Source organism: Schistocerca americana, chromosome 8 (assembly GCF_021461395.2).
Source record: "Schistocerca americana isolate TAMUIC-IGC-003095 chromosome 8, iqSchAmer2.1, whole genome shotgun sequence".
NCBI classification, from domain to species: Eukaryota; Metazoa; Arthropoda; class Insecta; order Orthoptera; family Acrididae; genus Schistocerca; species Schistocerca americana.
In genome coordinates this window covers 21,836,700-22,111,818 of record NC_060126.1, presented here as the reverse complement: position 1 = coordinate 22,111,818, position 275,119 = coordinate 21,836,700, and the positions used below count along the sequence as shown (strand labels likewise).

Sequence of the window (275,119 nt, the reverse complement as noted above, 5' to 3'; positions counted from 1 at the left end):
TGGTGAGAAGTCCTTTGTTTGCAATAGAAGACAAGTCATAAATTGTTAGTATGTTTTCTGGATTTGCTTTCAACCAGGCATCAGTTCCCCTGGAGCACATCTTGAAAGGACCATAAAGGGGCTGTAACTTGTGAGATTGGTGGGGTGGAAATGATAGAAACATTATACCACTGTTCTTGGATTTATTAAGGGCTTCTATCCTGAGATGGGATGAAGCAGTAGTAGGACAAGCGCTTCTTTTGTTGGTCTCGTTTGCGTAATACAATGGTCGAGAAATATTCCAAAACGTTGCTCCACCATCCATCCAGAACCTGTGGGCAGTACCCATCCAGAACCTGTGGCAGCACAGATAAAATGACCTTCAAAATTTTTTCTTGGGAAAATAATTGTGGGTGGAATGAATGTCCCTTGGGCACATATACCAGCTGCTGCTGTTACCGATTCTCCCCATTCAGCAGAGCTCACAGTCCCAACTTATTTCACATCTCTGAGTGCAACTATCTCGTTTGGCTTCAGCACTGTAGTTATGCCTGTTTCATCCATGTTCCAAATTCCGAAAGGAGGAAGAGTGTGCTGAGAATAAGCATCTCCTAACTATTGGAAAAACTCCCAAACTTTTTTTATATTAAAAGCTGTCATTCTTCCCGGACTTGTGCTTTCACATTGTGTGATGGAAAGATCATTGTCTCTCTCCAAAAATCCTGAAAGTCAATTGGCCCTAGGTATTTGCTTTTGTGCCCAAGATGATGGTATTTTCAAGTTAAAGTATTTTTCATAAAGATACTCCAGTTTTCATACTTCTTCCTTGGTCAGCCCGAACGTACCTTTGCTGGATCTCACGATATAATCCCTGAGTATTTTTTCCTGATTGTCTGAAAACACTTTCATGTGTTTGATAGAGTACCCACAAGTAATGTTTCCATCTGTTTCCTTTTTCTTTTTGATGAATCGAGAGAGGGTACAGTAGCAAATATTAAATTCCTTTGCAGTTTTTCTTACAGAATAATTGCCCTTTACTCCATTTTCCAGAGCCAAAGTACCGGCTCTCTGCATCACATGTATAGGTGTCAAACCTTTTTCTGTTTTGCGTCCATAACGACACATTTTGCTTACCTGGAAGTAAAAATGTAGACTGAGTAAATGTAAAATAGAAGAACAAGTAAAAGAATAGCATTACATTATCCAAAAAATTCAACATAAGCAAGAACGGGGTAAGTTGCAACACAGCATTGCAACATGCTCTGCTTCGCACTGCCATATAAATCACAAATAAACACCCTGATAATGACTTCAAAGTAAAATCGGTTATTATGTTGTTAAACTACAAAAAGTAACTATTTATCACTTGTGAAATTTGATGTTTGTCACTGAACATGTTGTTATATGTACAGCATTTTTGAAACTATAAGCAGTTACTCACCAATGACCGTTTCGATCAGAGAAAGAGAACACAAAGAAAAACATCTTCATGCACCAACTCTGACCATCACAGTGAGGTTACTACACAGTTGAAAGTGCTTCCTCACAATGGCAGCACCTGATGGGATACTTCAAGAGACTATGCAGATGTTGCAATTTACCCCTATTGCAACATGCCCCTCTTTCCCCTACATGTTACCAGAGAGAGCTTTAAGAGTATTGTGTTTTAGAAACCACAAACATATTGTCACCATTCTTTTCATTTACAGAAATCTTTAGTAAAACATTTGATTGTACTAGAACTCTAAAACAGTTGATTTTACTGTAGATAACATGAACTTTAAAATATGATTATTTGGAAGCATTTTTTATGAGGGAGTATATTAGAAGGAACAGACAAATTTACAGCAGAAAGCTTCAGCTTCAGCTAGGTTACTGATCCACTGACACATATCTCTAAAACTGTTAGTGTTGCCCCTCTAGTATCAGAATCTTCAGCCCCGCAGCACTAAATTTTGCATTTATTCATGGAGTGCACAACAGGCATTCTCTGGTATCACTGTAGGTCACCTGGATGCATGCCAAACTTTGAATTAGCTTCTTCATGTCGAGGGAAGCATCCTTCATTCAACAATATGTGTACTGGTACAAACTCATTTCCCTGTTTTGCCGTATGCAAACCTGTTTCTGGGCTTTGAAATGATGGCTGCCTCGATTATATGTATTAAGATATGGAAAAAAATCTCTTTCTGAGAATAAGGCCCTTTTCTTTCTTGAAATAAACCACAATTTTTGATATGGGGGTTATAAACTATTCTTTGACAGTCTATGGAACGTTCTAAAGTAATTTTGATAAACATAATTCTCACCATAATTTATGTGATTAAGTCATGACGAGACAAGTGTTATTACTTACTGAAACATTCAGTAATAAGGGAGCAAACATTTCACTTAGAATGTAGACTCCAAATTCTTGTATCTTTTACATAATTCATACCTGGTACTTAAAGACAAAGATTTGTGAAAATGGCTTACAAAATTGAATCGTGTTGGTTTTGTAGATGATAATGGGTGGAGCTCAATTGAAAGGTTAACAGTTTTGCCTTTCTGGTGTGCAGTCATTATCCCCCTCCCTCCCTTGCCTCTCACTTCCACCCAAGAGCCTTCCCTCACAATTAAAATGTTATAAAAAAGGGGGGGGGAAGCATAGGATCTGACAAGATTGTAGTTATTTACCCATTCTTCATTGCAGTAGGAAAAATTAATGTGTTCCCAATTTAGTATTTATCAGCTGCAAGATTTTCTGGCTTGTTAGACACAATTGGTCGGTTATGTCTGAAAAGTACCAAACAATGTACAGCACGAGCATATTTTCTTGGCTTATCTTTAGATAGGCTGAGAGCATAGGAAGCAAGTGCCAGTCTGTGGTCAGAGCAGTGGTACAAAGGGAGTAAGCTTTACCTTCCTCACGAAGTGCAGCCACAAGTCAAATTTTGCTTTTTGTTGAGCATTTTTTCCATTCAGGTGTCGTAGGCAGTAACCGAGCTGGACTAGCAATTAGTCTGTCATTCGTACTTGCATAAACAGTTTCAACACAGCACAGTGAAATGAAACTTAGTTTTCACCATTGGTTACAGCTGTCCTAAAATATTATCTGATTACAAAAGTTGGCAGAATCAGAGATAAAATTATACCAACTCAAAATTTTTGATCCCTGCCAATTAAGAACTACAAGGAGAGTGCACAAGAAAAATAGTGTGCATCATTATGTTAGGCTGAACTGAGTGTGATCCTGTATTGTGCATGTATCATGATTGACTGAGATAGAAGTCCATAATAATATGTTCCACTTGAGAAGTAGTGCTAATATTCAAGTTCATTTGAAGCATTATATTCTTTAAAGATTTACATCTTGAGCTGATGGCTAAGATTTCCAGGATTGAGAGAAGCATTAAGTATTTCATTTCCATTTTGTGATGTATATAGTGCATACTTCTTTTAAATGATTTATATGTTTGACTCAGGAATCTCAACAGTGACTCAAATGATAGTATTCATGACGTAAGTTTTTTGCTGTAACTACCCATGTCATGCCTTAAAAATAGAACTAATAATGGCTCTAAACATAGTCAGTTATGAAGCAGTAATATGTAAAATAGTATATTGCTTGTAGGACTGTACAAAATAATGGAAACTATTAAAAGCTCTGAACCAATGAGCGTGTTAAAAAATCATGTATTATGGTGTTAGTGTAAGAATTAGTTTACTATCTTGGCTTTGCTACTAAAGACAGGCTAAACACATATCTGTGGTTAAGATGTTAGCCTTGTATTTAGGATGAGCAGGTCAAATGCTAGTTTCAGATGTATCTTCTAGATGGTTTCCCTCAATTGTTTCAAGGGAATGCTGGATGGTTTCTCTGACAATGTCTGTTGATTCTCTCCCTCATCTCTTTCCATCAGGGCTTACACCTTGATGTCAAGAGAAATTTTCCAAGATGGATAATTGCCAAATATGTGGCTGTTTTAGACACATTAGCTTCAACATTATCACCAACACTTATAAATGTCAAAATGACATTTAGGATTTACCAAGTACTGGTCATATTTTGTAGAAATCTTTTGCCTCAGTGCATCACGAGAAACCATTCAACCAGCCAGTTACAGTTTAGTGTCGTGAGAATTCAGATTTTTCACATTGCATCATTGTCAATCATCAGAAATGTTCCTAAGAGCAAGCAGGTATAAGACCACATGCCTTTGCATTCCTAATCCACTAAGCCACAGTTTTGCCAGATATATTTGCAAAATGTTCAACTATTTGAAAAAATATTTATGTAATGTGTTAAACTAAATAATTTTTAATATTATTTCGTGAAGTTTTTGCTGAAAAATAAGCCAGTTTTCAGCCCTGGCCATCATTTTAAACTTCATGAATCTTTTTCATACTGTACTTATGAAATGACATATGAAAAGCAGTTAGTGCTAATCATGCATATTATAATGTTTTACAATTTGACATGTTCATTGATCCAGAGTGTTTCATATTGCTATGATTACAAAAGCTTTGTAAATAATGTACATACATCTTTTTAAGCACATGGTTTCTTGTGATATTGGTGCTAAAGCATTGTTATTTCCATGGGCACATTTTACATAAAAATGAATTGTCAGTGCCTGTTGAAATTTAACTTTAAAAATTGTGGTTGCCTTTTGAAGTATGTTGGAATATGTTGTCCTGGTAGATTCTAAATAACTGTGTTACATTGTAAAATGATAGTTGTACAGTATTGTTGTCTCTTCATTTGTTACTGGAGCCTAACGTGTTCTCTTTGGCACCTATAAATTGCACAGTAATTTTTATTGGAAGTGTATAATAAAACGTGTTTTTATTTTTTTAACCATTGAATTTTTTGATTTGCTGATGAATGTGTAATAAGACTGTAACTACACTATAACAATCTACTTCATATCTAGCAGATTACATTCATGTTCTTTGAATCTGATATTACAGTTATGGTTGGCAGAGCCAAATGGTTTTCCCATATTGTGTGCCATTATTATTATAAATTATTATTATTATTATTATTATTATTATTTTGCACTGCTGTGAATTTTAAGTCACTTCATCTGGTCACTAGCTGGAGTATCCATTTGGAATGTACTCATAACAGAATACATCTGCGTATTTATCATGTTGTTGTTGTTGTGGTCTTCAGTCCTGAGACTGGTTTGATGCAGCTCTCCATGCTACCCTATCCTGTGCAAGGTTCTTCAGCTCCCAGTACTTACTGCAACCTACATCCTTCTGAATCTGCTTAGTGTATTCATCTCTTGGTCTCCCTCTACGATTTTTACTCTCCACGCTGCCCTCTAATGCTAAATTTGTGATCCCTTGATGCCTCAACACATGCCCTACCAACTGGTCCCTTCTTCTTGTCAAGTTGTGCCACAAACTCCTCTTCTCCCCTATTCTATTCAATACCTCCTCATTAGTTACGTGATCTAACCATCTAATCTTCAGCATTCTTCTGTAGCACCACATTTCAAAAGCCTCTATTCTCTTATTGTCCAAACTATTTATCGTCCATGTTTCACTTCCATACATGGCTACACTCCATACAAATACTTTCAGAAACGACTTCCTGACACTTCAGTCTACACTCGATGTTAACAAATTCCTCTTCTTCAGAAACGCTTTCCTTGCCATTGCCAGTCTACATTTTATATCTTCTCTACTTCGACCATCATCAGTTATTTTGCTCCCCAAATAGCAAAACTCCTTTACTACTTTAAGTGTCTCATTTCCTAATCAAATTCTCTCAGCATCACCCGACTTAATTCGACTACATTCCATGATCCTCGTTTTGCTTTTGTTGATGTTAATCTTATATCCTCCTTTTAAGACACTCCATTCTGTTCAATTGCTCTTCCAAGTCTTTTGCTGTCTCTGACAGAATTACAATGTCTTCGGCAAACCTCACAGTTTTTATTTCTTCTCCATGGACTTTAATACCTATTCCGAATTTTTCTTTTGTTTCCTTTACTGCTTGCTCAATATAGAGATTGAATAGCATCGGGGATAGGCTACAACCCTGTCTCACTCCCTTCCCAACCACTGCTTCCCTTTCATGCCCCTAGACTCTGCCATCTGGTTTCTGTACAAATTGTAAATAGCCTTTCGCTCCCTGTATTTTACCCTCTGCTACCTTCAGAATTTGAAACAGAGTATTCCAGTCAAAATTGTCAAAAGCTTTCTCTAAGTCTACAAATGCTAGAAATGTAGGTTTCCCTTTCCTTAATCTATTTTCTAAGATAAGCCGTAGGGTCAGTATTGCCTCACGTGTTCCAACATTTCTTCAGAGTATTTACCATAATCAATCAAATTAGACCATTGCCTATGCTTATTCTTCATGGTACGTAATTTTAAAGGAGAGATATTTTAATTCCATCAAGTGGAGCACTATAGTCAGCCATGTTTCAGATAACATTTTCATACATTCATGTACCTTCCCCCCCACCCTCCTCCTTCTTCTAAATCAGTATCGAACAATGGAAACTCCAGGTTGGAACATCAACAGTATAAGGAAAATGACGGATTGCTACTCACTGTAAAGATGACACAGAGCTGCAGACACATTCAGTGAAAAGACTGTTACACCTCAGAAAAGAAAAAACAGACACACATTCATTCACACATGCAAGCACACTTAAAGCACATATGACCACCAACCCCAGCAGCATGGACCAGAGTACACATTGTGTGTGTGTGTGTGTGTGTGTGTGTGTGTGTGTGTGTGTGTGTGCATACACACTTTTCTGAAGAAGACTATGGTCGAAAGTTCAATATGTAACAGTCTCTCTCTTTGTTGTGCGTGTCTATAACTCAGAGTTTCATCTTTGCAGTGAGTAGCCTTTTACAGTGGGTAATCGACATTACAGTGAGTAGCACTCTACCCTTTTCCTTATATTGCTTATCAATGTTGGCTCCATAAGGCCTTCTCCATCTCTGGGCTATAACACTTTTTGAAAACCACATAGTGTTGCAAGTGTAGTGGATAACAGTGAAGGAAAAACTATATTCAGCATACTGAAATGCAATATTCAGCCTACAACAATGGAACAGGATAGACTGCTACTCTCTGCATAGAAGAAGCACTAAGTGACAGGCAGGCACATTTAAAGTACACGAGCAACCTGCCCCAGGTAGCACTAAGTATGTATGCCTGGGCAACATGTCCGGTGTGGTGGTAATAAATTATACACCCAAAACTTTCTTGTGATTCAGTCTAACAGTGGAAATCGTATCAAAATCCCTAAAGTAGTTCTCGAGATTAGTCATCACATAAAGATAGAAAAACATACTGCGAACTTCAAATGTGCATAGATTTAAAAATAGTCTTAGTTATCAGATGAAGTCCTTGCTCAGATGTAGAAAAACACACATATATTCATACGTGCAGAACTCGCATACACCGGGCACTCGGGTCATGTTTTTTTACTCTGTCTGAGGGAGGACTTGGCTGATAGCTTAGTCTACTTTTGAATGTGCCTGTCTGCCACTCAACACATTCTTTTTGTGGTGAGTAGCAATATATCCTGTTCCATTGTTGTTACTCCGTCCAAGATTTTACATTTTATATGTAGGCAGAAACGTTATTTAATTTTCTTTTGGTGGTATTTAAACCAGCCTAGGAAACAAGTTGCACCTTAAAAAAAGATTAACAGGGCTAGGATAAGAACAACACAAAACAGATTTTCAAAAACTATACTTAAGTGTGAGTTTGCTCCTTGCTTACCAGGCAAAATGCAGGTTATGTTCAGAATTCTGTGCTAACATCGCTACTGCTCTGCTAAGCTTTCAGCGATAAGCACAGCTGTATTATGCTGATAATTCTTAAGAGCTTCGTAAAGAAGTCCCAACTGCATGATTGATCACTAAGTTACCTGAACATGCTTGTGCCCTTTTTGTACATTTCTTTTGTCAGCCTTCCTTGTTCCATTTCTCATTTGCTAATTTCTTTTGCACTGTGTTTGGTGCTCTTTGTTAAAATACATAATATTTTGTATCTATGTACCCACCCTCTGTCCCTGTTTTTCTATTTTTAGGGTTCATGTACCAATCGGTAAAAACGGAACCCTTATAGGGTCACTTCGTTGTTTATCTGTGCATCCGATTGTTAAGAATCCTTTTTGTCAGGAATGGGTAGAGTTATCAAGTTGAAAGTTATGTTAGGTACTAATGTCTACAATACCTTGGCTATATGATACATGTAAGCTTCTAAGTTGGTGTAGTCAAAATATACAGCTATTTATGTCACATATTTTGAAATTTGTAAGCACACTCATCAAAACCTACAGGGTAATTCCCATTGATATAGAATCATAAGGTTTGACAAGAAGCAAGGGTTCACAGTACAAGAAAAGGAAAAGAGTCTGGAAATGGTTAATTTATAACTGCAGCAAGTTAATTTTTTTTTCATCCATTACTCACACTTGTCTGTTTATTTAATGCCATTCTGCATTTATCTTTGATTTTCATCTTTAACTTATTATTGCTGCTGTGGTTTTGATCCTGTCCGTTCCATTCAGTTTTTACCAACAACTTCACACATAATTTGTCTTCGTGACTGGTGCATCTGAGTAACTTCCCTTCATCCAGTGCTTGAGTAACTTCAGGCCTTTGGCTTCTGTCGAAGAAATGGATTTATCTACCATCTCAATGTTCAACACATTTAGTGTTGTACGTTTATTTCAGTATTGTCCCCAGCAATTAATGGGAAGTTGCTGTCATCCTATCTCATACTGAAAAATCGGAAGGTTAAGACATTCATCAATGTTGAAATTGTAAGTTGGAAGGGACAAGAAATACTTTGAGGCAATCATAATAAAGGAAATATTTTATGTTTCAAATGAAACTGCAGATCACTGTAGAATATCAGGGTGATGATTTTTCAGGAGAGCCTGGAATGCTCAGGGTCTCATATTTTACCTGGAAAAATAAGGTAAGTCTTAAAAAATTTCATAAAATTCCTGGGAATTCCGTGTTTTAACCTAGCTCTTCCATTTAATTTTGTTAAGATTTATAAATCACAGATTTTAAAATAATATTTCAAAATATGATAATTATATGAATTATTGATGTCTAAAAACCAAGGTAAAACTACTACACATTGGCTAGTATGTCTCAGCTGCGAGGAGAAAAAACAGTGGTTATTGTGATGCGAGATTCTCCCTCCCAACCCCCACCTTTTCCACCTCGTCGTGCTTCTGGACTGAATAACTCACTTTCAGCAGCAGATTCCATCAGCCAACCACTTGTATGCGTGAGACAAAGGATCTACCTGTACATTTACTCTTGTCTGTGGTATGCTAAAAGTCCAGATTCTGTAGCATAGCAGGATTGTTTGAGGTGTAACTAGTGTATTGTTAAATAATGCTGTTTTGTAAAGTTAATGTACTCTAGTAATTAAATGTTCTTTTCACATTTGGATTATCATTAGAAGGGTATGTTAAAATATCGTTTATTGCACCATTTACTATGTTTTTACAAGGCATTTTCACAGACAACTTGTGTAAGTACATGTTTTTAACAAGAAATCTGAAGTTAACATGATAATGCATTACTCATCTTGTGTCAACTGAAATTGATGTAGCAGAGTATTGTATACAAACACACCAACAAAGATGATGTAACTTAACAAATGAAAGCATTGGTATGTTGATAGAGACACTAACAAACACACACACAAAATTCAAGCTTTTGCAACCCACAGTTGCTTCACCAGGAAAGAGGGAAGGAGAGGGAAAGAAGAAAGGATGTGGGTTTTATGGGAGAGGGTAAGGAGTCATTCCAATCCCGGGAGCGGAAAGACTTACCTTAGGGGGAAAAAGGGACAGGTATACACTCGCGCACACACACACACGCACACACACACACACACACACACACACACACACACACACACACACATCCATTCCATCCGCACATATACAGACACAAGCAGACATATGTAAAGGCAAAGAGTTTGGGCAGAGATGTCAGTCGAGGCAGAAGTACAGAGGCAAAGATGTTGAATGACAGGTGAGGTATGAGCAGCGGCAACTTGATATTAGCGGAGGTTGAGACCTGGTGGGTCACGGGAAGAGAGGATATATTGAAGGGCAAATTCCCATCTCCGGAGTTCTGATAGGTTGGTATTAGTGGGAAGTATCCAGATAACCCGGACGGTGTAACACTGTGCCAAGATGCGCTGGCTGTGCACCAAGGCATGTTTAGCCACAGGGTGATCCTCATTACCAACAAACACTGTCTGCCTGTGTCCATTCATGCGAATGGACAGTTTGTTGCTGGTCATTCCCACATAGAAAGCTTCACGGCGTAGGCAGGTCAGTTGGTAAATCAGTGGGTGCTTTCACACGTGGCTCTGCCTTTGATCGTGTACACCTTCCGGGTTACAGGACTGGAGTAGGTGGTGGTGGGAGGGTGCATGGGACAGGTTTTACACCGGGGGCCGTTACAAGGGTAGGAGCCAGAGGGTAGGGAAGGTGGTTTGGGGATTTCATAGGGATGAACCAAGAGGTTACGAAGGTTAGGTGGACGACGGAAAGGCACTCTTGGTGAAGTGGGGAGGATTTCATGAAGGATGGATCTCATTTCACCGCAGGATTTGAGGAAGTCGTATCCCTGCTGGAGAGCCACATTCAGTGTCTGATCCAGTCCCGGAAAGTACCCTGTCACAAGTGGGGACTTTTGGGGTTCTTCTGTGGGAGGTTCTGCATTTGAGGGGATGAGGAAGTGGCTCTGGTTATTTGCTTCTGTACCAGGTCGGGAGGGTAGTTGCGGGATGCGAAAGCTGTTTTCAGGTTGTTGATGTAATGGTTCAGGGATTCAGGATTGGAGCAGTTTCATTTGCCACGAAGACCTAGGCTGTAGGGAAGAGACTGTTTGATATGGAATGGGTGACAGCTGTCATAATGGAGGTACTGTTGCTTGTTGGTGGGTTTGATGTGGACGGATGTGTGAAGCTGGCTATTGGACAGATGGAGGTCAATGTCAAGGAAAGTAGCATGGCATTTGGAGTAGGACCAGGTGAATCTGATGGAACCAAAGGAGTTGAGGTTGGAGAGGAAATTCTGGAGTTCTTCTTCACTGTGAGTCCAGATCATGAAGATGTCATCAATAGGTTGGCGTACGAGGGGGCCATCCTGATACCCATGGCTGTTCCCTTTAATTATTGGTATGTCTGGCCTTCGAAAGTGAAGACGTTATGAGTCAGGATGAAGCTGGCTAAGGTAATGAGGAAAGAGGTTTTAGGTAGGGTGGCAGGTGATCGGCGTGAAAGGAAGTGCTCCATGGCAGTGAGGCCCTGGACGTGCGGAATATTTGTGTATAAGGAAGTGGCATCAATAGTTACAAGGATGATTTCCGGGGCTAACAAATTGGGTAAGGATTCCAGGCGTTCGAGAAAGTGGTTGGTGTCTTTGATGAAGGATGGGAGAGTGCATGTAATGGGTTGAAGGTGTTGATATACGTAGGCAGAGATACGTTCTGTGGGGGCTTGGTAACCAGCTACAATGGGGCGGCCGCGATGATTGGGTTTGTGAATTTTAGGAAGTAGGTAGAAGGTAGGGGTGCAGAGTGTCAGTGGGGTCAGGAGGTTGATGGAATAAGGTGAAAGGTTTTTGTAGGGGGCTTTAGGTTCTGAGGATTCCTTGAAGCTCTGCCTAGACATCAGGAATGGGATTACCTTGGCAAACTTTGTATGTAGTGTTGTCTGAAAGCTGACGCAGTCCCTCAGCACATACTGCCGACGATCAAGTACCACGGTCGTGGAACCCTTGTCCACCGGAAGAATGACAATGGATCGATCAGCCTTCAGATCACGGATAGCCTGGGCTTCAGCTGTGGTGATGTTGGGAGTAAACAGTACCTCCATTATGACAGCTGCCACCCATTCCATACATACAAGAGAGATGATCTTGAAGGCAGTATTATAGAAAGGGAAGTGGATGTAGATGAAGATGAGATGGGAGATATGATACTATGAGAAGAATTAGACAGAGCTCTGAAAGTTCAAGTCGAAACAAGGCTCAGGCAATAGACGGTATACTGTCAGAATTACTGAGAGCCTTGGGAGAGCCAGCCGTCCATCTGGTATGCAAGTTGTATGTGACAGGCAAAATACCCTCAGATTTCATGATGAATGTAATAATTCCAATTACAAAGAAAGTAGTTGCTGACAGGTGTGTAAATTAACCTACTATCAGCTTAATAGCTCATGGTTACAAAATACAGTAAAACTTCATGTATACATTTTCCACTTATTCGTTTTTCTCACTTATACTTTTCTTTCCATGTCCCAGCGAAATATCCACAGTGTGCACAAGTTATGATGCAGTGTTTCAGAGTGGGTTGCCGGGAAGTGGATTGGTAAGGCCAATATTAGACTATGATGCAGCATTAGAGTGTTATACTGGTACTGTAAACTAGAGGAGCTAGAAATCGCATTATTACGGTAAGTCTGTCTTTTACGGTTGTAGCATTTCTGAGGAGAGTGTAATAAGGAACTTTGTCAAAGTTAGGTATTGGTCAAATTTTCTTTAATCAAATCTACCGCTCCACCTTAGATTTGATCAAAGAAAGTGTTTGTCTTATGTTTCCTGCATGGAGAAATCAACTGCTTGGAGCACTAGCATCGCTGCAGCTGTCTGACACACAATGTTTATCAATATGACTCCCAAATTTACATGGTGCGTCGCATGTATAATGAAATTGATAGAAATATTTGAGGAAGATGAAGCACTGTGTAGCTTACGACATCTCGAATGCAAAAACAGAATATAAAGTGAGAGCTATAAAAAAATTTCGGATGCTATTAGCTGTGAAGTACGGCCAGAATATACCCCAAAGAATGTTGTTGTTGTTGTGGTCTTCAGTCCAGAGACTGGTTTGATGCAGCTCTCCATGCTACTCTATCCTGTGGAAGCTTCTTCATCTCCCAGTACCTACTGCAACCTACATCCTTCTGAATCTGATTTAGTGTATTCATCTCTTGGTCTCCCTCTGCGATTTTTACCCTCCACGCTGCCCTCCAATACTAAATTGGTGATCCCTTGATGCCTCAGAATATGCCCTACCAACCGATCCCTTCTTCTAGTCAAGTTGTGCCACAAATTTCTCTTCTCCCCAATTCTATTCAATACCACCTCATTAGTTATGTGATCTACCCATCTAATTTTCAGCATTCTTCTGTAGCACCATATTTCGAAAGCTTCTATTCTCTTCTTGTCTAAACTATTTATCATCCTTGTTTCAATTCCATACATGGCTACACTCCATACCAATACTTTCAGAAACGACTTCCTGACACTTAAATCTATACTTGATGTTAACAAATTTTTCTTCAGAAACGCTTTCCTTGCCATTGCCAGTCTACATTTTATATCCTCTCTACTTCAACCATCATCAGTTTTTTTTCTCCCCAAATAGCAATACTCATTCACTACTTTAAGCATCTCATTTTCTAACCTAATTTCCGCAGCATCACTTGATTTAATTCGACTACATTCCATTATTCTCGTTTTGCTTTTGTTGATGTTCATCTTATATCCTCCTTTCAAGACCATGTCCATTCCGTTCAGCTGCTCTTCCAGGTCCTTTGCTGTCTATGACAGAATTACAATGTCATCGGCGAACCTCAAAGTTTTTATTTCTTCTCCATGGATTTTAATTCCAACTCCGAATTTTTCTTTTGTTTCCTTTACTGCTTGCTCAATATACAGATTGAATGACATTGGGGTAGGCTACAACCCTGTCTCACTCCCTTTTCAACCACTGCTTCTCTTTCATGCCCCTCGACTCTTATAACTGCCATCTGGTTTCTGTACAAATTGTAAATACCCTTTCGCTCCCTGTATTTTACCCCTGCCACCTTCAGAATTTGACAGGGAGTATTCCAGTCAACATTGTCAAAAGCTTTCTTTAAGTCTACAAATGCTAGAAATGTTGGCAATGATCATTCATTGCTGGGAATTCATTACACCATGAAGTAAATAACTAAATCTGTTCTTGCTCTATGGTTGACAGATTCTTGTATATACCCTTGTCTGCCCAGTAAATTAGTTATACTCATCAAATGAACATTATATAACAAAACATTTGCATTATATGAAGATGGTGTTGCCAACATCAGCACACTACACCACCGATGCTGTAAGTAAAACTGAACTGCAGAGAATAGTATTAACTCATCGCCGGCCATTATGAAGGAACTTCGACGAAATATTTGATGAAAGTGTAATACCCCCTTGTGCGTCACATCAAAGATCATTGTCAAAGAAGATCTGATAATATAATACTGGCCTAAGCCCCATCTATTAACACGGCACCGCGGTTGCCAACTAGAAAGTCACTTTGTTGTGAGCATCTGAATCCAACTAACATTTAATTTTTAATGTGACAGACTTGAGATTGTTTCATCGATTGACAGGTACACAACAACAGTATAAACTGCAATAATAGAGTCATCACAAAAACCAGATGTTATACAGAGACTGTACAGTATTGGAAAGTACAGCATAACATATGAAGCTTACTATTACGGCAGTGGTGTTTTCCCGAAATTACATGACTTCTGCGAACTAGGGCACAACTGGACAAGAATTGTTGCATGTCACTCAGGAGTCCTGAAACACATCACAACTTATACTGTATAGGCTACAGTACCATATTACTGTACTTCCAATTATTCTGAGAACTGATTACATGAGTGGAAGAAAAAAGAAAAGCATTACTATTGCTGAAAGCTATGAATTTTGAGAGTTGTGAAGAAAAACAGTAGTCGAAAGCAAGCGGATATTGCCAAGGGATTAGGAATTTCTGCATCTACTTTAAATTCTATAGTAGCAAAGGCAAAGGAAATTGATGATAGTGCATGTGTGTTCATAATTTCTACTAATAAGCAGACATGCATTCAGCCGGGAAATATGAATACGTGGAAGATTGATTGTTGTAGTAGTTCAGGCAACATAGAGCAGAAGGCGTTCCTATTGGTGGCCCAATGCTTTGTGAAAAAGCAAACGAATTTCAGAGCTTCATCAGGTTGGCTGCACAAATTGAAGGTAAGACATGGCATCAGCTGTCAGAATGTATGTGGCGAAAGCAAAAGTATTGATCCTGAGACAGTGCAAGATTGGCAGGAGACCCGTTGAAAAAACTGACATCCCAATATGCTCCTAAAAACATTTTCAATGCAAATGAGACAGGCTTGTGTAACAATGTAATGCATGACTGCACAGTGGCATTCAAAGGCGAGAACTGCCACAGAGGAAAACAAAATAAACAACGTGCAACAGTGCTGTTATGTCCTAACACTGATGGGAGTGGGAAGCTCCCCCAACTTATGATCGGGAAATTTGCCAAGCCTCGTTGTTTTAAGAACACTGTCATGTTTCCCATAAAATACACTAGTAACGAGAAATTGTGGATTATGACAAAAGTTTTCGAAAGCTGGCTTCGAAGTGTCAATGCAAAAATAGGTGCAGCAGGCCATAAGATTTTATTGTTCATAGATAAGTGTACAGTACATCCTCCCCTTACTTCCTATTTGAGAAATGTGACCATGGAATTCTTTTCGGCGAATTGCACAAGTGACCTCCAGCCACTTGACCTTGGATTGATTCATAGTTTCAAGTTGCATTATCACAAAATGCTCGTGCAGTATGCCATCAGGTGTGGGGAAAAAAAAAAAAAAAAAAGAAAAGAAAAAAAAAAGTGAAAATAAACATTTTATAGGCAAGATTTTTTTACTTGCCATTTATTTAATGTTGTGCTACCAGAGCATAATAACACGTCAAGAAATTACTAATGAATTTGTTTCTTCTGATAGGCAATGCACTACATTGCAGCTACATGCCACAGAGTTTTAGACGATACCATTCAGAACAGTTTCTGAAAAGCCAGATTTGGAAATGAAGTCCATGATCATGGTGGAAATGATCATACTGATGATATTTCACCTAATGACGAAGAATGGAATTTACTTGAAGAGCGGGCATCATTTGAGGATTACGTGAACGTTGATGAAAACCTCATCACTACAGAACCCATGCCTATCGCTGAGATAGTCCAATGTGCATAGCGGGACCTGGACGAGGAAGAAACTGATGATGAGGATGATACAGAAGAGCCTAAGTATTCCTCTGTGATATTTACAGATGCAGTAAATGTGTTAGAAATAATCAAACAATTTGTGATGCGCCTCAATGTTTCTGATGAAATACTGACAGAGTTATCCCGTTTTGAGGATATAGTGTACACTATTGGTACATCAAAGAAAACACATGCAAAAATTACAGACTTTCTTACAAAACATTTTCTTCTGTGTAGAGGTTTACATTTTTCTTCATATCTTTCATAAAGTATGGTACCTAGTAAGCCTATATACACTTTGTAGAATGTAACTTTTTATTTACTGGATTTTTCATTTGTGTTGTTCAATTAATTTGGTAGTATGGTGCCATATTTCATATATACATTGTTCATACTTATACTTTTTTTTCTGTACTCCGTTGAAAAACATATAAATGAAGTTTCACTGTACTAACATGAATTTTTCACAGAAGACTGAATAAACTGGTGGAAACCAATCTTAGTGAAGATCAGTTTGGATTTTGGAGGAATTTAAGATCATGGGAGGCCTACTGACCCTATGGGTTACCTTAGAAGGTGGACTGAAGAAAGACAAACATAGCTTCATAGAATTCGTAGACATAGAAAAAGCTTTTGACAATGTTGACTGGAATGATCTCTTTGAAATTCCGAAGGCAGCAGGGGCAAAATACAGGGAGTGTATTGAAACCAGATAGCAGCTTTATGAGTCGAGGGGCATGGAAGAGAAGCAGTGGTTGAGAAGGGAATGAGACAGGGTTGTAGCCTATCCCCCATGTTCAATATGTACATTGCATAAGCAGTAATGGAAACAAAATACAGATTAGACTTCAAGCAAGAGAAATAACAATTTTTAGATTTGCCAATGACATTGTAATTCCGTTAGAGACAGCAAAGGAGTTGGAAGAGCAGTTGAACAGATTGGATAATATCTTGAAAGGAGGATATAAGATGAACATCTACAAAAGGAAAACAAAAATAATGGAAGTAGTAGAATTAAATCACGTGATGTTGGGGGAATTAGGTTAGGAAATGAGACACTTAAAGTAGTAGATGAGCTTTGCTTTTTGGCCAGCAAAATAACTGATAATAGCCAAAGTAAAAGGAATATAAAATGTAGAGTGATGATGGCAAAAAACATTTCTGAATAAGAGAAGTGCATTAACATCGAATATAGATTTAAGTGTTCAGAAGCCTCTTCTGAAAGTATCTGTCTGGATTGTAGCCATGCACGGAAGCGACATAGACAATAAACAGTTTAGACAAGAAGAGAATAGAAGCTTTTGAAATTTATTGCTACCAAAGAATGTTGAAGATTATGTGGGTATATCACAGCTGCATCAAACCAGTCTCAGGACTGAAGACCACAACAACAACAACATCACCTAAATGATGAGGCGGTACTGAAAGAATTGGGGAGACAAGAAATTTGTGATACAACTTAACCAAAAGAAAGGATCGGTTAATAGGATACATTCTGAGACATCAAGGGTTCACGGGTTCACCAACTTAGTGTTGGGAGGAAGTGTGGACAATAAAAATAGTAGAGGGGGACCAAGAGATGAATACAGTAAGCAGATTCAGAAGAGTGTAGGTTGCAGTAATTATTCGGAGATGAAGAGGCTTGCACAGGATAGAGTAGCACAGAGAGCTGCATCAAACCAGTCTTCGGACTGAAGACCACAACGACAAAAGAATTATAAATGTAAACACATCGTCACTACATTGACTCTGCTAGTGTACAGGTAAGAAGGTTCCATGTTCTTGCTATGCTGTGGCAAAACGAATCCCAGTCTCTAAAAGTCAGCATTATTAACACCACTAATACTATCACTCCCCATATATCGCAGGAGCACTGTATGGTCGCAGGCACTACCTATACAGGTTAAGTGTTCCTATCTTGCCAGCCGAAGTGGCCGAGCGGTTCTAGTCGCTTCAGTCTGGAACCGCGCTACCGCTATGGTCGCAGGTTCGAATCCTGCCTCGGGCATGGATGGGTGTGATGTTCTTAGGTTAGTTAGGTTTAAGTAGTTCTAAGTTCTAGGGGACTGATGACCTCAGAAGTTAAGTCCCATAGTGCTCAGAGCCTTTTTTTTTCCTCCCCTCCAAGAGTACAAAGAGGATGGAAATATCATACATAAGACAGTTGCCTTTGGTAGTAGGGTTTTAATGAAGTGTGGAAAGGACTATTCAGTCATGGAAATGGAGGCTCTGTCTGGGGTTTCAGTAGTTTAGATTTTTTTGTTTGGTTGAGACACTAGGATTTTTACAGACCATAAAGTACATCTACATCTACATGGTTACTCTGCAATTCACACTTAAGTGCCTGACAGAGGGTTCATTGAACCATTTTCATACTACTTCTCTACCATTCCACTCTTGAATGGCGCATGGGAAAAAGGAACACTTAAATCTTTCCGTTTGAGCTCTGATTTCTCTTATTTTATTGTGATGATCATTTCTCCCTATGTAGGTGGGTGTTAACAAAATATTTTCACATTCAGAAGAGAAAGTTGGTGACTGAAATTTCGTAAATAGATCTCGCCGCAAAGAAAACCGCCTTTGTTTCAGAGACTGCCACCCCAACTCGTGTATCATGTCAGTGATACTCTCACCCCTATTGCGCGATAACAAGAAACAAGCTGCCCTTCTTTGCACCTTTTCGATGTGCTCCATCAATCCTACCTGGTAAGGATACCACACCGTGCAACAATATTACAGCAGAAGATGGACAAGTGTAATGTAGGCTGTCTCCTTAGTGGGTTTGTCGCATCTTCTAAGTGTTCTGCCAACAAAGTGCAGTCTTTGTTTCGCCTTCCCCACAATATTATCTATGTGGTCTTTCCAATTTACGTTGCTCGTAATTGTAATTCCTAGGTATTTAGTCAAATTGGCAGCCCTTAGATTTGTGAGATTTATCATATACCCAAAATTTATCGGATTTCTTTCAGTGCCCATGTGGATGACCTCGCACTTTTCTTTCTTTAGTGCCAATTGCCACTTTCTGTACCATTCAGAAATTCTCTGTACATCATTTTGTAATTGGAATTGATCATCTGACGATTTTACTAGACGGTAAATTACAGTGACATCTGTTCAAACATCAGTGACATCTGCAAACAATCTAAGGGGTCTGCTCAGACTACTAGAATTCCTATTAACAGCAAAACTGGTGCACAAGAGATTAGCAAGATGGATACTTTATCTCAAAGAATTTGACTTTATTGTTACGTATGTAGCAGATTCGTTGTCATGCTCACCTATGGGAGTGGTAGAAAATACAAATGAGGAATTGGAGGAAAATCATTTCAACCTGTTCTACATCTGTGAAGTCACATTTGAAAATTATGTGACCAGCAGTGTGAGGGCATTGAGAGAGACAGGACAGGGATACTTCATTCTTAGCACTAAAGCAAAAGTGGAAGGACCAAAGTCAAGCAACCATTAGGCAGTTTTACTTTTTGTGCAAAAGAATTTTATTTGTCCACAGTAATGGGGGAGATTCATTACAGCACCTGTGATACCAAAAGATGTGATTAACAAAGTCCTTAATGGAGCCTCTTCCGTGCACACACAGAGGATTCTGCTACATAATGGTGGTAGTGGAGCTCACATCCAAATTTGTGTCACTGTAGAAAGCAACACTTTTGACTGTGTCATGGGCTGTGTGCAGTGATTTCTTGCCACAGGTAGGATGCATGGATAAAATGATTTCAAACAAGGATCCTCAGTTTCGATCGGCACGATGGAATGACACATTGAAACCCTATATGACACAATCTATTTACACCTCACCGCACCATCCCGATTCGTGTGAGCCAGAATGGGTAATAAAGCAACTACGCAATTTATTTAGAATACAGGGTGAAAAGTAGCATACAATGTGGGATATTTTCTGGAGAGATTTTCAGGACGTAATGAATGAGGTGTCCCATGATGTCTCAATGCTGGCTCCAGTTACAATATTACAGAATTGACAGCCAAGATATCTCATAAGAGTAGTTGCCAGCTTCCTACTAAGGACAGGAGAGCAAAATAAAAATATACTGAACTGAGCCTTCTATAAGATCCAGGTGGTGGCCAGGGAATGGAAGAAACTGTCAGGCAATAAGTTTCATGTTGGTCAGAAAGTTCTAATAAAGTCCTTTCCACTCTCAAATAAGCAAAAGCAACTGTGACACAATTTTTTTTTAATTTTTTTTTTTATTTTGTTTTATTTACAATGGACCCATGCATAAACAGAGGATCGCACACCAAAATGCACTGGAACTGGAATTAATCAAAACCAAGAAATTGATTGGCATACATGACATATGCCACATTAAACCGTAAGTCAACAAAGGTGCTGATGCAGGCTCAGTCAGGCAAGAGATATGTGATTACCATCTATTAATAGTGAGCACCATCGAAAGACACTGGTATTAATTTGCGAGAACTGTACCGTAATGTGCAATGTCCACATTTGCCCATTTACGGTATTACATTTATAAAGGGAAGTAATAAATGACTGCAGACTCATTGGAATTATATTGGAAACAATATAACTGTGAAATGATCACATAGGGCCATGTCCCCTGTTTCTTTCTACCGGGTTGAATGTTATATGGGAGAAGTTGGCTGGCTACTCCAGATTGCGGCCTTACAGTTTGTTTATCGTCCTGAGGCTCAGTCATTTTTGCACTTGTTGGTGGCGTTTTGGTGTCTCACTCTGCTGTTGTGATCGGCTACACCTTAGAGCTACACTTCAGGTGTTGCTTTCTCGAGCAAGTTTGGGCTGCGTCCACACCACAGATGTGTGTCTGACATGTGAACTTAGGTTTGTGCTAGGGTAGTGATCAGGCCATATTTGTGGATGTTGAGAGATACTAGCCAGAACCCCATGCCCCAGAGTGTGGGGTGGTAGTTGGCATCATTTTCTCTCACAGAGGTTTGCAACATGTTGCACGGACAGTATGAGGCATTGTGAGTAGCAAGTCTACATGTTGTGTCACAGGAAATGTAGTGCTGAGTGTAGGAACTATGTAGACCACACCCAATGGACAATAATTATCTTGCTGATTCACAAACAGTCAGAACTGATATAAGCATGCTCTGTCTAATTTTGGTCATTGGTAATTTGTGCAATATAACTGACACACACACACACAAGTTGCAGGTATCGGAGGATCTGAAGAGGAAGTAAGTACAGAACATAAGTCCATTCCCTGTGTTGCCTCAATGTTATGCCAGCAAATATTACAATTGCACCTGGTGTTAGGAGGTTAAAAGAAACCAGGTGATTCATTATAACAAAAGGCATCACACAATTCTGCTCATCCGATAGGAGCTCACATAACTTTACTGGACTGTTCTTTACCATCCACCTAACAGGCCAGGTCTTACACCTTCATGGATAATGGGCAGGTTATTGGTAGTTGTGAATATACATCACCACCAAAAGAACATAGCTTTTGAACCCCTATCTGTTGCTATGGCTCCTGCAATGTTGGAACATATGGATTCTGTCATTCAGGTGATTCATTATAACTAAAGGCATCACACAATTCTGCTCATCCGATAGGAGCTCACATAACTTTACTGGACTGTTCTTTACCATCCACCTTACAGGCCAGGTCTTACACCTTCATGGATAATGGGCAGGTTATTGGTGCAGAAAGACATTGGATCCGATGTTGGACAGTAGAGTGGTACCATGCAGGCACACAAGCTGTCCCAGTAAGGTCGTCACATTGAAGAGATTATGTTGAAAAATGGATTTTGTACGGAAAAGAATAGGGAATAATATGGAATATTACAATCCTGAACAAAACTAATGAGCTTTCAGAAAAAAATGTGTTGAACACTTATTGAACACCCATTGTATATTTAGCTGATCTAGAGGATAAAACTGGAATCTGTTCGAGTCTGTTCACAGATGAGGCTTTTTTCTATAGAAACATTACAGAATGTTGAAATGCAGGAAATCCTGGAGTAGTCAGTGTGGGTGCTTGCACTGGAACCTGTATGCAAATAATTGTGACATCCTTATGTGAAAATGTGTAGAATTTCAGTATTACATTATTGGTGAGAAATCATTAGAGACAGTAACTATGGAAATATAATGCATCCAGAGTGGCTAACAAAACACTTGTTCAACCAATTCTTGAGTTTTGCTTATCAATTTGGGGCCCTTAATGGATTGGATTAATGAAATATACGTAGAATACCAGTATGCAATACAGAACTGTGCTTTTTGTCACAGGATCATTGTAATTCAAGAATTTTATTAAATGTATTAACCTGTTGATTGTTCTCCTGCTATTAATTGATTTGATGAACATATGAGAGGCATTCAGTAAATAAAGTAACAAATTATTTTCTGAAAGCAGGTCTTGCTGCATCTACGTACTGCTTCCTGCAGAGTGCACCTTTATTTAGGCCAATCAGATTGAAGTCAGAAGTTGCGAGATCCAGGCTGCAGAGTAGACGTGTAAGAACAGTCCAATCAAGTTTTGTGAGCTCCTCTCAGGTGTGCAGACTTGTGATATGGCTTGTATTGTCACGGAGATGTTTGTTTTACATTTTTGTAGTGACAGACATGCTAAAATCATTTCTTCGGTTTCCTGAGGGAGGCACAATACACTTCAGAGTTGATCATTGCACTTTGAGGGAGGACATCAAACAGAATAACCCCTTCAGAGCCCCAGAAGACTGTCATCACGACTTTACCAGCTGAAGGTGCAGCTTTGAACATTTGCTATGGAGGAGAGGTGATGTGGCACCAGTCTCCACAGGCTGCTGTTTTGTTTCTGGTTCAAAGTGATGAACCCAGGTTTCATCACTCGTGAAGATGTTTGACAAAATATCATCGCGATCAGCTTTATAATACGAAAGCAGTTCTGCACAGATGAGCGAGTGGTCCTCCATTGCCATTTCTGGGCTTCTGACAGTTGACGAGGAAACCACCGGGTACACACCTCCGGTTACCCCGAGTGACGGACGAGTGTTTCGGCACCACCGACAGAGGCGTCCAGTTGTCCAGCGAAGTGTTCGATTGTGATCCACTCGAATGAGAGTGTCTATGTTTTCCAAATTTGCAGAAGTTTCTGCCACGTGTGGCTGGCCGGTACGTGGGAGATCGGACAGGTTTGCACAAACCTATTGCGACGACGACAGACGTCTCGCCCAACAACTCATTGCCGGGTCTCCGTAAACATTCTGCGAGCACCTATGAATATCTCCAATACTCTGGTTTTCCGACAAAAGAAACTCAGTGACGGTTCCCTGCCCAGAGCACACCTCCATTACAAACACCATTTGGAGTCTGTGTCTAGCACCAGCATGTATTGGAACTTTTTGAAACTGTAGGAGCTGAAGTGGGAATATTCCAGAATGTCCCGCAGCAAGTTCCACATTTTATCAGCCAAAACTGGCCGAGAAAAAAATGTGTTGCATTACTTACTGAACACCCCTCGGTACGTTAAATGAAGTACATCGAGCTGCTGCATTTGATTTTCATACTCTTCATATTTGTTTACACACAATGTTTCCTTTCTGCAGATCATCTTTGTAACAAAAGGGGGACATGGTTTTTAATAGGATATGCGATACGATGGATGGCAGCGAATGCTCTGTAATGTGCACCCGTGCTGGCCTCGAGGTTGGTAAGTTGTCCCTGTGGTAGGGTATCGCACTCCTGCAGCAGCGCAGTCAGCAACATCTGGGTGGTAGTCGGTGCATGTAGAGGTGCTACAATATGTGACCCCAGTGCTCACTTGGATTGAAATTGGGGCTGATCTGTTGTTGAATACACCCCTAAAGAGATGAACACGGGGGAGGAATAAAATGTCACAATGACATTGGTGGGCAAGTGTACTGTGTTCAAAGATTTGGATGTCAGTATGCCCGTGCAACATCGCGCCTCCACACACCTTCATATGGAGAGGTGTGGGAACACGTAATGCACCGCAGAACACTGTCAAATGTGATCATTTTGGTGATCCTGGTGTTATGTGGTGGGGAGGCAAACGTGCACGGTTGTAATGACCTCCAAATCTTTGACCACAATACACTCATCAGTCTACATTATTGTGACTCTATACTTCTTCCACTCGTGCATCTTTTCGTGAGTGCATTCGACTCTGTCATCCACAAAAATGAAGTCAGACCAACTGCCGCGAGTCTGGAGAAAATAATTTGGAAATTCGAAAAGACAGGCTCTTTTCGTGTGCAACCTGTAGAGGGAGGAACCGAATTGATTCGACATCAGTGGAAGCAGTGGCCACAGCAATGCAGGAGGAGACGAAAGGCGGTGTGCAAACGTGTAGTGCGTGGAGAATTGCCGAAACATTGGATGTACCTGTGAGCACGGTGTGTAAAATCCTACAAAACATACTTCTTTGCTATCCATTCAGAATTACCCGTGTGCAAGAGTTGCTTCCTGTCGATCTGCCAGGAAGAGAGACCTTTGGATTTCTTGCTCACAATGATTGCCTGTGGAATATTTTGGGGACAGATGAAGCCCACTTCCATCTGACAGGATATAGCAATACACAGAACTGACAAATATGGGCAATGGAAAATTTGCACGCAAATCGACAAGTACTTCATTCTGAAAAGGTCACTGTGTGGTGCAGATTTATAGCATCATTTATCATAGGGCCATATTTTTTCGAAGAGAGAATTGCCTTCGGGCCTGTTAGCTGTACCGTCACTGGTAAGCGTTACGAGTACGTTTGGACGAGCGTGTCATTCCAGCTTAGCGTGGATGTGTCGATGGGATTATTTTTATGCAAGAAGGTGCACCTCTGCACATTCCAAATCCAGTTAAGCAGCTGCTGAAGTGCCATTTAAGAAATGCTAGAATTATCAGCCACCATTCCCCTACAGCCAGGCCATCCCGATCACCTGATCTTAATCCGTGTGATGCCTGATCATGGTGCTGTCTGAAAGATGTTTTGTTCAGTGTTCTGACTGCAAACTTAGCCCCATTGAAGGCACACATTCCACAACACATTATGAACGTGACCCCAGAAACATTTCGATCAGTTGTAGAATGTGCTGTTTCTCAGTTTCAACTTGTTGCAGAAAACAGTGGATAGCATATTGAACATGTTTTGCACCAGTCACTTGCAAATTAATAATCCGATTTCACTGATGCCTTTTATGCGGTTTTTGACCTCAGGGAAATTAAAAACTGATGTGATTGATGCTTTTTATGGAGTTTTTGGCCTCAGTGAAACACCTGGTTAAATCTGCAGGACAGAACAGGTAGTTGGAATTGTTGAAAGGGGCCAAAAATGAGCAGCTGTCATTTCCACTGAAACACATATAACTTTATTTAGTTGGCCAAACATTACAGTGCAAATTTCCGAGCTTAACTATCAATTGAATATGTCACACAATGTTATGGCTTAAGGGTACAACCTCTTTAATTTTTAAAACAGCTAAAGGCCCATGATTTAAAACCACAACTAAAATAAATTTTCAAAGGCAGAAGGCCCAAAGCTTTATCTTTAAATAATTTTAAAGAGGAGGCTGAAGCTCCAAACAAGCTAAGACTTAACAATAAGGAATTTTACTTTTAAAACGGCTGAAGGCCCATGATTCAAAACAAAACCACAATAAATTTTTATAGTTAGAAGGTCAGGCTTTTTTTTTTTTTTTTTAAATGAGGCTGAAGTCCTAAACAGTTTAAGATTTAACAAGTAAAGAATTTAAATTTTAAAGCGGCTGAAGGCCAATGATTGTAAAACACAACTACAATGAATTTTCAAAAGGCAGAAGGCCCAAAGCTTTATCCAAAAGTATTTAAAATGAGGCTGAAGGCCCAAATAATGCAAGACTTGACAAGTAAGGAACTTTCAGTTTTAAATTGCTTGAAGGCCTATTATTTAAAAACCAACTAAAAGCATACAAATTCAAACCATCAGCTACAAGCCATTATAATACACAATCAAACACCCATAAGAAAAGGCATTACAGCCAGCAGCGTTCAGAAGTTTCCATGGGTTGGTCTGCACTTGAAATATTAATGTTCACTTAGGGGAGACAGGTAGTCGGTTCAACTACGTCCAATCCGCCGGCAACCCAACCAAGAGACAGTCAACTGAGGAACTCCAAAGCCAAAACATAAAATGCGTAGCCACCCAGAACCAAATATGCATAAGCTATCAAAACTACACACATGTGTTGGACAGCAACAACACGGTGAGGAAAGGACACTGCCTGAATTTTACGTTAGTGGCAGGGCAGGTAACCGGAATGCTAACAGCCACAAGGTAGAAAATTCCGCTGGTGCACTTGGACTTCAAATAACCAAAATACAGTTAAACTCCATCGGATGGTTGCAAAACTTTCACCAACTTGAACACTCGCTGTTGCTCACAGGAATACCCCCAACAGCTAACCATGAAAACCAATGGCACAATCTGAACAGACTGGCTTCGCTAATTAAATCACCACTCTACTGTGATGTCCTGGGTCGGTGAGCCATGAACCTCATAGCAATCAGAACAGCTCTCACACACTCTGACCCTGCGTAGAGACGGCCAGTGGGGCCGAACCCACTGCTCCGCACAGAGATTTTCTAGCTGATCCACACCAACCGACCGACTGCTGCACATCGGCTAGCCGGAAACTATAACACCAGACCAAAGATAGTACAAGGTGTGAATATTAATACACACCACTGCTGCCACACATAGAAAGAGGAAGAACCATGGGATAACCGCAATAACCACGGGAAATGAAACGCAGAGTAACAGTCAAGGTTTAAGCCAACGCATAAGCCGGGGCCACTCAGGATGATTAAAAACCAGTGTGATTGATGCTTTTTATGCAGATTTTTGTCTCAGGACAATTAAAAACCGATTTTTCCCTTCCGATCTGATATGACCTTGCCATGGTGGACGGGCTTACGTAACTTGTCATTCTGACCAGTGGTGTTATTTCTGCAGCAATTTGAAAATTTAAGTTTAATTATAATCATCCTGTGCATTGTAGAGCATTCGTTGCTGTCCGTGGTGAAAACACGCCCTATTAAGATTAATACCTTTTGTATTGTAATGTCCAGAGGACTACCATAAAATGCAGTGACTTCAGTGTAATTATTGTTTTTGAACAGAAGTGTCAATTCAGTTCATCTCGTTGCTTTTTTTTTCAGTTACCTTCTTTGCTATACTGCAGCAGTTCTTTCTATGCCTGGTTCAAATTTCAGCAATCTATGTTACTTGGCAGTGATGCATCATGTGGAAGTTACAACTGTTCTTAAGTTTTACACACCAGTGTACTATTATATTATATAATCAGGAGCTTTAAAATTACCCTGTAAATAGCAAAATTTGAATGAAATACACTTTGAATAAGAAGTTAGCTATTTCATGTGTCTATGCTGAAGATTAGATTGGTAGATCACATAACTAATGAGGAAGTATTGAATAGAATTGGGGAGAAGAGATGTTTGTGGCACAACTTGACTAGAAGAAGGGATCGGTTGGTAGGACATGTTCTGAGGAATCAAGGGATCACCAATTTAGTATTGGAGGACGGCGTGGAGGGTAAAAATCGTAGAGGGAGACCAAGAGATGAATACACTAAGCAGATTCAGAAGGATGTAGGTTGCGGTAGGTACTGGGAGATGAAGAAGCTTGCACGGGATAGAGTAGCATGGAGAGCTGCATCAAACCAGTCTCAGGACTGAAGACCACAACAACAACAATTGTAGATTTACTACTAATGAAAATATATTGGAAAAGATAAAAATATATTGACATTGGGAGTGGTATAAGAACAAGTGGAGTAGTCCCACTTTTCTCTGTGGCAGACATTACAAGGGAAGGTATGTGCATCATGGAAAGCTTAGCCTGCTATTGAAATTCCAAGCTTGTACATTCCAGGAAGGGCCAGGCAACATATTAATTGCTGCTACATATGTCTCCTGAAATTACTGTGAGAAGTTAGAGTTCATACAGACATTTACTGACAACTGATCTTCCCATTCACCATTTGTGAATGGAACAGGGAAGGGAGGAGCAAGATGATGATATCAGTTCAATTTCAATTCAACCTATTGCCATGAATTGTAGTCATGTTATCTAGAAAGTCTAAACAGGTCATACATATAGGTACATCATTTTATATTATATATAAAGCTACAACTATGTAAAACCCTTATCAAAACCAAAATACACTAATATAGGACTTCCTCAGGGTAGTATCAGTCCTAAAATGCTACCCTCAGGAACTTGTATATTAATTATATTTTATCTCTAGTAAGTGTTTACTAAAAGCTTAGACTTATTTGGGTATATGTTCAGTAGATGAGATATACTTCACATAAGCAAAAATGAACACGTGCTCACAGCTTGTAAAATGTGCATTTTAGAGCCCACGTTTACAGGATTTTTCTTTTCCTTCGGAAAGCTTGTTGTTGGAGTTCTGGTTTATTCTATTTGTGATCTTGTGATCTGTTGATGTTATTTTGGTATTCAGCACATCCACTCAATCTTATAAACTAAAAGTTGAGCAGCTGTCTTCTAAGTGTTTGATTTGCAATCACATTAAGTAATTCATAAGTTTCAGTAACTTAGAATTATTTGCAGATCACATTCTAATTGTTTGCAGTTTCCTGGAAATGAGGGCAACTGAAAATGACACGATCAGCAGAACCTTTCTCTCTACGTGCACAAACTGGTGTGTTACTACATCCTGCTCGATGCAGATTTTTGGGATACGGACCACGACCTGTTAACAGGTGCACCGTACCTCGGAAGCTGTTCATAATGCGTGGGTATATGCTGTAAACCCACCTCACAGTTCTTCTAGTGTCCAAGTCAGACTGCCATTCATCTAACTCCCAAGCTTGTAAGAGTCTTATCAGTAACATGAGCTCCTTTGAGCTCAGACACACGATCACATATTTCGAGCCCGAACCAATACAAAGCTGCCTGTAATATAGTAAGATATTCATCAGACTTATCCCAAGACCACCAGTAAATCCTTGACAGATGTTGCTAATATAACCATGAAAACAATCAATTATTGATAAAATTATTTACTTGGATAGATAAGAAATCTACTCACCCAGCAGTGGCAAAACGCACACATAAAAGACTGTTGTGACTGGCAAACTCTTAGAACAAGTGGCTTCTTCCTTAGGCAGAAGGGTTGAAGAGGAAGGAAGAAGAGTGTAGGAAAAGGGGTAGTTTTGGGAAAGTTGCTGAGAACTGTCGGTCAGAGGAGACTTACCACACAGAATTAGAAGGAGCCACTGGTCTTTTATTTGTGTGTTCTGCCGCTACATGGTGAATAGAATTTTTATCCATCCACTTGACAGATTTTGTCACCAGAAGTATTCTCCATCACAAACCATAAAATGGCTTGTAGAGTGAAAGAGGATTTGATATGAAATTTGAAAGATTAAAACATTCACCCTAAAACACAGACATATCACCAACAGATTTCCAGTTGTTTGCTTCTTTTAGATGTTGATGAGGTCTTTAAGGCAATGTTAAGATGGTTACACAATACACATTTGTCTGAGAACCAGATTTTTTGCTAATCACTGTGACTAATGAAAAAGATAAGGCGATAACAGTTCCTATTACATATGCCTATACACCATTTATTTATTCATTTATTCATCCGTAAACAAATTTATTTGTATGGATGTCGTCATTATACATACATATGTACATTATTCTGTCACATAAGATAATGAAATACAAGCTATATATAATAAATTCATAATAAATATATGTATATTACACACACAATTTATCATTGAATTACATATTGCAGAAGAACCTGCTTCAATTAAAAGAAATAGATCACAAGACTCCTCCAGCACCTGTATGGGTACATTACAATCTAGAATGTCCACTTTATAATTGATTAACCTGATTATTTATTTATGCCAATTTTATGCTGCATGAATTCTCTAATTGAGTAAAAACTATTTTTTAATAAATATTCTTTAAGGAATGCTTTAAATTTACAGCGTTCCTTTATGTTTTCGATTTCTTTTGGCAATTTATTGTATATCTTGACACCTTGGTAGAACATAGTGGTTTGGGTTTTAATTCATTCTGACTAGATACAAGCAATTACTGTTTCTGGTTTGGTGATCATGTATGCAAGTGTTTGCTAAATATTGCTCAATATTTTTGTGAATAAAAGCTGTAGCTTGCAAGATATATTCACTTGGGATTGTCAGAATACCCCATTTTTTAAATAGCTCACTGCAGTGTGCTCTTTTGTGATTCTTGCTCATTAATCTGATAGCTCGTTTTTGCAATCTGAACACATATTTCACATTTTGGGCATTTGCACCTCAGAATGTTATGCCATAACTTATTATATAATGTATGTGTACAAAATACGTCATTCTATGGCATGAACCATTGCACACAGTGACTAATATTCGTAAGGCATAGCATGCTGCGCTAATTTTTTCCCAAGCATCCTAATATGTTCATCCCTTTTTAATTGTTGATCAACATACATACCCAAAAATGTTGTGCTGGCTACACACACTATGGTTTCATTTTGAACTTTAAGTTTTGTCATATTCGGTTTTTTTCTTTATATAGAAGTTTATGTTATTATACTTTTTCACATTAAGGGTTACTTTGTTGTTATTTGACCAGTTGTGAACTGCCATAAGTGCCTTTTCAGCTTTTACATTGAACATTTCTGGTGTCCTGTCTGTAATTATTATGTTGCTGTCATCAGCAAATAACTCTGTTTCACCTTGTATTACCCACTGTGGGAAGTCATTAATATAAATAAGAAATAGTACTGGGCCTAACACACCCCCTTGAGGTACTCCAATGTTCAAATATTCTTCATCTGAAAGATGTTTCAGTAAATAATTTGAGCTACTTGAAATTTGAGATATCTCCACCCTCTGCACCCCGTCCGCAAGGTAAGATCTAAACCATTTATTTACAACCCCCCTGATTCCTAGTGCTTCAAGTTTACCTAGTGGTATTTCATGTTCAACTGTATCAAATGCTTTACTGAGATCTTGGAAAATGCCTGTTACTTGTTCTCCTTTATGTAGGGCTTCTAGAACTACTCTTGTAAATTTTTCTATAGTTGCTCCTGTTCCCTTTCCTGATTCCTAGTGCTTCAAGTTTACCTAGTAGTATTTCATGTTCAACTGTATCAAATGCTTTACTGAGATCTTGGAAAATGCCTGTTACTTGTTCTCCTTTATGTAGGGCTTCTAGAACTACTCTTGTAAATTTTTCTATAGTTGCTCCTGTTCCCTTTCCAGTCCTGAAACCAAACTGTTCTTTGCATAGGAGTTGGTATTTGTTTAAGTAGTCCATAAGTCTGTTTTTCATAATAGTTTCCATTATTTTTGAAAAAGAAGAAACTGGTCTGTAATTCTTTGTATTTTCTGTATCACCTTTTTGTGTATGGGAAGAATTTTTGCGTGCTTTAGATAATTAGGGAAGCAACCTGATGAGAACGACTCATTTATAATGTCTGCTAAGGGTTCTTTTATGCTGCTAATGCAGTCTTTTAGTATACACATTGGAACTTCATCTAAACCTGTGGGTGATTTACTCTTGAATTATGTACAATGCTACTGATTTCCTCTCTATTGGTGGGTAGCAGTAGCATTGTGTGGGATACTTAGTTCTTTGACATTGTGTATTGTGTTTTAGGAAGCTTTTCTTGCAGTTTTGTTGCTATATTACTAAAGTAGTTGTTTATAAAGTTTGCCAGGCCCTTAGGATTATCTATTAAACTACCTTTATTTCTAATTTTTATGCTCATCTGCTTTGATTTTGAGTTACGAGCTTCTTGTTTTACTATATTCCAAACGGCTCTGCTTTTATTGTTCGAGTTCTGTATGGTCATTTCATTTTGGATTATCTTTGCTTCCTGCAACAGTTTTCTGTATGTCCTCTCGTACCTGAGAAAAACTGTAAGAAGCCTGGGTCACTCTTATCATTTTTGATACATCTCAGATATTTGAGTGTTTCAGAGGAATTTTCTGATACGTTTTGTTACCCAAGTCTTCCTACTCGATCCCCCATCAGAATGTACTACTTTAGGAAATGTTTCCTCAAATTTTAACTTGAATATAGTCATGAATTTGTTGAATTTTTCCATTTACATGTGTTCCTGAATATACTTCTGACCAGTCATCTGTGTTGTAAATTCACACCTTTTTGATTTAGAAAAAAACCCTTCTGTAGCTAAGCACTTTTGCTTGTAACTTTGTAGATATTTTAAGTTTTGCACTTTGACCAAAGTGGTCTGATATCCCAAGGTTTTTAACAGTTACTTCACAGAATTTATGGTTAATATCTGTTAGAATATGGTCTATTATTGAAGATGAGTGTTTGGTTACTCTTGTGGCATTTGTTACCCATTGTGAGATACAATAACTGTACAAGATATTCAAGAACCTGGTGCTGACTTCACCCATTTTCAGCATTCATTTGCAGGATGGTGGGTGCTTCTTCTCAGATGTTGTTTGCTGGTAATTAATTTGGTGGAGAATATTGTGAAATAATGTATGAAAATAAATATGCATCTTACCCAGTGGCCTGTCAAAATGAGTACTCCCATCATGTTGAGTACATTAGCCTATGGCACTGTGTAGGCCTACCCAACTTGGTGTAAATCTACATAACTCTCCCACTCTTCTAAGTATTTCAAAATGGGCACATTTTTGATCTGTTATAATTGGCATCATTTACATACTGACTCTTAGTGTGGAAAATGCTTCAGCCATTTGATATCCATCTCCTCCTACATTTCTCTATGCATTACAGTCTTCAGGTGTACACACCGAGATGAAACTTGCTTCTTAGGAGAACTGGACAATAAAATACCTGATAACAGAAGTAGGTGATACACTTTGGAAGTGTATTATATGATCATATGTTTAGCTGTATATTTGATTCATAGTATTTTTATTACATTGACTTTCATCTGTTGCACATATTAATCACTGTTTTCTATCATTTCAAGTAATTTAATTAACAGCAGATGACAGTGTTCATCTTCCCATTTCGAACACTAAATTATGAAATCATTCAGATCAAAACTTCATTTATATGCATTTCAGTCAGCCGGTTTTGTAGTTTCAAGTGTACAAAGACAGAAAAATGTTACAAAATTTTACAATCTTTAGCATGATTTTAAAGACATCTTTGTGGATAAATTAGTAATACTTCAGAATTTGAACATTTGTAAAGGGAGGCAACTGAAATGCTTAAATATTTTAGTTACAATTCACATATGTTAAAGGCAATTGTTTAAACACAAAATGTCGCAAATTTTTGTATAGGACATATTAATACTCAACAAAAAAAATTTCAGATATATTCTTTGTTTATATGGAAATTGTTGACACAATTCTTCATTATAATTCTCTCAATGTGAGAGGTGTACAGAGGTGTGAAAATTATTAGACTCAAAATGAAAATATTGATATTTCCTAGTTCCTCTCACTCTAGAATTATTCAGCCATGTGATATTGGCATTTTCGCTCACTTCCATCGGTGTTCTAACATTTACATTTGATATTGGCAGTACTCTGCTATTAACAATGTTGGCAGCACTCCCTAAGCAGTCAAGTGTTATAGTTGAGGCAAAGATTGCATGGTTGCAGCTGTTTTGGAGACAGTTCAATTCAGCTGGCACATTCTTAAGGTTGGTTTTATGTATAATGTATCCTTAAACAATAACTAATGCATATTTCTACTTGCATTTTAGCCATAAAATATAAATATTTTTATTGTTATGGATAATTCTTTTGTTTGTCAGGTATTTGTTGGTTATAGATCAAAAAAGTGATATTTCACCATGAAAAGTTGCGACAATAAATCTGTTACTCAAAGAAAAACAGTATTTACAGTGAGAAATAGCAAACAGATTACAGATTTCACCAAAATCTGTAAGCTGCATTAGCCAGGCAGAGAAAGATGGCGTAATTTCAGACCAGCATGTTGAGGAAAGTGTGGATTCAAGTGCAAACTTTCCCCTAGAGCTCAACACAAACTTGTCCAGAAGGTGAACGACAGCAGAAGCACTAACAGTCAAGATTTAAAGAAGGCTTTGGAGAACTATAGAGTCGATGTTTGTACTTCCACATTCTGCAGAAAGCTTATTAGTCCAGGGCTTCCAGCTCATTGTCCACGAAAAAAAGCAAAACTTACTCCTGCAATGGGTGAAAAGAGGCTTAAATGGGCTCATGAAGTTAGAAATAAGTTTGGGGAGGACTGGAGCAAGGTAAATAAACTTTATTTAAAGCAGTTGAGAATATGTATGAGAAAATTTCTTTTGGAAAATGAATAAATGTTTTCAAGAAAATATTCCACAAAGACGTGGAGAAATTTTCTTATGTACAGTATAGTTCATATGAGCACGTAACATCTGAAATTATAGACTTTTTATGATTAAAATGCTTTATTCCTTTCAGGTCTGCTTTTCTGAAGAGTCAATATTCTCCATATGTGAAGAAATTAGACAGTATGTCCGAAGAACGGTTGACGAAGAGTTTTCTGAGCTTTGTATAGTGCAAACTGTAAAACATCCCACGTCTGTTATGGTGTGGACTGCCATATCAACAAAGGGTACTGGCTGACTTTACATTGTGTAAGGCACTATGAATCAGGAAAGTTTTGGGAAAGAGGCTTTTCCCTCAGGTGAAGGAATGGTTTCCTGATGGTGACATCGTGTTCACGCACGATGGTGCACCGTGTCATAGAGCTAAATCAGTTACACAGTTCTTAGCTGAAAATAATGTAGAAATGTTGCCATGGCCTTGAAATAGTCCAGATATGGTCCCTTTAGAGAATCTGTGGGCAATTGTTAAGAAGAAGTTGAGGAAGATGAACATTACAACGAAGTTGCAACTCATGGAGAAACTCTGACAAATATGAAACCAAGATGATGTCAAAAATTCATGCTCAAGACTCAGAGAAACAAGACTTTTTTTTTTAATTTGATCCCTTTTAAATGGTTCTGAAAGCCTGTGACTGTGAAAACAATAGGTTTGTTTATAAATAACTCATCTGCTACCAGTCACAATTTTCTTTTTCGCACGACGCGTTTTGGGAAATGATTCCCATTATCAAGTGTGTTTTTTGTGTTTGTTATGTCATTCCTATGTGATGTTGTTGATGTGTGAGATTCTGTTTCATTTTGTCTACTGCAATATATAAGAAAACATGTGATTTTTAGTTGGTTGTTTTTTTTTTTTTTTTTTTTTTTTTTTTTTTTTTTTTTTTTTTTTTTTTTTTTTTTTTTTTTTTGTGAAGTTAGTTGCAAAATTTAGAAGAATTTGTACTTACAGTTTCCTTACGGTCCATTTGTGCAGAGTCTTACACACACTAAACATCACATGCAACTTGTTGTACACTTTTAAACATCGAAAACATTTTACATAAAAAAAAAACGTTACACAGGTACTCCTACAGTTCTAAATTACTTCAATAATCTACATGAGAAAATAAAATTTACAGTGGAACATGAGCAAAATAAAACCATCAACTTTCTGGACCTAAATCTTACAAGAGACAACAACACAGGCACATTAAAAATTCATAGGAAGAACACAATGACTGACACCACAATCCCTGCAACCTCATGTCACCCGAATACCCGTAAACAGGCAGCTTACAGGTCAGTGCTACATAGGGCAACTAAAATACCATTGAACCAAGAAAACGTGCAACAAGAAATAAACACAGTGAAAAAGATTGCAGATGCCAATGGGTACAATGCTTCCATGGTTTGACACAATCCTAGACAAAGTGAAAAAGCACCAGGTACAAACTGCACCACAGAAGAAAAAGAGAAAACCAAATGTTTATCTAGTATCCCATACATTGGCAATGTATCACAGAAGATTGCAAATATTTTCAAAAATCACAAAGTAAAAATTGGGTTTTCTACATCTAATACATTACAACATACACTAATTCACAATATAAAGTGTAAGCATGATCCATACTCAGACTCTGGAATATACAAGGTCACATGCCAGGAATGCGCCATGTTCTACCCAGGACAAACAGGCTGACATTTCAACACCAGGTACACAGAGCACATAAAAGACAACAGACACACTACATCAGCCATAGCAACACATGTACACAATACAGGAGATCCATTTGGAAAAATAGAGCAAAATGTTGAAGTACTCCACCGACTAAATAAAGGACATAAAATGGATTTGCTAGAAGAACTGGAGATATATTCACATTACAGAAAATATGAAGATAAAATACTGAATGAAAAACTTGAAAGTGAATCAGTGAATTTCTTCAGATGTTTCGATAGTATACTTAAATAAAAATAGTAACACATAGAAATAAGCACAATTGTAAAATAGACGTAAGTAAATTATGAACCAAATTGTTAAGGTAAATAACCTCTGTACAAAAGCATATCACACTCTATGGAAGACCTATAGTGTCATCTCTGCTGAGGAGCATCTGAGTAACTGTTTTTTTTTATGTAAAATGTTTTCAATGTTTAAAAGTGCACAAAGTTGTGTGTGATGTTTAGCGTGTGTGAGACTCTGCACAAATGAACCATAAGGAAACTGTAAGCACAAATTCTTCTAAATTTCACAAATAACTTCAACAACCAACTAAAAATCACATGTTTCTTATATATTGCAGTGAAGTCAACGAAATGAAGCAGAATCTCACACATCAACAACATCACATACGAATGACATAACAAACACAAAAAACACACTCAATAATGGGAATCATTTCCCGAAACGCGTTGTGAGAAAAATAAAATAAAGAAAATCATGACTGGTAGCAGATGAGTTATTTATAAACAAACCTAATGCCAAGACGTGTTGAACCGCTCATTAAGAACAAAGGCATGCACACAAAGTACTAATGTATTTTAATTTGGCAAATAAATGCTTCTAAACTGTAAAATGTATTAATTTTAAGAAAAAATAACCTTGAGTCTAATAATTTTCACACCTCTGTAGTAATGTGTGTACTTGTTTTTGATACAGTTGTGTTCCAGTCTGAGGCAGTTAACACCAATTTTTGTTGCATTTTGAAACCTTTGTCTCCAATGTTTTTGACAAAAATAAATGCGCCAATATAATTTTTTTTTACAATTAATAGCACTGCTGTAGCCAATGTATGTTCGAACATTCATGGTACTCCTGCCCACATCATCTATTCACACATGACGAGATCATTATCTCCAGTCTTTCCATATCACTTGGAATCCAGCGAAGAACTTCCTTGGTCCTTCTAGGATCCAGTCTTCTTACTACATATTCTGCCCAACTCCATTTCATTTTCATATTACATAGTGATGGAACCAGTTTGGGAAAGCCGATATCAACACCAGAGTTGTGTTGTGCTAACCCCCTCTGTGCTGACTTTCAATGGTTACATAAACAGCAGATACACACCAGCTAAAAGGTATCGCATTTTTCTCTGGGTCACATCACAGAGCTTATAAATGGTACGACTAAGGAGAGAAATTTTTTTTTCTTGTTGAATTATTCTTTTTTATAATGGGGAGGACAGCTAATTATAATTTTTATTTCACAAAGTACATTTTCTGTATTTTGTTGATTACTCATTGTTTTGGCAATATTGTGTATGCAAGCATTAAAACTTGCTTAAAAAATATTTCAGATGTGAGCTACCAACACAATCAATGCCTTTATACTGACATGTGGCTAAAAATATTCAAAATTTCAAGAACAAGTAACTGACATTTCATGATAAATATCCCACACTCACTTATCCTGCATGTGAGTTTTGCACTAACCTGAAAAGCTGCCAGATATCATTCTGCCTGAGACACTGAAAGAGTTAGAGGCCACAGTACCCATGTGGTGTATTCTGGTCACAGTGTAGTGAAGCAAGCGAAGGCAGTGGCAGAATGCCACATTTCGTAGACAGCTGCCACAGCAAACTCAGAAGAAGCCGACCGCTACCATGAGGACCATTTCTGCAAGGCAGCATCTATGTCTGGGTCTGGGACACTGATATCTCCTTAAGTCAGCTAGTCATCAAACAGCTGGGCTAGGTTTGCTTATTTGGTATCACATTAATGAATTATTAAAATTTATAGAAGGGCTAGATACCCTAAACACAGATTGAGGAGATTATACACAAAGAAATATTCACATATTATCACTAGAAAAATTTTCCCCTCTCTCTCAAAACTAGGGCAGATCCTCAACACTTGTAAGGTTGGACCAAATTTTGGCATATTTTCATATATTCAGAATTCCAGTGACTTCTTTTTCAGAAATTGAGTCTGTAGGAAAAATGTCTCAAGGGTGGCATGCTCTCCATGTTCACCCATAGACAATTGCGTAGAATTTTCACGTCATCTTGACAGCTATCTGAAAGTCTTGTATAGTCAAATTCTCATTGTAGTGCACCAGACACAGTACCTCAGCTGCAATGCAACAAAAAGACAATGGGCAAAGAGTTTACAGTGCTTTCAAGCTTCAACAAGATACTAGTCTCACAGTGCACCCACTTTTAGCATCTTGTAAATATACACTAAAGCACCAAAGAAACTAGTATAAGCATATTCAAATATAGAGAGATGTGAACAGGTAGAATATAGTGCTGCAGTCGGCAACACCTATATACAAGTGTTTGACGCAGTTGTTAGATCAGTTACTGCTGCTGCAATGACAAGTTCTCAAGATTTAAGTGAGTTTGAACGTGGTGTTACAGTCGGCACAGCAACGATGGGACACAGCATTTCCTAGGTAGCAATGAAGCGAGGATTTTCCCGTAAGAGCATTTTATGAGTGTACCATGACATCAGAAATCCAGTAAAACATCAAATCTCCAACACAGCTGTGGCAGGAAAAAGATCCTGCACGAATGGGACCAAAGACGACTAAAGAGAATCATTCACCATGACAGAAGTGCCTCTTCTGCAAATTGCTGTGGGTTTCAATGCTGGGCTATCAACAAATGTCAGTGTGCAAACCATTCAACAAATCATCATCAATATGGCCTTTTGGAGTCTAACGCCCACTCATGTACCCTTGATGACTGTATGACACAAAGCTTTACGCCTTCACCAGGGCCTGTCAACACCAACATTCGACTGTTCATGACTGGAAACATGTCGCCTGGTCGGACGAGTTTCAAATTTTATCGAGCGGATGGACATGTGTGGGTATAGAGACAACCTCATGCATCCACGGACCCTTAAAGTCAGCAGGGTACTGTTCAAGCTGGTGGAGGCTCCGTAATGGTGTGGGGCCTGTGCGGTTGGAATGATATGGGACGCCTGATGCTTCTAGATACGGCTATGACAGGTGACACGTACATAAGCATTCACCTGCATCCAGTCATGCCCATTGTGCATTCTAACGGTCTTGGGAAATTCCAGCAGGATAATTTGACACCCCTCAGGTCCAGAATTGCCAGAGTGTGGCTCTACAATCTCTTTTCTGAGTTTAAAAACGTTCACTGGCCACCAAACTCCTCAGACATGAAGATTATTGAACATATTTGGGATGCCTTAGAACATGCTTTTTGGAAGAGATCTCCACCCTCTTGTACTCTTATTGATTTATGGACCGCATTGCAGTATTCATTGTGTCAGTTTCCTCCAGCACTACTTCAGACATTAGTCGAGTCCATGCCACGTCATGTTGTGGCACTTCTGTGTGCTCATAGAGGCCCTACACTATACTATGCAGATGTATCAGTTTCTTTGGCTCTTCAGTGTATTTTAGTTTTGGAACTACCCACTTCACTGAGATTTTGTAGTACTAGTAGGGTTCAAATGGCTCTGAGCACTATGGGACTTAACATCTGAGGTCATCAGTCCCCTAGAACTGAGAACTACTTAAACCTGGCTAACCTAACAACATCACACACATCCATGCCCGAGGCAGGATTCAAACCTGTGACCGTAGCGGTCGCACAGTTTCAGACTGAAGGGCCTAGAACCGCTCGGCCACAGCAGCCAGCCTACTGGTAGGGCAAGACATTAATTTTGGAGATGAAAATGAAAAGTAGTTTACTTACTCTTCCTATTTTCATTCACATGTCTTATGGCATCATATTCTGACATAACTCATCATTGAGGAAAAAGTAAAGTCTTGTTGTACAGCATCATATAATAACGATAATGTGCGATATTTTTAAGCAATTGAGCATACTGATAGCAGCATCACACTATACTTTCTATGTTATGAAGTATGCTGGCAACAATCACAGTTTGAAAACAACAGTAACATTAATAAATGTAATCACAACATTAGTAAATATAATAACAGAAGAAGAAATGATTTACAATGTCTATTGTACAGCTTTAGTGTGGTACAGCAAGAAGTCAGGTATTCAGTCTTAAAAATCTTTGACCACCATCCAAGTGAAATAAAGAATTTAATGGACAGTAGAATTAACTTCAAACAAATTGAAACCTTATATGTGTGGGAACTATAAACTGAACTATTCCAAATCATAGTGAGAGGTCGCAATTACGAACCGCTGAATATGAAAAAAAAAAAGAGAGAGCAAGGAATGAAGAAGTGCCACCTGCAGTCTCAAATATTAATGACAAATCCACAGATGTGGCCACCTACCAACCAAGGTAGATGCAGGAATATCTCATTTTTGGTGTGTTGGGGACTTTTTGTAAATCTGAGGCATGCTGACTATATTTGATCATTTAAGGAGTGCATCTTGTGAACACTACAGGCAAATTCTCTACCTGTGTCGCTGCTGGAGAGCACACATATTGCAATATCCTAAGCCAACATACGTAATTGTAATTGCTACATAATTCAGGAAGAAATTTAATAAAGAAAAATCTCTTTCACAGTTGGTACAAATCAATATATTTACAAATATTCATACACGCTAAGTGACAGTGCAGTTCAGTAATACAATGTAAAGCTCAGTCTGTACATACACACCACTGTGGAGAATGCTGTTATTTTTGAAATATCTCATCACAAAATAAGTTAAATGCTACAATATTTAAAAAGAGGCAACACCAGCATAACATCTTTACGATTATTTCTAATGAATAAACTTTGCATGCAAGTTGCAGATTTACATGCTTTTGTTTCTTTATGAGTAACAAAATGTGAAGTTCCAAGGCAGTCATGACATTTTAAGAATTCCACACGCACAACTGTTGCTCCTGGAATGTAGAAGTATTCAGTAACACCGTACAAGCATCGATGAACTACTTTAAGAGTCCACAAGAAATTGTTTGAAGATATGGTTTTTCCATTTGACACAATAGTAGGTACTTTCATGAAAAATATGCAGAAAGAAAACTTATTTCACTGTAATATATTATTTTTCAGCTGCTATATGGAAATTTATAGAAACAGCTGCAAAAAGTAAGCAGAAGTCCATATTGGGAAGCTAAACATTACAAAAAAATATAGGTCAGTATTGATGAGTTGTTTGGAAGTTACCTGACAGCTTAATGAGAACCAGAAGTATCTGTGACAACAGAACTAAATAAAGCAGCATTAATAAAAAAAATACATGCTGCACAACATGTTTTACTACATATTTACAACATACTGACATATTATCAAGAATGTATATGCACATTATAAAAGTAAGTAAATGTACCCTTTAAGTCATGAATAGTGTGTAACAGGAATACGTGTGCCTGGCAATGCCTCCTCTAAGAACAACTGTGCAACTACTGTCAACTGAACAATGTTCCATATTGACATCCTCCCTTTCTCCCCCTACTGGTGACTCACAGCATGAGAGAAAAATCAATAATAAAAAAAGTAGATTCAAATGTCTTACATTACTGGAGACAAATTGCAGGTACCTTATTATATATTCTAACCCTATTCAGTCAAATGAGTAAAGTAAATCTTTTTTAGGTTTAAGATTCAATTACAAATAAATTACTATTTTACTTATCTGACGGCATACTGATTAGAACTGTTGCATTGACCATACAAAATAAAATATTGGTTCGCAATATTTTGCTCAAGTAAAGCACCTATACATTAAGCAGCAGTTCTGGTTCAAAGGTAAAATTTCATTTAGCTTGTTTAAAGTTGTGTCAAAAACCAGACTCAATTAAACAGCAATGTAATATAAGCTCTAAAACAATAATCTATTAAAAGGTGAATACTGCAAACCAAATGACAATAACAACCATGATTTTGTCACACACAGGCCACAGATGTTTCAGTATAAATTCGCATGTGAGTACAACCATTCTGATTAATTAGCAATGACAACAGGTATAACCTACACATCCTTTCCTATTGTTACCATTAATAATAATCGAGATTGCTCCACAGTGGATCCCAAATGATCACGTGGAAGGTGGAGTCATATAAAGCCAGATACAAGGGTATTACATAGATGAAAAGTACAAAGTTTTGCATCCTTACATTTTGGGTGGCTATTTACTCCTTTAATTTGTAATAACAGTGAACCAAAAAATACAGTTATCCCGCTTCACCACATCGGCATAAATTCTGGAGTCCATTCTCGTCCGAGAAGCTGAGACACAACTTCACAGGTACGCGCTAAATCGAAGTCTGCATCTTCAACTAAACACTCCTCCGTGACATATAGTTCACGCAGGCGTGGTCCACAGACACGAACAAACTCCACAAAAGCACGGCAAGAAACTTCACATTCGGCCAGTCCTAACGAAACGAGCCTGGGGCAGCCAGCTGCCAGCCGCGGCAGCTCGCATTCTGTCAGAGGCTCACCCCCTCCGACAACGAGCTCACGGAGGCGGGGGCAGTGACCCGCAACTGCAGCGAGAGCTTGGCGAGGTACACCGTCTCCAAAGTACAGATTTGTCGCAGGTACGTACGATGCAAATAATGCCTCCAAGCAGCCGGCCGGAACACGGAAAAAATACATCACGAGGTTCACTGCTGGTGAGTGACGAACCTGAAAAACATAAATGAATTACAAACTTGAAATGCAAAATTTGCGAGGTACTGTTAACCTAAAAATCAGACATGGGAAATAAAAAAAGTAGAAAACTCAGATAATTGGCTGCTAAAAAAGTCACTCACTATCATATTTGAGTGAATTCTCAGTGTCACATAAAGTACAAGAAATTAGTGTGTTCAAGGAAGTAACTGAGATAAAAAAAAAATTAATTTGCAATAAATGAGTTGTTTATGACATGATGTACACAAGAAAATAAGTAATTCTCCCCTCCTATTCAGTCTGCACGCCGAAGAAGCAATGATTGACATACTGGTATTAAATTTGGGTTGCTAGTACACTTCAGGGTGGAAAGATGTCAGTGGCAACACTTCTGCCATCACCAAAACAAAGAAAAAAGTCAGAGGATCTGTTGAATTGAATTAATAGTCCAATGGTCACAGAATTTGGCTTAAGAGTCAAACAAAGAAAGATGAAAGTGCTGCGTCCCTCACAAAAATAAGTCTCCTGGAATCAAAAACAGGCCTTAATTTGAGCAAGAAATTTCTGAAAATGTACATAAGAAGTACAGCATTGCATGGAAGTGAATTGCAGAGTCTAAAACAAATTGGAAAAGAAGATAACTGAAACACCCAAGCTATGGTGTTACTAAGGCTGTTTAAACTGAAGTGGACTGATAAGATGAGAAATTAGAAGGTTTTTCCACAAAATGAATTGAGGAAAGATATATGAGAAAAATGATGCCTAGGAAAAGGAACTGGGTGACAGGACATGTATTAAGGCATCAGGGCGTAACATCAAAAAGTACTACAGGAGCTGGAAATTGCAAAACTACAGGGGAAGACAGAGATTTAGTTATATGCAACAAATAATTGAGGATATGAATATAATAGAGGGAAACATTCCACGTGGGAAAAATATATCTAAAAACACAGATGATGTGACTTACCGAACGAAAGTGCTGGCAGGTCGATAGACACACAAACAAACATAAACATACACATGAAATTCAAGCTTTCGCAACAAACTGTTGCCTCATCAGGAAAGAGGGAAGGAGAGGGAAAGACGAAAGGATGTGGGTTTTAAGGGAGAGGGTAAGGAGTCATTCCAATCCCGGGAGCGGAAAGACTCACCTTAGGGGGAAAAAAGGACAGGTATACACTCGCGCACACACACACATATCCATCCGCACATACACAGACACAAGCAGACATTTGTAAAGGCAAAGAGTTTGGGCAGAGATCTCTGCCCAAACTCTTTGCCTTTACAAATGTCTGCTTGTGTCTGTGTATGTGCGGATGGATATGCGTGTGTGTGTGTGCGCGAGAGATCTCTGCCCAAGCTCTTTGCCTTTACAAATGTCTGCTTGTGTCTGTGTATGTGCGGATGGATATGTGTGTGTGTGTGTGTGTGTGTGTGTGTGTGTGTGTGTGTGTGTGTGTGTGTGTGTGTGTGTGCGCGCGAGTGTATACCCCTTTGTTCCCCCTAAGGTAAGTCTTTGTGCTCCCGGGATTGGAATGACTCCTTACCCTCTCCCTTAAAACCCACATCCTTTCGTCTTTCCCTCTCCTTCCCTCTTTCCTGATGAGGCAACAGTTTGTTGCGAAAGCTTGAATTTCATGTGTATGTTTATGTTTGTTTGTGTGTCTATCGACCTGCCAGCACTTTCGTTCGGTAAGTCACATCATCTGTGTTTTTAGATATATAAATAATTGAGGATGTTAGATGTAAGAGCTACTCTGAGATGGCAAGGTTGGCACAAGAGAGGAAGTTGTAGTAGAATGCCTCAAAGCAGAAAGAACATTGATGAAAGGAAAAAAAAGTGAGATTGTGTGCCCAGTACTGGACACTAGTATAAATCCAGAAGAGAAGCAGAAGCACAGGTGAGTAGGAGGCAGATAACCAGAATCCCATTTGAGGGTTCAACTGGTTTTATTGTAAAAGGGCTTCTCAATCATGGGAAGAGCTAACTGTGTGGCAAAATTATAGCACCTGATATTTACATGACAGCGTGAGATTTGAAGGGTCTGTACATACATTGAGGAGACATTGGTCATAGCAGAGAGGTAATTTAGTGGCCACTGAGTGGAGTGGTGCAACAGCTGCACAAAATATTCTGGTCCACATCATTCTGGAGGAAGCTAATATTACTCTTTCATAGTGTAGCTGCACAGACATATCACACAGATGAAGACTGGAGGGACAGTACTCTACAGAGAGTATTAACAACACCATTTGGTGAGGCCTCAATATTAAGCTAGTGTAGAATACTGAAACAAGTAAAAAGAACATAAACTGTAAAAAATATAGTAAAGAAACACTCTCTGCAGAAACAATAGAAGAAGAATGTTGATTTGAAAGAAACAGGGATTTGGTATTAGAGCCATAGCTTTAAAAATCTTGTGAATATGTGTGATGAAACAAGACATAAGACATTGATAAAATTTGTAAATTAATTCAGATTTTTTTATCAAATGGGCGAATTGAAATGAAATGATTATTCAGGTTAGTGTGTAGAATCTACGAGACTTGAGATATCCAGAAATATATCATCTGACTTTCCAAAGAATGTTTGTCCACACAATCCTGGAGGTACCATGGCATAGATAAATGTGAAAGTTATTACATAATTAGCATAACAGCTCATGCCTCCAACTCACTGACTTGCTTAATCTACAGATGACTAGAAAAGAAAATTGATGATTTGTTAGATGAACATTTGTATGGCTTTAGGAGTGGTAAAGACTCAAGAGAAGCAGTTCTGATGCTGCACTTGGGGAAAATAAAACCCTCAGTTTCACACAGTTTGTCAGTGTAAATAGTGTTTGATAATGCTGAATGGACCAAATGTTTGAAAGTCTCAGAAAAACTGGTAAAAAATAAGAGTCTAAGAGCAAAGAAGTGCTTGGATTAAAAAGGGGCTAAGGTAAGGTTGCAGTCTTCTCCCCTATTGTTTAACCAGTGCACCGAAAACAATAATGAAAGAGTGGTTTGGAATCGGTGTTAAACTTTATGGTGAAATCATGTAACTGATAAGATTCAATGGCATCATTGCTATCCCAAGTGAAAGCAACCTGTTGAATGGAAAAACAGTCTAATGGGTACAAATATGAACTAAGGCTCAACCAAAGAAAGATGAAAGTAATGACGAGTAGCAGAAATGAGATTAGCCAATAAATGTGGCATCAAAATTATAGTACACGAAGTAAAGGAATCTGCTATCTCGGAAACAAAGTACCGCACGACAGACAAAGCAGGGAGGACATTGATAACAGCAAACTAACACAGATAAAGAGGGGATTCCTGTCCAAAAAAACAAGTGAAGTCTACTACTATGAAACATAGGCCTTAATCTCAGGAAGAAACACCCGAGAATGTGTGTCTGGAGCAAAGCATTGTACGGAAGTGAGCTACAGGCTGTGAGATACCAGAAAAGAAGAGAATTGAAGCAAAGTAATATACCACATTACACTCACACTCAGTTATCACGTTATTACTGCTTGCATACATCTGCCTTATCGTGTTGCATTCAGTGTACGTTATGGTGATTGGTGTGCAGACCACAGTCTTATAAATTTGTACTAACATTCTTGGTTAGGTTGTGTGCCCAAGGTAAACAGAAGAATTTGAGATAAGGTATTACAGAATGCTGAAAATTAAGTGGGCCAATAAGACAAAGAAATGAAGTTTTGCACAAAATTGGCAAGGAAAGGAATGTCTGGAAAACACTGATGAGAAGAAGGGACAGGCTGTAGGACACTTGTTAAAGATATGAAGGAATAACATCCATAGTACTTGGCAGAAACTGCAGGGAATGGCAGGGGCTGAAATACAGTCAATAATTAATGTTGGTTGTAACTGCAACTCTGAGATGAAGTGTTTCCATGGCCTTCACATACCAGTGCTTGCCAACAATGTGGGGAAATGCGTCGTGGCGGCTGTCCCTCGCTGTCCCCATCTCCATTCGCATAGACATCAACGTGCAGGTACTCCAAGCTCACGTGCTTCTCGGACGAGAGTGCCAGCAGCAGTTCGTCGCTCAGTAACGAGTAACTGAGCGAGAGTTCCCGCAGGCAGTGGCAGTGGTCCGCTAGCGCGAGAACACCTGCGACAGACGTATGTGGAAATATCTGCTTAAAATTACTGTTACAAATAGGTTGAGGTGTAGTGAGGTGGAACAGCCCCCACTTGGTACACTGTACTCTTTAAATAAATAATTCTTTTTTTTTCAGTTTTTTTATTATACACGTAAGGCAAATACCATGATTACACAAAATTGCTAAATTCTCATTAATGCCCTATTTCACTAAATTTTATTATTCACAGTATAGTTTTCAGACTGCTGATATTTCAGATTATATGGAAATGCTCTGTGTAAGGAAATATCTACAATTTTACTGGAGGCAGTGACACTAACTGCTAGACTGCATGCTGTGGAATAATATGTTACTTCATTATGGTTTGGAAGTGGGTTACGTATTATTGAGCATATATAGGCAGCATAAAATTGTATGGTAGATTACGGTAAAAAGGAGAAGGTGAATACAAAGTGAAACTACTTGCAAAAACAAAAAGAGAAAATAAGATGACAGAAAAGATTTCAAAATGCAACAGTGACAATAACAAACGTAATTGTTGGGTTCAAATTAATGATACGAATATAATAGAGGGAAACATTCCACGTGGGAAAAATATATCTAAAAACAAAGATGATGTGACTTACCAAACGAAAGCGCTGGCAGGTTGATAGATACACAAACAAACACAAACATACGCACAAAATTCAGCTTTCACAACCAACGGTTGCTTCATCAGGAAAGAGGGAAGGAGAGGGAAAGACAAAAGGATGTTGGTTTTAAGGGAGAGGGTAAGGAGTCACTCCAATCCCGGTAGTGGAAAGACTCACCTTAGGGGGGAAAAAAGGACAGGTATACACTCGCACACACACACATATCCATCCGCACATACATAGTCACAAGCAGACATTTGGGTAAGTCACATCATCTTTGTTTTTAGATATATTTTTCCCACGTGGAATGTTTCCCTCTACTATATTCGTATCATTAATTTGAATCCAACAATTACGTTTGTTATTGTCACTGTTGCATTTCGAAATCTTTTCTGTCATCTTATTTTCTCTTTTTGTTTTTGCAAGTAGTTTCACTTTGTATTCACCTTCTCCTTTTTACCGTAATCTACCATACAATTTTATGCCACCTATGTTACTTCATTAATTACACAAAGTATAAAATTACACTTAAAAAAAGAAAAAAAATTCTTGGCAGGCTTTTGTAGATCCATGTACATGCCAAAGCTTATGCCACATAAATTATACTAGTTTGTGGATATCCGTACCCTTGTTAATTTAAACTATTTTCTGTCTAATATATTTTAGTACCTTTTCCCTTTTCTGTCTTTTCTGTTAATACAGAAACCATAATGTATTTTAATATTTGTAATCTTTTGTCCTATGTGCATCTTTATATAGGCTTTCCACACAAAGCAGCAGCCAGATGGTAACTGGTCATCAGTGAGTGTACACTTTATGTTCAGTGTTATATTATAAGTCATTGTGATGATACAGCAGTGGCTATGTTGTTAAGAAGAGCAATTCAATGTTCCTCCGGACACGCGCACTTAACGAAGGCACTGCAATATCATATTTTTCTGCTGATACTAGCCAGTAACTTTCAATTACAAATTTCCTTCCTGTACAGGAATTACACGATGTGTGTACGAGAACACGTTGCGACGTTGAGTGGCGACATACAAAAGTTTGGGTTTAGCTACGTGTTGTAAACAGATATCCAAAGCGGTTAAGGTGGCCACTCACACAAAGCAGGAAATCCAGGTTCAAGTCCCAATCCGGCACAGATTTTCATTGTTGTCATTCCCTTATATAGCTAATTGTTGTTCATATTCACAATTGCAAATCCATTTCACATATATCAGTCAGTGTTTGGATTTTGTTATGCGATTTTCAGTTGGTCATTGCCCATCACTCAACACAAACACCTACATTGGTCAGGCTTTTGCCACTTGTGAAATTTATGAGATCATTCATAGATTATATAGCTTACTGACTTGTGTTGTAAAATTTGTAATGACACATTATGAGCAGGCTGATAATTATAAGTTTAGTATCAGTAAATATGAATGAACTGAGAAGTAAAATCAAGTGTGTTTTTGTGCACCATTATTAAAAATCTGAATCACCTAATAATCATAAGAAGAAGAAGATTGGGATGATAAAATTTCTTCAGACTTAAGCAGCACAAAAACTAGGTCAGTAACATTTCAAGGTTTGTTAACGATTGTTTCATAGCTTCTGTTACTGCTAATAACTAGACACCAGTGCCGAGCTTTAATTTGTATACTAAAACACTGAAGATGATCATTATGTGGTCAAAAAGTGATTTTGCTGTTAATAAACCATCAAAATTACGGCCAACGCTGTCCTTTCTTCTAATTTTACTTATTATATGGTCGTTGTGCACACAGCACTCTATGGAGTCATCAATCAACATATCAAAATACCACATCCCCAATAAGTGAAGCCTACATGCTTTAGAATAAAACAATACACGTATATCTGGTGCTAAAGTAATTCAGAGAATTGGACACTTCAAATTTTTCCCACAGAGGCGGTTACCTTTCAGTAACTCCTGTGTCTCCCAAATTCCTTGCATAAGACTATGAATGAGATTCTGCCTGCACTGGGACATAACTGCTAACATTTATCTTAGTCTGAAAATTCTACTAGACACTGGACAAACTGAATTGGCACAGGTCTTCATAGAAAGTAACAGATGGCTTCTCCTCTTTAACTTATCTGCCAGATTTTTCAGTATTTGAGGGCACCAACCTCCACAGAGTGAAATTGCTGTGCACAGCAATGTACACTGTACTGTACAAAACATTCAGTATCACAGCATAAATTCACAAATGAACCTTTGAAGTTGTCAATTTCTGAATGCCTATGACAGTTTGTGTTGTTGTTGCACTTAATGGTTACCTCATCAACAAGTCTGACAAAGCTCTTAGCAGACAATGTGCACCATCTGTGGATGTTTTTTGGGCCATGTGGAGTTCCCTATACCCCCTCAGCTCCACTTTCTCAGCTCTTCTGTCGTCCAAATTCAAGCTACAGTTTGTTACGGTTTATGCAGGGATGACCACATCACTTGCAGCATCTCTCCTCGCTGCTTCACACTTGTGCCTCCAGGCCAAGTACTATTCTACCAAACGAACATCTAGTGCACAATACTGGAGGTATTTGTCTTCTATCTCTCAGATTCCTAAACACACTGACAAAGTGGGTAAAAAATGTTGCATATTACATTTTGACCTTCCCTTGTATAAACAGGTAGTCAATCATGTGGTGGTCCAGTTTTTCAAGTATATCATCCTAATCTGCGCATGTGATGGCAGTGCAAGAGTATGGCTTGTCAACACAGGCGTGCATACACACACACACACACACACACACACACACACACACACATATGACTGCAGTCTCAGGCAATTGTAGCCTCTCTGTGAGCAGCAGCACCAGCATATGATGGGAGTGGCGACTGGATGGGAGTAAGGATGATGCTGAGGTGGGGTGGAGGTGGGGAGCGGGAGGGATAGTAGTAGGGTAGGGTAAGAGTGGTGAACAGTGATGTGCTGTTGGGGAGCGTACCTGTGTGCAGCCGGGAGGTTAGGCGGAGGGCAGGGAAGCGGTGTGGAAGGGGGCGACAGAGGGAAAGGAGAGAAGTAAAAAGACTGAATGCAATGGAGGAATGGGGGCTGTGTAGTGCTGAAATGAGAACACAGAAGGGGCTGGATGGGAGAGGACAATGACTAACGAAGGTTGAGGCCAGGAGGGCTATGGGAATATAGGATATAGGATATATAGCAGGAAAAGTTCCCACCTGTGCAATCCAGAAAAGTTGGTGTTGGTGGGAAGGATCCAAATGGCACAGCACTCAGTATCTCTGCTATATGGGGAGTGGCAACTTTCCTTTTCATAATATTGTTGAAAATGACGTGATGTTTTACGGTGAGATGATTATATTGGCTACGATCACTTCATAGCTTCTGTTACTGCTAATAACTAGACACCAGAGCCTACGAGCTTTAATTTGTAATACTGAAAATAATCATTATGTAATCAAAAATCGATTTTGATGTTAATAAATCATCAAAATTATGGCCAAAGCTCACCTTCCTTCTAATTTTGATATGTGTTTGCGGGTATAATTAACATTTTTGAATTCTGTTAAGAGTTTTTTGCCTTGCTTATAAACTGCTGATCGTATTTACAAAAGTGAATAATGTCAGATAAAAATGTCAGTATGGAATAATTCACTGTTTATATACTATAAATTCAAATTTTGTATAATGTTTGGCTTCTACAGAAATAGAAGATGCAATACAGCAACTGACTTACCACCTGGAGAAACACGAGGACAGCTCTTCATCCTCAGTAGCTGCAGTGTACGTGAACTGCTGGAAGCGAGCGCCTTCAAGGACGGATCATCGACGGGTGTGTTATCTATAGCTAATGACCGAAGGGAATGAGACCGATCAAATACCACAGTCAGTGCAGAGACAAATGATTCTTGGTCCATATCCAAAAAAACAGGCCGTGCACTGCTAATCAATGCTAGTGTCTTCAAAGAACAGTTTACCAGCTAAAAACAGAAACAGAAGAACCATACATAACTCATCCATCACCTTAACCAAATGATGCATATATTGTAGTAAAATAATGATGTGTGTGACAAATCCTAAATTTAGCTTAAGTGCAAAGGATAGAATTCAGGTCAGTTCTTCCTTAACCATTGATCAATTACAGTAAATGGGTTTAGGCTCTGAATACACAATTAAAAGTTTTCACACAAATTCTTTTGGTTCAATTCCACTATTTTAAGAAATACTTTTAAAAACTAATGCTGATAATTTTTACTTCAAATTGTTCTGCTGTTTTGTAAAATTTGTGTTTCAGTAACTAGTCACAAACCTTAACTTTGAAAATATGAGGTTCAGTCAAATGAAAACCGGATACCTGCACAATGGGACCATGGAATGGTTCCATTCAAAAGTAATCACCACATGCATTAACACATTTATCCCATTAGGAGACGAGACAATCAATTGCTGTTTCACAGAATGCTATCTGCCACTGACAGATCGTGACCACACCCACTCTCGCACTTCCTCATCCGACTGAAACAGATGTCGATACGTGTGTTTCTTCAGGTCACCAAAGATGTGAATATCTCACAGTGAAAGATCCAGGCTGTATGGGAGATGCTGTTGTGTTTCCCAACAAAATCATGGTAAGGCCATGATCTTCTCCAACTGGAGGGGGCCTCTACTTGTCGAGTTCCTAGAGTGTGTAGCCACAATCAATGTGTAGCCCTATGAAGACACATTGGAGAAACACCCACGAATTCTGTTGGCTGGAATCATCCTTATGCATGATAATGGCTAAGTTTCAGCAATGTGGTTGGGAAACACTGCAACATCTTCCTTACTGCCCAAGTCTTCCACCGTGTGATTTTGTACATCCTTGGTGACCTGAAGGAAGACTTGCATGGACGTTAGTTTCAGTCAGACAAGGAAGCACAAGAGTGGATGCAGTCATGCACCTGCAGGTGGAAAATCACATTCTACGTGACCGTAATTGGTTGTCTCATCTTCCAGTGAGATAAATGTCTTAATATGTGTGGTGTTCACTTTTGTATGGAACCATTCCGTGGTCCCCTATGGTGTTCGCTTTTGTATGGAACCATTCTGTGGTCCCATTGTGGAGGCTGTTCAGTTTTCATTTGATTACCCCCCCCCCCCCATATTTATGTACAGACTGAAAGAACCATACAAAATCAGTAGGAATAAATCCTAAAAAAAAAATCCAATTCTAAATGGAGAAGTATTCAGCTGTTTCAACACTTGGTAAGTAAATGCTATCTTTTGTCTAAAATAGCATTAGGACATAAAAATTGTGACTAAAATATGCAAGTATGAGTAGGACTCGCAAACATAAAATGTAAGTTGTAGTCATGTTTTACATTATGCAAGCAGCAATGTTCGTTTATTATGCTTTTTGACAGGTGATGAATGCACTGAATATTCAAATGGAAATAGATATTTTGTATGTGATGTAATTATAATTTAACAATTGCCAGATTTTTATGGGCAATTGTTAAATTATAATTACATCACATACAAAATATCTATTTCCATTTGAATATTCAGTGCATTCATCACCTGTCAAAAATAATAAGGTGACAAAGATGTATAGGGTAAAAATAAAATTGTTGGTAAGTAAACAGGAGTGGTTACAGATAAGCTTTCCAGAAAATACTAAAATGAACTGTGGATTAAGACCAATCAGTGAAGATTCCTCCTTTTTATTACTTTTAGATTGCAAAATGAAGTAACTGATATTTAGACATCAAGTGGTGCATTTTTAGGGTTGTGTGTTTCAGTCTGTAAAAACAGAGCCCTTATAAGATCACTTTGTTGTGCGTCTGGTTGTTAAGAATCTTTCTCAGAAATGGGCAGACATATCACATTCAAATTTATGCCACATATTAAGGTCTATAGTTCCTTGGAGGTATAGAAATTTTAAGCTTCTGAATCATTTCAGTCAAAAGATATGGCCACTTATGTGACATATTCTGATACTCGAAAACTCACTCGTCAGAACCCATAGGATACCTGCCGTTGATCTACAATCGTAAAATTTGGCAAGGAGCAAGGTCTTACATTACAAGTAGAAGAAAAAATCTGAAGTGGTTAACTTATAACTGAATCACATCAAAAAATACTTTTTGTCATTTTTTATCAATCTGTCTGGCTGACCATCGTTTAAGAACCCTTTTTTTTCTTAAACAGTTTGGCAAATCAAGTTCACATTTATGTCACATACAAAAGTCTACAGTCCAGTCCAATGTAAAAAGTAAGTCAATGCAGTCAAAAGAATTGGTAATCAATGTCACATTCTTTCATACTCATAAATTTATAGAATACTTTCTGTTGAATTAGAATCATAAAATTCAGTAAAAACTAAGGTTACACACTACAAATAAAGTAAAAATCTGAATCATTTTGTGGTGTTGCAGTTCTTCTTGTTATGTCCATGCTTGCAATGAAATGGGAAGAGGAATTCCACCTTATGCAAGACACCTTTTTTCTGTGTCTTGCATAAGGCGGAATTCCTCTTCCCATAAAAATCTGGGAATTGTTAAATTATAATTACATCACATACAAAATATCTATTTCCATTTGAATTCAGTGCATTCAACACCTGTCAAAAAGCATAATAAACGAACATGACTACAACTTACAGTTTATGTTTGCGAGTCCTACTCATACTTGGCTATTTATTAACACACTAAATCTACAATGCGGAGATGTTGCTGCATCAACACTTATGATCAGTTGAAACTACAGAAGTTTGTTCTGTTCTTTTCTGAAGTACAATGTGATCATAAACCTGTATTCAGAACTGTATCATCTGATATAGTCTCTTAATTGTTCAGCATGTGAGAAACTCTATACACAAAATGGGAAGTGAGTGGAGAAATCATTCAAAATACATGCCAGCATTTTCAAATTACAGAAAATGGTAAAAGAAAAAAAGTACAGAAAGACTGTAGCAATGAGAAAAAACTTTGTTTTTTTGCTGTCAGGAAGAGAATAATTTGCAGACACAGGTTGCCAAAGTGGTTTGCTTCTGTGTGTAGTCAAATTATTCCTCTAAATATTAATTCAGACATTGCTCACCCTAGATAAAATCTGGCATGCCATTTCAGCAGATTCTACTGAACTATCAGTCTTAAAAACAGCAAATTTGAGATGTTGAGCATGCCTCCTCAGAATGTACTCGATTAACTTAGGTGACGTGGGTTGCAGGTGTGACCTGAAAAAGGATTATTATCTATTAGTAAGCAGCCACAACTCACAGTAACTTACAACAATGAAATCTGATATCAAACAGTAAAGTAGATAGTGATAGAGATTAATATGGCTCTTGATTGGCAACCGTGTGGTTTGTAGTACCCACACATGGGCTACACTGTGTACTCATCTGCTTCTGTCACCTAGGCTTTTAATGAACTGAAATACCCTCATTAATGTACTTACAGAGAACAGTCAACATCTATAGACGTAAAAAATATTTTCTTTGAACAATGTTGTTATAGTCAAGTCAACTTCAAGCTACTAATAGCAGATAAACAGTGGCAATATAGTAAAACTGAGGAGGCACCAGCTTTTTCCTAATTAAGTGCTTCCTTACTAAAGTACTCAAATGTAGATGGCATAAATGTGAATAGCATTAAGCAAGGTAATGGTACTTTATCGTTAATACCATCGCTTAAGGTAACTTGCCAGTGAATGGCTGGAAAAACAGTAAGAATTTTCATGAAGTTAATGATGGTCTAACTACATAATGTGAACTCTGAATACAAAGAAATTTTAGGGCAATGAAAGTGTTTTAAGGATGAATATTTTGGTATAAGAATAATCAGAATAGATGATGAGACTTACCAAACAAAAGCGCTGGCAGGTCGATAGACACACAAACAAACACAAACATGCACACAAAATTCAAGTTTTCGCAACAACCGTTTGTTGCGAAAACTTGAATTTTGTGTGTATGTTTGTGTTTGTTTGTGTGTCTATCGACCTGCCAGCGCTTTTGTTTGGTAAGTCTCATCATCTTTGCTTTTAGATATATTTTTCCCACATGGAATGTTCCCCTCTATTATATTAATAATCAGAACAGCTTTGATATACACTTTATTATATAAACATTTATGTCGGTTAGTAATTTAAAATTTTTCCTGCCAGTCTATGTTTGCAGTCTTATTAACTACTTTTTTTAGATGCTTAAAACTTTGTGCACACATTTCTGACACTTACCTAAAAAGTAGACTAAAATTGAATGATTTCAATCAATTGTTTTTATACTATAAATAGATAAATTAGACAATCAAAATTAATGTAAATTTTTATAATTAATAAGGGTATATTTCTCCTCTTGGTGATAGTAAGCTGGTGTCTGTAGTCTACTTTATTCCAAATGGTAGCCTGAAATATCACGAAAATTTCAGACCTCTAGCTCAAATAGTTTTTTTCTTCTTTGAATAGAATTAACATGTCAGAAAATTTGATTCTTGGGAAATTCAGTTTAAAGGTACATTTCATCTGTTATTCACCTCCGTTGTTCTTAATACCCTCCAGTTGCATAATATTCTTGGTCTGTGTGTTCTTCATCTTCTCTCTTCCTTTTCTTGGTCCTCTTTGCTATTCTGACCTCTTTAGTTGCCTCAAGAACCCATTTTTGGCCACTCTCAAGGAATCAATTTCCATCAGTGCTTGTCTCATATTGAAACCATCATTAAAGCAAATAACTGCATCTAATAACCCTAATCTCATGGTATTGAAACCAACAAACACAGGTTTAGGCAGGCATTCCCATATCACATTGTTGAAACATTCATTAACATTTTGTGTCTTTCCATGTAAGCACTGTGACAATAGTTTAGTGACACATAGGGCCCTGTATGTGGGCTTAACTGCTTCCAATACCTCAAATGGCAGAGAATGATGGTGTGCACAAGTCTCACCATTTGCTATTGCTTTTTTGTACCCACACCATGTGTCTACACCACTGTCGCAGAGACCATGCTGTGGATGGTCATCCATAGAAGCTTTATGGAAAAAGGTAGCCCATATTGCTTTCTTCATGGCCTCAATACTGTCTCAATTCCTTCTTATGGCTAAACCATAACAGAGCTGCAGTTTGTCCACCTCTTCCTTAGAGAGACGATCCCAACCACCAATTGGTTTGCCATCACTGAGCTTTTCCCCCTTCATATCTTTTATTAGCTTACATAAACATGTGACCATCCTCTTTTGGACATGACCAACACACTCTAACTCTTCTATTTTGACAGTTCTTCCATAAGACATATTTTCCATCACATTTGAAAACCCTTTGGAGTTTCCCTCTCCAAGTTATTTCACACACCATACACCATAGTTCTCTTCTGATCTTTGAAATATTCTGAGAGCTCTCTCTGATTCCATTCCACCACTGTACCCAGAAAAATTCTGAACACAAACATGATCCTGGTTATTTCCTTTGCAACCACACAGTCTATGCCAGTCACCATTCCATTTTATAGGGATGTTGTGGTGACAACACCATTCAATGATAGCTGACCACGCTTCTGCTATGTCCCATCAAAGGCTGCAGCTATATCAGTGTCATCTTCATTGCATTACACAGTTTCTTCTACTGCTTTATTCACTGAAACAGCACTCACTTGACCAAGACTTTCAAGAAGTAACTGTATGAACTTCTCAAATCTTGTAGGCGGGGGCAAACTCAAGAAAGCACAAAATGTTTGAGCTGCCTTTCTACCCTTCCCAATACACCTCATTCCATATGAAAGTTTGATATTTGAGTTATAAACTCTTGCTTTGCACAATCCAGAAGAATACCTAGTTTTAGTTACCCCCACAGAAATCACTAAACACTTGTAACTTACTAGCCATACCTTTCCTTCCTTCAAAATCTTCGACAATTTTAATACCACCTTTTCCACAAAGTGCACACACAGCAGCATTCTTTAGAAGCGAACATAAAGCACTCAATTCAGTAATTATGGAAACATTCTGTTACAGTATTTTGATCGTATTTTATAGAAACGACACTTCGGGTACTCAAATATTGGCAATTTCCAAGAATGATTGCCTATCAAAGTTGCTGGGTCTAAATGATACATATTGAACGTGCAATCGTAAATCGATCATGCAACTCCGGTGGCAGGTGTTGTGTTCAGTTACTTGTGATCATCATTTTTTTATCTGTTTTCTGTCATTCCCTTACTTGCTCTAAATTACATACCCCCGCGAATTATTTGTGAGTTGCTAGGGAAACCCAGACAATTTATGTCATTAGTGACTGGGATCTCTGATGTTCCTGACATTTCTTCAGTGGATTCTCTCACATGGAAGAATCTAATTCAATGTTTATCCAGTGTAGGAAATTGTTCGACTTTTTATCGCAAATATGGTTGAGCCGTGCGTGACTTGTGTTCCCGCCATCATGTATTTTACACCCTGTTTTTAACGTACTTCCACCTCACTACATTAATTTAAATTACTGCTGTCACTGAGTTGCTACTTTGCCTGACCGTGAGTGGTGTTAGCAGCACGTATCGATACCCCTCTCGTAGTATCTTTACTCGACTGCTATTACTTCCCTGTCGTCGTCCGTCATAAAGTAGTTCATCACGAGTTCGGGTAGCGAGTTCAGGTCTGCCGGTCGTTTGGAATACGTCTGCAGTGCGGTCCAGACCTGCCAGTCGTGGAGTGGCAATGCGGCACTAGTGCAGTCGGGTTGGAGCAGCAGTGAGGTCTGCATCAACATGGCTCGCCCGACCACTGCCGCCACGCATCACATGAGCCGGACCACGGTCTTGGTGGATTGTCGGTCAGTCATCCTGTAGGATGATGCATTTGGCTCACCAATCGTTCGTGAGTCAGCTGTATATGTGTGCATCGACTCCCAATTTGTCTTCATGCATGTTTAGCTACTGTTGTGTATTGTTCAGGTCGTCGTACAAGTCTTTGTCAGGTTGTGAGTGTAGTTGGCGTGTTTTCTTTTGACATTTTAAATGTTGTCGGCATACTGGCTTTGAGAGGTCGCTCGTCTCATCGGGCGATGTGTAACTGGTTCTCTGAGTGCTTCTGGCTGCCTTCAATTATTATTTTGTATAACTTGGATAGGTCCTTTCCTGGTGCAGGGATGTCATTTAGCCAGTGGGCGTGTTTCCTCTGCATGGTTGGGTCCAAGGCAGTATTTCCACCATCGTGTGTCTGGAAGTTAGTGGGAGATGCACCAGCAGTGCAGTCACGACGGAGCAGCTGTCGGGGATGGACTAGCATGCAGTCAGTCGGTTGCTGTGGACCAGGGAAGAAGTCTCTGCATGGTGCTGTCACTGGGTCTGTTGCCACACCCTGCACATCTCTGAGCGTTTGTGGAGCTGTCTGATCGCTACGAGCTTGGTGGTTCACTGACCCAGGAGATCAAAGTTGAGTAGTAGTTTCAACTACCCAAGCCACATCCATTTGTGTTGTGTGCTTCCAAACTCTCGTGTGTTTGAGTTCTCACGAGATTGGTGGCAAGAAAGTCGGCGTGTCGGTCGATCCATGGCTGTCCCGTCGTTGGGTTCCGACGGATCAAGTATAAAACTTCCTGGCAGATTAAAACTGTTTGCCCGACCGAGACTCGAACTCGGGACCTTTGCCTTTCGCGGGCAAGTGCTCTACCATCTGAGCTACCGAAGCACGACTCACGCCCGGTACTCACAGCTTTACTTCTGCACTTGCCCGCGAAAGGTAAAGGTCCCGAGTTCGAGTCTCAGTTGGGCACACAGTTTTAATCTGCCAGGAAGTTTCATATCAGCGCACACTCCACTGCAGAGTGAAAATCTCATTCTGGAAAAAGGATAGTTGGGCTCACTACCGGTGTTTAATTATCTGTTATCAGCTACTTTAACTTTTAGGCTTATGGTTATTTGTTTTGTTTTCTTAAAATTATGCAAAATTAATTTTTCAAAATTATTGTTCAAGCTTTAACATTGCGGCCTTCTGCCATTAAAAGATTATGATTATATTTTAAATTTTGAAGTTTAATTGTGGCCTTCAGCCATTGGTATTTCACTTCGCATATGTTGCTTTTTTAAAAATTATTTTATTGCTGTTTTAATTGCAGTAGGTACTGGGAGATGAAGAAGCTAGCACAGGATACAGTAGCATGGGCAGCTGCATCAAACCAGTCTCTGGACTGAAGACCACACACACACAGACACACACACACACACACACACACACACACACACACACACACACACACATGCATCTTAACACGCATCTTAATTGGATTTTTGTCATGTTGATTTTTAAGATTTCTTGTTGTTAAACATGCTGGCCTTCTGCCTTTAAAGGTCTACGATAATATATTCTAAAGTTTTGAAATTTAATTGTGGCCCTCAGCCATTTGTGTTGCACCTTGCGTATGTTGCTTTTTTGGGTTTTTAAATTATTTTATTGCTATCTTAACTGGATTTTTATCTTTCTGATTTGTTAAGATTTCTTGTTAGAGGCCTTCAGCCACGAAAGAGTTGCATTTGGTAAAGGTCCGGCTATGTGCCGCTTTGGTTGTAAAGGTTATTAAATTACAAAAATGACAATTAGAAGGAGAAACTGACCTCAACCTTTGGCTCTTTCCACAACCCTATTACCTGTTCTGCCCAACAGGTTTAGCGGGCATATCAGGTGTACTACTGGATGAGGAAAGAAGGGACTGTGTAGATTGTGGTGGTGCAAAGTGTGTAAAACTTCGTAAGAACAGTTTCTATGCTGAAATACCATTACAATTTCATTGCGGACAGTGCGGAACGAATGAGTATCAAGAAGAATACATTGTTTGACTCTTCCAAATTATCCATCCAGACCACCATAATGGACTTTCACATGATGACAACACCGATGACGGGTAAGGTAGGTCATCTCCTTTGCAATTAAAAGTATTTTTGTAACGCTTTTGATTTGTCGTTGCTGTAGTGACCAATGTAAACATACTCATAACGCCCGCCACCAGAGTCGCATGATCAATTTACGATCGCACGTTTGATATGTATCGTTTGGACCCAGCGACTTCGATAGGCAATCATTCTTGGAAACTACCCAAATATTTTAGCTTTGTCTTGAGGCACTTGGTGAAGTCAACATAACATCCAATTGGTTTGTGGATGTAATTACAGTCTCTACTTTCCAACGAAGTAAACCGATTACCATAAAACTTAAGTTTTCCCATTCCAGAACACTTTTTTGGAGGCATAACTACTTCCGAGAATGACACAGCACCAACAAGTCAACAACATACAGAAATTTGAACACAAACAACTCTCAAAACCATAGATATACAAAGGAAAACACTGGAGCATCAGAAAGCGTGTGTGCTAACACGGCTGCCAACTCAAAAAATGATTACGCAGTGTATCTTTTCAAAGTGGCAAAATAATAATGACGCCATTTGACATCCGACAGTAGCAGAAACATGGTTGTTGCCGCATACTGACATATATTTAAATTTGTTTTTTAAGATGTTCCTGATGTCCGAATCGATTCATTTAACTACCATTTTGTTCACAAAACTTTAAATATTGATTTAAGACAGAAAAAATTCGAATTTTTGAAGCAGATTCAGTAGCAAGTGACTTTTAAGTTGGAATACAATATTTAGGGGATGTCATCTCTAACACAGATGGTTCCAGAAAGCACAATATTCAGGAACGTCTGCTTTAGACTCTTGCTTTGTTCATTCTGTTTCAGCTGGTAATCTCCTTCCTATCTGCAGTCATGATTTCACATAAGGCTCAGTATTAAATTTACTCAGAGATGGGCTCATGCAGCTTAGAAATAGAAGAATACTAGCTGATTCGCTAAGCAAGGAATTTCTTCTGTTGACCACTGTGCTAGAAGGTTTTTCACATTCAGAAGCTGAAACGGGTATAGACTCAACAGCTTGAAGAAGCAGATTTACCTCTCTGGGTAGTTTGCATGTGTCACAACTGCCCCCACTGAGAGAATTTCTGCTCTCATAAACCAACACCTTCATCCTATTATGTGGAACCCACCATCATATATAAAAGATTCCAACCATTTCCTCCACAGGTCCTTTTCCATACAGTGCCCTGCTCGTCACTATTGGTGCCCATCCATTTACACTAACTTCCTAATGTCCATGGTCTTACCGCTATTGAACATTACCTTTCCCAATGCCCGATGGGTTCCAGACTGACAAACTCCTTCCTAATCACCATGACCAATTATATCCTCACCCACAATTACTTCTCCTCTGAAGCCATTATGTACAAACAGATCTGAGGTATGGCTATTGGGACCCGCATGGTACCATCCTATGCCAACCTATTTATGGGCCATCTACAGGAATCCTTTCTAAACACCCAGAATCTTAACACCCCCCCCCCCCCCCTACCTTGTTCAGATTCACTGATGACATCTTTGCAATTTGGATCACCCTATCCACATTCCTCCAGAACCTCGACAACTTCTCCCCCATTTGCTTCACCTTGTCCTACTAGACCCAACAAACCACCTTCCTAGATGTTGACTTCCACCTCAAAGATGGCTACATCAGTACCATATCAAACTCATTAACCACCAGCAATACCTCCACTTTGACAGCTGCTACCTGTTCCATACCAAGAAGTTCCTTCCATTGAGCCTAGCCACCCATGGTCATTGCATCTGCAGTGATGAACAGTCCCTCTCAAAATATACATAGGGTCTCACTGAAGCCTTCACAAACCATAATTATCCTCCCAATCTCATACAAGAACAAATCTCCCATGCCTTATCTTTCCAGTCTCCCACAACCTCACGAAGTCCCACCGTCTGGCCACAGAGGAGCATTCCCCTAGTAACTCAGTGCCACCCAGGACTGGAGCAACTGAATTACATTCTCCGCCATGGTTTCGACTACCTCTCATTGTGCCCTGAAATGAGAAATGTCCTGCCCACTATCCTTCCCACCCTTCCCACAGTGGTATTCTGCCATCCACCGAACCTACACAATATACTCATTTGTCCCTATACAACCCCTGCTCCCAACCTCTTACTTCATGTCTCATACCCCTACATGCAAGACCTGTCCCATACCTCCTACCACCACCACCACCACCACCACCACCACCACCACCACGTACTCCAGACCAGTCACAAACATCACCTATCTGATCTGAGGCAGGGCTAAATGTGAATCCGGTCATGTGATCTACAAGCTAAGCTGCAACTACAGCGCTGCACTCTATGAGAGCATGACAACCAACAAGCTGTCTGTCCACATGAGTGGCAACTGACAAACTGTGGTCAAGAAACAAGTGGACCACCCTGTTGCTGAGCATGCTGACAAACGTGACATCCTTGATTTCAATGACTGCTTCACAGCCTCTGCCATACGGATCCTTCCCACCACCACCACCACCACCACCTTTCCTGAATTGCGCAGGTGGGAACTTTCCCTGCAATATATACGAACTTCCTGTAACCCTCCTGGCATCAATGTTCACTAGTCATTGCCCTCTCCCATCCAGCCCTTCTCTGTTCCCATTCCCGCAATACACAGGCCTCATTCCTCCACTGCACCCAGTCTTTTTACTTCTCTCCTTTTCCGCTATCCCCCCTCTCCCCTGCCCTCCGACTAACCTCTTGACTGCACATAGCTGCCCTACCTTCTTTCCACCTCACCTCTGTGTGCTCCCCAACAGCACATCGCTGTCTGCCACCCCCACCCTACTATCCCTCCCCTCCCTCTACCCGTCCCAGCCTCCTCAGCAGCAACCAGTCGCCACTACCATATGCACCGGTGCCACTGCTCGCAGTGTTGCCTCAGTTGCTTGAGACTGGCCACGTGTGTGCGAGTTGCGTGTAAGTATTTCTGTGTTTGTCATCTAATTTTGACAAAGGTGTGGCTGAAAGCTATATTTGCGACAGTGTTTTTATTGTGCCTATCTGCAACTCAGCATCTCCACTATATGGTGAGTAGCAACATTCCTTTTCACAATATGGTTACACTCCATCCTGGATTTTCCATTGTTTGATTCTCTTTAACTCATTCCACATCTGAATGTTTCATATCCATGAAAAAATGAATGGAATAGGTATATAAATGAAGTCAACCATTAGTCAGTAACTGTCAGAATGTACCACAAGAGCCGCCTACAACCTACAGAAAAGCTAATTTACTCATTTGTTCCATTATCTCTATTCATAATTACAGTAGGGGATTTTAGAACAGAAGATTGTCACATAAATGAACAGATGGTTTTTCCAGATTTTTCAGTGTATAGGCTTCCTATAGCTTTTCATTTTCTGTAAATGTGAGTGATACATATGGAACAAGAAATAATTGTGCATTAAAAGGATATTTTTTTTTAAATTTCATACATTCACTTTTTTGTGATTTTCAGATGTTAATAATAAACATATTACTTACAGTGATAATGCCATATTGGTCAGATCAAGTAATACCAAATCGAAGTCTAAATCTGATATACAGTCTTCATTGATCACATATGTTGATCATTTCATAATATTGTATCTTTATCACAGACACATTTGCTTACAATTATGGAACATATGTTGTTCTTGGAGGATGAAACAACTTTTCTATAAGAATCAATGTGTACTCCACAAACATCAGCTGTGTGATACCCATTTAACTGATTTGCAAGATTTGGAAGGTGTAAATAGTACAGCCCAGAAAGATTTCTTGTTTCTTGATAACACAGATATATTTATCATTGTTCTTTACTGCCATGCTGTAAACAAACTACAAATGATTGGAGTGAAGACATGTGCTTGCTAAGTTGTATACAAGAAGGCTGCATCTTTAAATCTTTAATGGGAAATCTAGGGCAAAAGCTGCCAGCTGAATGAAAACAAGCAAAACCTGTTATAACCCTGTACGTAATACCTGAACATGTACCACAGCATCAGCTCGCTTGGCGTGCTTCACCTTTAATATTCTGCCAACAGCATCCAAGTGGGCCAGACACCAGACGCCACCTGCGGCAGGCCGTGTGGCCTGTACACCTGGAATGGCATCTGCCGCCCCATCTACCGGCGCCCTCCTCTTTATAAGTGCAGTGCAGCAGACACTCGCCCTCATATTGTGTTCATAATTAGTGTCAGCAACTGCTTATATCATACCTGGATTGTTTCTATGTTTGTGTCTCTGTTCTCAACTGTTGTTTGCTTGTGGAAGAAGAATAAATTTTGGTTCATTGTGGCTGTGCTGTTGTTTGTGTTGTACAATATGATACAAAAACAACGTAATGTGAGCAAACAATCAAAAACACCCAAAGATGTGAGTACACCATCGCCAACCAATCTATGGAATCGGTTACAACTGTCCAATATCTAGGACAGTTTATTTTTTGGGGGATGGGAAGCAGTGATTGTGGGGGAGGGTGGATGAGGGCGCTTTACTTAGAAGAAGAGTAAGACAGGTGCAAACCTGAAATTTATTCAATAAATCCTAAAGTAATACAATTAACCACTGAAGGCAGGTGCTTATGATATTTTCTTTTTAGCAAGTTTCAGGTGTTGTATATCAATCTGGAGTCCTCTCTATTTTCTGTTGGCACAAGAAATTCAGATGGGTCATCACAAAACTGACAAATAAATGCTCAAGAAAGTGTATTGCGAGTTATAAGACTTTCCTAGGTGAGTTGAGAAATACACACCTTATTTCATGAACTTTGTCGTAATATAATAATAATGCAGTTTATAAAGAGGCAAATTGACAGTCATGCTTCTTATGCATCCATTAGTCATGTAAGAGGAAATAAGGGAGGAGATGGTGAAATGTATTCGACAAACACTATGCCACACATTGTATGGTGGCCTGCAGAGTACTGGTGTAGCAGTAAATGTTTACTTATATCAAACGCAAAAAACTGTTTACTTACCGTGATGGATTGCTGAGAACAAACTCAATGCTCTGCCACAGCTCTGGACACTGTGCCACTCTGTACCAGTGTGAACATACTGCCGCCACATGGCCAAGATCTTGGACTGGTAGCAGCCGAAACACCTGGAGGAGTATATCGCAGGGGGCATTTTCCCACGATCTTTGTGCAACCTGTGATACAAAGCTCATCACTAAATTTCAACAGATTGATGAGAAATCCTTTATTATTAAATCCTTTTTTTTAAGTTATCATGATATCTAGGATCTGGTCAGATTCAATGCATTTTCACTTGGAATGTCACGGCTTAAATAATGCACATAGGTACTGTTCTGTACCTCCCTTGATTTTCATTTCTCATACCAAGGTCTTTTTTGTCACACCAAGGTCTTTTTTGTAACAAAGAATAATAAAATGATTTTATATTATTAGAGCTACCTCCCATATATAAGATGTGTCTGCTTGTGTCTGTATATGTGCAGATGGATACGTGTGTGTGTGTGCGCGCGAGTGTATACCTGACCCTTTTTCCCCTTAAGGTAAGTCTTTCCGCTGCTGGGATTGGAATGAATCCTTAATCTCTCCCTTGAAACCCACGTCCTTTTGTCTTTCCCTCACCTTCCCTCTTTCCTGATGAAGCAACCGTGGGTTGAGAAAGCTTGAAATCTGTGCGTGTGTTTGTGTGTTTTTTATTGTGTCTGTCTACCAGCGCTTTATCGTTTGGTGTATATGTGTGTGTGTGTGTGTGTGTGTGTGTGTGTGTGTGTGTCTGTCTCTATAGCAATGAAAAATTTTAAAACATAATTGATCCAGGCTTTTCAGCCTAAGTGAGGACAGAAGTTTAAAGCTGTTCACATTTACAGTTTTCTTTTCTTTTTTGTTTCTTTTTTTTTTATTTTTTGTAAGTGTCATGCATGCACATGAACTAAAATATAAAGTATCGTGGTCGCTGTAACAATTCTACACTCTTATTTTAATTAGAAGTACTGCTGAAAGCACATATCTTACAATTTTGAAATATAGTCAGTTCCTAATACATTAGTTTATTATAAGCAGCACTCATTATAGTCCATACTGCTAGGATAGAAATAAAATAACATCTATCAGATACTGAAGTGTCAGTTTACCTCCTTTAATTGCGTAATATGTTTCAGTCTACAATGTGAGAGAGTTTTAGTCTTCTTTTGTGGTTCGCTTCCAGTCGTATCAGCATTGGCAGATGACTCAGTCTTACATCGTTTTGGTTTGCTACACAATGAGGATGAATCTGGAATAAAGGAAGATCACATATAACAAACACATTCATTATGAATATTAAGAATGATTGATTCAAACACTTTGCACCTCAGAGGGCACTGGTAGGAGAAGAAAGACAAAGAGAAAGAGAGAGAGAGAACTCTTGTGTGAGAAAGCATATATTCATCCACACGTGCATGTGAATCCTACAATCTTATACAAAACATGTCATTATAGTGTTGGAGTGTTTTTAAAATGAAGCGTAATTATGCTGTTACATCAGTAACAGTCTTCTTTTGGCAATTTATAAGGTCTGCTGAGGAATTTCTAGTTGTTGTTGTTGTTGTTGTTGTTGTCATCTCCATTCTGAAGACTGATTTGATACAGCTTTCAAATCCATGTTATCTATCTTGTGTGAGACTCTTCATCCCCGAATAACTACAGCAACCTACATCTTTCTGAATATGCCAACGTACTCATCTCTTGGTCTTCCCCCATGATTCTTATCACCTACAGTTCCCTACAATACGAAACTTGTGATCCCTTGACATCTAAGAATGTGTCCTATCAACTGATCCCTTGTTTTGGAATCTGTTGACCTTTTGGTCAAGTTGTGCCAAAAATTCCATCACCCCAATTCTAATTCAGTACTTCCTCATTAGTTATGTGATCAACCTATGTAATCTTCAGCATTCTTCTTTAGTACCACATTTCAAGAGCTTCTAATGCCCTTTTATCTAAACTGTTTAGCATCCATGTTTCATTTCCATACATGGCTACACCCCAGACAAACATCTTCATAAAAGACTTCCTAGTACTTAAATCTATATTCAATGTTAACAAATTTTTCTTCTTCAGAATCTTGAAATTGTTAGTCCACATTTTATATCCTCTCTACTTTGGCCATCAGTTATTTTGCTGCCCAAATAGCCAAACTCATCTACTTCTTCAATTGTCTTGTTTCCTAATGTAATTCCCTTAGTATCACAGGATTTAATTCAACTATATTCCGTTACCCTTGTTCTGGTTTTATTGATGTTCATCTTATATCCTTCTTTCAAGACTGTCCATTCTGTTCAGCTCCTCTTCCAAGTCCTCTGCTATCTCTGCCAGAATTACAATGTCATTGGCAGACCTCAAAGTTGTTATTTCTTTTCCCTGGACTTTAATTCTCACTCCAAACTTTTCTTTGGTTTCCATAACTGCTTGTTCAACATACATATTGAATAACATAGGGGATAGGCTACAACTCTGTCTCACTCCATTGTCAGTTACTGCTTCCCTTTCATGCCAATCAACTCTTATAACTGTCATCTGGTTTCTGTACCAGTTGTAAATACATTGATTGATTGATTGATTGATTGAGAGAGTATGGGACCAAATGGTGAGGTCATCAGTCCTGCAATTCCAAAGGGGTTACATAAGAAAGAGAGTCTGCTAAAATGAATGGATTCAGTCAGAGGAGTCAAATTATAAAAGAATGAACATTAAACACACACAGTATAAACATAAAAGGTGAGACCAAATCTAAAAACTGGAAAAAGGGGGGGGGGGGGGCAGGGGGGGCGGTCATGGGGTCACATACTGTGAAGACTGCAAAAGGAGTCCCAATCACAACCAACCTGCCCCAGCTCTAAGACTAAAGGAGAACCATTTTCACATAGGAAACTGAGGACCAGGTCAACCATCTGTGGATCATGCGCTAATGTTAAATTTAGGAAGCAGGAAGACTATACTTAACACGAAGGGTCGAAAGAAGGGGACATGCCACCAATATGTGAGATATCATCAGTGGTCCCATAACCACATTGTGGAGGCAGGTCGTTATGTAGTAGTAAACAATGGGTGAGCTGGGTATGGCCAATGTGTAAACGACATAAAACAGTGGACACCTTCTGAGAGGGATGGAAAGAAGTGCCCCAAACTGCAGTAGACTCCTTAATTGGGTGGAGATTATTACTATGAGTGGTAGTGCTCCAGATAGCATTGCACTGTTGGTCAAAGAGAGATTTGACATAGATCCGCATATCCGCAGCTGGAATCATGAAAGGAAAATGGGGTTAAGTATCTGCTTCTCTAGCCAAATTGTCAGCCAATTCATTCCCTGGGATTCCCACATAACTTGGGACCCAGAGAAAGATGACTGAACAGGCGGCACGCTCAAGGGCCGAGAGAAGGTCATGGATGGCAGAGACCGGGGATGATGAGAGTAGCATCGATTGATAGCCTGAAGGCTGCTCATGGAGTCGGAACAAATGGACATATGTCCCCAGAGAGGAAACACAGCACTCCCAGCATTCCTTTTTATTCTGCTTAATAACGTAACGAGCCTTAGCACAAAGACACTTAAAAGTGAGGAGATTGGTCTGGGAGGGGTGTCGCTTAAATCACTGCAGTGCCCGTCGGCGGTCCTCAACAGCAACTGCGACGTCCTCGGTCCACCACGGTACCGGCCAATGAAGAGCGGGCCCAGTGGATAGGGGGACAGCAGTGAAAGCAGCATGAAGAAGAGCAGCAGAGATGCCTTGCACGACTACATCAATGGAATTAGAGAGGGAGGTGTCAAAGCGGACAGCAGACATGTATAAAGGCCAATATGGGGGCCTGTCTGACTGCTAGGAGCAGGGGAACGATAGTGTCACTGGGAAGTTGTCACTGTCACAAAAGTCATCATGGGATGACCAATGTAGGGAAGCCATGAGGGCAGGGGAAGAGATCATGAGATCGATAGCAGAGAAGGTGCCATGAGCGGCACTGAAGTGGGTAGGGGAACCATAATTGAGGAGACACAAATTGAAGTCCATGATAAGTTGGTCGATTAGGATACCCCGACCTGTTGATGTGACACTCGCCCACAGTGAATGGTGGGCACTGAAATCCCCAAGGAGGAGAAACGGGGGTGGGAGTTGTTCAATTAAGGTAGATAGTGCAACATAAGCAAGTGGCCTACCTGGAGGGAGGTAGACACTGCAAATGTTTATTGCCAGAGTCGTTTGCACTCTAACTGCTATCACTTCCCAGGTGGTAGATAGGGGGGGGGGTCAACTCACCAAGAACATCGGAGTGAACCAAAACGCAGACCCCACCAGATGCTACCCCCGGGCCAGCACAGTTCCGACAGAATGCCCAATAACCACGTAAAGTGGGAGAGTGGCCATTATGGAAATGCGTTTCTTGGAGAACAAGACAGAACGCAGAATTTGAGGAGACAAGACGTTGCATTTCCAGTAGGTGACGATAGTAGCCATTGCAGTTCCACTGGATGATCATGTGGCACGAGTCCAAGGTAGGTATGAAGGAGCCGAGGAGGATGTCAGGTCACTTTGTCAGTAGTTGTCACTGACAAGGACAGGGTGACATTCATAAATAAAATGTCAGATTCAGGTTGCGAGAGGGGAGTTGGCACCTCCGGGGGCACCAGGCCACCTTGTCTTGGGATTTATGTTTCTTCTTCTTCTCTTTCTGAGGTGGAGGATGACAGGACACAGGGGGAGTAGAGGCATCTGCAAGATAGGGAACCAAAAGAGAGTGGGCGATCTTGGGGCCCACAGATGGTGCGCCTCGTGGCTTAGTGGTGGTAACAGTCTTCTGGCCTGAGAGACGCGGGGGAGAGGGTTCCTGGGAGGGAGCCCGATCACCGGCAGATGCCAAAGACAGGGGGCACTTCTTCAGCCGGGATGGGGGAGGAAGGGGGGGCGACTCCCTGATGGGAGGTTGTGGGAACGGCATGGGAGGAGGAGGGGAGAGTGGGGCTGAGCTGGGGTAAGGATGAGGGGGGGGGGGGGGGAGGAGGAGGAGGAGGAAGTAACAGAGGCAACAGTTGAAGGTAGTGACACCAGATGGAGTATCTCATACTTTTAGCGAGCTTCAGTGTAAGACAGGCGATCCAGGGACTTATATTCTTTAATCTTCTTTTCCCCTTTGTAAACCGGGCAATCCAGTGAGTGAGGAGAGTGGCAGTCAGCACAATTAACACACACACGCGGCGGGACACAAGGGCTTCCCTCATGGACGGGGTGGCCACAGTCACCACACAATGGGATCGCCGTACAGCGGGAAGACATATGCCCGCACCGAAAGTACCGCATAGATGGAGGGATTTACGGCTTCACGTCACATCTGTTGCACATAACCTTGACCTTCTCTGGGAGGGTATCCCCCTCAAAAACCAGGATGAAGGTGCCAGTATCAGTGTGGTTGTCTTTGCGACTCTTCTGCACACATCGGACCAAATGAACGCCACGCCGCTCCAGATTAGCCCAGAGTTACTCATCAGTAGGGCGAGGTCCCCATGAAAAATAACTCCCTGGATCATATTCAGAGAATGGTGAGGAGTGATAGACACTGGGACATTACCAAGACAATCACAGGCATGAAGAGCTGCGGATTGGGTGGCAGAAGAAGCTTTGATCAACTGGGAGCCTGACCGCATCTTACTAATAGACTCCACTTCACCAAACCTGTCTTCGATATTTTCCACGAAAAACCATGGCTTTTTGGTGGTGATTGTGTCCCCATATGTCCTAGTACAGACGAGGTAACAGGGAAAAGGTGTCAGCCCAAGATGGCGATCCTGGCCCTCCTCCCATGGTGTAGACAGAGAGAGGAAGGCTGCCGGGTCATACAAGACAGCATTTAAGGATTCTTCACCATTCGAAGGGACGGCCATGTGAGATTTTTGCAGCTTGATACGCTTCATGTGCCAAGCATCTGCCTTGATACCACCCACTCTGAACAGAGCTCTCCCCATGGGCACCACCCAGTCACAGCGAGAGCCGTCTGGCACGGCAGCCGTTACCGGGAGTTCTGATGCTCCAAGAAGACAAGCAACCACTCCTTGGCATACACAGTGAGAGAACAGCTCAGGTATCAGTAGTGTGATCCCTGTGTTGTCAGGGGGCTCAGCCATACGGGTACATAACAGTCCCACCACACGGACTGGCTACACGTACTGGTGACCTACCAGGTTGGAAGGGAGAGGGGAGAGGAATCCACACCGTAGATGCTAGGGAGGGAGTTCTTCCCCATATGGCTCACACTAAAAACAGGAAATTTTGAAGTGGAGGTCAAACCTCAAGTGGGGAACGAAACACCAAAAGGGTGAAAGAACAGAGAAAAGGAACAAAATTGCAACCAATACAGGAAACCAGGGGAATAGCCACGTCGACATAAAGCAGAACACAGAGAGGGAAAGCAGGTGGCAACGGGGAAGGAGCATGGACAGGGAGGGAGGGTGGAGGGAAAAGGAAAAGCATTTAGTGAATGAAAAATGAGCTGCAATAGCTCGGGGCCCCACATGCGCCTCGCACGAACTCACAGAAGAACCGTCAGCCGCCTGGGGGGAAGTTGTAAATAGCATTTCATTCCCAATATGTTATACCTGCTACCTTCAGAATTTCAAAGAGAATATACCAATCAACATTGTCAAAAGCTTTCTCCAAGTCCACAAATGCTATAAATGTATGTTTGCCTTTCCTTAAACTATCTTCTAAGGTAAGTTGTAGGCTCAGTATTGCCTTGTGTGTTCCTTCATTTCTCCAGATTCCAAACTGATCTTCCCAGAAGTCTGCTTCTAACAGTTTTTCCATTCTTCTGGAATTTGTTACAGTACTGGAACATAACTAATTGGTTTTTAGGAGATTTAGCTGTATTCTCAATGTTTGAAGCCAGGGTTCTTGTTTTCCTATAAACAGGTAATTCAGCTTGTCAGTGGCTCGGGTGAAGCACTGCCCAGCTTCATCGCCAACATATGCTGCCAACCTCTGATTTCTTATAATGCAACCCTCATCACAATTCACAGTGTGAGGAATATCTAACAAGTACAGGAGTGTTGATATGAAGGAGTCACACAGTTTATAACTTCAGTGGCATTACCAGCCGAGTATTTCCCTACAATTTGAGATATCTAATTCAGAATTTTTTATTCTTATTTTCTGTGCATATGAAAATACATTTCCATCATCAAGTGAAAAAACTGTGTGAAAATATAGCTCTTTTGTACAGATTATGTGTGAGTTGGAAACACTGCTTAGTGATTATGATGTCAAAAGAAGGGGGGAAGGTTAAACTTGGTACCAGCACGTAATAATCTTCTCGAGTAACACCAAAGAACACTCTCGAGCTTAGTAAACCAATGTGAAGTGCGTGGCAGAGGGTACATTGCATTGTATCATTTATTAGGGTTTCTTCCCATTCCATTCAAATACAGAGTGCAGGAAGAAATAATTGTTCGAATGCCTCTGTGCATGCAGCAATTATTCTAATCTTATCTTCACAATCCCTTTGTGTGTGATATGTAGGGGATCATAGTATATTCCTGGAGTCATCTTTTATAGCTGGCTCTTGAAAAGTTATTTACAGACGTTCTTCAGAGAGTTTATATCTATCTTCAGAAGTCTGCCAGTCCAGATCCTTCAGCATCTCTGTGACAGTCTCCCACAGATCACACAAACCTGTGACCATTCATGCAGTCCTTCTCTGTAAATGTTCAAAATCCCTTGTTAGTCTTATTTGGTATGGGTCCCACACACTTGAGCAATATTCTATAACCAGTCACGTGAGTGATTTATAAGCAATCTTCTTTGTAGACTGATTGCACTTCCCCAGGATTCTACCAATAAATCAAAGTCTACCATCTGGTTTACACCAACTTAACTTAGTGTCACCAATAGTCTCACATTCTCAACCCGTGTGACCAGGGCCGGTTTAAGGCCCCTGCAACACAAGTGACCGCTCAGGGTGCTTTGCTGAGAGCGGCATCAGAGGTGCCACAGTGTATATAATTCGTATGCAGGGTGAGAAATTATTAGTAGCTACAACTGAAACAGGTGAAAGTATACGATAATACTCGTAGAAGCAAAAGTGTTCCAGTGGATGCGGAGAAGCCAATGATCCATCTGTGAGATAATTGAGAATGTGTGATTAATTGCTGCTACAGTCTTCTGTAATTAAATATGGCCCTAGTTAGTGCAAAGGTATTTGAAATGCAAAGCTTTCAATGTCTTCATCTAACTGGACTGAAATTTCACCCTAGGTCGACCTCGAGAATACTGCTTCGGGAAATTACAGGTAACAAATTACTACACATTTGTACCTGTTACAGGAAGTGCTCCACGTGTCTTCATCACATTTGGAGGCAAAACTGCAATCATCTATGTAGTGAGTTTCCCCCACATCATCTCACAAATCTCGACAAGACTGTACAATTTGGTGTTCCAGTTCCTCTATCATGTCAGTGGAAGCTCAGTACACTTCACTTTCGAGACAACCACAGACAGAAAAATCCAAAGGATTGAGGTTAGCTCATCTTGGAGGCCAAGATACAGTACGTGCTCACATCCATTTCACGTCCATCATATCAGATGCCCTGTTATATCCCATACTGTATGTATCACATTCACCAACATTAAGTAAGTTAAGGTCGGTTACAGTTGAAATTTGAGCCCAATTATGTGGGGACTTGACTGAAAATTTTCATTTCAAATACATGTGCACTAAGTACAACTATGTTTCATACATAAGTCAGTGGCAGTATGTAACTCCACATTCCCAGCTATCTTGTAGATGGCTCTTTGGACCCATGTTTACTGGAACATTCTTCCTTCTATCCATGAATATGTTCACAGTGTCAATGTTTGCTATGAAATGTATTCCACACTATATATAATAACAATTTTTTTCGCTAGAAGCTTTTAAAGATCTCGGGAATTATTTTAAAAGGAAAAAAATGGTTTCTTCTTTTATTGTTTAGCACTGGAAAAAGATTATTTCTGTTGCAGAGAAATGTCTGAGTAATTATTTTCAAAGCACAACAACCCACTTCCACAAGCACTAAATTCGAATTAATTTTTAAGGATCTTATCAAGAGCACAATGAAAGGAAACTTATGTCTGAGGGAAAGTACCAAATGACAAGTTTCTCATGGTGAAGAACATTCTCAACCTGGCCCTGTATCTGACACCATATATATGTTTGGGATATAGTCCACAGCACTTGCACACAATTTGGTAATCACCACTCCTCCCCTACTGATTAAGAATTCTTGCAATGGTAGGATTTGAACAAACCATTTTCAGATTGAATGAAAAAACCACAGCTAGGCATCCAATTACACAACAGCAGAAAAAGCTGCTAGGTTTCTTTGTTTTAAGTTCTTCATTTTCATCCATACCATGAATTTGTCACATTTACTTCTAATTTCTTAATATTTTAATGAGTGCTATGCCCACTCTCCGAGACAAACCTCGTCACGTGGGCAATTGGGAGTAGCTGAACTGACAGAAACTGAATGACACTGACTGGAGCTGACTGTTTTCTGATGACTGCAAACTGCAGCTAGCAAACTACAAAGGGTTTACTATCTCTACATCTATGAAAGCACAACTGATTATGGGGATTAACAACAGTATAAATAATATATGTGATAGTTTTTTAAATAATCTCATTTACCAATATGTTACACACATTAATAAACACAGTCAGCAGTAATTAGAACAAAATGAGTAGAATCAATGTTAATTTGATTTCGATAGACTCAATTGCTTTCTTCAGCCACCCTCTTGAGAGTCTAAGAAACATGAACAGTATGATGATAATTATCGAAGAAAGAATTATAGACTACATGTTGCAACAATGAAACCAACTATTTACCCATTTGGTAATTTATCGAAAAGTTTGTCACAGTGTGACACTACAGACTAAGCAAGAGAGAAAGATCCTTTGTATACATACCTCTCATGTTTGCTTCCTACTACTTGTAGTAATCACTTTATCTGTTTACAACAATAAATGAGACTCCTGAGTATTGAAGAAGACCCATAATTCTAAAATGCTGGTTCCAGCAGCTGCAAGATGCCAGTGCGAGCTTCAGCACTTAGTGTATGTTGAAGCAGCACATTTCCTACAACAATACCACAGTACTAGAAGCAAAAATAATTGCGAATTGACTACACATTCATATCTAAGGTCTAGATGGAGATTTATATTCCAGTGTATAAGTCTATAGTAGGTTGCATGTAGACATCAGGTAGGAAACTGATATCCTGATATTCTAAGTCAAAGTGAAACTGTGTTATTAGAAAGTCCTTCTATAATTTATGAGAATATTGGGGGTCAGGTACATGAATTTCACATCATGCTGATTTGCATTAAATAGGCTTTGAATCTGCCAGTGCATATATAGCTGACAGTGTCTGTATACAGCTACATAATTGCTTTGCTTTAAATATTAGATAAAACCAACACCCGACACCCGAGTAGGGTAATAGGATGAGTAGCATTTTTTCCTCCATTTTTTCACACACACACACACACACACACACACACACAGTAATCTACAATTAACTATGTCTGCCAGTTCAGTTAGCTCTGTCGGTATATAAGGAAATTTTTTCTGCATGGGCTTTGATTATTTAAAAAGTAGCCAACACTGCTGTGAGCCTTAATGATCAAAATTATAACCAGATAGAAGTAAAGAATATAAGCTGAATTTAGCTGTTGGGGATGAACCCATACAACTGGAAAATAACATCAATTACTGGTAAAAGAATGGGTTCACAGAATTACACACGGATACTTCTCATGTCTAGTTATTACAGGATCCTAAAGAAAATTTTGAGCTCGAAAAATAATTATTATTTTTCTTGTGAAAAACAGATCTGTCTCAAAACTAGTGAGTTTCACATGATATCTTAAAAACAGTAGATCCAGATAAAGATGTAGATTGCATACTCCTAGATCTCAAACTTTGACACAACCACATTTTTTACTGGAAACCAAGATATGATCTTACAGTGCACATTGTCACTTAATGACAAGGTTTGCCTGCACAAGATGTGACCTGGAGATCTGGCATACACCATGACATCATTTGGACATTCGACCACTGGTGTGTGTAACACAGGACACTGAATGTCTACTTCATTGTGGTCGGCCGTGGTCAACTAGAGCAGTTGATGATTGCTGCTTACTAATTACTATGGCTCATAAGTATCCCAAGACCCCAAGGAGAATGCAACACAACTGCACATTGCCTTTTCATTTATAGTGTACATTTCTTATTGTGCCAACGTCAATATCATCAGAACAATATTTTGAAAAATTACAAAGTATAATAATAGTTGGTGTCTTCATATCCTTACTTAATCAATAACTTACAAATTATAGAATTTTAAGTTAAACCAGTCACTTGTTGGGAACAGTAAACAATTGGCTAAGAAAGTGAACTTGGTTGTTGCTTCTCAGGTTTCAATTTTGACACACATTTTCCTGTACAACCTGAAATCTCCAATACGCTTTGCCAAGGACAGGGGCATCGACTTACAGACAGCACGCTGCCTTCTCAGCTGTGCCTAAGTGATCAGCGTCATGCTCGTTGAAACTTGGTACAATAGTATGCTGTTGTTCTTTTAGCTTAGAAGACAGTGTCAGAAAGAAAGTTTCCATCCTTGTTGGACTTTGATATTCCATTACTGTTGGCTCTCAGTACTTCTTCAGCGAAGTACAGCGTAAGAATTGTTAGCTGCTTATTCCTTTTGTCTGAAGCTTGGTTTTCGATATTGGTTGTAAACCTGAAGTGAGAAACGCGTTCCGTTTTAACCTAAAGTTGTCAGATCTTCGAGTCTCCGTGGCTACAGAAACTTAATTCACCGTTTTCAACGTATAGCTCTTCAGACTTTAAGACTGTGTTCACTGAAACGTACCTTGCGATTCTGTAAGTCTAAATGGCTCCGTTATTTATGAACCACCATTTATTTTGTTATTGAAGAACCATCCTTTCCTTTGCTTCGTTGTGTAGAAGAATTCCATGGAAATTATTGATATAGTCTTGTTTGTTCCCTATACCTGGGTTGTTTAACATGTGCCTGCCAGCAGCAGACACTTCACGTTTTGTACATTAACCATACTGTACTAGACTAGTTATGCACCGAAAATCAGAACGGTACAGTTTTCTGACGATATAACAGTGTGTGTCGAAAGTGAAAACTTATTATGTCGAGTGCTTAATGAAATGGACACACATGCTAACTGATCACTGTAACACACTGAGGGGACAGACGTCACGGGGCACCTCTTAATATCGTGTCGAACCACCTCCTGCCCGGCCGAGAGCAGCAGCTCGACGTGGCGTGGCGTGCGCTGGAAGTCCCCTGCAGATATATCAAGCCACGCTGCCTCAGTAGCCGTCCGTAATTGCGAAAAAGTTCCCGGTGCAGGATTTTGCTGCCGAACTGACCTCTCGATTATGTCCCATACATGTTGGATGGGATTCATGTCGGGAGATCTAGCTGGCCGAATCATTTGTTCGAAATCTTCAGAATGTTCTTGAAATCAGTAGTTGCCCAGTGGCATAACTTCGTTGTTTGGGAACGTGAAGTCTATGAATGGGTGCAAAATGGTCCCCGAGTATCGGAACATTATCACTGCCAGTGAACGGTCGGTTCAGTTGGTCCAGAGGACCCGGTTCATCCCAGGCACACGCAGACTACACCACTATGGAGCCACCACCAGCTCGCACAGTGCCTTGTTGACAGCTTGGTGCTGTGGCTTCTTGGGATCTGCGCCACACTCGAAACCCACCAACAACTCTTACCACTGAAGTTGGGACTCATCCGACCAGACTACGGTTTTCCAGTCGTCTAGGGCCCAACGGATCTGGTCGCGAGCCCAGGAGAGGCGTTCCACCCGATGTCGTGCTGTTAGCAAAAACACTCGGGTCCGTCGTCCGCTGTCATAGCCCTTTAACGCCAAATTTCGACGCTCCGTCCTAACGGATAGGTTCGTCGTACGTCCCACATTGAGTTCTGCTGTTATTTCACGCAGTTCTGCTTGTCTGTTAGCACTGACGACTCTATGAAAACGCTGCTGCTTTCGGTCGTTAAGTGAAGGCCGTCGTATTCCCGGCACACTCCTGACACTGTGGATATCGGAATACTGAATTCCGTAACGATTTCCGAAATGGAATGTCCCATGCATCCAGCGGCAGCGTTCATAGCGTGTTAATGCCCGTGGTACGGCCATTATCACGTTGGAAGCCTCACCACACGAATCATCTGGGCACAAGGGACAGTTCCGCCAATACATTGCCCTTATACTTTGTGTTGGCGATACTACCGCCATCTGTATGAGCGTTTATCGCTATTTCATGACTTTTGTCGCCTCAGTGTATGCACATGAACAACAAGAAAACTAACGTAAAGGAATGCGCAGTAGGTGGAAATGAAGCACAGCTATACGTTTGGACAATAGACTCTCGAAAAGGTGAACGAATTCTCCCATCTTGGAAGTACATCAGGCAAAGAAAGAATAGCATAGTAATATAAAAGACAATGTTAGTTCCTACCTCAGTTAGTTCGAATATAACGCAATTATGTATGAGCAAGTGTCACCCACACCAGTTGTTGTTGTTGTTGTTGTTGTTGTTGTCTTCACTTTGCAGAGTGGTTTGATACAGCTCTGTGCGTTACTCTGTCCTGCGCAAGCCTCTTCATCTCCGAGAAACTACTGCAAGTTACATCCGTCTGAATCTACTAACTGTTTTCATCTGTTTGCCTCCATCTACATTTTCTATCCCTCACACTTTCTTCTATTGCCAAACTCATCATTCGCCGATGCCTCGGAATACGTCCAATCGATGAATCCATTCTTCTAATCAGGTTATGCTATAAATACCTTTTTTTTAAATTCTACTCAGTACCTCCTCGTTACTTATTCGATCTATTCTTCAAATCTTCAGCATTCGTCTGTAGAACCATATTTCAGAAGCATCTCTTCTCTTTCTGAAGTGCCGATCGACCACGGTTCACTTCCATACAAGACTACACCCCAGACAATTACTTTCAGAAAAGACTACCAAAACTTACATTTGTATATGATAATGACAAATTTATCTTTTTCGGAAATTCTTTTCTTCTTATTGCTGATGTACATTTTATATCCTGTCTACATCGGTTATCTTCAGTCACTTTGCTCCTCAAATGACAAAACTCTTCAACTACTTTAAATTCATTGCCTAACCTAACTCCCTCGGCATCGCCTGATTTAGCTTCATTTCAGTCCCTTACCTTTCTTTTGTTATTCTTAATGTTCATTTTATAATCTGTTTTAAAGACCCGATGCATTCCCTTCAACTGATCTTCCAAGTCACTAACAGAGTCTGACATAATTACAGTACCTTGACAAACCACAAAGTTTTTCTTTTTTCCTCCTGGACTCTGATCTCCTTTCCAATTTTCCGAATTGTTACCGACCAGTAGGAATATTCACGCAGCTCTCGATAAGATATCTGTACGATGCAACTGCTGACAACTAACACTTTATGCAGAGGAATGTAACTGCGCATTTCAAAAAATACGCTCTGGCCGAGTCCACAGTTCGAATCAGTGATACGAAAAGAACCGTGTAAATAAGAACGTGTGGCCATATGAAACAGTGCAATTGGTTAAGAGAAACGTTGAATTGCATTGAACCAAAGGAACAAGTTGGAATTAGCAGTGGAAACAGTAACAACGGACCATTCGGAAAAAGGAAGGAAGATTGGGTTTAACGTGCCGTGGACATCGAGGTGATTAGAGACTGACCACAAGCTCAACGATGAGGGAGGAAGCCTCCCGTGCCCTTTCACAGGAACCATCCCGGCATTTGCCTGGAGCTATTTAGGGAAATCACAGAAATCTTTAAATCTGGATGGCCAGATGTGGGTTTGAACCGTTGTCCTCCCTAATACGAGTCCAGTGTGCTAACCACTGCGCCACCTCGTTCGGTGCAGCATGCGGAAGCTGTTAATGAAAATATGCAAAGGAACAGGGAGAATCAGTTAGACTCTAGTCTCGGATTTCTCGTGCCTGACAGTATAGCGTACGGCAGCTTGCGAGACAGGGCCGTGCACCACAGCCGCATCGAAAATCCCCCCTCCCTGCGACGGATTAACGACCGAGGCTGGTGCACTGGCCACACAGAATGTGGGTTTTAGGTGGTTCCTCAGGCTCGTTAACTCAAATGCTGGTCTGGTCCCCAATTTCCGCTTCAGAGGATACAATACACAAACAGTTGAAGTACAACACTCAGAACTAAGTTTACACGATTCAAAGACAGATGGCGCGCACAACTTCCCTTACGCCTGTGGCATCAGGAAAGGCATCCGCCCAGAAAAATACACTGACTGTAATAAAGAGAGTTGCACGCAGAATGACAAGAAAGATTGTTATCATTACATAAGAAATGATTACACTTCCCACTTTGAAAGACCAAGGTTTATGTTGCTATGCGGCCGCAAAACGTACGCGTTAGTACCGCGTCGGGCCGTCACGGCTGCGTGCAGGTCCCGTGATGCTCTGTGCCGTGCGACCATCATGATGCTGTAAACAGAACTTAGATTCATCCGAAAAAAATGACGTTTTGCCATTCGTGCACCCAGGTTCACCATCGCAGGCGACCCTGTCTGTGATGCAGCGTCAAGGGTAACCGCAGCCACGGTCTCCGAGCTGATAGTCGGTGCTGCTGCAAACGTCGTCGAACTGTTCGTGCAGATGGTTGTTGTCTTGCAAACGTCCGCATCTGTTGACTCAGGGATCGAGACGTGACTGCACGATCCGTTTGCAGCCATGCGGATAGGATGCCTGTCATCTCGACTGCTAGTGATACGAGGCCGTTGGAATCCAACCCGGCGTTCGGTATTACCCTCCTGAACCCACCGATTCCATATTCTGCTAACAGTCATTTGATCTGGACCAACGCAAGCAGCAATGTAGCGATACGATAAAGCGCAATCGCGATGGGCTACAATCCGACCTTTTTGAAAGTCGGAAACGTGATGGTAAGCATTTCTCCTCCTTACACGAGGCATCACAACAACGTTTCACCAGGCAACGCCGGTCAACTGCTGTTTGTGTATGAGAAATCGGTTGGAAACTTTCCTCATGTCAGCACGTTGTAGGTGTCGCCACCGGCGCCAACCACCTGTGAATGCTCTGAAAAGCAAATCATTTGCGTATCACAGCATCTTCTTCCTTTCGGTAAAATTTCGCGTCTGTAGCACGTCATCTTCCTGGTGTAGCAATTTTAATGGCCAGTAGTGTATTTTCGTCCATACATCGATACTTTCTTCGATATACCTTTTTTCAGTACCGGTTATCGGATTCCAGATATTTTCAGAAATATCGAGAGCCATACTCGAGACGGACGCGGTGGCCCAGCTGCCGTGGCCGGCGCTGGCGCTGGCGACCCCCGGAGGGTGAGGCGCGGTGCCGCGGCGACCCCGCCAACGGTGCTACCAGCACTTACAGGGAGGGGCTGACAGGCCGCTGAACGGCCCCTGCCGCTGCCACTGTGCGCGGAGGACGATCCGTAGGTCCTCCCTCTTTGCGGACGTACGAGCTCTGCACGTCGTGCGTGGCTGCCTTCCTGTACCCATTTTCGCCGACAGCAGTGGTGGTGTCCGTACGAGTGGTCGGCACGACCAGCCGGGCTGCCGAGGCCGCTCCACCTCCCCCAGCCGCCAGTCTGCCTGGGAGTGGTGCGCGTCGACGTGTCGCTCTAGCGTCCTACTCCGCCGTCGTGCTTGCCGGCACGGCTGTCGGGGCTCTCTCGTGCGGACCGATGCGCACGACGCGACGCCCCCTTCACAGAAGGCAAGGTCTAGACTGGAGTCATCGACATACCACCTGGACGCTCGAACAGTGGCTCAATCTTGTTTTCAAAGATAAGTCTCCTGTTAGTCTTGAGAACGATTCTCGATGGATTTGCGTCTTTCGGGAACGTGGAACACGATTTCGGTACCAAAACATTATGGAAAGACACCGAGATCGCCGGCCGGTGTGACCGAGCGGTTCTAGGCGCTTCAGCCTGGAACCGCGCGACCGCTACGGTCGCAGGCTCGAATCCTCGCTTGAGCATCGATGTGTGTGATGTCCTTAGGTCAGTTAGGTTTAAGTAGTTCTAAGTTCTAGGGGACTGATGACCGCAGATGTTAAGTCCCATAGTGCTCAGAGCCATTTGAACCATTTGACACCGAGATCGAGGAGGGTCACTAATGGTGCGGGCAGGGATTATGTTTACCACACCTTACATTCTCGAAAAGGTGCGGGTGAAGCGGCAGGTTGAACTGCTGTCAGGTATCGTGACGAGATCTTGGGACCTCGTTTGCGATTGTTGCGGGATGCTGTGCGCTCAGACGTCGTCGTGGCGGACGATAATGCCCCCCCCCCCCCCTCACGAAGCACGGATGTTCATGTTTTCTTGGAAACGGAAGATATTTCATACGTGGCCTGGGCTGCTCGCTCTGCCGATCTGAATTGCAAAGAGCATGTCTGGGGAGACAGGTGGCATCCACCAACCACTCTCCGAGATTTGTCAGCTGCTCTGCAGGAACAAGGGGCGTCGTTGCCTCAGCGTGAGCCTAGTAACATCAGTCACAGCATAACCCGTCGTTCTCAGGCCTGTGTGGTTGCCAGAGGTGGTCACACCTCATACTGAGCACATTAACCAATTGTCAGAATGTGTGTGAAAATCCACTAAGTTGGAAAAAAACGAAGAACATTTGTGTCTACCGTTAAGCACGTTGCAGTTGATTACGTTCTGTATTCTTTACATTGTTTCTACTTTACTATCACCCTTTTATACTGTTTTCTGGCAAAATAAACGCAACTTTCCAAAATTTCCGCTTGTTGCTTTAATTTTGGTCACCAGTGTAGAGAGAAATCATGATCACAGACGATGTTCAAATAAAAATCCCGGTTCATTTTCACAGAGACATAAATCAAAGACACAAACGAGTGGGTCAAAAGTTATAGTACGAAAAACAACCCCCCAAAAACACAACAGAATACTTTCTGGCCCGACCGTTGGCCGCCATGCACAGTCGGTTGAACGACCTAGTTTCTTGTTAAGACTTCTGTCCGTGAAGATTCACTTCTTCGAAATAGAACGGTTCCTGTTGCGAACGTTTCCACTGCAAATTCGTTTGCGTTTCCGTGCACAACATACCGCTGCACCATACCTTGGAGGCTCCTGTGTAAGAAGCAATGATCCACCTTCTACAAGCGTATACGAACTGAAGCGCTCAACTGCTCACGAAACGCACATTTTGCACAATACAGTTCCGACACTAATCTTCAGCACTGGTCCCTTACTTAGCTCGCATTTATCGCCAATCTCTCGCCCATCGCAGTCTCAAACGACTGAAAATAAAGTGCATGTGACTCCTTAAGAGACCGGACCCGAGACCAATATCCTAAACATAGGTTTGCTGCAGAATTATTGAGTATATTCTTTGTTCGAATATAATAAATTTCCTTGAGACAGAGAAGCACCTGTCAACAAATCCGCCCGGACCTAGAAAGTATCACTCGTGTGAAACTCAGGTTGCCCTTCTCCCACTACATATGCAGCGAACCATGGATGAAGGGCGACATGCATATTCTACACTCAAGAGCCAAAGAAACTGGTACACCTGCCTAATATCATGTAGGGCCTCCGCGACCACCCAGAAGTGATGCAACACGGTGTGGCATGGACTCGACTAATGTCTGAAGTAGTGTTGGAGGGATCTGCACCATGAATCTTGCAGGGCTGTCCATACACCCGTAAGAGTACGAGGGGGTGGACAGCCCAGAGATGATCAAGAATGTTCATGTCTGGGGAGTTTCGTAGGCATCGGAAGCGTTTAAACTCAGAAGAGTGTTCCTGGACCCACTCTGTATCAATTCTGGACGTGTGGGGTGCCGCATTGTCCTACCAGAATTGCCCAAGTCCGTCGGAATGCACAGTGGACATGAATGGATTGCAGGTGATCAGACAGGATGCTTACGTACGTGTCACCTGTCAGAATCATATCTAGACGTGTCAGGGATCTCATATCACTCCAACGGCACAGGACCCACACTATTACAGAGCCTTCATCAGCTTTAACAGTCACCCACTGACATGCACGGTCCATGGATTCATGAAATTGTCTCTATATCCGTTCACGTCCATCCTCTTGACACAATTTCAAACGAGACTCATGTTTCCAGTCATCAACACTCCAATGTCAGTGTCGACGGGTCCAGGCGAGGCGTAAAGCTTTGTGACGTGCAGTCGTCAAGGGTACACAAGTGGGTCTTCGGCTCCAGAAATCCGTGTCGAAATGCTTCGTTGAATGGTTCGCGTGCTGACATACGCTGATGAGCCAGCATTAAAATCTGCAGCAGTTTGCGGAAGGGTTGCACTTCTGTCGCGTTGAATGATTCTCTTCAGTAGTCCCGTTCTTGCGCGATTTGTTTCTGGCTGCAGCGCTGTCGGAGATTTGATGTTTTACCGGATTCCTGATATTCTCGGTACACTCGTGAACTACCTCTGAGATGCTGTGACCCATCGCTTGTGCGCCGACTACAACACCACGTGCAAACTCGCTTAAATCTTGATAATCTGCCACTGTAGCAGCAGTAACCGATTTAACAACTGCACCAGATACTTGCTGTCTTATATAGGCGTTGCCGACTACATCACCGTATTCTGCCTGTTTACGTATCTCTGTGTATATGCATGCCCTATCCCAGTTTCTTTGGCGTGTAAATGTGTATTACTAGACTTTCGAATAGCATTTCACACAGTGACCCCCTGTAGACTGCTAAGGAAGGTCTGAGCATTGGGAATAGGGTGCACACAGAGTGTTACAGTGCTACCCACCCAGTACGAAATGAGAAAGACTAACAGTTAATGCTCAACTCCGCATCCGTTACACCTAAAGTTCCACAGTTTTAGAAACGACTGGAGGAACAGGGCAATGCGTTTGCCTCCGCCCGCATCCGGAAGGTCTGCATTTCCAGTCACGCTACCCATCAGCGCTGGTAGGAGCATTGTTGGCGAGCATGGCTTTGGTGTGGGAGGAATTCCGCCGTCACAAACCTTGGACAACTCCAGAGGCCTCAAAATAGAATGAATGGTTCGAATGGCTCTGAGCACTATGGGACTTAACTTCTAAGGTCATCAGTCCCTTACAACTTAGAACTACCTAAACCTAACTAACCTAAGGACATCACACACATCCATGCCCGAGGCAGGATTCGATACTGCGACCGTAGCGGTCGCGCGGTTCCAGACTGTAGCACCTAGAACAGCTCGGGCACCCCGGCCGGCCTCAAAATAAAGCCCTGAAACTTGGCTTGCGCCTTCTAAAGGGCTGCCCTACAGGACACGCCCACGAGGTCACCAGTCTGCTGCTACAGACCCTTCCGCCAGTCTGCGCGCCCCTTCCGTTCCAAAGCACAGCAGTCGGCAAACCGGCTCATCCAGCACCTGGGCCGGCAGCTGCCTCTGAGGCCAGACCTGCTGAGGGAGTAACTTGCCTCTGTGGCAACCAGAGGACGACAACGAGTTTCTCACCACCCTGGGGACGCTCCATCAAGTCAGGACCAAATTTACCTACCCCCAAACGACTTTTAGAAACAGCACGAGTTCGCCCATCCAACTGCATCACGAGCCGAGGTGGGCCGTGCTAGCTCAGATGCTGAGTGATCGCTGTGAGGGCCACGCAGATGCTGCGTACTCGAGTGAGAATTATGGACACCTGACAGTTTGAAAGGACCCTTGGCGTGGGTCTTCACTTGGCCCACTGGTCAAAAAGTGCAATAACCAGATTTTTCGGACCACTCGGATATGACAGTGGCTCGATGTCGGACTGCGTGGGAATGTGAGGGCAGGCAGACTCGTCGTCAAGTCGCAGCGGGCCACGACAGGCCACCGCGAGGGAAGATTGCCGTATCGCGCACTCGGCACGTCGTAACCCCTTCACATCTGCGCCTGTCATCGGAGGAGGAGTAAAGGACTCCCTGCGACGTTCCATGTCATCCCAAACCGTTGCTCGAAGACTAGCAGCAGCTGGGAAAGAGAACTACCGTCCAATGCGTAGGCTGACTTCAACACCGCAGCGCAGACAATTGCACTCAGGGTAGTGCCGTGACTGGCGAGCAAGGACTGCTGACAGATGGCGTCGCATTGTTTTCCGCGTCGAACTGCGGCTCTGCACTACCACAGACAGTCGTCGTCGGCGAGTACAGCGGCGACCTGGAGAAAGTTTTTCAATGTTTTGGAGAGCAGTAGCGGTGTTTCCCGTGGCGTCATGCTAAGGGCAGCCTTTTGGAACGATTTCGTGTCACTGCTGGTACTGATTGACGGGGAACTCTCACGGCACAATAGTACTTCAAGAAAATCTTGCATTCCCATGTGGCACTTCCGCGGTGCCATTTTTTAACACGAGAATGCTCTCCACCTACGGTGCGTCGCTACGAACTGTCTGCGTGATGCTGAGCTACTCCTGTTGCCGGTGGAATCCCCAGATCTGTCCTCGATAGAACGTGTGGGACCAGCTCGGGCGTCAGTTCCATCCCAACACCTGTTAACAGTTGTGGGCCAGCTTGCCTCAGGAAAGAATAAAATAACGATACAACACAATTCCCAGCTAAATCAGTGCATTAGTAAAGGGCAGAGAGGGTGTAACGTTATCTGATAAGTGGTATCATGCTGCCAATACTGGTAAATGGGATTATACTGCTGGGAAGTTCAACGCAAACTTGACTATCACTGAAATGACATCGCATACCCTCTGAACCTCATTACGGTTCCACCTCCCCTTCTGGATGCCACCCTTTTTTGTCAGGCGGAGCCTCGTGGCCCTTTGTTCGAGGTCTCTGAGACATTATCTTCCAACTCGATAACACAAGACCTTATTCTGCCCGCAGAGTCTCGACCGACATCGATACACATGATGTTGGAATGTTGCCCTGACTAACACGTGCTACAGAGCAGAGGCAGAGTACTAGCAGAGTATATTATTAAATATGTAGGTGCTTTTGAGGTATACAGGATGTGGAATTTAGTCTCAGAGGCGCCTTTCCTGCCGGCAACAGTGTTTCCAGATACCTGCTTCATTTCATGCAGCTCCAAAATTATGAAAGAGTTCACAAACTGTAGGGACTGACGAGTGGTGCCAAAGCCACACGTCTTCTGTTTGAGAGCTCTGTACCACGTCTTAGTCAGGGCAACATTCCATCATCACCTGTACCGATGTCGGTCGAGACACTGCGGGCAGAATACGGTCTTGTGTTATCGAGTTGGAAGATAATACCTCAGTGACCTCGAACAAAGCGCAGAGCCACGAGGCTTAAGGAATCGGAAATGTAGCGACTGATGTCCAAATCATCAGGTATGCGAACCGGAGGTGACACTGTTACGTACTTAGTAGTGGCACCCCAAGCCATCGTGTCACAAGCTGGGCCCGTACAATGCCCCCCCCCCCCCCCCCCCCCCCCAGTGGTGTGACAAAATTCCTTCTCATCGGAGTCTCAGCACACGAATGTACTGTACCCATCCTGATGCTGTAAGCAGAACGTGGACTCGTCTAAAAATAAAACGTAACACCAGTTATGTCCAGTGTCGCCGTTGGCAGCTGCAATGTCGGTGCCTCTCTCCGTGCTGCTCAAGGTGATTCGCAACAACGGTCGCCGTTCTGACAGCCCGTGGTGCTCGAGACTTCGTCCCACTGTCTTGCTACACACAAATGTATTTCCTGACTCGAGGTAACTATCGTGGCTGAGGAAGATGTGTGTGTTCTCTCAGGCATTATTCGTGTAGGTTGACTGAGCTCCTGCTCCACGTCGAATATGGCCCTCCTGACTCGGCATTTGTACAGCAATAGTCGGATCTCAGACCAAAACAATGCAGCGATAAACCGGTGTCCCATCAGCCTACGATCCTGCCGCTATCGAATCCTGCGACGCATGCTGGAAAACCTTCCTCCTTCTTCGACAGAATGACACAAAAAATGGGAACTTTCGAAACACCTAAAAAAACAGAACAAGTCCAATAAAAATGTTTACTAGCAGGAACTGAACCATTACAGCTCGCGTTTTATGTTTGAAATTTACGTCCTGGGGGTGGCATCGTTCTGTATATATACATTCTTCCAACCTGCTTTCGAGGTTCCGCATTTAGTACTGCAAAATTTCCGCTGTGACATTACGAATTTGGTCTTGAATTATTTGTTTCAGCTGGTCCAGGGTTCTCGGTTGAGTCGTGTAGACCCGACACACAAGGTAGCTCCCAGAGGGAAAAAAAAAAACAAAAAATCACAAACGGACAAACGCGATGATTGTGGCGGGCACGGAATGTCGTCAACGAGATGATACGGTTAACAGACGCGTCTTGCACAGTTACCACTGACTGCCTTGCAGTGTGCGATGGCGCACCATCCTGCCGAAACGTGGTTTCGTGAAGTTGTCCAATATTATTCGTTCAAAGTCTAACAAAAGATTGCAACATCTCAGCATACTGATATGAAGTTACGAGCATTACGATCCGCTCTTCACTCACGGAAAAGTAAGTAAGATCTGCTGCCCCCTTGTGACCAAACTGCACACCCTAATGTCACCTGGCCGGCGTGTAGAGGGCGTTCATGAACTTCATTACGGTTGCTGACTTACGCTTATTCACGTAACCCGTGATGAATGAAAATTGACCTGATATGCTTTCTACAGCTTGTCCAGAAAACCACTGTCCTCGCTTGAGTTTTGTCGTAATCTGCTGACAGGATTCTAATCGCTACTGGTATAATCTTTCTCGTTCAATTGTTGCACGATCTGCAGCTTGCCCGGATGAAACGTCAAATCAGAACGGAGAATCCGGCGAGCACACTCTCGTGACACACTGGCCGCAGTTGCTTCTTTACAAACTGAACGCTGTGGGCTCCGCAAGACTGAAACGCGCACAGCTTTGATATTCTGTGGGCCACGGGCACTTCTCGGTCATCCCGTCGGTTTCTTTTTAGAGCGGATCCAGTCTGTACAAACTTTTTAGTCGAAGTCATTACCGCGCGTTTCGAGGGAACTTTAATATTATACCCCACTTTGAAAGAACGTAGAAACTTCCTCTTTCCATTTTCCAAACTGTCGTTACTGTAAAACATTTATACTGCAAAAGCACGGTGTTGTGATTACTACGTGAAAGCTGACGATCGCTTGGCAACAAACCGGGGAGCAGAATGCGGTTGACGTACGGCTGTGCTGGAAGGTACCGCAGACGACAACCGGACAAGTCCTGCGGTGGAATGAAATGGCACCCCACACTACGAGTTCTGGTTGTCGGTCCGTGCTCGGGTTGGCATCCACCGGCGCCCGGATTCTCGTTGACCGGAGTGCGGTTGCCTCGAGTTGTGGGTCCTGCTTCGAACTGAGCCCCTGTTACGCGTGTGGAGGCGCCCCAGACAGCAGTGCGGTCGACACACAGCACGACCAGCGCCTTGCTCACTTTCTCAATTTCTGTAGGTCTTTCTCTCGAATAAATTACCCCGTTTTTTTCTGAAATTCTGATCTACATCTACATCCATACTCCGCAAGCCACCTGACGGTGTGTGGCGGAGGGTACCCTGAGTGCCTCTATCGGCTCTCCCTCCTATTCCAGTCTCGTATTGTTCGTGGAAAGAAGGATTGTCGGTATGCCTCTGTGTGGGCTCTAATCTATCTGATTTTATCCTCATGGTCTCTTCGCGAGATATACGTAGGAGGGAGCAATATACTGCTTGACTCCTCGGTGAAGGTATGTTCTCGAAACTTCACGAAAAGCCTGTACCGAGCTACTGAGCGGCTCTCCTGCAGAGTCTACCAACTGGAGTTTATCAATCATCTCCGTAACGCTTTCGCGATTACTAAATGATCCTGTAACGAAGCGCGCTGCTCTCCATTGGATGTTCTCTTTTATCAACCCTATCTGGTACGGATCCCACACTGCTGAGCAGTATTCAAGCAGTGGGCGAACAAGCGTACTGTAACCTACTTCCTTCGTTTTCGGATTGCATTTCCTTAGGTTTCTTCCAATGAATCTCAGTCTGGCGTCTGCTTTACCGACGATCAACTTTATATGATCATTCCATTTTAAATCGCTCCTAATGCGTACTCCCAAATAATTTATGGAATTAACTGCTTCCAGTTGCTGACCTGCTATACTGTAGCTAAATGATAAACGATCTTTCTTTCTATGTATTCGCAGCACATTACACATGTCTACATTGAGATTCAATTGCCATTCCCTGCACCATGCCTCAATTCGCTGCAGATCCTCCTGCATTTCAGTACAATTTTCCATTGTTACAACCTCTCGATATACCACAGCATGATCCGCAAAAAGCCTCAGTGAACTTCCGATGTCATCCACAAGGTCATTTATGTATAATGTGAATAGCAACGGTCCTAGGACACTCCCCTGCGGCACACCTGAAATCACTCTTACTTCGGAAGACTTCTCTCCATTGAGAATGACATGGTGTGTTCTGTTATCTAGGAACTCTTCAATGCAATCACACAATTGGTCTGATAGTCCATGTGCTCTTACATTGTTCATTAAACGACTGTGGGGAACTGTATCGAACGCCTTGCGGAAGTCAGAAACACGGCATATACCTGGGAACCCGTGTCTACGGCCCTCAGAGTCTCGTGGACGAATAGCGCGAGCTTGTTTTCACACGATCGTCTTTTTCGAAACCCATGCTGATTCCTACAGGGTAGATTTCTAGTCTCCAGAAAAGTCATTATACTCGAACACAATACGTGCTCCAAAATTCTACAACTGATCGACGTTAGAGATATAGGTCTATAGTTCTGCACATCTGTTCGACGTCCCTTCTTGAAGACGGGAATGACCTGTGCCCTTTTCCAATCCTTTGGAACGCTACGCTCTTCTAGAGACCTACGGTACACCGCTGCAAGAAAGGGGGCAAGTTCCTTCGCCTACTCTGTGTAAAACCGAACTGGTATCCCATCTGGTCCAGCGGCCTTTCCTCTTTTGAGCGAGTTTAATTGTTTCTCTATCCCTCTGTCGTCTATTTCGATATCTACCATTTTGTCATCTGTGCGACAATCAAGAGAAGGCTACAGCACAGTGGAATTGCAGGGAGATTATTCTGGAAGGGGTCCGTCTGTTTAGGCGTGCGGTATGTCCGACTTCCTGGCTATGGACAACAATGCCTGCCCACACAGGACCGCTCAGATGTCGGACGCGCTCGGAAGTGTAGATACTGAACGTACGGAATGGCGTGCGTACACCCCGGCCCTAAGCCCTACAGAGCAGTTGTGATCAACCTCGTCCCTGCCATCCACTAGAGAGCACTCAAGCTTTCGCTATAGGCGGTGGGGATTTTAAAATGATTTTCAGTAGGAAAATCGTAACACGGTCCCTGACTTCAGCCGTCGCACGGACGCCAAAATGGAAAATATTGAAATAAACGATATCGGAATTGAAAAACAACTGCTATCACTTAGTAGCGGAAAAGCATCCGGACCAGACGAGATACCCTTAAGATTCTACAGTGATTATGCTAAAGAACTTGCCCCCTTTCTATCAGCAATTTATCGTAGATCGCTGGAAGAACGTAAAGTACCTAGCGACTGGAAGAAAGCGCAGGTCGTTCCCATTTTCAAGAAGGGTCATAAATCAGATGCGAATAATTATAGGCCTATTTCGCTTACGTCAATCTGTTGTAGAATAATGGAACATGTTTTGTGTTCTCGTATTATGACGTTCTTAGATAATACAAATCTCCTTCATCATAACCAACATGGATTCCGCAAACAGAGATCATGTGAAACTCAGCTCGCCCTATTTGCCCAAGAAATTCACAGTGCCGTAGACACTGGCGAGCAGATTGATGCCGTATTCCTGGACTTCAGGAAGGCATTTGATACGGTTCCGCACTTACGTTTAGTGAAAAAAATACGAGCTTACGGAATATCGGACCAGGTTTGTGATTGGATTCAGGATTTCCTAGAAGAAAGAACACAACATGTCATTCTTAACGGTTCAAAATCTGCAGATGTAGAGGTAATTTCGGGAGTACCGCAGGGAAGCGTGATAGGACCTTTATTGTTTACAATATACATAAATGACTTAGTTGACAACATCGGTAGCTCCGTGAGGCTATTTGCAGATGACACGGTTGTCTACAAGAAAGTAGCAACATCAGAAGACTCGTACGTACTCCAGGAGGACCTGCAGAGGATTAATGCATGGTGCGACAGCTGGCAGCTTTCCCTAAACGTAGATAAATGTAATATAATGCGCATACATAGGGGCAGAAATCCATTCCAGTACGATTATGCCATAGGTGGTAAATCATTGGAAGCGGTAACGACCGTAAAATACTTAGGAGTTACTATCCGGAGCGATCTGAAGTGGAATGATCACATAAAACAAATAGTGAGAAAAGCAGGCGCCAGGTTGAGATTCATAGGAAGAATTCTAAGAAAATGTGACTCATCGACGAAAGAAGTAGCTTACAAAACGCTTGTTCGTCCGATTCTTGAGTATTGCTCATCAGTATGGGACCCTTACCAGGTTGGATTAATAGAAGAGATAGACATGATCCAGCGAAAAGCAGCGCGATTCGTCATGGGGACATTTAGTCAGCGCGAGAGCGTTACGGAGATGCTGAACAAGCTCCAGTGGCGGACACTTCAAGAAAGGCGTTACGCAATACGGAGAGGTTTATTATCGAAATTACGAGAGAGCACATTCCGGGAAGAGATGGGCAACATATTACTACCGCCCACATATATCTCGCGTAATGATCACAACGAAAAGATCCGAGAAATTAGAGCAAATACGGAGACTTACAAGCAGTCGTTCTTCCCACGCACAATTCGTGAATGGAACAGGGAAGGGGGGATCAGATAGTGGTACAATAAGTACCCTCCGCCACACACCGTAAGGTGGCTCGCGGAGTATAGATGTAGATGTAGATGTAGGAATTCATAAACTTTTGACATTAACTATTTGCTATGTAATTATTATTAAGCTTTAATTTACTGTAACTCTGCTTTATAAATTTTATAAAGTAAAATTACTTCCCTACTACATAAATCACTAATAGTGTGGAACCAGTGGGCGGTTAGAAAATTTTACTACTAATAGAGGTACGGAAGTGGGCGGTATGTAAGGAAGTTTGACTACTTCTTGCTATAGAGCATGCCTGTGGTGCTCTTGACAGGTGTGTTTCTCAACAAACACCACTTCCACGAACCGTACAAGAACTGGAAACTGCCTCGAGATAGGACTGGGACAATATCTCGAAGAATTTGTCAACAATTTGGTAGCCAGTATGAATAACAGATGCAAAATGTGCATTCCTTACTGAGGGCGCTGTATCGACCTTTATGTTGGGACTCTGACCTGTGTCAAACGTGAACGTTATTTATGTCTGTTATTCCGCTTTCCCACGTGGTGAAATCTGTAGCATTTCGTTGTAAACATACCACTCAACCTCTGTTAACTGTGTGCTTCGTTTCATGTCGTCCATCATTGCCTGCGTGTCCAACAATGTCTCTCTTCCGCAGCAATTGCCAAACAGTGTACAACACGGCCGGACTAACAATAAATTTTCTCCAAAACAAAATATGTCTATAGAAACTAAACATGATATCACAGATGAAAAAGCTATAGCGATGTGTCAAAAGTATATGTATATGCTCAAATCAGGGTGCAGTAAACAAGTAATAAGACAGAGCACAACACATGCTAAACAAGGAATCACTGAACTGATTTCCATTCCTTGATCGGATAAAATTAAGTAAAAACAAAAAAGGTCATATGACTCAATAATACAAGGCATTTGTTGATTTGAAGTAGAATCCTGAGAAATTACAAAGCAACACAATAGATCTGAAGCCGTGCAAATGGGTGTTTTGGGGAGAAGATATCGAATTTCAAGGCTCGAGAAGACATAACTCCCACCTACAGCGTTTACAATGGTATCTTACGGGATTCAGGGATGAATGATCGACAAAAAAGTCATTATCTTGGCTACTTCCATATAAGAGAAAATAAAGACCGTGAACAGAATGGAAAAATCAGGTGGAGGAGGATATGCAACAAAGGAATTTATACAACGATCGGGAATCCTGCATACGACGTTGCGAGAAACAGTGCGAAGAGCTGTAAGCAACCCGCGAAATAACACAGGCGCACAGACAACTATTTTTCTCTCGTTCAGTTTATTAACGGAACAAGGCAGAAAATCGCTGATGCCCGAATGAAGCGCCTGCCCCCGACCACCGTACGGAGACTTGCGCAGTACACTGGGTGAACCCCAGTTCCAACGACAACATTTACGTGGTTATTCTGCGATGTGTTCCGAGTACTTGTGTACATGGGACCCATGGTTTCCGATGGGTCGCTGAAGAGCAACAATGTAATTATTCTTTTTTCTGTAAAAATACCTTTACAGCGGTGAATGCCTTAATACGCAACCGCCTAAGCGTACAACAGGAAACACAGGGCAAAGCAACAACCAGAGACACTGATGTGGTCGTCGCCGTTGCGGGAATAGCTCGCCATACCATTCAGTGAACCCGTACAAGAGGTGGCCACCCGTACGTACTGCTGTGTAGCTGTTGTAACGTACAACGGACAGTGTCGGGAAAAAAGGCTGAGGCGGAACCGACCACTACTGGATGCAAGCCAGAGGGCGTGGGTCTGCCGTCTACAGCAAGGGTCGTGAGTGGGCGTAGCCAGTTTGTTTCCAGACGAGACGGTCAACGCAAAAGATACAGCGGTAAACAGGGTAAAGAAATTAAACGACATGCAACTACTGTATGATCAAACGCCTTATACCGCGCCTCTTTCACTCAAATACTCCGAAAATATCTCTGACAACTCCAAAACTTTGTCGACGCAATTCGGGTCCGTCCCGAAGTTGAAGATCTTAATACAATTATTCGTGTGGCGACAGACCTGATTGTAGCTTAACAGGTTATGTTACAAACCGAACTGTTGAAAGCTTTTCGTGTAATATCGTATTATTCTATGTCTACATCTATACTACACAAGTATCTTCCAGTGTGTGGCGGAGGGAACTTTGTGTATCACTTTCACTTCTCAACCCCCACCCCCACCCCCTACCCCCACTTTCCTGTTCCGACTAGTCTGCGGGAGAAACGGTTTCTAGTAACCTTTGGCGTGAGTTTGAATTTCTCTAATTTTACGTTCGTGGTCTTCTCGTGAAATGTAGAAAGCAAGAAGCAATACGTTGATCGTCCCTTCCAGGAACATACGCTCTCGGAATGCAGAAGTTTCTCTTGTAGCCTCTTCGACTGGTGTTGGCTGTCTCCGTGACTCTTTCGCACTTACCAAACGAACCTATAACGAAACGCACTACTCTTCTTTCGGTTTTCTCCATTTTTGCAGTCAGTCCTATAAGGTATGGATCCCAGATTGACGAGAAAAACACTGACGGAAAAAATATTCGAATACCGGAAAATAATTAATGTACTGTAATGAAGTTTCGAGCTACATTTTTCTGCCAAACATACACTATGTGATCAAAAGTATCCGGACACTTGGCTGAAATTGACTTACAACTTCGTGGCGCACTCCATCGGTAATGCTGAAATTCAGTATATGATGTTGGCCCACCCTTAGCTTCCACTCTCGCAGGCATACGTTCAATAAGGTGCTGGACCGTTTCTTTGGCAGTCCATTCTTCACGGAGTGCTGCACTGAGGGGAGGTATCGATATCGGTCGGTGAGGCCTGGCACGAAGTCGTCGTTCCAAAAAATCCCAAAGGTGCTCTGCAGGATTCAGGTCAGGACTCTGTGCAGGCCAGTCCATTACAGTGACGTTATTGTCGTGTAACCACTCTGCCAGGCCGTGCGTTATGACCAGATCCTCGATCGTGTTGAAAGATGCAATCGCCATCCCCGAATTGCTCTTCAACAGTGGGAGGCAAGAAGGTGCTTAAAATATCAGTTTAGGCCTGTGCTGTGATAGTGCCACGAAAACAAACAGGAGTGCAAGCCCCCTCCATGAAAAGCACGACAACACCGTAACACCACCGCCTCCGAATTTTACTGTTGGCACTACAGACCCTGGCAGATGACGTTCACCGGGCATTTGCCATACCCACACCCTGCCATCGGATCGCCACATTGTGTACCGTGATTCGTCACTGCACACAACGTTTTTCCACTGTTCAATCGTCCAATGTTTCCGCTCCTTATGCCAAGTAAGGCGTCGTTTGGCATTTACCGGCTTGATGTGTGACTTATGAGCAGCAGCTCGACCATGAAATCCAAGTTTTCTCACCCCCCGGCTAACTCTCAGAGTACTTCGAGTGGATCCTGATGCAGTTTGTAACTCCTGTGTGATGGTCTGGATAGATGTCCGCCTATTACACATTACGACCCTCTTCAACTGTCTGCGGTCTCTGTCAGTCAACAGACGAGGTCGGCCTGTACGCTTTTAAGCTGTGTGTGTCCCTTCAGTACCACATCGGAAACAGTGTACCCAGCGATATTTAGGAGTGTGGAAATCTTGCATACAGACGTATGGCACAAGTGACACCCAATCACCTGACCGCGTTCAAAGTCCGTGCGTTCCGCGGAGCGCCCCATTTCTCACGATGTCTAATGCCTACTGAGGTCGCTGATATGGAGTACCTGACAGCAGGTAGCAGGACAATCCACTTAATATGAAAAACGTACGTTTTTGGAGGTATCTGGATACTTTTGATCACATAGTGTATTTAAGTGATTAATATTGCAAGATTAGAGGTTAATGTAGGCGCAAGATAAGTCATTGGAAATGTGAAAAGGTGGTACATTAATCGATAAAGTGTATCCACCAGAGTTTTGAATGCATGCATGCAAACGTGCGTGCATTGTATTCTACACGTCAGTTTATGGGATGGAGTCCCGTGCCTGTTGCACTCGGTCGTTCAATACAGGGACGGTTGATGCTCGTCGTGGACCACGCTGGAGCCGCCGTCCGGTGACGTCCCATACGTGCTCGTCTGGAGGCAGATCTGGTGATCCAGCAGGCCGAGGCAAGATGCCGTCACTCTGTAGAGCACGATGGGTACGTGGGCGTGCGTTAGCCTGTTGGCAAACACCCACTGGAACGCTGTCCACGAGTGGCAGCACATCCGACTCAAGTACAGATTCGCCGCCAGAGTGCGTGGGATAAGCAGCAGTGTCCGTCGCTGTCATGTGAAATCGCACTCCAAACCATCACTCCAGGTGTAGGTCCAGTGTATCGAGCACGCTGCCAGGTTGGCTGCAACACACGGCCATCACTGCACCCAGGCAGAACCAGCTTCCATCGGAAAACGCAATAGACCTCCACCTCGCCCTCCAATGAGCTCTCGCTTGGCATCACTGAAGTCACAAATGGAGGTGGTTCGGGATCAGTGGAATGCAGCCTACCTGCCGTCTGGATCGGAACTGTCCAGGAAGTAACCGACGCCTAGCAGCCCGTTGTGTCGCTGTGGTGCTGACTGCTGCTCAGACTGCTGCTGCAGACGCGGTGCGATGCGTGACGCTCCCCCCTCACGGTAGTGCCACGCGGCCGTCAGAAGCCCGGCCTTGCTGCGAGTTTACAGTCACGTGACCGTCACTACCCGAAATGCTACACAGTGGCTACATTCTTGCCAAGTCTTTCTGCAGTATCGCGGGACGAACATCCAGCTTCTCCTGTCCTTATTACACGACCTAGTTCACACTCAATGAGGTGCGATAGCGGCGTCTTTGTCGCCTTAAAGGCATCCTCGAATAACATCAGCTCACTATGTCAAGTCTCAAAGGTAGGTAACGCTCGCGACCGTTATAGCGTTTATTTATACCGAACCTGATTTCCTTCCTCATAGTGGCGCTACTAGCGCTAAATTTTAATACAGACCATCTTTCACATGTAGAAATACGCCTACCGACGCTTCTTTTTGTCGCACAATTCCTTCTTGGTGTCGCGATTCTTTTGTCCGTCAGCATTCGAGTACTGATTGGACGACGGTTTCGTAAGCTGCCTCCTTTGTGTGCGGATTACGCTTCCCGAATATTCGAGCCAATATTGGTACAGAAATAATAACGTTAAGTGAAAAAGCACCCAGAAACTAAGAAACGTTTCTAGACACGTGCTTGCGCACCGCTCGGTGGAGACGTAGCGATTTCCACCATTTTGCAAAGTGTTGTGTTACGTATGTGTATGTCCTCACAAATGAACCGAAGCACAGGCGTCAATGATAATGCAGGCGCCCCGATGCAGAAAAATAAGCAATTCTGATGGTAAGCGGCAGCCACCGGCAATCCGCACAGGTTATGTAAAAGAAAAGGGTTCCTAAATATGCACGAAACTTGCCGATTTCATCTGCGCCTATGGGCAGTACGTGGAAGGAGCTGCAAGTCAAATGTGCCCCTTGCGGACGTACGCAAACTAGCGACAAGGTGCGAGCAACGAACTGTCAAAGTCATCTCCAGCGATCGCCCCGGCTGTCCCTGGGAGCAGCAGGGGCAGGATGGCCGCGGGCGTCGCCCTCTGGCGGAGGGGGACCCGCCGGGAGAGCGCAGGCTACAGGCTGGCCCAAACACGTGCAACCACAAGCACAGCAATAAACAGTCGACTAGTATGAGGTGGGAGAGGGGAACACCTATGAACCTGTTACCAACGCACCATCCTGAATGTAACTCGTAATCGTAGACGAAGACATGCTGCCCTTGATGAAGACGCGACATTTGCAACTTTCTTTCAGCACTATGGTCCTCCGCATTATCACAGGTAGCTGACAGGGCATACCTAGATATCCTTTATCCATCGAGATAGCTATCCCGATAGAGTGGACCTCGTTTCTCGGACTTAAGTCTATTACATTATGTGTGTGCATAATTTCGTAGCGTTTTTGTTTTGCATGTTGCTATTCCGTTTCCTATCTCTTTATTTATCGATTGTCATTTTCTATTTGTAGTTCACTGTAGTCACTTTGCCATTTGGAGATACTGAGTGCAGCTGTTGACCCTAGGAAATGGAGCCCCATGTGGAGAAATCAGACATTTCCGACATACTCTTGTGTTTGAGTTCACCAGAGGGCTGAGACGGCATCGCAGGCAGCCAGAAACATTTGCGCCTTATGCGGGGATAATGCCACTGGACAGAGCACGGCAAGAAAACGGTTTCCTAGTTTTAAGGTTTTGACAATAGCAACTCTCCCCGTGCAGGAAGACCTTAACTGTTTGATGAAGATCATTTAAACGCATTAATCCACAATGATCCACTTTAGTGTACTCGAGAACAAACAGATACCACGAATTGTGATCATCTTGCGACATTTGGATGCAATGGGGAAGGTTCAAAACCCGGTGTATGGGCAGCGCATGCCCTAAGCCAAACTCACAAAGACCAGTGTGTGGCAATATGTGCATCTTTGCTGGTTCGTCGCCGATTGGCTCGTGAACAACGCCGACCATTCCTATCTTGTATCGTTACAGGTGACGAGAAATGGTGTCTTTATGTCAACATACGGGAAAGAAAGGATTGGTTGAGGTCGAACGAAGCAGCAACTCTCTGTACAAACACAGCATCGGCGGTATTGCTTCACCGACATGTAACTGTCAATATCTTATGAGAACCAAATTTTTTCATCATATACCTTATAGGTAAAAACATTGTTAGTAACTTACTCAGGGTACTCCTAAGTTTGTCTTTGCTACAGTCGTCCGGCTTTTGAATGAGATCGACCCTTTCCAACTCTCCCATCTACACTCGTCTAGCGTGCTTCTTTCGTCTATCTGCTTTCACTCATCCTCTACCGTTGTTCAACCCACCTCAACGTATCTTTTTCAATGTTCAATAATACGCCCTAAAATTAACTTAACGCTCTTTAAGTAACTTTTTAAGTCTTACCATATATGTACGTTAAGGGATACATGATACTATACTTAATAACGATAGTATATTATAGATCAGTTTCAGATTGTACGATATCCATAAAATTAAATATGACACTTACTGACAAACACTAATGTGAACAATGGTCTTGCGTCTCAAAGTTTGGGTAAGTCAAGTTTGTATGCTGTTTTTAATTTTACGCACGATTACAAGTTCTCACTAATAACACCACTTCTAAATTTACTCTTAGTGTTCATGCCTGAAAATAATTGTTCGCGAATAATTGTTCGCATGAATATTTAGATCCGAATAAGGAAAGAAACGCTGGTTTTTTCAGCTGATTATACGACTCAGGAATACAAGGTGTCCCACTCAAACCTCCCTGATTTTAAGGACACAGGAGAGAAACCACAGTAGATACGACAACGAAAAATGCACCACAGTGTAGAGTATCTCAAAAAATTTATAATCCCGCGCCAGAAGTGCCAAGTATCGTCGCCAGAGTATGATCGCATGAAGTGAAAATGGCGACTCCACAGCAGCGCGCACATGCAGTAGTGTGGTTTGCAGAAACAAAATCGCCGATTACTGTGCAAAGAAATTATCCTCGTGTGTATGAATGTGATCCACCTGATGTCAAAACAAATAAGGAATGGTATAGGAAGTTTCTGGCAACAGGAAGTGTTCCGAAACTTTCTGGCGGTGCGGCGTACAGAGTTTCAGAAGAAACAGTGGAGGACATCAGACAAACGTTTCTCAGAAGGTCACTTAAGTCAATTCGTCAAGCATCTAGGCAACCTGATGTACGTCGATCAACATTGCATCGTGTAATTCATCAGCGTATTCGTATGTGTGCTTACAAAGTGCAAATACTGCAACATCTGACGCCAAATGACAAACCAAGCCGACAACAATTCGCTGCAGATATGCTGCAGCCTATTGATATGCATGCCAACTTCCTACAAAAATGTTTATTCTCAGATGAGGCAACCTTTCATCTATCAGGAACGTTCGGATCTGGGGTTCCAAAAATCCGCACGTTGTCATTGAACATGTTCGTGATAACCCTAAACTAAAGGTCTGGTGCGGGCTAATGCACGAAAGAATTGTTGGACCGTTCTTCTTTGCAGCACAAACAGTACATGGGTCAGTGTATCTGGACATGTTGGAGCAGTTTGTGTACCCTCAGATACAAGACTTACAACCCAGCATCATTTTTCAACAAGATGGAGCTGCGCCGGCTGTTCAAGTTCCCAGTCGTTGGATCGGACACGGAGGACCCATTGCCTGGCCACCACGTTGACCCAACATTATGCCGCTTGATTTCTTCATGTCGAGATTCGCGAAATGGCTCTGAGCACTATGGGACTTAACATCTATGGTCATCAGTCACCTAGAACTTAGAACTACTTAAACCGAACTAACCTAAGGACAGCACACAACACCCAGTCATCACGAGGCAGAGAAAATCCCTGACCCCGCCGGGAACTGAACCCGGGAACCCGGGCGTGGGAAGCGAGAACGCTACCGCACGACCACGAGCTGCGGACAGATTCGCGAAGGACCGCCTGTATGCGACCAAAGTGGACGATATTCCTACGTTGTGACATCGTAACACTAATGCGATTGCAACAATAACAGAGGAAATGTTACAAAGAACTTGGCAAGAAATTGAATATAAACTCGATATTCTTCGAGCTACAAATGGTTCACATGTAGAGGTGTATTGATGATAAATAAATTCTTTGAGATGCTCTACAATATGTTGCATTTTTCATTATCGTATCTACTGTGGTTTTTTTTTCTGGATCTTAGAAATCATGGAGGTTTGAGTGGGACACTTTGTAACCTTCAAGATGTTAAAAAATCAATAGATTTCCTTCTCGAGGTGTTTCAAAGCAGACTACTTGAGTTGTGAGCAAAGTTCACATGTGTGTTTCTCAAATTTCCCTAAATCAGTACAAAGACATTCAAATTTCGAGTTTGTTTTTTAAATCATCCAGGAAATGAATTTCAAATTTGCCAACAACATAAAGGAAGAAAAATTTAATTCTGTTACAGTAACAATAAGTGGTTTCTTTTAGCAATACCTAACCTCGCTTTGCTGTTGCTGAATTTCTGAAAACTGTTGAAAAAAAAAATTTCTCTCATATTTAAAAGCGTTGTTTTGAAAAAGCAGATATCAGTACCACAATTATTTCTTGGCGATGCTCCAACAGGCTTGCAAAAGAAGATGGCGTAATGGTTAGCACTCTGGACACGCATTCCGGAGGACACGGTTGCAATCCGCCTCCGGCCATCCAGATTCAAGTTTTCCGTGACTTCCTTAAATCACTCCAGGAAAATGTGGCATCGTTCCGTTGGAAGGCCGCGGTCGACTTCCTGCATTATCTTTCCGTAATCCGAACTTGTACTCTGTCTCTAATGACCGCGACTCCAATCTTCCTCCCTTCGTGGCAAAATTTGTTTCAAAATCTTGACCAAGAGGAGATAATTAATTTTTGAGTAAAGTAACTTGAACGATGGGGTCACTGAGGGGGAGCAGTGCGTTGGCGACGGCGCGCTGAACCCGGCAGCTCGGGAGTGCCCTTGGCCAAGTGGCGAGGCCGGTGGGCGAGCTGCGTTCTTTGCCCCCCCCCCCCCCCCCCCCCATGCTGGAGGAGCCGTCCGGGGCAAGAGACGGGCTCCCAGCTTTTTCACTCGTCTACAATTGTGGCTGAACAACTGAACAACAGGGGAGTGACTCGAGTGTGTTATCGAGGTGTTCGACGCTTACTGTTCCCACCCCAGAAGAGGGCCTGGGACAGAACGTAGAAAATGTTACAGATTGGCACACTAAAATCAACCAGTTACTGGATTCTAGTGTTAGGAATGGCAAGGTAAGTAACATAGCAATCCTATCAATCTAAAAAGAACTCGCCGGGAAGCTCGAGGGGCGTTTAGAGGAATTACAAAAGGCAAATGAGCGACTCCGAAAACAGCCAACCAAAACATGGGCTGGTGTGGTCGCGCAAGCACCCACCAAAACACAAACGACTGGGGAAAGAATCGCTAGAGTGTCTAAAAGACCGGACACGGCGGCCTCCTTGAGACCCCTACCCGGTTAAGACATCGAAAAAGTGCAGGAAATCGTTACAACAACCGTGAACCCCGCAAAGGACAAAATTAAAATAAATAAGGTTGAGGGGACAAAAAATGTAGTTATAGTGGATGTTGCCACGGAGGAGGACCGCAAAAAAATTCTTAATCATACAAAATTAAATAAAGTAATAAAATGTGAACCACCCGAGAAGGAAAAACCACTTGTAATCCCGTATGAGGTACCTGTTGCATTAAATGAAAATGATATATATATAAGACAATCAACCGACAAAAGAGGATATGAATTTAGAAACCTTTAAAAATGAGTTTAAACTGCGTTTCAAAACTGCACCTCGGGATCGGGACGTCGTGCACCACGGGCATTATGTGGTGCAGGCTCACCACTATGGCAGAATATACGTGGGATTCCATGCAGTTAACGTGAGGGACTATTTAGTAGTTCCCCAGTGCCACAATTGTGGCGACTTTGACCATGTACACAAACATTGTGAACAGAAGCCAGCTTGCTCCAGGTGCAGAGCCGAAGACCATACAAGGAAAACCTGCGGCAAAGCGGGGATATGTATCCCATGCACGCAGAGAGGTAAGAAAATCTGCAACACCACAGGAGTAAACTGCCATATCTACAGGGGAAGCTAGAACAAAGGCTCATTGCAAGAACTGACTATGGCTGAGGCCGTACCTGTACACAGGAAGCCTAAGAGAAAGTCCCCGAGCAAAAGGTTGAGGGATGCACTGAGGGCCAGTAGATTCGGGGAATTAATACAAAATTTCACCAAAATGCAAACCGAAAAAGTGGAAATGAAACACGCATGTATACAAACGGACCCTTGTGGTCAGACAGATGCTCCCTCTCCTTCAAGCCAGGGACTAAGGTCGCCTGAAGACCAACAACGACCAAAAGGGCATCCTGTGGTAGGTAGTATTCCGATAACCAAACACAATGATACGGTCACTGAAGAGAGAGTACAAGTTAACATTGTAAGCAGTACGAGTTCGCCTACAGATCCATCCTTCCCAAAAGGTTTGGGGGTAGACCCCATTAGGGTATACACAAACCTAGAACACGCAATGCAATTAGTGCGCCTGGGAGAGCCGGCTGTCCTCACTACAGCTCTGATGAGACACGTGGCGCGTGTCGGTCATGAGTAGGAAGCTATGGACAGGATGCAGCTCAAAACGATGAATCTCCCCACTGACTTCGGAGCCCAGTGAGACTTAGAAAAGTTTTCAAAAGACAGAATGAAAAATTGGATTTAGACGAGCTGTATCATCAATCTATCATCACAAATGGGAGACTAGCGCATGACTGGAGCAAGAAGTGGCCAGAATCCCACATCAGAATTATTTTCCACGTGAACCTTTTTAACGTAGTACAGATCAATGCACATAATAGTAAACTAGTATAAGAGTGGTGGAGGAGAGGAGACTGAACGTGCAGGAGCCATACTCCCAAGCTGGGCGAATCCCCTTCACAGCAGCCAACTGGCAGGTAATCCACAGTGGAGTGGAACCAAGAGCTGCAGTTATGATCACCAACAGGGTGCTGAGATCTACGGTTCTCGCACAGTTCTCTGATGACCACTGCAACGTCGTGGAAATACAATCACCTGTTGGAGTGTTGTGCATTATCAACATGTACTTCCAGTACGGTAGAGGAAACGATGATTTCCTGGAAAAATTAATTCAAGTGGCCACGGCGTTGCGGGGGTGCAGACTTGTCGTCACAGGAGATATGAATGCCAAGTCCCCCCCGTAGTTCAGTGGCACCTGAGACAACCGAGGACAAAAAGCCGAAGAGACCATCATGGCATTGCAACTAATGGTCGCCGATAAGCAAGGGCACGCCCCCACCTACATAGGTGGTGGGGGAGAAGGCACAAATATTGATGTTACCTTGGAGGTGCCTAACCTCGTAACCAAGGTAACAGTTTGGATGGTATGGGATCAGATCACGACCAGCGACCATAACCTAATTACATTCTCACTGGGAGACAGAGAGTGCCGCTGGGACATGGTGTGGGAAATACAGTTCAACTATAACAAGACTGATTGAGATCGCTTGGCGAGGGAGCATGACATACCGACGTTGCCAGAAGGTGACAAAAATGTGGAGGAATACGCCGAGGAGCTGGTGAAAGAAATCATCAGGGCGCTGAAAGCCGCTGTGCCAACCAGGAGGAAAGCCGTTGCGGCTTCCCTGTTTTTTTTTTTTTTTTTTTTTTTTTGTGGTTTTCGGGCGCACAACTTCAGTGGTCATTAGCGCCCTGACTACTCTAAGAATGCACCGCGAGGCACAAGTTGACAACAACAACTAAAAGGGAAAACACAATAAAAGACAGACTGACAGGCATAGGACTAAAAAACATCATCAAATGTCCTTAGCGAGGTTTGTCAAATTGATAAAACAAAGAACACGAGCAGCTGCTCGTGGGTCATCCGCTAAAATGGCATCTAAAGTATTAGGCAGGTTAAGATCGAGGCGCAGTGTGTTAAGATCTGGACAGGACATTAAAATGTGTCTAACCGTCAGCAAGTGCCCACATGGGCAGAACGGCGCCGGCGCAGCCGTCAGCAGATGGCGATGGCTGAACCGGCAGTGTCCAATTCGTAACCTTGCTAAAACGACCTCCTCCCGCCGAGAAGGGCGTGAGGAGGACGTCCAAGCCACGGGAAGAGGTTTTAAGGCCCGAAGCTTGTTGTCGGTAAGTGCAGCCCAATCGGCATGCCACAGCGACACAACGCGCCGACAAATGACCCTGTTAAAATCGGACGAAGGGACACAACAAGAAGCTGTCCGAGGCTGGAGGACCGCAGCCTTGGCCGCGGCATCTGCAGCTTCGTTCCCAGGGATACCGACATGGCCAGGAACCCACATAAAGCTAACCGGCGTACCGACGTCCACCAGCTGCTGAAGAGAGCGTTGGATCCGGTGTACGAAAGGGTGAACCGGGTACGGATCTCTGAGGCTCTGGATGGCGCTCAGGGAATCTGAGCAGATGACATAAGCAGAATGTCGGTGGCGGCAGATGTAAAGAACAGCCTGGTAGAGGGCAAAGAGCTCAGCTGTGAAGACCGAACAACAGCCATGGAGCCGGTATTGGAAACTTTGTGCCCCAACAATAAAGGAACACCCGACCCCGTCATTGGTCTTACAGCCATCTGTATAAATTAAAGTCATGTCGATGAACTTCGAACGAAGTTCCAAAAAACGGGAGTGGTAGACCGAACCGGGGGTGACCTCTTTTGGGAGCGAGCTGAGGTCGAGGTGAACGCGGACCTGAGCCTGGAGCCAAGGTGGCGTGCGGCTCTCGCCCACTCGAAAGGTTGCAGGGAGTGAAAAATGAAGGTGTTGAAGGAGGCGACGAAAGCGAACTCCAGGGGGTAGCAAGGCAGAGACATACAACCCGTATTGAAGGTCAAGAGAGTCGTCAAAAAAGGAACGATAAGACGGATGGTCGGGCATTGACAGTAGCCGACAGGCATACCGACAAAGCAGTATATCGCGCCGGTAGGTGAGTGGCAATTCGCCAGCGTCAGCATGAAGACTCTCTACGGGACTGGTATAAAATGCTCCGATCGCAAGTCGTAAACCCCGATGTTGTATGGAGTTGAGGCGGCGTAAGATGGATGGCCGTGCAGAGGAGTATACGAAGCTCCCATAATCCAGCTTGGAGCGGACGATCGACCGATATAGACGAAGTAGGACGGTTCGATCCGCTCCCCACGACAGACCACTGAGAACACGGAGGACATTTAAAGAACGGGTACAACGGGCGGCCAAATATGACACATGTGGAGACCAGCTAAGTTTCCTGTCAAATGTAAGGCCTAAAAATTTGGTTGTCTCCACGATTGGGAGAGCAACGGGACCGAGTCTTAAGGACGGTGGGAGAAACTCTTTGTATCGCCAGAAGTTAATACAGACCGTCTTCTCGGCAGAAAAACGGAAGCCATTGGCGACACTCCAGGAGTAAAGACGGTCAAGAGAACGCTGAAGACAGCGCTCCAGGACACGTGTACACTGCGCACTGCAATAGATGGTAAAATCGTCCACGAAAAGGGAGCCTGATACATCAGCTGGGAGGCAATCCATTATTGGATTGATCGCGATGGCGAAGAGAGCGACGCTCAAAACTGAGCCCTGTGGCACCCCATTCTCCTGGCGAAAGGTGTCGGACAGGACAGAACCCACACGTACCCTGAACTGTCGATCCATTAAAAAGGAACGAATAAAAAGAGGGAGGCGACCGCGAAGGCCCCATGTATGCATGGTGCGGAGGATGCCCGCCTTCCAACAGGTGTCGTAAGCCTTCTCCAAATCAAAGAACACAGCCGCGGTCGGGCGCTTCCGCAAGAAGTTATTCATAATGAAGGTCGACAAGGTAACCAGATGGTCAACAGCAGAGCGGCGCCTACGAAATCCACATTGTACATTGGTAAGTAGGCGTCGAGACTCGAGCAGCCAAACCAATCGAGAGTTAACCATTCGCTCCATCACTTTACAGACACAGCTGGTAAGCGAGATAGGTCGATAACTGGAAGGCAAGTGCTTGTCCTTCCCCGGCTTAGGAATCGGGACAACAATAGACTCGCGCCAGCATGCGGGAACATGTCCCTCAATCCAGATGCGATTGTATGTACGAAGAAGAAAACCTTTACCCGCAGGAGAAAGGTTCTTCAGCATCTGAATATGAATAGAATCTGGCCCTGGAGCAGAGGACCGTGATCGGCCAAGTGCGTTTTCGAGTTCCCGCATGGTGAATGGGGCATTATAACTTTCACAATTCGAGGAGCGGAAGTTAAGTGGCCTAGCCTCCTCTGCCTGTTTGCGGGGGAGGAAGGCAGGGTGGTAATGAGCGGAGCTCGAAACCTCTGCGAAAAAGCGGCCGAAGGCATTGGAGACAGCCTCAGGGGCCACAAGGACGTCATTCGCGACCTTCAAGACAGGAACTGGTGAGTGGACCTTAGTGCCAGATAGCCGGCGCAGGCTACCCCAGACAACAGAAGAAGGAGTAAAACTGTTGAAGGTGCTTGTGAAAGCAGCCCAGCTGGCTTTCTTGCTTTCTTTGATAATACGACGACACTGAGCACGTAATCGTTTATAATTGATACAATTCGCCACTGTAGGGTGGCGTTTAAAAGTGCGTAAAGCACGTCTACGAGCACGTAAAGCGTCTCTACATGCTGCGGTCCACCAGGGGACCGGTACGCGACGTGGAGAAGAAGGAGGGTGAGGGATGGAATATTCAGCAGCAGCGAGAATGACTTCCGTGAGGTGTGCGACCTGACGATCGCAGCTTGTAAAGGTTTGATCCTGAAAGGTCGCCCTGGAAGAGAAGAGCCCCCAGTCTGCCTTGGAGATGGTCCAATTAGAGAAGCACGGAGAGGGGGTATGCTGCAGGAGATGGATAACACACGGGAAGTGGTCGCTCGAATATGTATCAGAAAGTGCATACCACTCAAACCGGCGTGCAAGTTGGGGAGTACATATAGAGAGGTCTAAATGGGAATAGGTGTGAGATGTGTCCGAAAGAAAAGTAGGGGCGCCAGTATTGAGGCAGACAAGATCGAGCTGGTTGAAAAGGTCTGCTAACAAGGAGCCCCTCGGGCAGGATGCTGGAGAGCCCCAAAGGGGATGGTGGGCATTGAAGTCTCCAGTTAACAAAAATGGTGCAGGTAGCTGAGCAATAAGTTGCATCACGTCTGCCCTGGCAACGGCAGATGACGATGGAGTGTAAACGGTACAAAAGGAAAACGTAAAAGTGGGGAGAGTAATGCGGATGGCAACTGCCTGCAGGCCGGTGTGCAACGTGATGGGATCGTAGTAAATATCATCCCGGACCAGCAACATAACCCCTCCATGAGCTGGGATACCTACCACAGGGGGTAGGTCAAAACGCACAGAGGTGTAGTGTGCCAAGGCAATTTGATCGCATGGGCGTAGCTTCGTTTCCTGGAGGGCTACGACAAGCGGACGGTGCAAGCGGAGAAGCAACTTCAAGTCCTCTCGGTTGGAGCGAATGCTGCGAATATTCCAGTGAATAAGTGCCATCGTAAGAAAAGAAAGATGAGAGAAGTGGTCACCTCGAAGGCCGCTTAGGGCCTGGCTTCGAGCGAGCACTGCCGCCGCTATCAGTAGGCGGACAGTCATCGTCCATTGGGTCTATAGGGTCATCGGCCATCTCGGGAGGATGGCCGGGAGGGGGAGCTTCCTCCGCCAGTGAACGGCCAGATGTACGGCGACCAGCGGTGCGGCCAGGCGAAACGGATGACGGCCTGGGGCGGCAGCCGCTGGGTGGCGCAAGAGAAGAATTGCGCCGTGGCGGGGAAGGAGAACTGTGCTTCCTATGCGCCTTTTTGGAAGGACGTGTATTGGAAGTACCGGTCGAAGGCTGTGAGGTCGAGGTACGGAGGAAGTCTGCACGGGATGGTTCCTTCTTGAAGGCCCGTGCATCTGACTTCGGTGTCTTCGTCTTAGCAGAAGCTGAAGAAGGTGCTCGTGTCTGTGGGGTGATGGGAGGAAGAGGAGACGTCGACCGCGCGATCTTAGCACTGGCCGAACGGACGACCGTGGTGCTGAAGGTCAGATCGCATGTCTGGGTTGCTACCTCCCGGGTAGTCCGAGGAGAGGCGAGGACAGTACTGTATTTCCCCGCTGGGAGCAGCGTGGGCTTCCTACTAGCCAATAGCTTGCGAGCAGCCGAGGTGGACACTTTCTCTTTGACCCGAATTTCCTGGATACAGCGTTCTTCCTTATAGACAGGACAGTCGCGGGAGGATGCTGCATGGTCACCCTGACAGTTCACACAACGAGGAGACGGAGATGGACAGTCACCCTCATGGGCATCCCTGCCACAGGTGACACATTTAGCCGCATTGGAACAAGACTGTCGAGTGTGATTGAAACGCTGACACTGGTAGCAGCGCGTAGGTGTCGGGATATAGGGGCGAACAGAAATAACCTCGTAGCCCGCCTTGATGCGCGATGGCAGCTTAACACTATCGAAGGTCAAGAAAATTGTCCGGGTCGGTACAAGGTCATTGTTGACCTTTTTCATGACCCTATGGACAGCCGTCACGCCCTGCTCAGCGAGGAATGATTGAAGCTCCTCGTCAGTCAATCCGTCGAGGGAGCCAGTATAGACCACACCACGAGACGAATTCAAAGTTCGGTGGGCCTCCACCCGGACAGGGAACGTGTACAGGAGGGTGGCCCGAAGCAGTTTTTGTGCCTGAAAGGCATTCTCAGTTTCTAGTAATAAGGTGCCGTTACGCAACCTGGTGCAGGATTTGACAGATCCGGCTATGGCATCTACGCCCTTCTGAATAACGAAAGGGTTGACAGAGGAAAAATCCTTTCCGTCCTCAGTTCGAGAAACTACGAGGAACTGTGGGGCAGGCGGTAGTACTTTTGTCACTGTTGGCTGGTCACGTTTCCGTTTTTGGGTCGAAGTCGAAAGAGATGGAGTAGAATCCATTGCGGAGGAATCCCCCATGATTGCCAGCGTCTCCGATGGCGCGCTCCTTCCTTGTGGGGACCCTCTCAGAGGGCACTCCCGCCTTAGGTGAATGTTTACACCTCAGGTCACACCTCCCGAGAAACAGACGGAGGGACCAATCGGCATGGTCAGAAGGTATCAGCTCAGGCAATCACCCCTCCCCGGGCCTGGCCTTTACCAGGGGGTACGCGCGTGCCTTACATGTCTACCCAGGGCGGGGACTTACGCATTACCCCGTCACCGGCTACGCGTGCGAACGCGTGGGTCGGCCTTCAGGCACGCACAGGGAGGAAGGAAGAAGAGGAAAAAGAAGAGAGAGAGGGAGAAAGAGGACAGACTGTCTCAAACGCCGAGGCGGAGACCAGAGAAGGCAAGGAGAAGAAGGCAATGAGAAAGCAAGGGGAAGAAGGCAATAAGAAGGCAAGGAGAAGAAGGCAATGAGAAGGCAAGGAGAAAAAGGCAATGAGAAGGCAAGGAGAAAAAGGCAGTGAAAAGGCAAGGAGAAAAAGGCAAGGAGAAGGCAAGGGAAAGAGTAAGGAAGACAGTGAGGTGGAGAAGAGCAAAGAAAGGAACCAACAAAAGGAAGGAAGAAACGAGAAGTGAAAAAACCAAAAGGACCACGATGATAGGTCGTGGAACCGTCCGTCTCCGGACGCAGGCGCGAACTACCCCCGTGAGGGGGATGGACTGCTTTTAGTCGCCTCTTACGACAGGCAGGAATACCGCGGGCCTATTCTAATCCCCGGACCCGCAGGGGGGACGGCTTCCCTGTCACCATGTACAGCCGAACTGGGACAGATGCGCCAGTCTGTAAGGAGGGCAAGGAAGTATTACCAGCAAAGTGTCATCAGGGAAGAAAAGCGACGATGGCTGCAAATATACAGGGAGGCAAAAGAACAATTTCAACAGGAGCTAAGGGCAGTCAGGCTGGGAAGCTGGGAAAAATATGTGCAAAGCCAATTGGCTACGGACGCATGGGGCATCCCGTACAAGTTAGTGCGTGAAAAGATAAGATCACCCATGAAGGACGGGGGCGGATGACGGAAACTTGGCAGGAGACTGCCGAGGTCCTCCTACGGTTGATGATTTGGAAGTACAACAACGAATTAGAAGAGAAGACCAACAGGACTACGAAAACAACAGTATGGTTTATCCCTTCTCTGAAGAGGAGGTGGGTGCCCAGATGAAGGCCCTGAAGAAGGGCAAAGCTCCTGGTCCAAACGGCATTACAGTGGAAGTGGTGCAATTCCTGGCCCCCAGCTGGTGGCACCTCTCACTAAGTAACACAATGGGTGCCTACGGCTTAGAAAATTCCAAAATTGAAATGTAGTAATAACCAAGAAAGGTCCAGATAAAGACCCAAAGGATGCCAAATCGTACAGGCCTATCTGTTTGCTGGACCTGCTGGGGAAACTTTTTGAGAGGTTGCTAGCAGACGGACTAGCAGCACACCATGTACTGTGTGGGATGAGTGACAGGCAGTTCGATATTCTGCCGGGGAGATCGGCGTCTGACGCTTTCGACCTGACTGCAGAGGCCTGTGACTCAGCCCCGCACAAATACATTTTTGGCACCATGGTGAATAAGTGGCACATTTGTCAACCTGTGGTGGCCTTCGATGATGGTCGAAGTAGAGAGGATATAAAATGTAGACTGGCAATGGCAAGGAAAGCGTTTCTCAAGAAGAGAAATTTGTTAACATCGAATATAGATTTAAGTGTCAGGAAGTCGTTTCTGAAAGTATTTGTATGGAGTGTAGCCATGTATGGAAGTGAAACATGGACGATAACTAGTTTGGACAAGAAGAGAATAGAAGCTTCCGAAATGTGGCGCTACAGAAGAATGCTGAAGATTAGGTGGGTAGATCACGTAACTAATGAGGAGGTATTGAATAGGATTGGGGAGAAGAGAAGTTTGTGGCACAACTTGACTAGAAGAAGGGATCGGTTGGTAGGACATGTTTTGAGGCATCAAGGGATCACAAATTTAGCATTGGAGGGCAGCGTGGAGGGTAAAAATCGTAGAGGGAGACCAAGAGATGAATACACTAAGCAGATTCAGAAGGATGTAGGTTGCAGTAGGTACTGGGAGATGAAGAAGCTTGCACAGGATAGAGTAGCATGGAGAGCTGCATCAAACCAGTCTCAGGACTGAAGACCACAACAACAACAACAACAACAACAACGGCGGCCTTCGTTCTCCCGCTTGCGGAAGGAGGATTCTCCACGGCCGCTATATGGCTGTCTTAGATGCTATTGTGAGGAAAGGGAGGTCTGGCTATAGTCCCCTAGCGGGAGAATCAGTAAAAAGATTACAAAAGGATGTCCACAGGGCTCTGTCCTGGGGCCACTCTTTTGGGACATTAATATGGAACCCCTCTTGGATAACTTGCAGAACGCGACGGTGCCAGAGGGCATAGCCTATGCAGACGACCTCCTCCTGCTCGTTGGCAGTCGTAGCCGCTAAAAATCGAAAGGGCCATATCCATCCTAACAACATGGTACCATACCTACCAAAACGACAATCTCACCTAGCAAGTCCACATACCTACTACTTAAAGGGCAACTCGAAGGAATCCTACAGTGCAAATAGATGGCTCACCAGTTCTTGGTGCCGTGGGGCCCTATATCTAGGTGTAGTCTTCGACGAGAAGTGGAATTATGCATCACATATTGACACCGTGACGCAAAGATCCCTAGAAACACTTAATAACCTGATTGTTATCGGACATAAACGTTTCCACCTGCCATCAGATTTAATAAAACCTTACCATAATAGTATTCTGACATCAATTGTAAGATATGGTTCAGGAGTCTGGGCTCACAGGTTCACGAGGGTCATGCCCGCCATGGCCGTAAGAAGAGTGCAGCGAAATATGCTCTTGCAATCTGTAGGGACATATGGGACAACTCCGGGGGGAGCATTATTAGTACTAACGTAACTGTGTCCTCTTGATGTAACAATCAGAGGCGGCGTGGTACTGGGTAAAAAAGGAGAAGAGGGATAAAATAGTTGAACTAATGGGGATTCACGTAGGGAATAAATCTGAAATTAAACGTAGGGGGGGGGGGGAGGGGGGAGATAACTTTGGCAGGAACAGTGGGATAACGACGAGACGGGTCGTAGAACGCGCCAACTGCTGCCCAGTATCGTGGAGCGATTACAGCTCAAATACTTGAGGCCATCAAGAGGACTGCTGCACTCCATTACCGGACATGGGCCCTACCCGGCCTACCTATGCCGGTTTGGAAAGCGGCCTACACCAACGTGTGACTGTGGGGCCGTACAGGGCACGCCAGACCATGTGGTGTACCAGTGCCACTTCTTCGACGATGTAGCGGCACAAGTAAGATAAAAACTACCCAATCGTGACACGTACCACCTGCTCAGGCAAGAGGACCATTTTCAAACCCTAAACAAACTTGCCAATCAAATACCGAGCAAAGTTTTAAAAGAATTTTTAAGGAACAATCAATAATATACTAAACTTGATTTAGACTCCGTACACCTGTTCTATTCCGCCGCGGTGCGGACTTGGCCAGCCGTTTCTCGGCTCGGATCCGCCACGTCTCCGACTACGGGGGGGGGGGGGGGGGGGGGGGCACATTTAAACTGATCAAGACACTCACCGGACATGACAGTAGGAACTAGTATTAGGTTAGACATAGCATAAGATAGAATAACCACATTAGCATAGAACAGCAGCGATTCAAACATGCTGGACCAGCCCAGTGCCAGGGGCATGTTAGGTTTTAACATGCTCGCACACCTGTAACGCTGCACGCAGAGTAGAGTAGTTACCCAAGTAGTAGATACAGAATAATATCAACTCCAACAACGTAGCAATAAAAGAAATACGTAGAACAAGATACCAGTAGAACCAGAAATGCCCATAGCGAAAATAGAAATAACAAAATTTCCTAGGAACTAATCAAGATGAGTTGCAGTATTATATATATATATATACATGTATATATATATATATATATATATATACTAGGACCCACTAATGTATTAGGTGGTGGGTCAACATGTATCGTGTAGTTTGAAGAATAAAGCTTTTTTTAAAAAATTAACTTCTCATATCGAAAAGATTGTTTCCTTATATAGTTTACGATTAAGCTGATTTAGTTGAGACATAACGTCTACTATTTTTGGATCCACTGATCGTTCGTTAGCTCTGGACAGTGGATAGCCTTCTCAAGGAAACATGTATACTGTCTTAATAAGGAAGCCAAACATTTCAAGACGTTTCTGTTGATGAAATGAAATGTCGTGTGGCGAGGGCCTCCCGTCGGGTAGACCTGATGGCCTGGTGCAAGTCTTTTGAGGTTACGCCACTTCGGCGACTTGCGCGTCGATGGGGATGAAATGATGATGATGATGAAGACGACACAAAAGCCCAGTCCTTGAGCGGAGAAAATCGCCAACCCAGCCAGGAATCGAACCCAGGCACCTTCATGACAAGACGGTGCGCTATCCACTCAGCTACGGTGGTGGACTTTTCTGTTGTTATGCTGCCGAAGATCTTCCTGCTGATTTTAACTACAGTTCTGATCTTTCATGGACTGGCCACGAAATTTCAGTCGCATGTGGCTCTCGAGCCGCGGTGTGCCTTACACTGTGTTGGGTTAGGATGTCATTCCGCATCCCCCTTGTCCACCTGATCCTGCACCATCCTATTTTCACTTTTAGCGCTCGCTATTTAACAATTTTTAAGGAACTTCCTTTCCGGATGAAAATGCGCTCCAACATGGCTCGAAGTGTTCTTAGCTTCAAAACCACGTGATTTTTACTGTCGCAGAATGGGAGAGTTACCCCAGTGGCAAACTGTTGTAAACAGAGAAGGAGAATACATTACTGATGAGTGAAGTCTATGCATTTGTTGTGTTCATTCTGCTTACGGAAAAAGGCCATGAACTTATGCACCAATCCAATACAGGGTGTATCAAAAAGAATCATCCGATTTCAAAAGATCATAACTATTGTGTTATTGTACTTTAAACATAGCTGCGCTACAGCAATGGTTCCACGTGAATCAGACTAAGAACAGCCGACCAGTTGCAAAGGATAAAGTAATCTTTACCTAGGTTTCAATAGATATAAATCTATCTTCTTCAGAAGACGCCTGGGGACAATGAACATCGTAATATATATTAAGGTATGAAACATGAGTCAAGAATAAAGTTTAACATATATTAGGAAAATATTGTATTACAAGATGTGAGAAAGATTCTTGGTACTTACAGTATTATAACAACATGAAGTGATATGTCCTTATCGTTTAGGCAAACATCTGCATAGTTACATTAATCATATAAAATATAGCCCTGACAACAGGGTTTGTCAAACAAATAAAATAGGTACATAGAAGTTGCAGAGCGCCTAAGCGACTGAGTAAAATCGGCCAGCGTAGTAGCACAGCGGCCAGGGCAGGTGGCGCTCATGTCGCGAACTATGTGCCGATAGGCGTACTGAAGTAACATTTGAAACATCAATTTTAAATGCGTTCTTAAATAGAGTGATAATAAATAAATTGGCAAGCATTTGACACTCCCGTTATGACATTGTGGGAGGTATAGGAACAATAACGTAGATACATACATCAAAAAGACAGGTGGCGCTTCCGCCTTGAGTTACATGCAGTGGTCTATATAGCCAAAATATAAAGTTATATTACCATATTAGTGAAGCCCATAGAACGTATATAAGTCAAACCATCAAGAACAATCAGTAATGGCTTTTAAGAAAATTACGAGACCTGGTCCACAATCCAGTTACTACGTAATATAGAATAAGAGAAAATTACATGAGGGCCGCTGTAGTGGCAGCCATATATCGTGAAAAGAACACATTATATAAACGATAGTAAACTGGAGGATTTGAAAGTGCATTATAGCTTCCTGAGGAAATAGACTACTGAGGTTACTAACATTAATGTTATATATTACACAGTACGGGTTTAAAGCCTTCGAAAAATTGTTTACAGGCAAGGTTCAACTGATCATTCAGAATATTGCCGTCTTTGAGCTCTAGATGTTTATTTGAGATAAATGCGTAAACAACGTACTATTGGAAAGAGCAAACTCTCGAATGTTACATGTTTCCCGATAGGTAACAGCAGTGGCCCACTTCAGTTCTAACAAAAATGTTGTCAGTATAACAGAAAGCGTTTTGGTTCTACGTTTTGTGCATTGCGGGTCCGTAATAACTGATCAGCATGACTTTCGTACTAGGTATGGCGTGGATCCTCCTACAGCACAGAGCGTTAGACGATGGCATAAACTATTCCTAGAAACAGGTTGGTTGTGTAAAGGCAAATCGCCGGACCGTCTCCGAGAGTTTGATACACATCTCGAACTCCTCCGCCATAGTTTCACGCAGAGTCCGCAGAAATCCGTTCGTCGTGCACCTCGACAGCTCAACATGCCCTCGATGTCCGTCTGGCGTGTGTTGGGTCGACATTTAAACGTGAAACCACACGAAATTCAGCTACTGCAACCTCTTCGTGAAGGTGACAAACAACAACGTGGAGTTCTGCAATTTAGTTCTTGGCAAGATGGAGGATGACAATTTTTTTCACATTTAGTGTTTATTGATGAAGCAACATTGAGTTTAAATGGAAAGGTGAACCGCCATAATGTGAGAATATGGGGTACGGAACAACCACATGAAGTTTTACAACATGAGAGAGAGGCTCCAAAATTTAATGTGTTTTGTGCAGTTTCACAAAAAGGTGTATGCCCCATTTTTATTTGCCGACAGCAGTGTTAGAGGAAGAGCGTACCTCGATATGCTTGAGAACTTTCTTCTCCCACAGTTTGAGACTGATTCGAACGACTTCATTTAGCAACAACGTGGGGCACCACCATACTGGCATCTGGAAGTCGGTGATTTTTAAACACAATGCATCGGTTGCACTGGACCAAATGATTCAGCCTCACATTACTGGCCTCCAAGGTTACCGGAGCTGACTTATATGATCATTTCTTGTGGGGCTTTATACGCTGAAGAGCCAACAAAATTGTACACCGGCCTAATATCGTGTAGGTCCCAGCGAGCATGCAGAAGTGGCATAGACTCGACTAATGTCTGAAGTAGTGCTGGAGGGAACTGACACCATGAATCCTGCAGGGCTGTCCAGAAACCCGTAAGAGTGCGAGGGCATGCAGATATCTTCTGAACAGCATGTTCCAAGGCACCATAGATATTCTCAATAATGTTCATGTCTGGGGAGTCTGGTGGCCAGTGGAAGTGTTTTAACTCACAAGAATGTTCCTGGAGCCAATCTGTGGCAATTTTGGACGTGTGAGTTGTCGCACTGTGCTGCTGGAATTTCTCAAGACCGTCGGAATTCAAAATGGACATCAAACCTTGCAGGTAACCAGACAGGATGCTTATGTACGTGTCACCCAAAAGAGTCGTATCTAGACGTATCAGGGGTCCCATATTACTCCAACTGCACAGGTTCCACAACATTACAGAGCCTCCACTAGCTTAGCAGTACGCTTCTTGCATGCAGGGTCCATGGATTCATGAGGTTCTCTTCATACCCGTACACGTCCTTCCGGTCGACACAATTTGAAACGAGACGCGTCCGACCAGGCAATATTTTTCCAGTTATCAAGAGTCCAGACTTGGAAGAGCAGTTGAACGGAATGGACAGTGTCTTGAAAGGAGGATATAAGATGAACATCAACAAACGTGCTACAGAAGAATGCTGAAGATTAGATGGGTAGATCACATAACTAATGAGGAGGTGTTGAATAGGATTGGGGAGAAGAGAAGTTTGTGGCACGACTAGAAGAAGTGATCGGTTGGTAGGGCATGTTCTGAGGCATCAAGAGATCACCAATTTAGTATTGGAGGGCAGTGTGGAGGGTAAAAATTGTAGAGGGAGACCAAGAGATAAATACACCAAACAGATTCAGAAGGATGTAGGTTGCAGTAGGTACTGGGAGATGAAGCTTGCACAGGATAGAGTAGCATGGAGATCTGCATGAAACCAGTCTCAGGACTGAAAACAACAACAACAGTCCAATCTCGGTGTTGACGCGTCCAGGCGAGGCGTAAAGCTGTGTGTGGTGCATTCTGGAAGAGTACACGAGTGGGCCTTCGGCTCCAAAAGCCAACTTGTTGATGGCCCAGCATTGAAATCTGCAGCAATTTGCGGAAGGGTTGCACTTCTGTCGCGTTGAACGATTCTCTTCAGTTATCGTTGGTTCCGTTCTTGCAGCATCTTTTTCCGGCCGCAGCGATGTCGAAGATTTGAGGTTTAACTGTATTCCTGATATTCACAGTACACTCGTGAAGTGATTGTACGGGAAAATCCTCACTTTTTCGCTACCTCAGAGATGTTGTGCCTCATCGCTCGTGCATCGCGTTCAAAATCACTTGATAACCTGCCATTATAACAGCAGTCTTGGTCAATTAACCAAGATGGCCGCCGAGTGAGATCACAGGTATTTTCTCCGTCCGCTAAAAGAACTTATTTAAGAGGAAATAGTGTCAAATTTAAATTTTCTTTGTTTTTTATATTTGCTGTAGTGTCCGTTCTTGTCACACAACTGAATATTAGCGTCCCAGCAGCGCTTCTTCTTGAAAAAACTTGTTCTTTAGCTGAAGTCCCAATAATCGCAACGTAGCCCGAAATTTTGCGTTACATAAACACAAAATTTCTATTCAAGTTATCTTGATAGTCCAAAATTCTTTTAAAAAAGACTGCTACTAGTTTCATCAGTGTCTATTGTCGCAATAAAAGTGTAATTAAACGTTTCTAAATCGTATTTAACTAACACGTTTCGTATTGTTTACTAGTTAGGTAGACGCGATCTAGGCCTAAATTTTCCGAGTTATAAACGTTAAAAACCTGACCAAACATGCCTGATAACGTAAACTCTCTAAAAGGAAATTAATTACAAATTCATTCTTCTGTCATTGTATCTCTAAGTCAATACAAAAAAACAACCACCGCACATAAGACTTTTGTGTCGTTTTTTTGTTTACACACAGCCAATCTCGCGTCCTTGACAAATTTAAGACATTCTTTAAACTTAATTATTCTTTCGAAGCTGACCATGAGTGAGAAATGTGGGAGCTGTTATAGGGTAGTGAGTAGAGGGATTTGTTGCCAATCTTGTAGGAAATATTTTCACTGGGGGGGGGGGGGGGGAGGGGAGGATGCAGTGGGGAGAATGTTGGGAGAACAGAAGAGGCTCTCTCCTGGAACTGCAGAGTATGCAGTTGGAACATTTTGATTGGGGAACAGGAAAAGAAAATCTGTGCCCTTCAGGCACAGTTGGAGGAAGCAAGGAAGGAACTCTTACGGATCAAGGGAGGTAGGGGGGAGGAGGGTGGTTGGGAGATGGCAGCTGGTAGGAGGATAGTAAGAAAGAGACCGCGATATGACAGTTTTATCATAAACACAAAAAAACAGGTATCTACCACTACCAGAGTTAGGTGGAGAAGAGCCTCAGGTAATGTGCAGCACACTTCAACCGAGGCCGAGAAGCCTAGGAATGTACAGAGTCTTAGTGGAAGAAGTGCTGCAGCTAGGTAGTAGCCATGGGCGAGGTGTAGACCCTCAGTTACAGGAGAGTTTAGGGGCAGCGTACCAGGCCAGCAGTATCTTCAAGCCAAATGCAGGGCTAAGTCATGTGATAGATGACCTAGGGTCTTTATGTAAAGACTTTACAAAAGAGGACCATATAGTGATAGTGGGTGGTGCGGGAAACAGTTTCGACAGGGATGGGGCGTATGACATAGCTGGTGACCTGGACAAGATAGCTTCCCTGACTCATGGCACCAACATACACTTTGTTGAGCTGCTCCAATGTCATGATCGACCACACCTTGATGGAGCTGTGAGGCGAATCAATGTGGGGTTAGGAATGGCTCTGAGTACAGGTAACTTTGCTCATGTTTCTCTGGTGCCCATCAGGACTATCAACAGATGGAGTTTCACTAGGCATGGCCTACACCTACACACAGGCTGGGAAGGGAAGATAGGTAAAGCTGATTCATGAAAGTATAGGGGGTCCATTTTGGGCCACACATGATCAAATACCTGTTGTCATAGGTTGGAAAAGTAGGTATTTTTTAGGATAAATCCAGACAACAGGTTCCCCTGCCTAAAGACTATTTCCAGTACTTTTTAAAAATACTGAAACACCTCAAATATGACATATACCAGATGTCACAAAGAAAAACAAACCATTGGAAAGGGTAACATGGTGCATTTGACAGACCTAACAATCATCAACCAAATAATAAATCAATAAAAAATAAATTACAACTATTAGAAGTAGGGCTCCAATCTTTGAACTGCACAGTAATTTGTATCACTGAGCAGTGGTGTAGAAACACAGCAATCCAACACGTAGTATTATCACTGTATGAAAAGGCAAACTCTTACTGCAGAACTACTTCAAGGGGTGGAGGATCATGCAATTATATCAGAAAAGGAACACAGTTCAAATCAAGACATGACCTCAGTACCGTAAGTGAAGACAAACACTTTGAAATATCAGCTATTGAATTAACAGGGCTTGATATCACCAAGAAGTTAATCATTTTGTGTGTGTATGGATCTCCCAGTGGTAGTGTGGACACTTTTTTCAAGAAGTTAACAGAAGTTGTAGATAAAGTCTCAAGTACAAAGGTCAACATAATTCTGTATGGGGACATTAACATCAACACTAACATCATAAATGAATCAAGCAGCACCTTTATAAACATCCTTAAAAGTTTTGGCATGTCCCTGTGGGTCAATTCTCGGACTATCAGACGATCTGTGTCACATAACATCAGTAAAGTCAGGCATTGAATCATTCCCTAAACTAAAAGCCTACAAACGACATTTATCAGAAATCAAAATAAATGATTTTTCAAAAGAACTAGAAAAATATAGCTGGGATGAAGTGTATAAAGAAACCAATGGGAATATGAAATTCTCAAACTTCTTCACATTGTTTAAATTGAACTTTGAAGAGGCATTTCCGAAAGTATACATGTCTGTATCAACATCTCATAAAATGACATGGATAACAGCAGGTATTAAGAAGTCCTCCCTCACACTTAAACACCTCAGTTCCATGAAAAAAATTCTCAATGATCCAGAATTCTTAAATTTCTATAAGATACAAAAAGATCTATAGTAAGGTGCTAACTGCTGCAAAAAAGTCATCTAATGACAAAATAATACATAATCCAGAGAATAAAAGCAAAGCAATCTGGGATGTTATAAAAAAGGAAACAGGGAGAGGCAGACAAACGCAGAATAACATACAGCTAAGGGAGGGGGGATAAAGTAATAAAAGATCCACAGCTCTTAGCAAACTACATAAATGAGCATTATTTCAAATATTGCAGAGAATTTACAGCAAAAATTCCCCCAAACAAATATAACACCTGTAAGTAAATACACTAAATACAATGATGTTACTTCTAACAACAGAGAATGAAGTCAGTAAAACAATTCAAAAACTAAAAAATAAGAAATCAGTAGGCTCTGGTGAAGTACCAATGTGTGTACTGAAATAATGCATAGGGATTATACAAGGCCCCTTAACAAATATAATAAATGAATCCTTCACATCAGGAAGTTAAAACAGCAGTTAAAACAGACAAGAGTTGTGCCTTTGCTTAAGAAAGGTAATGCAGAAGACATAGAAAATTACCAGCCCATTTCCATGCTGTCAGCATTCTCAAAAATAATAGAAGCAATTATGAAAGACAGATTAATGAATTACCTGAATAAATACAATCTGTTAAGCGAATCACAGTTTGATTTCCGAATTGGCAAAAATACGGAGCCAACCATAGTAGAATTCACAGAAGTTGTAATTGATGCTCTTGATAAAGATGAGTGTGTCACAGGTATATTTTTGGATCTTTCTAATGCGTTTGACACAGAGGACTGCAAGATACTATTAAATAAATTAGAAGCATTAGGAATAAGAGGTGTAGCTACTTAACAGATAGGGTAAAGAATAGAGATGACACATACTTCAAAGAGATCTAAAGATTTAGTAAAACACTTATGAGAACCAACATACATTAATATAGAGGTTCTGCAAGGTAGCATATTAGGACCAATACTGTTCCTGATATACACCAATAACTTTCCCAGTAAATCAGAGATTTACTTTGTACACCTTTAGTAGGTCATTAAAACAAGATGTCGTGAAAGCAGTAAGGTGTACTACTCTAGCAATTCCGAGAAAGTTGCAACTCATGGTGAAAAAATCCTCTTCGCTGATGACCACAATACTGTAGTCACTGAGAAAACAAGAGAACTCTTCACCGAGAAGGCAAATCAAACTCTCAAGGAAGTTTACGATTGGTCAATAAGTAATAAAGTGACATTGAACATAAAAAAAACTAATGCCATGAATTTCAGTTTGAAGAGGAAAAATGAACATTGATTCTCAGTTGAAGTGGTGTGAACACACAAAGGTACTTGCAAACAGAATGTCATCAGCATGTTATGCCATTAGAATTCTATCATCAGTGTGTAACATACAGTGTCCTCTAGTTACATATTAGTCATATTATTCATATGTACACTCAGTTCTTAGCTATGGCACTCTTTTTGGGGAACAAATGCACAAAATTTGAACACAATTTCCAAACTCCAGAAAAGAGCCATAACAATAATAACTAAAAATACTAGTCGAGCTCATTGTAAAGATCTGTCCAGGACAGTGGGAATTTTAACTGTTCCATGTGAATACATTTACCAGTCAGTTGTACACATCAAAAATAACATTGGTAATTACAACACAGACAGCTCTGTCCATGACCATGCAACAAATAAAACTCAAAACAGCATTTTCTACCAAGGAATAAAACTGTACAATAAATTACCAAAAGAGATTAAAGAAATTTCAAAAATACACTTATTTAAAAAGGCAGCTAAAAACTACCTGTTATGCTATACATTTTATACATTGAAGGATTACTTAGCTAAAACAGAGTAGGGGTTTGATAAAAAAATGTTATAGAAATAAATAATAATAATAATAATAATAATAATAATGATAACGATTACAAAATATCCAACATTCCACATAACACCTTCATTTTGTTTTTTTTTTCCTTTTTTCTTTTCTAGAAATACTTACCCACAAGCTATGCATGGCACAATACTAACACCTCTTCCTCTTTCTGAGCTGAACACATCACTCATTATGGAGGGATGCTGACTCAGTTTTTCAGGATAGCAAGTGGGAAGTTGCTGTGCAGAAAATGGCCCAGAGATCACCAGTGTGTGTGCGTGTGCGTGTGTGTAGTGAGTGAAAAGTTATGAAACAATGTGTGTATAGTGTGTGCAGTGACTGATAGTGAGATATGAGTGAACAATGTGGCATTACATTATTAAATAAGTTATTTGCAAAAAAAAATTATTGTATGCCAGGAGTAAATCTAATGATTGTCTCTAACCAGAAGCCTGTAAATATATGTGTATACGAATTACCTTATTTTAAATTGATCTATATTTTTAAATACGAGGGTAATCCCAAAAGTAAGGTCTATTATTTTTTTTATAAGTACCTAGACATGTTTATTTCTACAATGGTTTAATCAGTTTACAGCTTGAACATTGAGCTATTTTTCGACATAATCACCATTTCTGTAAAGTTTAACTTGTTGTTTCAGAAACTTTGCACTTTTGTTTTTGTTTACACACAGTTGCGTATAGGCCAAATTTGTGTAACCATATTTTCGTGTTTATCTGTAATTTAACTGACTTATTCTTAATAAATTATTACGTTTATCATGAGTGAAAAGTGCTTGACTTGCCGTAGAATTGTTAGGTCGGGGCTTTGGTGTGATGGGTGCTGTAGTTTTTTCCATGTGGGTGACTGTAGTGGCGTGGGAATAGGGGAAGTAAATGAGACTCATCAGTGGTTTTGTAGGATTTGTAGTAGAGATAGGAAGATACTGGAACAGGAGGGGAAAATTGCTGCCCTTCAGGCTGAGTTAGACAAGGCCAGGGGAGATCTTGACAGGTTAAGGAGGGAGAAGGGTAAAGAGAGGTGGGAAGTGGCAACAGGCAACAGGAGGAACAGGCCTAGAACTTTGTCTGACAGCTTTATGGTGAATGTGGAAAATAGATTTGACCTGTTGCTTCAGTTAGAAGCTGGTGAGCCTCAAGCAGTTACAGGTGTAGACAGGGCACAACAAACTTTCAGCAGCAAATTGAAAAGTAAGAATGTAGGGAAATCAGTAAAGAGAAAGAAAGTGTTGTTGTTAGTAGTTCCCATGGAAGAGGTGTTGGCCAACTCTTGCAGGATGAACTAGGATCAGAATACCAGGTCACCAATTTTTTTAAACCTAGTGCTGGTCTGGAGCAGGTGACAGAGGATTTAGGATCACTTTGCAAAGATTTCACTAAGGAAGACACCGTGGTTATAGTGGGTGGGGCAGGTAACAGTATTGACAGAGATCCTGTGTACAGCATAGAGTGTGACCTGGTGAAGATTGCATCAGCATCGAGGCATACCAGTGTTGAGTTTGTATCTGTTCTTGGGCGCCATGACCGACCTCATTTGAACTCTTCTGTCAAGAGAGTTAATTTGGAGCTGGAACGGCTGCTCATGTCGGGTGCGGGGTCACACATTGGTGTGGTTCATGTTGATTCTGTCAGTATGTGGGATTATACTAGGCATGGCCTTCACCTCAACAGGAAGGGGAAGGGTAAATTGGCTGGGGAAATAGCAGGAAAGTTAAAGGGGGGAGGCACTGTCATGAGTGGTAAAATACCAGTGGTTATAGGATTCAGAAAAGACCCTTTTTTAGGGTAGGGAGGACAGAAAGAAAACAAATTTTAAGAGAGGTTAGAACTGAGACAAACCTTCAGTTTGAGAAAGAAATCAAAAAACATAATTCCAGCTTATTACATCAACATAAACAGCCATTGGTTAAGAATTTTCAACTGTCAGCAGATATTTTAACTCCATCCAATTTTAAGTCAGTCAATGTGAAATGTCAGCTATCTTTATTGCATCAAAATATTCGAGGACTGAGAAATAAAATTAATGAATTAACTATCTGCATAGATGAATTAGAGTCTTCAAACCCAGCTGACATAATCTGCCTCTCTGAACATCATGTGACCACTGGTATAGAACTTTTAAGTGTTACAGGGTTTAGGTTAGCATCTCACTATTGTAGATCAGAAATGGAGAAAGGAGGAGTTGCCACATTCATCAGGAACTGTCATAAATTTAAGAACATAGACATTCATAAATTTTGCCTAGAACAGCATATGAAAGCATGTGCAACAGAATTAGAATTTCACAAAAAATCTTTCATAATATTAAGTGTACATCGAGCACCTGCAGGTAACTTTAATCTGTTTGTAAACCACCTTGAAGCTGTACTGGCCCATTTAACAACCAAAAACAAAGAAATAGTGGTTGCTGGTGATTTCAATGTAGATTTCCTTAAAGACTCTCCCAATAAGAACCTATTTGAGTTAGTAACACTATCATTCAACTTAATTCCCACAGTAAAGTTCCCCACTAGGATAACCACTTGCTCACAAACAGCCATTGATAATATCTTTATAGAAAAGTCAAATGAACAAAATTATATTACAAAACCAATAGTCAATGGCCTCTCAGACCATGACATGCAGTTCCTTCTGTTAAATGTTAATACTGAACAAGATATAAAATCTGTTAAATCTGAGCTCAAGAGGGTAATCAGTAAGCCAAAAATTGATTATTTTAGGACACTCCTCAGAGACATTCACTGGACTGATGTTTACAGTGCTCATGGCATGAATGAAAAATATAACATTTTTGCTAATAAAGTGCTTACCTTATTTGAACACTGCTTTCCCCCAAAACTTACCAAGGTTAGAGCAAAGTCTACAAAGAAGCCATGGATTACTCGAGGAATAGGGGTATCTTGTAAAACAAAAAGAAAACTGTATCTGTCAATCCGAAACATTTCCAATGTTGATGCTATAGCACATTATAAGAAATACTGCAAAATATTAAAGACTGTAATACGGATGTCAAAGCAAATATATTACAAGGAAAAGATAGTCATATCAGATAACAAAATAAAGACAATATGGAATATAGTGAAGGAGGAGACCGGTAGAACCAGACATGAAGAGGAACAAATAGCATTAAGAGTAAATGATGCATTGGTGACAGATGTGTATAGTGTTGCAGAACTTTTTAACAAACATTTTATAACTGTTACTGAAAAGATGGGGTTGTCAGGTTCGGTAGATGCTGCTATGGATTACCTTAGACCAGACATTTCAAGTAACTTCCATAATATGAATTTGACCCTCACTACCCCAACAGAAATAACGTCCATCATAAAATCTTTAAAATCAAAAACATCTAGTGGGTATGATGAAATATCAACAAAGTTAATTAAAGAATGTGATTCTGAGCTAAGTAACATATTAAGCTATCTGTGTAACCAGTCGTTTATCAGTGGAATATTTCCCGAATGGCTGAAATATGCTGAAGTTAAGCCACTGTTTAAGAAGGGAGATAAAGAAATAGCATCAAATTTCCGTCCAATTTCACTGTTGCCAGCATACTCAAAAATTTTCGAAAAAGTAATGTACAGTCGTCTTTATAACCATCTTATCTCAAATAACATACTGTCAAAGTCACAGTTTGGATTTCTAAAAGGTTCTGATATTGAGAAGGCTATCTACACTTACAGTGAAAATGTACTTAATTCATTAGACAAAAAATTGCAGGCAACTGGTATATTTTGTGATCTGTCAAAGGCATTTGACTGTGTAAATCACAATATCCTTTTAAGTAAACTAGAATATTATAGTGTAACAGGAAATGCTGCAAAATGGTTCAAATCTTATATCTCTGGCAGGAAACAAAGGGTGTTATTAGGAAAGAGACATGTATCAAGCTATCAGGCATCATCCAACTGGGAACTAATTACATGTGGGGTCCCACAAGGCTCCATTTTGGGGCCCTTACTTTTTCTTGTGTATATCAATGACCTTTCATCAGTAACATTACCAGATGCCAAGTTTGTTTTGTTTGCTGATGATACAAACATTGCAATAAATAGCAAATCAAGTGTAGTCTTAGAAAGATCAGCCAATAAAATATTTGTAGACATTAATCACTGGTTCCTAGCCAATTCTTTGTCACTAAACTTTGAAAAAACACACTACATGCAGTTCAGAACTTGTAAGGGGTGTCCCAAGAGTATATGTCTAACATATGATGACAAGAAGATAGAAGAAGTGGACGGTGTTAAATTCTTGGGATTACAGCTTGATAATAAATTCAACTGGGAGGAGCACACCACAGAACTGCTGAAGCGTCTTAACAAATCTCTGTTTGCAATGCGAATTTTGTCAGACATAGGGGATATAAAAATGAAAAAGCTGGCATACTATGCTTACTTTCATTCCATAATGTCATATGGGATTATTTTCTGGGGTAATTCATCAAGCCAAGCTAAAGTTTTCCGAGCACAAAAACGTGCAGTAAGAATTATATGTGGTGTGAACTCAAGAACATCCTGCAGAAGCCTGTTTAGGGAACTAGGGATACTAACTACTGCTTCCCAATATATTTATTCCTTAATGAAATTTGTCATTAAAAATATATCACTTTTTCAAACCAATAGCTCAATTCATGGAATCAATACTAGAAATAAGAATAATCTTCACAAGGATTTAAAGTCACTTAGTCTTGTACAAAAAGGTGTGCATTATTCAGGAACACACATTTTCAATAACTTGCCAGCAGCCATAAAAAGCTTAACAACCAATGAAATTCAGTTTAAGAGAAGCCTAAAGGATTTATTGGTGGCCAACTCCTTCTACTCCATTGATGAATTTCAGAGGAAAACCAACTGATTTGTATATAAGTACAACATATCTTCTGCACAATTTCAGTGCAGTAATGTGTTCACTGAAAATTTGTGTGTGTGTGTGTGTGTGTGTGTGTGTGTGTGTGTGTGTAAGTATAATCTAACTTCTGCACCATTTCAGTGCAGTAATGTGTTCATTGTAAATAAGTATTACAGTAGTTGTATTACATGTTTCTTACCTTATAAATAAATAAAAAACTTTTTTATTTTAAATTCAGTGCAATAGTATTTGTAAAATGACTCTTAGTGTTCATTAAAAAATGACGATCATTCCACTTGGGACCTGTGGAATGGTACATTAGCTTATTTGTTTTAGTTTAAATATTTGTCATGTATTGTTGTTTTTCTGACATGTTCCACATCCTGGAGGACCTCCTCACTACGGATCAATTGGAATGAAAGTAAATCTAATCTAATCTAATCTGTCGATGTATTTTTTGTAAACGCTGTGGCAGTTTTTGTATGCCCATGTCATACCAGCTCGCCGACATGCCGTTCAGAAAGTTCACCTCGTCGTCGGAACTGAATCGCTTTCCGGCCAAATGTTCTTTTAACCTAGGGAACAGGTGATAGTCACTGGGCGCCAAGTCAGGACTATAGGGTGGGTGGGTGATTATGTTCCACTGAAACTGTTGCTGGAGAGCAACGGTTTGCCGAGAGATGTGTGGGCGAGTGTTGTCATGGAGAATGTGTACGCCCTTGCTCAACATTCCCCTTCTCCAGTTCTGAATTCCCCGTTTGAGTTTTTTCAGAGTCTCACAGTACCTGTCAGCGTTAATTGTGGTCCCAGCGATTCAGCTCCGACGACGAGGTGAAAGAAGAGGTTCATAACTTTCTGAACAGCATGGCGGCCAGCTGGTATGACATACAAAAACTGCCACAGCGTCTACAAAAATGCTTCGACAGAATTGGCGATTATGTCAAAAAATAGCTAAATGTTCAAGCTGTAAACTGATGTAAACTATTGTAGAAATAAACATGTCTATGTACTTATAAAAAAATAGGAGACCTTACTTTTGGGATTACCCTCGTACTTTAACATGTCCTACATCCTTGTAAAAAGAGATCTACGGATGAATAAAGCTACTACTACTACTACTACTACTACTACTAAACCGACCTTATAACGACGCCAGACTCTTGCTGTCTTATATATGCATTACCGTATTCTGCTTGTTAACATATCTCTGGATTTGAATACACATGCCTACACAAGTTTCTTTGGCGCTTCAGTGTCAAATACTCTGTTTATGTGCCTCCGTTACCAACAACACTGAATGAACCGAGACAGCATAACATTAGCTGTGGAATCTGTAACTCAAGACATTCTTGCTACAGAGAGGGAACAATCTGAATACTACATTGACATATGACGTCCATCTCAAGGGACCATATCGAACGCCTAAGAAAAGGTATGAATAAGAAAAAACTTTTTGAGTTTCGCGTTCGTCAAAAAATAAGATTCATTGTATATGTTTAATAGTTTCAGAAATATAGACGTGCCGAATTGGATTATTCTTTTTGATACACCCTGTATCTCTCAGGGAGCGGATTGCTACGCATGTGCTCGCTTTCCAGTGCATGTTTACCGCCTATGAGGATTGGGTAGAGCCGGTAACAACAACCGCACGACGTGCTGAACAACAGCTAGAGCACAGCTTGTAACCTTTACGTGTTATCTCCAGCATTTGCCTCGTTCTGTACAAAATGCGACGTAGGTCGAAAATGAATAGAGCTATGCTCAAACAAAAGACACCGTTGTTTCATCATCTAGTTCTCTATCTGTTTTTTATGTCACTCGATCCCTTTTCCATCTGAAAATTAGTGTAGCGTCCAGTATGGCGGCTTCGATATGTTGTTAACGTGAAAATCCGGTATTTCACAAACCGGTTATTTTGAGCGGTTTTAAGACTCGGTGTCAGAAAAAACTCACATAACCGAAAACCGGTAGCGGGGGAACACGAAGCCCCACCTGCCACCCACATACAGCCTGCGCTCGTGCTCCGTGCTTCTGGCCACAGGAATCGCAGGACCCCTCTGGTGTTGTGAGGGTCGTATTCGAACCCCGTCATGGGTCAGAATCAACAACGAGCAACGCACAAAACACAGCGGAGTGGAATATACAAAACATTCGGTAACGGCTACAGCCCAGTTGGTGAGAAGGCGCAAGTTCAGGCCCGACTTCTACCGGTATCTTAAGCGACCATAGAGCAATGTGAAGTGAGGGAACAGCCAGTACCGTGCGTCTGTTTTACGAAAATGAAATCTAATCTCCGTCTTCCCCACCTGATGCTATAATAATTTTGTTTCCTTGCATATTATAAACACTGTTTTGGAACATTACTGCACTTCTCACAAGAGGAGGCCACGATGCTGGCTGGGATCAGAGATTTACTTTGTACACCTTTAGCAGGTCATTAAAACAACATGTCATGAAAGCAGTAAGGTGTACTACTCTCGCAATTCCGAGAAAGTTGCAACAGAAGTTTTAGGCGTCTATTATTAACTGGGGTATCTGTGCGTAGGTATCGGACGTTAAGTTTTTGGTGGTCACGTGGTTAGTCTGCGAGCTTCGTAAGACTAAAGTGTGTGAAGCTATCGTTCGACTCCCGTTCAAACTTAATTTTTAATCCTTTTTCATCACTGGCCATATTATTTAATTCATGACATTTGAGAAATAACGTAATTTAAAAAAAAAAAACACGTATATTTGCATGAAGTTTTAGCGAATTTCATGTTATTTGACTACTTACTATGTATAATTAAATTTAATTACTAGAACAAATATATTTATAACCATCGACAAGAAAATGAAAAATGCATAGAGCTCTCCTGAAAATGTATGCGTGCCTTGATTTCGCAAATCCCTTATACATGCTATCTGGTGAGGTACTCAGAACTACTTTGCACCTCGAGGCTTCCAGCTGCAGACACAGAGGCAGCCTTTGGCAGCTAACCTGCGTAGTGGTGAGACGTTGCTAATGTAGGAAGAACGAATAGTGTAGGTGCAAGTTTATTTTATATCACAGAATTTACGCTGGTACTACAAAAATGAAGGTTTGAGCGGGAGTCGAACTGTCACCTGATACACGTTCGTCTTACGAGGCTCGAACGCTAACCACTTGACCCCCCATGAACGCTAACGTCCGCCACCTACAGACTGATACACCAATTACATAATACACATGTGAAACTTGTCTTGCGATTTTCTTGGAATTGCCAGAGTTATGCATCGAACTACTTGCACACTATATCGATTTAATGACCTACTAAAGCTGTACAAAGTTTGAAGCAAATCAGTTATCTCAACGCGTTGGCCTCCTCTTGTCAGTAAATCTGCTGGTTATTGCAGCATTTGTAATTAGTGGGGCGTAAATGTCACAGCGCACGACACAGGACGTAAAAAACGTCGGTACCTAATACGTCAAGTGGCTGTGGCGGTCGTCAAACTGTGGGCCGCACCTCGCGTCACGTATGTACCGAACTTATTTTTAATTGATAACCCACAGAAGCTAAGACCAGCTACAGTAAGGGCTCAATAAGTTGGCCTCGGGCCCCCAGAAGTCGGCATCATTCAGAACACTTCGTGTCGACTGTATTGTTTCATACTGGTGCCACCCTCGGCAACCCCAAAGCTGTCGCTGTATTGCCTAATGGAGTGCTGTTGTGTCGACTGTGTGAGCGAATGAGCAATTCGTTAACAGCAGTAACAGCGAAACTTCCTGAGAGATTAAAATCGTGTGCCGCACTGGGACTGGAATTCGGGACCTTTGTCTTTCACGGGCAGGCGCTCCACCAACTGAGCTTCCCGCGCACGACTCACGACCCATCCTCACAGCTTTAATTCCGCCATTACGTCATCTCCATCCTCCTAAACTTGACAGAACTTGTCCTGCGTAAACTAGCACTTCTGGAAGAAAGCACATTGTGGAGACCTGGCTTACTCAGTGCCTGCGGGTCGTGAGTTGTGCGCAGGCAGCTCTGTTGGCAATGCACTTGCCCACCAAAGACAAAGGTCCTACCAGTCTGCTACGGAGTTTTAATATGCCAGGAAGATTCACATCAGGGCAGACTCCGCTGCAGTGTGGGGGCAGTCCTCTCACACTTAGTGGACGGCACGGAACGACCGATTGCTTTTGTTTCGACGAGCTCGAATGCTGCACAGTGCAATTACAGTCAAATCGAGCAGGCTTTAGCGATTATCTTTGGAGTTAATGCGTTTCATTACTACAAACACGGTCAAAAGTTAACCGTCCTCACTGACCATAGGCCAACGATCCCACTGTTTCGGTCCACCGCCCCAATCCCCACCGAGACAGCTCGACACCTACAATGCTGGACCCTTTTCCTACGGGTGAGCTAAACATGTAAGATCCTGTTCCGCTCCACAGCACACCACACTGATGCAGACTTACTTTGCCTACTGAACAAGATCCAAACTTGGACTCGGTTCCGGACGTGTGTTTCCTCACAAACGCAGCAGCAGCGGAGGCTGGATGAACGGCTTATCAGCCACCACACAGCCAGCGATCGTGTTCTCCACTACGACCGCCAGGGATGGCCTTCCTACCGTAAGACGCTGCCAAATCCCGCCTTCCAGACACTCTGGCGGTGCCGACAGGGCTGCAATGCAAGGTTTCAGCGTCACCGAGAGCGGCAAGGGCCAGACACGCACGCTCGCTCTGCTCTGCTGCGTCCTCGACACTCTCCAGCAGGGCCACTGGGGGGTGGTCCTCGCCGAGAGGCAGGCAGAGGAACGTAGCAAGTGGAGGGGCGTGGGTGTGGGCGCTGCCACGACTTACACGGCCGCCGCCTGCTCCACGTGCCAGAGCACGCGACCTGCCCGACGGTACTTCCTGTGCCCCACTACGACAGCACCCTGGTCCCACATCCGTCTCGATTTTGCGGGACCCTCCCTCGGTGCGTCCTGGCTCATCGTCCCTGATACCGGCACGGAGTTTCCCTCTGTAATCTACTTCAGCTACGCAAACGATCAAAGTCCTCACACACATTTTTGTTTTAGAAGGTCTCCTCGAAACCACCGTCACAGACAACGGACCTCAGTTCACCTCCGCCCAATTCTATTCCTTTTGTGCCACGAATGGCTTCTCTCTCATTCGTACGACTCCATTCCATCCAGCATCCGATGGCATCACTGAGTGGTTTGTCAGCACGTTTAATACCCGAGAGGCAAAACTGTGTCGTCATCACTCCTCGGATGACGCACCCATTCGTTTTTTTGGCATCATACAGAACCACTCCGCAGGAGGTCAGACCGCAGCACAGCTCTCTTCCACTGCCTGAAACTTTATCTCAATGTTCTGTTCCAGACGCCCAACACGACGACGGGCTCTCTGTACATGGCGACCTCGACACTTCTCGTCGAAGGGTCAGGAGGCATCCAGTGTTGCAGCCCAGTACCCCAACGGAAGTCGATCCTACAACTCCTTCACGTCCCGACTGAGCCAGGTGGGCGCCAGTGATCTGGTCGAGGACTGCGACGCCTGCCTCGGCCTCGCCTCTGTCCCTCTGGCAGGGGGAACGGGAATGGCGTGTCGCAAAAGCCCCCCATCGCCGACGCCACATCCTAACACACCGCTGTCGGGTCGCTAACCAGCTCAGCCCCTGCGACTACACGACGTTCCGACACCGTCACTTGCAGCGCCACCTGCACAAGTCCTTCGCATACACCAGACCACAATACGGAGGGCATGTGAGTCAGCAACAGAGGTCCCTCCTACCGCGAACCTTTAGCTGCATCCTTCAGTAAGAAGACCGCACGCCGCCGCCGCCAAGGAACCTCGGAACCAACTCGCGGGCCGGTTTGTCTTCTGTCAGACTCATTGACAAGACTGTAGAGAGTGTGAACTCCAACAGACTGTAATTCAAGTGTTTATCTGTTACAATGTGCTCCGCTTAAGGAGAGCGAGGACAAGCCTTTCTATTGTTGTTCGAAATACTTGCGCTTTCTTATGAAGCTACTTTCTTGTAAGGAAACAGTTACAAAGTTGGTTACCTGTTTCTTTTGATGGTCAACGAAGACCATTTGTGTTGAATTTATTGTGTTCTTAAATACAGAGAATGAACTACATGCGATGTACAGGACCCATCAATCTCCTTGGCTACCTTCTTAGAGTGAGCCGCTGTCTAGGCTTCACGAGAAGAGCTGGTCGAAATAGCGCTCAAGTCGATGCTCGAGAATGCGGATCTGCACGGATCCGACGAAGAGAGCCCGAAACCCTTGCCGGGAGACTGAATATTGGCTTCGATTGCTATTGCCAAAGCCTACGCTCAGCTCAGCCCGAAGTTACCCCGTTCTTCCGGATCCACGCCTACGTTAAAAACTCTGTCCTAAAAAAAAAAAAAAAAAAAAAAAAAAGCCTAGTAAAGCTGGGCAAACGGCCTCCGAAGCCCTATTTATATTTATGCGGTGTATCGTAGACGCCCGTTCTCGAGCAAGTGGCACGTGCGTTTTCCAAGTCAAAAAGTACGGCGGCTACACTCTGGCAGTTCTCCACGATATCGGTCGACAGGGCGACGAGATGGTCGACTGCACAGCGATGTCTACGAAAGCCTCATTGGACGTCTGTTACTAGCTTCTGTGGCTCAATCCACCATACCAACTGCCCACTGACAATACCGGCCATCACCTTGCAGACACTACTGGTCACCTGAATGGGCTTGTTGGTGCAAGAATGGTGTCGCTTCAATCACTGATTAAAACAAAAATTAGATAGTTCAATGTTTTTGAAATTCCTGTTTGAAGAAATAAGGTGTGAGAAGGGCAGTTGTTTAAAAAATTTATATTGTACGTACGTTACAAGTATCGCTGAGATGCACTGTCAGTTGAAGAAACAGCTAGATTAATTTTACGATGAAATGCTGTACATCTGTCAAAAGTAAAATAAACTTTCTTCCGGAAGATATTGAATCAGAATGAAGAAAATAGGGCAGAGATTTACACTATCCGATCAAAAGTACCTGGACACTCCTATTCAGTGCCGGCCGGAGTGGCCGAGAAGTTCTAGGCGCTACAGTCTGGAACCGCGCGACCGCTACGGTCGCAGGTTCGAATCCTGCCTCGGGCATGTTTGTGTGTGATGCCCTTAGGTTAGTTAGATTTAAGTAGCTCTAAGTTCTAGGGGACTGATGACCTCAGAAGTTAAGTCCCATAGAGCTCAGAGCCATTTTTGAACTGCTATTCAGTAAGGAATTGTCCACTAGGTACGACGAGAATTCAGTGACGTGGACGTGGCCTAGTCACTGGATGTCACCTCAGCGGCAGTTCCATCACAGGCATCTCAGTCCTCCTAAAGCTCACAAAGTCGAGTCTTGGTGATGTCATTCTGAAGTGGAGACGCAAACGAAAAATCACAGCTAAACCAAGACCACTCCAAAAGGTGGACGTAAAAAAAAAGAGTGCGAAACTTCTAGCAGCGGTCCAGCCATCACAGCGATTGTGCGTTGAGAGTTGGAAGGAATGGGATACAACGGTCCAGCAGCATTTCTACAGCTAGCGGTAAGTGAGGCTGCGTGTGCGCCAACAGCGGCGCCACTGGAGAGTGAACGACGGGAAGCGAGTGATTTGGAGAGACGAATCGCGCTGTACTCCGTGGCAGCGCCGTGGAAGGGTGTGCGAGTTTCTCGTGGTTGCACTGTTCTCCCCTTATTCCGTTCAAAAGTTCTCAGTGTGGAATGTTACTACACATCCTACTGCTCTGTGTAACCCACACAGTAGATGAGCAGTTGGGACACAATGATCATTTGCAACAGCGTCACAATGTATCTTGCGAGACAACATTTGTGAAATAGACTGAACTGCTCACAGCCCCGACCTGAATCCAGTGTAACACGTTTGAGCCAAGTTAGAAAGTCGAGTTCGTTCCAGGCCCCGACGTCCAACATCCGTACGTCGTCTATTTTCGGTTGTCGAAGAATGGGCTGCCACTCCTCCAAAACATTCGGCCACCTCACTGGAAGTCTTCCCAGCACAGCTGGAGCCGCCATAAAAGTGAATTGCGGACACGTCCCATATGTTGTTGTTGTGGGCTTCAATCCTGTGACTGGTTTGATGCAGCCCTCCATGCTACTCTATCCTGTGCAAGCCTCTTCATCTCCCAGTACCTGCTGCAGCCTACATCCTTCTGAAACTGCTTAGTGTATTCATCTCTTGGTCTCCCTCTACGATTTTTACCCTCCGCGCTGCCCTCCAATACTAAATTGGTGATCCCACGATGTCTCAGAACATGTCCTACCAACGGATCCCTTCTTCTAGTCAACTTGCGCCACAAGCTCCTCTTCTCCCCAATTCTGTTCAATACCTCCTCATTAGTTATGTGATCTACCCATCTAATCTTCAGCATTCTTCTGTAGCACCACATTTCGAAAGCTTCTATTCTCTTCCTGTCTAAATTATTTATCGTCCACGTTTCACTTCCATACATGGCTAAACTACATACAAATACTTTCAGAAACGACTTCCTGACACTTAAATCTATATTCGATGTTAACAAATTTCTCTTCTTCAGAAACGCTTTCCTTGCCATTGCCAGTCTACATTTTATATCCTCTCTACTTCGACCATCATCCGTTATTTTGCTCCCCAAATAGCAAAACTTCTTTACTGCTTTAAGTGTCTCATTTCCTAATCTAATTCCCTCAGCATCACCCGATTTAATTCGACTACATTCCATGATGCTCGTTTTGCTTTTGTTGATGTTCATCTTATATCCTCCTTTCAAGACACTGTCCATTCCGTTCAACTGCTCTTCCAAGTCCTTTGCTGTCTCTGACAGAATTACAATGACATCGGCGAACCCTAAAGTTTTTATTTCTTCTCCATGGATTTTAATACCTACTCCGAATTTTTCTTTTGTTTCCTTCATTGCTTGCTCAATATACAGATTGAATAACATCGGGGAGACCACTGCTTCCCTTTCATGTCCATCGGCTCTTATAACTGCCATCTGCTTTCTGTACAAATTGTAAATAGCCTTTCTCTCCCTGTATTTTACCCCTGCCACCTTCAGAATTTGAAAGAGAGTATTCCAATCAACCTTGTCAAAAGCTTGCTACAAGTCTACAAATGCTAGAAACGTAGGTTTGCCTTTCCTTATCTTTCTCCTAAGATACGTCGTAGGGTCCGTACTGCCTCACGTGTTCCAACATTTCTACGGAATCCAAACTGATCTACCCCGAGGTCGGCTTCTATTAGTTTTCCATTCGTCTGCAAAGAATTCGCATTAGTATTATGCAGCTGTGGCTTATTCAACTGACAGTTCGGTAATTTTCACATCTGTCAACACCTGCTTTCTTTGCTATTATTCTTATTGAAGTCTGAGGATATTTCGCCTGTCTCATACATCTTGCTCACCAGATGGTACAGTTTTGTCAGGACTGGCTCTCCCAAGGCTGTCAGTAGTTCTAATGGAATGTAGTCTACTCCCGGGGCTTTGTTTCGACTCAGGTCTTTCAGCGCTCTGTCAAACTCCTCACGCAGTATCGTATCTCCCATTTCATCTTCATCTACATCTTCTTCCATTTCCATAATATTGTCCTCAAGTACGTCGCCCTTGTATACACCGCTCTATATACTCCTTCCACCTTTCTGCTTTACCTTCTTTGCTTAGAACTGGGTTTACAACTGAGCTCTTGATATTCATACAAGTGGTTCTCTTTTCTCCAAAGGTCTCTTTTCCTGTAGGCAGTATCTATCTTACCCCTAGTGAGATAACCCTCTACATCCTTACATTTGTCCTCTAGCCATCCCTGCTTAGCCATTTTGCACTTCCTGTCGATCTCATTTTTGAGACGTTTGTATTCCCTTTTGCCTGCTTCATTTACTGCGTTTTTATATTTTCTCCTTTCATCAATTAAATTCAATATTTCTTCTGTTACCCAAGGGCTTCTACTAGCCCTCGTCTTTTTACCTACTTGATCCTCTGCTGCCTTCACTATTCCATCCCTCAAAGCTACCCATTCTTCTTCTACTGTATTTCTTTCCCCTATTCCTGTCAATTGTTCCCTTACGCTCTCCCTGAAACTCTGTACAACCTCTGCTTCTTTCACTTTATCCAGGTCCCATCTCCTTAAATTCCCACCTTTTTGCAGTTTCTTCAGTTTTAATCTACAGTTCATAACCAATAGATTGTGGTCCGAGTTTACATCTGCCCCTGGAAATGTCTTACAATTTAAAACCTGGTTCCTAAATCTCTGTCTTACCATTATATAATCTACCTGATACCTTTTAGTATCTCCAGGGTTCTTCCATGTATACAACCTTCTTTTATGATTCTTGAACCAAGTGTTAGCTATGATTAAGCTATGCTCTGCGCAAAATTCTACCAGGCGGCTTCCTCTTTCATTTCTTAGCCCCAATCCATATTCGCGTACTATGTTTCCTTTTCTCCCGTTTCCTACTCTCGAATTCCAGTCATCCATGACTATTAAATTTTCGTCTCCCTGCACTACCTGAATAATTTCCTTTATCTCATCATACATTTCATCAATTTCTTCATCTGCAGAGCTAGTTGGCATATAAACTTGTACTACTGTAGTAGACATGGGCTTCGTGTCTGTCTTGGCCACAAGAATGCGTTCACTATGCTGTTTGTAGTAGCTTACCCGCACTCCTATTTTTTTTATTAATTATTAAACCTACTCCTGCATTAACCCTACTTGATTTTGTATTTATAACCCTGTATTCACCTGCCACCGAAGTTCACTAATTTATTCCCACTATATCTAACTTTAACCTATCCATTTCCCTTTTTAAATTTTCTAACCTACCTGCCCGATTAAGGGATCTGACATTCCACGCTCCGATCCGTAGAACGCCAGTTTTCTTTCTCCTTATAACGACATCCTCTTGAGTAGTCCCCGCCCGGAGATCCGGATTGAGGACTATTTTACCTCCGGAATATTTTACCCACGAGGACGCCATCATCATTTAATCATACAGTAAAGCTGCATGCCCTAGGGAAAAATTACGGCTGTAGTTTCCCCCTTGCTTTCAGTCGTTCGCAGTACCAGAACAGCAAGGCCATATAAATGTCCACTAATGGCTGTCCGGACACACAGTGTAGTTCGCGGCTGCCTTGTTCCGGCCACTTCACGGGGCCCCGTTTCACGTTACAGGCTGTCGAAAGCCCGGCCATCTGCCTACCGCGCAAACCGTAGCGTCGGGAACAGGCGCCGAGGCCTCGTATAGCAACTGATGCAGCAGCACGGACAATAGCTGTCGGACTGACAAAAGATCACGTTTTCTGTCGAGTCGCGCTTTACGTCCGAGTAGAATGAGAGCTGCATCGACATTAGGCGTTACTGGAGGGACTTTGGCGCCGGGGCACGCAGGTGCGAGAACTAAAGACACTGTGCGGGCGCCACCGGGTACTGGCACAGGTAGCTCCGTACGACATCGACAAACACGTGACATCTACTTTCCGAAACGTGTTACGCTGTCCACTGACAAAAATCGGATAATCCAGTTTGTCTGCGAGTGGCTCGAGGGCATTCTCAAATTTCTTAGTAAATGCTAACAAGTCATCAAGTACACTCATGTTATATCGAGGGAGTGTTATACGATAAATGAAAAGCGCTAGTGAGTTATACGCCCTCGGCTGTTTTTAAACTACTTTGGAGGCAAAATGAGTAGCTATCTAATGTTATCTGTATATAGTGTTGTCGTTTATCGTCTAGTAAAGTCATCGAAAATTCCAAACAAATTACAAAATGATTTATACAGGACTTGTGCGTGGCACGAAAAGAGCCACTTAACGGTAACCAATAAAAAGTCTCATGTCCTCCACACGAATATTACATAAATTCCATTAAAATTCGGTTACACGATGTCACAAAAATTTAAAGATTGTAGCTCGAACTAAAAACCTACGGATTACAGTTAAGAACAAATTTCTGTTGGAACCGTCACACAGAAGATGATGTGGGGAAGGCAAACCGAAGACTGCATTTTGCTGGCGAAAGACATACAAGACGCGACAAACCTGCTAAGGAGGCGGCCTGCCGCCTGCGCTACAGTCGCCCGTCCTCCTGGAATACTGCCACCCTTACTGTACGGCACTGACCGACGACATCGAAAAAGTTCACAGGGCAGTTCGGTTTGCATTATAACTTAAGAGGGGGCAAAGTGTCACGAATTCGAAAAGTGAGTTGGGGTTGCAATCACTGAAACAAAGGCGTTTTTCACTGCGGCGAAATCTTTTTACCAAATTGCAATACCAACTTTCTCCTCCGAATGTCAAAAGTTTCGGAGGAGAAAGTTGGTATTGTCACCCAAATGGGAGAAACGACCGTCGGCAGAACGTAAGAGAAGTCAGACCTCTAACCAAAAGATTTAACTCCTACTTTGCCTTACATGCTATATGGGAGTGGAACGGTGGAGAAACAGTCTACGAACCCTGTGCTAAGACGAAAATGTGAATTGCAGTGTAATCGTGTAGGGTAGATGCGTTTGAAAAATACGCCAAGCCTATTTACCTTGAGCCGATGCGCCATCTTCTGCAGGATGTTCGTGGTCGTTTTTCTCCATTTCACTATCGATACAACAGGAATAGCAATTTATTACAGTAAATTTTAGTAATTTGATTAGAACCATGTCTCTATTATATGATACGTTTATTGCTTCAAATGTAACATCATTCTTGTGCAACGTAGTTATAATTACATTTTCGCTCCTTCAGAAGGCCCCCACGAAAAAACGAGACATTGTAGGTCAGCGAAACTTAGTGGAAACATCTGTATGAGCACGGAAGAGAAATGACAAATAAACCATCCAAAGAAAGACATTTCAATTTCCACGTGAGAGGGTAAGGGTTGTTAATTGGTACAACCTGCCTGCCTGGAACCGCACCAGGGTCGCCACTCCACAGCACTCTTCCAGCAGAAGGTTCAGCTGTCGTCAGGCGCCTCGTGCACTGCTCCAGGTCGCACGTTCAGCCCAGCATTCTCAACCATCGTAACAGCAACTTCTTCAATAATTTGTGGACCACTGACCGTTGGGCTTTACCACGAGTAATTCCGAAAACGCTAGTTAATTACAACTCCCGAATCGCGTTTTTCCATCCTGGTCCGGAAACAGGACCCCTAAGTATTTTCTTAATGCGTCGACACTCGCAAAGGTTAGAAGCACTACTGCTGTTCTTACGATAAAATAGCTGTGCTAGTGAAGCCCTGCTCACTTTGTCCAGACCCACGTTGACTGACTGCAACTGTAGTGCAGACTGATGATTGTGTTTCAACCCTACGTCGGCGTACCAGTACAGGAGCCTATCTACTTGAAAACTAACTGCACTGCGTTGCTGAACGGTGATTATCGTGAACACAATACAAGAGGAAAAAAACGACTATCATATAGAAATAAGGAGGCTAAAATTAACAAAGAACCTGTAAATACTGGACGCATACTGTACAACAGTTTACCGCAATGTATAAAGTGTACAGAAAGTGTGTCTCCTTATAGTCCGCCGCTCGTGGTCTTGCGGCAGCGTTCGCGCTTCCCGACCACGAGCTCCCGGCTTCGATTCCCGGCGGGGTCACAGATTTTCACCTGCCCCGAGATGACTGGGTGTTGTCGTGTCGTCTTTATCATCATCATCATTCATCCCCTCTACGGTCGGAGGAAGGCAACGGGAAACCGCCTCCATTAAGACCTCGCCTAGTATGGCGGTGCGGTTCTTCCGCATTGTTCCACTACGCTCTGTCAAGTAGCATGGGACTTCATTTCCGCGTCACTTTATAAAAGAAAATTGAAAAGACATCTGATCAATATTGGCATTTGCAGTGTTAAAGAACATCTCGAAATAAAAAATTAGATAATGTGCCGGTATACACTGCAAAGGGAAACTGCAACAAACGTAAATGGTGTATAGAATCACTTCAAGTACATAAGATGTACGAAATAATATTTCGCGCCAAAACACCGATGCTGGTGTCCTCTACTTTTTCTCCGTTTTCCCTGGTGGTGCTGAATGAAGTCCAAGGACTTATAGCAAAAGGAGATGTGTTATCACTGATGCCTTTTATAATGCACTTATGACATTTTTTGTGAAAATTCTGTAAAATACGTGTACACTTACTATCTTTTTGTAGCTAGCAAATATATGTGAGACCATAAATTTATATACATCATTGTATTTTCACTAATTTTTTACTTTATGTAAACATGAAGTGTCCAATATCACTGTAAAAGATGATCCACACACAAATAAAGAATGATTCGTGGCACGTTTACCTGGGTGAGCCGCGCAGATCCGAAGTGTTGTTGGCGTTTATGGTGCGCGCGCGCGTGTGTGTGTGTGTGTGGGGGGGGGGGGGGGGGGGTGTTCAGTGGAGAGGGAGAGGCACGTAGAGAGAATGTCGTGCAGTATGCGGGAGAGGGTAATTTAGTTCTGTGGCTGATTATGTGGAGTTTTAGTGTAGGTGTTATTCATATAGGTCTTCAATTGTGGCAAAGAGGGTTTTATCACAATGTGTTGGGCATTTAGCACTTTCTTCCCTTGAGCTACTGATTTTTGGGTGTGATAGTTTCTTTCTATTGTTAATTTTTGGTAGAGATCGTTACTAGTTTTAAGAATCTTTATGTCAGTTTCAATGATTGTTGGGTTATGATTCTGTGCATCAGGTGATTTGCGAATGCGGAGTGCGAGCTACTGCTTCTGAGTGCTCTGATATGTTCTGTGTACCTGGTTCCGAAATTCCTGCACGTTTGACCCACACGATTGACAACAACTGCAAGTTAGTTACTGTACGTCAGACTGGCTGTATTTGTCAGAGTTGGTGGTATTTCTTCCAGGTCTATTTTGTATTGTTTTGTTGGTTATGTATGCTATATTGAGTCCTTGTTTCTTTAGCATATTGCTCACAGTGTGTGTGACTTTGTTGTTGTAAGGCATTACATGTCGTTTGCTGCTGTCTGCTGATTTGTCTTGTTGTGTTTGTTTGTGTGTATGTTTCATGATTACGTGTCGCCTGTTTCCATTCTCTTGTGCAATTTGCTTTATTGTATTCAGTTCAGTGGAATCATGTTTGTTCATGGATGTTTGTTCAGTCTGTGTAGTACACATCTGAAGCTGCTTTCTTTGTGAGTTATAGCGATTGGTTATGAATAATGGTGATGATGATTGTGGGTTTCCTGTAAATTGTGAACTCATGTCTGTTGTTTCTCTCGTGTATGTGCGATCTAGGAACTTGTTTTTCATCTGTTTGTATTTCAATGGTGAACTGTATTTGTGGATGGATGGTGTTTATGTCCTCACGAAGTTTTTTTAAGTGAGGTTGTGATTGATCCCTTACACAACGTTGTACACTCTGTGCCGGCCGTGCGGTTCTAGGCGCTGCAGTCTGGAGCCGAGCGACCGCTACGGTCGCGGGTTCGAATCCTGCCTCGGGCATGGATGTGTGTGATGTCCTTAGGTTAGTTAGGTTTAAGTAGTTCTAAGTTCTAGGCGACTGATGACCTCAGAAGTTAAGTCGCATAGTGCTCAGAGTCACTTAGTTAACTCTGTGGTTGTTATAGTACAGTATCTGAAGCCGGTTTTCGTTATTGTCCTTGTGCTCAGCAAGTTATTAGCGCAAAAAGTAAGTAAACGGAAATTTATTTACATTCATTGGATCTGCTGTGAAAGTATTATCACCAAGCATGAAAATGCGGATTTACTTCCGGTTACTTTCAATTTCGAGATATACGTGTCATCTAAAATCGTTGTCGGTAACACACAGTCAAATACGTCATCGGTGAAACTGAAGAATTACCAAAGTAGAACATTCTGCCTCAAACCATTACCAGTCGCCGACATTTGCGGAAAGGATTTTTTCTCGTATTTTTTTTACAAATACTTGTACGATCATTAACAGAGACTTATGCGCACTGTATTGGACGTTGAACGTTCGCAATAAACAAGGGTAACAACAGGTGTGTACCAAGAAACCGTAATTATTCGCCAAATAGATGTAAGGAGGCTAGAGCGCTGTGAAAGTATTTCCATTTGGTTTACTGCACGGCATCTGTGGTGTTCGTACTGTAAGACCTTCGGTATACACACCATCAGATTATTTGACTTGTCGCTCTAACGAAGTAGGCGAGTGTCAGCAATATGTCTCGTGGTCTTCTTGTGGCGTGTTTATCTTCTGCCGTTAGGTCAGACGATAGAAATGCCACTTGCACGCTTAGAGTAGCAGATTGACGGTGACCAACTTTAAACAGAACTTGATTAATTTTCACACACATTTATTAAAATAATAACCATCATAAACCTTACGTAACTTGATTCTGGATACTATTTACAGTTGACAATCTGAAGTTCCTTTGGTCTTGGTACGTTAATCTTATTCTCACATATCTCTGATACTTGACTTTGTCTATACATTTATCTTCATGGCTATGTACAGGAATATGGTTATCTTATTAGGTGCAGACTGAAACTTGGCTATATACTGGTACAGACAAATGTAGACTGACTCATCGGAGGTCTGTACACTCGTTATAATACCTCGAGCGTTCAGGTATCACTGCGCGAGTGTGATCCGCGAGGAGAAAAGGTTCTACGTTAGCATCAATCTCATTGGCTGCGTTACATATTAATACGCGGATCGCCGGAAGCAGAATTTGGTCCGTCTCTAAGACAGCGCCATCTCGTAGTGCGGAGACGGACGAGCGCTGCGCCTGCGCTGTTGTGCATAGCGGGGCGCGCCCTATTGGGAAAGTTGTGTACGCGCTGACTACGCGGAACTATGTAAACAACAGCATCACTCCTTAATTGCAGGCAAAAACAAGACAATGGCCACAACGAGAGCAAGAACCATGATACTACGATATTACGGCATTTACGGTACACTCGTCGACTCGCACGTGTAGCAGCGTGCTGGAACGCCGCTTCTGGAATTCGGACAGCCGCGCCTGCCGCCGGATCGGATCCGTCCAGCTGGTTAATGACGAAGGCCGCTGTGCCGGCCAGCACGGGTGTGGTCTTCCGGAGGTTTCTCACATCCGACTTGCTGAGTAACGGGCTGCTACCCACATTACGACAATTCGCAAACATTTAGAAAACGTTCGCACACAATGACCTGGGATAACACTACTCGCAGACAGATCGCGAACACAAATTCCGTCCGGGGGTGAGGGGGTTGGAACGGAAGACGCAGGAACGGCATCGGTCCACACTCCTCTGGTAAATACGAAAATTAAGATACCAACCCTCTGAAGATGCGGGACGTAGGCCACGGTGAAGAAGAGAAAATAAATGCTGTGTGACTAGGGCCTCCCGTCGGGTAGACCGATCGCCGGGTGCAAGTCTTAAGATTTGACGCCACTTCGGCGACTTGCGCGTCGATGGGAATGAAATGATTACGATTAGGACAACACAACACCAAGTCCCTGAGCGGAGAAAATCTCCGACCCAGCCGAGAATCGAACCCGGCCCCCTGGGATTGACATTCTATCGCGTTGACCACTCAGCTACCGGAGGTTGGGGGGGGGGGGGGGGGCGGGGGCAGAGCGGTGAAGAAGATGATGATGATGATGCAGACAGAGTGAAACCAAATGAGCTACTATTGCTGACAAACAAGCACAAACCTGGAAACAAAAAACCTCAACAAAATAAGAAGCCTTCCTTCGTACTTCCGACTAACGCCTATTGGATGATTAGGAGTGACAGTGCGGCCTTTGATGTGCCGAAGCCGCCCTGGTTCCTTAACACGCAGTTTTGATTCACGATGGTATGCATCGACGAGACCAGATAAAGGAACACTGAAATACCTGTTTCGGGTGTTGTGTCGATATCGTTAAGAAGAGTTTTAAACAACTGAAATTTCTTGTGCTATTGACGGTTCCGAGGGCGACATATTGTGTAATAGTGAAAATGTCTGAGCTTGAAAATAGTGACGACAGTGAAGAAAGCGAGGCCACAGAATAGTGAGAGAGAAAAAAAGTAATGAAACAATGCATTGCTGCTCTTTATTGTAGGCATAATGAAACCGTGGTATGAATCCAGTTTTTTCGTGTTAATCGAAAATAAATACCGGTAGGTACCACGTTTTTCACAAATTACCGTAAATATAAGTTTTACCTACTTACTAAATCCTTTCTCTTCTTTCTGAATACCTCGAAGCACCACTCTAGTACTCTCCTAATTCCCTCCCTAGTGTGTTCAAGAAAAGTTTTCGAGAAAAAATGAGGGATATACAATATGGTATGTCGGCTGGAGTGGAAAACGTTAAGTTCGTGGCTTTCCAGAAAATGAAAGCGCAAGCGCATGAACTCTGTCCAGAAGTGCTGCCTGGAAAGTGGTTCAAAGAAAGCATTGCTATAGTAACCAGACCGGTAATATGCGTGGCTACTATAAAAGTTTCATTCATTTTCGAAGATGGCTCTCTGGTCATACAAGTTCAAGCGGTATTCAAGTTCGTTAGGTAGTAACATACTTTCTATGGTCATCACAGCATCACTGATAACTTCCCTTAGCTGTTCTGCCATGGAGGGCACGTAAACACGGTCCTCCCTGTACTCCCAAAGCAAAAAGTCGCAATGGATTAGGTCAGGCTACATTGCGGAGGGGGGGGGGGGGGGGGGGCAAGGGAAGAGAGCTACATCATCCACTACATCCAACCTAGCGATGCGGGAGCTCGTCGAACATCTATGCTCCAATGCTGGGAAGATGAAGTTCTCGGAGTCAGCATTCAGTTGTGGAACCAACCACAACTGCAATGTATCAACGTAACAGGTAACAGGAAGAAAAACGACCAGCACAGTTTCCCCCGTGACAATGCACATAAAATATTAACCTTCGGTGAATTTCGTTCATGTGCCACATTTGCAGTTTGTTTGTTTTGTTTTGTTTTAGGACGCACAAACAACTAAGGTCATACGCGCCCATGTCAGTACCGTAGAAGACGAAGACGAAAAAGGAGTTAAAAGCGATTACACATTAAGCCCAATCGACGGAAGGAAAGACGCTAAAACAGGGACTTTCTCTTTGAGAAACATCCATGAAATACGCCAGAGAGACAACGGAGGGTCCGAACTAAAGGTTAAATGTTGTTCGCCACACTGCTACGACGGATAAAAAGTAAAACGCGATCGACAACCCTGGCGTCGTTCGCTAAAACGGCCGACAACTCAGGCGGCAAACAAAAGTTAGAACGTAGGTGATTAAAACAAGGGCACTGTGTCAGGAAATGGCGGACCGTCAAGGGCTGATGACAACGAGCACAAAGTGGTGGGGGATCACCGCTTAACAAATGGCGACGGCTGAAATAAATGCACGGCTGTTTCGTCGCTGAATATCAGCTTGGAGGTGAAATGTTCATCCTCAAGAGCTTTCCGCGTTGAGATGCAAAACTGAAGGCGCCGGCCGTAATCCTCCGGCACGTGCTGGACACGGTACGATTTGAAATGTAACCGCAGTAGCAAAATGTCCCGCGCGTTTGACTGCGGTATTCTAAGCTCGTGAGTTGCGCGAACCGTCGACTGTTTGGGCTGTGCACGAGATTGCCCCTGATCCTCGCCACGGTTGCATCTGGCACAGTTGGTCGGCCGGTACTTTTCTGTTTACACATTGTCCCTCAATTGTTTATGCCAATGCAAAGTACTCTATTTACGTGATGTTTTTTCTATAATTCCTTCCGAATGCACGCCGCACTGTTGTAACAAATAAACTTTCTCGTATATTCCGAGACACAAATTCTTTCTTGCTCATCTGCTCCAGGCGCAGAATGCCTGTGCGAGGCGCAGAGAAAGCCAGCAGTATGTTTTCGACACTGCATCGGTCAACAGTTTAACATCATCGACAGTGCAGCGCACTTGGAGCCTTTTAGCACACTTTGCAGTCATTTCGCACACCAATTTCACGTGGCTTGAAGCCAGTGCTTCACCAGAACGCAGCGAACAACGTGTTGGACTCCTCCAGAAGCTGCTGACAAGCGCTGGCGCACAATACGGGTACTGCGCTCCGTCTCAAAGCACCGCCCTTTCGTCGCTGTCGGGGCGGCGACGCACTAGGCCGACCGCATTACGTACTACCTGCTCCTAGCAAAACCCGGACTGCCGAGATGCGTTCTGATGTGTGCGCGCTGCACCTATTCTCTGTGCGTCCTCACACGCAAGCAAAGGCATATAGTACGTATAGGTGTATGTATTTTTCTTTACATGCGAGCGTGCGTCATCTGATGCACAGCCAGACAGAGCGACGTGCGCTATTCGTATCAGCATGTCTGCTCTGTCCGCAGCCGGCGGGACCTGAGGAAGTGATTATTACCTCTAGTGTCACACTTGTGCAAACGCAGTGGTCGAGATATACACGGCAAAGCGTACCGTGTGTGAAACTGTAGTGTGATTTCGAAGTAATATTTCGTCCCGTAGGGCTGCTGACAGCGAAAGAAAATATAAAATGCATAGACTCTGCACCAGTGCCGACAGGGTTACACTTAACGCTTCGAATTCTAAGCTGCCGGAGACAATCACGCCAGTTTGATGTTAAGAGTTCAAGGCACGTACTGCATCAAGTTTTAAAAATCATCTCAGGAGTGTTCCAGACCGTGTTGAAAATCCTGGAAAAGTACATTAAGCTAAGTCCGTACCATTTAACCTTTCTTAGAAGGAAGAGGAAGCATTTGCTTGAAGTGACGTGGAATTTCCCGCAGTGTTAGGGGACTCTGTAGAGCAATCGTATGGTTGTGCAGTGGAAGCAGCAATTTTAAATGACATGCACGATTTTGGTGTTGTTCTATTTGCTCCCGTCGATGCAAATTATTTATAAATCGGAGCGGCTAGCTAACGAACCAGGACGGCTTCAGAACATAAACGGCCGTTCAATCACTCCTCTTGTTCGACGTGTATTCGTTGGAAGTACGAACGAAAGCTTTTTGCTTTGTTCCGGTCTTCCTCTGTTATTTCCACGACGTCCTCATTTGTGAGGAACTTCAGAGAGTCATTCGGTTTCGCTCTATACTTCGTGGAATTAACCAGCCACCGAGAAGGAGATGCGCGAGAATAGTCTTCATCTTCCGGGCATTTGTCGTTAAATCACTCGGGGAAAGTGCTAACGCAAATGAAAATTGAATTCGTTACAAAAAGTGAAGTTATTCGCAGTGAGACGTAGCAGAGCAAAGCACCTCACGAAGAGATCGGATGCACGGCTGTTGCACTAGACGCGTGTCTCCCCGTAGGCACAGCACCGAAAGTTAACACATGCAAGTATCACCACAAACGATAATACACACAAGTATCGCCATAAACGATAAAACAATCTGTCAAATTTCCCTACGTCTGCCAAATTTTTTAACTGAATGGTAATGTCGGACATCTTCGTTAAACGCGGAGCAGGTTTGACCGTTTCACAGAAATTCTCATTGACAGGAAATTTGACACGAGGGCGGGCGTTGTTTATGCCTATGTTTAGTGAAAATAGTTTTATTACAATGAATCTCACTGTATCGTGAGTTTCCACAACTATGGAAACTACGATGAATGGTAAAGACAAAATACCACTGGCAGTTACCAAACTGGTAGAGGTGTCACAGCTCCTCCCATGCATCCGAGATGTGGAGGAGGCCTTGGCTGCGGCTATCGACCGCGGGGACTGCAGTCGTCTGCAAGATGTTCTGATTCTGAGGCCTCCATCTCGTGCAGGCGGCTGGCGGAGGTGGTGAAGACCGCTGGGTCCAAGCAGAGCGTACAGTTTATAGCAGTACAAGGTTGACTGGGCTACTTTGGTTTGCAGCCGAGTGGAGCATCTCAACCAAAGGGTTTGTCGACGCTGCCACGGTCTGGCCTACTATAGATTTCTAGATCTGCGTTATTGGTTGGCAATTTTAAGACTCCTCTTGATGTAATACACAAAGGAAACAGCTACTCTGGTAGCAAGTACATGTGGAGTGCACACGAGTGCAGCAATCACAGGTACTCTGATCAACAATCGCCAGATGATTAGCATATAGTGGAAACAAACCGCGTTCAGACGGAAGACAGTTAAACTGTTAAAATTTTATCAGTAAATTCTCGACGTATTCGTAACGAAGTTCAGCAACTTACAGTCCTCCAGGAAATTTCTCGTGCTCAAATTCTTCCCGGGACCGAGAGCTGGCTGAATCCAGAAGTAGAAAACTGTGAGCTGTTTAACGAGTCATGGAACGTACATAGGAAACGCACATTGAAAGGGGAGTGTTCATTTCAACTGGCAAAAATATTGTCTCTGCTGATGTCGAATTTGAGTGTCACTCGATCTACCTCCGAACGGAAGAGGGAAGCGAATTGCTAGTAACGGTACAGGGTACCCTCGTCCACGCACCGTAGAGTGGCTTGCGGAGAATGTATCTAGATGTCGATGGAGTCGTGCACTACGCAGGAAGGTGTTGAGAAGGAAATCAATATTCTACGCACAACGTACAAGCAGGAGTTCAATAAAATTTTCAAAAATCGACTTTATCCGTCTGTATACGTTCCCACGTTTTGGCATTTTAACGAACCGTCAGAGAACCAGGTATAAGAGAATAAACTGTCTTACACCTGTGTCTTCTTTTTCAACGTGCGGGCGAAGTAACTTCAAACAATTTTTTAAAAGTTTCACCGTCCACTCGCAGAAAGTTGGTGTAATTATCAAGTTCCGAGCGTAATATTAACTTTAACAAGTTTTCATGTGTATATTTCCGTCTCATTTTAAATCATTCCCTTGACCAATGTCTTGCCGTCTTCAACTTTATTAAATACAATTCCAGAGTCTATATTGGGAATGATTTACCCGCATTTATAGCCGTTCCCACTAGTATGGGAATACGGCATACACGAACGGTATCTGCTTCGAAACTGAGGGTAAATTGACAATCTCGGTTTTTACGCGTATGGGCTTGTTTGAAAAATCAGTGACTAGGTAACAGCGAATTTGACAAATAAATCTGGTCGTTTACGAGTGCCTTACCGCCAACGCACACAGAAATGTCGTTGCGCGGACGTGGCGCTCTCTCGCGCCACCTCCGTGGTCAACATGTGAATGAAACAAAATGGTTCAAATGGCTCTGAGCACTATGGGACTTAACTTCTGAGGTCATCAGTGCCCTAGAACGTAGAACTACTTAAACCTAACTAACCTAAGGGCATCACACACATCCGTGCCTGCGACCGTAGCAGTCGCGCGGTTCTAGACTGAAGCGCCTAGAACCGCTCGGCCACTCCGGCCGGCAAAGGTGCCGACTTCGAGTCTCGGTCGGGCACACAGTTTTAAGCTGCCAGGAAGTTTCGCCACAAAACGGCTACTTCGAGGACAGCCCCGAGACAGACGCCCTGTAGCGTGCATGCCACTGACCCTAAACCACCGCCATTTGCGGCTTCAATTGTGTGAAGCGAGAGCTCATTGGTAGAGTCGAGGTCTGTTGTGTTTTCTGAAGAAAGTTGGTGGAGACTAGGTGGTAGTAATGGCGTTGGGTTAACTGCCTCGAGTGCGATTTCGTATGGCAGCAAGAGCACTCTCGTAGTTATCTCACGCACCCTGACAGGAAATTAGTAACCACATTCTGCTGTCGTAACCCAACAAGCTGTACAGAGCGTCCACATGTTGCCTCGAGCTGCTCGATCACCAGATCTGTCTCTCCACTCCAGCACTTGCAGGACATCACTGGGCGACAAATCCAGCGTCATCCACAACCAGCATTAACCGTCCCTGTATTGACCGACCGAGTGCAACAGGCGTGGAACTCCATCCCACAAACCGACATCCGACACCTGTACAACACGATGCACGCAACATTCTGGCGGTTACACCGATTATTAATGTACCAGCATTTCAATGTTAACCACGTAAATGTTATCTAGACAAATGTATTCCCGAAATTTTTCTTGGAATTAATTATTCTGTAGTGTTGAGATTTTTCCGTCAGTTTAGAAACAGTTTTTTGGCATCGTGTAAAATACCGGAAACGTTTTGGTTACACGATAAGTTCTTTCATTGTTTCGATGTGGCTAATTTCCTCTCTTTTTTCAACCATAACAGATACATCTACTACTTTCTTCGCTGCTCGAGATATAGGAGGGCACCAGTATCTTCGTCCGATGAAGACGACATATTCTGATCCATTCGTAGCACCTTCGCGCCGCGTGCCTCTGACAGCGCCACTCCAGTGCCCAACTGCTGGCGTCCCTTCCGCGCCACGGCCTCCACTCGCCGCGCCACTGCTGTGCGAACTGGGGAACTGGGCCTCACAAAGGAGCCGAGCAGGGGACTGTCGGACAGCCCGTGACCGAACGCTGGCAAAGGCGCGGCCGAGTCAAGCCAACACCGACTCAAAGGAAGGCCTCGGCGCTTGTTGGTGACGTCACGTCAGGTAGGCACGGCGAACACCAGGTCTGTTGCAGGCAGAAACGCCTGGGCGTGCTTATCACTATACATCTCTTATTTTTGGACAAAATGTTTGGTATTGTTTTGGATTCTGCAGTTTATTTAGATGAAAGATTTTCTTACTATCGTAAGGCTACAAATGAAGATCATAGTTCTGTATTACTGAATCCTGTCGAAACAAACGTAGATCAATATGAGAAGATGCTTTGCCCCATTGCAAGCTTCGGAAATTTTACATTCAAGTAACTATATTTACTTGATCCATTTTGTTATCGAAACTTACCCCAACTCCCTTACAATTGACTCGTTTCTTTTATTTATTTATTTACTTATTTTCGTTTGACATCGTCACTGGAAATGTGAACTAATTTACATGTGTAAATGTCCAACTGTTGCCAGTCATTAGATTACAGTCGTTTTCAACGAAAGGAATTGTAAACAGGAAACAAAATAGCTTCATACATCGAAAATACTGCTGAGCTTAAACTTTTTTAAACATGCACATTAGAAAAGATAAATATTCCCCTCTTGCAACTGAAAGGAGAAACTTTATAAGATAAAAAAATTTTATTTGATAAAACAAGTATCTCTCTTTTGCCTCTTCTTCTGTCCCCCATCCCCTCCCCCAACGTGTACAACCGCAAGACATTTAATTAACATTCAGTGCTCCTCACCCCACAGTCAAATAAGATACCTAAAGAAGAGCACCAATATGTTCACAGTTTCTTGTTAAAAGCAACGCAGTACAAACGTAACTTCCTCAGATTTACAGATAAGGTGAAGAAGCACGAGTCTGTTGCTGCTGGACCATGTAGTCGTTTTTGTATGTCAATCCTTAAAACAGGTGGAAATTTAAGTTCCGGAGGACACTATTTGTTAAGAAGTGTAATGAATTGCACAATTTATTGATAGCCGAAATCTCTCAGAACAATGTGAGTTGGTCAACTACCGCCAGTAGTTTCACATTTTCCTGCGTCAGAGAGGGACACACCACCATTATGAGTATGCCTGCAACAGACCTGGCGTTCGCCGTGCCTAGCTGACGTGAAGTCACGAACAAGCGCCGAGGCCTTCCTTTGAGTCGGTGTTGGTCAAGCTGGGCCGCACGTGAACGGGGCCCACGTTTGAGATAACATCAACCGGCTAACGCGAACAAGGTCACGGTTCTCCGGAGCCGCCGATAACCTCGCCAACGTCACCGAGTACGGGTGTTTCGTCCGCCCATGTAGTCGCTACAGGCACTGCACTCAAGTCTTCTCTTCGGGGAAACATGTATTACGCCAAAAGGCACAAGTGGAGCCAGTTGGTCGTTTCCTCTGTATGGGGGAACAGGAGGTGGTATCTGCCGCTTCGTGCTTGCAGGTTTGGCGCAAAGTAGCGGACGCATGCAGTGCTTGCAAGGAACCGCAGCAGACGTCACTACGCCATTTGACATGTAGCTGTTGAGCTTATGACTTTAGGTCACGAGTAAATTTTATGCGTCTTTGAGTGACGAAGCTGGTTAACAGTACAATTTTCAGCATAGGTTTATAATTTTAAAGATAAGAAGTAATGTTATTACACTAGTAAGTATTCCAACTAGACTTTATTGTAATATGGTCAAATGGCTCTGAGCACTATGGGACTTAACACCTCAGGTCATCAGTCCCCTAGAAATTAGAACTACTTAAACCTAACTAACCTAAGGACATAGCATACATCCATGCTCGAGGCAGGATTCGAACCTGCGACCGTAGCAGTCGCGCGGTTCCAGACTGAAGCGCCTAGAACCGCTCGGCCACCGGCGGCCGGCTTATTGTAATAATGAAATACTGCTCACACAAACCCGTTTCTGTTTCCGCCATATCTTATTGAGTAGTGTCAGTCGGATAGTGTGGGCCACATCACAGGCTGGCGGTATGGACCATATAAGTAACTTCTTTATTCGTTTTCTGGGAGCTGTTTCTAGGTTGAACAAGAATCCTGGGGGTGAGGGTCGAGGGGTATGGTCTGATACTGCAACGAAGCGAGTGGTTTCAACTGCTTTGCAAGGCGAAATGGCCGAATGTGCTGCTGCCGATCGTTTCAATGTTTGTAGACCCACACGGCAAAGAAAATTATCCTGAGGTGACAAAAGTCGTGGGATAACGAGATACATATATACAGATGATGGTAGTATCGCCTACACGAGGTACAAAAGAACTCTCATTTGTACTCAGGTGATTCGTGTGAGAAAGTTTCCGATGTGATTAAGGCCGCAAGACTGGAATTAACAGACTGAACACGGAATGGTAATTGGAGCTAGACGCACGAAACATTCCATTACGGAAATCGTTAGAGAATTCAATATTCCCAGATCCACAGTGGCAAGACTGTGCCGAGAACACCAAATTTAAAGCATTACCTCTCACTACGGACGAGGGCAATGCAGAGGCCGGCGGCCTTTTCTTAACGACCGAGAGCTGCGGCGTTTGTGTTTAGTTGTCAGTGTCAACAGAGAAGCAACACTGCGTGAAATAATCCCAGAAATCAATGTGGCACTTACAACGAATGCATCCGTTAGGACAGTGAGTCGAAATCTGGCGTTAATCGGCTACGGCAGCAGACGACCGACGCGAGTGCCTTTGCTAACAGAACGGCATCGCTGCAGCGCCTGTCCTGGGCTCGTGACCACATCGGTTGGGCCCTAGACGAATGGAAAACCTCGGCCTGGTCAGACGAGTCCCGAATCCAGTTGGTGAGAGCTCATACTAGGGTTCGAGTATGGCGCAGACCCTACGAAACTATGGACCCAAGTTGTCAACAAGGTACTGTGCAAACTGCTGGTGGCTGTAAAATGGTGCGGGCTGTGTTTACATGTAATGGACTGGGTCCGCTGGTCCAACTGAACCGATCATTCACTGGAAATTGTTATGTTCGGGTACTTGCCGACCGTTTACGTTTCAGGTTCCCATACAACGTTGGAATTTTTATAGATTACTATACGCCATGTCACGGGGTCACCATTGTTCGCGATTGGTCTGAAGAACATTCTGGACAGTTTGAACGAATGATGTGGCCACCCACATCGTCCGACACGAATCCCATAGAAGATTTATAGGACGTAATATGCAGGTCAGTTCGTGCACAAAATCCTGCACCGGTAACACTTCCGCAACTACGGACCGCTATAGAAGCAACATAGATCAATATTCTGAAGGGGACTTCCAACGACGTGTTGAGCCCACGCCACGTCGAGTTGCTGAACTGCGCCAGGCAGGAAGAGGCCTGACGCGACACTAGGAGGCACTTCACGACTCACTGCAGGGAATCAGCAGACATCTCTGACACCTCATGTGGGCTTTTCCAAACCAACATTTTAAGGAAACTACGAATAAATATACATTCCAGATTAATGACGCTATTTAGGATTCAGTTTCAACAGTTGGCTTACTATCTGACAGAAAAATTAAAGTTTCCTCACAGATTTAACAGGGAAAAGTAATTGGCAGCTTAAGATTTCTACCAAAACTTTATGAAGAAACACCCAGAACTGTCTAACAGAAAACCACAGCCCACAAGTTTAATGCGATGTGACGATCACAAGTCGGACGGTTTTTTATTCTACTGTATTTTTTTATCATCATGTACTTCTGATATATGAACAGATTAACTTGTTTGTCAATAGAGAAAACACTTTTTATCAAGAAACCTATATTTTGTTGTACTGGCCATACTAATCGACACTATTTTTAATGTGTAAAATTGTAATTCTGAGAAAATATTCCTTGTTGTGTGATGTTTTGGTTAGAAACCTTTTTTTTTACGATTTACACTAAAACACATGTTTCAGTAAAGATATTCAGTTATACCTTATTTCGGAACAACAACAAAAGGTTTATACCAGTTTTGGTTTACATGGCCCATTGTAGCCGCCAGTCCCCTACGAGCAGTTCTTTCATCGCATTCGACAAAAATAAAAATAAACAACCAGCCTCGCCTAGGAAGGGAAGATGACGTAGATGATGATACTGTGAGAAGATTTGTCAGAGAACACACAGACCGAAGTGGGAACGAGGTCCCTGGAGCACCCAACATTTCCTCGGAATTGTGTACATCGCTGAGTGGGCCATTCAAAAAAAAAATGGTTCAAATGGCTCTGAGCACTATGGGACTTAACGTCTGTGGTCATCAGTCCCCTAGAACTTAGAACTACTTAAACCTAACTAACCTAAGGACATCACACACATACATGCCCGAGGCAGGATTCGAACCTGCGACCGTAGCAGTCGCGCGGTTCCGGACTGCGCGCCTAGAACCGCTAGACCACCGCGGCCGGCTGTGGGCCATTCCTTACGAAAGAGTTACACCTGCCGTACAATATATATATGACAGAGACTATTCCATTTCAAAAAAGGCAAATGTGAATATTACGAAGCTATCAGATCAATGAGTAATGGTTACAATATTCTGCCACGAATTATTTACAAAGAAATGAAAAATTGATTGAAAGCGACCTCGGGGAAGATCGGTTTGTGTTCTGGATACATGTGGGAACACGTGGAGCAATACTGACCCTACGACTTGCCTTACAATATTTACTGAAGAAATATAAACCGATGTTTACAACATGTCCAGATTTACAGAAAGCTTTTGACAATGCTGACTGGAATACACTCTTTGAAATTCTGAAGGTAGCAGGTATAAAATACAGGGAACGGAATGTCGTCTACAAGTTGTACATAAAGCAGTCTGCAGTTACAAAAGTACCTGAAAGGGAAGCAATAGCAGAGTAGGGAACGTGGCAGGTTGTAGCCTATCACCAATGTTATTCCATCTGTAGACTGAGCAAGCAGTAAAGGACACGAAGGAGAAATACGGAAAAGGAATTAAAGTTCACGGAGAAGAAATAAAGCCTATGATGTTTGCCGATGACACTGCAACTCTAGCAGAGACAGCACAGGAACTGACAGCATTGTTGAACGGAATGGATCACGTCTACGACAGAGACAAAACAAGAGAAACAGAAGTAAAAAAAGTGTAACTGAATGCAGTCTAACAAAATCGAGCGATTCTGAGGGAAATACATTACGAAATGACACACTACAAGTAGTATATAGCGCAAAATTAAAGCGAGGCTGACCAATGATACCTTCAGCGTAGATACACGTCCGCTCGAACTTGTACGGGAATCAGCGAAACGCCGCGAGTGATGAGATAATGGGCAGGGGCACTACGTCAGTGGACTGGGGACAGGTTGAGAATTTGGGTCTGGAAAGAGCCGCGCAGGCGCGATGACCACTGTGTCCGGATGGCTTTGTGGTCAGAGCACCTGCGTAGTGAGCAGCCGACCCAGGTTCGTATCTCAGTCTGGCACAAATTTTCAACTTGCCGCACTGACGTAAATCAATTCCCAATAGCAACTAAACTTCAGTAATTCCTTTGAGACTTGACTCAAGTGGTGGATAATAGAAGTATAAAGCTGTGTGTGGTGCAATTTTGATATTAAATCGATATGCAAATTAATTGGGTCTGAGCACTATGGGACTTAATATCTGAGGTCATCAGTCCCTTAGAACTTAGAACTACTTAAACCTAACCAACGTAAGGACATCACACACATCCATGCTCGAGGCAGGATTCGAACCTGCGACCGTACGGTGACTCCCGAACGGTACGTGAAGGTTTCGGAAGATGATTTCATACGCATTATCCTGAGTGACCCCGATTTCGACAAGACGTGGTTCATGCAAGACGGAGCTCCACCTCAACGAAGCAGAAGAGTGTTTTATGTCCTGGAGGTGCACTTTGGGGTCCGCATTCTGGTTCTGGGGTATCCAGAGGCCGCTGGCATGGCCTCGATTGGCCATCGCGAATGATGGCAGGCATATAGAACGCTTCATAACATAAATCCGAATATCTGTAGTGATGTTTACATGTTGAATAAAGTGTGTGCACGCCGGAGTTTGTAACTACCTTACGGTTCCTTTTCGCGTAGTTGAATAATTGTCAGTCTGTAGTTACGGAAGCGGACAACGGCAAGAGAAGCGTGACTGAAACAGAGACAATGCTGTCGTCGAATACAGATTTGATTAACTTCTTAATTCTGACGATGCTATGTAGTCTATACATACCGGAGGATTTTGAAGTGGACATATGCCGAAGCAAAACCTTTTGCAGTACTACTCGATAATGTCCCAAAGGACGAAATTACAATATTCAAATAAATAAGTTCTACAGTTAACAGCGAACACGATGTCCTTTAAAAGAATATAGATTTAAATGTAAGGAAGTCTTTTGTCTAAAGTTGCCTTGTACGGCAGCGAAACAAGTGGAGAATAGAACTTTTTAAAGTGTTGTACGGAAATTAAAACACCTACAGCCATCCTTATAATGTCGTTTATTGTGTAGTTACCAGTATCGGCACTTCAACGCACGATTTTCAGGCATTAGTTGATGCCGACGGGGTTATCACGATCCATACATACGATGCATCAGTGGCCAACATAACCGGTTTACGCAGACTATCTGTAACTGTGGTGTCTGTTGTACCATCAACTGTCAGCTCAGTTGACGGTTGGAGAGGCGACGTCACAGTTACAGACGGTCTGCGTAAACCGGTTTTGTTGGCTACTGATGCATCGTATGTACGGATCGTCATAACCCCTTCGGTATCAACCAACGCCTAAAAATCGTGCGTTGAAGCGCCGAAACTGGTAGCTATACAATAAACGACATCATTAGGATGGCTGTAGGTGTTTCATTTTCTTACAATAGTGAACGGCCGTAGTCCTGCAGCCACAAGGGTGGACACACAAAAACCTTTCAAGTGTGGTGCTATAGAAGAATACTGAAGTTTAGATGTGCAGATGTAACAAATTCGCTTTTGAGAGGTGCTTCGTGTGCCAGACGGTTCCCGCGGACTCGCCGAGCCTGCTCCGGACTGAGTTGCCTGCAGTGTCCAGCCGTCCAGGCACCACGTGCGGCTGCTGGAGAGGTCCTGACGCAGGAGCAACGCGAGGCCGGCCTGCGCCGCTCCGCCACCTCTGGCGTGTCCACCGCGGCCCAGCCTGCGCTCAGCGACACGAGCCGTTGCCGTTCTCCGTGAATCAAAGGGCGACTGCGACAACTCCACGTCGTCCTCACCCTTTGCTCCGAAAGGAAGGCACTTTGCTCATCACGACCTACATTTTCACGTAATAGACACTGGTTCTGATCAAATATACAAGTGGCTTTCGGCCACTTCATCAAACTGCTCGAAATTATACGCCCCTTTCCAGACCGATGTCCTTACTTGTAATTACTTTACCAGCTCTCTTCGTCAAGTTCAAGTTCTGGTATTCTTTAAATGCGAACATTCTAAATGTTAGGCTTTATCTTGACTGTTATGGCATTAAATGAAACAACAAGTTTACTGTTACCAGTCACTGTTTATTTATCTCTGCGACGCGCTTCGAAGGTTTAAACCTCCATCGTCAGGTGGATTTACATTTCTTAGTATGGCATGCGCCTGTGTGCCGTGTTACGAGTTTTTGGAAGAACTTGTGCCACTGGCTCCAGTATACAGTCATGCGATGCGTTACGGCAGTGAAGGGAACCTGTGGTCACTGCAGACAGTGTCGCAAGTTCCTCCAAAAACTCGTAACACAACACACAGACGCGTGTTATACTAACAAATGTAAATCCACCTGACGACGGAGGTTTAAACCGTTGAAACGCGTCGTGGAGATACCCAAACAGTGACTTGTAACAGTAGACTTGTTGTTTATTTAAATTCTCGTATTCTGTCTTTCCTTCAGAAATTATCCTCAGCCTTAGTAATAAGTCAAAATGAAGCCTTATTCAATAACGTAACACTTTTTGAGGGGCACAGCTTCCGTCAACTAATCCTACTCAAACTACTTTCAGACACTATCTGTGGAAACCGTCCTGAAGTACTGAATTATCACAGTCTTATGTACGAGGGACATTCAGTAAGTAATGCAACACTTCTTTTCTCGGCCAGTTTGGGTTGGAAGAACGCGGGATTTGTTGTGGGATGTCGTGCAATATTCCCGCTTCAGCTCCTATAGTTTCAGCAAGTTCCGATATGTGGCGGCGTCTATGACGGAGGTGCGTTCCAAGCAGAGAACTGTCATCGACTTTCTTTTGGCGGAAAACCAGAGCAACGCAGATATTCGTAGCCGCTTGCAGACGTGGGAGTGAACAGTGAACAAAAGCACGGCGAGTCGTCGGGTGAGGAGTCTGTCGCCATCGCAACGAGGTCGCGCACACCTGTCCGATCTCCCGCATGCCGACCGGCCGCTCACAGCTACACGACGTGACCAAAAGTATCCGGGCACTCGGATGAAAATGACTTACAAGTTGGTGGCGACCTCCATCGGTAATGCTTCGATTCAATATGGTGTGTGCCCACACTTAGCCTGGATGACAGCTTCAACTCTCGCAGGCATACGTTCGATCAGCTGCTGGAAGGTTTCTTGGGTAATGGCAGCCCATTCTTCACGAATTGCTGCACTGAGGACAGGTATCGATGTCGGTCAGTGAGGCCTGGCACGAAGTCGTCGTTCCAAAACATTCCGAAGGTGTTCTATAGAATTCAGGTCAGGACTCAGTGCTGGCCACTCCATTACAGAGATGTTGTTGTCGTGTAAGCACTCCGTCACAGGCCGTGCATTATGAAAAGGTGGTCGACTGTGTTGAAAGATGCAATCGCCATCCCCGAATTGCTTTTCAACAGTGGGAAGCAAAAATGTACTTAAAACATCAATGTAGGCCTGTGCTGTGATAGTGCCACGCAAAACAACAAGGGGTGCAAGCCCCCTCCATGAGAAACACCACCACACCACCGCCTCCGAATTTTACTACTGCCACTACACACGCTGGTAGATGACGTTCACCGTGCATTTGCCATACCCACACCCTGCCAACGGATCGCCACATTGTGTACCGTGATTCGTCACTGCACACAACGTTTTTCCACTGTTCAATCGTCCAATGTTTACGCTCCTTCACCGAGCGAAGCGTCGTTTGGTATTTACCGCCCACGATGTGTGGCTTATGTACCATGAAATGCGAGTTTTCTCGCTTCCCGCCTAACTCTCAGAGTACTTGCAGTGGATCTTGATGCAGTTTGGAATCCCTGTGTAATGGTGTGGATAGATGTCTGCCTGTTACACATAATGAACCTCTTCAACTGTCTGCGGTCTCTGTCAGTAGGCAGACGAGGCCGGCCTGTAGCTTTTGTGCTGTACGTCTCCCTCCACGTTCCCACTTCACTATCACATCGGAAACATTGGACCTAGGGGTGTTTAGGAGCGTGGAAATCTCGTGTGCAGACGTATGCCACAAGTGACACCCAATCACCTGACGACGTTCGAAGTCACTGAGTTCCGCGGAGCGCCCCATTCTTCTCTCTCGCGATGTCTAATGACTAATGAGGTTGCTGATACGGAGTATCTGGCAAGAGGTGTCAGCACAATGCACCTAATATGAAAAACGTATGTTTTTCGGGGTGTCCGGACACTTATGATCACACAGTGTATGACTCCTGGAGTACAGGAACATGTGACGGGTCACAATCGAACACCTCGCTACACAACTGGACATCTCTGTTGGTAGTGCTGGCACACTCTTTTGCCAGTGCGCCATTTAGAGTATTCAGAAGTGAATGCCCACTGCGTTGCTCGTCCGGATCTCGCACCTTCCGACGTCCATATTTGTTTCCCCAATGAAGGATGCACTTCGCAAGAAGCATTATGTGGATGACGGGGAGGTTACTGGCGCAGCAAGGCGTTGGCTCCAGCGAGGTCCTGTACAGCGGCATTATGCGGCTTAAAATCCATGCCTGTAAGGTGCTGTAAGGCCGTCTTACTCAACGGAGATTATGTTGAAAGACAGCGGCTTTGTAGCTAAAATACTGGGGAATAATACGGTGTATTGGAATCCTAAGTAAAACCAACCTGCTTTCAGAAAAAAATGTGTGTTATTGAACGCACCTTGTACAAGGTCGAAAGACCTCGATACAAGACAAACTCAAAGACGCGGTACAGGAGACTGACTAGCAAGTCCACAGAATAGCAAAGAAGTAAAGAAACAGTGCATACAAGAAATGATGATCAGCCTTTAGGAGGACACCGAGTAATAGACACAACTTGGAAAATAATTAGACCGTAGAACAGAATGACAGATGATCACGAAAAGTGCATAAAAACTTGGGTCACGTGTCAATGCAATAAGGCAACACGATGCCACACGAGATCATTTTTACGATACATAGCAAAGTTGGTTTTAAAGAAGTGTTATATGGTCATTACAGGTCGTTTTGGGGTGTCAGTAGAAAGAAAACGATACAGCCATACTTTTCAGGATGATCTTAGTAATTTGGAGTAGTGAGTCCATTTGTTAAATATTAACGTCAGTCGACGTATGGAGGTGATGAACGCAGGCCATAGCACTCAGTTGGCTGTCGAACACGTGTTACAGTTCGCCAGTGTCGAGTTGCTACGAACTATTTCGGCCGTATTACGTGTCTCTGATACGCACTCGCATCCTCTAACACGATGACTGGTTTATCAGACCACATAAATACTATTTCGAGGATGACTTGAGAATGACTAAAAGACCGAAATCATGGATTGTGTGAAGCAAATTGACAAAAATCTTCAGTCAAATGGAGGAAATTTCTTTCAAAACGCTCGATAATAAGTTATTCAGCCATTACATATATTGTTATGCTCGTAATAATTGTAGTTACACTCATACACCTAAGAAACTAGTATAGCCATGTGTATTCAGACACGGAGATACATAAGCAGGCAGAATACGGCGCTGCGGTCGGCAACGCCTATATAAAACAAGTGGCTGGCGCAGTTGTTAGATGGGCTACTGCTGCTACAGTGGCAGGTTATCGAGATTTAAGTGAGTTTGAACGTGGTCTTATAGTTAGCGCGGGAGCGATGAAGTGTACCGTGAATATCAGGAATCCGGTAAAACATCAAATCTCCGACATCTCTGCAGCCGGAAAAAGATCCTGCAAGAACGGGGCCAACGACGACTGAACAGAATCGCTCAAAGTGACAGAAGTGCAACCCTACCTCAAATTGCTGCAGATTTCAATGCTGGGTCATCAGCAAGTGTCAGCGCACAAACCTGTATTCGATATTACTGTTGTTGGTACAAGAAATTTACTGATCAGAGTTGGTGCTCTGAAATACGTGTAAAAAGTACAGTTTTAAATATTAATGCATATCTCCAAGATTATTCTTAAGGAATCAGGTCAATGGCTCCAATGAAATTATAAGCTATGAACAAAGGGGAGAGAACGAAGTAGTGTCTTTCAGAAACAGAAAATGAAAGGGAATAAGGGAATCATTTAGGTAGAGATTATAGATGCACCATAATCCTTAAGTGAGGGGGGGGGGGCGTAGGCGTAAATACGGATATGAGCCAAAAAACAGTTTTCGAAAAGAGACATATTCCTTGGGTTTCGCGAGTCACCCCAGCTTTATTGAGCCATAACTAAGATGTAACTTTAGTCGATAAGGAAATAGGAATCAATAGAGCTGCCAAAACCAGGTGAGCTTTACCTCCAGGACAGTGCATGCGAAGTAAAGCAGAAATTGGCTGCCCTTCGAATATAGTACTTCTCTGACGCTAGTGGCACGAGGTTTGTCACACAGTATTTCGCAGTCGATACTGAAGTAATTAGTTGAGGGACTCGCACCACAAAAATAATACTAGTCCCAGAGGGGAGAGGCACAGGGCACTCATGAATGAATGAAGGAGTGGAAGCTAATCGTTCTATGAAAGAAACTATTAGTACGCAAGCGACAGAGACGGCTTTTAGTGGTTTAAGAGAAGCCTTCTTGTACCAGTATCACCACAGGAGGAAGGCGACGAAAACTGAGCTGATACTGAATTCGTGACAGGTGATGGGAATTCAGTATACAAAAAGCTCGTGCGAAACTCAGCTTGCCCTCTTCTCACACGATATACTAAAAACCGTGGATGAAGGGCAACAGGCAGATTGCGTACTTGTTGATTGCCGGAAAGCATTTGACGCGATGCCCCACTGCAGGCTATTAACGGAGGTACGAGCATATAGAATAAGTTCGCACATATGTGAGTGGCTCGAAGACTGCTTAAATAATGGAACCCTGTACGGGGAGTGTTCATCAGACATGAGTATCACCAGCAGTGCCCCAGGGTAGCGTGATGGGACCGCTGTTGTTCTCTGTATACATAAATTATTTGGCGAATAGGGTGGGCGCAAAGTGTGCGGTTGTTTGCTGATGAGGTCGTGGTGTACGATGAGGTGCCCAAATCCAGTGACTGTAGTAAGATACAACACGACCTGAACAAAATTCCAGTTGGTGTCATGAATGGCAACTAGCCCTCAATGTGCAAATATGCTGGTGTGCAGGACGAACAAACCTGCAGTGTTCGGATACAGTATTACTAGTGTCCTGCTTGACACAGCCGAGTCGTTTAAATATCCGGACGTAACAGTTGCAAAGCGACATGAGATGGAACAAACGTGTGAGAACTGTGGTAGGGGAGGCGAACGGTCGACTTCCGTTTACTGGGAGAGTCTTAGGAAAGAGTGGTTCACCTGTAAAGGAGACCGCATATAGGACGCCGGTGCGACCTATTCTTGAGTACTGCTCGAGTGTTTGGGATCAGTACCACGTCGGACTGAAGGAAGAAATCAAAGCAATTCAGAGGCGCAATGCTAGATTTGTTACCGGTAGGTTGGAACAAGACGTAAGTGTTACGTAGACAGAACTCAAATGGGAACCTCTGGAGGCAAGGCGACGTTCTTTTAGAGAAACTGTTGAGAAAATTTAGAGAAACGGCATTTAAAGCTGACTGCCGAACGACTCTACTGCCGCCAATGAACATTGGGCGTAAGGAACTGGAAAGGAAGTGGCTAGCAGTGGTACAGAGTACCCTCCGCCAAGCACAGTACGCTAACTTGTGGAGTATCTATGTACATGTAGAAAGACGGTAAGTGCAAATGTCTGCAAGTACATTGTCTCGAGCTTGAATGACTTTGGATAGTAGTTCGTATTCCGCATAAGATTGAAGTTAGAATCATTAACTACTGATCACGTGGAATTTCCGTTTCGTATTCGGAACTAGAAAACCAGCTCTTGTTCCTGAAAATATAACTCTGTTAGAGTTTCACTGAAGGTAGAACAGTATCAGTTCTGCTATTTGTCTCTGCAAAACATACGTTAGTAACACAGTTTGATCGGTCGGAGAAGTTGGGGAACGAAAGCTTGCGAAAAAGATATTACGCTTTCTTCGAAGAAGTAACACTTACATGTTAGGGTTAGTCTGAAGCTAAAAGAGCTGTATGTGAACGTAAACTGCGTACTTGAATAAAAGTGTGAAAACCGTTTACTTGACTGAAAGTGTGGTGTAACAGTGGTGCACAGTCACTGCACCGCTGAACTTCCTCTAATTAATTCATCTTATAGAATCAAGCAAGAGGAGATACTCTACCCCCTCTCGTCTCTGAATATTTTAGTGAAATTCCACCGTTGCCCAATACTAAGGCACAGCTTTAAGGTAGTAATTCGCAACGGTTAAAACAGCGACACAATACAGTCATTGTTATGGCACGCTCTGTCTATGTGGACGCCTTCGAGCAAGTGCCGGTATGTCTGTCAAAGAGCGAGTTGGAAAGGGCCGGAATGCCTGGTCTCCGGGAAACAGGTTTATCGCACGCTAACATTGCGGCTCGTACAGGACACGCTGCTACGACAGCTTGAGGATAATTTTTTGGTTCGGTTGTGCTTTAGGGCGAAAAAAACAACTGGGTCATACGCGCCCAAGTCAAAACTATAGAACACGAACATAGATAGGAGTTAAAAAAACTACTCTACGTCAGTCCCAATTCACATACGACAGATAAAAACGGGCACGTGGAGGAAGGGCTAAAAAGGACACTATATAGGAATAGAGGTCCAAAACCAAAAAAAATCAGATGGCTTTCGCCATATTGCTTTGGCTGATAAAAAGCAAAACGCGGTCAACAGCCCGCGCGTCATTTGCTAAAACGGCCGATAAGTCAGACGGCATACCCAAGCAGGAACGGAAACGGTTAAAAAATGGGCATTCCGTCAGGAAGTGGTGGACAGTTAACTCGGGCGCACTGTGTACAAAGTGTTGGGGTAGCGCCACTTATAAAATGAAGATGGCTAAAAAGGCAGTGCACAGTAAGCAGCCTAGTTGAAACGATCTCCTCCCGGCGGGAGGTCCGAGAGGAGCTTGTCCAAGTCACTGGGAGAGGCTTAATAAGCCGGAGCTTATTCCCGTCAATGGAGGACCATTGGTGATGCCAAAGGGACAGACGGCAACACAGAGGTCATCGGGGGGAACACAGGTACTCGCGGGCTGAGGTACGAGGACCGCAGCCTCGGCAGCAGCGTCGGCAGCCTCGTTTCCGGGCAGACCGACGTGACCAGGGACCCACAGAAACAGCACACTGGCTCCACCAAGAGCGAGCAGGTGACAGTTTTCCTGCACTAAGGGATGGGCGGTGTGCAGCGCACATGGACTTTGAAGGGCGTTGAGTGAGTCTGAACAGAGAACACAGCTGGGAAGCTGTATCGCCGGATGTACTCTCTCGCCTGACACAGGGAAAAGAGCTCGGCTGTAAATACTGAGCAATGTGCCGGAAGCTGATATCGAAACACACAGGTGCCAATGACGAAGGCACACCCAACAACACAGTCAGTCTGACAGCCATCAGTCTACACAAAGGCACTATCGCGAAGGTCGTGAAACTAAAGGCGATAGAGCGAGGCTGGAGTAATGTCCTTGGCAAGCGAATGAAGGCCAAGTTTGACACTGGCCGCTTCACGAAGCCAAGGTGGTGTTCACATCCACTGGCAAACGTGCAGGTGCTGTGAAGTTAAGCCGCCGTAGCAAGTGGCGAAAGCGGACTCCAGGAGGTAACAGAGAAGAGGGACGCGCTCCATACTGGCGAGCAAAGCAATCATCAATGAAGGAGGCATAGGATGGGTGGCTACGCATGGCAGACAAACGGCATGCATACCTGCTGAGGAGACATTCACGGCGGTAGGACAGTAGTAGTTCAGCAGTTTCAATATGCAGAGTGTCAACTAGAGTAAAAGGCGCCAGTGGCCAAACGGATGCCAGGAAGTTGGATGGCGTTGAGAAGGCGTAAGAGGGATGCACGTTTTTTTTTTGTTTTTTGTTTGTTTGTGGTTTTAGGGCGCAAAACGTCTATGGTCATTAGCGCCCAGCTCGTGACTTAGGAAACAGTAAAAAACCGGAATTTAAAACCAGCAGCAATGGGAACAAAGTCATAAAATTTGAGAAACTAAAAGCAGAAGGAATGCTTAAAAATCCACTACAGAAAGGGGTTGGTTGCCCCCAAAAAAAGCTTCAAATGACTGACGTCATTTCACTGTCACTAATAAACTGGAGAACGCGGTCGGCTGAACGCGTGTCATCTGCTAAAATCGACGATAGATCAGGCGATAGCTGTAGACAGGAGCGTAACGGATTAAAATAGGGGCATTCAATTAAAAGGTGTCTGACCGTCCACAGCTGAGAGCAGTGGGGACAGAGTGGGGGAGGATCGCCGGTTAAAAGATGTCGATGGCTAAAAAGACAGTGCCCTATCCGGAGTCTAGCTAAAATTACCTCCTCCCGACGACGCGTTCGGGAGGAAGACGTCCAAGCGCAAGGAAGGGCTTTCACTTCCCGCAATTTATTATGGGGAAGTGTTGACCAATGCACATGCCATAAATGAGCAACTTTGCGACATAAACCGCTCCGTAGATCGGTGAAGGGAAGCGACTGAATAGCTGGCCGAGGAAGAGAGACTGCAGCCTTGGCCGCTATATCGGCCGCCTCATTCCCACAGATACCAGGGTGTCCCGGGAGCCAGAGGAACGCCACCGAGACGCCCCCCAGGTGGAGCAAGCGCAGACAGTCCTGAATCCGGTGGACCAGAGGGTGCTCAGGGTAAAGAACTTGGAGACTGAGGAGAGAGCTGAGAGAATCTGAGCAGATTACGTACTGTATCCGCTGATGGTGGCGGATGTAGTGGACAGCCTGGAGAACAGCGTAAAGCTCCGCAGTATAAACCGAACACTGGTCGGGAAGCCGAAAGTGATTTGGGGTGTCGCCAACAATATAGGCACTCCCTACACCTAACGATGTTTTCGAGCCGTCGGTGTAAATAAATGTGGCGTCCATCATTTGTGCACATAGAGCAGCAAATGCCCGACGGTAAACAAGTGTAGGGGTACCATCCTTGGGAAATTGACAAAGGTCACGGAGCAAGCAGATCCGGGGACGGAGCCATGGCGGTGCTGTACCCCAAGTTGTCAAGAAGGTTTTGGGAAAGCGGAAGGAAAGAGAATGGAGCAGTTGACGGAAGCGGACTCCCGGGGGTAGTAGGGAGGAGGAGCGGCCTGCATACCCTACATCAAAGGAGGCGTCGAAAAAAAGGTCATGGGCTGGATTAGCAGGCATGGAAGACAGATGGCTAGCATAACGACTCAGAAGGACTGCCCGCCGATTGGACAGCGGAGGTTCAGCAGTCTCAGCATAAAGGCTTTCCACAGGGCTGGTGTAAAAAGCTCCAGACACTAAACGTAATCCACGGTGGTGGATAGAGTCGAGACGCCGAAGAATAGACGGCCGAGCAGAGGAGTAGACTATGCTTCCATAATCCAATTTCGAGCGCACTAAGGCGCGATAGAGGCGGAGAAGGACCACTCGGTCCGCTCCCCAGGAGGTACCATTCAGGACACGGAGGGTGTTAAGGGAACGCAGACAGCGAGCCGAAAGATAGGAAACGTGGGCGGACCAGCACAGTTTTCTGTCAAACATAAGACCCAAGAATTTAGCGACGTCGGAAAACGGAAGGTTGACAGGGCCTAGATGTAAGGAGGGCGGAAGAAACTCCTTACGTCGCCAAAAATTAACACAAACGGTCTTACTGGGTGAGAAACGGAAGCCGGTTTCGATGCTCCACGAGTGGAGGCGATCGAGACATCCTTGAAGATGTCGTTCAAGAAGGCTGGTCCGTTGAGAGCTGTAGTAGATCGCAAAATCGTCCACAAAGAGGGAGCCCGAGACATCAGGAAGGAGACAATCCATAATTGGATTTATGGCGATGGCAAACAGTACAACACTCAGCACGGAGCCCTGGGGTACCCCGTTTTCTTGGGAGAAAGTACGGGAGAGAGTAGTGTTCACCCGCACCCTAAATGTGCGCTCTGCCATACATTCGCGAAGAAAAAGGGGCAGCCGGCCTCGAAAGCCCCAAGAGAACAGTGTGCGGAGGATGCCTGTCCTCCAACAGGTATCGTATGCTCTCTCCAGATCAAAAAATATTGCTACCGTTTGGCGTTTCCGGAGAAAATTGTTCATGATATAAGTGGAGAGAGCAACGAGATGGTCAACTGCAGAACGATGCTTTCGGAATCCGCATTGGGCAGATGTTAAAAGACTGCGGGATTCCAGCCACCAAGCTAAACGGTAATTCACCATACGCTCCAAAACCTTACAGACACTACTCGTGAGAGAAATGGGGCGATAGCTAGAGAGGAGATGTTTGTCCTTTCCAGGTTTCGGAACGGGAACGACAATAGCTTCCCGCCATCGTCTGGGAAAGGTACTGTCGGTCCAAATTCGATTATAAAGGCGAAGGAGGTAACGCAGACTATGGGTTGATAAATGCAGCAACATTTGGACATGGATACCATCCGGTCCTGGGGCGGAGGAGCGAGAAGAAGAGAGGGCATGTTGGAGTTCCCGCATGGAGAAAACAGTATTATAGCTTTCGTGATTTTGAGAGGAGAAAGCAAGATGTCGCACTTCCGCTGCACGTTTCTTCGGGAGAAACGCTGGCGGGTAATTTGAAGAGCTCGAAATCTCAGCAAAGTGCTGACCCAATGAGTTAGAAATTGCGACGGGGTCCACTAAGGTATCATGTGCGACAGTGAGCCCAGAGACCGGGGAGAAACTAGGCGCGCCTGAGAACCGTCGAAGCCGACTCCAAACTTCCGAGGAGGGAGTGAAGGTGTTAAATGAGCTAATAAAGAATTTCCAGCTTGCCTTCTTGCTATCGCGGATGACGCGACGGCATCGCGCACGGAGCTGCTTATATCGGATACAGTTGGCCAAAGTTGGATGGTGACGGAAAATGCGAAGAGCACGTCGCCGCTCACGTATTGCGTCACGGCATGCCTCGTTCCACCAAGGAACTGGGGGCGCCGGGGCAATTCGGAGGTGCGTGGTATTGAACGTTCCGCAGCTGTAAGAATAACGTCGGTAATATGTGTGACCTCATCGTCGACGCTGGGAAAGCGACGGTCATCGAATGTCGCTAGAGACGAAAAAAGTGTCCAATCGGCTTGGGCAAACTTCCAGCGTCGCGAGCGCATATATAGCAGTTGAGGCTGCAGTCGAAGAACACATGGAAAGTGGTCACTCGAGTGTGTATCATCAAGGGCGAACCATTCGAAGCGCCGAGCTAGCGGAACAGTACCGACCGCAAGGTCCAAATGAGATAAATTTGTCGTGGAGGCAGACAAAAATGTGGGGACCCCAGTGTTGAGGCAAACTAGATCCGCTTGGTGGAAGACGTCTAGCAATAGTGAGCCACGTGGACAAGGATGTGGAGATCCCCAAAGCGGGTGGTGGGCATTGAAGTCCCCAACCAGCAAATAGGGGGGTGGAAGCTGACCAAGAAGATGAAGGAGATCAGCTCGTGCCATTGGTGTGGACGATGGAATGTATACCGTACAAAGAGAGAACGTGTATCCAGAAAGGGAAAGACGGACGGCGACAGCTTGGAAGGAACTGTTTAAGGGGATTGGGTGATAATGGAGAGTATCATGGAGAAGAATCATGAGTCCTCCATGGGCTGGAGTGCCTTCAACAGAGGGGAGGTCATATCGGACGGACTGAAAATGAGGGAGAACAAAGCGGTCATGGGGACGCAGCTTTGTTTCCTGAAGACAGAAGATGACCGGCGAGTAGGATCGTAAGAGGATCGACAATTCATCCCGATTGGCTCGAATGCCGCGGATATTCCAGTGGATAATGGACATAGGGTGAACAGAAAATGGAGGAACGTGACCAAGGGTGCTGTCAACTCAACGACTGCTCAGAGCTTGCGACCGACAGCATGGAATGGCATTCAGTCGAAGGCAGAAGATCCTGATCCATAGGTTGGTCAGGAGCAGCTACTGCCACCAGCGATCGGCCGGTTGGCCGGGCATCAGCAGTGCGCCTCGGCGACACAGAAGACGGCCGAGGACGATGTCCGCCAGGTGGTGCTGTAGATGGGACTCGCCTTGGCGGAGAAGGAGAGGAACTGTGTTTCTTTGTAGCCTTCTTGGAAGTATGATGTTTAGATGAAGGAGGAACCGATGGTTGTGAAGTTGCGGTACGTAAAAACTCTTCACGAGTATGCTCTTTTTTCGAAGACTTGGCGTCTGACTTTTGGGCTCGAGATTTAGCAGAACCCGACGAAGGGTGAGCCATAGAGTGGGCAGGCGAAAGTGGTGAGGTTGAACGGGCGATCTTTGCGCTGGCCGATCTGACGACCGTGGTACTAAAGGTGAGGTCGCAAGTCTGCGTGGCCGCCTCCTTTGTTGGCCGAGGAGAAGCAAGGACAGTGCTGTATTTTCCTTTCTGAGGCACGGTGGGCTGTCGACTGGCGAATAATTTTCGAGCAGCAAAGGTCGACACTTTTTCCTTCACTCTTATTTCTTGGATGAGCTTTTCGTCCTTAAAAACTGGGCAATCTCGAGAGGAAGCAGCGTGGTCACCCATACAGTTGATGCAGCGAGGGGATGGAGGCGGACAAGCACCCTCATGGGCATCCTTGCCACATGTAGCACATTTGGCCGGATTGGAACAGGACTGGCTGGTGTGATTGAACCGCTGACATCGATAGCAACGCGTAGGGTTTGGGACGTAAGGGCGAACGGAAATTATCTCATAGCCTGCTTTGATTTTTGATGGAAGTTGAACTTTGTCAAATGTCAAGAAGACAGTGCGGGTTGGAATGATGTTCGTGTCAACCCTTTTCATAATCCTATGAACAGCCGTTACGCCCTGGTCAGACAGGTAGTGCTGAATTTCTTCGTCAGACAATCCATCGAGGGAGCGTGTATAAACGACTCCACGCGAGGAATTTAAGGTACGGTGCGGTTCCACCCGGACAGGGAAGGTGTGGAGCAGAGAAGTACGCAGCAATTTTTGAGCCTGGAGGGCACTGTGTGTTTCTAACAACAGGGTGCCATTCCGTAATCTGGAACAAGACTTTACAGGACCTGCAATTGCGTCGACACCTTTCTGAATAATGAAAGGGTTGACCGTGGAGAAGTCATGACCTTCGTCAGACCGAGAAACAACAAGGAACTGTGGCAACGATGGAAGAACCGTCTGTGGCTGAGACTCAGTGAACTTACGTTTGTGAGCAGACATAGTGGAAGGTGAGGAAACCATTGCGGAAGAATCCCCCATGATTACCGGCGTCTCCGATGGCGCGCTCCACCCTTGTGGGGGCCCTCACTGGGGGCACACCCGCCTTAGGTGATTGTTCACACCTCAGGTCACACCTTCCGACAAACGGACGGAGGGACCAATCGGCACTTTCGGAAGGTATCAGGTCGGGTAATCACCCCTCCCTGGGCCTGGCCGTTACCAGGGGGTACGTACGTGTCCTACCTGTCTACCCGGGGCGGGGAATTACGCATTACCCCGTCACCGGCTACGCATGGAAGTGCGTGGGTCGGCCTTCAGACACGCACAGGGAGGAAAAAAGAGAAAGGGAAAGGAAAGAAGAGGGGGTCTCAAACGCCGCAGCAGAGAAAAGGGCAAAGAGAAGAGGGAAGGAAAAGAGAAGGACAGAGGAAGGACGAGGACTTGCAAGTGTAGAAAGCAAGGAATTTGGAACAGTTTCGAGCGTCCGTCTCCGGACGTAGGCACAAACCATACTCCCAGAGGGGGAGAAAGGGAAGGAAAGAGCCAGAGGTGAGGGGGGGGCGAAGATGGGGGACGGGGAAGGATGCGGAAAAGGAAGGGAAGGTATGCAGCCCGGAAAGGAAGGAGGGCCACATTAGCTCGGGGTCCCGTGCTCGCTACGCACGTGTCCACAAAAGAGTTGTGGACCCCCTGGGGGCAGGGATGCACGTGTAGACGCACAAACATAGGGGAGTTTCGAACGGACAAGGGACCGGTACAAACGGAGGTGGGTGTTCGATCGGCATCGCACGGAGTACCATTGAGAACAAACATGTAGGACATTGAGTAACCGCATACAGCGAGCTGCCAGGCAAGAAACATGTGAGGACGAAGAGAGTCTCATATCGAGTATGAGCCTTAGAAACTTCGTCCTTTCACCGAACGGATGCAAAGATAATGTGAAAAACCAAATGAGTCGCCAGAAATTCAAACAGACGGTTTTGTCAGTAGAAGAGCAAAAGCCATTGTTTATGCTCGAGGAGTAAAGACGATCCAGACATTGCTGAAGACGCCGCTCAGTGAGGCAGGTCCGTGGAGAACTGCAATAGACGGCAAAACCGTCAAGAAACCCGTGGTAGCCAAGCAAGAACCAGCCAAAGGGTGGCGAGCCCCTGGGGTGTGGCGGTTACAATGTGTCTGCACAGACAGTTTGACACCGTCTGTTGAGCGCTGCACTGGTCGTACGGATGGCATTGCGTCGGTTTCCACAGTATAAAACTACCAACGCCTCAACTGGGCACGAGATAGCCGCCGCTAGCGTTCTGAGTGGCAAAATGTAGAGTTTCGGACGAGTCGCACTTCAGCTTGTAGTACGGTGACAGCCGCGTACGTGTTAAGACGCTACCGAGATGAACGCTATCGGGCAGACACTGTTGCTGAGGCTAGCGGACAACCGCCACTGGTATCAAATGGCATAATTCAGAAGGACAATCGTACGGTCGCATGTAAAGATTTTGGAAAGGCTATCAGCGCTTCCAGTGTCTGGGATACGGTCGATCGACATCTTGTTAGTTCTCGTCGTCTTGCAGCAACTGTCACTGTTTTGTGGATGCGACTACAAACTGCGTTGCACTGTGTAAACTAACAGCACATCAAACACTCTTTGATTCCGTGCCACGCCATCTAAATGTTCTTCAAACTGTACTAGACTCTCATGGTCAAACTGCATGTACAATTCTGTAATTCTGAATGTAGTGTCCTCGTTGCCACTTTAGACTCTGTTTCGCCAGGGAGAAAGGGAGAGCGTGTTGTTTTACACTACTGGCCATTAAAACTGCTACACCAAGAAGAAATGCAGATGATACACGGGTATTCATTGGACAAATATATTATACTAGAACTGACATTTGATTACATTTTCACGCAGTTTGGGTGCATAGATCCAGAGAAATCAGTACCCAGAATAACCACCTCTGGCCGTAATAACGGAATTGATACGCCTGGGCATTGAGTCAAACAGAGCTTGGATGGCGTGTACAGCCCATGCGGCTTCAACACGATACCAAAGTTCATCGAGAGTAGTGACTGGCGTATTGTGACGAGCCAGTTGCTCGGCCACCATTGACCAGACGTTATCAATTGGTGAGAGATCTGGAGAATGTACTGGCCGGGGCAGTAGTCGAACATTTTCTGTATCCAGAAAGGCCCGTACAGGACCTGCAACATGCGGTCGTTCATTATCCTGCTGAAATGTAGGGTTTCGCAGGGATCGAATGAAGGGTAGAGCCACGGGTCGTAACGCATATGGAATGTAACGTCCACTGTTCAAAGTGCCGTCAATGCGAACAAGAGGTGACCGAGACGTGTAACCAATGGCACCCCAAACCATCACGCTGGGTGATATGCCAGTATGGCGATAACGAATACACGCTTCCAATGTCCGTTCACCGCAATGTAGCCAAACACGGATGCGACCCTCATGATGTTGTAAACAGAACCTGGATTCATCCGAAAAAATGACGTTTTGTCATTCGTGCATCCAGGTTCGTCGTTGAGTACTCCATCACAGGCGCTCCTGCCTGTGATGTAGCGTCAAGGGTAAGCGCAGCCATGGTCTCCGAGCTGATAGTCCATGCTGCTGCAGACGTCGTCGAACTGTTCGTGCAGATGGTTGTCGTCTTGCAAACGTCCCCATCTGTTGACTCAGGGATCGAGACGTGGCTGCACCATCCGTTACAGCCATGCGGATAAGATGCCTGTCATCTCGACTGCTAGTGATACGAGGCCGTTGGGATCCAGTATGGCGTTCCGTCTTACCCTCCTGAACCCACCGAGTCCATATTGCGCTAGCAGTCATTGGATCTCGGCCAACGCGAGCAGCAATGCCGCGATACGATAAACCGCAATCGTGATAGGCTACAATCCGACCTTTATCAAAGTCGGGAACGTGGTTGCACATATTTCTCCTCCTTACACGAGACATCACAACAACGTTTCACCAGACAACGCCGGTCAACTGCTGTTTGTGTATGAGGAATCGGTTGGAAACTTTCCTCATGTCAGCACGTTGTAGGTGTCGCCACCAGCGCCAACCTTGGGTGAATGCTCTGAAAAGCTAATCATTTGCATATCACAGCATCTTCTTCCTGTCGGTTAAATTTCGCGTCTGTAGCACATCTTCGTGGTGCAGCAATTTGAATGGCCAGTAGTGTAGATGTTCGGTATCCCGGTATCCTCTTTCAACAACACAAATTCCCATATGGATTAATACGGTTCTTTGGTTACATGTGTTGTGGTACAAGCTTATTAGCAATAGTCCTCTGGCAGACAATATCGGTAATCTTGCTATTACAAACTTTAGTCTCACAGCTAGTCGCGATCCGCGCGTATGCTGACAGACGCCAACTGAAAGAGTGAGTCAGTGAGGTCCTCCAGTAAGCGGCGGCGGCCTAAATACATTCTGTCGAGAGGAGTTGGCGGTATGTTGCTTGTCGGTGTGTCTCTGGCCTGTCTCGTGATTGGCGCGCACGGTCCAGCGCTACCTCTTTGCCGACCGGTGTGCTGGCGACAGCTTACGCCAGCATACTGATCATGTGCGTATTGGGATGTCCCTCATCTGAGGAATAAATGTCACTGTAATCGCGAGTCTCTTTCCTGGTGTTGCACCTTTCATAAATGTGGATACAAATCACACGAGGTAAAGATTTAGCTGCATATCACATGTGCTCAGAACTTCACAGCCCCCGAGGCACTCGGGGTGGCACAAATATCGTGGTCCTCTGTGCAGGGTATTGAGCAGAGAAGGCATTCAAGCATATGACCTGAGCTTTGCATGTATCTGCATTCGCAGTATGTATCATCACTAAATTCCCATTTCTTCATACTGGGCTCGAATCTTCGTATTCTGGATCCGGAACTGTTTTACAACTTGCAGGCCGACCAGCTTTCATTGTGTACAACGGGCAGGCGCTCAGCTGCTGTCATCCACCTGCGGAGTTGACATGTTCTGTCCCATTCTTTCGCAGTCTGAGGCTCGCCTTTTCAGGTGGCACGGTGGCTGTCTTGCAAAGGGAACTTTTCGATTTTTCTCTTGTAAATGGTGTTTGAAGATTGGAATACTTTCAAACACTGTTAAGTCCAAACCAATTACAGGAAAAAATTGTCCCTGCTATGATTCTCACTAGGAGCAAGTTTTTTACTTTCACACACATTATAAAAATGTTTGTATGTATAAAAAGGGTGAAAATTACTGAACCGTATGAAAACAAACGTAAATCAGTTACTAACTATGGCGTACACACACTTTATTCAACATGTAAACGTCACTACATATATTCGGATTTAGGTTATGACATGTTCGATATGCCTGCCATCATTGCCTATGGTATGGCGCAGACGAATAGCGAAATTCTGCTTGACCCGATTAAGTGTCGGAATATCGATGGTGTCAATGAGCTGCTGAATGGCTGTTTTCAGTTAAGCAGTGATTTTGGAGTTATTGCTGTACACCTTGTCTTCAATAAAGCCCCACAAGGAGGAGTGGCATGTGTTCAGATCCGAGGAATATGGCGATACTAGATGGGTTAAATAAAAGGTTTTGAACGCTGGGCAAATTTTTTGATTTAATAAGACGTTTGATTGTGTTGACTACAAAATATTGCTCCAGAAGTTGGACCATTACAGAATACATGGAGTAGCTCACAATTGGTTCACCTCATACTTTAGCAACAGACAGCAGAAGGCCATTACTCACAACGTTGGGAATGGCTGTGATGTGGGGTCTGAGTGGGGTACAGCCAAGTGGGAGGTGCCCTAGGGATCAGTGTTGGAGCCACTCCTGTTCCTTATTTATATAAATGGATATGTCCTCTAGTATTATAGGTAACTCTAAAATATTTCTGTTTCCAGCTTAAAGTAAGGGATGTTGTGTGCAGCATTGGCTCGGTTTCAAATAGTGCATTTCATAACTTAAGTTCGTGGTTTGTAGAAAATAAACTAACGCTAAATCACAGTAAGACTCGGTTTTTACAGTTTATAACACGCAATTCAACAAAACCTGACGTTTTAATTTCACAGAATGGGCATAAGATTAGTGAAACTGAAGAGTTGAAATTTCTAAGTGTTAGAATAGATAGATAGTAAACTGTCGTGGAAAGCCCGCGTTCAGGATCTTGTTCAAAGACTTAATGCTGCCACATTTACTATTCGAACGGTAACTGAAGTGAGTGATCGTTCGACTCGAAAATTAGTGTACTTTGGTTATTTTCATTCACTTTTGTCGTATGTTATTATATTTTGGGGTAACTCTTCCGATTCTAAAAGGATATTTTTGGCGCAGAAACAGGAAATAAGTGGCGTAAGTCCACGAACCTCTTGTCGACCCCTGTTCACGAGTCTGGGTATTTTGACATTGGCTTCTCAATACATATATTCATTACTGTCACAAAATTAGCTTATTCCCAAGAATAAGCAGATTTCACTCAGTTAATAATCGGTAGAAATCAAATCTGCATCTTTTTCAATAAGCTACCACTCGAATTCAAACATCTTAGCAGTAATCCACGCGCTTTCAAATCATGGTTCCTCAGTTTCCTCATGGGGCACTCCTCCTATTCTTTCGAGGAGTTGCTTGAAAAATTAAGCTGATTCTTGCTGTATTGTTGATTGCGTTTAATTAAACTTATGGATCGACTTTTTTCGGGCCCATAAACATTTTATTTTTATCTGTTATTACTTTTATGTTGTAATTTCATGTACTGATATCTTCCATGACCTTGGAGATCTGCTCCTCAATTTGGTCCTACGGAACATGACGTGTAAATCAACAGATAAAAATCAGTCGAGGCCCATGCCAGTTGCCTATGGGTACCCCAGACCCAGAATGTGGTCCCCAAGGTGCTCTTACAGGACATCAAACACTCTCCTTCTTCAATGGGGTCGAGCTCCGTCTTGCATGAACCACGTCTTGTCGAAATCAGGGTCAGAATGGGTGATGGGGATGAAATCATCTTCCACAGCGTTGCATTCGGTAGCTCCAGTGACACCAAGGAATCGCCGATTATTCCGTGACTCGACATTGCACACAACACAGTCACCCGTTGAGGGTGAAAGGACTTTTCGATCGCGAAATGCGGATTCTCATTCCCACAAATGCGCCAGTTTTGCTTAGTGACGAACCCATCCAAATAAAAGTGGGCTTCGTCAGTAAACCACTACACTAATTCCCATCATGCCCCGCAGCCAACCGTACAGTTTGAATGTCCGAACGCAAACCTAGGAAGTTATGACGATTTTATTTCATACAGTTCAATAATTGCCAGCCTATATATTTCGCGTCTTCTCTTAAACTACTGGACTCTTTTCAATGAAAGTTGGTACACATATCACTAACTACCTGGAAAGATTCACTGTGGGTTAAGAACCACCTACCTACCAAAGGGGAGGGAGAGATGAAAAAGAAATGAAGTCCACGATGGGCGAATAACCAAATTTTATTCATCCATTATTTGATAATGAGAACACTTAGTGACTTGCAACATAATTTACATATAATTTCAAACCTTTACTAAACTTTTTCTCGCTGACAACCCCCACAAAATGATGAAAGGAAAAAAGTTTATCGCTTACTATATTTTAGCTGTTCAAGCAGTAAAATTGCTGCGCCAGGCATGACGTTTCAATTTATTACTTCTTTACCAGTACCAGTATTCGCGACACCATTTGTGAACGGTATTCACACGTACCCGCAAAGTTATATATCACTGCACGATACGCAGTTCAGGAGACATGACTTCATAAACTCCGAGATGCGTGAAAAACTGACGCACCCTGCATGACGTATACTACTTCTTTCCTGGTAACTCTATTCGCAAGACATTTCGCAGGCAGTATGCACATATGCCGCTGAATGTAACTACAAAATTATATCATTGTACGGCGCATAGTTAAGGAGATATGACGTCACAAACATTGAGCTAGAGATGCAGATGAATTGTGTGTACAAATATGTATGAGAAATGTTAAATATGTGACATGTGTGCAGCCACGTGTAAAAAGCTCCTCCTAAATCCCTGGATGGATTTCAATCGGACTTGGTACACATACCACTAACCACTTGGGAAGGAATGCTGTGGGGGTAAGAAGCGTGGTGATAAAGTGGGGAGAAAGGAGGGTACAAGGAGATGGACATATCAGGGGAAGGAGGAGACAGGCAGAGAGGGGAGGCAGGAAATTAAGGAATGAGTAGGAAATGGACAGAGAGAGGGCGATGAGATGGACAGAGAAAGGGAGCAGGAAGAGACGAGCTGAGGGTGGAGGAGGAGATGAACTTAACAGGCGAAGGAGGAGATAGACAAAGGGGAAAGGAGCATGTGGACAGAGAGTGGAAAGAGGAAGAGATAGACAGAGACAGGGGAAAGGAAGAAGTGGAGGGGGAAAGGGAAGAGGAGGAGATAGGGAGAAAGGGAGAGATAGAGATAGAGAGAGAGGGGGGGGATAGGAGAAAGGAGGACATGGACAGGGTGGAGGAGGAGGTAGGCAGGGAGAGGGGGAAGAGGAGATGGACAGAGCGAGAGGGGGAGACGAAGGAGTGAGGCGGAGATAAACGGGGAGGGAGGACGAGATGGACAAAAGGGGGGGGGGAGAGGGGCACAGATGGACAGAAAGAGGGACGACGAGAAGACGGGCAGAGGAGGTTACGGACACACGCGAGGGGAAGGAGAAGACAGATTAATACGAGACTGGAACAAACACAAACCTGGGCAAAGTTGGATGCTCTGGTAGTTCATTTACTAACTGTAAACGGTAACTTTGCTAATGGGTACAAACTGGAGGACACGATTCCTGACAGAATACGGAGGAAAAAGGTCATACGGACATAAGATTAGAAATGCATTCGAAGAGTGGAACACCCAGTTGCAGCTATAGTTGAGAGATATTTGACAGCGGCCCACCAGTAGAGGGCAACCCAGACGATCTCTTCGAGGGACAAGCCATCCTTCCGCAAGGCTTCACAGGCACTTGTCGAGGGCGAGCCTGTCTCCCCTGCTGGAAGACGAGCCTGTGGCGGTACGAGGCGTAATGTGGCCGCTACGTGACGGTGCTCCCCCCATGAGGGTCGAGCTAAAACACTGCTACGGAGAGAACATTCACAACCGGCTGGTTTCGATGACTGAAAGCCGTACTGTCAGATCTCCTACCCGCACCTTCCGGTGCGCGTTTCTCCGCTGGAACGCACTTCCGGCCACGCGTCCCTATCACAATTTCTGGTCTTCATCCTATCAGGGATCGTCATCGGTAGTCTGCTCGCACTTAGAAAAAAATCACTCTGTAGGCTACACTATAACCTGTAAACATTTATTAACAAATATTGTATGACAGATTTTACGAAAAAATCTTTTATTTTTAATTACTTATTGCACAAAATGTGAGTATCCAGATAAATTAAATTTTGGACAAAAAGAGAGTCATCACACAGAACCCGAAATACTTGTTTATTGCTAGACATTCAACAGTATTACTGATGTACGTAATTTTTCTTCATTTAACAATAAGGCATTCGGCACGTTTGTGTCAAATTTTAATTTACTTTCATGTTACTGATTTGAAATAAAATGATCTTTATTTCATTTTTAGAAAATTACAGTTCCATTTAGAACCAAATCATCGCAAGTGAACTATTAGCAATACTGCCACGCATCATCTTTACATTCAAGGTACGAATGTGTCGCCTTCAGTTTTGCCATTGTTTGTCAGACTCTATTTTCCCGTGTGACGAGGCTGTAAAGCTGCTGCGTGTAACATTTCCATCCGATAATAGACACAGAATCCAAATAAAAGTGTAAAAAGATGTTACCGGCGCCACATGCACCGTGCTACGCATTCAATTACGAACATAAAACACGATTGTTGCCTTTCAACCGCAAACGAAGCAGCAGCTGGGTCTTGCAAATAAGGTCTAAAACGGAAATTACAGTAAGTGGACTTGAGCTCCTTTACCTGTGAGGAATGCTTATTACATTGTCAGTCACCGTGCATTGTCACAGAAGACGTCCAGCAAAATGAAAAATTGTGGTTTCATCAATTCTATTCAAAGTTTCCTCCAAAACGGGAGATTTTATGGTGGACGTCCAAGGTCAGTGTAGCCGACGGAGTGCCAAAAGAAATCTCTCACGACAAGGAAGATTTCTTCTGTTGTTTAAGATCCGTGCGAATGACGAATCACTTATGGCGACCACAAGGGGTTTTCTTTATGCCGGCGATGTGCCACTACCGAATCGAGGGAAATTTTTTGAAGATCTCGAAATCCACCTGATAGATCCATTGAGAGAGTTGCGTGTCTATTACTCTAACAATCACCTTCGTCCGAACCCAGCTCAAACACTTCTGCAGGTGTCTTACGCAGGTTGAGGTACGTCGTAACTAAACATCATCAAGAGATGCAATTAGTATGTAAGCGGCACCCCAAAAATACTCGTCTTTTCCAGTGTGGCTCAGGTCGGGCACTCGTGCTAGAACGGTTCCGTTTTCGCAGACTGCGCCAGGGAACGCTATAAATATCGACAACAAAAGTCTCTCGATACGAACTCCGCCCCTGGCCAGCACTGCGCTCACCAGCTGCTTGCCGCCTCACCACGCCCGGCACGTGCAGCGGCCGATGAGCGGCGCCGCGCCGGCCGCTGCGTCACGTGCCGCCCCGGGCCACACGTGACCCACACGGCCACTTGCGCACCTCCCGCGATACGTTGACAAATGTCGATGTATCGATATTTCCACAAACGTCAATATACTCCGACGATAACTCTTTCATGATATGTTGTTGTAGTAGTCTTCAGTCCTGAGACTGGTTTGATGCACCTCTCCATGCTACTCTATCCTGTGCAAGCCTCTTCATCTCCCAGTACCTGCTGCAGCCTACATCCTTCTGAATCTGCTTAGTGTATTCATCTCTTGGTCTCCCTCTACGATTTTTACCCTCCACGCTGCCCTCCAATACTAAATTGGTGATCCCTTGATGCCTCAGAACATGTTCTACCAACCGATCCCTTCTTCTAGTCCAGTTGTACCACAAACTCCTATTCTTCCCAATTCTATTCAATACCTCCTCATTAGTTATGTGATCTACCCATCTAATCTTGAGCATTCTTCTGTAGCACCACATTTCGATAGCTTCTATTCTCTTCTTGTCTAAACTATTTATTGTCCATGTTTCACTTCCAAACATGGCTACATTCCGTACAAATACTTTGAGAAACGACTTCCTGACACTCAAATCTATATTCGATGTTAACAAATTTCTCTTCTTCAGAAACGCTTTCCTTGCCATTGCCAGTCTACATTTTATATCCTCTCTACTTCGACCACCATCAGTTATTTTGCTCCCCAAATAGCAAAACTCCTTTACTACTATAAGTGTCTCATTTCCTAATATAATTACGGCAGCATCACCCGATTTAATTGCATTTGTTGATGTTCATCTTATATCCTCCTTTCAAGACACTGTCCATTTCGTTCTACTGCTCTTCCAAGTTCTTTGCCGTCTCTGACAGTATTACAGTGTCATCGCAGACCTCAAAGTTTTTATTTCTTCTCCATAGATTTTAATACCTACTCCGAATTTTTGTTTTGTTTCCTGTACTGCTTGCTCAATATACAGATTGAATAACATCTGGGAGACGCTACAACCCCGTCTCACTCCCTTCCCAACCACTGCTTCCCTTTCATGCCCCTCGACTCTTATAATTCCCATCTGGTTTCTGTACAAATTGTAAATAGCCTTTGCCTCCCCGCATTTTACCCCTGCCACCTTCAGAATTTGAAAGAGAGTATTCCAGTCAACATTGTCAAAAACGTTCTCTAAGTATACAAATGCTAGAAACGTAGGTTTGCCTTTCCTTAAATCTACCTTCTAAGGTAAGTCGTAGAGTCAGTATTGCCTCATGTGTTCCAATATTTCTACGGAATCCAAACTGATCTTCCCCGAGGTCGGCTTCTACCAGTCTTTCCATTCGTCTGTAAAGCATTCGCGTTAGTATTTTGCAGCTGTGACTTATTAAACTGATAGTTCGGTAATTTTCACATCTGTCAACACCTGCTTTCTTTGGGATTGGAATTATTATATTCTTCTTGAAATCTGAGGGTATTTCGCCTGTCTCATACATTTTTCTCAGCAGATAGCAGAGATATATCGATATGGAAATGGCAACATCGGTGCCGATACTTTTATTTTATATTACATTTTTTCGCAATTTTCGATAAATATTTGAAGTTGTTCTTTTGTAATTTTAGTAGAATATAATTTTAGTTTCACTGAGCAAAGGAGTCTTACTACTTTTTGAGTTTTTATCAGGTCCAGAGTTTCTCTTTGACTGTGTGAACCAAGTAAAGATGCCACAAACAAGAAGTCCGATTGCCCTGGGAGTGGCGGTGTCAATGGAATAAGACGATATTCCGATGTGAAGAAATAGCACACCACTTGCGCTAAAAAGCAATTCTTAACGCACCTAGCGGATATTCCTTCAATCGGCATTCTTCAGAAACAGTTGCTAAAGCTGGTGAACAAAACTCTAAATGACAAGATCGATCTATTCGGTGGGCGGAGACTTATGAGCTGAAATGCTGACGCAGTAGGCACTCGGCGCCACCAATAGAAACTGCAACGATTAACTTCACCACGCAATTCTGATACTACATCTGCTAGGTCGCTGGCGTTGGCGCAAATGAAAAAACCTAGGTTCGACACGAAGTGTTCCCGACATACGCGGTATATGACGAAACCGAACGACGGCCCCATCGGACGCCCTTCATTGTGCCACTTACATCCAGTTACCACCGTTACCAAAGTGATTATCGTAAAGTGTGAACGTGCACCGTTTTCCATTCAATTCTTGCTCCAAGGGGGATAGGCAAGCTCCTAGTTTGTTGATGGACATAATATCTAATAATAAATCAATACTCATATATACAGCACTAAAACTGGCAGTATATTTACAACGTGCAGCCGATACCGTTTTCGCCGGTTCGGCGACTTTTTTTTCTGTCGATATGTAGATAACTTTTTTCGATGTATCTAGAGCCCACATTGACGTCTGTGAAGTATCGATGTATCGGATTCTCTATATTTTTGAAAATATCGACGGTCCTAGCAGACGGCTCTCTCCCGCCGGCCGGCGGATCGCCTGGACAGGGCGGTCAGAGTAAGCCCGAACAGCTAGGAACGGTGGTGGTTGTGTCGAGAAATAAGTGTCGGGAAAGAAATTCGACGTGCTGCGCAGTTTCCGAGTTAATTAGCATCGAAGTTAAGCAATCTGGTCGTTGCGCGCGCAAATTGTAACGGCCAGCCAGGTGACAATGGTGTCAATTGTTCTCGGAGAGTAGACGGCAGCGCACGCGGCTGCTCAGCCTTCCGATACCCACTGCGGCCCTGGCGTCCTGTTTCTGTGTGGCTCCCTCGTTCGGTTTTAGGCGGCGACGAACACGTTTGGCGACACCGTCTCTGACGGGCCGTTCGAATTTGTGCGCGCAACGGCCCGATTGGCTGACACATCGAAATGTGATGCTGGCTCGAAGGCTTTCGTGGACGCGAGCTGCCGGGGCTCGCGGTGCAGAGTGCTACCTGCCTGCCTCACGTGCTCAACACAAGAACGATACGGAAACTTGTCGTACGAATGCGTGCTCTCTGTTCTTTCGGACAGGCGCCACACATTTAATCGATTCGTCTCGATGGGCGATGAATCGACAACTTTGAGTGCAGGTTCGCGTTACGTTCCGCCAGTGGGAAGCACGGAGGACACGGATGAGGACTGCGGAAGGTGGCGCTACTTGGGAATGACAGTCGGCCGAGGACCGTGCCGGCGTAATTCCAATCGACACTGCGGTGCCTGCCATTGCTGCCTAGTACGCTGCAGAGCCCGGGTTTGAGCCCCAGTCTGGCACACATTCTCTCTCCCACCGCTGATTCTGCATAAAGCCCCAATACAGATTATGTCGTTAGTCCCTTTCCTTCTGCCTTCCCATCCCTTTCTTTCCTATCTTAAATCTACACGATATAAAAACAGATGTAAGCATTATATTTCCTTAACCTAACAAACTGCTAGTCTCACTACTTCAAAAAGCTCTTTGATCTCACAACTGTATTGAACGCAAATCAGTGCTATTCTCATCAGACACCTGTCATCCTACCTCAAATACACTGAAGAACCAAAGAATCTACGCGGGCAGTTCAATAAGTAATGCAATACATTTTTTTCCTCGGCCAATTTTGGTTGAAAAAACCGGAAATTTCTTGTGGAATATTTTCAAACATCCCCGCTTCGTCTCGTATAGTTTCATTGACTTCCGACAGGTGGCAGCGCTGTACGGAGCTGTTAAAATGGCGTCCGTAACGGATGTGCGTTGCAAACAACGGGCAGTGATCGAGTTTCTTTTTGCGGAAAACCAGGGCATCTCAGATATTCATAGGCGCTTGCAGAATGTCTACGGTGATCTGGCAGTGGACAAAAGCACGGTGAGTCGTTGGGCAAAGCGTGTGTCATCATCGCCGCAAGGTCAAGCAAGACTGTCTGATCTCCCGCGTGCGGGCCGGCCGTGCACAGCTGTGACTCCTGCAATGGCGGAGCGTGCGAACACACTCGTTCGAGATGATCGACGGATCACCATCAAACAACTCAGTGCTCAACTTGACATCTCTGTTGGTAGTGCTGTCACAATTGTTCACCAGTTGGGACATTCAAAGGCTTGTTCCCGCTGGGTCCCTCGTTGTCTAACCGAACACCATAAAGAGCAAAGGAGAACCATCTGTGCGGAATTGCTTGCTCGTCATGTGGCTGAGGGTGACAATTTCTTGTCAAAGACTGTTACAAGCGATGAAACATGGGTTCATCACTTCGAACCTGAAACAAAACGGCAATCAATGGAGTGGCGCCACACCCACTCCCCTACCAAGAAAAAGTTTAAAGCCATACCCATACCGGTAAAGTCATGGTTACAGTCTTCTGGGACGCTGAAGGGGTTATTCTGTTCCATGTCCTTCCCCATGGTCAAACGATCAACTCTGAAGTGTATTGTGCTACTCTTCAGAAATTGAAGAAACGACTTCAGCGTGTTCGTAGGCACAAAAATCTGAACGAACTTCTTCTTCTTCATGACAACGCAAGACCTCACACAAGTGTTCGCACCCGAGAGCAGCTCACAAAACTTCAGTGGACTGTTCTTCCTCATGCACCCTACAGCCCCGATCTCGCACCGTCGGATTTCCATATGTTTGGCCCAATGAAGGACGCAACCCGTGGGAGGCACTACGCGGATGATGAAGAAGTTATTGATGCAGTACGACGTTGGCTCCGACCAGTGGAATTTCAAGGTGGCGTAAGGCCGTAGCATTGAATGGAGATTACGTTGAGTAATAGTGTTGTGTAGCTAAAAGATTGGGGAATAACCTGGTGTATTTGAATGCTGAATAAAACAACCCCTGTTTCAGAAAAAAATGTGTTGCATTACTTATTGAACTGCCCTCATAGTACACCTACCTAATATCGTGTAGGGCCCCCGCCAGCGGGGCTAGCAAGAAGAAGTGCAGCAACACAACGTGTCGTGGACTCGACTAATGTCTGAAGTAGTGCTGGGTGGGAACTGACACCCCGAATCCTGCAGGACTGTCCATAAATTCGTAAGAGCACGAAGGGATGGAGTTCTCTGCTGGGCACCACATCCCTGTTGTGCTAAATAATGTTCACCTCTGCGTAGTTTGTTGGCCAGCGGAAGTGTTTAAACTCACACGTACGCGGTGTCGCATTGTCCTGCAGAAATTGCCCAATTCCGTCGGAATGCACAATGGACACGAGTGGATGCACGTGGCCAGACAGGATGCTTACGTACGTGTCACCTGTCAGAGTCGCATCTAGACGTGTCAGGGGTCCCGTATCACTCCGACTTGACGCGCCCCACACCGTGACAGAGCCTCCACCAGCCAACAGTCCCCTGCTGACATGCAGTGTCCGTGGATTCGTGAGACTGTCTCCATATCCGCACACGTCCATCCACTCGATATAATTTGAAACGAGACCCGTTCGACCAGACAACAGGTTTCCAGTCGTCAACAGTCCGGTGTCGGTGTTGACGAGCCTAGGGCAGGCATATGGCGTTGTGTCGAGCAGTCATCGAGGGTACACACGCCAGTGGGCCTTCGTCTCCGAAAGCTCATACAGATGATGTTTCGTCGAGTTGTTCGCATGCGGTCACTTGCCGATGGCCCAGCACACAAATCTGCAGCAGTTTTCGTTCCACGATTGTCCTCGATCGTCGTCGATCACGTTATTGCAAGACCTTTTCCGGCCGCAGCGATGTCTGAGGTTTGATGTTTCACCGGATTCCTGATACTCACGGTACACTCGTGAAATGGTTGCACAGGAAAATCCCCACTTCGTCGCTACCTCGGAGATTCTGTGTCCCATTGCTCGTGGACCGACTATAACACAACGTTCAAACTGACTTGAATTTTGATAACCTGCCATTGTAGCAGGAGTAACCGACGTAACAACAGCGCCAGCGCTTGTTGTCTTATATAGGCATTGCGACCACAGCGCCGTATTCTGCTTGTTTACGTATCTGTGTATTTGAATACGCATGCCTACACCAGCTTCTTTGGCGCTTCAGTGTATATTGTCCCACCTCATATATATTGTTAAGTGGCGAGGCACCTGTTTAACAACAGAATACCGTCACTGTAAGAGCACATTCCAGATATGCAGATGAAATTGTTCATGTTTATTATTCAATCAGGTTCACCTGACCTGATCTGTTCTAGAACAGGAGAAAAAGGAGAAAACAAATCAGTTCCTTTAAACGCTGGATTTATTTTCTCTAAATTGCTTCACAGTAAAAGTGAGTATTTTCTCGTAACTGAGACAAATGTGGTCACTTACTTGAGGCTTAATCAAAATACAATAATGTTAGACATTATATTCGACAATAGAAAGCTAGATAATCCGCTGTACAGTAAATGATCGCATGAGCAAAACTCACTTGGGACAAACTGTTCTGCTGCCAAATGGTGGATACCAGTAATTCAACAGAAAATTGCTATCGAACTGCAATTGACTTTCCAAGATCTGCACAGCTCGCAAACGCAAGTTAAAATTGGGTCCAAGATGCTACGAAGCAACACTTACTCCATCGATTCAGCTTCAGCAAAAACTGTCAGGCAGCGACCAGGCGCCTCTCTCTCTCTCTCTCTCTCTCTCTCTCTCTCTCTCTCTCTCTCTCTCTCTCTGCCTCGCATCTCCACACTGTCTCGCCGACTAATTCGCGTTCCTCTCCACTCACAGAAGATCACGACTTGGAGGGGAGGATTCATAACTTTCGCAACAACGATGATGAAGAATTCCTCTGAACATGTTGAATTCAGGATAAGCCTGTCAAAACTTGTCCACTACCACTTACAAAAACCCATTAACTAGGGCCGGCCGGAGTGGCCGAGCGGTTCTCGGCGCTGCAGTCTGGAACCGCGCGACCGCTCCGGTCGCAGGTTCGAATCCTGCCTCGGGCATGGATGTGTGTGACGTCCTTAGGTTACTTAGGTTTAAGTAGTTCTAAGTTCTAGGGGACTGATGACTTCAGTATTTAAGTCCCACAGAGCTCAGAGCCATGTGAACCATTAACTAGGCAGGCGGTATTATATGCTGTGTCACGATTTACTGTTTCGTGCATACACAATAGAGTGTGTGTGTGTGTGTGTGTGTGTGTGTGTGTGTGTGTGTGTGTGTGTGTGTGTGTGTGTGTGTTGACCCTTCTGACTGCCTGACGTTATCGGGAAGGTTAGATTCTGTAACTTTCCCACACTGAACACAGCACAATGTCAGTGGCGCATATTGACAGTCGCTAACGCGAAATGGAGATACGGCACATCGGAAATGCTCGGGGGACCTGTGATCGCCGTGGTACAATTCCAAGCTTGTGCCGCACCACAGACAACAGAAACCGGCAGGCAGGCGGTGGCACTTTAGCCGTCCCACATTCGTAGCGCTGCAAACACCCCTGATCCGTCACCGAAACTTCTCAGGCTTGTCTCAGCGAAGAGAAATTCGTGATCTTACACCAGAAACCACTACTTATGTGTTTCCCTTCAGCGCAGCTAAGAACATTAAGTTACTAGTTTTACTTACTATTGCAAAGCGATATATGTGATGATACTGTCACAGTAAGCTAATTATCTCGAAATGGTGCAAGATATCGAATTTCATTCTTAACAATTATTTCTCATCACAGCCTAGCCTCGAACCCCTTTCAAGCATTTCAGACTGTTTCTGATCACCCAGTGTAGACCGCAGGTCGTAGGTAGCCTCTAGAGCTGAGAGGAGAGGAGAGACGGCAGGAAAAGTGGAATGGACTAGGAGAGTGGTAGAGGTCAAGGCGTCATGTAATTGAAATGAATTCACATGCAAATAATACGATTCAATAATTTGTCTCTCGCACAGGCAACTTGCTGGAGAGGTACCTGTTACGTAATAGTAATCGTATCTTGCAAGCAATAAGGTAAGTTCTCCTAACAGCATTAATGAGCACAGTACGAAGATAAATTTGTCATTGAGAAAGAAGTACAAGAAGCGTATTCCAGAGTTTAGTGAAGAGGTCACCGGGCGCCGACGCCACCCTGCAGTACAGCTCTGCCAGGAAGGTTGCCGCCAGCGACACTTCAATGGGCAGCAAGTACGCAGGCCGCGCCGCAGAGGTGGCGCGCACAACCGCTCCTGCTGCGAACCTTCCACTGTCGGGTGTGTCACGTGCAGACAATCGAATGCAAGTACACCTCCGCACCGGCTCTGACCCAGCCAGTTCCACCGCAGCGAGGCAGCGGATGCCTTCTGCTACGGATCCAGCACTGCTTCCGACCGCACGCCGCCTTCACCTCCACTGGACAGCGCCAAGTTCGGCGACTTGCTCGCGATAACCGTTGGCATCATTCGTTCCTATCTGACTCTTCCGGCGAGACTGAAGGCACTTTAGAAATATTCCAGTCTTGCCGAACCTAAAGTTTCGTGCTGTTCAGGCATCCATCTCCCAGTGGGAGCACGGGCTTGCGAGAGAGTGTTTAGTCGAGTGGGGGAACTGTATCACATCGTATAGAATAGTTGTAGATGTCCCACTAACAGAAGGAGTCTCTTATCGAGCATTCAGTGAACTTCCCGTTTACGATTTTCTGCCAGGTTATTGACATTTTTGCAATTTTTCTGAGTTGACCTTCAATGTCAATCAAAAAGAGACCATTTGCGTTAAGCTGAGGAAAATCATTTGTCAATGAATGAAGACAGAACTCATGTTTTCTTGTGAGAGTGTTTCGACCCTGGAACAGTTCGAGAACCGTGTTTTGTATTTTACGTTGGCACCTACGTGCGGGCATAGGGTGTCCTGAAGTTGAATGAAACACTATAAAGGAACGCGCGTGCACACACATATGCGCACGCACGCACGCCTCCCCCCCCCCCCCCCCCCCCCCACACACACACACACACAGAGTAGGGGAAACTTAGTTACAGTGCATTGCTTTACTGCAACTAGTGACTCACTAAAGAATCTCCAGAGGATTGATTGATTGATTAACTGAGAGGGGTTATGAGACCAAGCGGCGAGGTCATCAGTCCCGCGATTCAGAAGTGAGTCACAGAAGAAAGAGGTTCTAAAGGGACGGACCTCCAGACGACAGACTGACAGTTAACCCTGAACGTAAAGTATTGATCACATATAGGAGATCAAATCCGATACTGTACAACTACGCTGTTGATGAAAAGCTGTTGGAAATAGTAATTACCGCAACATATGTAGGGCCGGCCGCGGGGGCCGTAGGTTCTCGGCGCTACAGTCTGGAACCGCGCGACCGCTACGGTCGCAAGTTGGAATCCTGCCTCGGGCACGGATGTGTGTGATGTCCTCAGGTTAGTTAGGTTTAAGTAGTTCTAAGTTCTAGGGGACTGATGACCTCAGAAGTTACCTCCCATAGTGCTCAGAGCCATTTTTGAGCGCATCTAGGAGTAACTATCTGGAGCAATCTTAGTCGCAATGACCATATAAAACAAATAGACAGTACGAAAACCAGATGCCACACTGACATTCATAGCAAGAAAATTAACGAAATGAAACTCATCCACGCAGAAGATCCAATGAAGTGCAGCGCGTTTCGCCTCGAGATCGCCAAGTGGGCGCCAGAGCATTGCAGAGGTGCTCAGCGAACTGCAGTGACGTAACTACAAGAGAGGCGTTGCGCATCACCAAGTGGTTTACTAATCAAATTCCGACAGAGTACGTTCTGGGACCATACTGCCCGCTCCCGCATGTCTCGCCAAGTGAACAGTGATCACAGCGAGCAGAGGCGGCAAGTGGCGCCTAATACAGGTGTTTACCGAGAATCATTCTAGAGTGGAACTGGGGAGATGGGATCAGTTCGTGGTACCAGAGTCCCCTTCATCACATGATAGGGCGACTTTATTGATATAGGCTTATACGGAATCTGTATCCGTGTCGATGCACCGGCGGTGGAGGCGGACTGTGGACTGTCACTGTCACCCAGTGTTGCCCAGCTATGCGTTTATTCCAATCTTCTATCAGTCCGTCTCCTGCTGCCCTTGTGCCTCACATTATCCACCTCCCCGCCACCCCTTGTCCGTCTCCCTCACAATTTCGTCCTCCCTCATTCTCTCTCTCTGTCCGGCCCCTCTCCCTCCCAATCCCCCCTCCCTACCTCTCACTCTGTCCATCTCCTCCTGCCCCTCTTCCTCACAACGTCCTTGCAACCCCCCCCCCCGGTCTCTGTTCATCTCATCCTGCCCCTCTTCCTCACAATGTCCTCCAACCCCTCCCCCCTCCCCCCTCCCCCCGTCCACCCAGTCTATGTCCATCTCATCCTGCCCCCCACGATTTCTGCACCCCAACTTTCTGTCAATCTCCTCCTCCCACCACTCTCTGTCCCATCCTCGTTCCCCTCCTCCTCACGATCTCTTCCATGCCGCCCCTCTCTCGGCGCCTCCTCCTTTTCCTCCCTTCTCTCTCCACGTTATCATCCCTACCGCAAAAGGAGCTCGCTAATTATTAGTCCTACAGTATTTCTTTCTAGAAAGGAAGTAATGTGTGTACTAAGTTTCGATGAAACCGATACAGTGGCTTAGGAGGAGAAATAACGTGTATCGACGTGTGTACGCTCTCCTCCGTATACGGACATTCTGACAGTTGAGAATCGTCGCTGTCTCCCCGCACCTGTCGCCACTGGAAGAGGAGGAAATGAGAATGGTGTACGAAGTATCTTTCGCGGAGCAGATAGAGAATTTCCTCTTTGAGGTGACTGCGGTGTTCTGCAGTGCGCGCCGCCTGCTCACTCGTCAGCGGCCACAGCCGTCGGCCGGCCGCCAGGGCTGCGTTTCCATTTCCGGTGCCCTGCCCGAGAACCGACCGCCCCACCAGCCCACGCAGTCTCGCCGCGGCGCCCTGCTCGTACCGTCAGCACTGCCTCGCCTCTTCCCGCCTTCCTTTCTCCTGGACCCAAACTCATCTTGCGCCGAAATGGGCTTCTTACAACTTTTTCCATTCTTCTGTAAACAATAATTCTTGTCACTATTTTGCAACCGTGGTTTATTAAACTGATCTTAGAGAACAGACTGAAGAAAGGCAAACCCACATTTATAACATTTCTGGATTTACGAGGGGCGTTCGATAATTAATTCGACAAATTTTTTCCTCCGCCAATTTCCGTTTAAAAAAACGAGGAATTTGTTGTGCGATATCGCGGAATGTTCCCGTTCCAGCCCCTATAATTTCGTGAAGTTCCGACAAGTGGCTTTCAAAATGGCGTCTGCAACGGCGGTGCGTTCCGAGCAGAGTTCTGTCATCGAGTTTCATTTGGTGGAAAATCAGAACACTGCAGATGTTCGTAGCTGGTTGCAGAATGTCTACGGAGACCTGCTAGTGAACAAAAGCTCGGTGAGTCGTTGGGCAAGGCGTCTCATCGTCGGAAGAACTAACGCAAACCTATCTCCCGCGTGCCAGCCGCCCGCAAACAGCTGCGACTCCTGCAATGTTGGAACGTGCGGACACTCTCATTCGAGGTAATCGACGGTTCACAATCAAACAACCCGTACTCGACTGATACAGCCATCCACCAGTTGGGCTACCCACAGTTGTGTGTGTGTGTGTGTGTGTGTGTGTGTGTGTGTGTGTGTGTGTGTGTGTGTGTGTGTGTGTGCGCCCAATGGGTTCCTCGTCACCTGAGAGAAGAAACTTGTAAACTGGAACGAATGGCCGTCTCCGCAGGATTGCTTGCGCGTTACGAGGCTGACAGTGACGACTTTTTGTCGAACATCGTCACAAGCGTTGAAACACGGGTTCATCACTTAGAACTGGAAACAAAATGGCTGTACAGGGACTGTTGCCACACCACCTATCCTCCGAAGAAAAAGTTCGAAGGTACACACCCAGCTGGTAAAGTCGTGGCGACGGTCTTCTGGGACTCTGAGGGGACTTACCGCGTTTTACGTCGTCCCTGGTGGTGGAGCGATCAGATCTGAAGTGTACCGTGCTGCTGTCGGGAAAGCAATGGAACGAACCTCTCCTCCTGCAAGGCGACACGAGGCACCAGACAAGTCTGCGCACGCGACAGGAGCCCACAGATATCCACTACGCTGCCGTTCCCCGTCCGCCCCACAGCCCGGGTCTTCCGCCTTCTGGTTTCCAAGCGTTCCCTCCGGGGGAAGCAGTACGTGGATGGTGGGCAGAGTGTTGATGCAGCACGGCGGCAGCTCCGGCGTCGGCCAGCAGAGTGCTACCGTGCCGGTGTACGGGCCCTTCCACTAAGGTGGCGAAGGCCATCCCACTGAGCGGAAATAGGGTTTTAGCCAAACAAATGGCAAACAATATGCTATATTGGAAACAGCAATAGAACCAATCCACCGTATTAGTGTGCTGATTCAGGAACTGTTTGGAAACCGTTGCAGTTGCTGTTGACAAGTTTCTTGATTTCACTAGTACTTTCGCTCTCTTTTTTTAGGACATTTTCAAGTGGTTCTGATAAACTGCTGTAAATGTGACAGAGATATAAGTAGTGTGCATAACAGAATATGGTCCGCAGCTCGTGGTCGTGCGGTAGCGTTCTCGCTTCCCACGCCCGGGTTCCCGGGTTCGATTCCCGGCGGGGTCAGGCATTTTCTCTGCCTCGTGATGACTGGGTGTTGTGTGCTGTCCTTAGGTTAGTTAGGTTTAAGTAGTTCTAAGTTCTAGGGGACTGATGACCATAGCTGTTAAGTCCCATAATGCTGAGAGCTATTTGACCCATTTTTTGAACAGAATATGCAAAAAATAAGGCTTATGTATGTGCAACAAATGTGCAGATTGAGCATAGAAGTTTTATTGTGGTGTATAGAAATAATGTCAAATCTTGCTAACAACATAGAGTCAGCAGTCAACAAGATCAATAGCCTGTCAGAAACTGGTGAAAAAGTTGTACTCCAGATCTCTATTCAAAAGACAAAATATATGACTAACATCTGTCATGGACGTGAATGGATGATCACCAATCTGGGAAAAATCGGACACGAGTATTTCAGCTATCTCGGTGCGGTCATCCAGGAGAATGGATTAGAAGAAGAAGCAATTAATGTCAAGATGAGGAAGTTAGACCAGAACCAACTGATAAAAAATACCCACAACAAAAAGTCTGCGAGTATATGTGCCAAGTTCCGACATTATACCACAGTTATAAAACCTGAGGGCTTATATGCGCCCGAAACACTGACCACGAATAGACAAGGTCAAGCTGAGCGGCTGGAAAAGCGAGAGCGTAGGGTACTAAGCAAAATCGTAGGTAATTGATGGATAGGTGGACAATGGCGAATGAGAGCAAATGAGGACTTGTACAGCAAGACGGAACTTCTCACAACATTCATCAAGAAGAGACGATTGTTATTTTACGGTCATCTCATGAGAATGTGTAAGTAGGCTGTTTATGTTTTCTCTATGTAAGTAGGCTGTTTATGTTTTCTCTATGTAAGTAGGCTGTTTATGTTTTCTCTATGTAAGTAGGCTGTTTATGTTTTCTCTATGTAAGTAGGCTGTTTATGTTTTCTCTATGTAAGTAGGCTGTTTATGTTTTCTCTATGTAAGTAGGCTGTTTATGTTTTCTCTATGTAAGTAGGCTGTTTATGTTTTCTCTATGTAAGTAGGCTGTTTATGTTTTCTCTATGTAAGTAGGCTGTTTATGTTTTCTCTATGTAAGTAGGCTGTTTATGTTTTCTCTATGTAAGTAGGCTGTTTAGGTTTTTTTATTGGTAACGCCACCTCTGTATGAAAATCACTGGCTGTGCTGTGTGCAGTCTGTGGCTGCTTTGCATTGTTGTAATACTCGCCATTGTAGTGTTAGGCAGCTGGCTGTGAACAGCGCGTAGCGTTGCGCAGTTGGAGGTGAGCCGCCAGCAGTGGTGGATGTGGGGAGAGAGATGGCGGAGTTTTGAAATTTGTCATGAACTGCTATATTTATATATGATGATATCAAGGTAAATACATTGTTTGTTCTCTATTAATATCTTTCATTTGCTAACTATCCCTATCAGTAGTTAGTGCCTTCAGTAGTTTGAATCTTTTATGTAGCTGGCAGTAGTGGCGCTCGCTGTATTGCAGTAGCTTGAGCAGCGAAGATTTTTGTGAGGTAAGTGATTTGTGAAACGTATAGGTTAATGTTACTCAGGGCCATTCTTTCGTAGGGATTTTTTTGAAAGTCAGATTGCGTTGCGCTAACAAAATATTGTGTGTCAGGTAAAGGACAGTCGTGTATTATTGTTCAAAGGGGACGTTTCATATGTCGACCCTTAGCCGAGGATACCTCACTGGAATCTTCTGATCTTTTGTTGTAGTTTGTGTAATTAGTGTAGATTTTGTTTATTTCTAGCGCGTAATTGTAGAGAAAATCTCCTTTGTAGTTGCAGTCTTTCATTGTTGTACAGTAAAACAGTTGTGGCATGCATGTAGATTTGCACCAAGTATTTCGCAGCTGCAATTAACTAGATATTATTTTCAGTGTTATGTTAATGTGTTCTCTTATTTTTGCTCTTCAAATTGTGCTTTTCTGTGTTGTCGTGTGAAATACTGTGACAATAATGGCGTGTGAAAAACGTAATACTAGGCTCCAAAGTAAACTGAGAAATGACAGTGAAAATGAAAGCAGCGTGTTAGCGCCACCGAGTAATGAATTAACTGATGTTCAAAGTAGTAATTTGATAATTATGCATAGGGAAATGGAGCGGGCGGCAAACAATGGCGTGGACAGTGAAACAATTAGTGAAGAGGGAAGCATTATCGATCGATCGGTCGGCAACAGCTCGCCTCAGGAATCCGAAATGACAGGACACAATTTTGCAAATACTGTAGATTCAGGTTTTGCGTCCTCACCGTTTTCCCAAATGAGTCAAGACACGTTTTCCGCTTGTCAAAATGTGAATGTTGCCGGTGCAAATTCACTGCCGAAAAGCACTGAGGAACATGTTTCAGACACCAGTGCATTGTTAATACAGTTAATGCAACAAATGGGACAAAAGCTACAAAAGTTAGACACAACACTTGAACAAAATCAGAAACAAATGGGACAAAAGCTTCAAAAGTTAGACACAATGGAACAAAATCTTCAAAAGTTAGACACCACACTTGAACAAACACGTGAAGATTTAACTACTGAGTTACATAAAATCGAATCGAAATGTCAAAAAGTCTGTAACGACGTAAAAACACAAATTTGTGAGCATTTTCAACCTATTTTTTCGCGGCATGAAAATGCATTACAGAATCACGAAGCAGCCATAAAAGAACTGCAAATTATTGTTCATGAAAATCATGAGACCTTGCAAGCTAAAATTGACTCAGTTGCATCTACCGATTCGGTTACGCAACTTACAAAAACTCAGGAAAACTTAAATTACACAGTAGAAAGACACATGGAGGAAATTAGTTCATTATCAGAGAAAGTAGTTGAACTTTCGGATCAGCTAAATAATTTATCTACGAAGGTAGATGATAATCTGAATGACACAAAACCGGTAGTCTTTAATAACACAGAAGAGAGCGAACAAATTAGGAAACTGAAACAAAATCTGAATCAAATTGATACGCAACACCAAAGAGAAATCCGGGAAGTACAAGATCAGCTAACACAGGTAATACAAGAATTACGTATTTCAGAGGACACTCGCGCCCCAATAAGGGAAGAGGGACATAGAAATACGGAACAGCCACAAAATAATAACATAGGGCATTTCGGAAGTTATGAAAGAAATTGGCAATGTGCACCGAATTTTGAGTTGGAACCGCCGAAGCGACGTAACAATGACCGACATGCGACTCGCCGACATGATGATTTTGACTATAAGCTGTTCATTACTACACGTAAATTCAAAACGTTTAAGAATTCTGCCAACGACATTCATCCACAAGCGTGGCTCCATCAATTCTCTCATTGTTTTCCTCCCAACTGGTCATTGGAGCACAGGTTAGAATTTATGTGTGGCTACTTAGAGAATGAACCAGCTGTAAGAATGCGGTCGGTCATTCATGATTGTCACAGTGAAGGAGAATTTTATCATGCCTTCCTCTCAGCATATTGGTCTCCAGCTACACAAGACCGAGTAAAACAAAGCATCATAATGATGAAACGTTTCAAACAGTCTGAATTTTCCAGTCTTGTGAAATATTTTGAAGACATGTTGCACAAGAATCAGTACCTGACAAACCCATACAGCCCCTCAGAACTCATCCGCATTTGCATAATCAAATTGCCTGAACATTTACGACATATTATTTTGGCAGGACGTTGCAAAGACGACATTGAAGCTTTTCAGGGACTCCTACAAGAATTAGAAATTGACACAGACAGTCGCCGGATGCGAAAACAGGAAAACAATCACTACAGGTCACATACGTCACAATTCCCTGACGACAGAAACAATAACTGGACGCGACAAGGCTATTCTCACCACACAAATCGTGACCAAAATAGACACCACCCGTATGACAACCGTTGGCAGAGTAGTCATAATTACAGGGAAAGATCACCTCTCCGCAGTAATGACTATCACAGAGACAATCAGAGAAACAGACAATATGGGAACCAAAACAAGTATTATCAAGGGAGGCAGAATAACTTCAGACGCAACAGTTCGGCGCAGAGTTACGATTCAGGGAGAAATTCTCCACCACATGACCGACAAACAAGAAACTATGTAAACTACCGACAAAACGACAGACGTGAATTTCATCAGAACTGGCGGGATTCTAACAGAGCTGGGCCCTCTCGGCAAGGCGAATTTGTAGAAGTTAGGTCTCCTAATCCCAATAACAACGCGCGCCAACAAAGAGACAGACAATGACTCGCGCCGCAGGCACTCACGTGCCCCGGCTGGCTCAGAGAAAAATAACATAGACGCTAACCTTGAGAAAAATTCCAGTATTCTTTGCCGACGTATACCGCATGACAATTGCATTCAAGTTCAAACTCTGAGTACTATGAAGAGTAAAGGTTTACACCAGGTTTCACATGTAAAACCATTTATTGAAAGATAATCTGCTTTTTAACTTAGTCTTTGTCATAAAATTTTTCGCTTCACATTACTAATATGCTTTGTCAGACTTAAGAAACTGTTAACATACAACAATGTTTGAAGTTAAATATCCAGTCTAGAACCTAGGGAACATTTTTAAACAGAAATTACGAATGCATTGTTATAGTGAACAGACGACACAGTGTTGTATTTGTACATTCTTGCTTGTTAGTTGCACGATTACGTAACGACTATCAGGCTTACATACTTAGGACACATACTGGTACTGCTAATGAGATTTTAATGCAACATTTTGGTTTACTTGAAAATACATTCTGGGTTTAAAGTACTTTCTGTGAGATACCAGAGGACACAGTGGTTAGTTTATGTAACAGCTACACGATTTTATCACGACGCTACTAATGAGTGACAATTTACAATGTTGCTTTTGCAGTGTTTCTGTTTTATATCTGCACAGTTTTCTGAATTCTTCTGGAAAGAAAAACATGGTTTAGTAGTAACTTTTGTGGTATAGCAACAATGAGACAGCCTTTTTCGTGGCATAACAATACGTTACTGTACAGTACTTTCTTCATCACAACAATAAGCATAATAACTACGATATCTATACGCAAAGCATTTCACTTTTGTTTATCATGAGGTAAGTACATTGACTTCAGCAGAACTTAGCTTTCGGAGGACGATAACTACGACACTTCCACAGAATTATCTTACAGCAAGACGCACATTTAGCGCTACAGTACACGTATTTGAGTGATCAATTTTATACTTAAAACATTTATTTTTAAAGATTTTTTAATTACAAAGAAAGTTTTCTGTGATATATTTCATTCCATTGGTGTAATCTGTAACACCTGAGGGTATAATTACATTAATCCTCAGGGGGGTACACGCTTACTTTGTGTACCATGTGTGTGGCAACCACAAGGTACCCTAGCTAATATGGTATTTGCTTATACAACTTTACACATCGGTACCATATTTCTCTAACACACAAATTACACAGCTATCGGATCATTTAACTGAGTGAGACAAACTTTTTTATTACATCAGTGACATATGTTTACGCAATTACAGAGTTGGATAACTTCACACTTACGAAATTGTATTTTGTCTGTACTGTGTGATCTGTTCATATTTTTTCGGAACCATTGTGATACTATGGGAGCTTTGAATGATATATTTGGTAAGGGAGCATGATTTTAAAGTACGTTTGAGGTAGATGACACTATTGAAATGAGCAGAGAATTTTTTTTAGGTTTTGAAATTATTGCAGAAAGCTACGACGTTTTTGAGATTTGACTGAGGTGTTATGATATTATTACGACGACGATGTGTACTATGCTGTTGAGATATGTTTATGATCAATAAGATGATGCTACCGTATATGAGGAATAAGAAGTATGTTGGAAACCAAGAATCGTACTTTAAGAGTTATGAAATGTGCGTAAATGCGTGACTGTATCACAATACTGACGAATATTTTATTTGGACACTTATATTTATAGGATTTTCTTTCTACAGATTTGCAACACTAATTCTTGACCTGTGAAATATTTTTATGTGAGACTGTCACTGTAGCGGAAACTGCTGTCGTAAATATTTCCGTAAGAAAGTTAAGTGACCACCTGCACGTAATGCGTCGTGGGCACCCAGCTGTGTCGGACGCCTGGAGAGAGGGCCATTGGCGCGTGCCTTTGAGAGCACAGGAAGGAAAAAAAAAAGGGAGGCCATTATCCTGGCCATTGTCATTCCTTTAGAGAAAGCATCGCAAATCCGACACGCTAATTACTTGGAAACATATCGTACTTTCTGATATTTACTGAAATGCCTAATGAAATGACAAGAAATAGTTTGTCTACACACCTGACTATGACTACTGTCTTTCTAGATGAGAGATTTTTTTACTACTTATGAAATGCCACATGACTATTGAACCATGTTCTTACGCTTTGCTTTGTACATAGTTGCTTATTTCATTTGATATCTAGTTTCTAGCTGCACTGCAGCATTGGTTAAAATAAAATTTTATAGATGTACTAATATAAATATTTTCTGTCTACAGATCGAGTATATAATAATTTTTTTCAAAAAAATGAGGGAGCACAAAGCGACATTTACCTTCACAGGAACTGCATTCATAATTTTCTTTTCAAGTACTTGGTAATTTCTTTTGTAGAATAAATTGTGATGCATCACTCTAGTGTTAAGATGTGACATAGGTATTAGACATGGCCAGTTTTAGTGTAATATTTTTTTCTGCTTGAGATATGTCATGTTTTGATATAAGTTATTACATTTGCTGCTGCTAGCTTTGCCAATCTGTATTTTTTGTCATTGCTGCTTGTGTTAATTGTTTTGTGCTGCTGCATTGCCTCGTCCCTTAGTTTAGCATCTGAGTTCAGTAGATTTAAGTTAGCTTAAGATGGGGTAGGCTATATGAGAGAACGAGATGTGATGAATTGGAAGAAATGCATTGAGAAGCTATAAGAAAATGGTTTGGCCAAAAAAACAGTATTTTGAAAGAGGATATGAGCAAAAAAGTAGGGTTTAGGGACAACAGGTTTACATAGGATTTTCTTGGAAATAAATAATGAGGTAAGAAATATGTGAACATATAAATACAGAAAGCATGCTTTGATAGGATTTTTTTGGTGGAAACAGATTTTGAAATAAGACGAAAGATCTATGGAATGAAGTTTTAGGTTGGACTGCAGTACCAAATGTTACACTGAAAACAAACCCTGCCCTTTCCCTTTTGTGTTATCCCACTATGTGTTTGTGTACCCTTGTGTATTTGTTTTCTTCCTGTCTCTGTGTAGTTTCATAGAATTTTTTCTTCTTTTAATATTAAGCTACATTCACTATGATGAGGAATACTGTTATCCTCGAATATAATTGGCATTAATAATATGTTATTTACTTTGTAAAGATGTTAGACATTATTAATTCCGTTTTGTGTTAATGCTCATGTGTGAAGTTGATGTTTCGAAAGTTATTCGATCTTTTATGTATGTACTCATGTCATAATTCCTGTAACACTGATGTATATGTCTATTTCTATTCTTTTGTAAAGCCTGTACTACAAATGTTATCTGTATTATTATGTTCTTTAATGATGTATTTTGTACCTTTGTAATTGTATTTTCATGTTGTAAATTTATAAAATTGTAACTGACACCAGTTCATCTTATTATTAACTTGTAAGTTACATTTCACTGCACACGTTTCTGTTGGTCATAGTATATGGACAATATGTGAGAAGTAGGGACTGTTAGTGTTTGCACGTGTGTTGATAATTCAGCAAGGGACTGGATAACAGCATTGCTCGTTCTAAGGACAATTCCAAAAAACTTTGTGAGTGCATAAGTGGTGGTTATGGACTTGCTATATTATCCGCAAGACTCTTCAACGGTGATTGTGCACCTGCACAGTCACAACAGATGGCTGCTGGCTATCTCTCCAAGGACTACAGTGGGTCTGCATCTTTGATGACCCACCAGTACCATTATCTCTACAAGGACTACAGTGGGTCTGCATCTATGATGACCCACCATGCCATTATTTCTACAAGGACAACAGTGGGTCTGCACCTCTGGTGGCCCACCAATAGCGTAATCTCTACCAGGACTACAGTGGGTCTGCTCTGTGATGACCTACCTACCAATATTCATCAAAACTTCGACTGACTCTGCAGTGGGTTTGCTATGTTGTGACCCAATACTTGTCTGCATGTCGGGAGTCAGCACTGTCTTTCCGTTGGAAGGACAACACTACTTCTTCAACACTGCATGGAAATCCACTACTTCCGTGTGCATTTTCTTTTACTGCTCAGACTTTGAGAAAAACTCTGCATTTTTACTGTGATGAACAATGTGGACTGTCTTTATGGACTGTGAGAAAATTTTAGCTTTTGACCAACATTGTATCAATAAGTGTGTGCATTTGATTTCTTTGTTATTGTAATTATGAAAAATTTTTTTCAAATCTGTATTGGCCACTGCCCAATCCAATTTGTAAAAATTTTTGTGGGGAGCATGGGGGCTATGTAAGTAGGCTGTTTATGTTTTCTCTATGTAAGTAGGCTGTTTATGTTTTCTCTATGTAAGTAGGCTGTTTATGTTTTCTCTATGTAAGTAGGCTGTTTAGGTTTTTTTATTGGTAACGCCACCTCTGTATGAAAATCACTGGCTGTGCTGTGTGCAGTCTGTGGCTGCTTTGCATTGTTGTAATACTCGCCATTGTAGTGTTAGGCAGCTGGCTGTGAACAGCGCGTAGCGTTGCGCAGTTGGAGGTGAGCCGCCAGCAGTGGTGGATGTGGGGAGAGAGATGGCGGAGTTTTGAAATTTGTCATGAACTGCTATATTTATATATGATGATATCAAGGTAAATACATTGTTTGTTCTCTATTAATATCTTTCATTTGCTAACTATCCCTATCAGTAGTTAGTGCCTTCAGTAGTTTGAATCTTTTATTTAGCTGGCAGTAGTGGCGCTCGCTGTATTGCAGTAGCTTGAGCAGCGAAGATTTTTGTGAGGTAAGTGATTTGTGAAACGTATAGGTTAATGTTAGTCAGGGCCATTCTTTCGTAGGGATTTTTTTGAAAGTCAGATTGCGTTGCGCTAACAAAATATTGTGTGTCAGTTTAAGCACAGTCATGTATAATTGTTCAAAGGGGACGTTTCAAATGGACGGTGACCGACTAACAAAAGCAATTTGGAGTTTCATCCAATCTAAGAAAACAAGGCCAAGACGGTCCGAAGAATGTGAAAAAGATCTTAGACAGATTGGTATCTCAGAGAGAGAAATTCCTGACAGGAACAAATTTAGAAGATTGGTGAACAGCTACCAAGGTTTTAAAATGGCATCAACGTCCGGAAGACGGAGAGGACCATTATCTGAAGACCATAAACAGGCACTTCTTGGTGGGCTCAGAAGATACTGGCAGGAAGTCAAAGCTGGAACAAGAACAAGACCTGTACACTAGAGTGAAGTCGGTTGTTACTACGCAGGCCATAGAGAATCAACTCGATATAAAAAAAATGTCAAATCACGGAAAAAGTATAAGACAAGTCATTTTAGAAAGTTACGTATCCAGTGACATTGCGAAAAACAAATGGTCTTGTCAAGATAATTAAAGCCGTGCTTTTAAGAACTGACACATCCAAAAATTCAAATTGCATAATTTATCAATGAAAGGATAAAAATAAGTTTTAGATTTAATAAAGCAGCTACAGAGTTGCAGTGGATGGGTGCGCCAAAGTAGAGTACGATACGTCCACCAGAAGTAAAAACACAGCGAATTGTAGAGGGCTCTAGCGTAGCCTCGAAGCATCGTGGACTGCTTAAAGAGCATGTTTGCAAACTTCTACGTAGATACAATTCGAACTGGAGGAGTAACTTTGAAGGAAGCTATCAACAAGGAGGCGAAAGATGTTCGCCGGCCGGAGTGGCCGAGCGGTTCTAGGCGCTTCAGTCTGGAACCGCGCGACCGCTACGGTCGCAGGTTCGAATCCTACCTCGGGCATGGATATGTGTGATGTCCTCAGGTTAGTTAGGCTTAAGTAGTTCTAAGTTCTAGGGGACTGATGACCTCAGCAGTTAAGTCCCATAGTACTCAGAGCCATTTGAACCATTTGAAAGATGTTCAAGAAACTGGTGTTATTAAGAGCCTATTGTACGTTGAGCGCCTTTTCAGTGGATTTTCCAGGGAGGTCGTAAGTTTCTAATTCTTCACATAATACATAAAGTATCTCATTTTCAATTCATTAATTTCTAGATTTACCGAAACCTGCTACAATCTTGACGGGAATATACTCCTTGAAACTCTAAAGTCAGCAAGAATAAAATATAGGGAGCAAAAGTTGTCGATGAGTTATACTTAAGCTGTTATAAGGGTCGAAGTACATGGAAGAAACCTACATCTATATCTACTCCGCAGGTCATCTACAAGGTGCATATCGGAGGGCACTTTCTACTATTACTACTGCTGTTCATACCCTTTCCTGTTCCACTCGTATACGGAGCGAGGGAAAAGACGACTGTATGTGCTTCCCTAAGAGCCCTGATTTCACTTATCTCGTCTTCGTGTTCCTTAAGCGGAATGTGCAATTGACAGTACGAAAACTGGCCGCCGGAAATCACAGCCGGATTTGAAGTCCGGTAGAGCACTGACGTGAATCAAATGCAACATGTCATTTTTTATTCACCTTGTGAATAAGCAGACAGGGAAAGTTTGTGATGGAACAGGAAGACCATGAGCACATTTCCCAAGTATGTGCCACATATGAACCATGGGGTTTAGGTCGTAATCACCGCCAGGCATTCCGTGGCACCAATGTTGGTTTTTGGAATTGTTGTGGTTTAGGGCCAAAAAACAACTGGGGTCAGACGCGCCCAAGTCAAAAGTATAGAACACGAAGGCAGAGAGGAGCTAAAAAACGACTATACGTCAGTCCCAATTGACATAAGAGAAGACAGCTAAAAACAGGCACGTGGAGAAAGGGCTAAAAAAGACACCGTACAGAAAAGGAGGTCCAAAACCAAAAAATATCAGATGGCCTTCGCCACATTGCTTTGGCGGATAAAATGTAAAACGCGGCCGGCAGCCGGCGTGTCATTTGCCACAACGGCGGATAACTCAGACGGCAAACAAATGCGGGAAGAGAAACGGTTAAAAAAATCGGCATTCCGTCACCAAGTGGCGGTCAGTTAAAACTTGGGCGCAATGTGTATAAAGTGGTGAGGTAGCGCCACTTATCAAATGGAGATGGCTAAAAAGGCAGTGCACAATAAGCAGCATACTTAAAATGACCTCCTCCCGGTATGAGGGCCGAGAGGAGCTCGTCCAAGCCACTGGGAGAGGCTTAGTAAGCCGGAGTTTATTCCTGTGAAGCGAGGACCACTGGCGATGCCAAAAGGACACCACTTCCTGACAGACGGAAACACAGAGATCATCGGGGGGAGCACAGGTACTCGCGGGCTGAGGTACGAGGACTGCAGCCTCGGCAGCAGCGCCAGCAGCCTCGTTTCCTGGCAGACCGATTTGACCAGGAACCCACATAAATAAAATGGTTCAAATGGCTCTGAGCACTATGGGACTTAACATCTGAGGTCATCAGTGCCCTAGAACTTAGCACTACTTAAACCTAACTAACCTAAGGACATCACACACATCCATGCCCGAGGCAGCATTCGAACCTGCAATCGTAGCAGTCGCGCAGTTCCGGACTGAAGCGCATAGAACCGTCCCGCCACCGTGGCCGGCCAACATAAATATCACACTGGCTCCACCAAGAGTGAGCAAGTGACAGTTTTCCTGCACACGCTGCACTAAGGGATGGGCGGTGTACAGCACACATAGACTTTGAAGGGCGTTGAGTGAGTCTGAACAGAGTACATAATCGAAAAGCCTGTGTCGCCGGATGTACTCTGTGGCCTGATACAGGGCAAAGAGCTCAGCTGAAAATACTGAGCAGTGTGCCGGAAGCCAATATCGAAAGACACGGGGCCAATGGCGAAGGCACACCAGACACCACAGTCAGTCCGAGAGGCATCAGTGTAAACAAAGGTATTATTGCGAAGTTCGATGCGAAGGTGATGAAACCGAAGGCAATAGAGCGAGGCTGGAGTAGTGTTGCCGGCCGCGGTGGTCTCGCGGTTAAGGCGCTCAGTCCGGAACCGCGCGACTGCTACGGTCGCAGGTTCGAATGCTGCCTCGGGCATGGATGTGTGTCATGTCCTTAGGTTAGTTAGGTTTAAGTAGTTCTAAGTTCTAGGGGACTGATGGCCACTGAAGTTAAGTCCCATAGTGCTCAGAGCCATTTGAACCATTTTTGGAGTAGTGTTCTTAGCAAGCGAATGAAGGCCAAAGTTAACATTGGCCGCTTCACGAAGCCAAGGGTTCACACACACCGGGAAAGGTGCAGGTAATGTGAAGTTAAGCCGCCGTAGCAAGTGCCGAAAGCGGACTCCTGGAGGTAACAGAGAAGAGGTACGGGCCCCATACTGGCGATCAAAGGAATCATCGAAGAAGGAGGCACAGGATGGGTGGCCACGCATGGCAGACGGCATGCATACCTGCTGAGGAGAAAGTGACGGCGGTAGGACAGTGGTAGTATACAGACACTCAACCGGACTACTGTAAAAGGCACCAGTGGCCAAACGGATGCCATGATGGTAGACAGTGTTGAGAAGGCGTAAGAGGGATGGACGCGAGGACGCATAAACGAAACACTCATAGTCGAGTTTCGAACGGACAAGAGACCGGTACAAAGGAGGTGGGTGGTTCGATCGGCTTCGCAGAAAGTACCATTGAGAACATGTAGGACATTGAGTAACCGCATACAACGAGCGAGCTCCCGGGGAAGAAACATGGGAGGACGAAGAGAGTTTCCTATTGAGTATGAGCCTCAGAAACTTTCAAGGAACGGAACGGCAACAGGCCACAGATGGTGGGAGAAACCGATTGCGTCGCCAGAAATTCACACAGACGGTTTTGTCAGTGGGAAAGTGAAAGCCATTGTCGATGCTCAAGCAGTAAAGACGATCCAGACATTGCTGAAGATGCCGCTCAGTGAGGCTGGTCCGTGGAGAACCGCAGTCGACGGCAAAACCGTCAAGAAAGAGGGAACCGGAAACGTGCAGCGGGAGACAGGCCGTTACAGGGATAATGGCGATAGCAAAGAGAACGACGCTCAGGACGGAACCCTGAGGCACGCCAATTTCCTGGATAAAGGCGTCCAACAAGGCAGAACCTACATGCACCTTGAAAATTCAGTCTCTTAAAAATTCTTAAAGGAAACAGGGCAGATGGCCACAGGAGCCCCACGTGTAAAGAGTACGGAGGATACCAGTTCTCCAGTAGGTGCCATAGTCCTTCTCCAAATCGAAAAACACGACCACGGTCTGGGATTTGGGTGGACAAAGTGACGAGATGGTCAACTGCAGAACGCTGCGCTCGAAATCCACACTGTGTATTCGTCAGTAAATTGCGAGACTAGAGCCACCATGCCAGCAGGGCACGAATCATACGTTTCATAGCCTTGCAAATGCAGCTGGTGAGAGAGATGGGGCGGTAGCTAGAAGGAAGATTTTTGTCCTTACTGGGCTTAGGTATGGGTATGACTGTGGCTTCACGCTAACGTCCGGGAAATGTGCCCTCTGCCCAGATGCGGTTGTACTTGTTGAGCAGGAAGTGCTTGCCCGCAAGTGAAAGGTGCTGCAACATCTGAATGTGGAGGGCGTCTGGCCTGGGGGCGGAGGATGGGGTGAACTGAGGCCACGACCTAGCTCCCTCACAGTGAAGGGGGCATTGTAGCACTCACGATTCGGAGAAGGGTATCGCCCGAGCCTCCTCCGCTCGTTCCCGATGGAGGAAGGCAGGGTGAAAGTGGGAACAGCACGAAACTCAGGCAAAATGGGGGCCCAAGGTGTTGGAGATAGCAGTACGATCCACGATGACATCGTCTGCTGCAGCCAGGCCGGAAATGGGGGAATGGATCATGGTCCCAGAGAGCCGCTGGAGGGTGGTCCACACGACAGAGCAATGTGTGGAACTATTAAAAGAACAAGCGAACGAAATCCAGCTAGCTCTTTTGCTATCCCGAAGAATTCGACGACACTTTACACGCATCTGTTTATAATGAATCCAGTTTGCCATCGTAGGATGACGATATTAACGCGGAGAGAACGTCTCCGTGCGCGAATTGCATCGTGGCAGGCCTCAGTCCATCAAGGGACTGGGACACGATGTGATAAAGAGGGAGTGCGAGGAATGGAACGTTCTGCAGCAGTAAGGATAAAGTTTGTGAGATAGTCCACCTGGTCGTCATAATGAGGAAAATCTTGTTCTTTGAACGTCGCCAGGTAGAAGCTGCCAGTCAGCCTTAGGAAGCTGCCATTTGGATGTGCACAGGGATGGCGTAGGAGTCCCAAACGGATGGCACATGGGAAATTGTCGCTAGAGTAGGTGCCAGAAAGAACGGACCACTCAAGACGATGGATGTAACAGAAGCATACCAGTGAAGAATAAATTAGTCATCCCAGCCTCTGTCGTCTCGTGTAAGAACGGATTCGGTGAATTGTGTATAGTTAACTGTCGCCGAGAACCGCAGATCCTTCCAAGTCGCGTGTGCGTAGCAAATGCTGAGCCGTTAACTGAAGAACAGCTGAGCGTCATAGAAACCTCCCATGACGAGTCTGTAGGCGAAATTAGCGCTACCACTACGAGACAAGATCTTCTAGCTCGACTGTCACCAGATCTCACTACGGAACAACAGAAGGAGCTACTCGCCGTTATCCAAGAGTTCTCTGAATGCTTCAGTGCACAGGTGAAGAGCAAGTTAGACAAATCGATGATGAAGCACCACATTAGCACTGGAGGCCTCAACCAATAAGCCAGAGAGCATACCGTGTGTCAGCAATAGAACGTCGAATAATTCGTGACGAGATAGAGAAAATAATGAAGAATGACATCATTCAGCCTTCGCAGAGCCCATGGTCGTCACCAGTGGTTCTCGTCAGGAAGAAAGATGGCAGTTGGGGCCTTTGTGTTGATTACAGGAAGCTTAACAAGATAACTAAAAAGGAAGGTTACCCTCTTCCACGAATTGACGATGCACTAGATTGTCTGAAGGTGGCTAAGTTTTTCTCAACCATGGACGTGTACTCGGCATACTGGCAAATCGAACAGGCTGATCGTGAGGAAACTGCATTCATCATCCCTGAGAGCCTGTACGAGTTTAAGTTTTGGTTTGTGTAATGCACCAGCAACTTTTGACCGAATGATAGATAATCTTCTAAGGCACCTGAAGTGGGATCACCCACTTGTGTCTTTGTTATTTAGATGACATTATAGTGTTCTCAGAGACATTTGATGAACACACAAAAAGACTGAGGGCCGTTCTTAAGTGTCTCCAACAAGCCGAACTGAAACTTAATCCAAAAAAGTCTCTCTTTGGAGCAAAAGAAATCAAAATACTTGGGCACCTTGTGTCAAACGAAGGTGTGCGTCCAGACCCAGTGAAGGTGAGAGCTATAACGGAATTTCCTATTCCTAAAAGTATTAGAGATATGAGAAGCTTCCTCGGATTGTGTTCTTATTACCGTCGTTTTATCAAAGACTTTTGTGTCAACGCCAGACCACTCCAACATTTGTTACAAGCCAATGCTAAATTTATCTGGGTTGGTGCTCAACAAGACTCTTTCAATGTGCTGTGAAAAGGTCTGACGACTGACCCTGTACTTGGTCTGTATGATGAGAGAACACCTACAGAAATACACACGGATGCCAGTGGGTATGAGATTGGCGCCGTTCTGGTGCAGTTTTCGGATGGAAAAGGGATTATAGCCTATGCTTCTAGGACACTTACAAAAGCCGAGAACTACAGAAAGAGAATGTATTGCTGTGATCTGGGCCATGTGCAAATTTCGACATTATCTCTATGGAAGGCCATTCACAGTTGTTGTTGTGGTCTTCAGTCCTGAGACTAGTTTGATGCAGCTCTCCATGCTACTCTATCCTGTGCAAGCTTCTTCATCTCCCAGTACCTACTGCAGCCTACATCCTTCTGAATCTGCTTAGTGTATTCATCTCTTGGTCTCCCTCTACGATTTTTACCCTCCACGCTGGCCTCCAATACTAAATTGGTGATCGACCATCATTCACTTTGTTGGTTGACGGGTCTTAAGGATCCAACAGGACGACTCACCAAGTAGGCACTACATCTTCAATAGTATGACATTACCATAGTGTACAAAAGTGGAAGAAAGCACCAGGATACTGACTGTCTCTCAAGAAACCCTGTGCAAGACCATCAAGACTTTGATGAAGATTGCCTCGCTGCACTCCAGGATCTCTCTGCTGAGCAGAAGGACGCCAAGATATCTCAAATTATGCTTGCCTTCAATCGGTGACAGGATGTGAAAGGGCAATTTAAGGGAGTTAATGGATTACTTTGCAAGAAAACCTTTGATCCGTTTGGAAGGAGGTGGCTACCAGTGATTTCTAAACACATGCGCTTAGATGTTCTACAGAAATTCCATGACAGACCTGAAGCCGGACATTTAAGATTTATTAAGACATACGATAGAATCCGCAAGACATTTTTCTGGCTAGGTTTATTTAGGAGTGTCAGTCACTATGTGTCGCATTGTCGAGAACGCCGGAGGAGAAAGGCAGTTCCTCAGAAACCACCTGGCCGACTCATACAAATTCCACCAGCCGAAACGCCTTTCCAGCGTATTAGGATTGACCTTCTCGGACGATTTCCAACGTTTGCTAGTGGCCATAGATGGATTATTGTTTGCACGCATTATCTGACACGCTACGCCATTACAAAAGCCGTGAAAACAGCCGAAGAATCCGAGGTAGCCAAATTCATCCTGGAAGACATTGTATCAAAACACGGTGCCTCAAGGTTCAAAAATGGTTCAAATGGCTCTGAGCACTATGGGACTTAACTGCTGTGGTCATCAGTCCCCTAGAACTTAGAACTACTTAAACCTAACTAACCTAAGGATATCACACACATCCATGCCCGAGGCAGGATTCGAACCTGCGACCGTAGCAGTCGCGCGGTTCCGGACTGAGCGCCTAGAACAATTACGAATCGAAAGAAAGTTTCTCAACCGAGTCTTGTGACAGATAAATCGTCGGTGCAACATTACCCATCACATGACGACTGCCTACCATTCGCAAACTAACGGGCTTACTGAACGTCTTAAAAAGACCTTGGACTACATGCTATCATTGTTGGTCAATGTTGAGCAGAGCAACTGGGATGAGGTGCTACTTTTCGTGACGTTTGCCTACAACACGGCCAAACAAGACACCACAGGATTAACGCCATTTTTCCTGGTGCATGGGCGTGAGGCGACGACGACCATGTACACTGTACTTCCGTTATATCCTGATGACGTGGACGACGACTACATCGGTCACGTGTTTACTGTTCTCGGCAGTTAGCTCGACTCCGGACGCTGCAGGCTCAAGAAAACGATCGCGGAAGGTATGACGCGAGCCACCGCCCTGTTGTCTACCAGCCTGGTGACCTCGTCTGGATCTTCACTCCTGTTCGGAAGGTTGGTCTCTCTGCGAAGCTCCTCAGGCGCTACTTTGGACCTTATGTTGTAAGACAGTTGTCTTATGTTACATATGAAGTTGAAGATTTCGACCCCGACACAAGACGACGAAGGATCTGAGATATGGTCCACGTCCTTCGAATGAAGCCCTATAAGGATCCTGCAACCCAGGGTAAATTCGAAGCTCCAGAGACAGGCAACAAGCAGAAAAGTAATGAAGAACGTAGCGGAGGGAGGTTCTAAGAAGATCACTGCCAGGGCGAACATCAGTCATTGGGAGTCGGAGTATGCAGTACCGTTGACTCGTTCCCGGACTAGGACGACGTAACACCGAGACGCTGTTCTCTTAAGGAGGGAGCAATGTCGCAGAAGAAGCTGAGTAGCACCGTGGTGTAGTGGATATGATACTAAAATGTTGTATCGAGGGTCACGAGTTAAAAAGTCGCCTGAACTGTACAATTTCAGTTTCTATATTCGGTTCGAGTACATTCAGGAAGTATCCACAAATGGTAGAATCATTGTACTGGAATGTTCTGTAGCTGTATATATACCGTATGTGTTCTGTTCGGAGGTAGTTCGCTCCGCTCTCTTGTATGCGCAAGTGCTGAATAAATTTTCGTTACGTGAAGTTAGCTTTCGTCATTCATCTACTTACACCTTCCTCTACGTGACAGTATTGATAAATCGATATTTTATCTACAGCCCTAGTCTTGGCAGAGAGACTTTAGGAAGACAAGAGGTTGCGCATCCACGTGTTCGCCTAATCGCTCGGCTACCAGGATGCCCCCAGGTGAGAGCGAGAGTTGCGTTTCTTCGGAACTCGGTTGCGAGACAGCGAGCGCGTCAGGTTTGTGTCGCTTCGGGACGCGCCTCCGTCTCGGGCGCGACTGCCGGAGCTGCTGCCAGCGATCGCTTTCTAGTAGGCGTGGCAAAAACCGAAACCGATATTCTAGTTGTCAGTAACCGGTATTTTTCGATATTTGTTTGGTCTCTGTTATAGTAGCTGTTTTTTATATTTACGAAAAAAACGAGAAAAATCCGAAATACCAATTACCCATAGCAGCAGTGCTAATAAAACTTTTTCGAAAAAAGACTAATTTTTATTCGTAAAATTTCGATTAGTTTATAAAATCGTGTCATTATAGAAAATGGGGAAACTGATCAGTGCTGTCTTAGTACCAATGCCGACAGAAACGAGCAACAAACTGGTGGCCCCCGACCTATTCAGTTGCCGTGCGTCGTGGCGCAAGGCATGTGGCAGTGAGGAGCATGTGCCCCCACACGGTCTATACGATAGTTTCTCGCTGCTGTCGCCGAATATCCGTTGCGTTGCACAATGGCAACGACCCCAGTCTGGAAATATCTTTACGAAGTGACTTGGCAATAAAGTACAATACTTCATTTGATTTAAAAGATTAAAGTTGTGTGTGCCATTTCTGTTAAATAATAAAGAAGGAATGAAATTGTGACAACAGTAATAAATTAAATACTTAACAACAATTCGTTCACAATAAGCAATAAAAATACAAAGTGGCTTTTCTTCTGCACGTGTCTACATAATATCTCTCGATTTGCCTGTGTCCCTTGAAAACGGACAAAGAGACAGGAAAAATGGAATCTTCAACCTCAGTTTTCAGCCTTAGCACCAATTATTCGTAATGCCCAAATGATGGTACGTACTGATGATTTTTTGCAATAATGAACCCCTTATCACTTTTCGAAAAAAGCCTCCTACAGTGGACAGATTAAGTTTTCTTTTATTTGCCTGTTTAATTGAATATTTTGTTTGAAAAATTTTGAATCAGTTTGAAGATATATACAATGTTTGTTCGATGTCTACGTTTATTGCAGAAAATAAATACGAATAACAAACCGAGAATCTGTTATTTCCAGCGGTTTTAACAGTCAGCTTAAAGTGGCGCAGAGAAAATCGGTAGAGCCGAAAACCGGTGGTGCCAGCCACAGCCGCCATTCGACTGTGTAGCTGTAGCAGCTGCGGCTAACGACCGTCCAGCAGGCGCGTCCCTACGGCGCAGTTTGTGTGAAGTAGGTCGCAGTGCAGCCTGCTCGTTACGTAAGCGGACACGAGACCCGGCCGCACGTGACCGCGACAGCGGCAGCGGCCAAGGCCGCGCATGTGCGCTGCCGCTCCCCCACACCCCGCGACTCCCCCACGTCTGCACTACGGACGCACTAAATACTTTCCGATATCAGCTATGGCGGTTAAGTTATTTTTCGATAACGGTTATAAATAACTGCGAAAAAGTCGCACTACCAAATGACCTAACAGTATCTCTCTGTATGTTGTTGTTGTTGCGATGGTCTTCAGTCCTGAGACTGGTTTGATGCAGCTCTCCATGCTACTCTATCCAGTGCAAGCTTCTTCATCTCCCAGTACGTACTGCAGCCTACATCCTTCTGAATCTGCTTAGTGTATTCATGTCTTGGTCTCCCTCTACGATTTTTACCCTCCACGCTGCCCTCCAATGCTAAATTGGTCATCCCTTGATGCCTCAGAACATGTCCTACCAATCGATCCCTTCTTCTAGTCAACTTGTGGCACAAATTCCTCTTCACTCGAATTCCATTCAGTACCTTCTCATTAGATATTCGATCTATCCATTTAATCTTCAGCATTCTTCTGTAGCACCACATTTCGAAAGCTTCTATTCTCTTCATGTCTACAGTGTTTATAGTCCATGTTTCACTACCATACATCGCTACACTCCATACAAACACTTTCAGAAAAGACTTTCTAACACTTAAATCTATACGTAATATTAACAAATTTTTCTTCTACAGAAACGCTTTCCTTGCGATTGCCAGTCTACATTTATATCCTCTCTACTTCGACCATCATCAGTTAGTTTGCTTCCCAAATAGCAATAGTCATCTACTACTTTAAGTGTCTCATTTGATAATCTAATTCCCTCAGCATCACCGGACTTAATTTGACTACATTCCATTATCCTCGTTTTGCTGTTGTTGATGTTCATTTTATACAACTCTGTCTCACTCCCTTCCCAACCACTGCTTACCTTTCATGTACCTCGACGCTTATAACTGCCATCTGCTTTCTGTACATATTGTAAATAGTCTTTCACTCCCCGTATTTTACCGCTGCCACCTTCAGAATTTGAACGAGGGTATTCCAGTCAACATTGTCAAAAGTTTTCTCTAAGTCTACAAATTCTAGAAACGTAGGTTTGCCTTTTCTTAATCTAGCTTCTAAGATCTGTAGGGTCAGTATTGCCTAACGTGTTCCAATATTTCTACGGAATCCAAACTGATCTAACCCGAGGTCGGCTTCTACCAGTTTTTCCATTCGTCTGTAAAGAATTCGCGTTAGCATTTTGCAGCCGTGACTTATTAAACTGATAGTTCGGTAATTTTCACATCTGTCAGCACCTGCTTTCTTTGGGATGGGAATTATTATATTCTTCTTGAAGTCTGAGGGTATTTCGCCTGTCTCATACATCTTGCTCACCAGATAGTAGAGTTTTGTCAGGACTCGCTCTCCCAAGGCTTTCAGTAGTTCTAATGGAATGTTGTCTACTCCGGGGGCCTTGCTTCGTCTCAGGTCCCTCAGTGCTCTGTCAAAGTCTTCACGCAGTATCCTATCTCCCATTTCATATTCATCCTCTTCCATTTCCATAATATTGTCCTCAAGTACTTCGCCCTTTTATAGACCCTCTATATACTCCTTCCACCTTTCTGCTTTCCCTTCTTTGCTTAGAACTGGGTTTCCATCTGAGCTCTTGATACTCATGCAAGTGGTTCTTCTTTCTCCAAAGGTCTCTTTAATTTTCCTGCAGGCAGTATCTATCTTACCTCTAGTGAGACAAGCCTCTACATCCTTACATTTGTCCTCTAGCCATCCCTGCTTATCCATTTTGCACTTCCTGTCGATCTTGTTTGTGAGACGTTTGTATTCCTTTTTGCCTGCCTCATTTACTGCATTTTTATATTTTCTCCTTTCATCAATGAAATTCAATATTTCTTCTGTTACCCAAGGATTTCTACTAGCCCTCGTCTTTTTACCTACTGCTGCCTTCACTACTTCATCCCTCAAAGCTACCCATTCTTCTTCTACTGTATTTCTTTCCCCCATTCTTGTCATTTGTTCCCTTATGCTCTCCCTGAAACTCTGTTCTTTCAGTTTATCCAGGTCCCATCTTCTTAAATTCCCACCTTTTTGCAGTTTCTTCAGTTTTAATCTACAGTTCATAACCAACAGATTGTGGTCAGAGTCCACATCAGCCCCTGTAAATGTCTTAGAATTTAAAACTTGGTTCCTAAATCTCTGTCTTACCATTTTATAATCTATCTGAAACCTATCAGTATCTCCAGGCTGCTTCCATGTGTACAACCCTCTTTTATGATTCTTGAACCAAGTGCCGGCTATATCTCTCCGTATATGATATATAAATTAGTGGGGATGCGACTGTTAACGGTGTAGTAGTCACAGAGCAGGTAGCGGTTATTGAGAAGTGTCAGCAACAGCGGCTGAACTGTGCCATACTGTGAAGCTGAGCTGTTTGGCATAAAAGTGCGGATATTGTAATTTTGGTACCCTAATTCTTTTCCAGTAAACCCGTCAAGCAATTCACTACCTGTTTTCTGCATGGTCGTACCTGCACCATTAAGTAGACTACGCCTGTCAGTACCGGTTGACCATTTTCTGCACACCCGTCCACACTTCAACACCTGACTTGCTGCCCAGGGGAAAATAAGCGTCAATGACTTGCCCTTGCCACACGTACTTGGAGTTACTAAACAACCTAAAGAGATACTGCTCCCAATAGCTGGAGCTACTTTGCCGGAAAAGAAATTAATACGCCTGGAAAAACGACGGTGTATGCCACCTGGGGAATAGCATAGTACCTGATAATGGTTCAACGTCGTCCGCCAGCAGACAGCGTAGTGGCACAGCTAGCAGACGCCATCTGTGCCTACCATTTAATAGGGAACGCTCACAGCCAGAGGGCTCAGTGAGTTGCAAACGTGTGAAGCAGGCAGGTCGGTTGGTTGATTTGGGATGAACGACTGCCGGAAAGCCTCCTCGGGAGGTGTAAGTAGGGGGAAGCAATATATTCGATACCTCATCCAGAAACGCACCCCCTCGAAACCTGGACAGGAAGCTACACCGCGATGCAGAGCGCCTCTCTTGCAGAGTCTGCCGCTTGAGTTTGCTAAACATCTTCGTAAATGAATTGGAAACTCTGAAAGGGCGTACTAATTTCTTTGCCAGCAGTGTATTAGTCTGCAAATCAAGTAAACGATGATTTACAGTGTCTTCAGTCAACAATAAAAATATCTGCAGTTATACCCTTAATAGCCTGCTTTGGCAATCCTGAGCTGATTGGGTTTCCAGAACCTTTCAGTTAATGCTGTTTCAGAGGTTACAACTGCTTCATACAAGACGAGGATTGTGGTCTAATATGAATGCAGCTGTGGCAGAAGCTGCTGAAAGTTAAGTTTCAAAAGTAGCGTACACGAAAAATTCCATTAGAAGTACAAGTCTTAGTAAGTGCTTTTTCAACTATGATTAATGAGATATGTGGGGAAAATCTACTATTTGGCAAAGTGAAATACTACACAATAAATTGTGGTAACGAATCAGTAGAGGCGGTTTATTAGTGTAAAAGGTTTACACTTGAGAAAAATTAAGAACTATGGTGATAAAAGTTAGAATACGGTTTTTAAAAGCACTTGTAAAATTACTTCGGCTCACGACGTATTAAATTTTAGTCTGAGACCAACCGTGTTTGCTTACGTTACCTTTCTTTTCAGGCCTTAGAAATCCCTCTCACTGTGTTCGTCTGCAAACTGCATCGCTTGCCTTCTTTTGCATACTCCACAAAAGAAACAGGAATCGACTCCGTTTGCATAGTATTCTCGGTACCAGTAATCTCGAGTATTTATGTATCTTTGGAAACGATCAGTTATTCCATCACTTATTTATTTCCGTGGAAGTACGGTTATCCTAACATCACTGCGATTTATTCATGGCCAGGTAGAGCGAGATCCTATTAGAAGTGCATTCATCGGTAAACAGATGTATTGACAAATACCAATTTCCACGGTAGTAAGAACATGATATGATCATTGTATTCATTATTTCTGGTTAGACAGAGAGAGGCCGAAGGGAAAGTACTGAAGTACGACGTACGCACGGTGGCAAACACACAATGAGCGGCATTGGCAGTTATTTTAATAACTGCCTAAGGCTGATAATCGGTTATTTCGCTAAGTGAATGCTCGATAGCTGATTACTTCTCGCCAACACTCTGGCCACGCAGCCCACCCTGAGCCGCAGGTCCGAGGGGACAGTGGCATATTGATCGTCCCCGTGCTCCCGCACAAAACAACATCTGCTAAAAGGATTTTTATTTTTACATACATTAATCGCAAACGTTTCGGAGAATACAGTATCGCGAGAACTAAGTATCTCGAAAATAGCAAAAAATTCCAAGTTTCTTTCGACAGAGGACACTTGCCAGTTGCCTTGCTGACGGTTGGCCCTCGTGGATCCGTTTGCGGCTTGACTGTCTGCAGAAAATATTCCGTCCAGGACACGGTGCACACTCGCGGGCTGCTACTTTCTGCTGCCAACAAAAAGCCTGACCCGGTTCGTGCGTCCACAGGCAGCACCGACAATTCACAGCAAGTTTTGCAATGGAACTCAGCTGTCGAGAGTGCTCCAATTAAAAATAAAAAAAGCGCCATCGTAGGTGAAAACAACAAAGATACACCATTTCCCACGTTTATATACCATATAAGTTACGAAGTCACGAAAGCTATGAATGTTTGTTGCTATGAAAGATCTTAAAACAATTACACTGCAACGGAAATCCTCAAGTTTTTGGACAAATGCTTTTCAGATGAAATATTCATCGAACCTCCGCCGGAACCAGCCGCGCAGTCCATGACTGCAGCGCCACAGACCGCTCGGCTACTCCCGACCGACGGCAAATAATCGTCCAATTGGTTCTGTTTTTCCATTTCTTTTTTTTTTCTAGGGGGGGGGTTCTCATTTTCGCATAGTCAAAACACTGGTACAGCGAAAACGCCTGGATAGCCGTGCGTGTTGAAGCGCCTCTCCCGGGACGGTGTCGCGTCCCAAGCGTGGGTATTGCGAGGGATTGAGCGACACGGTTCGTGGGTGGGATTTAGCCGCTTGACCTTAGTGAGAGGGAGACTTTTCGATCTGGCTAAGATGTAGAAATCCCTGGTGTGAAGGTACAAGGCTAGGAAGCGGGTAGAATTAAAGTCTTGATAACTTTAACAAATTGTAGTTTATTCTGAATGAATACAACTCACCCTAACTGCGCGGTGATTGCATTCACAGGAAGGCCAAGTCTAACACAGAGACGGTGACTGACTCCACCGTTCCGACTGCCCACTAGAAGCTCTGCAATATCTCCCAGCACCCTACGTTAGAGTCCCGCGGCCACGCCCTAACGCTCTCCGGCTGCCTGCCTACAGCCCGTCCCTCAGCCAACTCGGCTGCTGCTATCACGCTCTAACTACTCGACCAGAAGACGACAACACCCTAAAGAGCGGCATGCTCTCGGGTTTTGTTAGCGTTTCCCCTTCGACCCCGCCAGCGCTTGGCATGACGTAGCGTCGAAGGCAACTTGTCCTTATTTGGCATCGTTGAAGCATTGTTGTTGCTATTGTTGCCGGCCGCGGTGGTCTCGCGGTTCTAGGCGCGCAGTCTGGAACCGTGCGACTGCTACGGTCGCAGGTTCGAATCCTGCCTCGGGCATGGATGTGTGTGATGTCCTTAGGTTAGTTCGGTTTAAGTAGTTCTAAGTTCTAGGGGACTGATGACCACAGCAGTTGAGTCCCATAGTGCTCAGAGCCATTTGAACCATTGTTGTTGCTATTGTTCTTCAGAGGCTGAGTGGAGGGATAGAGGCGCCTCTCCCTATATGGTCACGCACTGCGTCCTGAGCCCTTCATTGGCTCCTCATGACGTAGCGCTTTCCCCACCAAGAGCCCTCTTTCTTTCTCTCCCCACTCCCAGACCTCTCTCTCTAGCCAGGAACGCTTTCTGTTCTTAACTGATTGCATATCATGAGTCCCTACACAGACCTTCGTTTGTATCTGCTGGCTGTTTACTTTCTTATCAAGCGCCGCTGCCCAACAGTTTGAGTGCCGCCTCGGCTGCCCCTTCGGCCACGCCTGGCGTCCAGCGCTACAACTTTAACTTCTTCCCACGTACTATTCTCAAGGTACTGCAATTAGACTTGGCTTGTTCCTGCGGTTACAACAAAGGGGAGTTGCGCCGGCCGCAAGTCGAATCCGATGAGGGCCTGTGTGGTGGGCAGTGGGGATGTCGTGTTTAGGTGGTTTTCCAAAACACACGACGAATTAATGGGGTTGGGGTGGTACGGAAACGGCGAAGTGCTGCGTCAGTTACACGATTCGTAAACATTTAGAAAGCTTTAGTTTACTCTCACACGAACAGCGCTACACGACACAGTTGGAGCGACATATTCCGTCCCGAGGAGGTAAAGAGGTGGCGACAGAAATGGCATCCAGCCACGCACTAACTCAGCCGTGCCATATCCGTAAACAAACATGCCGACGTTGAGCCGATGTGGGACAAAGGCACAAAGAGTCCGTACAGTTAGACGGACTTCTCCTGCACGCCTGGGTGGGCGTGGCAGCCACTTCCACATTCAGCTCGCCTTCGCCCTGTTCCTCTACAGAACACACACTGCTCAGCAAAGGCTCACTCAGCTGCTCACATCCAGGTTCAAAGGCATCGCTACTTACACAGTCGGGGATGTTTTTATCATTTCCTATATTTTCGCAACCACAAATATGTATCACAAGAGCGGAGCGTATTGTATCATCTGTCGGCGGTAAACCGTGGGTCACACGAAGAATTTTTCAGGCTTCATCTTTTCCTTTTTTTAATAAATCGCCGAACGTGCAGGTAATCCGAGAATTAGACAATCCGCACATTAATAATCGAGAGCTTGTTGCAATTATCACTGCGGATATACGCACACGCATTCCGAGACGAAAACAACGACGCACCACGAAGGAACTATACGAATGCGCCGGTAGGCGTGATGCACGTGTACAAACACACACACTGTGACAATTGCAGGTGAACTGGACGATTGTAAAGTAAATGGCGCCGTGGTCGGTCAGTGCTGGCTGGGTGGCGGGCAGTCAGCCTGCTACCTCGTCGCTGCCTTCGCCGTTCACTGGGGCTCAGCTGGAAGCGGCACGCGCCACTGAAGACAATTCTGCTCCAGCCGACGCGATTCCAGGCCGAAGGCGCGTCTGGAGATGGCCCGACAGCCAGGCGTGGCGGTCTGGGGCGCCGCTTCTTCTCACAGCACGCCCCATTCGGTTGTCACATCCCGCGGCGCCCTTGTGCCCCGCTTCCTGGCAAGCCATCCTGGGCTCTGATTTCGGCAACGTAACTTCTGTCCGCACACGGCGAGAGTTTCTGCTGCTTGTCTCCGCGCTCGCCAAACCCTACCTCGCCGGATCTGCCCCCACTTGAGAACGTTTGAACCATTATGGACAGCGCCTGCCAACCAGCTCAGGATTTAGACAGTGTAACGTGCCAGACTGACGAAATTTGGCACGATATTCCTCAGGAGGACATCAAAAAGTCTGTCAATCAATGCCGAGCCGAGTAACTGCTTGCATAAGGGCCATAGTTGGCCCAAGGCGTTGTTGACTTGCTTAATCTGTCAAGCTCTCGATCTCTAATAACTCGCGCAGTGTATCTGAAATTGTAATAATCGTTATTTGTCTGTACACGTAGATCTACCGATCTTCGTCCCACTCGGATAATTACTTCGTGGCGCTCGTTTTTTTGTTTTGTTTTTGTTTTAGAGTGCAACCCGCAGTGTGCCTACGGATCACGTGTCCTTCACACAGCGGGGACCTGCTTCATCCCATCGGCGGCAGGCAGCGCCAGCGTCCGTGGACTTCCCAGTGACGTCACCCACATCTGTAAGCAGCAGGCACTCTGACGTCGCCGAAGCTTATTCCTGCCGACTAGACACAACCTCTGATTTCAATAACTACTCAGATATCCTAGTAACATTTCTTAAACACGAAGGGTAGTCATAAAGTTTTAATTGTCTCCTCAAAAATAGTGACGTTAAGTAGCTAATATTTTCACTTAACAAGTTCGTTACTGTGACCATTTTTCCGCAGCAAGCACATAAATATTCGTTTTATAAATTGAAATTTTTTCTTCCAACAATCTATATTTCATGACGTTATCAGAATTCAGAGGATTTAATCTGCAATGAAACAGTTTTGTTTTTATATGTGACAGTTATTAATTAGAAAACTGTTAACGCTATAATTTTATATCAATAAATTAGTAGCCACATTTATTCATTCATCTCGTCGAAAGCTGCGTTTCCCCTCGTCTGGTCGCAAGTTTCATGTCCCACTGTCACTTCATTTATCACACGTAGACATATTATCATACCACGCTTATTTTATTTTCTAGTTTTGATACTTCGTTAGCTAACTGCTGCGGAACACCACTACTAATTTGGTAACAACTGCAGATTTTTCTTACAACAAGTGTGAGTTATTTCTGTCGTAACATTCCCATCACTCACTCATTACATATTTGTATATACACTGAAGCTCCAAAGAAACTGGTATAGCCATGAGTATTCCAATGCAGAGATATGTAAACAGGCACAATACGGCGCTGCGGTCAGCAATGCCCATATACGACACCAAGCGTCTGGCGCAGTTGTTAGATCGGTTACTCCTGCTACACTGGCAGGTTGTCAAGACTGAAGTAGTCTGAACGTGGAGTTACAGTGGGCGCACGTGCGATGCGGCACAGATTCTCCGAGGCAGCGATGAAGTGGGGATTTTCCCATACGACCATATCACGAGTGTACCGTGAATATCAAGGATCCGGTAAAACATCAAACCTCCGACATCATTCCGGCCAGAAAAAGATCCTGCAAGAGCGAGACCAACGACGACCGAAGAGAATCGTTCAGTGTGACAGAAGTCCAGGCGTTCTGCAAATTGCTGCAGATTTCAATGCTGGGCCATCAAGTATGAGTGTGCGAACCATTCAACGAAACATCATGGATACGGGCTTTCGGAACCGAAAGCCCACTCGTGTATCCTCGATCACTGAGCGACACGAAGCTTTACGTCTCGCCTGTGCCCGTCGGTACCGACATTGGACTGTTTATGACTGGGAATTTCTTGTCTGGTCGGACGAGTCTCATTTCAAATTGCATCGAGTGGATGCACGTGTAGGGCTGTAGAGAGGACCTCATGAATCCATGGACCCTGCATGTCAACAGGGCACTGTTCACGCTGGTGGAGGGACTGTAATGGTGTGGGGCGTGTGCAGTTGAAGTGATATGGGACCCTTGACACGTCCAGATACCACTCTTACAAGTGACATGTACGTAAGCATCCTGTCTGATCACCTGCATCCATTCATGTCCATTGTGCATTCCGAGGGACCGAGGCAATTCCAGCAGGACAATGTGACACCCCGCAGGTCCCTAATTGCTACAGAGTGGCTCCACGAACACTCTTCTCAGTTTGAACACTTCCGCTGACGACCAGACTACCTAAACACGAACATTATTGAGCATATCTGGCATGCCTTGCAACGTGCTATTCAGAAGATATCTCCAACCTCCTCGTAATTTTACGAATAGCTCTGCACGATTCAAGGTGTTAATTCCGTCCAGCACTACTTAGGGAAATGAGGGAGAAAAGTTTCTATGAACATGTGTCCGGAAATGAACGGTGTGCATGCAACGACAACAAATCGTCCCGGAACACAGTACAGAGCTGCATCGCACCCATGTCACAACAGGGTGTTTAAAGTGGCCTCCGCGGGATAGCAGGTGATAGGGACAGTAGTAGTTGTCGTGCAGGATAAACATAATCGTACACTGGCTTACACCATGTTGGCGGGCCACTTGCTTGGAGTTTGTTCTGGGGTTCGTCTCAATATCCTGTTGAAACTGGTTCTTCAAACCTTGTGTCCGCAAAGGCTGCCGCCTCCCTGTAAGTTTGTCTGTCCGAAAGTATCTACGATAGCACAAACGCCCAAAACGCGCTTGAAATATTGTGTGATGTGGTTTGTGTCTGTGAGGGTAGTTGTTTTGGTACAGTTGCGCTGCCTCTCGACCGTTCCCATCTGCCTGCCGTACACAAACACCATCTCGGCATGTTCCCGACAAGAATACCAGAGTATTCAGCGGCTAATAGTACGTTGCGTTAATCACACAGCAGGTGACACGCAAGGAATACATGGCACATGGTCGGAAGAGCTGTCATTCGTCAGTGTCATCTACCGTGACAACGGTGCGTTTCCGGGCACGTGTTATAGGACCTTCTTTCCTCCATTTTCAGTCAGGAATCCGTCCCTGCAGTTTGTCGATTTTGTTAACGTTCACCCAGTATGTACTAACACGCTAGACCGTTTGCATGGGATCCCAGAGTGTCATCAAAAGCAGACAGCTACTTCCAATCAGTCCTAACATATGCTGAAGAAACACCTCCACGAAGAGGTACGAATATACAGATCTAAGATGAAGTTAATTAAGTCTACGATACGGAAAACTATAGTGGACACATTAAAGAACAACGAGGTGAGAGAAGGCTGGGGTTAAGACAGCAGTAGAGCAAGTCAGACGTTGTTTGCGACTAAGTTAAGCACGGTGCCAATTGCGACAGCTTGCGTAAATCAAGGGGCTCGGTATGTAAGGAGACAAGGAACAAGCCAGAACGATATTACAAAGACGGACACACTCAGCGAGAGACTGAACTCCGGACGGTGTCGCCAACACTAGCGTTTATCTTGATTGAAACATATGAAGGAGACCTGCAAACAGCACCCCGGAAACTGTACCTCATCATGGTACTGATGGTGAAAATAGCCTACCAAAGGTGTTAGTAGGCCTGTACAGGGTGTTACAAAAAGGTACGTCCAAACTTTCAGGAAACATTCCTCACACACAAAGAAAGAAAATATGTTATGTGGACATGTGTCCGGAAACGCTTACTTTCCATGTTAGAGCTCATTTTATTACTTCTCTTCAAATCACATTAATCATGGAATGGAAATACACAGCAACAGAACGTACCAGCGTGACTTCAAACACTTTGTTACAGGAAATGTTCAAAATGTCCTCCGTTAGCGAGGATACATGCATCCACCTCCGTCGCATGGAATATCCCTGATGCGCCGATGCAGCCCTGGAGAATGGCGTATTGTATCACCGCCGTCCACAATACGAGCACGAAGAGTCTCTACATTTGGTACCGGGGTTGTGTAGACAAGAGCTTTCAAATGCCCCCACAAATGAAACTCAGGAGAGCGTGGAGGCCATGGAATTGGTCCGCCTCTACCAATCCATCGGTCACCGAATCTGTTGTTGAGAAGCATACGAACACTTCGACTGAAAAGTGCAGGAGCTCCATCGTGCATGAACCACATGTTGTGTCGCAGTTGTAAAGGCACATGTTCTAGCAGCACAGGTAGAGTATCCCATATGAAATCATGATAACGTGCTCCATTGAGCGTAGGTGGATGAACGTGAGGCCCAATCAAAACATCACCAACAATGTCTGCCCAAACGTTCACAGAAAATCTGTGTTGATGACGTGATTGCACAATTGCGTGCGGATTCTCGTCAGCCCACACATGTTGATTGTGAAAATTTACAATTTGATCACGTTGGAATGAAGCCTCATCCGTAAAGAGAACATTTGCACTGAAATGAGGATTGACACATTGTTGGATGAACCATTCGCAGAAGTGTACCCGTGGAGGTCAATCAGCTGCTGATAGTGCCTGCACACGCTGTACATGGTACGGAAACAACTGGTTCTCCCGTAGCACTCTCCATACAGTGACGTGCTCAACGTTACCTTGTACAGCAGCAACTTCTCTGGCGCTGACATTAGGGTTATCGTCAACTGCACGAAGAATTGCCTCGTCCATTGCAGGTGTCCTCGTCGTTCTAGGTCTTCCCCAGTCGCGAGTCATAGGCTGGAATGTTCCGTGCTCCCTAAGACGCCGATCAATTGCTTCGAACGTCTTCCTGTCGGGACACCTGGAAATCTGTGTCGATACAAACGTACCACGCCACGGCTATTGCCACGTGCTAATCCATACATCAAATGGGCATCTGCCAACTCCGCATTTGTAAACATAGCACTGACTGCAAAACCACGTTCGTGATGAACACTAACCTGTTGATGCTACGTACTGATGTGCTTGATGCTAGTACTGTAGAGCCATGAGTCGCATGTCAACACAAGCACCGAAGTCAACATTACCTTCCTTGAATTGGGCCAACTGGCGGTGAATCAAGGAAGTACAGTACATACTGACGAAACTAAAATGAGTTCTAACATGGAAATTAAGCGTTTCCGGACACATGTCCACATAACATCTTTTCTTTATTTGTGTGTGCGGAATGTTTCCTGAAAGTTTCGCCGTAACTTTTTGTAACACCCTGTATACGAGACGATATTGCAGTGCCCGTGTTATTCTGAATACGATGTAAATTTCCTTTGGGCATGCATGCTGTCATGACAAACGACTTTCAAGTAAAATTTCTCGCCTATCCGGGAATATACAGAATGGATGTACGAGCACAGGTTGCAGACCCATGCTTGGCGACATATGGAAGTTTGCGCCCGGCCGTGAGTCGCGCACGGATAGCCGAATGGTACGGCGACCACTCGCGGCAGGCGGGATATCCGGGCCCGAGCGCCGCTCCGGCACAAATGTGCGCTGTCGTCATTACATTCTGCAGCTGACGGCCGTCCTTAGTCACAACTGGGAATCCACTTAATGTAGAGTGTGAGAGTGTTAGTTGTCACAACGACAGGTAAGAAACTAGTGAACCGGACCTGAGCAACAACCGAAGGTGATCGATATAAGAAAGACCCTTGGGCTTGGTGAGGTATCCACGAGATTCCGTGTGGATCATACGCAACAACCTATCATAGGTCGTTGGCAGAATGGAGCATTCAAAAGGGATAGAAAAAGGTGCAAACCGCTGCAGTTTTTATTCGGGATCTCAGTAAAGATGCACGAAAGCGCAGGTCTATCTCACCAAAGTAACCTTGGTGTAAAATTATGCAACAGATTTATGCTCGCATTCGAGGCTTTTTATTTTCTGAGACCGACAAAACTTACCTGTAGGAGTCAACACGGATTCCGCGAGCACAGGTGGTGAGAAACTCAGGTTCCTCAACCCTGGTTGGTTCACTGGATCCACAGCGCTGTAGGCACACATCGGGACCGTGTTCCTCGATTTCTGGGAAGCTTCAGATACAGTTCCGCGCCGTCACCTAGTAAACAATATCTAGGCAAGCGAACGGCGGCAAGACGGGGATCGCGCCTACGCGCCATCAGCGACTTCGTCAAAATTAAGGTGTACGCAGGGCCTGGCCAGAAAAGTGAAGGAAGGGTGAGGTTAGCTGCAGACGGGAAAGCGTTTGGAAAAAGAAATAATTTTTGGCGCAGGTTGGGCGGGGAATGAGACATTTATGTTAGCGTAGTTTCCAGGCAACAGCCGGCACAGAGGAAAGAGTACAGAACGGTAATCCGAGGGTTGTGTGGTGCAGTTCCTATACAGAAACATATTTTCATTTTCAGTTTTTACGTTACTTACACTGAAAATAAAACGAAATAATGCTTAATATATTGTATTTATTAGTATTTTCGTAAAGGCACGAGAGAGAAAGACAAAGGAACATTTGGGATTGTATATAAATGTCCACTTAAGAGTTATATTGTGTACACGAGAACTTCGTATATAACATTAAATACTTTTGTTATTTTATGGTTGATGATTTACACGTGCTGGGCTTACATCCATCGTAAAACCAAGTGAAATGCGTTTCCTTGGCATCTTGCACACGTTACAAACGAAGCATTTTTACAGTTACATGGTCTTTTTAACATTTCTATAGAAAATAAAACTTGGTTTGCATTCATGAAAGACTCTCTCTCATCAAATACACTGAAGAGCTAAAGAAACTAGTACACCTGGCAAATATCGTGTAGAGTCGCCGAGAGCAGGCAGAAGTGCCGCAACACGGCGTGGCATGGACTTGACTAATGTCTGATGTGTTGCTGGACGGAACTGACACGATGCATCCTGCAGGGCTGTCCATGAATCCCTAAGAGTAGGAGGCGGTGGAGATCTCTTCTGAACAGCACGTTTGGAGGCATCCCAGATATGCTCAATAATGTTCTTGTCTAGGGAGTTTGGTGGCCACCGGAAGTGTGTAAGCTCGGAAGTGTGTTCCTGGAGCCACTCTGTAGAAATTCGGGGCGTGTGGGGTGTCGCATTGTCCTGCTAGAATTTCCCAAGTCCGTCTGAATGCACAATGGACATTAGTCGATGCACGTGATCAAATAGGATGCTTACGTACGTGTCACCTCTCAGAGTCCTATCTAGACGTATCAGAGGTCCCTTATCACTCCAACTGCACATGCCTCACACCACTACAAAGCCTCCACCAGCCTGAACAGTCTCATGCTGACATGCACGGTCCATGGACTCATGAGATTGTCTCCATATCCGTACACATTCATCCGCTCATACAATCTGAAACGAAACTCGTCCGACCAGGCAACATGTTTCCAGTCATCAACAGTCCAATGTCGGTGTTAACGGGCCCAGGCGAGGCGTAAAGTTTTGTGTCATGCAGTCATCAAGGGTACACGAGTGGGCCTTCGGCCCCGAAAGCCCGTGTCGACGATGTTTCGTTGAACGCACACTGACTAGCACTGAAATCTGCAGCAATTTGGGGAAGGGTTGCACTTCTGTCGAGCGATTCTCTTGAGTTGTCGTTGGTCCCGTACTTGCAGGATCTTTTTCTGGCCGCAGCGATGTCGGAGATGTTATGTTTTACCAGACCCCTGAAATGGTCGTGCGGGAAAATCCTCAATTCATCGCCACCTCGGAGATGCTGTGTCCCATCGCTGTTGCAGCGACTGTAACACCACGTTCAAACTTACATAAATCTTGATAAAGTGTCATTGTAGCAGCAGAAACCTATCTAACAACTGCGCCAGACACTTTTTGTGTTATATAGCCGTATTATGCCCGTTTACATATCTCTGTATTCGAATACGCATGCCTAGACTAGTTTCTTTGGTGCTTCAGTTTAGTTTGGCTGCAAACTACACGTAACGTATCATTTCGCCAAACACTGGCGAGGATAGCTGGTGATGTACGAATGTATTTTGATCTTGCCTTCTAGGGATAAGATTTCTTTTTCTCTCTCGATGAACTGATTTCGCCTGAACTGGGAACCAATTCTTAACGTGCAGTTGCCAAGGGCTGCTCGAAGATCAAAATCAAACTAATGGTATATCAAGTCGTGTACGCTTTAATTAGAGCCCCTTTTTTTGGAAAGCTATTTGTCCTTGTGAACGGTGTAGGTTAAATTCTACCTTGGAAATTTATTTCTTAGCCCAGATTTTCCGTTGCCTTTCCTTCACACGGCTTTGATGAGACTTAATAACTACAATATAATGGACATTATTTCGGGTCATTTCCAATGCAAGTAACGCAAAAGTTGAAAACAAAAAATAAAACAATAAAAATAGTTTTGCCATAGTGACTCGGTTCCAGCACCCTCGGAATACTTTCGGCCGCGCCATCCACAGGCCGGGAACTATGCTAAGGACGCTTGGCCATCTGGAGCTCCCAGTTCTGTGACTTCCATTTCTGGCCGAGTCCTGCATTTATCGTAAGTTGGGACGAAATCGGTGATGACGAGTAGTCGCGGTCCCCTTGTCACAGAACCCCTGCAGCCCTTGTTAATGATGGTGAGATGTTAGGCGGAAGTAGTCTCGCGAAGCACGATAGGTCTGATAGTGTACACGGTAGCACAGATGTTGGAGCGGTGGTGTAGTTGTTCGCAGGTGGCAAAGCTGTAAACGGCGAGGTCACGTCGCAGAGGAGTTGTTACGAAGTGCAGCAACACCCGGAGGTGACCCGCGATTGAAGTCAGAACTGTCAGATGTCCCTCAACGTAAATACATGGAACAGGCTAAATGATCGGCAAGCCTGGGAGTAACTGTCTGAAGCGATTTAAGAGGAAACGACCGTATACATATCTTGTCAGTATTCTTCGGTCTTTGTCCTTCACCGTGTTCGAGCAACAGAAGCTTAAAAAAACATGTGCTCTTTCTTTTTAAATCTATCCGAGAGGGGACCACTTCGCTTTATCTTTCCTTACCTTCTATTTTCTGAAGTCGAAAAAATGTGCAATTAGTCACCTCATTTGTAGAGCAGCTAAATAATTCAAAGTTTATTCTTATAAACTACATCTGGTGTTTTGCTTTCGGATGCAAAGACGATGTAAGTTTTGTGGTTGTTCAACACGCGAGCACGCCACGTAAAGTTGTCCGTGCGAGAAACGCGATTCTTCTAAATTCCCTCCGCAAAGTCGCAATATTCGCCCTTTGCTTTACTCACAGTCATACTGTACTCAAACCTTATTGGAAATTAAATCAGAGCCTTTTAAAGTTGAATGGTAAGTTCGCTGAAATGAACGGAATTCGTGGTATGAGTAGTGACTTGCTTTTTTCGTTTTCGTCTAATATTTACGCCTCTATTTGGTATTTTTGTAAGCGTTTATGCAATGGTACCCCAGGGAAATTGAGACAATTTAGGAATTTTTAAGATTCTATACTTCAACCTCTAAAAACGTTGTCCGCCCGTCCGTCTGTCTGTTTGTCTTTTGCTGAGCAACGGTACACGTATCAAGCTGAAGTTCGTGCCACATACAGGGTGTATACGCGGACGAGAAAAAAAACCGGACTTTTGCCGGATATCCCGGTCAAAAATGCACTTTCTTCTGGGTGAAAATGCGTTAGTGACAACATACTTTCCCTCGGAGCTGTAAACCGTACGAATCCAGGGAATGGTGAACGCTCTGTGCACCGGCGTAGAACTTCCGGGCAGTCTCGGCGAATTTGGAAAGACCGTTAATGTGCGGCAACATGTGCACTGCATATTATGAAAATGTAAATACGAATTCACCAAATACAGAACGAAGTTTCCGAACACACGACAGCAAAATATTAGTAGTGCGATGCCCATGCTGCGATACGTAAACTCAGACCGTAGTAAATAAGGTGCGATAAGAAGTGTTCTTGCTTTGCGAAATACGACCACTAGATGATATCTCTCATGAAGGAAAGCTTTCACATATAACAATGGTGGACAAAAATTTTTTGCTGTTTTTCGCGAAGTGTGTGGTTAGGCAGGATCCTCCGAGCACAGCTTAAACTGCAACAGCTGAATATTTCTGACAAGCACGATTGTGAATTTCACTGTTGTGCATCGAACATTTCTTGGGCTGCCTGAATGAATACATGTTCCGTCGAGCACTTCCACTTTTCCCTAGAAATACGATAGGGCAGTGCTCGTGTTATTTTGAATTACGACGCGAAGTCCCTTTGGACACGCATGCGCGTCCAAAGGTACATTGCTTCGTCACACAAGCACTGCGATATCGTATTTCTACGCTGACACCGGACAACCGACTGTCAGGTAAAATATGTCTCGCCTGTGCGGGAATACACGCAACAGATGCACGAGTGCAGGCGGTGGACGCACGGCTGACGACGCACGGAGGTTTGGCTCTGGCCTGAGCGGTAAGGCGATCGCTCGCGATAAGCGGGAGATCCGGGTTCGAGACTCGGTCAGGCACAAATTTCCATTCTCGCCATTCCATTCTACAGCTGATGGTTGTCCACAATCGCAATTGCGAACACATTTAACGTACTGGTGAAATAAGGCAAACATTTGTAAAATCTGAGACGAATTCAAAAGCTCCATCGCAAAAGATACTCGCTGTTTATAAAGCGTGTCATTTTGGGCCGTCTTACAGCAAATATTATCTTGACAATAAAAACCGGTTCATTATTTGCAATTTCGTAATAACTACACCAAGAACGACGTTTCATTGCTGCACCTCAACCGATAGGCATGCCAGTACGTCAATGCAAGTGCGCCGTTTTTCGTGAACGTCCACTTAGTTTGGTTTCCCTGTCGTTATGGTGACGATGACCTACGGACGGCTCGAGAGGCTGTTGGCTGGTGCGATACGGACGAGCGAACAGATACGGACCACTGGCACAGTGGCACAAAACTTCGTCAGTAGTCCTGCGATAAACGGAGAGAGCGAGCAGCATCATTAGTTATTAATTAACTCATCTGTCAATGCTAACGAAACAAACACCTTTTGTAGCCCTTTGTAGGTGTTGAGATCTAATTTAAATATCGATTATGGAAGCAAAGTCGATCAAGATCCAAACTGATATCATGTAAATTCTACTTTTTTTGCACAACACATGTTTATAACAACAGTACTACACTAATGATTGCTTGCTGATTCCACAGAAACCATACAGTCCTTCTGAAATTGTATTTTAGGATTCCTGTACGAAATCCATATTTCGAAGCAGTTAAATTCTTCACCACAAATTTCGCTACCATGAATTACAGTTCGATAGGTTCTAATAATTTCCTCCCCCTGCCCCCCTCACCACCCATGAACCATGAACCATGGTTGGTGGGGAGGCTTGCGTGCCTCGGCGATACAGATAGCCGTACCGTAGGTGCAACCACAGCGGAGGGGTATCTGTTGAGAGGCCAGACAAACCTGTGGTTCCTGAAGAGGGGCAGCAGCCTTTTTAGTAGTTACAGGGGCGGCAGTCTGGGTGATTGATTGATGTGGCCTTATAACAACAACCAAAACGGCCTTCTTGTGCTGGTACTGCGAACGGCTGAAAGCAAGGGAAACTACAGCCGTAATTTTTCCCGAGGGCGTGTACCTTTACTTTACGGTTAAATGATGATAGCGTCCTCTTGGGTAAAAAATTCCGGATGTAAAATAGTCCCTCATTCGGATCTCTGGGCTAGGACTACTCAGAAGGACGTCGTTGTCAACAGAAAGAAAACGGACGTTCTACGGATCGGAGCGTGGAATGTCAGATCTCTTAATCGGGCAGGTAGGTCATAAAACTTAAAAAGACTAATCAATAAGTTAAAGTTAGATATAGTGGGGATTAGTGAAATTCGGTGGCAGGAGGAACAAAACTTCTGGTCACGTGAATAAGGGGTTATAAACAGAAAATCAAAGAGGGTGATGCAGTAGTAGATTTAACAATGAATAAAAAAAAAAATAGGAGCGCTGGTCAGCTACTACGAACAGCATAGTGAACTCATTATTGTAGCCAAGATAAACACGAAGCCCACACCTACCATACTGGTACAAGTTTATACGCCAATAACCTCCGCATATGAAGAGACTGAAGAAATGTATGATAAGATAAAAGAAATGATTCAGATAGTGAAGGGAAATGAAAATTTAATAGTGATGAGGGACTGGAATTCCACAGTAGGAAAAGAGTAATGAATGAAGGAGGAAGCCGCCTGGTAGAATTTTGCACAGAGCATAACTTAACCATGGCTAACACTTGGTTTAAGGATCATGAAAGATGGTTGTATACGTGGAAGAACCCTGCAGACACTGGACGGTTTCAGATAGAATATATATGGGTAAGACAAAGATTTAGGAACCAGGTTTTAAATAGTAAGACATTTCCAGGGGCAGATGTGGACTCTGACCACAATCTATTCGTTATGAACTGTGCATAAAAACTGAAGAAACTGCATCAAGGTGGGAATTCAAAGAGATGGGAACTGGATAAACTGAAACAACCAGAGGTTGTAGGGAGTATCAGGGAACGATTGACAAGAACTGGGGAAAGAAATACAGGAGGAGGATGGTTAGCTTCGAGAGATGAAATAGTGAAGCAGCAGAAGATCAAGTAAATAAAAAGACGAGGTCTAGTAGAAATCCTTGGGTAACAACTGATGAAAGGAGAAAATATAAAAATGCGGTAAATGAAGTAGGCGAAAAGGAATACAAATGTCACAAAAATGACATCGACAGGAAGCGCAAAATGGCTAAGCACATATTGCTAGAGGACAAAGCTAAGGATTTCGAGGCATGGATCACTAGGGTTAAGATAGAAGCCGCCTGCAGGAAACTTAACAAGACCTGTGCAGATAAAGAGAACCGCCTGTATGAATATCGAAAGCTCAGATAGAAAACGATTTCTAATCGAAGAAGGGAAAGCAGTAAGGTGGCAAGAGTGTACAGAGGAACCTTCAATATCGCAGCGCGTCAGCAATCGTTGGTTAATATATTAAAAAACTAGAAACCTGCCTCGATTGCGAAAATATCACCTAGTGTTAACTTGTGGGTTAACACTAGGTGCTATTTTCGCAATCGAGGCGGGTTTCTAGTTTTTTTAATATAGTATACAGAGGGTCTATACAAGAGCGATGTACTTAAGGGCAATATTATGGAAATGGAGTGGGACGTAGATGAAGATGAAATGGGAGATATAATACTGCATGAAGAATTTGACAGAGCACTGAAAGACCTAAGTCGTAACAAGGCCCCAAGAGTGGAGAACATTCCATTAGAACTACTGAAAACCTTGGGAGAGCCAGCCATGACAAAACTCTTCCATCTGGTGAGCAAGATGTATGGGACAGACAAAATACCCTCAGACTTCAAGAAGAATATAATAATTCCACGGCTGCAAAGTACTAACACGAATTCTTTACGGACGAATGGAAAACTGATAGAAGCCGACCTTGGGGAAGATCAGTTTGGATTCCGTAGAAATGTTGGAACCGCGAGGCAATACTGACCCCATCTTAAAAGATAGATTAAGGAATGGGCAAACGTACGTTTCTAGCTTTTGTAGACTTAGACAAACCTTTTGACAGTGTTAACTGGAATACTCTCTTTCAAATTCTGTAGGTGGCAGGGGTCAAATACAGCGAGCGAAAGGCTATTTACAATTTGTACAGAAACCAGATGGCAGTTATAAGAGTCGAGGGGTATGAAAGGGAAGCAGTGGTTGCGAAGGGAGTGAGACAGGGTTTTAGCCTGTCTCCGATGTTATTCAATCTTCATATTGAGCAACCAGTAAAGGAAACTAAAGAAAAATTCGGAGTTGGTATTTAAGTCCATGGAGAAGAAACAAAAACTCTGAGGTTTGTCAAAAATGGTTCAAATGGCTATGAGCACTATGGGACTTAACATCTGTGGTCATCAGTCCCCTAGAACTTAGAACTACTTAAACCTAACTAACCTAAGGACATCAGACACATCCATGCCCGAGGCAGGATTCGAACCTGAGGTTTGTCGATGACATTTTAATTCTTTTAGAGACAGCAAAGGACCGACAATAGTAGTTGATCCGAATGGACCGTGTCTTGAAAGGAGGATTTAAGATTAAGATCAACAAAAGCAAAACGAAGATAATGGAATGAATATAGCTGAATTAAATCAGGTGATGCTGAGGGAATGAGCTTAGGAAACAGATACAGCAGTAGATGAGTGTTGCTATTTGGGGAGCAAAATAGCTGATTGTCGAAGTGGTGAGGATATGAAACGTGACTGGCAATGGCAAGGAAGAAGAGAAATTCATCAACATCGAGTATAGATTTACATGTCAGTTAGTCTTTCATCTACATCTACATCTACATCCATACTCCGCAAGCCACCTGACGGTGTGTGGCGGAGGGTACCTTGAGACCTCTATCGGTTCTCCCTTCTATTCCATTCTCGTATTGTTCGTGGAAAGAACGATTGTCGGTAAGCCTCTGTGTGGGCTCTAATCTCTCTCATTTTATCTTCATGGTCTCTTCGCGAGATATACGTAGGAGGGAGCAAAATACTGCTTGACTCCTCGGTGAAGGTATGTTCTCGAAACTTTGACAAAAGCCCGTACCGAGTTACTGAGCGTCTCTCCTGCAGAGTCTTCCACTGGAGTTTATCTATCATCTCCGTAACGCTTTCGCGATTACTAAATGATCCTGTAACGAAGAGCGCTGCTCTCCGTTGGATCTTCTCTATATCTCCTATCAACCCTATCTGGTACGGATCCCACACTGCTGAGCAGTAATTCAAGCAGTGGGCGAACAAGCGTACTGTAACCTACTTCCTTTGTTTTCGGATTGCATTTCCTTAGGAATCTTCCAATGAATCTCAGTCTGGCATCTGCTTTACCGACGATCAACATTATATGATCATTCCATTTTAAATCACTCCTAATGCGTACTCCCAGATAATTTATGGTATTAACTGCTTCCAGTTGCTGACCTGCTATTTTGTAGCTAAATGATAAAGGATCTATCTTTCTGTGTATTCGCAGCACATTACACTTGTCTACATTGAGATTCAATTGCCATTCCCTGCACCATGCGTCAATTCGCTGCAGATCCTCCTGCATTTCAGTACAATTTTCCATTGTTACAACCTCTCGATACACCACAGCATCATCCGCAAAAAGCCTCAGTGAACTTCCGATGTCATCCACAAGGTCATTTATGTATATTGTGAACAGCAACGGTCCTATGACACTCCCCTGCGGCACACCTGAAATCACTCTTACTTCGGAAGACTTCTCTCCATTGAGAATGACATGCTGCGTCCTGTTATCTAGGAACTCTTCAATCCAATCACACAATTGGTCTGATAGTCCATATGCTCTTACTTTGTTTATTAAACGACTGTGGGGAACTGTATCGAACGCCTTGCGGAAGTTAAGAAACACGGCATCTACCTGTGAACCCGTATCTATGGCCCTCTGAGTCTCGTGGACGAATAGCGCGAGCTGGGTTTCACATGACCGTCTTTTTCGAAACCAATGCTGATTCCTACAGAGTAGATTTCTAGTCTCCAGAAAAGTCATTATACACGAACACAATACGTGTTCCAAAATTCTACAACTGATCGACGTTAGAGATATAGGTCTATAGTTCTGCACATCTGCATTCTTGAAATTATGGGGTGTAGCTATGTATGGAAGTGAAACATGGATGGTAAACTATTTAGACAAGAAGAGAATAGAAGCATTCGAAGTGTGGTGCTACAGAAGAATGTTGAAGACTAGATGGGCAGATCACGTAACTAATGAGGACGTACTGAATGTAATTGCGGAGAAGAGGAATTTGCGGCACAACTTGACTAGAAGAAGGGATCGGTTGGTAGGACATGTTGTGAGGCATCAAGGGATCACCAATTTAGTATTGGAGGGCAGCGTGAAGGGTAAAAATCATAGAAAGAGACCAGGGGATGAGTACACTAAGCAAATTCAAAAGGATGTGGGTTGCAGTAGTTACTTAGAGATGAAGAAGCTTGCACAGGATAGAACAGCACGAAAACCTGCATCAATTCAGTCTCTGGACTGAAGACCACAACAACAACGGGTTCTAATGGCCTAGTTCAAAATGTATATCGCATACTGACAAAGGTAGCTCAGGTGCAATACTGAAATTCAATTAAAGGGCTGTTTTCAAAACCAACATCCATTCAACTAATGCTGGAGGACAAAGGACCATGTTTTACAAATAGTAGTCTAACCTAAACACATCAGCTGAATTATTATTACTAAAATATTATTCATAATATTAAATTCTCCGTAACCTCGGAAATAATACAGGCTTGCAAAAGGTAACACCTGTTTTATAATAAGGTCAAAAATTCTTGTACTGTGAGACATATTACACACATTCCACAGTAGTCTGAAATTGCATGGTAAAAATTAAGTTTATTTTATTTTGCTGAGATGGCGGAAAGAACAGTGGAATCAGGTACAGTTGCTACCACATTAATCTACTCTCCGACTTAAAATACGCAAATGAAAAACTCTTAAGCTAACACCAATATAAATTAAAATATTGCTAGCCTTCAAGCAGCTTAATACTACTGCGATGTGTATATTTAAACCCTATTTTTGTGATCCCACATCACTTAAATTGGTGGGGAGAGGCATGTCTACAGATTTTTAGAGAATCGCCAAAAGGCAGTCGAGCGCGATTTGATATTGAGGTAGGTCGTACAGATCTACTATATATTTATATCTGTGAATGGCTTCCAAAAACTTGTTGGCAACAGAAGAAAAACATGGCTCGTGGCTGTTATTACTATGAACCCGTATTGTGGACTGTGTTTACGTAATAGATGTAGAGACAAGTTTGACATAGCAGAAGCGAACAGTGGGACCACACCGGTCGAATAGACTGCAACCAGTTAAAAATGGCTCTGAGCACTATGGGACTCAACTGCTGTGGTCATCAGTCCCCTAGAACTTAGAACTACTTAAACCTAACTAACCTAAAGACATCACACACATCCATGCCCGAGACAGGATTCGAACCTGCGACGTAGCGGTGGCGCGGTTCCAGACTGGAGCGCCCAGAACCTCTCGAAAAACTGGTAGAAGCCGACCTCGGGGAAGATCAGTTCGGATTCCGTAGAAATGTTGGAACACGTGAGACAATACTGACCCTACGACTTATCTTAGAAGAATGATTAAGGAAAGGCAAACCTACGGTTCTAGCATTTGTAGACTTAGAGAAAGCTTTTGACAAGGTTGATTGGAATACTCTCTTTCAAATTCTGAAGGTGGCAGGGGTAAAATACAGGGATCGAAAGGCTATTCACAATTTGTACAGAAACCAGATGGCAGTTATAAGAGTCGAGGGGTATGAAAGGGAAACAGTGGTTGGGAAGGGAGTGAGACGGGGTTCTAGCCTATCCGCGATGTTATTCAATCTGTATATTGAGCAAGCAATAAAGGAAACAAAAGAAAAGTTTGGAGTAGGTATTAAAATCCATGGAGAAGAAATAAAAACTTTGAGGTTCACCGATGACATTGTAATTCTGTCAGAGACAGCAAAGGACTTGGAAGAGCAGTTGAACGGAATGGACAGAGTCTTGAAAGGAGGATATAAGATGAACATCAACAAAAGCAAAACGAGGATAATGGAATGTAGTCGAATTAAGTCGGGTGATGCTGAGGGAATTAGATTAGGAAATGAGACACTTAAAGTAGTAAAGGAGTTTTGCTATTTGGGGAGCCAAACAACTGATGATGGTTGAAGTAGAGAGGATATAAAATGTAGACCGGCAATGGCAAGGAAAGCGTTTCTGAAGAAGAAACATTTGTTAACATCGAGTATAGATTTAAATGTCAGGAAGTCGTTTCTGAAAGTACTTGTATGGAGTGTAGCCATGTATGGAAGTGAAACGTGGACGATAAGTAGTTTAGACAAGAAGAGAATAGAAGCTTTTGAAATGTGGTGCTACAGAAGAATGCTGAAAATTAGATGGGTAGATCACATAACTAATGAGGAGGTATTGAACAGGATTGGGGAGAAGAGAAGTTTCTGGCACAACTTGACTAGAAGAAGGGATCGGTTGGTAGGACATATTCTGAGACATCGAGGGATCACCAATTTAGTATTGGAGGGCAGCGTGGAGGGTAAAAATCGTAGAGGGAGACCAAGAGATGAATACACTAAGTAGATTCAGAAGGATGTAGGCTGCAGTAGGTACTGGGAGATGAAGAAGCTTGCACAGGATAGAGTAGCATGGAGAGCTGCATCAAACCAGTCTCAAGACTGAAGACCACAACAACAACAACAACAACAACATATAAGAAAGAATTACCAGTGGTGTAGTCATTCAACAATCGCATTTGAATGTCGGTTGGTTGTGCGAAGACCGCTTTATGGCTCGTGCAAGGAGGAGAAACAGCTATTCTCATGCGTCTGAATTCGTAAGTGGCAGGGTCGTGGCATACTGAAACTGTGGTTTATCCTTTGGGACACTGCTGCTCGCGTTGTTTAGGATCTACGTGTACATCATTACTATGCAATTCACAACTGAGTGCCTGAGAGTTTCGCACAAAGTAATGCACTGCATTTTCAACAATTTTTTATTGAACATAATGAGAATTACGCAGACGAAAGAATGGTGTTTTATCTACACACCCTATTTTTTCCACGTAATCTCCATTCCGTTCTACGGCCTTCCTCCAGTCATGATACAACAAACATTTCTGCAAATCAAATTGCACGTCAGCTCGTGGAGAATAGGAAATCAAGTAAAGCTAGAACCAGACCCAAACAAAAAGCCGAAAAACTGATGTGTCAGGAAAACAGCATATTCTCTTACCATCTTACAGTGCAAGATCTGAATAGAGCATTGAATAAACGTAAGTCCGGTAAGGCGGCAAGTATGGATGACATCTGCACTGAACAACTCAAAAGATTTGGTCCTGCCAGTAAGCAATGGCTCTTGGACTTGCTCAACAATTTGCATCAACTTCTGCAAAATCCCTAAATTGTGGAGAAAAGCCAGAGTTATTGCAATACTCAAGCCTGGCAAGAACGCTAGCGATCCCAAGAACTACCGACCAATCTCCTTACAGGGTCATTTATATAAAATCTAGGAAAGAATGATTTTGGAGAGACTAGCTGAAGTGGTAGAACCATTGCTCGTATCAGAACAAGCCGGATTTCGACCAGGTAGAAGCTGTACTTCAGCTAACACACTATATAGAAGACGGCTATGACAACAACAAAGTCACTGGTGCAGCTTTTATTGACTTGACATCAGCCTACGATATTGTTAACCACCTTACAATGCTAAATAAAGTGCTTAACATAACTGGGGATTACAAATTCACGCAAATGATTGAGTGCTTTCTTCAGAACATAAGGTTTTTTTGTTGAATTTCAAGGTCAGCTGAGCAGATGGAGGAATGTAAAGAATGGTCCTCCACAATGGAGTGTGCTAGCTGCTATACTTTTTAACATCTACACAAATGATCTGCCCTGCCAGCAAGGGACAAAGACAATTATTTATGGTGATGAAGTCGCTCTAGCACTTCAAGGAACATCTTTTGAACACGTTGAAGAGAAGCTCTCCCATGCTCTAGAAATTCTAACCAAGACAACCAGCTCAAGCCAAATCCAGCAAAAACACAGATTTGCGCGTTCCATCTTAGAAATAAACATGCAGCAAGGAAATTGCAGGTTTTCAGGGAAGGTAAGCAAATAAAACACTGCTCCACCCCCAGATATCTTGCAGTAACTCTTGATCGAGCACTTACCTACAGAATACATTGCTTGAACACCAAACCGAAGGTATCTGCAAGGAACAACATTCTCCGGAAATTATCGGGTACAACCTGGGAAACGCATCCTCACATCTTAAGAACTTCTGCTATAGCTCTTTTTTATTCAGCAGAATTCTGCAGAATATGCTTGGCCTGTGTGGTGCAGATCTAGTCATGCTAAACAAGTGGATATCGCCTCGAATGAAACCTGCAGACTCGTTACGGAGTGTTTGAGATCTGCGCCACTTGATAAAGTTTATTGTCTAGCGCGCATCCCACCTCCAGATATCCGTCGCGAATGTGCATCCAGACCGGAAAAGTCTAAGGCATTGAGTCTACACGGGTACCAGCCAGCAGTACCTAGGCTCAAGTCAAGGAAAAGCTTTCTCTATTCAACCACCTTCGAACTTCAGTGTCAACTCATGGCGTTCCAGATCTAGCCACCTTGCAGGGTGGATGATCCCGACAGAAAGCCTTCTATCAGGTGACGAAGAAAGCTGGTCAATATGGAATACCCTCAACAGGCTGCGTTCTGGAGTTGGAACAACGAAGACCAACTTGAAAAAGTGGGGATTTGCATGTGACTCCACAGGATGTGAATGTGGTCAAGATCAGACAATGAGTTATCTTCTTGTCTGCAGCCTATGCCCAACGTCACGCCCGCCACAGAAGGTCATCGATGCCACCACGGAAGCGCGAGAAGTTGCTGCATACTGGTCACGCCGCATTTAATTGTAATCGTAATGCTTATAGCACCATGTTTTGGAACATTTTGTATAACTTGTAAACTATAGTGAGTGTTTCCGACACGATTAAATAAATAAAGATATAAGCCACTGTGTACTTCCACAAACCATATTTCTAAGAAGGACTGCAAATCCCCACGAACCGTGGGTCTCGCCAAGGTGGGCTGGCTTACGTTTACTGTATTTGTTTTGTTTTGTTTTAGGGCCCAAAAACAACTGGAGTCACACGCGCCCAAGTCAAAACTATATAACACGAAGACAAAAAGGAGTTAAAAACGACTATACGTCAATCCCAACTGGCATAAGAGGACACAGCTAAAAACAGAGGCGTGAAGAAAGGGCTAAAAAAGACAACATACATGCACGGGGGAACTAAAAATTAAAGCCATATTGCTTTGAAGGATAAAAAGTAAAACGCGGTCGACAGCGCGCGCATCATTTGCTAAAACGGCCGATAAGTCAGATGGAAAATCCAAGCGGGACTGTAAACGGTTAAAAAATGGGTATTCCGTCAGGAACTGGCAGAGAGTTAAAACTTGGGCGGAATGTGCACAAAGTAGGGGGGGAGCGCCACTTATCAAGTGACGATGGCTGAAAAGCTAAAAAGCTTACCAGCTGAGCTCTTCATATTCATGCAGCGGCTTCTCTTTTCTTCAAAGATTAGTTTAATTTTCCCATAGCCGCCATCTATCTTTCTCCATGTTACGCTTGCTTTTACAGCCTTAGAAGGTGGCCCGAAGAAATGAAAACCCACGTTTGTAACATTTATAGACTCAGAAAAAGCTTTCGATAATACCGACTGGAATAATCTCTTTGAAATTCCGAAGGTAGCAGGCGTAAAATACAACATATACAGGATCCAGTGGACAGTTAGAAGAGTTGAAGGCAGGAATGGGAAGCACTTGGGGAAGGCTCGACAGGATTGTAGTTTACACTCGAAGTTATTCACTCTTTAGACTGAACAGGCTGTAAAAGAAACCAAGAGAAAAGTTAGAGAGGGAATTGACGTTCAGAAAGAAGAAATAGAATTTTTAAGAATTGACGATGACACAGCAGTTCTGTCAGACACCTCAGAGGATTTGGAAGAGCAGCTGTGATGAATGGATAAAGTCTTAAGATGAGGTCAATATGAGGTCGCTGTCTCGATTGCTGTCACTCTATTGTACAAGTCTGCTCCTTTGATGCTCTCGGTGCTGTAGTAGATGTTAGAATATTGCTGTACTGATTATTTATGTTGTCGATTTGTGAAAATGTGTTCCATAACAACGTTTCGTGACAGCTACATTCACAGTTGACTCAAGTGGAATATAGCCGTCAGGAAACATCGTTACGAAATAAACTTTCATAAATCGACAACCACATAATTAGTAAAATAACAATCGAACATCTATTGCACCTCCGGCAACATCAAAGGAGAAAATTCATGCTAGATAGTGACAGCAAGTGAGACATCGGTGTCATACTGATAACAAGACGACCTGGCACAATCTGAAGATGGCAGTCACGCCGAAATAGGCCTATTGTAATAAAACAACCGAATACAGCAGCACATTTGATCTCCCAACATAATATAATAACGTACTTGTATGACGTATGACGCAGGGGGGGCCAGATGGGCACACAAATTTAAATATTAAAAAATCTTTTCTGGCAGGATTTGTCTGGGTTATAGCCTTATACAGTATTAAAGTGAGACGTCAATGACAAACAGTTGAGACAAGAAGAGAATAGAAGACATTGAATTTTTGTGCTACATGAATGATGAAGATTAGGTGGATAGATTGCGTAACTAATGAGGAGGTACTGAACAGAGTTAGGGGGAAAAAATAGAAATTTGTGACAAAACTTGACTGAAAGAAGGGACTGGTTCATAATACGTATCTTGTGGCGTCAACGAAAAGTGACTTCAATAATACAGTATTGGAAAGTATGGGAGTTAAAAATGTACAGGAGTCAGGTTAAAATAGGCTCAGGTTGCGGTAGTTATGCAGAAATCAAGTCGTCTGTGCAGAATACGCCTGCAACAAAACCAGTGATCGTGCGGAAGACGACAACAATCAGAACACATCAACAAAAACAATGAGGCAGACAATCAATGATGTGGGACGCTGAAATGAAAAGTGTAACTCGCAAGCGACAGGAGGGAGCCTGTATGGGGAGCGATGAGAGCCGGCAGACCTGTGGATGAGGCTGGCCGGCGCGCGCCACCTGCCGGTTCCGGCTCCGGCTCAGCTGTGGACAGCGCGCGGCGGCTCGCTGAGGAGCGCCCCTCAGGTCGCGGCACAGACGCCAAAGCGTATGTGGATGAGCAGCCGGTACAGATTTGAGGTCGTCAGTCCCCTAGAACTTAGAACTACTTAAACCTAACTAACCTACGGACATCACACACATCCGTGACCCAGGCAGGATTCCAACCTGCGACCGTAGCAGTCGCGCGGTTCCAGGCTGAAACGCCTAGAACTGTCACATAGTGATATCGCTCCTACTCAAATGTCGAGCGATTCGTCGATTACTCCAATCACCTTCTTTGTGCCCAACCCCACGTCCTCTCAAATGCTGATATCGGATTATATGGTTCACGTGCCTCTCTGCGAGGCATAGTTATTGTCCAACTGAGCACACGGAATGAAATTCACAGAGACTTTACCTCCTAGTATCTACACATGCACTATGTTTACTATCCTTGCCAGCTGCGCGGTGAAACTGCGCTGTAGCATTGTAGATTCATACACCAGCCGCCTGAGTTTATAATTTTGCGTTTTCCGTCGAGATCTGTTTGAACATAGACTTGCGATTAACTTGCTTAAATGCTTCGTGGCGAGTCTTTTTTTTTTTTTTTATTTTTTTTTTTTTTTTTATTTTTATTTTTTTTTTTTTTTTTGGTTATACTGTGTAATAAATTATGTCCTATGTTTCAGAGCACCGTCAGATTGAGGATATTTCGAAAACGCATACTTTTCGGTGCAGTTATTTGTAATGAATTGACGGAAACGACATACAGATGGTTGTAGAGTTTTTGTATTCGGTGCTTTTACTCTTATAACTTGCGTGCTAAGGAAGTCTGCCGCTACAAGGGAACTGCGCAATAAAGATTTATCAAACCGCGCCTGCCGGCCGGTGTGGCCGTGTGGTTCTAGGCCCTTCAGTCTGGAATCGCGTGACCGCTACGGTCGCACGTTCGAATCCTGCCTCGGGCATGGATGTGTGTGATGTCCTCAGGTTAGTTAGGTTTAAGTAGTTCTAAGTTCTAGGGGACTGATGACCACAGATATTAAGTCCCATAGCGCTCAGAGCCATTTGAACCATTTGAAGTTAGTGTAAAATTGTTCGCGCTATCAAGTTTGATGTTTATTATTAGAGTACATGGATGGTGTCTTTTCCATCCCATCCCTGCATTGGTTATCAGATAATGATTGACTGATATGGCTTGTTTGAGTTGGGGAAAAAGTTTTCGTGGTAGGACGGCACCTTCTGGGGGTTGCTAGCAGCGAAACAGTGATCGGGTACATGAGTGCAATATGAGAAATGAGTCGAAAGGGGACGCAAAGTCGTTAGCTATTCCGTCTGTGTGAGAGACGAGTCGAAATGTATAGGTCGCCATTCGCTTTCGGACATCAGTTTGGAGACCTACGTCAAGGCCGTAAAAGTCTTCTACTTTCGTGATGTTGTAAGTGGGTTTTTATTTAAGATTAGCAGATGTGTGGCGTATTACGGTTGTTGCAGTAACAAAATGATTTCCACAGCGCGTTGTCTAGTTTTCTGTGATAGGCCGTGTATTTGGACGTCTTAAGATTAGTTTAGAACATGAGACAGGCATGGAACTCGTGGCATAAAAACGAAATGTTTGGCTTTCTACAAAAGCGTGTTAGAAAACAGTGTTTGAGACAACAAAACAGGACCAGAGGGAGCGTATCATACGATAGTTCACCTAGAGTATACCTGATCAAACTTTAAAGTGGCCTCGGCAGTGTCTGTATGTTTAATAGAATCGTGTCATACATCAGCAGCAGCAGGAGCAGCAGTTTGAGGTGAGAGCCGGTGAGGAAGAGGCTGTACCTCTCGGAATGCTTAGCTGGCTGCACGCTACACTATTGTGGAAAGTATTGTGAAATCTGTTTCCCCGCGCTGGAGGCTGACCGCAGCTATGTGTCAATGAGCCCGCACCGGTGCCTTGGTTACTTTAATGCGTATGAGCTTTTATAGTTCGTAATTTTTGCGTGCATTTGCACTGAATGGTCAAAACACGGTCCTGTTGCAGGTCGTTCTGTTTCTACAGAGGTTGCTGAAGGTGGTGGATATGTCTTTCTCCGACTTGTGCCCAGTTCAGACTTAAATTGGAGCGATCACATGCGAAGCTGTAGAAATGGGATCAGTTGCACGACGTGTAGGGGGGTGACTAAAACGACGTTGGAATTTTACTGTAGAGGCTAGGTTCAGGAAATGTGACTCGTTTCGAGATATGAGAGTGCGTGAAATATGATTGACTTGTGGGTGTGAGCCTATGCAAGTACATGTTTGAATAGACGTAATTTGTAACATATAGCGTAACGCTAGAGATCTGAATAGTTAGTGTATATTTTTCTTCTTACGAACTCAATCAGCACATCATCTACTACTAATGTCTGTCACCGCCTATAACTCAGCGGATATATGGAGGAACCTCGGATATGGTCTTGAGACAGAATGCGTTGCAAAAACTAATCAATTACCTAGTTGGGTGCGGTGGGATGGAATCGCAAATACCGCGTACATACCGTGTTCCTTAGCGGAATCACTTTCAAAGTTCAGTCATTTTATCGCGAGATTGCGTCGTTGACTGTTAATACACACATTTCTACGATCACCTTCATGGTATTTGTCCAGAAAACGCCACCTCATTCAAGGTAATGTGGTACCTCGATTCGTAAAGCGGTAATAGGTTTTAACATGGATACTTGGGTGCACCTGTAGAACGAAGAGCGCTTGTGAGAGTAATATGCAGTAGTCATTGGGATCGGGATTTTTTTCTTTAAAATCTGCTCGATTACGTCTATGACAGGGTGGACTCGAAAGAAGAACTTAAGAAACATGCAAACTCATCATTGATTTCCGATTAGTATTATTTGGTATCGTCTCATGCAGTTATTGACGAGGTAATATTATACTTAGTATTAGTGCTGAGTGTGTGATATGATCGCATTTGAGGATCAGGTTTATAAAGTATATGTGTTTGTGTAAAGGAAATGTGTATGTGCTGTTCTAGGGAGGGTATGGATTTGACTTGGAGTACTGTGATAGCAATGGGGAGAGTACGTCCAGTTGTAAGGAAGGTACAGCTGTTTCCAGACAACTGCCGACAACATGGTGTATTTCTGATAATTCGGTCATTGCCAAATACAGTTCAGTTGAAACCGCGATCGTAAGATTTAATTGTAAGTATAATGATAGAAGATATATGTGAGGGGTTTTCTAGAATGTGTCTGTGTATGCAAAGTCTGTGGTGGCATTCACATTTCTTGTTAACAGCAACATCCATGAGAATGTAGAGGCCTGTTTGACTGTAGGAATGTATCAGAGTTAACTTTGCCATCTTCTAGACGACAGAATAGCGAACTAATACTTAGTATGTGCTGGACGGCTTTCGTGATCAAGTGTAACTTTGAGAAGATGGTGCGTTTGCGGTGGAGTGTTATTCCCTCCCATGTAAATTGTTCGGTCGACTACTTCTGCACATTTGGTGCCTTTATTTAGTTGAGGGATCATCGACTGGTTTGTTGGACACACGTTTGCCTGTTCTCTAGATGTGGGAAAGACCCTAGTTGGTTTGTAAAGAATATTGATCATCTGAAAACTGTTAGATCACCTACTTCGGTATTCGAGAGTGGAATATCAGTTTGTAAGTAGGCTGTTTAGGTTTTTAAGTTGGTAACGCCGCGTAGCGCTCTGTATGAAAATCACTGACTGTGCTGTGTGAAGTCTGTGGCTTGTTGGAATATTTGCTATTGTAGTGGTGGGCAGTTGGATGTGAACAGCGCGTAGCGTTGCGCAGTTGGAGGAGAGACGCCAGCAGTGGTGGATGTGGGGAGAGAGATGGCGGAGTTTTGAGAGCGGACGATCTGGACGTGTTTCCATCAGAAGGAGTAAATTTGTAATACTGTATATCATGACCTTTATATATATGATGACTTTTGAAAATTATTGAGGTAAATACATTGTTTGTTCTCTATCAAAATCTTTCATTTGCTAGCCATGCCTATCAGTAATTAGTGCTTTCAGTAGTTAGAATCTTTTATTTAGCTGGCAGTATTGGCGCTCGCTGTTTTGCAGTAGTTCGAGTAACGAAGATTTTTGTAAGGTAAGTGATTCATGAAAGGTGTTAGTCACGGCCATTCTTTTGTAGGGATCATTGAAAGTCAGATTGCGTTGCGCTAAAAATAAAATGTGTGTGAAATCTTGTGGGACTTAACTGCTAAGGTCATGAGTCCCTAATCTTACACACTACTTAACCTAAATTATCCTAAGGACAAACACACACACCCATGCCCGAGGACGGACTCGAACCTCCTCCGGGACCAGCCGCACTTTGCGCTAAAAACAGTGTGTGTCAGTGTAGTGCTGATCACAATAAGTAAAGAGAGAAATGTCAGAGTACGTTCAGTTCTGCTCAGCTGTTTGAAAATCAAATAACGTAAGGGGTTTATCAGCACAGTCTTTTATAATTTTTTCTAAGGGGAGGTTTCAAGTTTACTCTACTTGTTTCTAGTTAGTCAATGGTTAACAGCACGCTGCACCTCGCTACAGTTTGGTGTTTGTGGAGAAATAATTTACAGTCTGTATCTTGTGCATTATGTTGCGTCAGCGATAGGGAGGCTACAGCTGTGTGCTTTGTATCGAGAAGTACGGCGAAAATAGGGTGTTCTTGTAATCGACGAGTCTGGAAATATCTGTACAAATGCGAGCAAGAAAGCGGAAACAGTAATGCGTTTGTATCAAGGGGAAACGAGCCGGTCTTTGCATGTCAGTTCTGAGAGTGACTTCGGTTCGCTGATGTAAAGGGGATGATCTGGTATGGTGGGGGATATGAATTTCACGTTTACTAAATCGAGACGGTACTCGGTGATATATTCCCTGGTTGGAGATCGGTTTGACACTACAATATTCCTGCTAATATCGTACGTATTTGATGACCTGTAGACAACTTTCCGATGTTTAGTTGTCAGTGCCAAATGGTGATCAGTGTAAAATAGTTTGTTACCACTGAGTGCAGCGTCTGTAGAAAGAAAGAACAGGTTGGGGGTGTATAGATTGAGAGAACTGTCGGTGCAATTTAGCAATCTTTGCAAAATAGCGACAGAAAGCCCCAGAAAGGAATGGCGGATGGTGCGTCGATACCGACGGCGTTAGTAATTCGACTGGTAAATACGATAAGAGCCAGTGAGAATGCTCGATTGATTGTGGTGGGATATAGGAGCGGTGAGAACAAATGGCTCTGAGAACTATGGGACTTAACATCTGTGGTCATCAGTCCCCTAGAACTCAGAACTACTTAAACCTAACTAACCTAAGGACATCACACACATCCATGCCCGAGGCAGGATTCGAATCTGCGACCGTAGCGGTCACGCGGTTCCAGACTGAAGCGCCTAGAACCGCACGGCCACACCGGCCGTCCGGTGAGAACAGTTATGCATGTATGTCCGGGAGGAAGACAGGATTCGGCGATATTTTGGTAAACAGGTTCTGTTACGGTAGAAATTTTGGCGCATGCGAGCTGAGACAACAAGAAAGCGAGCGTTAACTATTTCTGGGGCACTATAAAATTAGGGAGAGCTGGACTTGACTGATATATATATATATATATATATATATATCACTATAAAATTAGGGAGAGCTGGACTTGACTGATATATATATATATATATATATATATCACAAAGTCATGTAACGTAAGAATAACATTGAGAATGTTTTAGATGGCGATGTGTCAGTCACGCTGGGGGCGGGTACGTGCGGTTGAACGCGTGTGTCAACACGCTCTGTGCTGTTCTGCCTTCAATGGCAAAGACAAGTGGCGCCTGGAGGTGCCTCGAATATGAGACTGGCGTGAACGCGCTTTGGTATGCTATGGCAGTATAACAGTGACTGTATAGAGGCATGCAACTTTCAGTGTTGGACGACGCCCGCTCGGGGTCTGTGACAGAGCGTGCGGTATCCGGGCTGCGGCTGCCTCACTTCGCGGGGGTTGTGACGCGTGGCACAGTATGGAGGTCTGTGAGTAGTCTGACAGCTGACGGCCACGTCGACCGTACGTGCGATCACGTCATCATCGGTGTCTAGCGGATAGGAATTTCTCAGGTGTTACGTATGAATGGGGGTCCCGCCACCTCATGCTTGTGGAAGCCGAGCAGGGGCCTGTGCGCGGTTTGACATCTGACTGATGCGTCACTTATCGCCACCTCCGGCATACTCTACTGGAGAGGGGGAGGTGGAGTGTGCTTGCACGCATCGATTGCATTATTTCGTGAGCGGCTCTGTAGGCCATGCTATGTGCTATTTGGACAGTTCACGAGCACTGAGCGTGTCTACACATCAGTGTGAAGAATTATTTAGGAGGAGTTTGCTATTGTGTACTGAAATTACGAGTTGGTTGCGTGTCTGTGGGCTGTGAAACATAGCCCCGAGCACATCAGGGTGCATCTTTTGTATCTGTGTGGTAGATACAAAGTCTATCATTAAATAAGTTGTTTGACAATAAATAGAGTGGAGTCAATCACTTGTATGGAGCTGGCGGCCGAGGGTGTGTGACGTAAGTGGTCGAACGCCCGCGGAGCAGTGGCGCGGGGCATGTCCGGTTATAACGTGCGCACGCGAGAGAGAGAGAGAGAGAGAGAGAGAGAGAGAGAGAGAGAGAGAGAGAGAGAGAGAGAGACAGACAGACAGACAGAGAGAGAGAGAGAGAGAGAGAGCAGACCTCTTGTGTCATCACGCGACTTTACTGTAGCGCCCTCTGGTGGGCACAATATGAACTACGTCAGTTGGGCTATGGAACTTGCGGTGAAAACAGTGGGTGCCGTCGTCTTGAATACCGGTACTTGGGTCATGATCTGACGTCACGGGGTGCTCTCTAGCGGCGAGGACATGTACGAAGCCAGTTGGGCTCTGGAGCTCGTGGTGGGCACATCTGCTTGAAACTGGTTAAATAATAAAGGGAATTCGCTTTTTCTCGCCATTATCGTACTGGAATTTGAACTTCCCGCCATTTTCTGGGGGGGTGGGGGGAGGGGGGGAGGGGGGTTAGGTTAGTGGAGGTAGTACAAGTGTCGTATCTTCCAACCAAAATCAACCATCTTGACTGATGTCACAGTGGGGCTGTCTGGTGGCGACGATATGAACTAAGCCAGTTAGAGTCAAGACCCCGTGGCGAACACATGTTTGAAACTGCTTAAATAATAAAGAGAAGTCCCTTTTTCCCGCCATTTTCTTTGCTTAGTAGAGAAAACTGGGGTGTGACACATTATCATGTTGGAATTTGAAATTGGCGTCATTTTTCTGGGCGAGGCGGCCGTGCCATTTTCCTACCAAAATTCAAACTTCCCGCCAAAATCCGCCATCTAGATTGACGTGATCGCCGCTATCTTGGATGACGTAATCGCCACCATCTTGGATAACAGTACTTTGCGCTAGAATCCGCCATTTCCCAATATTCACATACACTGATCAGACAGAACGTCATTATGACCACCCATGCAATAGGCGGTATGTCCTCCGTCGGCACGTATAACAGAGGCGTCGCGTCCTGGCATGGAAGCAATGAGGTTTTGGTAGGTAGCTGGATGGGGTTCCCCCCATCCAAGATTGCTGTCTATGTTACTACTTGATTCGCTCGCAATTATGTATCGAAAATTTGGTTGCAGCTGAGGCCCGTTATTTTGTGGTTTTTATATTATAACTTACGTACTATGACTATATGCTTTTTCAAAGGACCTGCACTTTGAAGATCTATACTGTTTTAGGTAGGCTTTGTCAGGATAAAATGAAAAGGAAACAACATCTCGGCGGTTGAAAGCTTTTCGTGTGTGGTGCTTTAAAATATGCTTACCTGCAATTTTGTCATATGTTGACATGATGGAGACCGTGGCTGTTGTTTGAAGACAAATGTTGATGGTGTTAGGACAGCAACCAGCCACAAATTTACTTTCAGTTCCTTTATTAAAAGAGTACCGTTACCGGTTTCGAATAGTTGTGATTCATCCTCAGACGGTTTACATGCTTTCTTCATGACATGTGCTGTATTTTTTACAGATTAATTCTCCTAAAATATAAATATTACATAATTATAAACAAGCCACACACAGATGGTTGCGTTACAGATTTTTGTTGCCACCCCCACCAACAAAAAATGGCGTATTTCAGAACGTTGCTACACCGAATTAAAAAAGTACCAATGAGTGAAACAGACGAACAAAATAAAATCAATATAATTAAAACAGTTGCTCACAATAATGGATATAAACCCACAATGATAGAAAAACTCCTCAACAAAATGCAGACAAAAACCACAGATCCACTTCACAGCAGTCACGTCAAGCCAAATCAGTGTGCCACTGATGTCAAACCTAAATATGCTACTCTCCCATACATAGGCCCACTTTCATACCAAATAGCAAACTTATTTAAAAAGAAGAAAAATATCACAATCAGCTTTTCCTCAAATAATAAATTACAACAAAAAGTAATCCATGATGTAAATACCTCCAAGAGTCCCTACTGTAAATCAGGAATATACAAACTCAAATGTGATACATGCCCAAAATTCTGCATTGGACAGACAGGCAGAAGTTTTGAAATTAGATACAAAGAACATATTGATGCTCTCAGACTTGGTAACTTGAACAAATCAGCATTTGCAGCCCATATTACTGAAGAAAACCATTCAGTGGGAAACATTGAGAACAACCCAAAAATTTTGAATCTAGCAGAAAAAGGAGCCACTACGAATATACTAGAAGAATTAGAAATACACACACACAAAAACAGCACCACAGACTATATCCTTAACGAACAAACAGAGTTAGCTAACACCCCTTTCCTGAAAAATTTCCAAAAATTATTTTCCAGCCTCCAAAGCAAATAATATTAGTACACCTATCTGCAGATCAAGTAGCAAATTTATATGTTACTATAATTCTCATGATACTAAATGTAATTAAATAATATACTATTTTACCTATATATATATATATATATATATATATATATATATATATATATATAATTTCTAATTAATTTAGCAGTATCAACTCAAAAATTCAATGTCTCTGTACTAGTGTAAAAAGCATTACAGTTGTGTAAATGAATATATGATCCTTTCCAAACACAGGACATCATCGTCAAATGTTACGATATATCATAGCATCTGTGATACGTTTGTAAGCTCTTTGTATGTATCAAAACATGTGGTGCGTGGTAGAAATCTTCTCAGTGACAAATCTTAAGTGTTCAGTGAGAACAATTTACGTGTGCAACAATAAAAAGGCAGTGGGAATGCATTTACATTTGTTGGACGAATTTTATGAAAACAAACACTCGAAACCTACGTTTCATGTAAGTCACATGCAACGAAAATCTGTAACGCAACCATCTGCATTAAACACAGCACGAGAAGAGGTCGCCAGTCTTGCTTTCAGCGCGAGACATGGTTAAGCTTCTCACAACTCCAGAGTCACTAATTAGAGCCCTGTAGCTTCCTGGCTACTCTCACGAGAAGAACACAGCAACTGCCATAACCCAATTTCCCAGAAACTTCGCTCGGTGAGACAGGAGTGAAGATGAGCGAACACGTGTCTCGGCTTATCCGTAACCACGCAGTTGTTTCTGAGAATGCGACGGCCAGAGTTTTCAATGTCTTATGTGTGTCTCAGGTCGCGATAACCTCAGCAGAAATGGTGGCACAGTGCTTAGCGTTGCGGCTTATCTGTTTCGCGTCCCTTGTTCGAAACCCGTTTATGGTTTCTATTTACTTTATTTTAGTTTTCATTTACCTACGCAAGTCCGTAGCAAGCTTCTTACAAGGTAGGAGATACAAGGACGTTATATTAATTGTAAAATTACATCTCTGTATCACAGCAAGTGTCAGATAGTTACGCTACTGGCCATTAAAATTGCTACACCAAGAAGAAATGCAGATGATAAACGGGTATTCAATGGACAAATATATTATACTAGAACTGACATGTGATTACATTTTCACGCAATTTGTTTGCATACATCCTGAGAAATCAGTACCCAGAACAACCACCTCTGGCCGTAATAACGGCCTTGATACGCCTGGGCATTGAGTCAAACAGAGCTTGGATGGCGTGTACAGGTACAGGTGCCTATGCGGCTTCAACACGATACCACAGTTCATCAAGAGTAGTGACTGGCGTATTGTGACGAGCCCAGTTGCTCGGCCACCATTGACCAGACGTTTTCAATGAGAGATCCGGAGAATGTGCTGGCCAGGGCAGCAGTCGAACATTTTCTGTATCCAGGAAGGCCCCTACAGGACCTGCAACATGCGGTCGTACATTATCCTGCTGAAATGTAGGATTTCGCAGGGATCGAATGAAGGGTAGAGCCACGGATCGTAACACATCTGAAATGTAACGTCCACTGTTCAAAGTGCAGTCAATTCGAATAAGAGGTGACAGAGACGTGTAACCAATGGCACCCCATACCATCACGCCGGGTGATACGCCAGTACGGCGATGACGAATCACGCTTCCAATGTGCGTTCACCGCGATGTTGCCAAACACGGATGCGACCATCATGATGCTGTAAACAGAACCTGGATTCATCCGAAAAAATGCCGTTCTGCCATTCGTGCACCCAGGTTCGTCATTGAGTACACCATCGCAGGCGCTCCTGTCTGTGATGCAGCGTCAAGGGTAACCGCAGCCATGGTCTGCAAATCAAATGGCTCTGAGCACTATGGGACTTAACTGCTAAGGTCATTAGTCCCCTAGAACTTAGAACTACTTAAACCTAACTAACCCAAGGACATCACACACATCCATGCCCGATTCGAACCTGAGAGTGTAGCGATCGCACGGTTCCAGACTGTAGCGCCTAGAACCGCTCGGCCACTCCGGCCGGCCCATGGCCTCCGAGCTGATAGTCCATGCTGCTGCAAACGTCGTCGAACTGTTCGTGCAGATAGTTGTTGTCTTGCAAACGTCTCCATCTGTTGACTCAGGGATCGAGACGTGGCTGCACGATCCGTTACAGCCATGCGGATAAGATGCCTGTCATCTCGACTGCTAGTGATACGATCCAGCACGGCGCAATCGCGATAGGCTACAATACGACCTTTATCAAAGTCGGAAACGTGATGGTAGGCATTTCTCCTCCTTACACGAGGCATATCACAACAACGTTTCACGAGGCAACGCCGGTCAACTGCTGTTTGTGTATGAGAAATCGGTTGAAAACATCCCTCATGTCAGCACGTTGTAGGTGTCGCCACCGGCGCCAACCTTGTGTGAATGGTCTGGAAAGTTAATCATTTGCATATCACAGCATATTGTTGCTGTCGGTTACATTTCGCTTCTGTAGCACGTCATCTTCGTGGTGTAGCAATTTTAATGGCCAGTAGTATATTATATAACATAATGTGTATGGTATTTTCATGGGTTACTGTGAAGTCCTAAAGTATGGACAGCACAGCGACCAGCGCAAACGACACGCGCCCAGGAGTGCGGCGCGCGCTGTCAACGCAGCCTTAACCAGCCGCCCACCGCTGCTCGGTCGCAGATTTGGGGCATATCCGGACTGAGTAAGAGCAAGACGAGCGCCTGCGTTCAGCCAGTAGTAATAATGTGCCAGTGTAACTGTATCCAGGAGACACAGGAAGCCGCTTCATAACGATAAGTTGTGTTTCTTCCCTTTTTAGGAATAAAGTGCTCTACTGATTTTGGATTCCTGCCACCGGCCATCGCGGCTTCTCTCCTTCCTCGTTTGTGTCTGTGCTCTCTCGAACAGTAGCCGACACAGCAGTTACAATATTTTTAAATTCTCATACTCATACCTCATTCTTATATAAATTCTTATAGTAATTATTATACTTTATTCTTATGTTTATTCTCCACGAAGATTTGGTGCATTCCCTTATAATGACACCGACCGCAGAAACATTTGAAAGAGATATTCCGAAGACCACCAGCATCGCGCGATGGGAGGTTTGCCACTGTGACATTTCTTCTTATGGCTGCCACTCGGGAAGAAACTTCGTTAGCACTGCTGAAGATTTCACGCGTTGGCAATAATTACGCAGAAAATCACGCATAAAGGACCACTTTACCGAAATCTAGCTCTTGTAACTGATTATGAATCAAGGTAACCTACAATGGTATCCAAAATTAAAGCAATAAACAGCTATTTCTCGGTCCTGAGTATAATTCACGATATAATCATACAAATTGTGAACGAATGCCGGTAAGATCGTGTTCTGCACATTGGATGGCATCTCGGTCAACGGAAAACCATGCCAACGATGACGTCAGGGCACGTTTCAAACGGGGCAGTGGTTGCCGGGTAGGCCCACTTCCCACAGTGGCAGACACTGCAGTATGGCACAGAGAAGAAGCCTACCAGACTCTCTGCGGTGGAGAGCCTTAACGAAGATTGAAAGCAGGACAGTCCCAAACTCATGTGGCCCGATGGCCGAAACTGTATCACGAAAACCAGGGCCGGTCCGACCGCGTGTGGCATCAGAAAGAGAGGACCGTTATTTGGCTGTAAGGGCACGACGGTACCGCCTCAGTACTGCACAGGAACTGGCATCTGACCTCGTACATCCACTGGACGCGTTGTATCGACGCAAACGGTGTAGAGAAGGCTTCGACGGAGTGGCCTTTATTGTCGGAGAGCTGCCTCTGACGTATCTTCACAGAAGGGAAGGTCTAGAGTGGAGTCGCCAACGTGCCAACAGTGCAGTCAATTAGTGTGCCAATGTTCTTTTCACAGAGGAGTCTCGATTTGGTCTGGAGAGTGGTTCTCGATGGAGGGAATGTGGAACACGATTTCGAGATCCGAAGACACTAGAAGGAGGCTGATTCTGAGGAGGATCGCTAATGGTGTGGGCAGGGATTATGTTGTCCACTCGAACCCCTCTTCATGAAATTGTACGGGTCAATTGGAAAGGTTACACTGCTGTCAAGTATTGTGACGAGATCTTGGGACCTGATGTGCATTCGGAAGGATGACGGTTCAATCCCGCGGCCGGCCATCCTGATTTAGGTTTTCCGTGATTTCCCTAAATCACTCCAGGCAAATGCCGGGATGGTTCCGCTGAAAGGGCACGGCCGACTTGCTTCCCCATCCTTCCCTAATCCGATGAGACCGATGACCACGCTGTCTGGTCTCCTTCGCTAAACAAACCAACCAACCAACCTGATGTGCGGTCGTTGCGAGGTGCTGGGGGCCCACACTTTGTATTGATGGACGGTAATGCTCGACCTCATATAGAGTACGAGTGGTTGATGTTTTCTTGGAAACAGAAGGTAGATACTGTACGTACGGCGTGGCCTGTTCGCTCTCCCAGTTTTAACCCAATAGAGCATGTCTGGGATGCACTAGGGGGATGGGTTGAATCACGTCAGCATCCACCAACCGCTCTCCAAGACTCGGGAGCATTCTTGCAGGAAGAATGGCCGTTGTTGCCTCAACAAGACATTGGTGACGTTATTCACAGCATGCTCCGTCGTTGTCAGGCCTCTACTGCTGCCAGAGGTGGTCACACCCACAGTAGGCACATTAACCAGTTGACGGAAAGCGTATGCAAATATGTTAAGTTAAAAAAAAAGAAAATTTTCGTCTACTGTTCTGCATGTTGCACTTGTTTCCATTCTGTATTCTTTTCGTTGTTTCTACTTTGCTATCACTTGTTGATACTATTTTGTGGCAAAATAAAAGTAACCTTCCGAAATTTCCGTTTGTTACTTTACTTTTGGACACGAGTGTACTAGAATTTCACCGAAAACAGTTTCAAATAACTTTGTCATTTTTTTTAAATTCATTTACTGGACATACAATCGGTAGATGAGTAAGGACAACGTTACTGCAACATACAATGGAAACATTCGTGCAATAAGCTTCTACAGACACGGGTAGATAAATGAAAAACAAAAATAAAAATCGCGTTTCGAACACGGGGCGCAGAGCTACGAAGCCGGTACGCCAGACACTGTGCCACCGCTTCGGTTGAAATACTCCCTCACTCGAAGACACGGAAGGACGACGGTTCAATCCCGCGTCCGGGCATCCTGATTTAGGTTTTCCGTGATTTCCCTAAATCGCTCCGGGCAAATTCCGGGATGGTTCCTTTGAAAGGGCACGGCCGACTTCCTTCCCCGTCCTTCCCTAATCCGATGAGACCGATGACCTCACAGTTTGTTCTCTTCCCCAAATCGACCAACCAACCAATCAAAGACACGTTAAGCCCCTCTAAGACTTGGATCGTCATTTTGTCAGAAACGACCGAGTATCTACGGATAAGCCGAGCCTAGTGCCTCCTCTTGCACTGAGCCAAGCCACGGCACCTGCCGCCCTCTGCTCGTCAGCAGAGTCCTGTAGGCCGACCTGTGCGCTGCAGCGCGCACACCGCCAACCCCACGCCGCCTGCAGCTGGCTCCTAGCACTCTCCCCCGTGATCTCCACAGAGACAAAACATGAATGCAGCTCAAACGCAACAGGTCAAAGGTAACACAAAAACGCCACCACTGTGTTTTCTCTGGAACAAACGAACTGGATTCCCTTCAGTTAGTCTTCGTCCTTCGAACTCCGGCCTGATATAAGGCCACTGTAGCGAGCGCGGACATGCTGACGAAACTGTAAAAACGCTCGCCTAGATAACCGGAAATGACTATTAGAATTCTACGCCCCGCGCTCTTTGTACATTCACTCGTGAAATGTGACAAGCCTTAAATAATAAAACATCGCGAGCCGGTATTTTTTGTGAACTATCCGAGGCATTTGTTTGCTTAGATCGTATTACTCTCTTAGAAAAACTTAGACGTAATGGAAATGGTTGCTTTCCAAACAACTGGTTTCAATAACACTTAATAAACAGAATGCAATAAGTTGCGCTGAGTGATTCAGATAATGTTGGGAGGACATAATTTAGTGACTGGGATAAACCGAGAACGATGTTCCGTAGGGTTCAAAATTAAGTCCATATATGTGAATGACCTACCACTTAATAATCACGGAGCAGAACTGGTAATTTTGGCAGACAATACTAGTGGTTCAAATGGCTCTGAGCACTATAGGACTTAACTGCTGTGGTCATCAGTCCCCTAGAACAGAACTACCAAGCATGAAGCATGTGAACGGGAGTCAATCACTAGAGTAGCACGTTACACATTTTTAGGTGTACACACTGAAAAATCTTTAACTGGAAGCAACATACTACTGAGCTGCTCAGACTAATAAGTTCAGCTGCTTTTGTTCTTCGCATAACTGCTAATGTTGGAAACAAACGAAACAACTTCTTAACGTATTTTGCATATTTCCATTCAATACTGTCTGGGCTCACTTATCACTTAGAAAGAAAGTACTGACTGCAAAATGGCGAGTAGTAAGAATAATATATGCTGTTCACCTGTGATCGTGATATAGGTACCACTTCATAGAGTTAGACGTTTTAATTGCACCTTCACAACATATAATACTCGCTAATGAAACTCCTCATAAATAATCCATGTAATTTGAAAAGAATAGAGATAGCCACACTTACAACACTAGAAGAAAAACTGACCAAAAGCATTCATTATCAAAGCTCTCAGCAGAGCAGACACGCATTCAGTATGCATCAAAAACGTCTTTTGATCATTTGACCAATAATATAACACACGTGACACGTAGCAAAGCACGACATAAAATGCGTCTAACCCAAAATGATTTCTTTTGAGTAACTGCTTCTATTCCATACACGAATTTTTATTTAAAAATTGGCGACACGAATAAAAACTACTTTTAAGTGTAGCTGCATTAACATGTTCATTTAAGTTCCACCATCCACGAACCACGGACCTCGGCGTCGGTGGGTTGGTTTGCGTGCCTCAGCGATGCAGACAGCGTGCAGCCACGACGGAGGGGTATCTGTTGAGAGGCCGTTCCTGCAGCGGGGCAGCAGCCTTTTCAGTAGTTGCAGGGCCAACAGTCTGGGTGGTTGGCTGATCTAGCCTTGTAACATACCCAAAAAGGTTTGCTGTGCTGATACTGCGAACGGCTGAAAGCAAGGGGAACTGTAGCCTAACCTTTCCCGAGGGCATGCCGCTCTACTGTTAGTTGAAGTGATGATGGCGTCCTCTTGGGTAAAATATTCCGGAGGTAAAATAGTCCCCCGTTCGAATCGCCGGCCGATGACACTCAGGACGATTTCGTCATCAGGAGAAACGAAACTAGCGTTCTGCGGATTGAAGCGCGGAATGTCATATCTCTTAATCGGGCAGATAGGTTAGAAAATTTAAAAAGGGAAATAGATAGGCTGGTCTTAGATAAAGAGGGAATTAGTGAAGTTTGCTGGCACAAGGAACGGGACTTGGGTTCGGGTGAATACCGCATTATAAATACAAAATCAAACAAGGGTAATGCATGAGTAGGTTTACTCATGAATAAGAAAATGGGAACGCGGATAAACTACAACGAATGGCATAGTGAACGCAATACCGTAGCCAAGTTAGACACAAAATCAACCACCTACCACAGCAGTACAAGCTCATATGCCAACTAGCTCTGCAGAAGATGAAGAGATTGAAGAAATGTATGACGAGACAGAAGATTATTTAGATAGTTAAGGGAGACCAAATTTTAATTGTGATGCTGGACTGGAATTCGACAGTAGGAAAACGAAGAAGAAGAAAAAATTGTAGGTAAATATACTCGGGGAAAGGAACAAAGGAGAAAGCCGCCTGTTAGAATTTTGCGGCCAACGTAATTTAATGAGAGCTAACACTCGGTTTCAGAATCATGAAAGAAGACTGAATACGTGGAAGGAACCTGGACACAACGGAAGGTTTCAGGCAGATTATATAATAGTAAGACAGAGATTTCGGAACTAGATTTTAAACTGTAAGACATTTACAGGGGCAAATGTAAAATCTGACCACAATTCACTGGTTATGAATTTTATATTAAAACCAAAGCAAACGCAAAAAGGCAGGAATTTTTGGAGATGGGACCTGGATAAACTAAAAGAACCAGAGGTTGTAGTAAGTTTGAGAGAGAGCATTAGGGAACGGTTGACAAGAACGAAAGAAAGAAATACAGTGGAAGAAGAATGGGTGGCTTTGTGAGACGAAATAGTGAAGACAGCAGAGGATCAAGTACGTAAACAGACGAGAGCTAGTAGATATCATTGGGTAACACAGAAGATACTGAATGCAGTAAATAAAGCAACTGAATGGGAATACAAATTTCGAAAAAATGAGACCTACACGAAGTGCAAAATGGCTGAACAGGAATGACTAGAAGACAAATGTAAGGATGTAGAAGCATATATCACTAGGGGCTAAGATATATGCTCCCTACAGGAAAATTACAGAGACCTTTGGAGAAAAGAAACCACCAGTATGAATATCAAGAGCTCAGATGGAAAACTAGTCCTGCGCAAAGAAGAGAAAGGTGAAAGGAGTAAATAGAGTGTTTATACGAGGGGATTTACTCGAGGGCGGTGCTATGGACACGGAGGAGGACGAAGATGAAAATGAGATGGGGAATACGATTAATGCGAGAAGAATCTGACAGCCTGAAAGACATAAGGGATAACTAGCCATCACAAAACTCTTTCATCTGGTGTGCAAGCTATATGCGACAGACGAAATACCCTCAGTCTTCAAGAAGGATGTGATAATTCAGAAAGCAAGTACCAACACGTATGAATATTATCGAACTGACAAGTTTAATAAGTTATGGCTGTAACATGGATTCTAATAGATGAATGGAAAAACTGGTAGAAGCCGATCTCGGGGCAGATCAGTTTGGATTCCAGAGAAATGTAGAAACACACGAGACAATACTGATCCTACGACTTAGGTTGTTGTTGTTGTGGTCTTCAGTCCTGAGACTGGCTTGATGCAGCTCTCCATGCTACTCTATCCTGTGCAAGCTTCTTCATCTCCCAGTACCTACTGCAGCCTACATCCTTCTGAATCTGCTTAGTGTATTCATCTCTTCCTCTACGATTTTTACCCTCCACGCTGTCCTCCAGTACTAAATTGGTGATCCCTCGATGCCTCAGAACATGTCCAACCAACCGATCCCTTCTCCTAGTCAAGTTGTGCCACAAGCTCCTCTTCTCCCCAATTTTATTCAGTACCTCCTCATTAGTTATGTGATCTACCCATCTAATCTTCAGCATTCTTCTGTAGCACCACATTTCGAAAGCTTCTACTCTCTTATTGACTAAACTATTTATCGTCCACGTTTCACTTCCATACATGGCTACACTCCATACAAATACTTTCAGAAACGACTTCCTGACATTTAAATCTATACTCCATGTTAACAAATTTTTCTTCTTCAGAAACGACTGCATTCCATTATCCTCGTTTTGCTTTTGTTGATGTTCACCTTATACCCTCCTTTCAAGACACTGTCCATTCTGTTCAACTGCTCTTCAGATAGGTTAAGGGGAGACAAACCTACGTTTACAGCATTTGTAGACTAAGGGAAAGCTTTCGACGATGTCGACTGGAACACTATCCTTGAAATTCAGAAGGTAGCAGGGGTAAAACACAGGGACCGAAAGGCAATTTACAACTTGTATGGTAACCAGAGGACAGTTGTAAGAGTCGAGGGGTATGAGAAGGGAGCAGTGGTTCATACAAGGTTGTAGCCTATTGCTAATGTTATTCAATCTGTACATTGAGCAAGCAGTAAAGGAAAAGAAAGAAAAATTTGGAGTAGGAATTAAAATTCAGGGAGAAGGAATACGATCTTTGAGATTTGCTGAAGACATTTTTATTCTGTCAGAGACAGCAAAGGAACTGGAAGAACAATTAACGGAATGGACAGTGTTTGGAAGGAGGATATGAGATGAATATCAACAAAACCAAAGCAACGGTAATAGAATGTAAAAGAATTAAACCAGGTGATGCTGAGGGAATTAGATTAGGAAACGAGACAGATAAAGTAGTTGACAAGTTTTATTATTTGGGCAGAGAATAACTATTGACGGCCGAAGTTGGGAGGGTATAAGCTGTAGACTGGAAATGCCAAGAAAGGTTATTCCCGCGCGAGTCGTTGTATTGTTGCAGACCGTGAAACATGGCAGCTCCACTGTCGATCTGCACCAAGGAGGAAATGAGGACAACGATTCGCCTTTTGTTTGCGGATGGTGTTACAGTTGCGAAAATTATTCGTCAAATCCAAGCGCGGTATGGTGACAGCCGTCTGTCGCGAAGCAAGATGTACTAACGGATAGCGCGCTTCAAACAGGGAAGAACACGAAGTGACGAGGAAACATCGGGTAGGCCATCGACGTTTTTTTTACAGCAAATCGCTATTGTAGACGAAACATTGAGTGCATCATCACCAACCACAAAGTGAGGCTGGGAACACGATTTGGAAATACCCATCACCAGAAATGAAGAAATTTGAACGTGAACCATCTGCTGGTAAGATTAAGCTAGCATTGTGGGACATGGAAGGTGTGGTAGGCGTTCATTTCATCCAAAGAGCCGAAAATGTGAACAGTGAGAATTCTACATCTACATTTATACTCCGCAAGCCACCCAACGGTGTGTGGCGGAGGGCACTTTACGTGCCACTGTCATTACCTCCCTTTTCTGTTCCAGTCGCGTATGGTTCGCGGGAAGAACGACTGTCTAAAAGCCTCCGTGCGCGCTCGAATCTCTCTAATTTTTTAAGTATTACGATGTGTTGCGTACTAAACTGAAATCTGCAATCAGATCGAAACGTCGCGGAAAACTGCGAAAAGGTGTCGTCCTGAAGCATTATAACGCTCGGCGACATTCTGCCAAACGGAAGGAGTTGGGATTCGAATTTCTGGAATATCCGCCACAAGGTCCAGGCTTGGCTTCAAGCGGTTTCCATATGTTTGGACCACTGTAGGAAGTGCTCCGAGGAAGATGATTTGCAGCCGATGCAGGAGTCAATAATGAGGTGCAAAATTGATTACCAGTTCAACCAACAACCATTTCTTCCGACGGAGTAAAAAAAAATTGTGAAACGTTGCATAAAGTGTGTTGACGTTCAGGGAGGTTATGTAGAAATATAATGCATGTTTCACTTTTCCATCATTACAATAAATATTCCTTTTCTCCAAAGTTCCTTCACTTTTCGACTTCCTCTCGCAGATTGAAGTGTTAGGAAGCCTTCTCTGAAAGTATTTGTATGGAGCCGAGGTATGTATGGAAGTGAAACATGTACGGTAAACAGTTTAGACATGAAGAGAAACGAATCTTTAGAAATGTGGTGCTACAAAAAGATGCTGAAGATTAGGTGGATAGATCACGTAGCTAACGAGGAGATACTGAGTAGAATTGGGAAGAAAACAAATTTGTGTCACAACCGGGCTACAGGAAGGGATCGGTTGTAGGATACACTCTGATGCATCATGGGATCACCAATTTAGGACGAGGGAAGCGTGAGGGATAAAAATTGTAGTGGGAGACCACTAAGTGAATACAGCAAGCAGATTCCGAAGAATGTAAGTTGCAGCAGTTATTCAGAGATTGAAAGGCTTGCACAGTATAGAGTATCATGGAGAGCTGCATCAAACGAGTCTTCAGACTGAAGACAACAAACAACAGCAACAACAACAACGTTAAACTTTCGGCAATGTGGCATTTAGGCCAGGTAGCCATCCACCGGAACTGATCATGTATACATACCCTATAGACTAACTCCTTCTACGCCGTTTAGACAAAGAAATCGTGGAATATGTCACTAACTAGCTAGCGCACTGGAACGTAGGCACCACGGTTGATTATTCGACAGTACACGACCCGTACAAGACACTGGGCAGGGCCTCCCAGAATTTAGAAGTGAGGCAGAGACAGTTTGAAGTGGGGGGGGGGGGGGGGGGGAAGGGGAGGGGGGGGGGGGGAAGAGGGAAGATTAGTTTACAACGTCCCTTCGACGACGGGGTCATTAGACAGATCAGAAGCTCCGTCTGGGACGGATACCAAAGGAAATGGGAGGTGTCCTTTTCAAAAGCAACTACTTCGCCATTTTCCTTACGCAGTACAGGGAAACTACGGAAAACCTGACACTTGATGACGGACGGGGAATCACGATCATCCCGCCATACCGTGTGGAATTTGACCTGCAGCTCCCCACAGCCGGAGGAAAGACGTCTGCATCACCACTGTCAAGTGTGGTATCGATAGCTACGATGCCACAGTGTAGGTACAAGTTCTTAGGTTGGCACTACGCCACCGACACCGACGACAGCGCCCTCTAGCCGGCGCTGTGCAGCTCTACGAGCGGCGCTCCAGATTCTGCCCATTTTGATTCCGAATATACGACCAAGCAACATTGTTTCTATTTCATAGTGGGCGAGTCAGTACAGATTTAGCCTTTGTAACTTTGTTACATTTGATTGATGTACAGCTTCGCACCTACGTGCTCGTCTCAGCCAAAGTTACAATCTATGTATTCACATTCTTCCTATAGTAAAGGTGCTTTATATTTACACGCAGTACTGAAGTACAGTAGTTCACCTTTTCCTGCTCCTACTCGCGTCCTTCACTCTCCACCTACTTTGCAGAAGCAGTTCACAGGAGCAGGCCCCCGCGCCACCTACCAGACGGGATACAAAATCGAGTGCATGGTGGAGAGTACTTACCATCGAACTACGTAATAGGGTTTCTTTCTGTTCCATTCTCGTATGAAGCGCGAAGAATGGCCGCATAAAATGCATCTGTGAGCTATGTAATTATGCTAATCTCGTCTTCCCAGTCTCTACAGAAAAGAGAAGTGGGTGGGTGTAGTAGTACGTTCCTTGAATCGTCACTTAGTGCTGGTTGTTGACTGGCACGGGTCAGCTGGCAGCCACGTCCCCCCGCCACGGCGGCCACACCTGTGAGCACTCGCGCAGCCCCGCCGTTCGACACCCCTTCTGTTTCCTACGTGGTGCCGGTGCCACGCGCCTCGGCAGTGTTCTGGCTTAAGTCGTGCGAGTCTTTTACAGCACAGTCTTTTGCGCAGGAACAGTTAGATGTTGTTGTTGTTGTTGTGGTCTTCAGTCCTGAGACTGGTTTGATGCAGCTCTCCATGCTACTCTATCCTGTGCAAGCTTCTTCATCTCCCAGTACCTACTGCAACCTACATCCTTCTGAATCTGCTTAGTGTATTCATCTCTTGGTCTCCGTCTACGATTTTTACCCTCCACGCTGACCTCCAATGCTAAATTTGTGATCCCTTGATGCCTCAAAACATGTCCTACCAACCGATCCCTTCTTCTAGTCAAGTTGTGCCACAAACTTCTCCCCAATCCTATTCAACACCTCATTAGTTATGTGACCTACCCATCTAATCTTCAGCATTATTCTGTAGCACCACATTTCGAAAGCTTCTATTCTCTTCTTGTCCAAACTAGTTATCGTCCATGTTTCACTTCCATACATGGCTACACTCCATACAAATACTTTCAGAAACGACTTCCTGACACTTAAGTCTATACTCGACGTTAACAAATTTCTCTTCTTCACAAACGATTTCCTTGCCATTGCCAGTCTACATTTTATATCCTCACTACTTCGACCATCATCAGTTATTTTACTCCCTAAATAGCAAAACTCCATTACTACTTTAAGTGTCTCATTTCCTAATCTAATTCCCTCAGCATCACCCGATTTAATTTGACTACATTCCATTATCCTCTTTTTGCTTTTGTTGATGTTCACCTTATATCCTCCTTTCAAGACACTGTCCATTCCGTTCAACTGCTCTTCCAAGTCCTTTGTTGTCTCTGACAGAACTACAATGTCATCGGCGAACCTCAAAGTTTTTACTTCTTCTCCATGAATTTTAATACCTACTCCGAATTTTTCTTTTGCTTCCTTTACTGCCTGCTCAATATACAGATTGAATAACATCGGGGAGAGGCTACAACCCTGTCTCACTCCTTTCCCAACCACTGCTTCCCTTTCATGCCCCTCGACTCTTATAACTGCCATCTGGTTTCTGTAGATGTATCAGCTCGAAATGTATGTAACATATTAAGGTCTATGGTCCCTGGGCAATGTAAAAAAGTGAAGGATGTAATTCAATGGAACCAAAATGTACGGTTATTTACATCTTATAATTTGATATTTAAAAAGTCACTCATCAAATCCGACAGGGTATTTCTCGTTGACCTAAAAGCACGATATTTGGCAAGAGTCGATGTTCCACATAACGACTAAAGGAAAAAATCTGAAGGTTTTAAATTTGTAATTCCATAACACGTAAAAAAATTGTTTTTCTCGTTTGTTATCTGACTGTGTTTCTGTCTGTCCGTCCGTCTATTAAGATCCGTTCTTTCTCAAAAAGGTGTAGACGTTTCGAGCTGATATTTACGTCACATATTAAGGTCTACAGTCACTTGGCGGGGTAATAAATGTAAGCGTCGAAGTTAATGCAGCCATACGATACGGCCATTTATGTCACATATTGCGATACCCGCAAATTCACTCATCAAAACCTATAGGATACTCCCCGTCGGTCTAGAATCGTGAAATTTGGCAAAATGGAAACTTTAATGATACAACCGAACAGAAAAATCGGAGATCGTTAATTTGCAATTATATCATAAGAGAAAATATTTTTTGTCATTTGTTACCCTCGGAAGCCTTAGAATCCGTGGGAACTGATACCACGGCAGTGTGAGTGTCGATAACGGGCGAAGGCCCTCGGGAGCCTCGATGCTCCGAATGCATGAACTGCCTACACACACACAGTTAAGTTCGCACGGAACCGTCAATGCGCGGGTCCTGCCCGCACCTGGCCCTCTTTTAAATTCTGTTTCACGGTAGAATTTATTTCATTTAGCGTAACAACATAAAATATTTGGAGACAGTTCCCACTCTCTGGCCGTCGAGTACAGACTAGTCTACGAATGCGATTAGAGCCCCTTCACAAGAAAGTTGTCCCTTACACGAACGAAGGCTTTTAAAACACCTGACCACAGTCCTGGTCAGCAGAAAGGTTTTGCTTCTCAGCAGCATTTACAATTACCCGATTCCTCGGAAACTATTAGGTTTCTGGACTGCAGTGCATCAATATAATTTCCATATCCTGGAGTATTCTAACGATTGCAGTTGATCGGAATCTCTTCCTCCTTTATGGACTCTTTTTCGAAAAAAGTAGATTTTACTATAATCCCCTATTAGTCTGTAGAAGCCACTCGAGATAGGTGGGTCACTGTATCCGACGCTTCCTGTCTGGTAGACAGTGAAACTTCTCACGGTTATCTTACCTTCCCGAATACGTTGACAGGACAGCAGGACGCAGGAGGACGCAGCCTACAGCTCGGCAACCGCTCCTGATTCCTGTGTAAGAGAAGAGGTCGATTAATGAAGTATTCACAACGTGAATCACCATCAGTAATCCTTACAAGTTTCGTTATGACACTACAATACACTGAGGCACCAAAGAAACTGGTAAAGGCATGCGTATTCAAATACAGAATAAGTAAACAGGCAGAATACGGCGCTGCGGTCGGCAACGCCTTTATAAGACAACAAGTGTCTGGCGCACTTCTTAGATCGGTTACTGTTGCTACAATCGCAGGATATCAAGATTTCAGTGAGTTCGACCGTGCTGTTACAGTCGGAGCACAAGAGATAGCACACAGCATCTCCGTGGTAGCGATGAAGTGGGGATTTTCCCGTACGACCTTTTCACGAGTGTACCGTGGTCATCAGGAATCCGGTAAAACATCAGACGTCCTAGACACCTACGTCCGGGAAAAGATCCTGCGAGAACGAGACCAACGACGACTGAAGAGAATCGTTCAACGTGACAGAAGTGCAATCCTTCCGCAAATTGCTGCATATTTCAAGCTGGGCCATCAACAGATTTCAGCACGCGAACCATTCAACGAAACATCACCGACATGGGGTGTCGGAGCTGAAGGACCACTACTGTACCCTCGATGACTGCACGACACAAAGCTTTACGCCTCGCCTTGGCCCGTCAACACAGACATTCGACTGTTCATGACTGGAAACATGTTGCCTGGTCGGATGAGTCTCGTTTCAAATTGTATCGAGCGGATGGACGTGTATGGGGATATAGACAATCTGATGAATCCATGACCCTGCATGTCAGCATGAGACTGTTCAAGTTTGTGGAGGCTCTGGTGTGTGCAGTGGGAATGGTATGGGACCCCTGATACGTCCAGATACGACTCTGACAGGTTGCACGTACCTAAGCACCCTGTCTGATCACCCGCATCCATTCATGTCCATTGTGCATTCTGGCGGATTGCGCAATTCCAGCAGGACAATGCGACAATGCGACACCCCACACGTCCCAAATTGCTACAGACTGTCTGCAGGAACACTCTTCTGAGTTTAAACACTTCAGCTGGCCACATAACTCCCCAGACATGTACAGTCGTGCTCAAAAGTATCCGTTCCACCTGAATTGCATTTCGCCTGGTTCGAATGCAACCCACATAAAACAGCTGTCAAGCACGTCCTTTAATCGCTCCTTGGTAAAATCGTTTGACTATTGAAAATGGTTCCAACAAGTCACCACTAGAAAACACTGCTTTGTATCGCAATAACTCAAGATGCAAAGTAACACCACGATACTACAAATATCAGGGAACACCTTATCACAGATAAGACTGTCCTTAAGGCCTGTAAGCTCACATTTATTACAATGAATGACATACCTGAAATGTTACCACTCTCATTATTACGTCAGATAGGTAATTCACGTGGTAAGTTCGTCGAATTCATGATTTCCTCTTCAAAGTAACATACCGTACTTATTATTTAACACAAAATGACATTAAAAATTTAAGTTATTCACGAGCAGCTAGTTGATAATATGAATCAATTTCAAATGACACGACGAACCGTCACGTTCTGCATAGGGATTCAAACTCAGGTCATGCAGACTAAGCAAAGATTTCGTGACTGACGGAAACTAACAGTCATTCCTGATTAGGCATACAGTATCAGTTAGCAACTACCAACTTCAATAACGCAAACATTTTTAACGGATGCGAATTCCTACCCAGCACCTACTGTCCCTGTTAACGAACTACGAGAGATGTTAAATATTGCATCTTAACAAGTAACTTATTTGAAATGCCGTGAGGCAAAGCTTTGTGTTGGACAGGGATTCGAACCCAGAACCTAAGAAGATAGATATCGAATCACAATCAACTGTGGCATATCGGAATTTCTCGGCAGTAGCTGGATGTTTTAACTGAAATGACGAGACGAAACATTAATTTTTTCCTTACCCGGACTCCAACCCGGCACCTGTCGCTGTTATATTCTAGAGAAAACGAACGTTAAATATTGGTTTGTTGCACCAGCAGCGACATGTGAGCATGTTTGAACTAGAAATAATACGACGAAGAGTTCGGTGTTGACTGGGAATAGAGCTCCACACATATCGTTGTTGACTACACACAAAGAGAGGTCAGCTACCGAATTTTTCTCCACCAGCAGCTCGGAATAACATCTCTAACTTACAGTGATCTCGCAAATAGTTCCGTGTCTCACTGGGAGTCGAAAACGTCAAATATCGTTAGTGTTGACAACGAATGAAAATACATTAAAAATCGAAATTATTATCCACCAGCAGATAGGTGTTCTCATGCTAGAGCTTGATAATACATAATGAAATCTTTAGTGCCGTGCCAGGATTCGAACCCATTCACGCGCAATATGTGGAGATGTTGAGGAATCTGGAGTTTTGAACGGACAACAAACTGTAGCCGAGCTGTATTGTCACGAGGGGATCAAATTCCTCGTTAAGGGCGGTCTGAGTTCAGAACCAATCTTATCGACACACAGAAGCTCAGATAAAAGATGGAATAAGTGTCCTGTGAGCCTTCATAGCGTTTGTTTCGTCACTAGAAATAAATAACTAGTATAAGGAAGGTTACTGGTAATAGAGTTTCTACGTGTCGCCACTCCAGACTTTATTGTGGCTCAACCTAACGTCTACTTGCTCTATAGCTACTCAGGCAAATTGCTTGTTTTGAGGTCTATACCTTAATTAATGGAGAAGTGAACGCTGATCACAAGTGATATTTAAAATATTCAATTGGATTTAAGGCGACAAAATTGCCCGTATTTGAAGCTACCCAGAGAAAAAGTAAGTTGCTAGAGCCGCTGTTAGCAAATGTCTGCAAGGAGTTCCTAATTGCTACTGTGGAAATTTAGCATAGAGGCCCTATACTAATCAAGAGGTTCATTTCCTTCATACTTATCACCCTGGCATGTGAGTCTTAAGTGAAGAACGATATTGAAATTCGTATCGCTGATGGTCGATTGGAATTTCTTCAGAGACGCTTGTATTGCAAAGCAGCTTGGCAGTCACATAGCCAAGATCTGAACATTAACACAACTTACTGAGTCGAACTACCAAGAGGATTTGATGTGCAAAGGTTTTCTTCCAATTCGATACAGAATTTTTTCTGGAAATTCGCAGCTCCATAAAATATATCAGAAAAAAAAGCTCACACACGGTGGCCCCTACCACGGTTAGAACTAACGACTGATTGACTCGTTCTGATCCGAAACACGGGCGGTACCAGCGGGCTACGGACACACTTCTGCCTGTTTCCCGCTCTTATCATGGTATTGGTCGCTCAGCCTCATAACGCATCGTGAAAGATACTAAAAGTTATCACTTATGTGAAGAATAGCATTTCTTTAAGCAAAAAATTGAATTTTCTGTCTCAGTGTCTTGGTTTACATGAGGATTATATAGCACGAGTCATTCAAATGGAAAGGGAATATCAAGTGAATTTAGCGAGTCAATTCAGTACCATACGTGGAAGTGATTGCACTGTCATAGTGTTGCCAAATGTTTGTGACGATGTTGGCAATTCTCAGCTGTACTAGGAACAGCTCTGTAGGGTTATAGGAGGAGAATCCCGTGCTGGTGTCATAGGATGATACGGAGAGGAGGCGCGGGGTTTGGTTACTATGGGGCGTTTTCTCGTACCAGTTGTCTCAAACATTCAGGTGTGTAATCTTCCATCACGATTACAGTTTCCCACAAAATATATACGAACAAAACACCTTGTTACAAAAGATTATTTCAGTACAATAAAAAGTCTTTGGAAATCACTTATTCCCAAATGTCACAAAAGTAAGATAAACACTTTGCACCTCGAAATCGATTGCACCTATGTGAAGTCTTGTGACGTTTAAATAAATCGTCTTAACGGCACTAAATCGTAGTTTGTGAATCATTTACCGGCCGTACTCTGCCGCAATTCACTGGCTGGAAGGCAAAAAGCTTACTGACAAATTTCACAGAAGGAAAAGGGGGACGAAATGTCTCCCACTGGAAGGTGAGGTTGTTTTATTTAAATTATTACAAAATCAGGTAAAACGAACAGTCAGGTTGTCAGTATAAGCACATTACTGTTGGCAGTATGATGTTGCACTGCCCAGGGCCTGTAATGATAAAGGACCCGTTTAGGTCAGGCATATTGTATACAGAAGTGGAAGGGAGAGCACCACTAAATTCTAATCCGTATGCATTGCATACACACAGAAATTACTGTTACAGTGTACTTATGGAGCCCAATGAGTGAATTGCGTACTTTCCGGTGAGAAAGAGCACTGGCAAACAGTCTTCGCTGCATTAGGTTACTTAATCTGGTGACACTCTGAGCTAGAATTTATGGTCAGCGACTAAGTGTAAGGTCAATGAGTCGGATGCGAGTTTTGCAACTGTGAAATACTCTCCCACATTATAGAAGTGAATATTAAATTTGAACTAATATTGCGAAAATTTTGTACTTGGATAGCTTCGAATGAAAATCTTTCTGGCAGATTAAAACTGTGTGCCCGACCGAGACTCGAACTCGGGACCTTTGCCTTTCACGGGCAAGTGCTCTACCATCTGAGCTACCGAAGCACGACTCACAGCTGTGAGTACCGGGCGTGAGTCGTGCTTCGGTAGCTCAGATGGTAGAGCACTTGCCCGCGAAAGGCAAAGGTCCCGAGTTCGAGTCTCGGTCGGGCACACAGTTTTAATCTGCCAGGAAGTTTCATATCAGCGCACACTCCGCTGCAGAGTGAAAATCTCATTCTGGAAAATCTTTCTGCTTATTGCAAAGGAAAACAATTGATTTTCTAAAACAGTCTCTGTCATATACAACTTGAAACAGGTCATGTCGACCAAATCATATGGAAGAACTGACAGCGACGTATATCGGAAGGCAGTAAGATCTCTTGTTTTTTGGTTTGGCAGTACTCGATAGCCATTTCTAGGCGCAAGTAAATGAAGAAAGGCAGCGCGTTTTTGTTATCAAGTAACGTCTTCATCAAGCGCTTTAGTTTTAATGTAATCTACGACTTATTACTGATGTTTGATACTAACATGAGAAGGATTCCGTAGACAGGTAAAGAACCTGTTCTTGGGAAACTACTTCTATAATGACCAAAAGGCAGCAAATGATCTTCAAGTACAGTGTTCCAGCAGCGGTATGAAGAAAATGATAGTAATAATGACGGTAATAATCGAATTATCCGGTAAATTCACAATTCGCAGTGGATTTTCTCGAACTAAGAAATTTGCTGAATTTGTGAAAATTTCAAAATGGCTTCACATCGAGCCTATGATGCCTAGAAGACTCTTTACATCCTGCTGACATGAGAATAGCATAATCTCCGCTTCAGAAGCTTGCTTCTACTTAACCATTTAATAGTCTCACGTTTATTCACCGTGACTAATTTTGTAAGCTAAGCACGTCACCTGTTACAGCACACTCCTGGGGCTGGGAAATGTGGCCACAATGGTCTGGCGGAA

The 275,119-nt window shown here is 43.7% G+C and overlaps 1 protein-coding gene across 1 annotated transcript; it reads right to left on the bottom strand.

Annotated features, from left to right (window-relative positions):
- Positions 1 to 40,901: 40,901 nt before the first annotated feature.
- LOC124544821 (F-box/LRR-repeat protein 3-like) lies at positions 40,902 to 269,654 on the bottom strand. The gene is made up of 8 exons (XM_047123513.1): positions 269,580 to 269,654; positions 75,506 to 75,674; positions 66,667 to 66,806; positions 65,540 to 65,712; positions 54,750 to 54,885; positions 51,406 to 51,649; positions 46,871 to 47,076; positions 40,902 to 42,968 (listed from the first exon to the last, which is right to left on the bottom strand). Exons 2-8 carry the CDS (start codon positions 75,510 to 75,512, stop codon positions 42,522 to 42,524), a joined length of 1,353 nt encoding a protein of 450 aa, XP_046979469.1. The 5' UTR covers positions 75,513 to 75,674; positions 269,580 to 269,654; the 3' UTR covers positions 40,902 to 42,521.
- Between the last annotated feature and the right edge of the window lie 5,465 nt (positions 269,655 to 275,119).

Bases quoted from the DNA above. Each gene is read 5' to 3' on its own strand.
- LOC124544821 (XM_047123513.1), bottom strand. The intron at 51,650-54,749 runs GTGAGCAATGTC...TTCTGTTTTTAG, and splicing joins CATGCCAGATTTTATCTAGG to CTGGTAAACTGTTCTTTGAA. The intron at 47,077-51,405 runs GTAAGTCAGTTG...CGTCTGTCGCAG, and splicing joins TCCTCGTGTTTCTCCAGGTG to GTGTTCTCGCGCTAGCGGAC.